The sequence below is a fragment of the Chroicocephalus ridibundus genome, chromosome 13 (genome assembly GCF_963924245.1).
Source record: "Chroicocephalus ridibundus chromosome 13, bChrRid1.1, whole genome shotgun sequence".
Taxonomy (NCBI): domain Eukaryota; kingdom Metazoa; phylum Chordata; class Aves; order Charadriiformes; family Laridae; genus Chroicocephalus; species Chroicocephalus ridibundus.
Window position 1 is genome coordinate 15,454,716 of NC_086296.1, and position 281,362 is coordinate 15,736,077.

Sequence of the window (281,362 nt, forward strand, 5' to 3'; positions counted from 1 at the left end):
CTCCGAAGGATCGGGTTTCCCATGGGTGAGGGCCAGGCATCCCAGCCCCGGCTGCATGGCGGGTGGGGAGCAGGCTGGGACACCTCTGCTCCGAGGCAGAGACCTTTCTGGAGAGCAGACCCCACAGCATGGGACAGGACAAGCCCCAGCAGGAGCACTGGAGGATGGGGACAGCCCTCGCGTGGGGACGTGTGTCCCCATGCCACGGCCTCCTGGCAGGCGATGGCTTCCCGGTGCCTGATGGGGTCTGGCTCCCCCCACCAGTCCCGGCTCCCTGGGCCTGGTTTCGGCATGGAGACGGTACTGAGGTGGACTATCACCCTGGACTAAGGGCCACAAATCCCGGAATCCCAGAATAGTTGGGGTCGGAAGGGCCCTCTGGAGATCACCCAGTGCAACCCCCTGCCAGAGCAGGGTCACCCACAGCAGGTGGCACAGGGACGCCTCCAGGCAGGGTTGGAATGTCTCCAGAGACGGAGACTCCACCACCTCTCTGGGCAGCCTGTGCCAGGGCTCTGCCACCCTCACAGCAAAGAAGTTCCTCCTCATGTTGGGATGGAACTTCCCATGGTCAAGTTTGTGCCCGTTACCCCTTGTCCTGTCCCCGGGCACCACTGAGAAGAGCCTGGCCCCATCCTCCTGACACCCACCCTGGAAGTATTTATAAGCATTGATAAGATCCCCCCTCAGTCGCCTTTTTTCCAGACTAAGAAGACCCAAATCCCTCAGCCTTTCTTCACAAGAGAGATGTTCCAGTCCCCTCAGCATCTTGGCAGCCCTTTGCTGTCCCCTCTCCAGCAGTTCCCTGTCCTTCTGGACCCGGGGAGCCCAGAACTGGACCCAGCACTCCAGGTGTGGCCTCCCCAGGGCAGAGCAGAGGGGGAGGATGACCTCCCTCCACCTGCTGGCCACGCTCTTCTTGATGCCCCCCAGGATGCCATTGGCCTCCTTGGCCACCAGGGCCCATTGCTGGCTCATGGGCATCCTGTTGTCCCCCAGGACTCCCAGGTTTCTTCCCACAGAGCTGCTCTCCAGCGGGTCACCCCCACCCTGTCCTGGTGCGGGGGGTTATTCCTCCCCAGGTGCAGCACTCTGTGCTTGCCCCTGAAGCCCCTGCAGCTCTTGTGCCCCCAAACGTGGGGACTTTTCCTCGCCCAGCCTCTCTGCACAGCCCCTGCCAAGCATCCGCTGCGTTTTCATCTCTTTTTAAGTAACATCCAAGCGCAGGCCGGCTGGGAGGGTCTCATAACCCCCCGTTACGGTTTGTGGAGCCCACAACAATTTATTGTCGTTGAGACAATTATTCTCTCACCCGATGACCCCTCCCCACCTGGGAAGGGAACTCGGGATAAAAACAAGGAAACACGAGGGTTGAAATATAAACAGATTTAACAGAATAAGATGAGATAATTAACATTAATAACACTAAAGAACCACTATTGATCCCAATACCAATATAAAATAGCCAAGGACTCTGCCCAGCCCGTTCCATCAGCAGAAGCCGTGCGCTCCCCGCAGGGACAGCCAACGTGGGACCCTGCGAGCGCTGCGGCTTCGGGAGGAAGGGAAGGGCTCAGGGCTCCGGCACCGGGGCAAGGAGTTCTCGGGATCGCAGCCATCAAGGGAGAGAGAGAGAAAGAGAGAGAGAACTCCTCAGCAAACTTCCTAAATGATATTGAATGTGCTGTTCATGGTATGGAATAACCCCGTTGGCAGCTTGGGTCGAGTGCCCGGGTCTCGCTCCTCCTCGTCCCTGCACCTGGCGAGCTGGAAAACACCAAGACCTTGAAACTGCACCCCAGGGCTGGCTGTAAAGTAAATATTTTCACCAGTTCAGACACGAGAGTCTTCTAAAAGTGCATTTTTCCCAAGCATTAGAAGAGAAATTAGTCCTGTGTCACCCAAACCAGGACAGCCGCGCACGCCCGTGCCGGGGCTCATTAACCCCTGAGACGCCGCTGCCTGGCGTTACCCGTGCAGCCGGCACCAGCACACGCTCCGGGTGTGCCCACGTGGGCGCTGCCGTGGGGTTTCTGCGCTCCCCAATGCACGGAGGGGACAGGAGATGCAAGAAGGGGTGACAGCCCTGAAGCCGGTGAGCAGCATTGTCAAGGACGGGTGGCACCTCCACGTGCTTGGTGCCACCACGCTGGGGGTGCTGGCTGGCAAGGAGCTCCAGCTGAAGTGTGAAAGTCCATTTCTTCTGGATCCGCTGTTAAACCGCTGCTCAAATCTTCCTCTGCGGTGGCGACGGAGCGTGCTGGGGACCGAGCCGCGAGCCGCTGCCCTTGGCGGAGGAGCAGCGTGTTTCCGTGCGGGGGAGAGGAGATCCTGGGTGGCTTTGCTGCGTGCCAGCCGGGTGCCTGGGAGCTCAGGGTGGAAATTTTCTGTGTTTCAGGCAGGGGATTAGCTGCCGCCCTCGGGGATGTCGGAGGCTTACTGCATCAGCACAGAGGGACGCGGGATCTGCAGCTGGGAGGCAGCAAGGACAAACGCCGGCTAAGCCGGGAGCCAAAGCCAGCAGATGACATCCTTCCCTCCTAGGCCGGGCTCTGCTCTTAAACCTACCACGTCACAGTCCTCAAACGGTGTCAGGGACCGTCCCGGCTTTGGAGCTGAAACCACGGCAAAGCCTTTTTTAGGGTAGAAGTTAAGAAAAATGCATTCTCCCTGGCAGGACAGCCCAGCCTGAGGACAGATGCCAAGACGACAGACTTCCAGGGGGGGTGTCAGGAGGATGGGGCCAGGCTCTTCTCAGTGGTGCCCGGGGACAGGACAAGGGGTAACAGGCACAAACTTGACCATGGGAAGTTCCATCTCAACATGAGGAGGAACTTCTTTGCTGTGAGGGTGGCAGAGCCCTGGCACAGGCTGCCCAGGGAGGTGGGGGAGTCTCCGTCTCTGGAGACATTCCAACCCCGCCTGGACGCGTTCCTGTGCCACCTGCTGTGGGTGACCCTGCTCTGGCCGGGGGTTGGACTGGGTGATCTCCAGAGGTCCCTGCCGACCCTGTGATTCTGTGATTCTATGACACGAGGAGTGCAATGTCCAGCAGAGGAGAGGAACATCCGAGGATGCTTGGAGCAGCCCAAGCCCAGTTGGAGGCCAGGAGATGGACAGCGTGACCCTTCAGACTCCCTTCCAGCCCCATGTCTTCTGCTTTGGGTCTTCAGCACCCAAAAAAACCCCTCCAGAATTTGCTCTTAACCGTTTTGGGGCAGGCTGGCTTAACGGGGGACTGTATTGCTCTCTCTCTCTATGGCACGGGCCCACTGCCCGGCTCCGAGAAGGCTGTTGGACTTCCTGTAGCTGAGTTTCTAAAAGATGAAATCACAAGAGCTTAAAGATATTTTTTAAAGTCATATACTTTGTTTTTATCAAATACCTTGACTTTACATCATAAAGTAGGGATCTAAGATACAAATGTTTAAGGCGGTTTTAATAGCGTGCTAATTACTGTATGCATAACTAAGACCACTATATCAGAACTTAAGTGCTCCACAGGCTGCTGTGACACACCGGTGGTGCCTCAGTGGCACCCTAAGCCAGACGGGAGCTTGGTTCAGCGGGTTTGGGGGTCAGGGGCAGGTGTCTCACCTGGGTTCTGATGGCTGTGAAGAAAGAGCTCTTCAAGAAAGAGCTGGCAGCAGCATCCCCCCCTCCCCCTCTTCCTCCTATGTCTCTTGACAGTCGCGTTCAAACTGAGATGCTCACCCTTGATGGTGAGCTGCAGCCGTGCCCGTGCTGGATCTGGACTCCCACCCAACTTCCCAGCTTGGCGTTGGGCCTGCCTTGTCGCCAGGCACTTGCCAGGCAAGTCAGGACTTCAACGAACCTCCACCCCCCTCCAGATACGCAAAGCTCTGGTCTCCCCTCCCTTGGACAGCAGGTGCCTGTGCCTGGGACCCAGCCAGTGGTGCCCTCCATGGCCGGTGCACAAGAGCCTGCAGGACCTACTAGGGCTTGTGGCACCATTCTTCTCCGTAGGGAAAGCCTGGTGTTCAACTGCAAAGCTGGAGTGGAGAGGGGTGGGGATGACTACAGTCACCAACTGCACCCTTGGCTGGCCAGAGACCCAGTCTGAGAAGCACCAAGGCCCCAGGTGGTCACGCAGCACATGGGGCTCTTCCGCGAGGTCTGCCATGTCTCCAATGCTCTCTGTGATATTCATGCACCCAACGACCCTGTTGTTGCCCTTTCCTTTAACGTCTCTGTTTTCTGAGAACAACTTCTGACATGTCCATGAGGAGTTGGGTCTTCGTTCTGCTTCAAGAATGTGCCTTGGGAGAAAAGCAACGCACTCGATGGAAGGGAAGGCTCTTTGTCACCCACCACAGCTATCACCTGAGCTGCTTTGAGACCTGCAGGGACCTAGTTTGCTCTTTGCGGGTGTGGAGGAGCGCTCCCAAATGCCATTGGGAGCATGTGAAATCGCAGAATCATTGAGGTTGGAAAAGACCCTTAAGGTCATTGAGTCCAACCGTTAACCCAGCACTGCCAAACCCACCACTAACCCATGTCACTCAGTGCCACGTCTGCCTGGCTTTTAAATACCCCCAGGGATGGCGACTCCACCACTGCCCTGGGCAGCCTGTTCCAATGCTTGATCACCCTTTTGGTGAAGAGATTATTCCTAACATCCATCCTAAACCTGCCCTGGCACAACTTGAGGCCGTTTCCTCTTGTCCTATGGCTTGTTCCTTGGGAGAAGAGACTGACCCCCACCCCTCACACCTACCGGGGCCGTGGGACCCCCTCATGCTGACCCAGGGGCTGTGGGATCCCTCATACACACGCGCCAGCCCCGGGTCCCCCCCGGCTCCCAACCTGGAATGGGTCTGTTATTGCCACTCGAGACAGAGCTGCCAGAGCTGAAAACTTCATGCCGTGCTAAACCAGAATTCATACGTGGTTTGCTGCTGAGCCACGCCAAAGGGCGCCCAGATCAGGCTTCTAGTCTATAACACCACGACGACCTCGCCGCAATGGTTCAAACCACCAGCAGGCCTCCTTTTACTGCTCCTTCTTGACTTCCCGGCCCACCAGGAGTGAATGGGGTTCTTTCCGAGCAGCTCACGGCTCACCCAAATAACCATGGATTTCCCAAGGGAGACCAAGGCACCTTCTGAAAAAGGGTTGGGGGAATCAGCTGTGGGAAGGGAAAGGGTCAGATAGTGGAAAGCAGGATATTCTTGGGTCTCTCCCAACCGGGGATGCTGGAGTCCGCGCTGTTCCTGCCCTCTCCGGAATGCAGCAGATGACTGGACTTCGGGTTGTTGTCTCAAAACCCAAAGTCATATCCCAGTTAGGAAAAACAAATGTTGGTAACACTCCAAATATCCTGACTCACAGCTAGTTTCTGTCCCGTATTAGAAGCACAGTTTGTGCTGGAATAAAACAACACCCTGTAAACACGTGATGGTTTCTGAGTTACTGTCAGGACCCCGATACAAATGATGTGTGAAAACGAACTGCGTGGCTTAAACTGGGCTGATTTTATTTATAGTAAACGCCACGACTTGCTGGTTGTGTCACAAATCCCCTGTACTTTCTTTCGGCAGCAGAAACTTCATGCTCCAGCCTCCTTAGACGAGTCTATTTTCAACGCTCTGGCGTGGACGCGGAAGAACTGCCGTTGGCTTTCCCTGGGTTTCTTGCCAAGAGATCACGACAGCTCGTTTGTACTCAGAGCAGCAGCATCGCTCTTACTTCATTTTCATAAACATCGGGGCTCATCCCTGACGGAGCGCCGATCGTCCGGAGCCTGTTGACGCCGCAGAGCTTGTGTTTGTAGTGGATGGGCTGCTGCCAGAAGCCATTGTTGGGTTGTACGATGGGACGGCAGGACTCGACCCAGGTGTGGGCGCCCGCCAGGGACACGGAGCGGTGGTTCAGGAGAGGGGACAAGTAGAGGGTGGGGACCTGCTCACCCTGGCAGCGCAGTGGAGCAGTGTTTGGCCCCTTTTTGTCCCCGCGCTGTGGGTCTTAGCTGCTATGGAGTCAAAGCAGCTGGAGATGCGGGCGGCGGTGGCATCCATCACAGGGATGTGCAGGTACTCGATGTCGGGACAGAGGGTTCACCACCTCCAGGAAGACGTTGATGATGGTGCTGATGTGGTGGGTGAGGAGCAGGAGGTGGCTGTTGGTGGCCCCTACGTCACTGAGGTAGAGGTTGGAGGTGATCCAAGGTGCTGGGGCAGGGCACGCTGGGCTTCCAGAGCCGCCGCCATTGGGGTGTGCTGGTTGTGCCTAGAAACACGTGTACAAATACACCCGGCTCTGTCTCCCCCTGGGCCCCACCACCTGGCAGACCCGGGCGGTCAGGGTTTGTTGGAAAGGGCCCCCCATGGCAACCACCACCACACACACAACAGCGGGTGGCGGGGGCCATGGAGGAGCGGGGCGGCACACGGCCTCGCCTCACCTTCTTCCCGCCGCCCCAGAGCCGGCAGCTCGGCGGGCCCCGGTGTGGGGCTGGGGGGCCCTCACACCATCTTGGAGCTGGGGGACCTTCTTACCATCCTGGGGCTGGGGGACCCGCACACCGTCCTGGGGCTGGGGGACCTGCTCACCATCCTGGGGCTCGTCGGCCCTCACAACGGCTTGCGCTGGGGGACCCTCACACCGTCCTGGGGCTGGGGGACCTTCTCACGATCCTGGGGCTGGGAGACCCTCACACCGTCCTGGGACTGGGGGACCTTCTCACCATCCTGGGGCTCGGGGGCCCTCACAACGGCTTGGGCTGGGGGACCCTCACACCGTCCTGGGACTGGGGGACCTTCTCAACATCCTGGGGCCGTGGGACCCTCACAATGGCTTGGGCTGGGGAACCCTCACACCAGCTGGGGCTGGGGGACCTCTTACATGGGCTGGGGGTCCATGGGGTATGGCTCAGCGCCCCCCTGCACCCCGCTTTGTGTGACACGAAGCCCCTCTCACCCGGAGCAGCTCTGCAGACATGGACCTCGACGTGAACAGCCATTTGTTCAACAGCCGCTCGGCCAAGTCCGCCAGCCGCGCCAGCCGCCATGCCCTGCTGCTCCTGGAGAAGAAGGTGACGGCCTCCACTCCCCCTCACCCCTCCAGGCCCTCCAGGCACTGCCCCCCGGGACAGGGTTCACGGCCCCCTCCGGCACAAGGGGAGGGTTTGTTCTGCGTTTGGCTGCCAGTGGACGTGTCTTGAAGAAGCGGAGGGAGATCCCCCTCCTCTGAAGTGGCTGGCAGCGAAAGCCGCAGGTGACACGAGGCTGGAGGAACCTCTTGTGCTTGGAGTCCTTACATCGCCACTTCAGTCCTCGGCCCTTGGGTCTTCATCCTGCTGGGTCAGGGGGTGGGCGCCAAAGCTCTCCCCAGGGGAGTGGGAAGAAAATGGCTGGGGGGAGGCAGCTCTCGGTTCCTGGGCCACCTTCGATGTGAACGGTCGCACCTCCATCCTCACCTCAGGACACAGTTGCCATATCGTATCTGCAAGGCAGCTTTGTTTTGGACCGATAGGCTACAGGCACCATCAGCCACAGACTTAACCTCGACTTAGACGTCATTCCTACGATAGGTAGGGAGATCAAGGGTAAACCATTAGAAATGGGTGAAGCGCTGATGCGCGACCTCCCAGCAGCGGGGGCTAGGCAAAGGTTTTGCAACATTTAGCAGCCCGAACCCCCTTTAGTGCTTCTCACTTTGAGTGCAGCGCTAACGGCTTCATTAGTCCGTCTCCCGCAGGTGAGATAGCCTCTCCTGTGGAAATGCGCGGGATGCCAGGTTGAGTCTATAAACTCAGAATTGGAATTTAGGGTGGCATTAGACATATCTGGACCTTCACACACTGAGTAGTTCCCTTCAGCAGTTTTTCAGTTTAAATCCAAGTTTTATAACACGGGGCTGAGAAGTCCACCCTCTCGACTGCTCCTGGCAGAGCTGCAGGGTACTGCCGGGGTCTGGCTCTGCGTATTTAGGCAACGGAGCAGTCATTATGTGCTTTAGGTAATCCTGCTCTAGCAGGGGAGTTGGACTAGATGATCTCTAGAGGTCCCTTCCAACTCTGAAGATTCCGTGATTCCGTGATTAGTGAGAACGGGGGAAAAAGCTTACCTGGCTTCACCTCTCAGGTGACGTTTGCTCAAATAAGAAAGTCTAATACAGAAATTAATGTCTGATGGTTTCAACTCCCAGCGTGCCTTGCTAAAATCTGTACTTGAGACATGAGTGAGTGACAAAAACAGGTCCCGACGGACAGTTTCTTTCTGCTGTCACGGGGCCGACAGCCTCGTTAGGCAGAGCTGAGGTGTCTTTTCCTCCGTTTGGCGTTCCCTAATCCCTTAGCTCAGCGGGCCGACAGTAACCTCTAGGCAGGTGCGTGTCGAGGAGATCCTCCTGGCCTGCAAACATCTACGATGGGCGAGTTTCAAGTCCTCGGGGCAGCGCGGGCGCTGTGAGTGAATTAGCCCTAGGCTACAACCAGGCCCCAGGCTGTGTTGTGATGCCCGGTTTGGTCCCTGTGGGTTTGCGTCACACACATGGACAGGTTTTTGTCAACAGTCCCAGGGGGTGCAAACGCCTCACGGCTGGAGAGACACGGAAGCCCGTGCTACACCCGTGGTGCATGGGTGACACCAAGCTCGTTAGCTTGCCCAGTGAATTCTGGTTGAGAGCCCGCTCAAACCGGGTGACCACGTTGTCGTTGGTTGGTTCTAGAATGCGGGCTTTTTGTCATCGGTGTGATGGATTGGGTCTCACATGCAAGAGGGTGTGACTACTGTCCTCCAGACCTGCTTCTTACAGTAGTATAAAATGAATTACAGTCAAGGAAGCAGGATGAGTAATCTTTTTCAGAATGATGTTTAGAGTCATACTTACGAATTTTGGAGCTTTTTTGCTTGGAGGTCACCTTGACCAAGGTCACCTTGACCTCCAAGGGTGAGGGATGTGGCAGGATGTTTCTCTTCCCAAAGACAAGCACCACTTTGGAATTCTTTATTTCATGGTTAGGATAGTGGCTATAAGGATGGTGGCTATAAGGTCTTATGTTTGCTTTCGTAAAGGTAAAACACTTTGAAGAAGCCAAAAAGAAGACCGAACGTTTCCACAAACAATTACAGCAGCAGTTTTTGAAAGAAGAGGAGAGAAAGACGGCACGGAGGAAGAAGGCATCTGAAAGGTTTGAAAAATCCCTGGAAGTGTTCAGCCGCAGAAGTGGGAAGTCGGCCGTCCCTTCCGCCCGCGGTTTGTCTGCCAGTGAAGCAACACCCTTGGAAGACGCAGTTGCTGCTGCCCCAGAAGGGACGAAGAGACACGTCTAGAGAGCTCCTCCTGCAGGCTCTCCTGGGGCTCCAGCCCAGCTCTTGCCAACCTACTCAAATTTCCAGTTTCTCCTTTTAGGAAGCTGAGGCTGGGTCCCATTACAGCAATAAACCAGCACGGTTCCTCGCTCGCTCTCGTATTGCTGCCCATTTACCCTTTACATCGATGGGGTTGCTGTGGTTAGGGCCATGGGCTGGGGACAACTCAGGGGACAGCGTGGCAGCCGCAGGGGTAAAAAAACCTCTTCAAACGACGGGTTTCCTTTGAAGAAATAGAAAAGTGATGTGAAAAGGATAGAGTTTTTTTTTGGCTTATGCCTTTAGACAGGATTCAAACACGTTTCAGGGCTAGTTGGATTTGCAGAAATGTTATCAGAGGATCAGGGAGGGTAAATGAATCCATTGTTGTGGAAAAAGAAGAAGGATTGGTGACTTAAAGAAGCTTAGGAGAGAAAAAATAAAGGTTGGAATATTGAAGGAGAGCGCCACGAGGCACTGAAGAAGTGGGTAAGTATCAGCAGCAGATGGAGAAGGTGGTTGTAGGCAAGTGGAACTGATCAGCTTTCCTCTTCCCTTTCCTCTTCCCTTTCCTCTTCCCTTTCCTCTTCCCTTTCCGCAAAGCAGAGACATTCAGAGTAACAGCTTAGTCCCCGTTATGTTTCCCAGTGGCCTTAAGGGAACAATTGGATGTCGGAAGATCGCTGTCACGTCCTCACTCGTTTTTTTTCTTCACTGGATTAAAAAAATGCTCAGTACCTTCAAGCTGTCCCCCTCAAGTTGGGATTTCTAAAGAGAATTTTCATGCCTCATGTGAAAGATGTACCTCAGACATCAGGACAGAACACAGGACGCCTGGCAGGTTACACTCCTGTGCTCAAAAACCTGGAGGCACCAGGCCTTGATGACAAAACGCTGCTTCTCAGTTTGCGGTAAGACCATTTTTTTAATGAAACAACAAACTTTTCCCAAAACCTCTTGCTCTTGAAAACAGTGAAATCTTTTTGTTTCTTCTTCCCTAGAGCTTTCCTAATAATTCAGCCAGGCTCGGACACCGGGCAACGTTACACATGATGATAACTAAAAATCTTAGATTGGAAGGTTGTGTGAGCCGACGCAGGCAGGACGGGGGAACAACCACAAACCACGGATGGAAAGCAAAGAACAAATTTAATCTCGATATCTGACAGACTGGGGAATCTCCAAAGCAACACCCGGGCAGAGGCACTCAAGCAGGGGACGCGGGCACCGCAGCGCGCGCGAGAGCTCTTGGTAGCAAGAGCGCACGCGGACTCCCTGTTCTCGCTCGTACTTAAAGGGCTCGAACAGGCATAGTTTTCCCACTGTGCTTTGATCTTCTTCAACAACAGGGCAGGGTTCTCAAGCGGCTGGATAAGGTGTCCCTGAGTCCATCACAGACTTCTGTTGTCTAAGTGCAAGTGTTTTACTTGCAAGCACCCGAGACTGAATAACAATTAGTGTGACACATGTGTTTCCCAGCACCCCAGGTGCAAGTCACCTGAGCATATTTACAATCCTCCTCGACGATCTTCCATTGCTTTGCCACAAAGGTGCCTGGCAGGCCTGGCTTTAGGGACAGTGGCTTCCATCTTTGGGACATCTTGGCGATAGTAGGCCACTGCTATAGCCCTGCCCTACGAGGGCTTGCAGGTAGCTGAAGGCACCCTCTCAACCTGTCTCCAGAGGGTGCTTCATAGACACGATCCAGGTGCAGAAACGCTCTACAGACACTGAACAGAAAATCAGTGTTTGGCACCTGAATTGGCTTCAAACCACAGATCTATGAAGTTTTTCAGAGAGTATTTAAGGCATCTTCTTGTATTTCCTTCTTATACCTGTATATATATGCCCTGCATCCTGTCCTCTCCATGTGTGGATCCTTCCTTCTTGACCTCGCTCGTGGACAGCCTGTCTCCACCATGCTGCTGCCCGGATCCTGCACCAGACCTTCGTGATGACATCCAGCTGGAAAAAGAAATCACCAGCAGAGTTAACTGCCTAGCAGCCCCACGGCTTTTGCCTGCTGTGTTTGTCCGGGAAAACACGGGTCTGTTGTTCACCGCGACAGATGCCGGATAGGACTGAGAGTAAATGCCCTTGGTCAAGCTGGCAGCGGTGACAGACTGGTGTCTACCTACATCAGTTGGCTTCGGCAGCACTGAAAGCCAAGAAGAGATGCGTTGAGGTGAAAAGCAGGGAAACGCCAACAAATAAATAGTGCGGTACGTTTTCAGAGAGGAGCCTGGAGGTTGTTACCCAGGGGTGACCTGTGCTGGCCACCCCCGGGGTTTTCCTTGTGGGAAGATGCTGTGAGAAAAGGACTGGTTTAAAACCAACCGAGAGCTTCTGGATTTGGCCCAGACATTCATGTGTTACCACACAACACTTCAGCTATTGTTTGAACCCTGCCTGGAGCTCTTGGCTCTGTCAGCTGTGAAATGGGCCACCCGGCCAAAAGCGCACCCAGGCTCGCGCAGCCCACCTGTTCCAGCTCTCAGCAGTCGGGGCTGCGGCAGGCCTGTCCTCCATGGCCTTTAGACGCTCCCGTACCTGTCTGGGCTCCGCAGCAGCCCAGGGCAGCAAGTCGCAGTGTTTAATAATACCTGGGGAAGGCTTTGGGGAGACCTTATAGCAGCCTACCAATATCTGAATGGGGCCTACAAGAAAGTTGGGGAGGGACTTCTTACAACAGCATGGAGTGATAGGACGAGGGGTGAGGGCTTCAAACTGTAAGAGGGGAGATTGAGATGAGTTGTGAGGAAGCAATTCTTTGCTGTGAGGGCGGTGAGCCCCTGGCCCAGGTTGCCCAGAGAAGCTGTGGCTGCCCCATCCCTGGAGGGGTTCAAGGCCAGGTTGGCCGGGGCTTGGAGCAACGTGGTCTGGTGGGAGGTGTCCCTGCCCAGGGAAGGGGGGTGGAATGAGATGATCTTTAAGGTCCCTTCCAACCCAAACCATTCTGTGATTCTATGAATGTGAAGAAACAGACCCCGTAGTTTGTTGTATAAACCTACTCTCTGGGCAAATTCACTGGGCGCCCTGAGTTCTTGTGTTACGAGCAGCAGTGCATGATGGCTCATTCCCTGCCTCCCCATTTTCTGATCTCAGAGCCCTCGGCTTTGTCCCCCTCCATCAGCCTCCCCTCCGCCATGGGGCGCTTTCAGCTCGGCTCTGCTCTGCAGCCAGCCCAGGAGCAGTTCATCCCCGTTGCTACGGTAATACCTGCATCCATCCATCTCCCAAACGGCACCCACCCTGTGCACGGGGGGTCCCCAAGCGGTGTCTGGCACCCCGCGGGGAGTGGAGGATGTCCCCCCTCTCTTGCCGTGGAAGCAGAGGGGCTGTGGGGCTCTGTCTGACAGCGCTCCTCTGTGCAGAGGTTACGGGGCCAGAGCTCAGCCCCTCCGAGCACCTCCCCGTCCTCCCTGTGCTGGGAGAAGCCAGTCACCAGTTTCTCCAGTCCACCGGCTCGGTGCTGTCCTTCATCCAACAGGATGCCCATGAGCCAGCAATGGGCCCTGGTGGCCAAGAAGGCCAATGGCATCCTGGGGGGCATCAAGAAGAGCGTGGCCAGCAGGTGGAGGGAGGTCATCCTCCCCCTCTGCTCTGCCCTGGGGAGGCCACACCTGGAGTGCTGGGTCCAGTTCTGGGCTCCCCGGTTCCAGAAGGACAGGGAACTGCTGGAGAGGGGACAGCAAAGGGCTACCAAGATGCTGAGGGGACTGGAACATCTCTCTTGTGAAGAAAGTCTGAGGGATTTGGGTCTCTTCAGTCTGGAAAAAAGGCGACTGAGGGGGGACCTTATCAACGCTTATAAATACTTCCAGGGCGGGTGTCAGGAGGATGGGGCCAGGCTCTTCTCAGTGGTGCCCGGGGACAGGACAAAGGGTAACGGGCACAAACTTGACCATGGGAAGTTCCATCCCAACATGAGGAGGAACGTCTTTGCTGTGAGGGTGGCAGAGCCCTGGCACAGGCTGCCCAGAGAGGTGGGGGAGTCTCCGTCTCTGGAGACATTCCAACCCCGCCTGGACGCGTTCCTGTGCCACCTGCTGTGGGTGACCCTGCTCTGGCCGGGGGTTGGACTGGGTGATCTCCAGAGGGCCCTTCCAACCCTATGGTTCTATGATTCTATGATTCTATGATCCCAGCGTCCCCACGGCAGGTGTCAGCCCTTGGGCGCAGCAGCCATCCCCGGTATGAAGAGCACCAGGCGAGGGGCAATGTCTGTCTGCGTTTGCCCTCGCTTCCCTCCTCAGCCCTGTGTCCTTCAAACCAGTGGAGCTGTTGGAGCCGCACTGTTTGCCATGGTGGGCTGTGGGCATTCCTGGACCTGGCTCTACAGGGGCTGGGTGCCCGTGTGATCAAGCCCCGGGCAGGCCAGGCCCACGCAGGCTGACGTGTGCCTCGGAGAACGCAGGTTGTGGCTTGCTGCTGACTCAGCAGGCAGATAGAATCATAGAGTCATTGAGGTTGGAAAGATCATTGAGTCCAACCATCAACCCAACACTGCCAAGCCCACCATTATACCATGTCCCTCAGCACCACGTCTGCCCGGCTTTTAAATACTTCCAGAGATGGCGACTTCACCACATCCCTGGGCAGCCTGTTCCAATGCTTGACAACCCTTTCAGCGAAGAATTTTTTCATAATATCCAATCTAAACCTTCCCTAGTGCAACTTGAGGCCGTTTCCTCTTGCCATATCTCTTGTTCCTTGGGAGAAGAGACTGACCCCCCCTGGCTACACCCTCCTTTCAGGGAGCTGTAGAGAGAGAGAAGGTCTCCCCTCAGCCTCCTTTCTCCAGACTAAACAAGCCTGGTTCCCTCAGCTGCTCCTCATAAGATGTTGATCAAAATCACACACTGATCTCCCCGACACCCCCAGGGACATTTTCCTCTCAGAGCTGGTCTTATCGCTGCCCATGGCTGACTGCAGAGGGTGCTGCTGGCTGAGCCACTGTCCCTCCTCACCCATGCCTCTGCCACCCAGCTCCCAGCCTGCTGCCCTCAGGCTCCCTGCCTCGCACAGCTCCGCTCCGCGCCTCCTGCCCTCCCTCCCCTGCCTTCCCCCTTTTAAAAGTCAGTTTGGTCAGAGCTTACAACGACCCCGCTGCACTTGTCTCGTCAGCAAACCCCTTACCGGAGGGACTCACTGGTTCCTCTGTTCAGGTAGAGCGGAGGTGAAGGCAATGGTGGTCTGATCAGGAAAGGCTCCGCAGCTCCAGCATGGGGACCACCGTGGGGCACCTCTTGCCTTCCACTGGTTGCCACACACCTTCAAGAGGGCGAGGACTGGCACAGACTGGTGAGGTCTGTGTTTTCAGCCAAAGCCGGAGCTGCGTCAGCAGAACGCTCATCATCCTGCACAGGCAATTCTTGGAGCAGAGCGGGTATTAGCGGCTGCCCGCACCTTCCCCAGGGCAGCAGCTGAAGCCAGCGCCGTAGGGCAGGTGCCATCCAGGACTGGACGAGTTACCCAAGCAGCCCAGGGCACCAGCACTGACTTATAACCCGTGTTTCCCCTCCCTGCAGCTCTGACCTCGGGGTGTAGAAGGAAGCAGACGGGATCTGGGCAGAGACCTGGGGCCTTTCCTCACCCCAGAGGCTCCAGGGAGAGAATGAGCTGACACATCCCAGGCTCGGCACACTGTACAGAGTGCTCACAGGTGTTGGAACAGGCAGGTCACTTGTCTGTAGCCCCATGCAGACAAAACCCTGTACAGACAGTGTGACGGGTGGGTGGGAGCGATTTGGCTCAGCCTCATCCCAGGGCAGCACTGCCGGCGTTCGGCTTAGCAGGCAGCTCCCTCGCCTGCCCACGTGCTCAAGCTTGGACCACAAATATAGTGTTAACAGTGTACGTTCACTGAACGCGAAATCACAGGAGCCGGCGCTGACCTGGAACAGCTTTGTAAACCGCCGGGATGAATGTGCAGTTGAAAAGAAACAGCAGCTCCTGCGTGCCTCTCCTGAGACCAGCAGCACAGCTTCACCGGGCTGGTTTTATGTGCGTGCTGCATTGTTATTATCCTCCACAGCTGGTAGGAGACAGCTCGAGAAGCAAAATGTTAGCTGCTGCCTGCCGTCTGCATGGGTTCCCAGCAGCAGCAGATACTGCTGCTCCTTTCAGATGTCTTCTGCACCAGAGTTGTCCTCCTGCCTGAAGCCATGGAGAAAGAACAAGGGTCAGAGTTTCTTGTTCTGCGGGTAGCAGCACATGGCCCGTTCCCCAGCATCTCCCCTGGACACCCCTGGGTGTCCTGTTTTCTCCTGGAGAGAGGCAGAGAGGCAGAGTCAGTGGGACCGTGGCCTGGAGCAGATGCTGGTGCGGGAGCGGGCAGCGCCGGAGCTGTGCAGGCAGACGAGCACCCCTCCTGAAGGAGAACCCTGTGACAGGTAGGGTGGAACGGCTGGAAAGCCCCAGGATCCCTCGTGGAACCAGCCCTCTCATGTAGGGTGAGAAGGTGCAGGGCAGTCAGCAAACTCCAGGATACACATCCGTGGTCTTTGCCGACCGCGGGCCGGCAGGATCGGCTCCATCCAGCCTGGATCTGGAGAGCAGTGGGCAAAGCACGCAGCCGCAGGGCCAGTGACACTTCCCTGTCCTCTCCTGCTGTCCCCAGTGCCCTCCAGCCGTCCCCTCTGACCGATGGCTATGAAATTGCCACTCTTCACAATTTGCTTTTTGTTTAAATTCCTCCCGGCGGCTGGACAGGGCCCTCCTCCAGCTCAGCCGGTTTTGCTGTGCTGCTGTGCCTGGCCCAGCAGCTCCACCACATCAGCCCAGCCAGGGGACGCAGGTCATAGCTGATCCTTGCACGTAGCAAGAGCGATGATATTCTCCTTCTGCCAGGAAATAAGCACTGAGAAAAGGACGTGCCGTTGTTATTTTTAATGATGTTCCAGAGCACCACTTGAGCCTTTCTGACGGGCTCTGGGGGCCAGGGGAAATGCCGACTCCTTCCCACCTGCCCACGATACGGACGAGGAACACGTCATCCCACCGATGGCAAGGCATGGGAATGAGCGGACACAAGCCAGAGCTGCAGCCGGGCCATGGTCAGGGATCAGTCAGGCCCGCAGGTTGCCCGGGGGCTTGCTGTGGTGCCAGAGCTCCAAGTTGCCAGCAGAGCGCGATGCAAGGCTTGGCACGGCACAGCAACCAGCACAACTGGCTCCCGCGAGGGTCTCCCGAGGATGCAGCTCCTCACACTGAGCTCTGTGCCAGCGTGGTGGCAGCCTGTGAGGTCCTCATGTGCCTCCAGACGCTGCCGGAGCCCAGTGCTGAGGGCACCGCAGGAATTCGTAGCTCCTGGTGTGCAGAAGAGCAGGAGAAGATGCTTTTCATCGCATCAGCGAACCAGTTTCTGCCCACCCTGGGGCTGCACTTTGGCTGCAACCAGAGCAAGGACGGTGGCAGGAGGGACTGTCCCTACCAGGTTGGGGGACTGTAGCCTGCAGCAAGGAATTGTTGTGCGCTTCTGCTCTTTCACCTTCATTTCACAATCAGTTTTAACTGGCATAATCCATCCCCCTCCCTGCTGTCCCTTCCCTTGTCCCCTGCAGGGGTGGGTGGCAGCAGGAATGGAGAAATGGTTTGGACAAACCCAAGTTGGGGTGGATCATGGCCTTCCAAGCTGATTGTCCCAGCCTGCCTGCTCCCACACGCTCCCACATCCCTTCTCTTGGCCACAGCAGCGAGCGGTTCAGCATCTGGAGAGTGGTTCCGATAGGGGGTGAAAGCCCCTGGGGCCAGGAAGGTCTTTGATGTTCAGCTGTTTAGTCAAAAGGCCTTTGTGTCTCAACACAGCTGGACCCGAACAGCGGGGGACAGCGGGGGACAGTGCGCCTGGGCTGTACCCACACACGGGGTCTCTTGTCTCTCCCTTCCCTGCTCGGACCTACCCCACTGTTATGGTTAGAAAAATGTCATTTAGACAATTATTCTCTCACCCAAGGGCCCCTCCCCACCCGGGAAGGCGACTCGGGATAAAAACAAGGAAACACGAGGGTTGAAATATAAACAGATTTAATAGAATAAGACGAGATAATTAACATTAATAACACTAAAGAACCACTATTGATCCCAATACCAATATAAAATAGCCAAGGACTCTGCCCAGCCCGTTCCATCAGCAGAAGCCGTGCGCTCCCCGCAGGGACAGCCAACGTGGGACCCTGCGAGCGCTGCGGCTTCGGGAGGAAGGGAAGGGCTCAGGGCTCCGGCACCGGGGCAAGGAGTTCTCGGGATGGCAGCCAGCAAGGGAGAGAGAGAGAAACAGAGAGAGAACTCCTCAGCAAACTTCCTAAATGATATTGAATGTGCCGTTCATGGTATGGAATAACCCCGTTGGCAGCTTGGGTCGAGTGCCCGGGTCTCGCTCCTCCTCGTCCCTGCACCTGGCGAGCTGGAAAACACCAAGACGTTGAAACTGCACCCCAGGGCTGGCTGTAAAGTAAATATTTTCACCAATTCAGACACGAGAGTCTTCTAAAAGTGCATTTTTCCCAAGCATTAGAAGAGAAATTAGTCCTGTGTCGCCCAAACCAGGAAACCCGCCCTGCTTCCCTGCCCACATAGTTTGGATTCTTGGGCACCTCCAGCTCAGGGCAATGGTGCAGGCTGGTGGGTTTGGATGCAGTGAATTGTTTCAGGATGGATCTGAGGTTTTCCTACATCCTGGATGAGGTGGGATTGACGCAGGTTCAGTGATGTTTCATCCAGCTCCCAAATTGACCTGGTTTCCCTGCTGGCAGAAGAGCTGCTGCTGGCCCGAAGCAGTACGTGAAGCTGCAGGACAAGTCAGGCTGCTCTGGGGACACGTCACCACCCCATCCCCGCCTGCGAGTCTGGGATGTCTCTAACCACCCACATCCAGGAGGGAGCTGCAGTGCTCCATGGGTCTTCCCTACCAGAGAGGAGGTTTTGGATGCGATTCACCACTCCACCTGTTCCATCCTCTCTCCCTGTACATCCCAAGGACCCTTCTGTCTCTTCCCGTGCACACAGGGGATTCTGGTGACACTTCCTGGGCAGTTGATCCCGTCTCCAGGTCATGGCCATAAGGAAGCCCAAGTCTGCATTTCTTGGAGCGTGGTGGCCCATTTCAAATGAAGGAATGAAGACAATCCTCAGCTTTTGGAAAGAAAAGGACATTCTTTTCAGGACAGATTAAATTGCCAAAATGTGTGCAGGGCAAGTGGCAGCTTTTCCCGGGGGTGAGGGTTCACCCTGAAGTCCCCATAAGGAAAAGCAGCAGCTCTCCACGCCCCAAGGGCCGCCTCTCTGTGCTGCGCTGGCTGCCATCTGGGAAACATCCCACTGAGGGCGCATCGCCTTCGGAATCTTACAGCCCCGTTTGGCTTAAATCCCATGTCTCCTGATCACCCTGCAGCCAGGAAATCACGTATCTGCTGGATCTGGATCCAGGGTGATCGCAAGATCCCATCTGCCAAATTAGAGCATGAGAAGGTGTTTCTGGACAACTCTGAGCTTTCGCTGGAGGCTGAGGGACAGCCCGTCCCAGACCTGCAGTCAGAGCGAGCAGGCTCTAACCCACAGCAGGCTGGATATCTACCAGCTTAGGGTTTGTGCCAGTGGCTGCAGCGTTTTTGACCCAAACCCAGACTTATCTTCACACCGAATCCTGGTGTTACCTTTGAGTCGGTCCATTGGATGGATTGGTGAGGGTGGGAAGTGGCTCATGTGTAAGGCACTGCTTCCCCAGCCAAGTAATCATGGAATCACAGAATGGTTTGGGTTGGAAGGGACCTTAAAGCCCACCCAGTGCCACCCCCCTGCCCTGGGCAGGGACACCTCCCACCAGACCACGTTGCTTCAAGCCCCGTCCAACCTGGCCTTGAACCCCTCCAGGGATGGGGCAGCCACAGCTTCTCTGGGCAACCTGGGCCAGGGGCTCACCACCCTCACAGCAAAGAATTGCTTCCTCACATCTAACTCAAATCTCCCCTCTTCCAGTGTAAAACCATTCCCTGTGATCCTGTGGCTCCCCTCCCTGCTCCAGAGTCCCTCCCCAGCTTTCCTGGAGCCCCTTGAGGGACTGGAAGGGGCTCCAAGGTCTCCCCGGAGCCTTCTCTTCTCCAGGCTGAACCCCCCCAGCTCTCTCAGCCTGTCCTCCCAGCAGAGGGGCTCCAGCCCTCTGACCATCTTCATGGCCTCCTCTGACACCCCAGAACCGACATAAGCCTGCTCCGGCCTTGCTCTCCAAAACTCTGCCCTCCTCCTGCATCTCTGCCAGACCCGCGGCCCCGCTCTGTATGGGGTGGCAGCAGACCTGGGCAAGTCTGGCCCCTCCATGGGTGTCCTCTCATTCACCCTCTCCGGTGCCAGGCCTTAAAAGTCTGGCCCTGGTAGTCCCATTGCATCTCCCATCACCAGACCCTAGTTTGCTTTGTGTAGGGCTATAATTAATAACCAGTGACGTGCTGGACCAGTGGGCACAGTCCCCAGTGCTGGAGGTTTATTCACGGCCTCGGACACTCTATGCACAGAAATAAAGGGGACTGCTCATGCAGGGAAAGAGTGCACAGTTTTGGGCTGGCTGAGACCTGGGACAAGGCTGCGTGGGGGTGCCACAGCCCCAGGCCACTGCTTCATGCCTGCTCCTGCCCCCGAGGACAGAGCTGGCACCACCGGGAGCCCGGGCTGGCGCTCCGCATTTTGCCAAGGTTCCTCCTGGAAACCAAAGCCCTCCCTTCCCCAAATGCTGATGGCGCAGCAGGACGAGGGCAGGGCTTGTGCTCAGCCTTCAAGGGCCAGCGTGTTCTATTCACACGTTGCTAAATCACGAGCAACCAACTAATTGGGTATGCGCGGCGTCAGCATTTTCATCAGCTGGAGTGTATTAGTACCTTTATGGCCCCGAGTGCAGAGCCCTACAAAATCAGTCTTCTTTAATAGTCCAGTTGGGGTAATTTCTTGGTTGCTGGTGTTCCCATGTTTCAAACCCCCCTCAGACTCTATATTCTGCCTGATTTAATATTGCAACATGGTCTCGACCTCCGTACCCCCAGCCTGCCTGAGGCGTGTGAACACGCTGTGTCCTCGGAGGGTATTTCACCGTGGCACGCTCAATCTCTCCTCAGCCGGGCCCTGCGGCAAAGGCTCCGTGTCACAGCCGGTGGGTGCCGTGGATGGCTCGGCCACCAGTTCCCTCGTCCTCCCGTCACCTCCGTCTGTCTGTCCACGGGCCACTGGCAGGCCTTTCCCCGCGCTCAGTGCCACCGCCAGCCCCCTCAGTGCTCCTGGGCACTGACTCATTGACACACTGCCCCTACTTCATTTTTGCTCTTTTATGACTGACCCGGGCCTGCGAGACTTGATCTCGGGGGGTATAAAGTTTATTTTCCATCTTATTTTTAGGACTCTTAGGAATGCACTGCCAGCGGGCCCGGAGAGAACGCTGCTGTGAGCAAACACCGCTCGGGATGCCTCTTCTCTACTACACAGGTGTTAGAAAAGCAAAGCAGGAGCCTCCCCTCTCCACAGGCGCACGTTCCTTCCTCCCGGGTCTCCGCTCCCCACCGCTCTCCTCTCCGAGCCCGCAGCCCCCGCCGCCAAGATGGCGGCTCTCCCCCCTCACTGCCCGTCGCCGCCGCGGGGCTCCTCATTGGACAGCGGCGCTGCCCATCAAGCGAGGGGCGCCGCGGAGGTGTGGGCGCCGCACGGGGCGGGGCAGGCGCCAATCCCCATAGGCTGTCGGGAGAGGCCCCGCCCCTCCGTTTACGTTGCCTAGCAACCGGCGGACTCCGGCGGCGGCCGGGTGGGCCGGGGCGGTGGGAACGAGAGAGGGGCCGAGACCGAGACCGAGACCGAGACCGACACCGACACCCTCCGGGACCGACACCCCCCGGCAGCCGACCCCTGAGATACCCCCGACCCCCCGGGATCCCCCCTGGGCTGCTGTTCCCCCGGGCCTCGGGCCTCCCCTCAGACGCCCCCTCGGATCCTCCTCCCACGGACCCCCCCGAGCCTCCTGACCCTCACCCGGGGGTTCCCACCCAGGGAACCCCCCACGAACCCTGACTCTCCCACAGCCCTGGGTTCCCCTGGCACGCCACTGCCCCCAAACCCGCACGGAGGGGACCCTTCTCTCCCTGTCAGCTGCCCTCTGCCCCCTCACTGCCCCCTCCTCTTGCCTCTGGGCACCAAGACCCCTTCTCCCACCTCGTTGCTCTGGCAGTGCCAGGCCTGGAAGGATGGAGGTGCGTGTTTCACACTGGGAGTCCTGCCCTTCCCTCCAAGGTGGCCCCAGGGACCTGCAAGTCCCACTGCAGACACCTCTAAGGACTGCAGAGCTGCAATACAGCTAAACCTTCCACCTCAGAAGGAGCTGGGAGCTTTCTCCCCACCACCCTGCAAAGCCAGGAGTCCATTACTCTCCTCCCTTCCCATGGGTGTTCATCAGCCTCTCTGGGATAGAGACTATTTCTGCTGCACGACCCCATGTCCTGACCCTGTGCCCAGACTCAGGGAGAACTCCAGTGTAATCTGAAACTCCCACGTTTTCACAAACTACGTGGTTTCTCTAACAATGTCACCACATTTTCCTTTTAGAGATAAAATCCGAGAAAGAAGACTATGTGACAGAAGCAGCAGAGATGTTCTCTGACTGAGTCCCGCCCTGTGTAGGAGATGTTGTGTCCTTTCTAGACCTCAGTGCGCTCAACTCACAAGTGTTTAACTGAAGCCATGGCAACAGGGGATCCAGCTGTGCTCCAAATATCATCTCAGAATGTGAAGCAAAGAGACAAGCCCCTGGTAAAGGACATGGAAACTCCAGAGAAGGCAACGATCACACGTCGGTTAAAACCTGATACCATCGAGACGGAAAGAATCATAACTGTCTTGGATGAGACGATTGCCAAGCTGGAGCTGAGCAGTTTGATCCCACGTATTATCGACTCTCTGGACAGGTTTACCGATATGCTGGGACCCGAGATCACCAACAACCTGATCGAGCACCAAAAGCTTTCAAAGGAAATGGAGCGCCTGCTTTCCAGCTCTGAAGAAGACGACACCATGAGAGCTGAGGAACAACAGGGCTGTCTCTGCTTGCTAGAGCAACGTCTGAAATGTTCTGTTAGGAATGTCCTGAGACTCTTACTGGCCAACCCTTTGCTTTGCCAGGCTCTGAAACACAAAGTCTGGGAGATAGAGTCACCAGCTGAAGAGTTTATCAAAGCCTTTGGGGAGTTCAGGAATTTCATGCTTGAGAGACTCCTGACTAGTCCCATGGAAGAGGAAGAAAAGATTCGGTTCATGGAAGACATGTCCCTCCAGATTAAGAAAAACACTGAAGTAATCACAGCTTTACAGGCAGAACTGGCAGCAGCAATCCGGACTCAAGAGGAGGAGGTATGATATTGTGGGAATGTGTTTTCCAACAAAGCGTTACTGAGGTAAAACTTTGGTAAGCTAAAAACCAAACCCTTTCTTGCAGTTCTTAAAGAGGAAGTTACGGAAATGATGTCTAAACCAGATCCTAAATTTGAAGATACTATTTTCATTGTAATATATAACGAAAAATGCTTATTCCATGCCTGATTTTTTTTTTTTTCAACTTGAACTTGGCATGTTTTGAACCTGTTCTCACCAGCCAACCTAAATAATACAAGTCACTGAGTTTAAAAAGGAGCTGCAGGACAGGCACAAATTGCTGCGGTAGTGTTTTGGCAGGGCTACAATGTCAGCTGCCAGCGTGAGACTTCATTCATTGCTGATGAAATGATGAAAAGTCATTCCAGGGAGAGATTGCTCTGATTAAAATCCATTTTTAATATCTGCTCTGTCTTCACTCTTGCTTAAAATCAACATTTCTGTGACTTCCAACTCTGTAATCCTAGCTGCCTTACAGCATTTGTGATTAGTATGTGATTATACAAATTCTTCATTTTTTCATTGAAGGCAGCTGAGGTACGGATAAACCAACGGGCATTTCCCAGGCTCTTTCTGTGAGTCCATGGCTGTGCCAGCATCCGAGCCCCTGAATTCCTGACAACCAATCCTTTGTTTTATACATGTGCTTTTCTTTCTCCTTCCTGCAAGAGGGGTCAGAGGGGAAGGCTTTGTCATGTGCTTGCTGCACTGAATGGTGCTAACGGAGACAAGGGCCTGCTTTCCCCATTCCCTCCGCTCCTTGGAGATCTGTGAATCGAGACACTTGAGATTTTTATGTGCGATTTGGCAGCTTGTCCAGGGCATCATGAATAAATCTGTTCCACTGCTCCCAGATGAGGATTTCTCTCGCAGGCAGCGCACTGAGCTGTGTCCCCCAGACAGCCGCTCTGAGCCTATTCCAAAGCTCGAGGGAGCCTCGGGGCTCGCTCCGGTGGCTCTGGTTTTGACTGTTCCTCCGATGGCAGTGCCAGCGGGTCTTAATATGGTTTGTTCATTCTCTACCTTTATTCACAGGCTCACAGACGAGCGGCGGGGGAAGGTTTCCAAAGCACCCTGTGTAAATCTCTGTCCCCTCAGCCAGCAGCGGCAGGCCCCTGTTGCTGCCAGATCAGCAGGGTGTCTTCTTAGATCTCCTCCACCTTTGCAAGGGTGCCTTACTTCTCCTGCCCACCTTATGCCTCACCGGCTTTTCTCGATGGTATTTCTGGGTCTAGATTCACAAGAAGGACGATGTGATTGAAGACCTCAAAGCCAGCATGCAACATCTGACCAAAGATTACCAGGCCGGCATCCAGCATATCAAGCAGGAAGCAGAAAAACAGCGTGAAGAGGATCTGCAAGCCTCCCAGGGCAGGTGTGCCAGGCTACAGCAGGACATCCAGCAGCTAGGAGCACAACTCAACGCACTTGTAGTGGAGCATCGAATGCCAGAGCTGGCTCTCCGAAAGGTAAACCGGGGGAGAGCTTCAGAACAAGACATTTAAAACCTTTTGTAGTGCTGTCAGGTCTGGCTGCTGGCTGCTGCAAGTAAGGACTTGGTTCCTGCTAGTTCCTGGCAGGATGCACATGCTGTTTGTCAGAATATAACCTGCTCTGTCCTCATGCTCTGCTGATTCCAGTGGAAAGCAAGCCTGCAGCGACAGCAGGGAAGTAGCCTGCTCACAGGTCCTCCTCCTGCCTGCTTAGCTCTGAAAACACCTCTACACAGCGCTGGGATACTGCACGCTAGAGAGGTTGTGGTCGAGTCAGAGTGCAGAGCAGTGAGGCTGCAGCAAGATAGGCAAGGCAAATGTTAAGAAAGAAGGGATTTGGTGTAGGGTAAGCAGAGCAAACATAATACTGGCTTTATATAAAGCCGTCTTTTAGAGTTGATTGTAGGTTGAGTCAAGGATGAGTGAGTCTGATCTTGGGAGCTAAGCAGTTCTACTCCGTCTGGCACTTTGCTGAAAACATGAGCCAAGGAGCGGGGTTGGGCTGAATGAGGGGGAAATGCGATTTATCGCAGCGCTGAGCAGATACAGGAGGAGGAGACAGCAGCAGCAGGCAGGCTCAGGCCTCTGCGTCAACAGCGCTGTTCTGGGCAGAGCGTGCTGGTGACACAGGGCACAGAGAATCTAGAACTGGAAAAAGAGCATTTCCCCCCCTCATTTCGCTCCTATTTACTACTTACTCCAAACAAGCACTGGCCTCCCGCGGGCAGGAGAGCACATGCCGGTAATGGGGCATCTTTCACTCTTGCACTGGACGATGTGGGCAGTGGGGCTGGGCACTGACAAAGCAGCAAACGCAAGTTAGAGCCGCAGTACAAAATCCCAAATCTACCCATTTACACCTCCTTTAATGGAGTGGCTTTTCCAGGCAGTTCCTCGTGAGGCTGCAGGCCCCTGCAGTTATTTGTTGATGAGTTGCTCAGCTCGTTCTAGTGCCCAGGCAGACAGATTTACTGACCACAGAGGTCTCCTCTCCCTCTCCTTAGCACGTGTCCTAGCCTTGGGGGGCCCAAGATTGTGCTTGTGGTCTAAATAGCTGAGGTCTGACCTCATGATGGCCTGGGAGCCCTTGTGACATCCTGGGTCAGTGTCACACAGGAAATCGTGTGGCACTTGCGATGGGCTCTAGCTGATCTTTCTCTTGATGATTCCACGGAGCACAGACACAGCAGCTTGGGGTAAACTGCCCATACCTGGTTATCCTGCAGTATAGCCACTGTTAAACTGTTCTACAGCTAGAAATAGCTCTTTATTTAAAAGGCACCATCTTTTGAATACTTTCTGTCCCGCTTTCATGTTTAGCAGTTCTTTATTGCTTCATTTTTAGGGTGGTTGCTCCAGTTTGTCGATGACTTCCCACATTCCATCAGATGTATTCATTTCCTCCTGCAGAAAGCACCTTTCAGATGCATTTCTATCCTCAGCCCTCACCCAGCCCCACCTTGTAAACCCAATGAGGCCCTTTCGGCCTCAAGGAAACTCCCATGAGATTCCCCAAACCAGGGCAAACAAAATGTGTCAGCTGAAGGAAGCTTGCCACAAGGAGGAGGTGTTCTACTCAAACATAGTGATGCTGGAGCTCAAAGCTACACTGTTTTCTAACTCAGGCTACTTTTTACAAGGTTTCAGGTGCCCGCAAGGAACCTGTCTTGTTTTGTGTTTCAGAGGAAGTGCAGAATGGAGATGGAAATTGTGAACTGGATCCAGAAATATGACGCAGACATGGAAGAAAAACAGGTATCCTCTTTAAAGTGCTTTGTTCTCCCATGTGGTGATGTGTTCACGTAGGTTCCTGTCCAAATGGACACGTGGCTCTTACACAGCAGGCCACAGAAGTGAAGGGCAGCTCTCCATCCAGGAGAAGTACAGCTTTTACAAGGAAAGTTATCTTTGTCCTGCCTGTGTGTTCAGTTCTCTGCTACTTTGACTTTAGAAAAAGTGACATCCATTACTAAATCCCACAGTATTTGGGAGCAGATGGGTTGCTATATTCTGTTGAACATATCCACCTGATGCTAGGGAACAGGGCTTTCACTTTTGCTCCAATCCACAATCCTGTTGGCCCTATCTGGTGTCTGAATCACACTCCTGTTTCTGCTGACCCCCTTGAGAGATGTCTCCCGCGTGATAAGAAACTGAACAGCCTGCATACCGCTGCCTTGGCATCCAACTCAACCCCAACAGGCTGCGAACCACATCAGCACACCCCCAGCCTTGCTTCTAAGAATGCCCCAGTTGCTTTCCTGTTCCTGCCATATTTATGGAGATGGATAAAAGCTGGCTGCTAATTGTAAGAAACGATGCCCCCTTGTCAGGTGTTTAACAGGGTGGTTAGTGGGGTTTGCTGTCTGCTGGGTGGCTGCAGCACCGCGTCACGGCAGGTTAGGGGCAGAACTTGCAGAGGCAGACACACCTCCACACTGCTGGTTCCCCGAATCTTCCACCTCCACATGGCTTCCTCAAAGGCTGTAGGAAAGGCACAAACTGCTGCTGAGCTTGGAAGTGCAGTGACACCATTAAAGTGACCTGTCTTTGGCCTTTTCCAGGCTGACATGGTCTGGCTCTTCTCATGCTATCAACCGTGCACAGAATATTAGCTGGGCTTCAGTGCCGTTCTTAGCACAGCTGTTAGCGCAGGCTCTGCCTTACCCAAACTGCAGCGATACGTCCTTTTGCTCAGAGCATCTGCAGGAGGGGCTCTGACCTGCGTGTGTGGTACCTGGCCAGAGTTCCCAGCCGAGGGTGGACGCTCTTTGCAACCCAGGGAGAATTATGGGAGTATTTTTCAGAGGAGCATAAGATACTAATATCTGGCATCTCATGAATTTCCCTGGTTACTGGGAACATGCCTCCTTTCTGAGTCCCTTTGGAAAGGCTCAGCTCAGCTCCCAGTTGTGGTTCTGCCTGGATTCAGGATGGGTTTAAGAACCCAAAAATTGCTGTAACTCAGAATGTCTGTACCTGGTATCTGCTGTCTTGCTAGGCTGAGTATGAGAAGGTTCATGCTGCCTACACCGAGGAGAAGAACCAGTTGTCCCTGCTGATGGAGAAACGTGCTGTGCTTCTCCAGGAGTATTCCCAGATTGAGGAGGAGCGCAGGATACAGGAGGAGAAGAAGGAGCAGGCATTGAAGGAATTAAACACCTTGACCCTTGCTGCCACCCGCATCCAGGCCTTCTGGAGAGGCTACTTGATCCGGTCCCTCTACAAGTCAAAAATAAAGAAGAAGAAGAAGAAGGGCAAGGGCAAGGGCAAGGGCAAGAAGACCAAAATATAAAGCACAAAATCTATTCTCTCTCTTCCTGGCAAAGCTGGTGACTCCAGTGGGACTGAGCTCTTCCAGATAAAAGCATTAGATTTGAGAGGGCATTTGCATCAAGGCCCAAGCTCTGCAGGGCTGGGGCTGCCTCTCATAGTTGGATTGTATGAGAACACTGGCATGAAGACGTCTCACCATTTCAGGTTTGGCTTTGCTACCTCTGCAAGGAGGAGGGTGTCTGTCTCCTGATGAATGGACTGGGCCAGGAGTGCAGGTTCCTGGCTTGTCTCCTTGGCGTTAGTCTCCTTGCTTGTGTGTCAGGGCTCCATGCTGTTCTTACTGAAGGTGGCAATAAATTCATTCCTGGGGGCAGGATGAGGCCCTTCATCTGACAGGGTTTCTCCTCGTGTGGATTTGAGAGACCATGTCCCTTTCTACAGGAGGAAGCCGCAGCACCAGTGCTAATTGGTGAGAGAAGCGACACAAATCCTGACCAGGCAGCTTGTATTTTTGGGATGGGGCCATCTGAAGGGTGGGCTGCGGCACAGCCCAGCTCCTGCCCTGCTCCCAACCCCACGTCCTGCTCCCTGAGCCAAGCAGCAAACTGTGCCCCATTTAATGCAGATCCCTGGTTTGACAGCACGCTCTCCTCTGGATTCTCCAGTGTCCAGTGCCCCAGGAGCACACTGCAGCCTTTCTCTTTCACGGGGCTGTGAGTCAGGTCGTTACGCTCCCCTGGTCTCCCGTTTTCACTAGCCACGTAGCAACTTCATACCACAGAGCTCCTCACCATCCTGCTCACGAGAGCTGAAATTGGGCATGGGTACTGTCATGCACAGAGTGTCTTATTTATTTCATTTTCTAGGGAAACTAGGTTGTTACGTGTTACCCCAAAGGCCCGGGCACCTCCTCTCACATATTCTTTGGATTTAACAAGGCTGGGAGCAAACAGCATTTTGGATCCAGGCTCCCAGTGACATTTCTACACCCCCTGATTGCTGTGGCCCTTCCTTGCAGCCACTCTTCCCAGGAGAGGGCAGTGACGATGGCTGCAAAGCCCAAATAGCCACCAGGCTCCAGTCCTCGCCTATCCCTCTACCTCAGCTCCTAAATAGCAAAAGGGCTGAGGTGCTTTTTACCACCTAGTGCAAACCAAAGCGCAGAGCAAAACCCCATTTTGCTAAGGACAAAGAGTCACTGGAGATGTTGAAGGGCTGAGCTCGCAGTGAGGGGGAGATCCCACAGCAGCGCACTGAGTACGGAACACAAGGACCTGACAGATTTGTCCTTTACTCTTTATTTGGTTAAAAGTCATAGGGTCAGCGTCACGTGTCCGTAACACGGTCAATACACATCATGGGATTTTTGCCCTCCTATGTCCAATCCAGTGCAGGGCTTGATCCCAAGTGGGTGCTGGAATCATGGAGGAATCACAAAGACGGGACAAGCAGGATCAAAAGAGGCCCTTCTCTCCTTAGACATGGCTGGGGGAAGTTTCTTTCCTTGTTTGCGGCCACAAGGGATGCCAGGATCCGTGGAGACTTTCAGGTGTTGGTTCCCATGTGGGTAGTTCGGGGTGTGTTTGCACCAGGAGGGATGCTCTTCAGTTCACAGACACCCACCACCCTTCAGCTCTTGGCAGAAGGTCTGGACACGCTTTTAGAGGATGTTGGGGTGTTGTAAGGGCTGTTGAACACTGATTTTGATGCTTCCCTGTCTCAGAGTTCGTCTAAGACCTCCAGATGTTGCCTCCAGATGTCAAAGCCTATCTGGAGAGGTGTTCAGCTGGCTGACAGACTGAGGACACCTTCTGATGGGAGAATACCAGCCTGCGGAGTCCAAAGTACTCTCAGATTGTCTCCAGACACAGCACTTGCCTGTAGAGCTGCCTCAGTGCCTGCTAGTGCCAGAGGCGCTGGTGCTTGTGGCCGAAGGACTCTCGGGGGCATCTCTTTAGAATAGGAGGAAACGCTCAACCAGCTTTGGGGAGCAGAAGAAACTGTCCAGAGCAGTGAATGGAGTTTGCCCACTTCTTCCCAGTCTTCACCTCAGGAGCTGCCTAGTCCAGATCCTCAGGCTTGGAGCCAAGTGGGCTCATTGGAGATGTCTCCAGGGCTGGTGTCAGGGGCTGGGGGGGGTCCTTCACCCACGCCTCAGCCCGGCATGACCCCGGCGAGGCTGGCGGGAGCTGCGGGTTGGGGCTGTCATGAGCGAGCAGGCAGAGGCGCAGGTGGTGGGCGAGCAGTAATGCGATCAGGGGGGATCAGAGCAGATTAGAGAGATCAGAGAAAGGCGATCCCCCGGCTCGGGGAGGGTGGGGGCGCGGCGGGAAGGGACCTCAGTGGACGCGGGGGATGCCTGCCAAGGCAGCATCTGCCATGGATCCCCATGGCGCCCTGCCACTGCGGAGAGGGATCGCCCTCAGACATGACCATAAAACCCAGGACCATGGGCTGGCAGGGGAGCAGGGGAGGGGGACAGGGCTTTTCCTGCCGGCTGGGCTGTGACCCCTGGCCTGGCACCGCCGTCCCTAATGCCGGCCCTCTGCCCCACACGTGCTCACGTAGCGATCTCAAAGGTTTTCCACGTTTGCTTGCTGGTTTGCATTCTTCCCCACGTCATCCTCTCCCTAAAACAGCTTTACGAGTGGGGTTTTCAGTGTTTTTAGAGAGTGGCGTTGGAGCAATGGCATAACCATGGTGGGCTTCGGGGCTCCTCAGGCCACAGCTCTGCACCTGGGCCCTACAAAACCCCCCACGCTCTCCGGAGCTCTCTCCGACCCTCCGCCGAGGCACCGACCGCTCGCTGCCCGCCGCCGCCCGGCTTTAAAGGAGGGTTCGGCGCAGCGAAGCCCCGCTACCCCCCCGGTATCGCCGGGGCCGCGAAATGGCGGCGGGGGTCAAAATGGCGGGGGGCGAGGGGGGAGAGGGGGCGCGGGCTCTTCCCGCCCCGCCGCCAGGGGGCGCCCGCGCCGCGCCGCCGCCTCACGTGCCCCCTCCCACACCCCCCGCGCCCCGCCCCGCGTCACGTGGCGGCGGCACCGCCCCCCCCCGCGGGTCCCGGCGGAGCGGAGCGGGGCGGTGGGAGCGGAGCCGCCGGGCCGCGCCGCGCCGCGGGGTCTATGGGGAAGGCGGCCGCGCTCTGCGGCGGCGGCGGCACCGGCACTCGCGGGCTGGTCTCTCTCCTCAGCGCCGTCCCCTGCTTGGCCTGCCAGGAGCTGCCGGCCATGAGCGCCGAGCCGGGGGGCCGGGGCGGCGGGGGACCGGCGGGGGGGCCGCCCGCCACTGCCGTCGCCCCGGGCTCCGACACCTACAAGGGCTGGCTCTTCAAATGGACCAACTATCTGAAGGGCTACCAGCGCCGTTGGTTCGTGCTCAGCAACGGGCTCCTCAGCTACTACAGGTACCGGAGACGGCGGTGGGGGGGAGCGGGCCGGTACCGGCGGCCGCTCGGCCCGGCCTGGCCCTGCCGCGGCGGCTGCGAGGTGCGGTATCGCCCCCGGGGTCGGCCGGGCCCGGGGCAGATGCCTCCGGTGGCGGGGGACGAGCTTTTGCAGAACGAAAACCTCTTGATTTTACTGAGTTTGGGTTTTTTTTTTCATTTTTCCTTTTTTAAAGCAAAACTCGGGGTTTTGATTTTTCGGGGCGGCGGAGAGGAGCCGGTGGGGGGGGTGTGTGTGTGGGGGGGTGTCCGGTGCGGGTCTCCGTCCGTCGCCTCCGGCAGCATCTGCGGTGCTCCAGCCGCAGCCCTGCCGAAGGGAAACCCGCCCCTGCTCGCCTCACGCGGATTTCTTTTGGTGACCGGCTCCTGATGCTGTTTTCCAGAGGTTGGGAATCTCTCGGATAGCCGTGCCTGGAAGCAGGAGCGTGGCCGTGTCCGAGGGCGGCCTGGGCCGTGGTGCTCGGGGAGGCTGCCCCGGCCGCAGGCTGCCGTACTGGGGGCAGGGAGGAGAAGGTACTGGGGGCATTAGCAGGGACTCGCAATTGCCCCTGGCTTTCTCTGCTCCGACACCATGGCTTCATGCGGAGGGGCTGTAGGCTTAGCAAGGAGGGTATCGGAGACGGGGACCACGAGCTTTGGTCCAGAGTGGTGTCTGCTTAGTAGGTTCTCTTGTGTTTCTTGTTGAGTGGTAAAAATGTCAGCATATGGGCGTTGTAGGATTTTGGTGTTTTTAGCCTTTCGGAAGGATGGTGTTTGTTCTTGTCAGTTGGAAGGCAAGTGCCCTGTCACCTTTGGTATTGTGGATTAGATGTTGGCTGTATTTCAGAACATGGAAATGATCCCGGGTATTAAAGATGGTTAGAGCTTTATAAAAGAATACATCTGTAAAGTACCAAACCCTGTGAGTGAGGACTTCTCTGCAAAGGCTATGCAAAAGCTGTTTTTCCTTCTGAGAAAAAGTTCACCTTCCGGTTTCCTCTCCGCTACAGCTGATGGCCCGTAGCCTGGCGCAGATCCCTGAGCTTCAGCTGGCGGTCAGGTGTTAATACAAACTCTGAAGAGTGCTCTAATATATAAAGTTATATAGCGAGTTAATATAAACTCTAAAGAGAGAGCTGGAACCTGTGTCCTGGGGTCCCGTCGCGGCAGGTAAGAGGTCAGACGTTCAGTCCTATGTTTATCTACTTGGAGTTCTTTAAACCCACTCCCCCAACATTCGAGCCAAACAAAAATGCTCCATAAGGAACACCCCCATCAAGAATGTAGTTACCTCTTAGTAATTCAGCTAATTTACTTTTAATCCTTTTTGGTATGCTAATTCTCTTTAACTCTAGTCCAGATCCGCACCAGCAGAGCTGCGCGGCTTGAAAAGGTTGTTGGAAGTTTAAGGCTCCACTTGTACCCATGTCAGATTATTTTTTTTTTCCTGTATTGCTGCCAAGTCTGTCATGAGCAAACAAGCGGTTTTCTTCAACAATTATTTTAGATCGGAACAACTGGGTTTATTTTAAGACAATTTGATCTGTTTTAGGCTGAAACAACAAACAAAAACACCCAGGGAAATTATTCTGAGCAGCATGAGAAGGAGTTGACGCGTTGTTACTTTGTGGAGCTTTCAGCCAGTGCAGATACGCAGAAGCTGCCTGGGAAAAGTGACGCTGGAGCTTTTTGTGCAGCCTTTTCATCGTTGGGCTCGATGAGAACGGAGTTAATTTGGTTGTGAGTCAGGAGTACGAAAATACAGTACAGAACCACGTGGTGAAGTTTTTCTTAAATGGAGAAACGCCTCCATGATACTCTTCGAAACCAACGCTCTTACAGAGCGGCCATGCCGCCCCATCGAGTGTCAGCTCAAACTGCTGACCGCAGGGCGCTGCTCTGAGACAATCTGGGGTAAATGGGCATTTTGATTTTAATACGACACCTGGCTGACTGACAGGAGCAAGGGAAGCCCCAGGCGCCAGGCTGCGCGTTTTCCTTGACCTCTTCTATGTGAGCAGGCTGCTGGGCAGCACCTGGGCTGCTGCTCGTTTGGCTTTTGTGCAGAGAATTTAAGAAATAACTTCTGTAAAGGTCTCTTGCTATTCTGTGAGCCACGTGTCTTTTGTTCTGCTGGGTCTTTGTGCTCATCCCGGCTCTGAAGGCGCCTGCCAGATTTTTCTTCTTCTGCCCTTGCTGCTCAAGGCTCTGTAGGTTAAATGATGCCGTTGCAGGTGAATTGCTGCGCTCTCCTTGTCTCCGTGACTTTTGTTACCTCTGTAACTCGAGTTTGGAAGGCGAGTTGTCCATCAGGGCATGATTCAGGAGAAGCTTGATTTTGCTTGTGCGCTCAAAGTCATCTTACTTGGACAAACCGCCCCGTGATGCCCAAGTGGCCTCCTTGTGTGTATTGATTTAGTTCCAGATTGAAGCTTTTAGTTTCACTTGAATTTCCTGCTGCTCGCTGTTCAGCTTAGTTTAAAAAAAAAAAAAAAAAAAAAAAAAAAAAAATCCCGTCACGTTGCTGGGTGGTGATTACTGGTCAGTTTTTTGTTGGTAGAGTAGAGCTGTTAAAACCTTGGCGGTGCCCTGGAAGCTCTCTTGCCCTGGTGGGTGGGTGGGCTTGTGAGCTGCTCGGTGGGGTTTTCTCGGGCAGCCAGGTGCAAGGCCTGTTTTCTGACCAGTTGGTTTCACAGGGACAGTTTGCTGAATTAAAGCTTCTAATCCGAGTGTTCTTTCCAAACGGAGTATTTAAAGCCTCCCGTATCTTTGCTAAATCTATGAAGACATCAAGTCTTGCTGCCAGCGAAGCTTCCCTGCAGGACGTGTGCCTTTGGTTCATATTCCCTGCTCTGAACCTGTGGAAAACGATAACAGCTGAGCAATTTTTGAAGATTTCTTCTGCGGTACCCTCCTCTGGAGTGAGGCATGTGGAATTAGCAGCTTTCAGGAGTCGCACAGCAAGAGATAGCTGGACTATTTTCATTACCCCTGATTGTCCCTCTTAGGTTGGTTTTTGACTAAGTTTTCTGGCTGACTTGGAAATCTCCAGCACAAAGGTGATGCCTGCGTTGGGAGGCAGTTTAAGCGTGGCACAGCTAGTCTGTTTGACTCGCTAATGATCAAAACTCTTTGGCAAGCTGCCACTTTCGGGTTTATCATTATCTATACTTAGCACGCCTCTACAGGAGAATCTAATCACCTTGAACAGATAAGTGTTTTCAAGGAGCTTAGAGAGGATCTTCAGGTAAGTATTAATGCATCAAAGACTGGCTTGTGATCGATGCTGCAGATGAGCGTTGTCTTCTCTGAGCAGCTTTCTCATATTTCAAAGAGCTTGAGTTCCACGTTGTCTCCTCTGGGGGTTTGGTCCATAGCCCGTTACTCGTGGGTTAGGTGTCTGAAGAGCCTTCAGCAGTACTTTCTGTGGAAACCAAACCCAGGTGGAGAAGGAAAAACCATTTCATGCGGGGTGTGGTTTGGCCATTGCTGTGCAGTGACAGGCTTCTCACCAGAAAGCAGCCTTAGCTCCCCGTGCCTCGTCTGCTCTTAGAGGAGTGATGGGTGCCCGGGGCGGTTTAGCTGCCTTGTTGTTGTTCTCCTGCCAAGGTGGAGGGCATGGGCAGCTCGGTTCCCTGGAAAAGCTGTGTTTCCCAGGGCAGCGTTCTTCACTAGCTTGGTTTATCCAGCAGTTAGTCCTTGGTTGGCGTTGTACGGTCTTGAGTACCACCCAGAGGGGTTTTTCCCCTGCTGCTTGTACTGAGACTCCAGCTGAAAGCTGAGGCGGTGAGTGCAGGCAGGAGCTTCTCGAGTCGTGGAGGAGTTAAGGGCTTCCAGGAGAGCCCCCTGGGAGCCACTGGTCCAACCTTGCTCAACATGGGGCCGCCCCATGAAGTTGCTCAGGGCCTTGAGCTACTGAGGTTTGAATGTCTCTGAGGTGTGAGATTACATGGCCCCTCTGGGCCCCTCTTCCAGCGTTGGACCAAACCTGGGGGAAGAATGTTTCCTTATATTTAGTTTGTATCTGAGGAGAGAGTTACACTCTCCTAGAATGATTTTAATAACAGCTTGTCCCTCTGCAGACATGGAAGCAGGTGAATGTCCTTGACTGTCATCCTCGGTGTGCTGGAGCACGCAGGTTTCAAGGACAGCCTTGTAGCTGCGTGGAGACTTGGAGCTACTTGTTTTTAAACAGCATTTTAATAACTCATGTTCCCAGTCATCTTGTTTTCACACGGTACTTGCTTTATCCATATGGTGCTTTGCTGTTGATCATTGTTTGCCCGTTTTCGAGGAAACTCATCTCCCTGTGCTTTGTAACCGGGGATGCGGTGCTCGTGTGGCTCCGTTGGGATGCAGCGAGTCCGAGCAGGGCTGGAGTGCTGCCGGGGAGCCGTGGTGAGCGATGCTCTTTGCTGGGCTGCTCCTGTGAGGCGTTGACTGCTCCGCTCCTGGGTTAGTGCTGCGGTGGGGGAGCTGGGCTCGCTTGACTCCAAACAGCAACTGCTGCTGATGCTGTGGGAGAGCGTGAGACGTGGATCTTATTCCTAACGGGTGCTTTCCTCACAGCCTGATTATTAGCACTGTATCAGGATATTTATAGCTGTTCCTTCGGTTGTAGTATTCTTCTTGCTGGTTGCAAACCGCCAACAAGAGCTATGAGCTATCTTCATGCTTTTATTTCTACCCATATAATCTTAAATCGAGTATGCTGCCCCAAATGCTTCATTCGATGAAATTGTAGTAGAGGGAACTCGGTTGCCTTGTGCGGAGCTGCATTTTGAGAAGGACAATGCATTCTGGTTTTGTGCGGTCCGCCTGCAGCCTGCGTTGCTGTCTCAAGGTCGATGGTGAACTTCAGGTGGTGTCGCTCACACCACAGTTCCAATTCCTGGAGCTGTTTGCAGGTATGGAGCATATTTATGGGCTCAGCTGCTCCCATGCTTTGGGAGAGTAGGATGCCTGTTGCCCATTTCTGCTCTTAATCGTTCCAGCTTTTGTTAATGGAGAACACGTAGGTGTCGTTACGCCTTTGCTGTAGCTTCCTCCGTTGTCCCCTGTGAGCGCAGGGCAAGGGCGCTGCTCCGGCCCAGCGTTTCTCCCACACGTTGCTGGTGGCTGCTGCTCAGCTCTGCCTTTTGCAGCCGAGGGCTTGTGTGGGCTGGCTGCTGCTTTGTGACAGCAGTGGCTTTCTTCACCCCTGAGGAGTTGCTGGCAGCCTTCAGGTTGGCCCTCCATCAGTACGTGCTGCTGGAGGAGCGATACAGCTGTCTGAGGTGACTGGCGTCACCTGCCTTTTGGCTGTAACTCCCATGCCTGTCTTTTTCCAGGGTAATATGCGTTCAGTTCTGACTTATTTTGCTCCAATTACAGGTTTAAACTTGTGCTTGCACGGTCTGTCATCCTCTGTACCCACAGTGAGTCAGTGGCGAAGGAACTGATCTTCCTTGTCAGAAGTAATGTGAGAAACCTGCTGTGTTTTTGCTTGCAGTATCCCTTTTCGCTTACCCGATTTCCTCCCGAAGAGGAGTTTTCAGTCAGTGCAACGTGCAGTGTTTAGAGCACTGTAACTCGCTTCATTATCTGTGGGGTGATTTTTATGTTGCAGCACGTCAGACTATGGAATTTATTTTCTGTGTTGTTTCATGCTTACGTATAAATTGTGCTGTAGCTAGGTAACTTACACGGGTAATTTTAGGTAACCTAAGTACGCAGTAATATCAGAGCCCTCTTGTCTTGTGGGTCTCTTCAGCTGTAGCGCTGATGGCCGACAGCTCAGGTTGTCACCCTGCAATGTGAGTTGTCCCAGCCTGCTGGCTGGAGGGCAGGCAGCGCGCCGAGCTGTAGCATCCTCCAGATCTGTCCCCTCAAAAGGATAGCGCTTCAAAACTCGAGCTGGCTGCGGGTGTTAAACTTCCCTTCAGATCTTTGTTATGCCATTCAATTATTTCAATCGTTCCTATGGCACTTCGGAAGGGATCTTTCTACATTTTACATCAGCCTGTGTTTGGTTTCAATCAAAAAGCTTGTTGAATAATTAATTACCTAATATTTCGCTGTCTGACAACTGCAGGCTGGGCAGACGGAGTTAAAGCTGGAGGATAACAAAGCTGGATGTGCGTGTTACTGTTGGGTCAGCGATTGCTGACTCACACAGGCATGTGTGCGAGGATGCCAGCGCTGAGCCTTCAGGCTACCTACGGATCAGCCTCAGAATTAAAGATGCAAATTGAAAGCGCGGTACTGTGGGCCAGTGGCACGATTCGATTGGCAGCGGCAGCCCTGGGATGGCAGCAGAACAGATCTCCTCCTTGGTCCCGTTACAGGGGACCCGTTACTTACACGACTTGCTTCGTCTTTGCAAGCACGGGCTCCTGGGGGGGTACCGGGGCTCCTGGCGGTACGGGGTTGGAACGTGGCTTGTTGCCCTCGGTCATCCCGGCCTCCTGCTGTCACCAGCTGATGTTGCTTGTAGCAGTGCGACCTCTCTGCAGTGTGGGTTTGTCGCTGCTCCCAGGTTATGCCGCGCAGTTCACAGTGCTTACGTGGGCAGCGGTGGGATTTTTGCGGCGTCAGCGGTATCGACTGGCTTGTGCCCGTGTTAGGAGTGAGCTGTTGCATGTCTCTGCCCTGCATCCACCAGTCCTTCCTTTCACACTCATTTGGGCCAAGTTGTATTTCTGTCAGCTTTCCTGTTTTTTTTTTTTTTTTTTTCTTTTTTTTTCCCCCTTAACCTTTTAGCTAACTCTCCAAGGGTATTTCTGCATTGAAATCGCTACCGGATAGATGTATGTCCCTACAGTGACTCAGGGGGAGGTCCTTCATTCCCTAAAAATAGTCTTAATTCTCCAAATCTCTCTAAATGAAGAGTGCTGTCTGGGCACACGCAGCAGTTTAAAGCAGCCTCTGCAATGCATGTGAAGAGAAATATGGTGTGGTGGGAGCCTTTCTCTTTTCCGTCTTTAAAACAAAGCAGCGATTCTTAATCTCCTGTTAATAGCTAGAGCTGGATTCTGCTAAGCACTTTATAAGGAACAGAGCAGGGAGATTTTGGCCCTTACACCTACTGCTTGCATATTACTGCTGTGTGCATAAGACCTTCTTTAGGCTTGTTGATTGGTACCGACACCGCAGCTGCCTGGTCTTTTAAAGCACAGCAAACGGCTTCTTTCCATGGCATGGCTGTGGGATGTGATAACGGGCTGGCAGTAGTAACCCTGGCCCGGCAGCAGTGCTCCTCTGGGAGGACACTTGGCCTCCTGCTGCCGGGACGTGCGTTCAGGTGACTCGCTTTGTTTCTCCAGGGACGCTCCCTGCGGCGTTTGGTGACTTACGGCTGTAAGTGCAGCCGCGTTTTCAGGAGTTGTGTGCTTCCCAGCTGACTTGGCGCTTTGAGCCTGTCACTCAGCCGAGCACAGAATTAGAGTATTTGTCACAGCAGAAAGTATCCATGGCAACTAATTCGCCGCTTCTGTAAATCTTCACGATTTTTGAAGTTTCTCTTCTTCTGTGAAATGCACAGGGGTGGTTCCACAAACTTTTTTTTTCAGGTCTTCTGCAACTGTCAGGAGTGATGGCTCTTCTTGGAAACGGGTGAAAAATGCACCGGTCCCAGTTCAGAAGACAGGGTGAGTCTGGGTGTATTTGGCTCCAGCATGGACACGGGTGACTGAGATGTGCTCATGCCAGTAGGACAGAGACATGCCCCTTATCTCCAGAGGGACTGCACATGAGTGGGCATTATGTGATTCAAGAAGCAGCTTTTTGTCTTAAAAATGTGGAGATGATGTGCAGCAGGTGGGGGTGCCACCTATGCCTGTAGCCTGTTAGGAGTTAATGAAGTTGAGTTCCAGCCTTTAGTTTGAAATCCTTTTCGGAGGCATTCTGTATGCTTCAGAAACCCCATCCTTTATTTTTAAAAGACCAAGACCTTCAAGCTCTGCTGTTTCCAAGTGCGTGTTATTGTGACTGATGCTGGATGCTGTTTAGCTGCTGTTTATTATTCCTGAGTTACCACTGGGCTGTTCCCCAGCAGAGCTCGTGGAGCAAAAACTGCAGGTTTATAGTGTGTGGTCAGGTGAAACTGATACATGGCTTTATTTTATCCCAGCAGTTTTTCCTTTCCTGTCGGCCGTGTCTCCGCAGTCTGTGTTGGTGAGATTGCTGCAGGCCCCCCATCTTTGAATCTCTGCTGGGGTGTAGTTTTTGTAAGCAGGAAGGCAGAGAGTGCGCAAACCGAGAGTCATTTTGCAATGGCACAAAAGGTGATGATCGTCTTAATCCTGTATGCTTTGCCTTGAGCATGCACAGTACGCCGTCCGCTCGCGCTGCTGAATTGTGTCGTACTTTCATGGTCTTGTGACAATGTGTAGGACCCTGTTCTGCAGCTGGTGTGGTGTCGATGCTCACAGCACCCATACATCCCATCAAGGATCGATGAGCAGTACTGTGTCGTTTGATGTTTGTTAGTGTGTAGCGTTTGAAAGTATAATTTGATTATTTTCTTTTTTGTGGACGTGATAGGATTAGACCGCATTAGTCCCAGTATTTGCTTTATAATGTCTTTATTAATGGGTGAGCGCACTCGCAGCCAGTCTGCGGCTGATCCCCGGTGGCGCGGAGAGGTTGCTATGTCAGAAGGCAGGTCCGGATTTCAGAGGGACTGTGGCAGGCTGGAGAAACGGGATGATGGGGACCTCGTGGCGTTCAGCAGAGGCGAACGCTAGCCCTGCCCTGGGGTGGCTGGCTGGGAGGCAGCTTTGCAGAAGAGCCCCTGGGGGGTCTGGGTGGACAACACAGTGAGGAGGAGCCATCAGAGGTCGGCTGGTCGCAGAAGTGCAGCCAGTGTGTGGAGGGAAGGGACCGTCCCCTCTGCTCAGCACTGGGCGAGGGGGGCTGTGCGGACTCTGGGACCAGTTTGGGGCTCCCCAGGAGGAGGCTGGAGCGATGGAGGGATGGGGGCACGCTCAGGCTGGAGTGGAGGAGGAACAGGGGAGACCTTACTGCTGCCCACAGCTACGTGATGGTGGGACTTGGCTCTGCTTGTGTCAGGAGGGGGCAGTGGGCTGGTACCAGAGCATGGGAAATCCTACATGGACGTGAGGAGACATGTTTTAATTGGGAGTGGGGGCCAAATACTGGGATAGGGGCCTGGAGAGGTGGAAGAAGCTCTTGTCTGTATTCAGGCTGTGGCTGGACAAGGTCCTGTGCTGCCTGACCCGGTTGCCTCTGCTCAGAGCAGGAGATTGGACCTGAGGCCTCCTGAGGTGCCTTCCCGACTCAGTTAATGTACCTTTCTCTCATTATTTGGTTTTTGATACTTAAAACTTGGTAAGTTTGTTTTCAGCTCTCTGGGTATGATGGAGGATGAAGAAAAGCCACGTGAAGTCTACGGCTTGCTCTGGCAGTGCTGGGGGAGCACCAGTGATTCCTCTGTCTGGACACTTCAGGCTGTTTCAGACTCTCTCGCTTCCGCGGGACCCTGAATTGTTCCTGCTAGAGGGGTTTTGCAGCGCGAGACCCTCATTTACTCATTTTTCCCCCTGATTCATGTTCCAGTGGCAGTATTTGGGGATGGGCAGCCATCGCTGGGGGCTAGTTTTGGGGAGTGCAGAGCACCTGATGGAAAGAGCGGTGTGGGGAGGTCTCCAAATGGGAAGTGAGGAGAGCTGATGGAGGCTTGCAGAGCGGTGGTTTACTCCGTCCTTCACCTCGCGTTGTACCTGCTCCACTCGCCCCATGGGTGAGAATCTCATCACAACCGTGGGAGGTGGGGAGGGCTGCAGGGTATGTCCCCTGCTGACTGGGGCTCTTCTGTGCCTTGCCCTTGGAACGAGCAGGATCCACTTATCATAGAATAGTTTAGGTTGGAAAGGAACTTGAAGACCATCTCGTTCCACCCCCAGCCCTGGGCAGGGACACCTCCCACCAGCCCAGGTTGCTCCAAGCCCCGTCCAACCTGGCCTTGAACCCCTCCAGGGATGGGGCAGCCACAGCTTCTCTGGGCAACCTGCGCCAGGGGCTCACCCCCCTCACAGCAAAGAATTGCTTCCTCACATCTCATCTCAATCTCCCCTCTTCCAGTTTGGAGCCATCATGCTTTGCCCTATCACTCCATGCCCTTGTAAAAAGTCCCTGCCCAGCTTTCTTGTAGGCCACTTATAAATCTGAAAAGCTGCTTTGGTGAGGAATTGGGACGCTGATGCTTTCAGCATGGCTCGAACAATGCCGTCTCCCCGTGCGCTCTGTGCTGGTTCTGAAGTTGATTTTTTTAATAGCACCAAGAGTTTGGCTTTGAAGAAGCTGACGTTACTCGTCCAGCCCTTCCAGCTCGCCGTTCCTGCGCTGCTTGTGGCTGCACTACCTTTTTTAAAAAAAAGCGGTACGGTATTATTCTCTGAGGTTACAAGTTGGCCCCTAAATTGTGGGAAGGACTTCTGCCTGACGCTGGGACAGCCTGAGGATTGGCAAGGCTATACAAATGAACATGATTTGATGTGATTAAACTGTGTTTTACTGGTATATCATGGTTTTATTAGTTAAAGCTTGTAATAAATATAGTGTTTAGCTGGGACACTTGGGGAGGTAAAAACCTGGTTGGGTTTCTCATCCCCTTAGGAGTGGCATTTGCTTAGGAGCTGAAAGAAATTTTAGTATTTTCTTACCTCTTTGCTTTTGCCTGTGTAGTCTCTGGGATGTCCCAGCTGTGATGCTGCTCTTGAACTGTTTTCTGAGGAGTCTGGATTTTTATGTAGGTAAACTTTGAGTATGCCCTGGGTGAGGCATCTACTTCTTCCTCTCCATCCCTTTCTCTTACACCACAAGAAAATCAGTGAAGACTTCTGCTTTCAAGTGGAGAACCTATGGATGCAATCTCCTTGGAAGTTTAGTTTTAAATTTGGAAGTTGACTTGCAGAGGTCTAGCAAGTCGTCCTTCGTTGCCCTGCAATAAGCTGATTTTTTTCCTCTTTACAGCCCGTAGGCATCAAGCCCTGAACTGTTGCTTCTAAGTACCTTTAGGCGATGCAGCACTGTGTTGCAGCACAGATAAGGTCCATAATTACTGGATTGCATTGAATTCTACTTCACATCTGCAGCCCTAAGCTGCCCATTACTGCCTTTACAGCACAGTAATGAAATGTCTCTCTGGCTGCCGGCATCCGATATTCTCCGTTTTGGGGACATTACAGGTTAATGTATTACCTGTCATCCCCTGCTTTAGAGACAGCATAAAGCACGTGCCGTGGGAACGAGACTGATTTCATCAGGATTTTAACATTTGATTTCCAAGTGCGCAAGACCTCTAACAGGCTTAATGACGCTGAGAGTTAAAATTCTGCTGTCAGCATAGAGCTTTAGGGAAGAATCCCTACGGATGCTGCAGGGAGGCAGTGACGCATTTGTAGTGCAGCGCCGGGAGCGCGGCAGCAGAGCTTTCCTCTGTGACTTGACTGTTGGAGTGGGGCCAGAGGAGGGCCATGAAGATGATCCGAGGGCTGGAGCACCTCTCCTGTGAGGACAGGCTGGGAGAGTTGGGGGGGTTCAGCCTGGAGAAGAGAAGGCTCCGGGGAGACCTTCGAGCTCCTTCCAGTCCCTGGAGGGGGCCTACAGGAAAGCTGGGGAGGGGCTGTTTGCAACGGCATGTAGCCATAGGACAAGGGGCAATGGTTTAAACTAGAGCAGGGTGGGTTTAGATCAGACATTAGGAAGAAGTTCTTTACACTGAGGGTGGTGAGACACTGGCCCAGGTTGCCCAGAGAGGGGCTGGAGGCCCCATCCCTGGAGACATTCAAGGCCAGCCTGGATGAGGCTCTGAGCAACCTGATCTAGCTGAAGATGTCCCTGCTCACTGCAGGGGGTTGGACTAGATGGCCTTTAGAGGTCCCTTCCAACCCAACACTTTCTGTGATTCTATGACTGCTGTGCCCTGGGTCTCGCCGGGAGAGGCTGGGTGGTTGTAAGGGGAGTAAGAGCCACGTAATTTTCAATGTCATGTGGTTTTAATGGTGGGGTGAACTTTGTCCAGGGTGTTTCCGTGATTTACAGTTCCTGTAGTTTTAGGAAGGAAGAATTTGTAAAGTAACTAGCTCAAGTGCCAATAGTAAGCTGGCTTCTAAGCACAGCTGGCGTTACCCTGAAGCGGGGCATCGTCTCAGGTATGGAGGGAATTAGATTTTTGTCTTGCATTCAACGCACCATTCTTTAAATATTTTCGCTGGTTTTGTTTGCCGTGTAAAGGAAATCAGGTAAATCTAGCAAGCCCTTTGTCTCGTGTCACTTAACTAAACTCCACTGTTACCATTAGGTGTATTTTTTATTTACAAGTTGGGGTTTATTTATGGGACTGCTGTTGATTTTTACATACAACGAACGAAGTGTTAATAACCCACGGGGTGTGTGTGTGACAGTAAGCCCACGTATTGCCAGCAGGAATGCCTTTAAACATATTCCCTGCCCAGACGTGACTATCGGATCAGGTTTTGTCTATCAGGCTTTTGTGTTGCCCAAACCTGGGATCGATACCTTGCGTTGCAGCGGGGTCTACGTGGCTTCAGGTCCCACATCGTCTTGCTGGGGTTGGCGCCCAAGATGTGCAGGACTTGGTGGAGAAAGCAGTGTTAGGTGAGCTCATGCTTCCCTCCTCCTGCTGCATCAGCAGAGGTTCCCTGGTAGAAAACAAGAAAAATTGAGAAAGAAAAAATAAGAAATTTCAGAAAATAAGCCACAACACATAGAATCACAGAATCGTAGGGTTGGAAGGGCCCTCTGGAGATCACCCAGTCCAACCCCCGGCCAGAGCAGGGTCACCCACAGCAGGTGGCACAGGAACGCCTCCAGGCGGGGTTGGAATGTCTCCAGAGACGGAGACTCCACCACCTCCCTGGGCTGCCTGTGCCAGGGCTCTGCCACCCTCACAGCAAAGAAGTTCCTCCTCATGTTGGGATGGAACTTCCTATGGGCAAGTTTGTGCCCGTTACCCCTTGTCCTGTCCCCAGGCACCACTGAGAAGAGCCTGGCCCCATCCTCCTGACACCCACCCTGGAAGTATTTATAAGCGTTGATAAGGTCCCCCCTCAGGCGTCTTTTTTCCAGACTGAAGAGACCCAAATCCCTCAGCCTTTCTTCACAAGAGAGATGTTCCCGTCCCCTCAGCATCTTGGTAGCCCTTTGCTGTCCCCTCTCCAGCAGTTCCCTGTCCTTCTGGAACCGGGGAGCCCAGAACTGGACCCAGCACTCCAGGTGTGGCCTCCCCAGGGCAGAGCAGAGGGGGAGGATGACCTCCCTCCACCTGCTTGATGCAAGACATCAAGTCTTGCATCAGAAAACCCTCTTGGCTTTCCAAGGTGAAACTTGAGGAGCCATTAGAGGATATACAAGAGTTGCATGTGAATTATTGATATTTAGCTTGCAGTGTGTTTCTGGGACCGCTGCCTTTTTTCCCCTCTCCTCTGAGTGTACCTTCATCAGCGGGAGGAGGAGAACAGTGCAAGATGCGAGAGCTCAGCCTGGTGTGGGACCCGCCACTTGAGGCGTGATGGGGCTTTTAGGGGGTGAGGTTTGCTTGGTGTCGCAAAGCTGCCGTTTGCCCTAAATGTTTTTGCTGTAATTGCGAACGGGAGCTTTGTTGGCTTTGTACAGGACGAAAACAAAGGCAGTACCACGGTGGAAATGTATGGTGTGTCGAGGGCGAGCTTATAGCCTAGGGATGTAAACCTAGCAGCAGCGCCTGAAATCAGTGCCCAGGTTCAGTGCGCTTCTGTGGTCGAGACGGGTGAAGGCACGTGGTACCGCTTGGTGCAAAGCGCGCCTTTTCCCTCTTCGGTGTAACCTCAAGGGTGGCGTTGCTGCTGCGGCAGAGCTCTATAAAAAGAATCCGCTCCCGTGTGCGGGTGGTGTCGGCTGAACAGCTTCGTTTAGTATTATAACCAAGCAGGAATGTGATGGGATGTACCTCGCTTACTTGGGAAAAGAGTTTTTCGCTGCTTTTTCGCTGTTGTGTGCTCCTTAATCGTTGATGTGAGATCGCAGAAATGTTTCCTACAGCAGCCTGCCTTCTGTTCCCTGTTACAGCATTTCTTTTTACCTTTGGTAAAACAGTTAAAAAAAAAATAAAATAATAAAATTGAAGGTTTAAACCTGCTTTTCTTCCTGCGCAAAAATAAAATAATAAAATTGAAGGTTTAAACCTGCTTTTCTTCCTGCGCCTCCTTACAAGAAGAAAAAAATAAAAATGGGCAGAGAAGGTAAGAAAAAAAATAGCGAATATTCATGCATAAAAGCACTTGGGGGTATCCTGGGAAGAAAGGAGGAGGATGAGCACAGCGTTGTTTTTCACCTGCATGAAGTTACGCTCCGCAAACCAGCGAAGCGGTGGGCTGCCTTCCTCTGCCGCGGTCTTCCTCCTCCCTGGGGCTGCTCGCCATCCATCCCGCAGGGCTTTGGGCTCCTTTGGGGGAAGCCGTCTATCAGTTGAACCCCGCCGGGGCTCGGGGCTCAGTGTCCTTCCTTGTGGCTGCTAGAATGACATGGGACACGAGTCCCTGTCCTGCCAGCACCTCCGTGGGCGCGCTGAAGCGGAGGGAGGCACCTATGTAGACAGACTTTTAGACCAAGTTTGGCCTTTGTTGTATAGGACCTGCCTTAACGCCTCAGCATACATGTTTGGTCTTCAATATATTATACTTTAAAGCTACGCAACAGAATTCCTCTCTCTCCTGTTGGCTGGAGAAGATGTAAAGCCGTGAAAAAGCTTCAGAGAACTTGTTTCCTTCGGGTGCTGGGCTGTACGTGTCAGTCTTTGTTTTCAACGGCGTAACTATCCCTATCTCGTACCGTACTGGGGGGATGTGCATCAATGCGCTGATGGCCGTTCAGGCATACAGCAAATATCTTTCTGCTTTTCCTGTTTTCACTTTTGTTTTTTCTGCACTGGCAAAGTAACGGGCTGTGGCCCCCGTGTATGTTAGCTCTTCGCTTGCTTTATTTAAATTGTCCCAATTAGCAAACAGAAATCTCGTTATTCTGTGTCAAGCAGTCTAATTTGGAAGTTGTTGGAGAGGCAGAGGAGGCAGGCGTTTGGAGAAGGTAAGAGTTGGATGTGTCTCTTACGGAAATGAATGTTGCTGAGGTCTAAAAATAAGCTGTTCCCAGCCCTGTCCCTTTGACGGGAACTGCTGGACAGGAGCTCTCAGGCACTCGAGGACGGTGGTTTTTCAATGCCCTTTATGAAGCACCAGGGCCTGGACCTGTCAGTGGGGCTTTGGCACCTGCCAGCAAAACCCTTCTGCTTCCCCAGAGCCTGAGCTGGGTGGGCTGGAGCAGGTCGCCTGCCCGAGCAAGGTCCCCACGTGTGCGAAATGGGGTTTTGCTCGTTCATCCTTGCTTGCCTTCGCGGTATGTGTACAACAGGCTCCTTTGGAAGTGCCTGGGCTTCCCAAAGTGGCTGACGAAATGAAAGGTAGTGACTGGACGAAGTGCTGATGCTGCTTTTGTGGATGTGATCCTTTGCTGGGCGGAGGCAAGGGATGGGATGGCCGCGGGTTCTTCTCGGGAAGGTGAGCAGGCGGCTGTGAAGTGCTGTCTGGGACACCGGTACCCAGGCTTGACTGCAACCAGAGGAGCACGAAGCTGGTGAGAGCGGAGGGCAGGTCTTGGGCTGCGCTGAAGCAGCTCGAATATTTCTACATTTGAAAAACTCCAAGCATCTTATTGCGCCATGCAAGTATTCTTGCAACACAGTACACTAAAATAACACTGAAAGTCTGGTTTGAGCAATTGGGAAATTTGCTTAAAGCTGTAACTCATCCTTGTCTACACGCGAGAGCAGGCCCTTGTGAAGGTCACTGACTTTGCCTTCCCTCTTGGCCATCCGTACGTTTAACTCTTCTGTTCCTGGTGACCCACAGTCGATACCCATGGGATTTTTACAGAAAGCATAGAGCCCCTGAACACTGATCCCAGCGCGGGGTGTTGGCGTGGCTCAGATCCCCAAGATAAGTGTCTGAAAGCACCCATGGGTGCTTTGAACGGCTCTGTGTTCCTGGCTGGAGGGAGTGCGGTGTCCCTGACGCCAGGAGCAGTCTCGCTGTCTGTCTGGCGTTTAATTGGTGAAGGTAAATGCAGTAACACAGTCTCAGCCTGTACTTGGCTTGTTATTTTGGAGTTTTCTCCCAAATGATATGATACAATATAAATCACAATTAATTTATATCATATATATATAGTATCATATATATTGTATTAACAGTAATATATTATATTATTAGATGTATCATATTTATATACATAAAGTGTATATCTGCATAAACCCTAAGTTCAATACCTTGCTCTAACCATTGTATCTTTTTTTCTATGCTTCATCCTTGATTGGCTTGGTTGACCCTGACGAGCAGTGTTCGTCTGCGCAGGCTGACGGTAACGAAGATGTAAGCATTCAGGAGGGGGTCCGGAGGCGCTGGTGCCGAGACACCTGCCTGGGCCGTTCCGTCTGGCGGGTGAAGGAGCTGAGATGTGTCAGGTCTGTCCAGAAGTGGTTGGCCAAGGTCGCTTGGGCATCTGCAGGATTTGATGCAAGAGATCTGCCAGTCCAAATCGCAGGCCAGTAAGCAGTTAACTCTCCAGTTCTATTTTAAAAAAGCTCTTGGCATCTCCAGCGGCTGAAAAGCCAGCTGCCAAAATTTTATTTTTTGGGTCGTGTCATAAGGAATGTGAAAGATCTTGCGTAGTGTCATGCTGCCCCATGCACTGACATTTCAGGCATGTTTTAAGTTCCTGCTCACATTTTCTTCTCTCTGTTTCATCAGTTCTTTTGGAAAAAATTGCTGTTCAGTGGACGGCTGACCTGCGCGCTCCTCGGGAGTGCTTCCTGGAGGGACAATCTGATCATTTCATAGATAATGGAGACTCTGGAGGTACCTTTTGTACTGAAGTGTCTTTCACTTTTCAAGTTCACGCTCCCTTGCCCTGCTCAGACTCGGGTAGCGATTTTACGCCTGCTACCGAGTGACTGGAATCCCTTCTGAAAGGCAGGCAGCTGCCTGCGCTGATCGCTGCGGAGAACGGGTGATTGCTACCAAAAGTGGGATACGCTGGTTGTAGAGCCGAATATGTTTTTTGTCACGGAATAAAGTTGCAGGAGGCCTTGGAAGTTGCTGCTGTCTGCTGATGTTGAGTGTTTGCCTTAGCAGAAGCAGCTGCTCATCGTGTTTGGTGAGAAAACTCAACTCCATGAACTGTTCTCCAGCCCTGTGCTGGGCGCGCTCCTGGAAACCAGCCTGCACGCCATGCACGGACCTGTCGCAAGGCAGCCGCTGAGCTGAGCAGCTCTCAGGCGAGGGCTGAGGAGCAACAGTTAGACGAGGTTTTGTGCAGTTGCATTTTAAATGTGAAGTTTTGGCTTTGCCTTCTTGTGCCCTGGCCTTAAAATAGAGAAAAAAATATAGAGAAAGAAATACGTCCATGCAGCCGTGCGGGTTTTGCATCTAGGAATCTATCAGTAAGAAATATTTCATACAGAAAGAAATTCTGCACTATAATTCTGGCACTGTTTGAAGCACGGTGACTTTAAAGTGACGTTTGAGGTCACAGGCCGTAATTCATGCAGTGTCTTTGAAGAAGATTTGTTTGGTACTGAAAACATTAACATTGACGGTAACTTGCATAAGAGAGCTGCTTACAGCCGTGGAGGATTCTTGGAAGCGAGCTCTTCTCTCCATACGTCATCTCAGAAAGACTGGGCAAGGCTTGTGCTCCAAACAAATGCCCCCAAAAACTCGATAGCCTGAGAAAACAGGCTGTTTTGACCGACGTGAATGTTCTAAGTATGAAAACACATCGCTAGTATAGGAATAAAAATTGGGTCTTACTGTTGACGTTGCTGTGCCCCGGTGTCTTTTATGTTCTTCGACGTGGTGGTGAGAAAATGTAAACATGAGCTGACTATGGCTGATTTTTATTCTGATCATTTAACATCATTCCCAAGGGCTGAAGGACCAGCAAAAACTTAAAAGCCGAGGCTGTAATAAGAAAAATTACTGCTCGAGGCTCTCATCTGCTGTATTGCATTTATTTCAGCGTTCTGGTGCAGTGAGAGCATTTGTCAAATTAACCTTGTGGATAGTCATTTGTTGTTCGTTCGTGCTTAAAAATGAGCCACCACGCACGTAAGTCGTGCGTTGCCCGGGCCTTAGTTTATACTAACTTCTGTGGAGATGACGGGGGTCTGGACCAGACCTCCCATCAACTTCAAACTGGTGTGATAAACTTGGCAGCGGTACTGCCCACAAATCTTGTGGGGGTGGGGGGGTTCCCCCTTGGATCTTTAGTGTTTTTCCTTGGAAAGTAACGAAATCAGTAATCTGGGATGTTTAGAAGAGGCGAACGGGGTTTTCTAACAGGGTTCTTTCTGCTGAGCGCTGAGCCTGCCTCCCGGGAAGCTGCCAGCATCCCTGCGGGGCTGGACGCTCCCGAATCTGTCTGCTGGTTGCGGTTTGGCACTTTTTCATATGTGTTTGTATGAACTTACCCCTGAACTGAGGTTTTATCTTCAGGAGCTACATCGAGGTGACTGGGCAGAGAAGAGTCTAACCGGGAGGGAGCCCGGTGCCCTGGGAACAGAGGCGAGGGAGCGCCGTGGGAGGTACCGCTGGGCCTGGGGCTCAAGACGACTCTCTCCCGTTTCCCCAGGAGCTTTTGTCGTTGTGCCAAATGCTGTTACAGTCACCAGCGATGTCCCTGGAGGTGATGCAGTTCCATGCGCAGATCCCGGCTCGCCGCAGCCTTCCCCCTGCCCGGCCCTACGGCAGTGGCTTTGCTGAAGCTGCTGACCTCGTGTTTTGGATTTTTTTGGACAGCTGTGTATGAGGTTTGCTGTGTTGGCTGCGGGCTGACGGCCGTAAATGGGACACGTAGAGCTCTGGTACGCTCTTATGGGGTTTCCTTCTGCACAAGCAGTAGGATATTTGCCCAGCCAGGTGTGCTTTGTTTGGCTTTCCTCATGCCGGGTTCCTTTACAGCCTTTAATTCTGCTCCTGTTGGAAGGGGAGGAGTAAAAGCCCTTTTTGGGAGGCTGGAGGAGAGCGGTGTGTTGAGCAAAGCCGGGGTTGTGGAGCATCACGCCAGCGTGGAGAGTGGCTCTCGCCGTACAGAGCATGGTGGCGGTTCACCTGGGGGGCGGGTGAAGCTGCTAACCCGAACCAGTGGCGCCAGGAGCTCTTTCGGGGTGTCCGTGTTCACAGGGCTGATAGCCACCTTATCAGCTGGGGCCACCACCAGCCTCTCCAGAGCTGGAGAGGAGATAGCATGACACGGGGGGGAGGAGTGGGGTTGCTTACTGGTAACTGTTTTGGGTTTTTTTTTATAATTTTTTTTCATTAAAAAAACCCCACCATGAAGTCCCTTTGTGAGACCGTATCTTGCTCTTGCTGATACCTGCGCGATGGCTCAGTTTTCCTGCTGGCCACCGCTGAGTTTTCCTGGCAGAAAACCTGCCCGGTGTACACGGGAGTCATAAATGTGTTCGAATAGCTAATCCCGAAGAATATGCATCCGAATAGATTGCTTTTAGGGTACCCTTGGATTTGGGGTAGAAGACTTGGTGGGAGCCCTGCAGAAGCAGAACAGCTCTTTGGGGAACGAGGGGAAGGGAACTGGGGCACGTCTGTGCATTTTGGTGCCGTTCTGATGTCAGCAGTAAAAGCATCTATAAATCTGTGTGCATTTATATATGCTTTGCATGCTGTTTTCTCCGGAAATGAGGCCCGATACTTGGGCACCCTGCTCGGATGTGTTATATGTTTGGAGGAGATTGCCGGTTGACAAGCCAAGTGGGGCTAGCGGCAGAGTTGAGCCATCTAGCCAGCAGGTCTGCCGCTCCTTTATTTAAGAAAAGAAGCAGGGGGGAAGCCCGGCTGTTTTCAGAGACGTTTCAGCTTGGCCGCGTTGTGGGTTTTCTTGACCTCACCATCTATTAAACCTGTATGCTTCACCAGCAGTGAGTGCTCTCAGGCTCAGTGTTATATTAAAGATGCCTCTGACCCGAAAGCGCTGACATACGCAAAGCGTGCTCGTGAGATTTGGCATTAAACCTTTATGGCACGCGGCGTCGGGGAGGAGCGCGGTGCCTTGTACGTGGCTGGGAACCTCTGTCTGACAAATCACCTTCCCCGAGCTCCTTTGTAGGGTTTTTCTTTCCCGCTTTGTGAAACGCGGGGAGACAAGGTCTGTGAATGATGCGCAGCCAGGTTTTTCCTTGCAGAGGCTTGCCCTGCACTGGGGAAGGCGTTGCAGCCAAACTGGAGTGGCAAAGCGCTGGAGAAAGGCACGTGAAATCCAAATGGCTTCTCTTACTGCATCCGTCTATTTATGGGGGAGCTTTGCAGTGATGCCACCCCTAAATCCTTGCTCGGTAGTAATAGGTCGTGCTACCTGAGGCTTACCGGCCTTGGGTCCCACGTGCAGGTAGTGGCTTGTCCCAGAAGCTGCCGGGGGGAATTGTCCCGTGATCTGCGGAGGTGGTGGGTGCCCAAGCTGCGGACATCCCTCCGGCGGGCGAGGATTGCAGCCTGGATGGCAGGTTTTTCCCCTTAAATCTCATCGCTACTAATCTGTGCCCGTCCCGACTGCAGCCAGCTGCAGATTAATGGGCCTTTAAATAGAAGTAAATGGTATCTTTTTGCGGAAATCTCGGCATAACGCTTGCCATATGCTTGTTTGGGTTTTGTTTGTGATTTGGTAGGTTGGGTGAAAGGAAAAAGAGGAAGGAAACAAAGAAATCGGAGCTGTTTGTCAGGCAGAGCTTGCGGTTTGGGAGAGCTGTGCTGAACCAGCATGTGATGTGCTGAATGTGGATATTGCTAACTGCACGGGCTGGGAAAACGCCTCCCGAGCCACGCACCTGCCTTCTCTGGGGCATTTGTGTCCTGGAATTGAGTCATCGTAGAAATCCTTCTTCCTTGAACCAAGCGAGAGTAATAACCCCAAGAGGTTTGGTGTCCGTGCTTAGCTCCACTCACTGCAGGCACGTGAGCTTTTGGCTTCCAAGCAAAACTAGTTTTAAAGTGCTTTTTTGGAATTTCTCACGCATAAAAGCGAATGCGGAGATTTCGCTGGCTTTATACCCCCAATCGTTCTGAACAAAGGATGTGCAAAATCGCCGTTTATGGGGAAATGTGCCGTGATGGGTTTCTGTAGCCCAGCTCTGGGGCTGCTCCACGTGAAATATTTCTAATGTTCCCGTAACGAGGACAGGGTGGCGGTGACTGTGAAATCGAGCACTGAATTTCAGTGCGGATGAACCGCTTGGGCTCAGAGGGGCCTGAAGCGGGGCTGGAGGCTGGTGCCGAGGTGGGGAGGGAGCCGCTGGCCGGCGCGGGTGATGCCGGGGAGGTGGTGGTGGCACAACAGCCCTTTGTAGGCAGGGCCGGTCCGGGAGCGCGGCTCCTGTCCCTGCGCCAGGGGCTGGCCGTGCCCCCAGCATCACCAAAGGATCGGAGAGCTCGACCTAATCCAGGTAAGTCTTGTTAGACTGTGGATTCTGCGTGGAAATCCTTGTGCGTCGCCCAGAGTTGGTTTGCACTTCGTGGGCAGAGCGAGCCTCGCTGCCCGGGGCACGGGCACGGATGGCCTTTCCTGCGCCATGCGGGCTCCGGGCTGTCGTCCTTTCTGCTCCCCCCCCACTCCCGGTAATGAAACAAAATCCCCCGAGAGAAATTTCCATCCTCAATTAATTAAGAAAAGGATCGGCCTGATTACCCTTGCAGACCGCAGTGATTCTTCTGCATCGTCTTCACAAAAACAACGGTGCTGAAAGTATTCCGATGCATTGCTCTCACTGTGGGCCAGGCGGAGTGTAAATCCGGTTGGTGTCTCCTCTTTTCTGTCCCCATCTATTGCGTTGCCCAGTTCTGCTTATTTTGTTTCCCTCTCCTTGATTTCTTGTTGTTGCCTCTGCCTGCAGCGGTCTCTGCAGCTTACTCGAAAGGGCATTTCCCAGTTACGCAGCTGGTATAAATATTTCCCCATGGCTGCAGAGCCTTTGACTTAGTTAACGGTATGATATTTTCCAGTGTGATGGGAAAGTGAAATGAATAAACCGGTTTCAACTTAACCTGTGAAAGATACAGTAGGAAAAATAGGTCTTCATCTCCGGATCAGGAGAGGTCAGTGGCGCTAGAAGCAGCGAGGCTGTTGTCTGCGAGGCGTTCCGGTTTCTCCCTCTTGCTGGGGGGACAGGAGTTAAAAAAAGTGGTTTTTGTCTGAGCTCCTGAATGTTTCCAGGTCGCTGGATAGCGGGGAAAGCAAAGGCAGAGACGAGACTGGTCCCGACGTTATCAGGTACGGAGTGATAAGAGGGGTCAAACACCTACGCTTTGGCCACCAGAGAATGGTCTTCGTGTTGTGCGCAAGGTTAACGGAAATGAAATAATCTTGTTACACAAACACGAGTGTGAGAGGTCTGCACGATTTCTGTGTTAAATGCCTCCGTTGTTTCGAAATACTAGTAGAAATAGCAGCAATTAGCAGACTGAGCCAGAGGGGTGCTTTGCAGCCGTTTATAGTTGGCTTTCCTACCTGTTTCTGGTGATGTACGCCCACGTTTAAATGAGTTTCAATGTGCATTTGTGGGTTTTTTTTTTTTTTTCCGATAGTTATAACAATACCTGCCCCGTTTCACCTGTATATCCATGGCCACGTGATGCAAGGTGGGAGCACGGCGGTCTCTACCCGTGTCTTGGCCCGCTGTCCTTTGCAGAGGGTGATGCTCTTCCACAGCCCCCCGCAGAGAGACCCTCCCGTCCCCCGGGGACTGGGATGTCCTCAACCACCGCTCCCGAGTTGCTAATGCTGGGGATTCGCCTTCCCCCCGCGGAGGGAATAGGGGAACCCCGAGCAGATGCAGGAACAGGATTCCCTCTCGCTAATCGGGGAAGTGCCTCCTGGATGTGTTCTTTGCAGTCCATCTGCTACGCTACGGGTTTCTCTTGCCTTGCTCTCTTCTCGATGGATCGGGATGGAAACGTTTATGCTCGTTGCCTTGCTGAGAAGGCTGGGGGACAGATACAAACAGGGTGGTGTTCTCCCCGGGGGTGTGGGAGTGCTGAGCTGTAAGGTGGTGCTGGGCTGGCTGGATTTGGTAGGGTGGCCGGGGCTGCCGGGAGGGAGGTGGTCGGGGATGGTTGGCGACAGTCCTCTTTCTGCAGCGCCCCTCAGTTCTTGGGCTGTGAGTTGTGGTTCGGGTCCTTGAGCTGCTTTGACACCAGAGCTGTACTGGCATCTCCAGACCAACAGGTGTATCAATCCCATCCCTTCTAGATCACAGCATGGTTCGGGTTGAAGGGACCTTAAAGTTCACCCAGTGCCACCCCCTGCCCTGGGCAGGGACACCTCCCACCAGCCCAGGCTGCTCCAAGCCCCGTCCAACCTGGCCTTGAACCCCTCCAGGGATGGGGCAGCCACAGCTTCTCTGGGCAACCTGGGACAGTGATTGTTTCCTTCTCAAACTCTTCATATGTTTTGTATTTTCTCCCTGAATCCTTTATAACGGAGGACAAGCCGGCAACGTCCCGGATGGCAGTGAGCCGCTGGGCTCTGTCCCTGCGCCGTGTTGATCATCCCAGCCGAAGCGCCTGAGCTGCGGGAACTGGCTGTCACGGCGATGCTGGGGGGGGGGCATTTCTGGCCCTACACTCAAAACTCAAACGTGGGCAAGTAAAACTTCCTTGCAGAACTCCAGCTGCCCATCGTGAGCTGTTACAGCTCAAGTAATCATTGAGGGGAGGGGGGAAAAAAAAAAACAAACAAAGATTGCACAGGAACAGCAGCCGATTTTCCTGTAAATGCTATTTAAATTAGAAAATATTTCCCGGTTGGTAAATGGTGACCAAGCAGCTGCGTGATAACCTGGCAAATGGTCTGGTGTGTCTGCTGATGCCTTCTGCCTGTTGCCAGGGCTGTGGCTTGCAGCAGATTTATGTTTAAACTCTCGGTGCTGCTTTCCCAAAGGAGGGATGAGTCAGACGGCTGCCGGAGAACTGTGCCGGCTTTAGCGTCCTGCCCGCGCTGGGGCTGAGTTCTCCGAAGTGTGTGCTCCCAGGCTTGGAGGCTCAGGTGCAGCCTCTAATGTAATGCCCCAGTTTTACTTGCTGTGGTGTAATTGCAGTGAGCGAAGCCCCGAGGTGAAGGATACGCTGGAACAGGAAAGGCAAGAACGCGTGAGTCTTCCACTGCCGCTCACCGTGTGCTTCTCGGAGGCTGTCACGGGGAGGTGGCTGCGGCCATGAGCCTGGGGATGAGTCTGAGCCCTGCAGTGACCTACATTTACACGGGGAAGCAGAACGGCCGGAAGAGGGATGAGATGGGAATTTAGCATTTACGATGTAGAATCAGCGGTGCTGGTTACTGAGGCTTCTAGCGGGCAAATGGGTTTTGAGACTATAGGAGAAGGAGTGAGCGAGCGTATTTCGGGAGGTCGTTTTCCTGGGTGTAACTTCAAGTGTGTTTGGATTTTTCTGTGAAGGTGCCGAGTGCTGCGGAGCGACGCTGGGAGCCCATGAGCAGGCAGCGTTGGTTCCCAGTTTAGGAGAGAAGCCTCAGGTCAGCGTTCGCGTAGCGTCCTGCTGAGCTTTTGTGGATAGGCTGGTGTGGAGAGCTGGATGCTCGCTAGCCTGAGCCTTTCTAGCACCTTCGGGAAGCTGGATGCTCCGAGCCAGGACATAACGTAAAAAGGTGAGACCCCACCTGGGGTACTGTGTCCAGCGCTGGAGTCCTCAGCACAGGAAGGACACGGAGCTGTTGGAGCGGGGCCAGAGGAGGCCCCGGAGCTGCTGGGAGGGCTGGAGCCCCTCTGCTGTGGGGACAGGCTGAGAGAGCTGGGGGGGTTCAGCCTGGAGAAGAGAAGGCTCCGGGGAGACCTTGGAGCCCCTTCCAGTCCCTAAAGGGGCTCCAGGAATGCTGGGGAGGGACTCTGGAGCAGGGAGGGGAGCCGTGGGACGAGGGAGAATGGTTTTACCCTGAGAAAGGTCAGATTGAGATGAGATGTGAGGAAGCAATTCTTTGCCGTGAGGGTGGTGAGCCCCTGGCGCAGGTTGCCCAGAGAAACTGTGGCTGCCCCATCCCTGGAGGGGTTCAAGGCCAGGTTGGCCGGGGCTTGGAGCAACCTGGGCTGGTGGGAGGTGTCCCTGCCCAGGGCAGGGGGTGGCACTGGGTGGGCTTTGAGAGGTCCCTTCCAACTCTGACCATCCTGTGATTATGTGAAGGTCGTATCCCTCTGCTCGGTTGAGCCGAAGTAGCCCTTGAGCTGCCAGGGCTGCAGATGTGTGCTCTGGTCTCAGCGCCGGGCCGCGGTGCTCCTCGCTGGCGCTGGAGCTATAAGGCACGCCGAGATCACACTGCCGGCTGGGAAGGCGGGTGCCGTGCAGAGCAGTCTCCGTTCCCTGCTGGGGTTCTTCACCTTATCCCATCCGAGCTGTGAGAGAAGTGGAGTTTTAGGGGAGATGAGGTTACCCAGGAACGGCGTTGAGCCTTGCTGGCGGAAAGGAGCTCTTAGTAGAGCAATTCCCCGAGCATCCGCCGTGCGTGCTTGCTTTAGGTGACCGGTGCTTGGGGGCAGAGCATGAGCCGGGGCTGGTTATCGCTTGCTGCATCCTATTAACTTCCAGCAGAGCCGCGCAGTTGCAGTTACACAATCCCTACGAGCAACATCCTACCAGCATCCGAAGCTAAATCTCTGGCCGTTGGGATATCACCCAAACCAAAGCTGTGCAGCTAGTAGATGAAAAATGTTTTAATTATCTACTTGCTCACCGCCTTCTCTTTGCTCTGTTGATAAATCTGTCTTCTGAGCTCTTACAAAGGAATTTCATTGTTTTATATATAGGAAGATTTCTTACAGTTGTTGAAAAGCGGGCGCGTCTTTCTCTCGCGTAGCGCTGGTGCGCTGGGCGGCCTCACGTCGCTCAGATATTCCTTCAGACCTGGAAGGCAGGCCTTTGCATCGTGAATCGCTGTTCTTTTACTGCGCTACGGCGTGGAGCTGAGCTCTCAGGCTGCAGGACGGGAGCTGCTAAAATTTAGACCACGGGAGTTTTATACTGAAGGCCTTTTTAAGTAAGTGGTGCCGATAAGTTGCCTTGTGGAGCTCTGTATGTTTAGAATCGTCGTATTGAAGTAGCTGAAGCAGTTGGGGGGGGGGGGGAAGAGAGAGAGAGAGAAATGCTGCAAATAATATTTTTAACAACAAGATCTTTGAGAAAGATCCGTCAAAATCTGGCATTCTGTGGATTGCTGTGATAGAAGCTCTGCTGTGCTTGTGGGTAGGGTCCCTGAGTGATGGTGCCAGTCTGAAAATTCTGTTACTGTGTCCTACATGCTGTTGAAATAAAAAAAAAAAGTGAATATAGCTGCATTCAGAGCAGCATCTTCTGATAGCTGTGACAAAATCTGTGCGGGAGTTGGGGCTCGTGCATCCGGAGCAGGATTGACAGCTGAAATTGGGACCTGCTGGCATCGTGGTAAAGTCTCTTTGTGCTTTTGGAGTAAGAAATCTCCTTTCTGATGATCCTAACGTAGCTGTGAGCAGCACCGTTCCTGCCACAAGAGTGACTTTGGGAATAAGCCGTAATTTGGGAATAAACCATAAGCTGTAATTTTGTCTCTCTGAAGGCAAATCCCATCGATTAGCTTTGAGGGAGCAGCAAAAATATCTCAGATAGGCAGCAGCGTCCACCTCCGTGCGGTCTATGTCCACGTTTAACCTCCCGTCAGCTTTTTTTGCCGCCTGCCCACGTGCTCTCCCATATGTGCAGCGCTCGGATTATTGCAGAAAGTGGAGAATCGGAAAATCTGCCGGGATCAGGTTATGCAATAGTTGAGCTGCTAGCGGTGAATAGGCAGATCCGTCTGACCACGGGTGCTTCTGAAGGGCACCTCTTAGGGTGGTTTTTTTGTGGTGTTTTATTTTTTTTTTTTTTTTTCTTTGCGGAGAGAGGAGATCGCTTGTTGGCTCGGGGCTGGGTCAGGCGCCTGCCTCGTGTGCGGGTGCTGATTGATGGGAATTGATTTCCCATGCAGATCGGCACGGCAAGGTAGCTTAAGGAACAAAAACCCATAGCGAAACAGTTTTCTTGGGTGGGAGAGCAAGGCTGTTTAATGTGACTTAAATTGATTTAGTGAAGTCACCCTGGAGACCTTTGTTTTGCGCAGAAGAGAAAATCATTTTCGCAGCGCTCTCAAGGTGGGAAGCAATCTCTCCTGGGAACACGGCCGTACGGGCCGCGTAACGAGGAGGATGACTTTGGAAATGAAAAGCAGTGCTTGATTTCGTTTGGAGCCAAATTCGCCCCCCTGCAAGCGTCGCCACGCAGCACCCCGGGTTTGAACTTAACCTGTGGTGCTGCGAGACCTGAACTACGAGTCCTCGGGAGGTACCCAGAGGCTTTCGCTTCTGCTCGGCTTCTGTGTCCGTGGCTCCAGGTTAAATCTCTTCTGCAAAAAAACTGTCGGGGCTGAGCAGGTGAGAGAAGTCCCTGGAATACCGTAGCTGGGGCTGTGGGATTTGGGGATTGGAGTTCACACTCAGCCAGAATGGCTTCCCTCTGCCTGATGCGCAACCCCAGCAGTAAGGCTGGAAGTGAGCATCTCTCTGGATTGCTGCCCGCCCTCCCCTGGTAGGGACCATCTCTCCATCCCATAATGAACTCCGTCTTTCTGAAAACAACTCTAGGCTATGAATATAAAACCTTCTTGAAGAGACCTAGATGCTCCTGTTTGGCGATGCGTTCCTTGGGGAGCAAGATCCGAGGCCTTGCTCTCCCGCTGCATCCGTGTGTGGAGCCGGGCCAGAAGGTTTAGGAAGCCCATCGCCAGCCCACGGTGGCTTTTAGAAGTGCTCCATGTGGACGGTGTTGGTAATCAGAGATTCGCTGTACCCTGCCCGTGTGACATGGTGGGGCTGTCACTGTGCTGAAGGCCATGGAGAAGGCAACAACGTGCAGACTGCTGTGAACCTTTCAGGAATAACAGGAGATACTCCTGGCATGTGGGAATGGTCTTGGACTTGCCAAGCCAGCGTTGTGTGCCTTCGGGAAAGCTTCCAGCGCTCAGCAGCTTATGGCTTGTTCGGCTCCTGGCTTTAAAGATGTGATGGGCACAAACTTGACCATGGGAAGTTCCATCCCAACATGAGGAGGAACTTCTTTGCTGGGAGGGTGGCAGAGCCCTGGCACAGGCTGCCCAGAGAGGTGGGGGAGTCTCCGTCTCTGGAGACATTCCAACCCCGCCTGGAGGCGTTCCTGTGCCACCTGCTGTGGGTGACCCTGCTCTGGCCGGGGGTTGGACTGGGTGATCTCCAGAGGGCCCTTCCAACCCCTGTCAGTCTGGGATTCTGTGATTTTAAAATTTTGGAAAAGCTGTGGCCAGCGATGGCTGTTGGACTTCAGTGTGTTTATGGAGGTGTCATTAGTGACGTGAGAGTTGAGAGGAGCTGTGCAGCAGGGTGATGGGTGGAGGGAGGCTGCTAGCGGCGGGAAAAAAAAGGACTAACTGGGGGTGCCCTGATAAAATGTGAAGCTGAACGACGATGGGGAGGATTCTGAGTATAGACGGGGATCAGGGTCAGAGGGAGAGGCTTGGCATTGCCGCGTCTCAGCAAAGACATCTGCCCAGCACTTTAAATCCAGGTGAGGGTGAACTATCATCTTCTTGGCCTGGGGGTGCCCTAGTTTTAGGAGCAAATAGCTACATTAAGACACCTAGGGTAAAGAACCAAGGAAGAAGTGGAGAAAAAGAGTGGAAGAGTGATGGAGAGAGAGAGAGGGGACTTGAAGCAGAGCTACGTAGCTGGTGATTCGAGGCTGTGAGCAAGGGTGGCTTTCTGCTCCTGGAGCCCAAAGCAGCCTCACCCATCTGGGGTGAGGTCTTCTCAGTGCTGGGGGCTCTGTCATGCAAGAAATAGCCTTGAGGCCTTCAGAACTAGTCAGAAATAAATGCGTTTTTTTCCCCCCCTTCTCGTGTACTCTTTGGAAAATACTTCAAGTAACAAGGTTGAACTTTTTTAAAAAGCAGTTTGGTGCTTGAGGAGCACCAGTTCTTCACTAGACCTTGGGCTCAGAGTTACTTTGCGAATGGTTCCAGAAGCTCGTCCTCACGCACGGTGCCTGTGGCCGATGGAGCTGCTCCGTAAGATGCTGGGGGCGATGTGGGGTAATGTGGCGAGAGCCTGTCCTGCCACTGGACCTGCTGGTTCCCTCTGTGCCCCAGGGGCATTTCAAACAGGCGTCCATCCACAAGAGCTGAAGAGTGACGGACTTTGGGGGACATTCCTGAGTAAGGACTGTGCTGCTAGGCTTGGGGGGGAGGAAGGAATGGAGACAGTAATTCCTACAAATGACTGCGATTCCTCAATGAGCAACTGCGTAATAATGTATTTTGCTGAAATACCAGCAAAATCCTTCCAGTGATTCTTTGACACCTGCCCAATTCCAGCATGTCTTAATGTCAGGAAAAGGGTCGGACTCTGGAAATGACTCGGACAAGAGGCATTTAAAAGTACATGAAGCTCATGTATCCTATGACAGAATCGTCCTGCTCCCATCTCTTTCCCCCAGGGTGGTCACCTGGACCTAGGGGGATTTAGGGTCTTTAAAACTCTCCCGGGGACCTTTGACTATTTATGGGGTGAAAATGGTGAAATGCTGGACAAGATTAAACTGTGCCATGGGAAGCGATAGCTGGCAGGAGAAGGGAGGAAAACAGGGAGGAACTGAATTTCCAAAGTGTTAGCGATGCCTGTTCTACGTCAACTCTTTAAGGAGGTTGGTAGTACAGACCAGCTGGGCAGGATCCCACCTTGCAGCGCAGCGTAAACGCAAGGTGGTAAGTGGTCCGTGGGCGCCTGGGGGGGCGGGAAGTGGAACATTTGTGGACCCAGAAGTGACCCAATGATGAGTGTTTTTATTGTAGTCCCGCTTTCTGGGGAGGGATAGGCGGTGTGGAGAGAGTGCTGGGCAGCGGGAAGGGTGTCAAGGTGGGTGAGGAATGAGGATTTTCAGGAAGAAATTTTTCACTCCCAGGGTGGTGAGCCCTTGGCCCAGGTTGCCCAGAGAAGCTGTGGCTGCCCCATCCCTGGAGGGGTTCAAGGCCAGGTTGGCCGGGGCTTGGAGCAACCTGGGCTGGTGGGAGGTGTCCCTGCCCAGGGCAGGGGGTGGCGCTGGGTGGGCTTTGAGGTCCCTTCCAACCCAAACCAGTCCATGAGTCTAGGATTGAGGGGTGGGTGTGCACGCAGAGCTGAGTGGGATGGGAAGCAGTATGGACAAAATAAAAGGTGAGTGGTAAAAGATGGAAAAATACAATGAGGATCAAGGAAAACGCTCCAGATTCATCCTGTCCAAAGGTCCTGGCTTCCAAGTGCTGCTCAGCCCCTCCTGGCTGGAGGGACACGGGGGTTACAGCCTCTGTGCCCCCCAGCTGGAGAACAGGCAGCCCCTGGGTGCGAGTGGGGCTTGGAGGCCGGTGGCTGCCGACCTTGTCCCGGAGTTGGGGGGGTTTGTACGGCGTCGGTGGTGCCACGGCTGTGCCTGGGCTAGCTGGGTTGAGCGTGTCAAAAAACCCGCCTGGAAGCGTTCCTGTGCCACCTGCTGTGGGTGACCCTGCTCTGGCCGGGGGTTGGACCGGGTGATCTTCAGAGGGCCCTTCCAACCCCTGTCAGTCTGTGATCCTGTCTGCTGGGCTGGTGGGAAACCTTGAGGAGTCACTCGCTCAATGCCCGTCGAGCTATTTTAGACGGCTGCAATGCAGCAGCGGGTGTAGAGGCAGTTTTGGAACTACTTAGGCATTTATCTTCATGCCCAAGTGCCTATAAAAACCCAGCCTTTGTGACTTTTTTTTTTTTTTTTTTGGTAAAGTGACTTTAGTTGCTTCTGAAAACACTGTGTTAAGTCGTGTTTTAAGAAGTGGCTGTCGGTTTCTGTGAGGCTCTTCCACAGCCTGGGTGCTCTGGAACGACGAAGCGTCTCTCCCTGTGCGTGAAGGCAGCTCTCGGCCAGCGCGATGCGAGCGGGCAGCGTGGGACCGGCCGCTCTCCTGGGCCGTGAGAGACGGCGAGGGGAGAGGAAAACGAATAAATAAAGAAATTAAGTGATCGTTTCATCTTTGATAAAGCTAAAAGCCCATGGAGAGCTAAGAGCGTCTGAAGACGTGGAAATGCTTTCATGATAGAGAGAGCAGCAGCTTGGAGGCGTCATCGCAGTGAACCAACTGCTCTGCCTTGTCCTCAGCTGGGACCAGCCGGACGGCGGTGCGGGGCAGGGTGTGCGGTGCCCTCCCCCGGGCGGGGAGACTTTGACCCTTGGACACAAAGCCCTGGGATGGAGCTGTCAGCGGTGGGATGGTCTTGGGGCAAGGTGCCCAGCTGGGGTGGAAGGAGGGCTGGCTCTTGGGGACGTCAGCCTCCTGCTCACCCGGGTGAGCCTGGGGACTTCCCTAAAACACAGTTTTGCCCGTAGTAAAGGTGTCTTAACAGCTGCAGAGGAATTGTGCTGCTTTCACGTGCTTTACAAATGGAGATCACGGAATCACAGAAGGTTAGGGTTGGATCTTTGCATGCAGGATCTTCTCACATCTAGACAAAAGACAGTGATTGCAGGGAGAGGATACAAAGAGCCATAAAGTACTAGCCGCTGGAGGTGGGATAGTGGGGAGAAGGCAGAAAAGCAGCAGTGCAAACGAGACAAGCCAGTGGTGTGCACTTGGTAATTTTACTTCTAGGACAACCAGAAGCAATCGGTGCAGCAGGGTGCGAAACCAGCAGCCTAAATATGGGGGTGATGGTCGTACAAGGGAACAAGCTCGACTGAAATGCTGCAGCCCTGCCCTCTTATTTTTCTGTTTGAGGAGGTTTCGGTGGGCTTGCTGCGTGCTTGGGGTGTTTCCGCGGGTCTCTGCTGCGTGGGAGGGTGCGTGGGTGCTGGTTTGGGGGCAGGCTGGGTGCAGGGGGACTGACGCTTCCTTTTCCCTCCGTTCCCATGCAGGACGCAGGCGGAAATGGCCCACACGTGTCGCGGGACCATCAACCTGTCCACGGCTCATATCGATACGGAGGACTCTTGTAACATCGTGCTATCCAACGGGGGAAGGACGTACCACTTAAAGGCCAACTCGGAAGTGGAGAGGCAGCGCTGGGTGACGGCCCTGGAGCTGGCCAAAGCGAAAGCCATCCGCATGAGGAACAACCAGTCAGGTAGAGAGCGTCTCGGTGTGCCAACGCGCAACTGGCTCCGTTTTAAGACCTCCTTGCAAAGCTGCTCTTCTGTGCTTGCTCAATTGTGCAGAAACCCTGGCAGATACTATTTCATACGCAATTAAAAATAGCTGACGGTTTCACCGAGACACACAGGGTTTTAAACAATACTGTGTGCACCAGCCGTCATCTCAGCGGGTGGTGCGGCGTTGAGCAGGTCTTTAAAGCTCCTGGTAACGACTGTAAATTGCAGAGCGCCAGTAAAAGCGATCTTATGATGCTTCTTGTGGACGGCGGGACGTATGTGCCTTTCTGCTGGGGACTGTGGCTGGTCCACGGGGACAGGGAATGCCGTAAGAGGCAGCGGGCGCAGCGGTGAGTGGTGCTGCAGGGAACGCTGGTTCACAACGGAGTGCCTGAGCCGTGCCTTCCCTATTCACCTGGAGTTTAGGATAGTTTGGTAGAAGAATGACACACATTTAGCTGAGCTGTCTCCCTCCGTGCGTATTTCCCCTTCTCCCCGCTAAAAGCGCTGTGGTATTTATTCGTGTACCTTTGGGATAACTGGGTTTATATAAAGCCATCAGAGCCCCTGGCCTGTTCTGCAGCTCCTCCCAGGAGGGTCATTTTTACGGCTCTGTTGTGTAATGGATCAGTTAGTTGCTTAACAAACAGAATATTTAGAAATATTTCAATGTTTATAATTCTTCTGGGATTAACATTTGGTTTTCTTCCACAAAGAAGCATGGCTCCAAGTTACGGAAAACAAAACCCGTGAGTGTATTAAAAAGCTGTCTGTCTCCTCTGTCCTAAAATAAACCCGCTCGCAGATCTTATCTTGAATGTTGGACATCAGACCCTTAGACAAGAGAAAAGAAGTAATGATCGTTTGATTTTGTAATGCTCCGCCTAAAACGAAAACCTAACTTCATATAAAATGCCCCGGATATATTTTTGGGAGCGGGTGCTCTCACGACCAGGGAAGGCGCGTGGTGAGGTGTTTTTATGCACAGCCTGGGGTTGCTTTTGCTCCGCGCTGCTGTAGCCTCTGGCCGGCCTGGGCCAGGTTTGCCCGGCGGAGTCGGTGCTTCACGTCGCGTCTCGCGGAGAGCCGCAGAATGCCAGAGCGCCGGTGGCTTGACTTAAGGAGAACAACCCCCCGCTCCTGGACTAACGTGGTCTGACTTCTGTGTAATTAGCTATCTCACAAGGTCATACAGAAGTTGATTAGTGTGTGAGCCACTTACTCATTTCCCATAATTGTTTAAGCGCGCTGTGTTCCGGGGCACTAACATCTACGGATTTAATTACACAAAGTATTCTGAGCCCTCTGTCCCTTAATATTGGAGCTCTGGAGTGTACGTCAGTACTGACGGAGACCGCAGGGGACTGGGGAGAAGATGGAAGTTTCTAGGGATGCGTGTTTTGCCTGGCAGAGCGAGGCCTCGTGCCAGGTCACGGCTGCAGTGAGCCGGGTTGTGACGGCCGGTGGTCCTGCGAGCATCACTCATCCCATAGCGGGATGCGAGTCCTGTAGCTGGCTAGGAGTTTGGAAAAGGATTTCACGGGTGGGAGAGGTTGGTGCCTTTACCTTCACCGTGCCGCAGGTGATGCAGCCGCTGCTGAGCTCCCACCCAGCTGCGGGAGGACGCTGGCGACGCTGGAGTCACGCACGGTTATTTTGGTTTGTGTCTTTACACGAAAATTGCAAACGCAGAGACTTCCTGTCTGAAGGCTCTGGACGTGCTGACCTCCCGGCCCCAGCGAGCTCGGGCCGTGCTCGCAGGGTGAGGACGGTGCGGCGGCAGTGCTGGCGCTGGCGGCGGGTGCTGGTCCCGCGCTGCCTCAGCCCTTCGCCGAGCGGTGCCATGATCCCGGCCAGGGAGCGGATGGGGGAGGAAAACCCAACTCTTGCTTTTCCAGGCTTTTCTGGGGTGGCCCGAGGGGATAAGACGGAGCGTAAGTGGGCGCTGAACCCTTGTGCTGTGGTGTTAGAGCTGAGGACGTTGGTACATTACTTTACACTTCAGTTTTCACCTGGCTGACGGTGTTTGGACCTGATTAGAGGCCTTTTAATTAAGGTAAAGAATGAATGTGCGTTAGGTTTGACTGTTTTGCTGGAATTGAAATGAAATCCCTGGCGTTGTGTCCCTGTGGGTGCTGGGCGTTGCGCAGGGCCCTGGGGTGGGTGTTTACGAGTGGAGGGACGAGGCTCTGGGTTTCCCGAAGAAATCCCTCGGTGCTCATGGGGGGGCTCTTCTGAGCTGATTCCTCTTACCCCGAGTGACCCCCAGACCCCGTGTGCTTCCCAGGGCTGCTCTGCAGAGCCCACGTCGATGCTTTGGGGCCGTCTTGGCTGGCGGGTGCGAAGGTTGGCGAGCAGCCGCATGGATTTGTGCCCGCAAGGAGGGAGCATCGATGGCTCCAGGAGGCCGGAAGACTGGGAGAGCATCGCAGCGGGCGGATGAGGACAGAGAAGCAGGTTTGTGTCTAACGCTGCCTGCCGGTATGGGGAAGGACACGAGGAGCATCCTCATGGCGATCTCCGTTCACGGCTCGGCATTCCCCGCTGGCGCTGGGGAACGTGGAGGTGGCACATGTCGGGGGCGGGGGGGAGATGGCTGGGCTCCAGCTGCTTCCAAGGTTTCTCCAGCTGATGAACAATGGGACAGTCTCACATGTGGAGCAGCTCTTTGACTCCAGGCGAGGATCACCCAGGAGAGGGAAAGGGATGTCCTTGCTTCCTGGCGCTCTGAGGTTCTTTGGAGTCCTCCTCTCCTTGCCTCCAAAAAGGAGCAATGTGTTAGTGTGGAATTAATTAACTTAAGAAAAAAAAAAAAACCAACAACCCTGACCTCTTTTTGGAAATGTTTTAAAGATGAGACACGCTTCGGTCGCAACTGAAAATAACACATGCCCGAGTGAAAGCTGGGCTTCTCCGTTGGCTTGTGCTCCTGCGGCAGTCAGGGGTCCCTCGCGGCTTTCCTGCTGTTTGGGCGTTGAGGGGGCGTCGGGCTGGCAACTGGCGTTAGCTCTGCAAATACCTTGACTACCAGGAGACTCTTTTGGGGTGGATGAAAAGAGTCTTTTCCCCCAGTAGTTCCCTTGCAATAAACAGATAGGAAAGTGTTTCCATATGCTGGCTGGAGCTGTGCGCTGGGAGATGCCATTTTCACAGGACTGATTTTCATTTCTATTTTTAAGGAACAGCATAACCTATACCCAAACCAAGTACGAGTTGGGAGACTTTGCTGTTCCCTCTCGTGCGTAACTGAAGGAGCTCTGGTTTCCCTCTGCCTGGTGTGTGGCTGGGACTATTTTGGTAACGAGCCGTGAGCTGGGACGTCAGTAATTACTGATAGACGGCAGGTGAGAAAGCTCGCTGTCCTCATCTTGCTCCGCCGGTGAGAACCCTGCTGAGTGATAGCGGGGTGGATTAGCGGCAGAAAGCGAGAGCAGAGCTCAGTTGCTGTCTTAGCGCTCTCCTCAATTACCACGTGGTGTTTCATTCCTCAAAAATAAACGTGTAGTGTGACGGTAGGACAGAAGGGTCCCAGACCCGGCTGGATGGCTCATCTCTAGCCTCTGCTCAGCCAGATCGGGCGTTGCTGTTTCTAGTTGGGTTTATAAAGTCTCGGTGAAGTTGTGGTAAAGTTCATTTTCCCACGCGGTACGCAGCTCCGTCACCCTGTGGAAAGAGCAGGCACCGGCTACGCTTGCGTCGGCACCGCGCTGTGCCGTTTATCTCTCCTGAAAATCATATTTCTGTAATCGCCCTCTGTTCACATTACTGTAAGCTCTTGAATAATTCCAGCCTTCTCCGCTTACCGTATGGCACCCACATCACCCCTCGGGTTTTTGTCAGCTCATGCATCGGCCTCTCAACAGCTTCGACTTCGCAGAGCGGTGGTGGCAAAGGAACGCTTTTATCTGCTCCTTGCGCTCGCTCTTCTCCCTGCCACCGTGGCTTGGAGCGTGCCGACTTACAAGTATTTGATGACTGTGGTTAATACCTGTTTTTTATGGCAGTAAAAATATCCTTTCTTTTTAGGGCAGTGTCATGAAATAGAGGAATTAATGATGTGAATGGTGGATATATGAGAATTATTTTCTTGGCTGTGTGGTTGGGGGGGCGTGTCTCTGGAAAAGTCTGCAAGGGGAGGGTAGAAACCTATCGGTGGTGTTTTAAATGATGGGTGTTGTGTGGGAAAACTCCCCAAAGTGAACTTTAGGGATTGATCAGAGAGGTGAGGGAATTGGTGACTTCTTTTGGTCCCCCTGCTCGGGGGTTCCTGGGAGGAGAGGTTGAAATTCAAGTCATTGCCTGAACCAGTGCCGATTTCATAGAATCATAGAATCTTCATGGTTGGAAAGGACCTTTGAGATCATCGAGTCCAACCATACACACACAAAAAAACAACCTACAGTCTCTGCGCTTCAGAGCATGCCCTGAAGTGCCACATCTAGACGTTTCTCAAACACCTCTAGGGATGGCGACTCAACCCCCTCCCTGGGCAGGCTGTTCCAGTGCCTGACCACTCATGCAGTAAAGGAATTCTTCCTAATATCTAACCTAAACCTCCCCTGCCGCAGCTTCAGAGCATTTCCTCTGGTCCTGTCATCATTCCCCTGGGAGAAGAGGCCACCACCCACCTCTCTCCACCCTCCTTTCAGGGAGTTGTAGAGGGCAATGAGGTCTCCCCTCAGCCTCCTCTTCTCCAAGCTAAACATGCCCAGCTCCCTCAGCCTCTCCTCACATGCCCTGGTCTCCAGACCCCTCCCCAGCCTGGTCGCTCTCCTCTGGACACGCTCCAGCACCTCAATGTCCCTCTTGTACAGAGGGGCCCAGAACTGAACACAGCACTCGAGGTGAGGCCTCACCAGTGCCCAGTACAGAGGCACCATCACTGCCCTGCTCCTGCTGGCCACGCTATTGCTGATACAGGCCAGAATGCTGTTGGCATGGTGATGTATTTATAAATTATTTATTTTGATATATATGACGTATTTATGAAGTATTTCATGCTGACCGAAGGTGGTGTTGGTGTTCATGGTACTAAAAAACCCAGGAGTTAACCTGGATAGGTCAGTGCTCCCGTCCCCGTGCCAAGACCAACCAACCTGCCAACCACCCCCCCTGCCCCGGGGGCATCCTCTGCCTGGCGCCGAGCTTGGGGCTGGGGGCACGAGCTTGGGGCTGGGGGCATGGCGCAGCAGCGGAACTGGGAACCGCTGAGGAGAGAGCGAGCGTGGGTTTGCTCGGCGGGGGGCTGTGGTGCTCGTCTCCTGGGGGGGAGCCCTGGCCCTCATCGCACCCGCTCACAAAGTTTTCTGCAGAACTTAAGTAAAAAAAAAAATACCCCCAAACGCAAACAAGCACAAGATTAACCAGACAAATAAAACCTCCTCCGCCAAGGGAAGGCGCATGAGGGAAAGTAAATTTTCCATCTGGAGGAATGGCAGGTGAAGGTGCCGTGTGGAAGAGGGTAAATGCTGCCGGGAAGGATGGGGACAATTGCTTATCATGAGAACAAGGAGGAAATTATCAGGTCATAGGCTTAAACGAAGCAGGAATAATTAATATTTTTGTACAACACAAAATTAAATGGTGGCACTCGCTGCGGGAAGCCAGAAAATCTGGAGAGATTGAGCAGATTTAGGCACAATTTCATCACTCGGGATACGAGCTGTAACTTTCTGTATACAAAATGCAACCCAGGAGGTCCTTAAGCAGCAGAGCACTAAAAGCTGAGCAGCTGTGCCCGGAAAAACTCCTACATGTGCCCTGTCCCTTTATCCGTTTTCCTAAATACTGGTTATAATTTGCTGGCGAGCGAAGAGAAATCTCTCGGTTGTGCTTTTCGGGCTTGGCGGGGCATTTCCAGCCTCTCGGGGTTGCGTTACCCGGGGGAGGATTTGGTTGGAGACCAACAGCCCGGCGTGGCCGTGTGGGTCTGGGATTTGGGATAACGGGGGCTGACTGCTTGGCTTGTCTGGTTATTCTTACTGCCTTAACGGGTTGGTTTCTTCTGAGCCTTACAGGGGTTGTTTGCAGGCTGTAGGAGAGCGGGAGCTTGGAGCAAAGAGGGGAGGGAGCAGGGTGGTTAGTGCCGGTGATGCCGTCTGCGCTGGCTCCTGGGGTGAGTTCCTGCTGCAGCAGAAGATACAGCTCTGGGGGCAACCAAGGCTGCTGCGGAGGCCGGTGGTCCCGCTGCCGGCTGGGTGTGCGGTTCAGAGGACGAGAGCCGGGATGGGGCTCTCGGGGCTGCAGCTCACCCAGACAGGCTGCCAGCACGGGGTTCCGCTTCAGCGCGCCAGACCCAGTCGTAGTCGTAGCATTAAAAGGGATCCATAACTAGTTATGCTTTGGCTTTCCCTTTAATCGCTCTAGTGATAATGTCAGTTTTTTTGCTCGATGTATTTTGGCTGGTTTTTTGCCTCTTTCCAAGTGAGGGTTTGTTTGCAGAAGACATTTTGACTCGGGAACGCGATACTGCAAAGCATCTGCAACCTTCCCTGCCCCGCTCTGTGAATTGTCCTGTTGTTGCTCCCCCCTTTTCCTCGCAGCGAGCTCCTGGCCAGGTGGCCTTGGCTTGTGCTTTGGCTCTAGCTGTGGCCGGACTGGACAATCCCCGTCGTTGTTGTCCGTACGCCCTCGCCGCCAGCTCATTGCTTGCTGTGAGAGTCCTTGCTATTTCCAGCTCTTCGTACAAAAGCGCTCCCTTTTCCCGTCCTCCTTGTGATGTTTCTTCATCCCCGCCGCAAACTGTTCTCCCTTCCGTCGGTCAGGCCCATGCCTGCTGCGGCGCTGGCTGCCAGCGCTCCCTGACCTTGCTCTTCTGATTGTCTCTCTGGTCCTTGGAGCCTGGATCTTCCCAGGGCAGCCGGCAGCCGTTAGCTGTGCCAGGAGTTGCTGCCGTGGAAAACGTAATCGACAGCGCTGCTGAGCTGGAGCCGTTTGCTTGGGTTTTCCCACTCCTGATGATTCCTGTCTCCTTTCAGTGCCTTCTGCTGCTCACTTGTGTTCCCTTCGGCAGTTGGCGGGATGCTCTGCAGGGTGGAGTCGCCATCCCTGGAGGTATTTAAAAGCCGGGCAGACGTGGTGCTGAGGGACGTGGGTTTGGCAGCGTTGGGTCGATGGTTAGACTTGATGATCTCAACGGTCCCTTCCAACCTCGACCATTCCATGATTCCTGTTCCCCTCCTCACTTGCGATCAGGACAGGTTGCTTTGTCTCAGTCACCACCGTTGAGCCGTGGGCCGAGCACAGCCAAGGGGATGCTGTGATGCCCCCTGGGTGCCGGGTGAGCCGACCCCCTGTAAGCGGTGGCGGCGTGGAGGAGGGAGAGCCGGAGCCGTGCCTGCTCCGAGACACCGCGGAAGGGGGTTATTGCTGTGTCCCAATGGAGTTCTTCAAACTTTTGGAGAACTTCAGCCAGTCAGCCCTTTTAAAAACAGTAAGTGGGTTTTCTTTGAGGGCTTCGCAGTGGTACTTGGCCTGTGGGTTTTTCCATATCTATTTTTTTATAGGCTTTGAAAGGTCCTTTTTGGTCCTTTGGGTTTTTTTTAGTGGTATCCAGAAAAAGGCTGTGGTTCCCCGGGCTGTTTCAGCCCTTTCTCGGGGGTAGCCCTGTGCTAGCTGTGATACGGCACTAATGGCATCGCAAGGTGTGATACTGATCTTATTTCTGAGCGTTTTTCTCTGTGCAGTGAGGTTCGGTTAGGCTCACTTAGGAATAACCGTGCTAGTTCTCAGCCGGGCCTGACGCCCAGGGTTGGATGCAGGCTGCATTTGGGGTATATCGGAGCATGAAGCTTTCTGTTGGTGGCCATGGAAATGGTGCCAGCAGGCTCCGGAGCCAGGGTTTGGTGGACTCCTGTCCTCTCCGGGCTGCTGCTTTTCATCTCCCAACCTTTTCCCTGCGCTTCTCAATACCTGACCTTGGGGAAGAGACCGTGCAAGCAATCCTGGCTTCTCCAGCCCCTCCGTAATCTGGCTGATGTTGCAACCCCGCCATTCGTTGGTGTTACAGTTTGAGGAACCCACAACAATTTATTGTCGTTGAGACAATTATTCTCTCACCCGATGACCCCTCCCCACCCGGGAAGGGGAATTGGAGAAAACAAGGAAACCCAAGGCTTGAAATACAAACAGATTTAACAGAATAAGACGAGATAATTAACATTAATAACACTAAAGAACCACTGTTGATCCCAATATAAAATAGCCAAGGACTCTGCCCAGCCCGTTCCATCAGCAGAAGCCGTGCGCTCCCCGCAGGGACAGCCAATGTGGGACCCTGCGAGTGCTGCGGCTTCGGGAGGAAGGGAAGGGCTCAGGGCTCCGGCATGTATCTGACATGTTCTAGGAAATTCAAGTGTTGAGAAGGGGGGGACAAAAAAAAGAAAAAAAGAAAGATTTCCCATTTTTACTGCTTTTTAGAGTGTGTCTGGTCAGCCTGGGAATTTTTCTCAGCCCGTGAAGCGTGCAGGCCTTGAGATGGGAGGCCCAGAAGAGGCGAGTATTTAATCAGGTTGTCTGAATATCTGCGGCTGATGAGACCCTGATGGATGGACAATTCAGCTGAAAATGGCTGTAAACAGCCTGAGATGTGCACAACCTCCAGCCGCTCCCTTCGGGCTGCTGCCTGGCAAAGCAAACGTGAGGGGGACGAGGGGATCTTTAGGATTTTCCAGTATTTCACAAGCCAGGAATCCATCCTCCCCCTCCCTGTTTTTTTTTTTTCCTTTTTTTTTTTTTCTTGCTAATCTGTTTTTAATTCTCCGTTACTGTTTTCCACTTCACTTGCATGTCAGGACAGAGTTACCCAAGACAAGCGCTTACCTCCACTGTTGGGTCCTGAGCTTTCCCTTGTTTCCCACCTGCAGTACTGTGTTGCATGTTATTCTGTTGGAGGTCTAATTGGGGATAATCATTTATGGCGAGGGAACACAGAAAATGGTACTTATGTAAGACCATAAATAAAACATTACAGCGGGGAGCTCGGTGGGGACTGCAGTGCGTGTGTATATATACACATATATATATATATATATATGCGCCATCTCAGCTGCAGCCTTGTCTTCCGGAGCGGGCAAAGGAGCTGCACTGGTGCTGCTCGTGCCTTGGGGCTGGTGGCCTGGTGTGGATGGAAGAGGGTTTGTCCTGCACCTGCAGTGGCTAAAGTGAAGGGAAAGACAGGCCAAAAAAAAATAGAGCGTGGCCAGCAGGTGGAGGGAGGTCATCCTCCCCCTCTGCTCTGCCCTGGGGAGGCCACACCTGGAGTGCTGGGTCCAGTTCTGGGCTCCCCGGTTCCAGAAGGACAGGGAACTGCTGGAGAGGGGACAGCAGAGGTTATGAAGATGATCAGGGGACAGGAGCATGGTGGATGAGGAAAGGCTGAGAGCCCTGGGGCTGCTCAGCTGGAGAAGAGCAGGCTGAGAGGGGATCTCATCAGTGCTCAGCAATAGCCAAAGGGTGGGTGTCAGGAGGATGGGGCCAGGCTCTTCTCAGTGGTGCCCGGGGACAGGACAAGGGGTAACGGGCACAAACTTGACCATGGGAAGTTCCATCTCAACATGAGGAGGAACTTCTTTGCTGTGAGGGTGGCAGAGCCCTGGCACAGGCTGCCCAGAGAGGTGGGGGAGTCTCCGTCTCTGGAGACATTCCAAACCCGCCTGGACGCGTTCCTGTGCCACCTGCTGCGGGTGACCCTGCTCTGGCAGGGGGTTGGACTGGCTGATCTCCAGAGGGCCCTTCCGATCCCTGTCAGTCTGTGATTCTGTGAAAATGCTCCAAGATGGTCTTATAATTTAACCACCCCCCTGCCAATGAGGTGTGGAGCTGTATTGGGGAAGCAGTACGTTAGCGTTGTTACCGCATGGTGTACAAGCGGGGTTCAGAAGCAGGATGGAAAGCAATGTCCCAGCTCAGGGTGCTCCCCGCCGCCTCTGCAGGACATGCTCTGGCGCCTGCCCGACAGCGTGGGTACATCCCTGTCACCTCCGCTGGTGACAGCTGCCGACGGGGAGCGGGAGCAAGGGGGGAGCCCAGCGCTTTGCTCTCTGAGCAGTCACTCCGCGCTGTTACGCTCTGGCAGACTTGCCAAAGACAAGTCTCGCGAAGCACAGACAAACTCATCGAGGACGTTTCAGGGCTCCTAGAACCTGGGTGCAGGAGGTGGCGCGGTGCGAGCGGTGAGCTGTGCCCCATGGCTGCGCGCGAGCCGGTGCCAGTCTCAGCGCAGCTGCTTCAGGGAGCTCTTTGGGCTGCTGTTGCTCAGTGTTAGAGGGGAGGCTGCATTCGTAAACCCCCTGAAAATAAATAATCCAACGTGACTGCGCAGAGGAGGGAAGGGGGCGAGGGCTTTGTTAACAGCTGCTCAGCGGTGGGCAGGAGCCTCCGCTCCCACGCTGAAGATGCTGCTGCTGGAGGAGGGGGGACGGGGCGTGCAGCACGAGGGTAACTGTTGGCGACAAAGACCTGAGATGCCGGGTGTGGAACACAGTGAACTTCGGGCCTGCGCGATGTCAGTGCGCTGTGACTGACAGAATTTTTTGAGTGAAAAGTTGATTTCAAGGTAATCTTATAGGAAAGCTTTGATCCAGCCTGTCCAGCTTTCCACCTGGACCGGCTGGAGAGTTGGGTGGAGAGGAACCTTACAAAATTCAACCAGGGCAAGTGCAGGGTGCTGCAGCCGGGGAGGAATAACCCCCCGCACCAGGACACGTTGGGGGTGACCCGCTGGAGAGCAGCTCTGTGGAAGGAGACCTGGGAGTCCTGGGGGACAACAGGATGCCCATGAGCCAGCAATGGGCCCTGGTGGCCAAGAAGCCAATGGCATCCTGGGGGGCATCAAGAAGAGCGTGGCCAGCAGGTGGAGGGAGGTCATCCTCCCCCTCTGCTCTGCCCTGGGGAGGCCACACCTGGAGTGCTGGGTCCAGTTCTGGGCTCCCCGGGTCAAGAGGGACAGGGAACTGCTGGAGAGGGGACAGCAAAGGGCTACCGAGATGCTGAAGGGACTGGAGCATCTCTCTTGTGAAGAAAGGCTGAGGGATTTGGGTCTCTTCAGTCTGGAAAAAAGACAGCTGAGGGGGGACCTTATCAACGCTTATAAATACTTCCAGGGTGGGTGTCAGGAGGATGGGGCCAGGCTCTTCTCAGTGGTGCCCGGGGACAGGACAAGGGGTAACGGGCACAAACTTGACCATGGGAAGTTCCACCTAAACATGAGGAGGAACTTCTTTGCTGTGAGGGTGGCAGAGCCCTGGCACAGGCTGCCCAGAGAGGTGGTGGAGTCTCCGTCTCTGGAGACATTCCAACCCCGCCTGGAGGCGTTCCTGTGCCACCTGCTGTGGGTGACCCTGCTCTGGCCGGGGGTTGGACTGGGTGATCTCCAGAGGTCCCGTCCAACCCCTATCATTCTGTGATTCTATGATTTTTTTTTTTTAATTCGTTTTTTTTTTTTTTTTTTTATTAAGTATAGAACAAGCGTTGCTGTTAAATTATAACCCACTTTATTCCTTTTTAGGCTACAAATGTGCTAATGGCGCGGTGGCTCCTGTGCAGAATGCCCTCTGCCTGCAGCTGGTGTTGGGGTGAGGGATGCTGCCTTGCAAATACTTCCAAGCCATGGAATTCTGCTGGCGGATCTGGGCTGCCAGGAGCCGCACCGGCCGTTCCGGCCCCTTCTTCCCCTTGCAAAGCCAGGGGGGTTGTGCGAGGGCCACCTGGGACGCCAGCGGTGAAGGGAAAGGCTCTTTTTGGGGCTGAGCTGATGTAGGAGGAGTTGGGTGCAAGTACACGGGGAGGAAAAATCCTTCTTGGTCCTTACTCGGTCCTGTATTGTGGCTGTAGTGCAAAATCAGGGGGCTGAAGTAGCCTGTTGTGGCAAGAGGGGTCAGCTCTGTTCTCCCCTCGGCGAGCTGAAGAGCCGATGCTGCACCAGCGGGAACGAGAGAGGGAGAAATATCCATCGTGAGGATTGTGCTTCTCCTTGAACCGATAAATACCAAGTTAAAACAGTGACAGAACGCTTTCTATTTTGCCGTGTTTGTATTTACTACAAATTTGGCCTTGTTTTTAAAGGTGCTGTGTATGTGTTCTTGGTTTATTTTTCTTCTGCGCCCATCTTCTCTGTTTCTTTAAAATCTGTCGTCTTTCCTCATTTCTTCATTTGTTGACCTCTCGCCCTGCTCTCTGACAGATGCCAGGGTTTGCTGTGTGTGAGTGCGTGGCTTCAGTAAGCGTTACTTCCATCATTTCATGGTTTTCAGCCGTTTGTAAGTAAATGTTTCCTTTGCCTAGCACTTGGTGGATTATTATTTTTTTTTTTTTTGTTGCTTCCATTTGATTTCATCACACATTTTTTTTTTAGACAGAAAATTTTATCGAGGTCACTTGTCAAGACATCGAGTCTCCAGGGAGACCTTAGAGCAGCTTTCCAGTATCTGAAGGGGGCTACAGGAAAGCTGGAGAGGGACTTTTCACAAGGGCATGGAGTGACAGGACGAGGGGGAGCGGTTTTAAACTGAAAAAGGGGAGATTTAGATGAGATGTGAGGAAGCAATTCTTGGCTGTGAGGGGGGTGAGCCCCTGGCCCAGGTTGCCCAGAGAAGCTGTGGCTGCCCCATCCCTGGAGGGGTTCAAGGCCAGGTGGGACGGGGCTTGGAGCAACGTGGTCTGGTGGGAGGTGTCCCTGCCCAGGGCAGGGGGTGGCACTGGGTGGGTTTTAAGGTCCCTTCCAACCCAAACCAGTCTGATTCTGTGATCCCTCCACCTTGAGTCCGTACGGTGTTGACCGGTTTTAAACAGTAACTGCGGAAGAGCAGAGGCAGTAGCTTCAGTTTGCATTAATATTGGTTTGTCGGTGTTTTTTAAGCCTTTTATGTGAGGCCGGTTCGCAGACCTGGGTGCACCAGGGTGCTCGGAGCAGGCCGGGTTGGTCGCGGGAAGCAGAGCGCTGCTGTGCTGTGGCAGAAACACAGACTGATGCCTTCCGCCGGTAGCAGGTGCCTTTACAAGAGAAACGTGTGTTAAACCTGATTCCCTTTCGCTGGGAGATCACGCCGTGACCCCTGGAGCGAGCCCGCATCCCCTGCCGTGGCTGCAGTCCAGAAGCTTCATCCTTTTTCCACCCGGAGAAGCAAATCCTGCGCCTTCAGAAGCTGCTTTTCCTCCAGTGCCCCGAGCGAAGGACAGGAGGGCTTGGCCCCTGTCTGGATCCCCCCCAGATCTCGTCTCAGGGCTGGGGACGCGGCCGAAGGTCCTGCTCCCTGCGGAGGGAAGCAGGCCGCCGTCGCACACAGCCTGTCCTGCCCCTCGCCGCCTCCTCGTCCTTCCTCAAGGGCTGCAGGAACGAGCTGACATCGTCCATCTTCTGTCCCCAACCCGGGTTCGGTGTCTTTTTGCGCATACCAGGGTTTGGGGCTGCACTGGACGGACAGGGGAGGGATTTGCCTGTGTATGTAATTCTTTGATTATTTTTTTCCCCTGCCTTTTTCTCCTGATGGGTAAACTCATGGTAAATTCTTGCCTTGTCATTCGTGTCCTCCAGGGTGGTGTGACCGTGGTGGTGTGTCCTGAGAACGGGGTGGCAACCTGGGTTCCTTTGCCTTCATAACTGGCATGCCTGCGGGCTGTTTTGAAATAGTTCTGGGTTCGTTTTAATAAAACGTCTCCTCGGTGGCCGATTTCCATCGTCTGCAAGCGAAGCTGCGTTCAGTACGAAGCGAGCCAGCCCCTGGCAGCTGTCACCAAGGGACGGGTGGCACCATGCCACGCGCAGCCGTCACGCGGGGGGTGAATCTGGGCTCTGTCGGTGGCTCTTCGCCCTGTGGCTGGCACCTCGCTCAGACACACTTCGGAGGGGCTGCTGTCGCAGGCGTTCGGGTTTCCAGGTTGGGCCCGGTGCTGCTGGTCTGGTATGCGGAGCCACCGCGTTGTGGTGGAGGTGGGATGGCCTTGGGCTGCTGCAGCAGAAGCCGGCTGCCTTTCCCATTGGGGGAATTCCCATTCCGACCTGGCCATGCTCCGGCCCGCTGGCTCATGGTGTGGGTCACTTTCTGTAGCTTTATCATCCTGGCTGCTTTTGGGGGAAGAACTGTTCTTCAGGAAAGCAAAGAGAAGATGTAAGGTCCAGAGCAGGCTCTGGTGATGGGTTGGGATGCAGCAGTGGCCAATGCATATCCCATTCCCATGTGCTTGGCCCAGCACTCGGAAACTCCAAGGGAGTGAGACAAAAGCCTCCAGGGTTTTCCTGGTCTGCAGTGTTCCTCTTGGCCAAACCCTGGCTGCCACCAGCCCTCCACCCTTCCAGCCGTGGGGCCGGGACTGTGCAGGCAGGATGCTTTCTGCCTTCAAAGAAGCTTTCGGGAGCCGTTGAGCTCTGATTGGGAATAGCCTGGTGGAATGTCGGTGTATCCCTGCCTCACACTGCCCCGGAGCACCTTTGGGTGACCCAAGGCTTCGGCTGGGCAGCCGAAATACCACCAGACCAGCGGTGCCGGGGTCAAGCTGCTCCGTTTCTTCTGCCACAGCTTCTTCAGGTGGCTTTAGCCATGGTTGGAGCGTGGGGAAAGCACGGCCGGAGCAGCTGGTGCTCGAGATGTAGCTTAAGTGTGTGATCTGCTTTATTCCTTTAGCCAGCCCCACTCTCCAGTTAGCGGCTGCGAACCAGTGTGGGGAGCCGCTCTGTTAGCGGTTCAACTGGGTGTTCAGGTCCTGCCTTCCCCCTGCCATTCAGCAAACAGCCAGCCGTGTCACTCGGTCACCGCTGTGCCTGGCTGCCTGTGAGCTCTGCAGCCGCGCAGGTGGGATGGGAGAAGCTCAGGACTTTGCTGGCCTTGGTGAGCCATCCTCACCGTGATCCCGCCGCTGGGCTTGGCTTCGGAAGGCGGGTGTAGTCAAACAGCTGGAGAGTCCCGGATTGTCCCCGAGGGCGAGTCTCTCCTTGGCTCTTCCCAAGTGTGCAGTGCGATTTCCCTGCGATCTTAAAAATCCCTGTTCCTGCATGGGTGGCAGAAGCGGGAAGGATGATGTGTATCATTACTTCTCCGCTGCGCTTGCTAATATTAGCTTGACTTGTCATTTTGGGAACTGTTATAACTGGAGATGGGATGAAAGTCAGCGCGGATGGTCCCTTACTGACCACTGGGGATGGGTTGCGAATTCTAACGCTCTGCCTTGGCTGAATTTTAACTTGCTTGTTGTACATCTAGGTCTGCGGGCTAGATGTCTGTGACCTACAGCAGCTTGTTCGTGAACCTGGAGCTGTGTAAGGTTGAGACCAGCATTTCGCTGAGCGCAGCCTGTCTTGGACGTGAGGATGCGACAGACGAGCTGCGTGCTCGTTTAGAGTCGACGCAGACAGGAGGGAGCCTGTGTCCGTAGTGAGAAACAGAGCAAATGGCTGATAACTCCCGCTGAAGGCAGCGAGGAGCCCATCGACAGGCTGCTGGGCTGCAGGGGGACCCCTCACCCCTGCCGGTCGTGACGCTCGTCCGATAAAGAGCAAGCTGGCTCTGGAGTGAGGACATCTGCTCAGGTCCTGACTTCTGACCCTCCGTACCACCCGATACGGCCCCTGCTGGCATTCCCCGGAGCACGTGATGGCTGGGTCACAGCAGGGCAGGGTGGCAGAGGAGGCAGAACCGCTCTGGGATGGGGGAGCAGGCTCGCCGCCGGGGGGGCGATGCTGCCTGGTGCCGCGGGTACCGCCCAGGCAGCCCCATGCTGGCTCAGTGTCGGAGCGCGGCTCCCCTGGCGCCGCTGGAGATGCTGAAATCTCACATCTGGAGACACCTAGGCTTTTCTGCTCCACAGTCGCATCGCCGGGGGCTTTCCGGAGTGGTCAGATGGTGCGGTTTCCTGGTGGGGATGCCGATACGCAGAGCTGTGGGTGCTGGAGACCCTCCGCAGCCAAGGAGGACGATGTCCACAGCCGGGTCCTCGCACACCCCGGCTCTCCCTGCCTCTTGTGCCCTGAACTCTCCCTAAGCGCTGAAAACAGATGCTTGTTACCTAAATTTTTAAGCTAAGTAAGTTTCACCTGTAGGTAGTTTTGAGTAGCGTAACAGGGATTTTCGCATGGTTGGGAGCACCAAGGGGGAACGTTTCCAGCTCAAGTAATTGGGTTCGGTGTATTTCAGTGTTATTTTTAGGCATTTAAAATGCCCAAGTGCTTTTTTTTTTTTTTTTTAAGCTGGTATGGGAAAAGGCCATTGGAGGAAAATCAATTTTGAACTCTGAAAATAATAACAATTCTTACTAATGAGAAACGAGTCATTAGATGAAAGCTGATCCCTTCAGAAAAGCTGAAAGCATCCCTTTGGTCGCGTGTTTTACACTAAGGAATGAAAGGCTGGGAGGAAACCGTTCTGGCGTGTGGTTTGTGTCTAACGAAGCAAATCAGCTGCTGCTCCCCATCCACAGGATGGAGAGTTGGATTTGAGCTTGAGGTGGGGTTCCCACAAATGGCCCCTTGCCACCCGTGCAGGACGTGGCGAGTCCCTCCGTGGTTCCTCCTGTGGCTAAATCAATTTGTATTTTTTCAGGTCGGATGCGAGAGTTTTGTTTGTTATTCAGAGGTTGGTAAATTGGTGGGACGCACAGCTGGGTAGGGCCGATGGCGGTGGCGTAGCTGGAGAGCCGTGTGGGTGGCCTCCCATTCCCGCGGGCTGTCTGATGTCCCTCGGGACAAGGTGAAGGGAATATCTGCGAGTGTGCTGTAGTCATTTAGGAGCCTGCGGAGCGTTTCACCCGGCGCTGCCAAATGGTTTGTCACTGCTCAGCTCGGCCCGAAGGGGAAAGAAGCTCCACAGAAAGGACGTTTGCTTGTGGCTGGCTTTCCTAAACCCCCTGCGGAGTGCTCTGCTGGTGCTTTATTCCCGAGCATCGCATTCTCCATCGCTGTAGCTCAGCGATGCTGCAATTCATAGAATCACAGAACGGTTTGGGTGGGAAGGGACCTTAAAGCCCATTTCATTCCTCATTCATGCCCCTGCCCTGGGCAGGGACACCTCCCACCAGCCCAGGTTGCTCCAAGCCCCGTCCAACCTGGCCTTGAACCCCTCCAGGGATGGGGCAGCCACAGCTTCTCTGGGCAACCTGGGCCAGGGGCTCACCGCCTTCAGTATAAACCGTTTCTTCTAAAGTTTCTTCTAAATCTACCCACTTTTGGTTTAAACCGTTACCTCTTGTCCTGTCGCAATTCCCATTCACCGGCGGGTTGGTGATGGTTTGCTCGGTGCTGGGAGCAGGCGATGCAGCAGGAGCAGGTTGCCCTCTCCTGGCACGATCTTCCACAAGCCCTGGCTCCCCGTGGCGCTCGGCGGGGTTTGCTGTGAGGCTCCCCACCTCTTGCCATTGATGTCCCTGCAGAGAGCCCAGCGTCGAAGGCGATGAAAGTATTTGCTTGCCTATACTTGCCTTTCCCACTGGCCTTTCCAGGATGACTTAGAAGAGAGGGGTTTCGCAGCCAGACCCTGCCCCAGTGCTCTCCAGTGGGGCAGGAGAGCCCGCTCTGCTGGTGGGGCTGGTGGGGCGGAGGTGCCGCTCCTCTCCCCAGCGTTTCAGCTCTTTCCCCGGGCGTGCTTCAGGCCGCTCACAGCGTGCGGACCCCGCAGGGGACCCCAAAACATCCGCCACACCGAGATGCCGAGGTGGAACCAGCTCATCCCAGCGGCCTGTGCTGGCATCTGGCGGTGCTTTGTGCTCCTGCAGCGCCGCCTCCCCTCCCCGCGCTGAAACCGGCTCTGGCGCCGGCAGACCCTCCTTTGGGTTGACTTTCTGCTGAGTTTAGGAGTCGTGAAGTTAAAATTGTCATTCTAGGAAGTGAAGGTCAGCTTCAGGAGAATTTAATGCCACTTTTGTTCTGCTCAGCTTTTTATCTTATTTCAAGCAAATCTCTCTTGCGTAGTAACTCAGAGCCGCCTCCGTTACTCCGTGGCAGAGAGGTGGGTGCATGGAGGGGGTGGATGCCTGGTGGGGGTCTCAGGCCTGCTGGGCTGAGCACATCGCATCCCACCCCTTGGGAAGGGTCCAGGGCCCCCCTAGTTGGCAAGTGATGGGGGGCGGCAGGAATTGGGGCTTTAGACGAGGTTGTCGGGGGGTGACCCTGCCGGGGGATGGCTCAGAAGTGCTGGGGGCGCTGGAGCCCGAGGAGTGGCCATGTGCGGTGCGGGGGGGTGTTGGCAGAGCAGCGTGCGGGGTGTCTGGGTGGCAGCAGGGCCTGAGGACGGGGCAGGCGATGGGGCAGCCATGAGGCCGGGTGAGTTGCCCGGGAGCTTCGGAGGGCCTTCAGCCCTTTGTGGGTGGCTTCAGCCTGGCAGGGAGGACAGAGCTGCACGGGAGCACTCTTGGGGGGCACCTCTGGAGGACAGCCAGTCCCAGGAAAAGTTTTATTTGCAATTAAAAATCCCAGCAGCTTCAAGGCTGAGAGGGGATCTCATCAGTGCTCAGCAATAGCCAAAGGGTGGGTGTCAGGAGGATGGGGCCAGGCTCTTCTCAGTGGTGCCCGGGGACAGGACAAGGGGTAACGGGCACAAACTTGACCATGGGAAGTTCCATCTCAACACGAGGAGGAACTTCTTTGCTGTGAGGGTGGCAGAGCCCTGGCACAGGCTGCCCAGAGAGGTGGGGGAGTCTCCGTCTCTGGAGACATTCCAACCCCGCCTGGAGGCGTTCCTGTGCCACCTGCTGTGGGTGACCCTGCTCTGGCAGGGGGTGGGACTGGGTGATCTCCAGAGGGCCCTTCCGACCCCTGTCAGCCTGTGATCCTGTGATTCGCATACCTCTGATGGATTGCAAGTCGTTTCTCTGCGTGGCTGTGGTCCATAACTCCCCTTCCCTGCCTCTTTGCCAGGTGCTGTGGTGCCGGGCATCCTCCTGTGGCGAGGGGCTCTGTGCTCTGCGGGGCTTTGTGACATTTGTGACAACCCAAAACGTCCCACCCGGGGGTGCACCGTGTCTCTACCGCCGGAGGATAGGAGGAGGTGGCAGCTGGTGCTGGGGCCGCGTCCTCACTGGTCTCGGTGATGGCTGACCACAAACGAGACAGCAGCAGGGCAAAAACCCCGTGTGGCTTGTTCTGTTTCAAATATAAACTCCCGAAGCGAGCATGGTGGTGGGATGTCAGCTCAGGCGGTGACGTCGCGGGTGGAGTGATTAACTTCACTCGTTAAGAGAGTAGGGGTGAAATATTTAGTAACATAAAATAGTGATCTAACAAAGTTAGCGGTGAAGGGGACAGTGTTTTACGAGACTGGATGGCAAGGTACACGTGGTTATTTACTGCACGGAGGCCAGGGTCAGACAGAGCTGTCGGGGAGACCTTCCCCTTGAGTCCCGAGGCTCAGAAAGGCCCCCTGGCTTTCTAAACTCCTTCTCAGAGAGGAGTCTGGGTGCGGCTGGATCCAATCCCAGTCCCAGACTTGGTCAACGCTTTACGTCTGAAGGATTTATATATGCGCAATCGATCCTTTATAGCCCTTAGCTAAGATTTCATAGTTTAGCACGCTATCGGCCACTCACCGAGGATCTGTCGCGGCAAGGAATCTCTCAGCCTCGAGGAGTAGAACCTTAAGCGGGCGTCCCCGCTCACGGGGAGATGCTGGCGTGCAGCCGCTGCCGTGCAGGAGAGCTCAGAGGGCTCCTGGGCTGTCCACTCTTTATAGTATAAGAGAATTGACCTATAGGCGTATTCCCATGGGAACAAAACGTCTAGGTGTCCCCGCTCCAGACAGCGTTTTGGCTGTGTTGCCAGCCATCCCCCAAAGTCCGGGTGCAACTCATCGCAGCTCCCACTGGTGGTTATGGCTTGAGCAGGAGCCGGGGTGGGGGGGAAAAGGGGAGAGCACGCCCCCGCAGCGTGCCGTGGGGAGGGAAGAGCCACAGCGCTGAGCCGAGCCAGGAAGATCCGCTGCTGGGGGGAGCCATGGCGCTGGTTTTGGCTGGGGAAGGGAGCTCCGCGTGTCCTGGCAGGGTCCGATTTCATGAGTCGGGACGACGGGGTGCGGGCCATGGGAGGAGATCGCCCGCATCTGTCTGATAAAGTTCACCAAAGGCAACAGTGAGATAACGAATTGCCTTTATTCTGGGGACCTCTAAAGGTGCCTGGCTCACGAGCAGCACTAAAGCGAGCAGCAGGTATTGGCTTCCTTAAGCTGTTCTTCTCGAGTTTTCTTGCAAATGCCTCCCAACTTGCTGCTTTTGTTTTCCGACATGGTCTTTAAAAGGTCTGAGAGGGCCTTCGGGGTCACCAGGGCAGAGTCGGGCTTAGAGGAACCAACCCCTGCCCCGGCTGCCGAGGAGGTGCCTTGCACAGACCCTGTCACCGGGATGGGTTTCTTCAGCGTGCGGGTGGTTCCTCTGCTAAACACCACCGTCCCTGCTGGCTTCTAACGAGGGTTTGCGTCCTTTATAAATTCCTGGTTAAACATTAGTATTTTGGGATTGGTGCTGGAGAGACTCTCAAGGCCCTTACGGACTGCCACGGGAGGGGTTTTCCCCGGTCACTGAACTACAGCTGTCGTGAATATTCCAAGACCATTCAGTGCAGTTTCGGATGGAGCGAGAAAAAAATACGAAATTAAACGACAAGGGGTTTCATGGAAGGAGGTTGTCAGGTTTTCAAGAGGCGCTTAGAAAAAGCACTTTGCGGTTGCGATCATAGAGGTTCAATGATGCCGTCGACATCTTTTTGTAGCAGTGGAAGCAGACGCTCCCAATGTATGTAGGATTTTCAGGAGCACATTGGGAATGGGTGGGATGCGTGTTCCTGAAGCTTGTCGTCTGGACCCCTCCCTGGCTTTTCCGCCACGTCTGCGTTGATTTGAGTTTTTCTCAAGCGGTTTTATAATTGCACAGAGCAAGGGTGTGGACAGACTCGATGGAGAAGGGCTGGAGGGAGGTGAGCAGTGCGGTGAGGTCCCTCGGCCGTGGCCAGGACCCAGCGGGGACGCTGAGCCGCTGGTTTCTGCCACTTCTGGCTGCCTGTGGAGCCCTCACAATCCCAAACAGGGGCAGCCCAACCCCCGTTGGAGCAGCGCAGCCTCAGTGGTGTGGCGCTGGATCCGCATCTTCTACGCTGCTGGCCTTTGAAGGAGAGGAAGAACATCCTTTGGGTGTGAAGCAAAGCCTATGTCTGACCTTCTGCGTATAGGTAAGGTGACGGATCCGGTGATGTGTGAGTGTTTTCCTCACTGACGGGGATGTCGGAGGGAAAGGAGGTGGCAACCTGCGACGCCTGACGTCCCTGCGTGTCCCTGTTCCCCTCTCCGGGGAAGGGAGCTCTGCCTGACTCCCCCCGGGGTCCCGGGAGCACCCTCCCAGTGGCTCACCAGCCTCTCCTGTAGGACCCCTCTCCTGGGATGAGCGTGAAGCGATTTCAGCGCTGGACCCGGCCCCAGCCATCCCCGGGAGGCAGAGCTGGAGGCGAGTCCTGTGCTCTGGGACATGTGCCGAGACACAGAACTAGCGCGGGGTGCAGGGCGACTTCTCCGAAGATGAATGCGGCGCTGAAGCCTGCTTTTTTCCGTGTAAAATGACTTCTCGTGGTACTGTAATAACGCCGCATTGGTGGGGATGCTGTTCATGGAGATGAAAAACTGGTGGTTTTTGACCTCAGCTATTAGATTTGTGGCTTCAACCAAAAATTCAGCTTTAAGGAGTCTTGACAATTTTAAACTAATCTCTCGGGGAGAAGCTCTCCCTCTGGCAGTAACCCATTCACCAGAAACTTAAATATTCATTTACAGCTAAAGCTGGACAAGTTGTTTCGGGAAAACAAGGAGAAATGAAAGCGTGACAGGGTGATAAAAACCCAATTTATGATTCTCCCCTGGATGTACTGATAGGAGCTTGAATTGCTGACAGAGCTTTATCGAGGGAAGCAGGAGGTGTTACATTTAGCAGCATGGGCGCTCAGCGGTGACTTGGTGCACCGGGCATCGGTAATCACTCGGCTTACGACAGGAGCGAGGACGGAAAGGCTGCGCAGAGAGCCCTTTGACGCAAGCAGCAGTAGCGAGGTGGAGGAAAGAAGGATGTAAGATGCTGACACTGGCTTTGGAGAGGATGGAAGGGATGGAAGAGCTGTGGAGACTCTCTAAATAGGCTCCTCGGTGCTGCAAGAGGAGGTTTCCAAGTCATGGGCGGTAGGTTTATCGTCCTCCTTTGCGAAGAGCGCTGGAGGTTGGTTATTCTCTCGGGCACATCTGGTCGTGCTGCTGCCGACGCTCGGGGCTGTTACCTGCGGCCAGGCTTTGCCGGTCAGGGAGCACAGCCGTCGGGCAGTCCTTCCTTCTTCCCAGAAGTGGTGCAGGTTGTATTTCATCTCTGGCAGATACCAGCAGGATTTTCCCCCCGGAGGAGTACAGCTGATTCCCGTGGAGGCAGAGATGGAGCAGGCAATCCTGCCGGTCCAGGGGCACGTTTGACACAGGGCACCCAGTTACCCGGGTGCTCCATGGGGAGGACTGGAAGAGGTCTCCTGCCTAAATCGAATTCTTGCAGACCAGAGGGAATGGTAGACTCTGTGGAGAGCAGCTGGATATTTTATCTCTGTTTATCTACGTGTGAGTGGCCCCGAAGCTGGATGGTATTGCGTGTGACTCCCGTGACCCTGCAAAACCAGGGGGTTTTCGTCTTCAGGGGTGCTGTGTCTGCCTGAGCTGGTCCCAGCGAAGCCACCTCTCTTCTCCTTCTCCCTTCTCTAGCTCGTTCATTTTAAGCCAGCTCAGCAAGTGGCTGCTTCCTTCCCTGCCTGCGCTGCGTGAACTCGGGGAGCCTCGACCCAGAGAAGCGTTTTCCTGTTCCGTTTTCACTGCTTCGCATCTTGTCAGTAACCAGCGCAAACAAACAATGCTGGAGGATTAAAGTCTTGCTTTAAAAAAGGAAGGGGGGGAAAAATTAAGAGTCAAGTCGCCCCCCTGCTCTGCCTCTGCTCTCCGGCACTCGCTGCAGGACGGATGTGCTCCCGGATGGGGTGACTTCCCGACTTCTCCCACGAGAGCGAGGTGGCCCAGCACATCCAGATGGTCCGGCAGGACACGGTTGAGCCCGGCGGTCCCTTGGGACTGTCTGCACGTGTTTCCTCGCCGATGCCTCGAGGAGTTTTGGGGGAAGATGGGGCAGGACTCTAGGTCCCGGTCCATGTGGAGGGCTTACAGGCCAGGCTATGCGCCGTGGGGCTGTGGGAAGCGTTGTTTAAGCCGAGAGGCTCGTGACTTCCAGTGGGGCTGTTGTCACTCCTCGTTTTTGTGGCGGTGCTGGATTAAGCAGGGTCTGCCCCAGCTGGGAGCCCTCGCGCTGCCGTCCCAGCACAGCCAGGCGTGACGGTGTGGTGCGACGATGGGAGCTGCCTGTGGCACCCGTACCTGCCTCTGGGGCAGCACCAGCCCGTCTCCGGTTCAGGCCCCTTGGGGCAAAGTCCTCGCTGGAAATGGGCTGGATAAACGTGCCATTGGGGAGTTTAATTTCCACAGTTCGGTGACTCCCAGTCCCATCTGACCTTCCTGCTCCTTATTGTGCCTGTACTAATGCAGTGTTCCTGGGTTAACCCTTGTGATGCTGGTGACCACTCAGAAACAGGCTCAGCTGCCCGCTAAGACTTTCATCTCGCTTCCGAGGAGGCTTTGGGCGCTCCTGATCTGGGCTAGCATCTTGGCTCATACTTTATGGTCACTGGAGAGAAATAGGCATTGCCAGAGGTGATGGAAGGAGCCTCTGTTCATCTTGGGATGGTCCTTGGCTTTTCCAGCTGTAAAGAGACCATGTGTGTGGCTGGTTGATGGTTACACATCTTGCTTTCCGCTGCCTGAAGCAGGGCTGGTAGGTCCCATCCTTTGTCCGTTCTCAGTGGGTCTGGCTGGGCTCTGTGCAGGCTGTATGGAGCCAGTGGTCAGGAGGAACATCACCTCGGCCAGACCTGTCCAAACCCGTGGCTGCTAATCGGTCACTGTTTCTAATTAGTGCCCATTAGCAGTTAAATATTGACAGCTAAACCTGAGTTTAGCCAGTAGTTTGTATTTTGTTGGAGTCACAGGTGAAGTCAATTTTGTTTCCTAGAGCTGCGTGGTAAAATTCCTTTTGTGGTACAGTGGCTGCTTCTGATGGACATGGGGGCGAGAAGGTGGAGAACTGAGGTCTCCACTTGAGTAGAGGCGTGGTGGGACCTGGCAGCAGAGCCAGAAAGGACCTTCTGATGGTTTCTGACAAGCCACTGAGAAATCTGCAGAATAAGTATCAAGGAAGTGATTAAAATCATAGAATTGCAGAATGTGCTGGGTCGGAAGGGACCTCTAAAGGCCATCTAGTCCAACCCCCTGCAGTGAGCAGGGACATCTTCAGCTAGATCAGGTTGCTCAGAGCCTCATCCAGCCTGGCCTTGAACGTCTCCAGGGATGGGGCCTCCAGCCCCTCTCTGGGCAACCTGGGCCAGTGTCTCACCACCCTCAGTGTAAAGAACTTCTTCCTAATGTCTGATCTAAACCCACCCTGCTCTAGTTTAAACCATTGCCCCTCGTCCTATGGCTACATGTCCTTGCAAACAGAAAGAAAATTAAAAGCAATTCATCAAACTGCAAGAGGGAAATATTTTTTTTTTGCTTTTTTTCCACCACTGCTACAAATTCAGGTCCCCTCAAAGGTCTTGGGTTGGAAATTTAGTGGAAGAACAGCATCAACCGCAAGGTTATCGATGAGAAGTGCTCAGAGGAGACCAGAGATGGCAGTACCTGTGGCGGAGAGGGTTTTCCAGCCAGTCTTGGCCACTGACCAGAGTTGGTGCTGGTGTTCATGGTGCCACTTTTACCCAGTGTGTTTATATGCGTCAGCTTCCCCTGTGTGTGGGAAGGGGAATCCGAGAAAACAAGGAACCCCAAGGGTTGAAATATAAACAGATTTAGTAGAATAAGATGAGATAATTGACATTAATAACACTAAAGAACCACTATTGATCCCAATACCAATATAAAATAGACAAGGATTATACTCAGCCCGTTCCATCAGCAGAAGCCGTGCGCTCCCCGCAGGGACAGCCAACGTGGGACCCTGCGAGCGCTGCGGCTTCGGGAGGAAGGGAAGGGCTCAGGGCTCCGGCACCGGGGCAAGGAGTTCTCGGGATGGCAGCCAGCAAGGGAGAGAGAGAGAGAGAACTTCTCAGCAAACTTCCTAAATGATATTGAATGTGCCGTTCATGGTATGGAATAACCCCGTTGGCAGCTTGGGTCGAGTGCCCGGGTCTCGCTCCTCCTCGTCCCTGCACCTGGCGAGCTGGAAAACACCGAGACGTTGAAACCCGCACCACAGGGCTGGCTGTAAAGTAAATATTTTCACCAACTCAGACACGAGAGTCTTCTAAAAGTGCATTTTTCCCAAGCATTAGAAGAGAAATTAGTCCTGTGTCGCTCAAACCAGGACAACAGGGTCATTCGATAATGAAGCCGGGTTGCCGAAGGCTGAGAGCCATCGTCTTTAACGCTGGCCTTGGCTGGGGGTTGCCCCAGGTTCTCCACTGCTTGCCTGGTCCCCGGGATGCCGATGTCCCGTCCTGCCCCTCGGCGGTTTCCAGCGCAGGGAGCTGGGGGACGTCGCCCTGCAGCTGGTGGGAACCGACGCAACGGGGGAAAGGATTTTACCTGAAGCAGCCTTACTAAACCAGAAGAGTCGGAGGGCTGATACTCAGTGAAAATGTGCTTTCCCGTTTTTTTTTGGTTGCTCTGGCTTCGAAGAGCCGGCTGGAACAACTGGGGAGCTGCCGGCTGCAGAATTCTCCCGCTCGGCCTCATCCCTTAGTCTTCATTTTTTCCAAGCATTGTTTGGGACTTCATTTTAGTGTTCCTGAGGCTTGGCGATGCACCGCTGTGGTAAATAATTGCAAATGAGGTAAAAAGAGACATTGCGCTGCTACGTCATTAAAAAATTACAGGGTACGTGTAGGTCTGTATTGAGCAGGGGGCAGATTTCTGAAGGCAAAACAAAAAAAAAAAAAGGTCAATGACAGGGGTTTTATTCTGTGTTTTTCTGGCCGGTAGCAACGTGTGTTTTCCTGAAACTGAGATTTAGGAGCACAGAGCAATAAATGTTTGCTCAAACCTTCAGAGTTCTATTAAACCTGAATGTTCTTGGTTTCGCTATCACGCGTGGGCCAAGTTGTTTAAAAGCAAAACTCTGCTTTGAATGCAAATTATGGTTTTATTTTGATTTGTTTTTTTTTCTCGGCGAGTGGGTGGTAGTTTGATGCTGTAGTGAAAGGTGGGGGTGACTGCTGTGTTCCCGGAGCGGCTTGCTTCTTGATGTCAAATTTAAAATTACTATGGAAAAAAAAATATTCTGACATATTCCTAAAAACTAGTAACTAATCTCATGTGCCGTTGCTGAGTGCTGGTGCGTGTGGGGCAGCGCAACCGCGTGTCGTCCAAAATCCTGCAGATTTTGGAAAATGTATCGTATCAAGCCAAAATCACAGAATCACAGAACGACAAGGGTGGGAAGGGCCCTCTGGAGATCACCCAGTCCAGCCCCGGCCAGAGCAGGGTCACCCACAGCAGGTGGCACAGGAATGCCTCCAGGCGGGGTTGGAATGTCTCCAGAGACGGAGACTCCACCACCTCTCTGGGCAGCCTGTGCCAGGGCTCTGCCACCCTCACAGCAAAGAAGTTCCTCCTCATGTTGGGATGGAACTTCCCATGGTCAAGTTTGTGCCCGTTACCCCTTGTCCTGTCCCCGGGCACCACTGAGAAGAGCCTGGCCCCATCCTCCTGACACCCACCCTGGAAGTATTTATAAGCATTGATAAGATCCCCCCTCAGTCGTCTTTTTTCCAGACTGAAGAGACCCAAATCCCTCAGCCTTTCTTCACAAGAGAGGTGTTCCTGTCCCCTCAGCATCTTGGTAGCCCTTTGCTGTCCCCTCTCCAGCAGTTCCCTGTCCTTCTGGAACCGGGGAGCCCAGAACTGGACCCAGCACTCCAGGTGCGGCCTCCCCAGGGCAGAGCAGAGGGGGAGGATGACCTCCCTCCACCTGCTGGCCACGCTCTTCTTGATGCCCCCCAGGATGCCATTGGCCTCCTTGGCCACCAGGGCCCATTGCTGGCTCATGGGCATCCTGTTGTCCCCCAGGACTCCCAGGTCTCTTCCCACAGAGCTGCCCTCCAGCAGGTCACCCCCAACGTGTCCTGGTGCGGGGGGTTGTTCCTCCCCAGGTGCAGCACCCTCCACTCGCCCTTGTTGAATTTCCCCAGGTTTCTCTCCGCCCAACTCTCCAGCCTGGCCAGGTCTCTCTGGATGGTGGCAGGGCCTTCTGGGGTGTCAGCCACCTCCGCCCCCAGCTCTGTGTCATCAGTGAACCTGCTGAGGGTGCGCTCTGTCCCTTCATCCAGGGCACTGATGAATGTATTGAACAGGACCGGGCCCAGCACTGACCCCCGGGGAACACCACTTGTTCAACCAGACAAATTTTTGTTAGGTTTCGCAGCGTGGAGGACAAATGGCAATGCCAGGGCTCAAACTTGGTGTCCTTTTGTTATCATTTCTGTGGATTTTTGGGTAGCCGTTCCTTGCACGGTGAGCCCCTCTGTCGCTCGCTCGCTGCGTGACTCGTTGCTGCGTCCCTTGAGGGGAGCAATGCAAAGAACAAACTCCAGCCAACCAAAGAGAAATACAGACAAGTTGTGTATCAAATGTGCTTTTTTTAACAGTTTATGGTGCCTAACGAAGGATGCTGGGACCTACAGTGCCCAAGAGCAGCCTCGGCCGAGCTGTCCGTGAGCAGAACCCTCAGCCTGTTAACGACGGGCCCGCGTGTGTGTTAGCTCTTTCAGCTATTTAATCTAGAAAAAGGTTATTTTGATTATTCCATGTATTTCCATCTCGAGGGTGAATTGCATTGTCTTCATTAATCTAAGCTTTTCGTCGCATGCTGAACCCACCGTGGGATTCGGTGTAAACAAGGTGGAGCCCGTGGGTGGTTCCTCTCACTCCAGTAGCGCTTTTGGGGAGTGGGATGAAATAAAATTCCTTTTGCACGAGCAAAAAGTAAAGAAAAAGCCAATTGTTGGGCAAAGCCGGTGGAAAGCCGTCGGGGAGCTGTGTCTCCGGAGGGGACCTTTTCTGCGTGACCTTGGACAAGTTACGCCATTTTGCTCCTGGGCGTCCCCGGTTTGAGGTTTGCAGCCTTGCCGGGGAGGGGGGTGTGTGTGTGAGGTGGGGGTTAAACTGCTCTGGACTCACATGTGTGGATTTCCTGGGGATATCCAGAGGTTGAAATTCCTCTCAATTAGGAAAGAAGAATCCCCGCAGTAAGAACGGGCTGGGATTCTGCCGGCGGCGGGTGCTGGTGCGTCAGACGGAGCGGTGAGCGTGTCTTGTCCCAGGTGGCACTTTGTGTGTGTGGGGGGACGAGTTTCAGCTCTGGATTCTCCGATTCTGCTCCTGAACGGATGGGCTGTAGGAGACCAGGTCCGTGGGGCTGGGGGGGTTGGCTCCAGGGAGGTGTCCGCCAGGCAGGGACAGGCCAGGTCCCCACTGAAACGGGTGGCGGAGCTGAGGAACTGCTTGCGATTGAAGGGCTTTTAAGAATAAACTTGTAGCAAAATTAGTTCCTTGCAGAGAGAAGAGGAATGAGAAAGTCTAAAAGCCAGAGATGCGAAGATGTCGTTATGTTTTACTTTTTTTTTTAATTTACTTGTTAACCCTGACATAATCCTTCCTTTGCACACGACAAGAGGGAAGGTGATACCTGGTTGGCAGGATTAAAATGCCAACTGTGTTTTCCTTTCCAAAGTTTTGGGAGTTTTCTTGCTGCGTCGGCACGGTGTGAGCGGCTTTTCCTGCCAGGGAGGAGAGGAACGGAAGAGGTTTGGAAATCGGTGAGTGGTTGGATGTCATAGAATGGTCGAGGTTGGAAGGGACCTTTCAGATCATAGAATCATAGAATCATAGAATCATAGAATTGTTGAGGTTGGAAGGGACCTTTAAGATCATCGAGTCCAACCTTTAGCCTACCCTGACAAGAGCCACTTCTAAACCATGTCCCTAAGTGCCCCATCTACCCTTTTTTTAAACACCTCCAGGGATGGTGAATCCACCACCTCCCTGGGCAGCCTGTTCCAATGTTTAATAACCCTTTCAGTGAAAAAATATTTCCTAATATCCAATCTAAACCTCCCCTGACGTAACTTGAACCCGTTTCCCCTCGTCCTATCACTTGTCACCAGAGAGAAGAGGTCAGCCCCCATCTCTCTACAACCTCCTTTCAGGTAGTTGTAGAGGGTGATGAGGTCTCCCCTCAGCCTCCTCTTCTCCAGGCTAAACAACCCCAGCTCCCTCAGTCGTTCTTCATAAGGTTTGTCCTCCAGACCCCTCACCAGCTTTGTAGCCCTTCTCTGGACACGCTCCAACACCTCAATGTCCCTCTTGTAGCGAGGGGCCGCTACAAGGCCCACATCATCATGTCCCACCATCAACCCAACGCTGCCCAACCCACCGCTAACCCGTGTCCCTAATCAAGAAGGTGAAATTTAGTGAGACGGGTGTGAAGTACTGCGGGGGGGGGACGGGGAGGGAAATAATATTGGTTTTGGCTCTTTTAAGGCAGGTACTATATTTGACACACATTTTACTTCCCACTTGCGTAGCTGAATATGTGTGGTTTTTTGTGTGTTTTTTTTTAAGCATCGTATTTTAAAAAGACAGAAGGCATTTTGGAGGGTTGCGAGCAACACCCAGCAGCCTAGGAAGCGTGAAATAATCAATTTTTATTTCAAACCAAAAAAAAAAAAAAAAAAAAAAAAAAGGAAGCGGGTGACGGAGATGTGGCAGGGGTTCCCCATGGGCGGAAGGGTTTCGTGCCGAGGGAAGGTGGCCGGTTCTCCCTGGTGGCTGCAGGGGGCAGAGACAATCCCTGCAGCTGGGAGCGGGGAAATATCGTGGGTTGAGAATACTTTCCGCTTCCAGAACGCGCCGGTCCTCGGACTCCAGCGCCTGGGAGCAGCGTTCCTAAGAGGGTTTGAGGGGTGGGTGCCAGGGGTGCCCTGGGTGTTGCCTGGGTGGTTCTCGCCGTCCCCCCCAGCCCTGCTGTGCGTATTACAGACGCCTCGTGCCGTTACCTTCCCGAAAGGCTTTTCTTGGTAGGTTTTGCCGTTTCCTTGTAGTTGTATTAAACTTTACCTATTTGTTCCGTTTCTTTAGGGCTTGGCTCTATTCACGTGGCTGGTTTTTTGGTTTGGTGTGTTTGGTTTTTTTTTTTTTTTGCTTTGTTCTGGAATATTTGGGCATTTATGAAAAGGGTATTTCATTCCAGTATTGTATTATACAGTATATTATTATAGTTATTATAATTAGTACGTTATACTTAGTATATTGTACGGTATTCCGATGCAGGCAGAAGTCCCCGGGATTATTTTAAGGCGGTTTTGTCACGCTGCCTCCCGTGAGGTTTGCAGCGAGGACTTGGCACTCAGCGAGGACTTGGCGCTCGGCGAAGAGCCTGGCTTTGTGCGGCGGCTGTCGCTCCCGAAACCCGGATCTGCCCTGATGGGCTCAGGAGAAGGCCACTGAAAACGGGCTGGGTTTGGCCTTTTCCGTTAGGAACTTTTAAAAACCCGAACAGCTGATAGATTCAAAGCTTCTGTTTTCACCAAGCCCGTTCCGTGCCTCCCCGTGTGCCGGGGCAGGGCAGGCAGCTGGAGGCAGGGAGAGGAGGAGGAGGAGGAAGAGGAGGAGGAGGCATCTCCCGAGCGTGGAGAGGGGAAGGGAAGGGAAGGGAAGGGAAGAAATGAGGATATGGAGCCTGCGGAGAGCATCCCGGGGGAAGCACTGCCTTCGGTCGGAGCGTGACGGCTGCGATCTCCCCCCGCGCGTCCCCCCTGTGCGGAGCCGAGCCCCTCCTGAGCGCTGGATGAGGAAGAGGTGCTGCGGGAAACGCAGTACGTAGTTCTATAAACACGTAATAGAATGGGTGTTATGTGTGTGTATGTTATACTATGTATAGTATAATTAATTATAATAATAACTATTATACTATGTATAGTATAGTATAATATAATACATAATAAATAAAAGCAGAAGGTGGGCTGAGTTCAGCACGGGTCCCGACATTTTGGTGCTTCCCGAGCGCTGGGTTTTGTCGCTTGTGTTGTTGCGCCCCTTTCGGGGTGTGTAAAGGGCGCGCAAGTGTTTGTGAGAGACCTGGAAGTTGATTAAGACACTTGAACTAACGAAGAAGTCCCTGAAGCCGTGAATGCCCTGGCGAGCGAGCGCTCCTTCAGAGCGTCCCGGCCTGGGGCAGCCCTTCCTCCCTCCCACCGCACGCACGCCGCGGCTTTCTGCGGCTAAACCAGGGGGGAGTTATCGCCCCTGCCACAAATAAAGCGTTTCGCATCGATTTCCAATGGCTGAGCTGGGGTTGGAGTTGGTTTAGTACCACTAATGCTCTAATCTCCGGATTTTTAAAATTCATCTAGTGTTTTTATCCGTTGCGTTTGGAGATGGATGTGGCACAGCGATAAAGATGCTGGAAAATTAAGGACTAGGGATGCTTTAAAGATTAGTTGAGTAGTAATGATGAGAAAAGGAAATGTCGCGCTAAAGTGATCGGCCCTTGGGCTTCTGGTGGGTACGTCTGTTAGTGCTCGCACTCGGGGACGGGAAAACGGAAAACACTTGAAGCGTCTACACTTTATTTTAGAATTTCACCAAACTTGGACGGCGAAGTCAGACTAAACCCAAACTACGCTCATCGTCCTAACCGTCCTGCTTCCTTTGCTTCCGCACAAAGTATTTGGAAGGGAGAAGTTGCAAGGGAGGGTGTTATTTTTAAAATCCGATATATTTTTCTGGAAACGGAATGGTTTGATAGCGCCAGTAGAGCCGGAGATCCCGGGGGGGCGGCGCCTGTCCGTGGGGGTGCTGGCTGTGCCACGGGGAGGTGGATTTTCTCCTCCTGGCTCCCCTCATTCAGCATTGTTATCCCGGCCTGTTCCTGGCCCCCCCTCGGCAGCCCTGGGTGACCCCCCCATCCCTCCACTCACTCACCTACGGATTTTCTGTTGATCAGCAAGAAGTAACGTCGTGATTTGAGTATTTCTCATAGAAAGCACCTTGACCTAGAGCGACGCGGCAGGGAGCGCTTCCCGGGTGCCTTTTGCTCATCCTGGGACCAAGGTAACTCTTGTTTTTGAGAGGATTGAATGAAATTCAGGGATAAATCTGCAATCTGTTTTTAAATAGGGAACTTTAGGACTAATTCTCCAAGCGTTTAGATGAGTAACTGCAGGTGTGACTTAAATATTGGCAGGAGGAGGTTCATGGCAGCTGGCGGAAGAGACGCGGAGCTGGTTATAACGGTTTGTGAATGTTAGAGTGATCGAGAGGATTTTTGCTTTGCTTTCCGTGACCCTTCCTGGCAGTTAGTGCAATCGGAGTAAAGCTAAGTGGTGCTCACGCCACCGCTAGAAGGAGGAAGTTGTTTAGAAGAGCAAAGCAAAGAGTATGTTGGTGGAAAAAGCTTTTCCCTAGTGACTTACACAGCCATCCAGTGCGTTTTCCTGTGGTAAACTGAGGGGAGATCCCTGAGTTACAGGCCGTGGGTTTGTCTGGTGAGCGGGGAGACCTCCCCAGGGACGATGCAGGGAGCTGAACTCGATGATCCTTACGGGTCCCTTCTAACTTGAGGTACCCTACGATGCTATATTTGACCTGGACCCTGTATCAACGTTCCTACCCGGCAGGTTGGTAGCTCAGCCGTGCTTCCCCGGCCTGGTTGAGCTTCATCACCTTCATTCCTGGCCACAGCAAGCTTCTGCGAGGCTCAGGTGGTCGTCTCCATGGCCCGCTCCTCTTGCTGTCCTACCTTCCAAATCCAAGTGGAGGGTTTTTGCAGGTCACCATTTAACTCTTTCCTGCTGCCAGTCCTCAGCAGGCTGCGGGCTGGGCTTGAAGCCTGGGGGCAAAGCTGGCCCTAAGGAGGAAAAATCATAGAGTCATAGAATGGTTTGGGTTGGAAGGGACCTTAAAGGTCAACTCATTCCACCCCCTGCCCTGGGCAGGGACACCTCCCACCAGCCCAGGTTGCTCCAAGCCCCGGCCAACCTGGCCTTGAACCCCTCCAGGGATGGGGCAGCCACAGCTTCTCTGGGCAACCTGGGCCAGGGGCTCACCCCCCTCACAGCAAAGAATTGCTTCCTCACATCTCATCTCAATCTCCCCTCTTCAAGTGTAAAACCATTCCCTGTGATCCTGTGGCTCCCCTCCCTGCTCCAGAGTCCCTCCCCAGCTTTCCTGGAGCCCCTTTAGGGACTGGAAGGGGCTGGAAGGTCTCCCCGGAGCCTTCTCTTCTCCAGGCTGAACCCCCCCAGCTCTCTCAGCCTGTCCCCACAGCAGAGGGGCTCCAGCCCTCCCAGCAGCTCCGGGGCCTCCTCTGGCCCCGCTCCAACAGCTCCGTGTCCTTCTGCTGTCGGTGCCCCAGCGCTGGAGGCAGCACTGCAGGGGGGTCTCCCCCGAGCGGAGCAGAGGGGCAGAATCCCCCCCTCGCCCTGCTGCCCACGCTGCTGGGGATGCAGCCCGGGCTGCGGGGGGTTTCTGGGCTGCCAGCCCAAAATGTGTCAGTTGTGTCGGTCTGGGGTCACCTGCAGAGGCCCGGATTGGAGCCTGCTCCTGAAGGGATTGTAAACGGTCTGGTTTTCAGGGAAGCGGAGCGATTGTAGGAGATCAAAGCCCTGCGGATCATAGGCATGCACACGAGCTTTGGGTATTTGGATGCGGAAGATGAGTATATGAGGTATATCTATATGTGCGCGTGTACGTGTGTGTCTCTCTCGGTGTGTGTATATACATACACTGATGTATAGATGTATATACGTATTGGCTCTGATCTTAGTGTCAAAACACAGATCCTGGCTCCATCTGGTTCCTGGACGCGATAACAGAAATGGAAGTGCTCATTTGGAGCTGAATCCTGCCAAGGCCTTCCCCTCCAATTAAAAATCGCTGTTCTTGTGGGATTTCTGGGTTTTCCCCCTTGAAAAACTGCTGCTTCTTACCCAAAGCATGAGTATGTGCGCAAACAAGTTAATAAAATTTTTTTTGCATGCATGTGCGTTGCCAGAAGTAGTTTTCCCTGCCTTGCATGTGTAGTGTGGCCGTAGCTTGATTTTCTGGAATTTGTCCTTTTTCCACTCAGAATGCTTACAAAGTCCCTGCTTCTTTTTAAAAAAAAACGTATACACAGAGAGCGGTTTAAAAGATGGAATGTAAACCTTTCCTTCATTGCTATAGACGCCTTGCAATCCAGCTAAAGCGGGGGAAAATGATCAAGTGTAAACTATTAATATTTGTGAATAGTTGACAGTGGTCCGGTCTCCGGTTCCCCGAGCCGTGGTTGCGTGTTCGTTCATCCACGTCGCGCAGGAGCGTTTGGCTGCAGCTCCTCGTCTTACGTTGGATTGTGATTTATGCCGCATTTTTTGTGCCGGACTTGCTCGTTCCCCCGAGACGGGTAAAATATTAAAGGCTGGGAAAATCCAATCGTCCCGCGGCGGAGGGGCGAGAAAATGCACATCAGGAGGGGATGCGGCCGTGGAACCTCCGGGCTTTTTTTGGTTTGGGGGGATGCGGAACGCAGCTGCGTGAGTAAAATGCATAATGAAGTTTCTGGTAAAAATAAAGAAATTCTGATATATATTTTAAGCAAGCGTCCTAAAAATAACCTCCAGCAGCATTTAAAGGGACAAGCTTCCAAATATCATCCTCCCCCCTCTCCCAGAAGAGCATCCCTTTGGTTTTCGGAGTGACTATCCGGCGGCTGGTTCAGCATCGCTCCGGAGACAGCCCCGGCGAAGCCTCCCCTCGGCGGTGCCCGCTTTTGTCATTTTTATTTTTTTTTTTTCCCCCTGTTTTCGGGCAGGCTGGTGCCCGTTCCTGGCAGAGATGGAGTTAAGGGCTGCTCCGAGGTGCATGCTGGTAAGAGGGTGGTTTGGTGGTTGCTGGGCTGGGTGCCGTAGTGCTCTGCTGACAGCATGTGGGGAGAATTTATTATGTGAAACGTGGAACTGTAAGTGCAGCGACGCGGCCGCCTGGCTGACTGCTGAATAAGGACGTTTTCTTTTTTTTTTTTTTTTTTTTCCCTTCTTTTCCATCCTAAAGCTGACAGCCATGTGCGGTGCAGCCTCGGCGAGAGCGATCCCGCTGTGGGGATGAAGGGTAGGGGCTGCTGGGAGACGGGATCCCTCCGTTCCTTCTGCAACGCCGGCTGTCTCAATAAATTTCACCAGGGTTAGTGGCCTTCCCGGCGTCCTCGCGTCGCCGCCGACGCACCGCCCCGGCCCCGCGTGCGCCGCCTCCGCACCCGCGCGCTGCTTCTCCCCGCGGGCAGCCACGGAGGGGCTGCTGTAGCGAGGGCCCTTCCCGGGGTGGGGGAACGTCGAACCTTCCCCCCCACCACCTCGGGAGACAGAGAAATACCCAAAAAAGTCTCCGTGCGGGTCCGTCGGGGGCGTTTGCGGGGCAGCAGGGCAGCTTGCCTCTCGGGCATCACGTGCTCCGGCCTTGCTCGGCTGGGTTGGAGACGCATGCGAGTGTGCGGCACTTGCTCTTTCTGCTTTATCAGGGGTTTAAAAAAAAAATAAAAATGCAGGCGGTCACCCACGGTTCGGGTTTACTAAGTTCTGCTGCCGAGAAGGTTAAATTTTATGATAGTTGGTTCTTCTTGTGCGCTTTTAACATCAAAGAGAAGAATTGGTTTGTTCGTAACGGGTAAATTAGTTCCTGCTACAGTCTTTTCGGACCTGTTACTTGCTTTCAGTAAATCGGATGTGTTTTTTTAGTTATAAACCAGATTACTTTGCAATTAAGACAAAATGAGAGTGTTCCTGTGTTTGTACTGTAATCCACCCTGCCCGTGCTTTGCTCGGACGTATCGTGAGAGGCCGAGATGCTCTCCAGGACGGCCGAGGGGCGCGGAGCTCTAATTTCGCTATGATCCCATCTGTCATCGCTTATTCCAGGTGTTATTCCAGGTGTTTCCCATTCCGGTCCCAGGAGAGCTCGGCGCCGGGCACGCAGGTGCTGTGTCCCTTACCGGGCAAGGGATGCTCAGCCCGAATCCGTGCTGGTTTGGGGCAGAAATCCCTGTTTTGTGAGCAATACTGAGCAATTTTGGTGTGTTTTTTTCTGGGTGGCAGAACAGCTCTGCGAGGGGGGGGTCCCACCTCTCATTTCGGGCGACTTGCTTCATCGGTGGAGGGACCAAGCGCAGCCGGGCTTCCCACAGCAAAGGAAAGGGGTGACGGGGAGAAATGCGGATTTCTAGGATGCTCAGAACCTTCCATCCAGACCCGCCGAGGGCTTCTCTCATCCTGGGCACTGACAACGCGTTGCTTATTGTGCTTTATTTATATCGCTTCATATATATTGCTGCGGTGCCCAGAGTGTCCGTTCGTGGCTGGGAGCTGGTGGCACTGGGTGATGGACACCTGGGCTTCCTTGGTGGTCACGTCATTGTTGCTCCTTTGGTGTAGTTTGGGATAATTAATAGGTTTAAGGAAGGAAAAGGGGGGCAAATCCTACTAAAATTCATTGGGAATCAAGTCACTGTCTCCTCCTACAATAATTCGTTAGGAATCGCGTCGCTCTCTCCTGCGTTGGGGTTCGTCTCCCCTCACTCTGGGTGAGATCATGTTATAGCCAGTTTAAAAGCTGGAGCTGGTCTCTTGATCCAGGGTTGTCTTTGCCGTCAGTAGAGAGCCGGGCACCTCCTCCGGCTGTTTGCTTCTTCCCAAAATAGGTTGTCTCCAACCCTAAGGGAAGCCTGGGGGGGGACCTGCTCAGGTTTGGACTTTCCCTTCCTGGCTATCAAAGGTAGGTGAGATGAGACATCCCATCTTTGGGGTACAGATGTCTAAATTCACCGCTTCCGCACTCTGATCCCGTTTTATTTTCCTTGGTGTGTGGTGGGAAGGTGCCTCTGCAGAGCTGTGCCTGAGCGTCAGCCTCCGCTCGAGCCGTCCCCGCGCCGTCCACGAGGACGCCCGTCTCCATCCCGCTCTCAAGCATCACTTCACAATAAGTTATTTTATCTAAATGTAATTTCCTTCCCCCAGAAAAAGGCAGAGAAAGGAGACATGCAAATAGGTCAAATCAAAATTCAAGCAATTGAGGATTTACAGCAAGCTTTGGATGATAATTAAAAAAAAAAAAAAGCTTTTTTTTTTTATCAAATCCAGCTCGTCCTCTTTCCTTTGGTTTTCCTCGCGAGCCGTTTTTCTGGCTGGGTGAGGTAAGGACACGCGTGTGACAGGAGGGCTGCACGCGCCTGCCCAGCAGTTTATGTAACCAGTGCAGAATAAAATGCCCCAAACCAGAATTATTCTCACAAAAAGCTGAAACCAGCCTGGTTCCCGTGGCGTGAAAATTGAGGGGAAGGTGGTGAGTGGCGAGCGCGGGAGAAACGGCAAGCGGGGCTTCCCGGGGACCGTGGTACCCGCCAGGCACGAGCCCAGGGAGGTGCCTTCCGAGGGTCGGGGGCCAGATGATTTCTGGTTTGGGGGTGGGAAGGCGTGAGGTGCCCTTGGGGCTTTGCAGCAGGGAGTGATGGAGAGCGCAAACCACTTTTTTCCCCGCGATTTAGCAACTTTCGAATTGAAATATTCTCGGGGTTTTCCGTAGTCCTGCCCGTGCCGTCCCTCGTAGTCTTGCCGTTGAAGCGTCCATCCCCGGTTCTGCCTGGTGCCGGCAAAATGACTGCGGCTGCTGGCAGCCACCGTGGATGCGGGCACGGATTCATGGTGGGACTGCGCCTGTAGAACCTAACCCGCGTTGTATCCTGTGTGCAAAATATAGTGGTTTTATATACCAAAACCAAACCAAACCAGTGGGTTTATATACTTTATAAACCAAAAAAGATGTGGTTTTAAACGTTTCAGATGTCCTTCATTAGACGTTCCTATGGATTTAGAGGGGAGATTGAGATGAGATGTGAGGAAGCAATTCTTTGCTGTGAGGGTGGTGAGCCCCTGGCGCAGGTTGCCCAGAGAAGCTGTGGCTGCCCCATCCCTGGAGGGGTTCAAGGCCAGGTTGGCCGGGGCTTGGAGCAACCTGGGCTGGTGGGAGGTGTCCCTGCCCAGGGCAGAGGGTGGCACTGGGTGGGCTTTAAGGTCCCTTCCCACCCAAACCATTCCATGATTCTAGGAATGAAGATGAACCTGATCTCCAGAGCCCTGGGCAGAGTGAGAGACTCATGGCAGGGGCTGGAGGCAAACAGGCCTTGGAGTGAACACCCCAAATCACAGCCTGATTTTTTCCTCCATTCTAGTAAATATTGGGTTTATCAGGCTCCTTTTACCACATTTTTGGCAACTCCTGATGGAGGGGCTCCCAGCAGCTCTGTGATTGATGGTGCTTCACACCGGCAGGATGAGGTGGGGGTTGTTTTCCTGGCTGGGCTGGTCTTTTTTTTCCCCAAAAATCATCTTTCCCTCATTTTCTGGTGGGAAGATGATGCTTTTGGGGAAGCTTTGCATTGACATGTATAAAGCTTTTTCCCCGAGTGGCCGGGGACACGTCCGCCTGCCACATGTGGAGCATATTTAGCAAACCCAGAGGGGTTCTTGGCCCTGGGATGTGACAAGCAAATATTTTAGCAACAAACTGAACCCTAAAGCTGGGAAAATGTTGGCTTTTAAAATCAATTTATTGTAAAAAATGTGTTGTGCAAACTGCGGTAAAAGTCTCTCTGGTTAAACACGTTCCCCATTGGAAACGCCGAAGTGAAAATACTTCCCAAGGAGCCTTGGCTTTTCATTTAGAAATCCTCCTGCTGGAATAGTTGTTTTCTACAAAAGAAAATTTGCCCTCAAATCCACTTATCTCACCAAAAAGGAGCCGTTTGAGGTGTGTTGAAAATGCTGATGACTTCTAACGAGCAGCCCAGGGAAAAGCCGGCCCCGACTTTTTGCTCGGCGGGGGGATTCCTCGCAGACGGAAGCGCTCAGCCCTGGGGGGCTTCGGGCCGCTTGGAACCGTTCCTTTTGCGCTGGTGAGATAAAACCAGCGCAGACCTTGCGATTAGACAGCGAGAAAACGAGGTGAAAATGGAATTAAGGAGATGTTCCGTCCTCTTCTGTGTTTGTGTGTTAAAGGCCTGATCCGTTCGCTTAGAGCTGATGGGATCCTGTCTGGTGGGTTCATTGCCATCGGCCAAATTAAGGCGGAAGGACCGGGGCGTTGAAATCTTTCTCTAAAGAGTGAAGAGTTTTATTCCGCGTTACGATAAGGGTTTTATTCTGCATTACGATAACAGGTCGCAGCTGCCCGCCGCATGCTGTGGGAGCGCTGGCAGGCAGGAGCACACAGACCACACTTACTCTGCATTAAAAGGCCAGTAGGTAACAGACAGATAAAGATAATTAGCATATATTTAGTTATAGTTTGAGGATCTCAAAGCTCTTTCCAGCAGAAGCGATGATGCTCCTGCTCGCAGAGAAAATTTGCAGCAGAAATTTCCCTGGCCAGGTCCACGTGGTGTGTTCGGTGCCGGGGCCTGGGTTTGCTACGTGTCCCCTGCTCAGCAAATGTCATTAAGATTTGATGATTCCGTGGGTGATCGTCAGCTAATGAAAGGCAAATCCCGGGGCTGGCGCCTGGCACTCCCTGGGCGGCTCGTGGGTGACAAGCACCCGCACCAAGGTACGCACGTGTGGGAATAGTTTCTACCCGGGCCATAAAATAGGTGAAGAAATACATTTCTGTAGCTACAGACGTAGCAGCGTGCACCACAAGTGGTGTTCCCCGGGGGTCAGTACTGCGCCCGGTCCTGTTCAATACATTCATCAGTGCCCTGGATGAAGGGACAGAGCACACCCTCAGCAGGTTCACTGATGACACAGAGCTGGGGGGGAGGTGGCTGACACCCCAGAAGGCCGTGCCACCATCCAGAGAGACCTGGCCAGGCTGGAGAGTTGGGCAGAGAGAAACCTTGGGAAATTCAACCAGGGCAAGTGCAGGGTGCTGCACCTGGGGAGGAATAACCCCCCGCACCAGGACAGGGTGGGGGTGACCCGCTGGAGAGCAGCTCTGTGGGAAGAGACCTGGGAGTCCTGGGGGACAACAGGATGCCCATGAGCCAGCAATGGGCCCTGGTGGCCAAGGAGGCCAATGGCATCCTGGGGGGCATCAATCGAGAAGAGCGTGGCCAGCAGGTGGAGGGAGGTCATCCTCCCCCTCTGCTCTGCCCTGGGGAGGCCACACCTGGAGTGCTGGGTCCAGTTCTGGGCTCCCCGGTTCAAGAGGGACAGGGAACTGCTGGAGAGGGGACAGCAAAGGGCTACAACGATGATTACGGGACAGGAACACCTCTCTTACGAAGAAAGGCTGAGGGATTTGGGTCTGTTTAGTCTGGAAAAAAGACGCCTGAGGGGGGATCTTATCAACGCTTATAAATACTTCCAGGGTGGGTGTCAGGAGGATGGGGCCAGGCTCTTCTCAGTGGTGCCCGGGGACAGGACAAGGGGTAACGGGCACAAACTTGACCATAGGAAGTTCCATCTCAACATGAGGAGGAACTTCTTTGCTGTGAGGGTGGCAGAGCCCTGGCACAGGCTGCCCAGAGAGGTGGTGGAGTCTCCATCTCTGGAGACATTCCAAACCCGCCTGGACGCGTTCCTGTGCCACCTGCTCTGGGTGACCCTGCTCTGGCCGGGGGTTGGACTGGGTGATCTCCAGAGGGCCCTTCCAACCCCTGTCGTTCTGTGATTTCATAGCCCAGCTAGAACCCATTTAAGTGGGTGTTTGGAGTTGCTGTGCAGATCAGGCCTGCTGTGGAGTGGCGTCTGGAGGAGGGATGGGGCACGCGTGGCAACTGGCGCGTCGGCCATGGGCAGTGCTGCAGCCGGCTTCTGGTGCAGAAGCGCGCGCTCAGCCTTTTTCCTGATTTATGTAGAAATCTCCCAGCGAGGCTCTCTCCTGAGAGTTTGGACATCTCCTTCCTTGGCATGGCCATCCACGGGCAGAGGAAGCCCAAAATAGAAAGTAACACCTAATACCTGTCCCGAGAAACCCACAGGCACCGTCCTGTACTGTTTCTCCTGTGTGATGGAGTTCCTCTGGAAAGCAAGTCAAGCTAGAAAGGCATCTCGCTGAGAGGTAAAAGCACGGGGAGATGCTCAATCCACTGGCCCCTTGGTGGCTTTGTTCCTGGGTGGCTGCTGTCAGGGTTAGAAGACGTCTGTGGCTCGCGCTGGGGTTGTGCCTGGCTGGAGCTGGAGGTGGTTTGGGCTGGAGACGGTTTGAGGCGTAGATGGTTTGTTGTGACTCTAGCGGTTGAACAGCCATCTGGGGCTGCCGTTCCCTTGCTGTGAAAGCGCTTAAAATCTGTAATCGGGGCTGTTGGATTCGTAATTTTTAAAATGAAGACTGAATGTTCCGCATCTCCCGGATGTCTTACGTAGGGTGTATTTACAGGGTGCCCTACCTGGGTTCCTTCGCTCTAGGTGGTTTTACCAACCGCAGCGGTGAAATAGCGACATGGGGGACGTCCATGGGGATGTTTAGAGATGCTTCATGTTGTGGAAATCTCTTATTTTAACCAGCGTGAGCTGAAGGGAGGAACGGCTGGGACGCTTGCTTGCAGAAGCGAGGAAGGAGCCACCCTTCCAGCTGCCCCCCGCGGCCGGTGGGGGTGGATGTGCGGGTACCTGCGTGCACACCGCGAGGCACCGCAGCGGTTTGGCAGCCCCACGGGGCTCGCGAGGGCTCGCTTGTCGGGCAGCGAGCGTCCGATGGGATGTGGCACTGCCTCCTGAGCCGGCCAAGCCGCCTCCTTCGCAGCAAGGAGCCCTCAAAGTTCAGCGAGGCAGCAGGGACCGTTCATTTGCTTTCTGAATTATGCCCCCTCTGCCCCTTTTCCCCACCGTTTCTAGCAATCGCGGAGGTGGGTTCTGGCCCACGCCTGGCTGGGTGGGAAGAGGACGCATCCCGGCGACGCGCAGGTGCCGGTGGAAGTGGATGGAAGTGGACGCGCCGCTGGCGGTGCGGGATGGGTGCCAGGGCGGCTCAGCGCAGGGCGGGAGATGCTCTCCTCCTCCGAGCTAATCGTCAGCAATCACTAACAATGGGGGCTTATTAGCTGTGTCTTAAATACAAAGCGGAGTAATTAAGGGGAGGAAGTGGCCATCTTGACAGCCTGATGGTGTAATTAGAGACCAGAAATGCGTTTATAGAATTGGAAAGGAGATGAACTCCCAGCTCCATCCGCATGGGTCTGAAAATAGAGGCCCTTCGTACAGCAGAAATTGATTTATTTTTTCCCTTTTTTACTGACGAGGCGGCGCTGGCAGCCAGCGCAGCGCTTCAGGGGAGGAGATGCTGCGTCGGGGTGACTGCTCTTCTCCCTGTCTCTGCCATTCCCCGGCCAAACCTGAGGGGAGGCTGCTTGACAGGGAGGCGATTCCAGGGGTAAACTCTTGATTTAGAGGATCTCTTTGCAGTAGATCATCCATCGGAACCGCTGTGGAGATAGCGGAGCCGCTGTCTGTCCTGCTCCGTAGTCCTGCTGTCAAAGCACATGTCTCTGTGGTCGTCGCTGCTGTGCTTGTGGCTCCTGGGGGATCAAAGCAGGCTTTACCTCTGCTAATCCAGCGGAAGACCAGCCTGGCGGCGAGGAGGAATGGCGTGGTGGGGCTTGGTGAGATGTACTGGCTCTTTGGAGGGGTGGCCGAAGACCGAGGAGCCTCAAAGTGCTCATTGAGGCTTCCTTATCGCCCCAGTCCCGGCATGGACTGGGTGGGGTGGCTTCCACCTCTTGTCCCTTAGGGGGAAGGCGTAGGGGGTCAGTTCTTGAAACGTCTTCCCCGTCCCAGAACAGTCATCTACAACATTTTCAGTGGTGCCCGGGGACAGGACAAGAGGTAACGGGCACAAACTTGACCATGGGAAGTTCCACCTAAACATGAGGAGGAACTTCTTTGCTGTGAGGGTGGCAGAGCCCTGGCACAGGCTGCCCAGAGAGGTGGTGGAGTCTCCGTCTCTGGAGACATTCCAACCCCACCTGGAGGCGTTCCTGTGCCACCTGCTGCGGGTGACCCTGCTCTGGCCGGGGGTTGGGACCGGGTGATCTTTTGAAGGTCCTTCCGACCCCTGTCAGTCTGTGATTCTGTGATCTCCAGAAGAAAAAAACAGGCCAGGTGATCCCTGAATTTGGAAAGTAAAGCACAGGCACGGCGCTGTCTGCAGGAAGGAGCTGTCGTCTTTGAGAGTACAAAGATGCCCCAAATACTCCAAGCCCTGCTGAGCTTCCCTTTGCAATTCGTCTTCGCTGAGCCCCGCACAGCCCGGCTGTGACGTTGCCAGGTACGGACATCACTTCCATCACCTTAGGGCAGGATTTGGATGCTAAAAAGGATTCAGCTCCGTTGGCACGCTGCAGGAACAGTTGTGCAACGACCAGGCAAAGGAAGTGCCGTGTTCCTCCACTACTGGAACCATGGGACATGGTCACCAAAGGCTGGCGTTGTGTCCCAGTACCGTGCCTTGCCGTGTCTGTCTGTCTGGGTCGCTGTGGCTCAGGCTGCTGTGCCGACGTGCCCCGGCAGACCGGCGTGGGGGGAGCATGGCGGGCAGAGCTGCTCCGGTGTTACCCCTGGGGCAGGAGGGGACTGCTCAAGCCGCTGAGATGGCCGGGTGTCTTCTCTGGGAGCATCAGCATCCCACCCCAAAGCAGCCTGGAGGGGCCAGCTTGCTTTGCTCTCCGTTGCTTACAATTAGCGCTGTCATCCCTCCCCCAAGGAGCGAGTGGCTCTGGGGCTGACATCGTCTAAATAAAAACAGGAAAAAGCACTGCCGCACGGAGCTGGGAAGGTCCCTCCATCATGTTCTTGTTGAACGTGTTCTTTGTTCGTGCCTGTTCTTTGTAGAATCATAGAATGGTTTGTGTTGGAAGGGACCTTAAAGGTCAACTCATTCCACCCCCCTGCCCTGGGCAGGGACACCTCCCACCTGCCCAGGTTGCTCCAAGCCCCGGCCAACCTGGCCTTGAACCCCTCCAGGGATGGGGCAGCCACAGCTTCTCTGGGCAACCTGCGCCAGGGGCTCACCACTCTCAAAATGAAGAATTTCTTCCTCACATCTCACCTAAATCTGACCTTTCTCAGGGTAAAACCATTCCCCATGGTCCTATGGCTCCCCTCCCTGCTCCAGAGTCCCTCCCCAGCATTCCTGGAGCCCCTTTAGGGACTGGAAGGGGCTCCAAGGTCTCCCCGGAGCCTTCTCTTCTCCAGGCTGAACCCCCCCAGCTCTCTCAGCCTGTCCTCCCAGCAGAGGGGCTCCAGCCCTCCCAGCAGCTCCAGGGCCTCCTCTGGCCCCGCTCCAAGAGGTCCACGTGCGTCCTGTGCTGAGGACTCCAGCGCTGGACACAGTACCCCAGGTGAGGTCTCACAGAGTGGAGCAGAGGGGCAGAATCCCCCCCCTTGCCCTGATGGCCGTTCTTGTTCATGCTGTGTGCAACCTGGAAAGGGACGTGGTAGGATGGGTGTTGGCAGGTGTTTCCCACGTAGGCAGCGCAGCGGGGGACTGCGGGCGCTCTCCTGCGTTGGATAGCTTGGGATCGAAAAGCAGGATAGAACAGATGATAGAAAGGAGCAGAGCCATGAGGAGAGACCTGGCACAAGGAGGTGGAAAGGAGCTAGGAGTAAATACAGGCTAAATATTGCACCCCCTCCCCGCCCCCCAGGTGTTGCTGTGTGGTCTGGCACAGCCTCCCAAAGCCCCCGGGGGGGACACAGTTCCCTCTCGTTGTCCTTGCGGTGGGTCATCAATGGTGACTACAGAAACACTTCTGCCCTCTTCACTGCGTTGTTATTTTCTGACGGGCGCAGGGATTTGGGAAGGCTTCGGAAAAAGTTGTCCAAACTGTAGGGGGTGGGGTGGGGAGAGGGGGTTGGGTTTTTTTTTTGTTTCGTTTTGTTTTGTTTTTTGAAGGGAGGAAGCAAAAGTCTGTCCCTCTCTGCCAACCTCCTCGCGTCGCTGTGCAGCCTCCTGCCTCTTCTGACTCCCGTCCCTCCGTCTCCTCCAGTTTCTCTCATTAAATACAGAGCTTCTCCCAGGTAGACTGCAGATTTCCCGGAACTTGATGAAACTTGAGTAACTTCAAGTTCGTGTTGTCCCTGCTCCTCTCTCTTCTTCCACAGTCCTGCTGTGTCACCCCAGCAGCTCTGGGTCAGCCAGCTCTTGTTGACCCAAGAGATGTTGCAGCTCCACCACCACCGGGCCTGTGGCTGGGCTTGCCTTGGGGGGTGGGAGAGAGGGACAAAAAGAGACACGGGGGCGTGAGAGAGGCACATTGGGAGCTGCTGCATCTCCTAGAGTCTCCTTCTCCAAAGAGCACGGCACATTGGCCGGAGCAGCACCTAAGGAGAGGTGTCCCACCAAGCCGTGGGGGACTCTGTGGGAGCTGCAGAGATCGAGTGGAAGCCGAAGAGTAGATGATGATGGTGATTATTCTTCTAATACCTTTTGGAGCATGCACTTGCTGTTGCTGAAGGGATCCATGGGGACGTGAAGGTGGCAGGGCCAGGCACGGAGCCCGGTATGATGATCCATCACTGGTGTGTGGCAGCAGGGCTCCCACCACAGGGCTCGTCAGCGATGCTGGAGTAACTGCTTAGGGCTGCAACTTTGTCTGAGCGTCTGGCGGAGGCCTGGCCATGATGGGTCCATCTGTCACCGAGTGGGACTTGATGAAATTACCTTTCCATTTGTAGGAAATGGGTTGTTAGGGCTGTTTGTCCGTTATTGATTCTCTTTTGTCCCCTTAAGCAGAATAGAATCACAGAATGTGTTGGGTTGGAAGGGACCTCTAAAGGCCATCTAGTCCAACCCCCTGCAGTGAGCAGGGACATCTTCAGCTAGATCAGGTCGCTCAGAGCCTCATCCAGCCTGGCCTTGAATGTCTCCAGGGATGGGGCCTCCAGCCCCTCTCTGGGCAACGAGGGCCAGTGTCTCACCACCCTCAGTGTAAAGAACTTCTTCCTGATGTCTGATCTAAACCCGCCCTGCTCTAGTTTAAACCATTGCCCCTTGTCCTATGGCTACATGTCCTTGCAAACAGCCCCTCCCCAGCTTTCCTGGAGCCCCTTTAGGGACTGGAAGGGGCTCTAAGGTCTCCCCGGAGCCTTCTCTTCTCCAGGATGAACCCCCCCAACTCTCTCAGGCTGTCTTCCTAGGAGAGGTGCTCCAGCCCTCGGATCATCTTCATAGCCCTCCTCTGGACCCACTCCAACAGCTCCGTGCCCTTCTTGTGCTGAGGGCTCCAGAGCTGGACACAGCACTCCAGGTGGGGTCTCAGGAGAGCAGAGCAGAGGGGCAGAATCCCCTCGCTGGATCTGCTGGCCACGCTTCTTTTGAAGCAGCCCAGGATGCGATTGGCCTTCTGGGCTGCAAGCGCACATTGTTGGCTCATGTCCTGCTTTTCATCCACCAGGACCCCCAAGTCCTTTTCCACAGGGCAATAGTGTTTGGAAAGCCTTTGCTGCCCAGCGTTTGGAAGGAAGGAGGGACAAGGAGAAGAGAGAGGTGTCCCCTTAGGTGACTGTGACCGGTGCCCCGGTGCCAGCCCGCTCTTGGTGTGGGCATAAAACCCGCAGCATCCTTTGACACGCCGGGTTTTAGCCTCTCAACGGTATTTTGCAGGAGTGGGGAAAATGGGTGCTTCCTCCTCCTCCTTCTCCTCCTCCTGCTCTTGGGCATCTTGCGCGGAGCCGGACCGGCGCTGCCAGCTTCGCAGCGGGCTGGCTGTAATTCTCTGCAGCCTGCTAATTAGTGTCTGCGGCTTTGCTGCTCCTGGTGAATGAAGAAGGCTTGGATCGTGCTGATAAACCGCGGCTTTTAATCAACGAACATGTACTCAAGTCAAATACACGTTTTGTTGTGCAGGCGTTCATCCCGCCTTTCCCAGGAGAAGATTACTGGTAATTACTGAAGCCTCGTTAGCAGTTGTTAGCGTGTGAAGGCGTGCATCCAGTTAACTCGGGTTTGGGTCTCTCACTGCGTGTATCCGAGCCCTCCGGCCCGTGGGGGAGTCCCCGACGCGGTGCCCTCCGTGTGCTCGCTGCAGGTTTGCTAAATTCCGCGCTTTGAGTCTCGCGCTTTTAGGTGAAAAATCTGTGTTTTACTGAAGCTTCCCTCTTGCTCCCTGTTGGAAGAATCTCCCCTACAAAGGGACCGACTGGATCTTTGTCTTTCCTTCCAGTTCAAGCCCTTAACAAGCCTGTCGGGGTCCCCCCCTCCCCGATGGCGGGTGCTCAAGGGGAGGGTGGTGGAGGGATGTGCTCCGGTGTGGGAGTACGGATGGGGCAGGATTTAAACCCAAAGGGGTGTAAGACACGTGCTTTTTGGGGGCTGCTTGTGAGCTGCTTTCACCCCCTCCGTGCCCGGGGCTCCTGGTGTCCTGCTGGGCAGCGGAGCAAAGGGGCAGGGAGACCCCCAGGTCCTGCAGCATCCCCCGCTTCGCGCTGCCGTGTCCTGACCTCTGGAACTGGAGGAAGGTGGGTAACTTACACCCGCCCCGATCCTCTTACACCCGAGTAAGCTGAGCTCGGGCGGATTTAAATGCACATAAGGGCAGGGGTTAATGTGAGGGTGTCACGTCCAGCTCAGCGTGGGTGGCTGTTTCTCCAGAGCCCCGGGTGAGCGGGAGCTTCGGAGCCTGCGGGGACGTTTCTGCGCGGAACCCCCCGGGTCTGACGGGCGAGGGACGCCATGGGTGGCAGGGCTGGGAGAAGGGAGGCTGCGGCAGAGACTTGGGGACGGGCTGCCCAGCCCTGGCCTGGCAGTGGGACGTGAGCCCCCCCTTGTCCCAGCAGAGCACTGGTCGCACTGGTGCAAACCGTCCCAACCCCCCAGCGCTGTTGAATTTTGCTGTCGTATGTGTGATCCCGGCAGTTTCTTCCCTGCCTCTATTTGTGTTGCTGCTGCCCCTCCCCGGGAACAAGGTCCCTTGTCATCTCGTTCTCGTTAGCGAGGAAAGAGAGAGCTGACAGGAATGTAGGAGTGTTCTTGGTACATCTCCTACTGGTTTCCGCGAGGTAGAGGAGGACCCAGGGGCAGGTTATGTGTTCCTTGCTGATGGGAGACTTCCAGTAAAAAAAAGACACCATTGTTTAAAAAAAAAATAAAAAAAAATAAAAAAAAAATAAAAAAAAAATAAATCGCAGGCCAGGTTCATCCGTGGGGAGCCTTTGGTCCCGGTTACACCAAGGATGACGTTATCCTGCGAAGGATGGGGGCTCGCGTGCCTCCCAAACGCCGCCCGGTTCCCGAGTCCCGACGGTGCCTTCGCTGAGGGGTGTTGGGGAGAGAGGCCAAGCCGTATGTGAGCTCCCTCCTCGCACTGCTGAAACTGGAGACAGAGCAACGGCTGGAAAATGTTTAAGTATCATTAAAAATGTATGTTCAGTGACGCACTTAGGAAGACATCCAAGACCTGTGATGGTTTTCAATAGCTGCGTGCCTGGGCGCTGTTGTCCGTGGGAGAAGACACCGTCAACCCCACCCCGTGTCCGCGATGGCGGTCGCTTCTGTGAGTTTCTGCTCTGAAGGAAACTCATTTCCTCCAAAATACCTTGACATTCCAGTTTTGGGCCATTTCTGCGTTTCTCCTGGCTTGGTGCAGGCTAAGCGAGCTGCCGGTGCTCAGCCCTCCCTGCCTGCAGCCCTGCCAGAGACGCGGGGACTTCTCCTTCCCTTGCTCCTGGTGTCACCAAACCGTGGTGGCTCCTCCATTTCAGCGCAGGGGAGCGCTGCAAATTCATAGTGACCGCTGGATATGGAAGGATTTAGTGAGTAAACGGACAGGCGCGATTAAATAACAAAATCTGTACAGTTTTTCATGTGCTTTTTTCATCTGTTAGACGAGGGCAAATGACGTTTAATTATTTATGACGGCACTTCTGCCTGTGGGGCTAAATCTCCAAGGCCATCTGCTTGGAGGTGGTCCCGAAGCCGAAGGTGGCGCGAGTCCTCCCTGCAGACAGAGTCGTCCTGGGTTGTGTACGTAGAAGCGAGAGAAGGGACGGTTTAGTAAAGTACAAATTTGTCATGTTCATCTGGATGCGGATCTTGTTGTCCTCGGAGACCGGGAATAGGTCATGGAGGTTTTTGCTCCTGTGTTGCTGATATGAACACAGCTGAAGATGTTAAAAACCTTTGCAGGCAGTTTTACTGGGATTTGGTGGAGTAACGCCATATCCAGCCTTTTTGTGCGGAATTTCAGAGCGATGCGGGGAGGAGATGGGGCCTCCTGCGAGCTCAGCATCCCAACCGTCTCCCAGAGGAGCAGGGCCCCTCGTCACCCAGGGCATGGCTGACTGGAGGCTTCCTTATCCCGCTGTTCTCTGCCTGGGGGGCTGCGGTCCCCATGGAAAAGTGGAATATGAAAGAATACAGAGTCTGCCATGGAGCTGGCACCCCCGGGGTGGGTCTGCTCCGTCGCAGGAGGTGACACCTGGGGAGGCTCAGGAGGCAGCCTGAGGAAGCTGAACCTGATAGCTGCCGCAGGAATTTGACTTGGGATATTTTTAAATGGAAGCATTATCAGGGCTGCCTGAACTATGGGTTTGTTGATCTCCCTTCTGTCTGCCGAGTAGTTTCATGACCCAAGAACACCCCAAAGGGAGGATCCCAGGGCTACCATCAAAGCCCCGTGGTGGAGGTGGTGTTGAAGGGGGAAGTGGGTACCAGAGGTGGGCTGGGGACTCGCTCGGCAGCGTTGCCGTCCGTCCTTCTTCCGTGAAATCTGCCGAAGAGGAGCCGCTAGGCTTGGGGACCGGTGGGGTGGCACACGCGGGCTGATGTGGGACCGGCTTCCTTAGCAGGCCTGAAGCCTCTCTCCAGGCAGTGTCCTACCACGTCTGCTTTAATTTAATTTAATAGGGAGCGGTACCCAGGGAGCCGGCAGAGGGATTCTGGCACGCAGCATGAGGTTTTGATCTTCTAGCAGCTCGGAAGGTCTCCCTGTGCTCAGAAAACTCCTTAAGTGATTTGCGAATGAAATTCTGGCACGAAAACCTGCGGTTGTTAAAGCTGCAAAGAGGGAACGGGTTCCCTCTGCGGACGAGGCATCCTCAGACTCCATGTGAGGAGGAAACTTTTCATGCCGAGGGTGGTGAGACACTGGCCCAGGTTGCCCAGAGAGGTGGGAGATGCCCCATCCCTGGAAACATTCCAGGTCAGGGGCTCTTGAGCAGCCTGGTCTAGCTGAAGACGTCCCTGCTCATGGCAGGGGGTTGGACTAGGTGGGCGTTAAAGGTCCCTTCCAACCCAAACCATTCTATGATTATAAAAGGGGATGTCTTCTGCAGTTTGAACCCTGGGGAAGGAGGGAGGAGAGTTATGGGACTCTGGGTGGCAGAAACCCTTTTGTTATTGCCGAATATGAGGGAAAACTTGTGTACTTTGAGGGTGCCAGAGCACTGTCAAAGGCTGCCTGGAGAGTCTCCTTCTCCAAACCTGCCTGGATGCGTTCCTGTCCAACCTGCTGTGGGTGACCCTGCTCTGGCAGGGGGTTGGAGTAGATGATCCCCAGAGGTCCCTTCCAACTCCGACCAGGCTGAAATACCTGCTCTTAAAAACAGGCGAGTTGTTGCCTGGGTGTGTGCTGGTGGGACCCAACCCCAGAGTGCTCCTCAAGCTTCTCCCAGCAGCACCAGGCAGCTCTGGAAGCCTTCAAGGATGCGCTGGGAACTGGAGGTCCTCATGGACAGACTGAGTCCATCGAGGTGGTCTGTAGCAGCGCGGCGTATGTCTGCGTGGGCTCTCCGTGGAGCCTGCCTCCATCACGGGTCTTGGTACTGAGCCTTGCCCGGGACGGGGTTGCCATAAACAGGTTTTTTTTCCTTCCCTGGCATTAGTTGCTCCATAAAGGTTTGATCCACTGAAATGTGTCACCCCTTGGAGGTGTGCTGGGCTCCCGCTGGTCCCTCTGGTCTCTCCAGCTGGGGTTCCCTGGACCCTTACTGGGCTGGTGCAGGGAAGGAGGAGCCGGGAGGTGATGCTGCAGGCACTGGGGCTGTGGATGGTGCCGGTGGGGCTTGTCCAGGCCTCTATCGCAAGGACCCCTCGCGCGGGAGCAGCCCGGCTGTCCTGCAGGTGGGGATGGAGGCCACGTCCCTGGAGGCGGCGAAGAGCTTTGCACCCCGAGCTGCTACTGGGAGGTCGGTACGTTGCGTGTTGTTGCTGTTCTGAGCTGTATAATGAAAAAGTTTCTATTTTTATCAGGCCTTTTTTTTCTTTTTTTAAAAGAAAAAAAAGATATTTTCTTTTCTGGTGATGGTCTATGCAGCGTTGAGCTGCCAGTTATCTGATAATGAGCAGTCATTTCCCTATAATCACACGTTCACCACCATTTTTTTCTTAAATTGCTATTCAGAACCGTCCGCAGGGGACAGGAGGGGACGTTTGGCCGTGGCCAGCGGGGCTAACTTTGGCTCTCCAGCGTTTCAACAAAAGCATCAGCTGGGCTCGTTTTTATCTCCTCTCGCATTCCCGAGCCAGCTCTGCTCTTCGGGCCCTTGGGACTCCAGTTTAGCAGCTTTGAGGCCTGGCTCCGTCGATCTCCTGGCGGCTGCCAGACCTTTTATTCCAGTGGAAATGGAGAGCAGAATATCGTAGTCAAAGGACAGAGCAAAAAAAACCCAAAAACCCAACCCTTCACCTCTTCCAAAAGCCGTCAAACCGAAATTTCCTTGGAAAGAAAGTCCTCCTGGCTTCTCCTGAGAAGAGTTTTGGAAAGAAGCAATCGACTTGAAAGGCTTGTGGAGACAGCACCGATGCCTGTCCATGTTTCATCCCATATATTTTTATATATATATATGTATGTGTGTATATGTACACATATGAAGGCAAGGGGAGCGTCCTGTCCACCTCGGCAGGATTCAGATGTGGCTCGGGACATAGCTGACCTCTGTAGTTGCTCCTTTTTCCAGGTTTGCTTCCTGAGTGATCTCTGTCTGTTTGTTTTTTTGTTGTTTTTTTTCTTTGAAATGATAAAATCTTGCCAAATGAGGCTGGAAGCAGCCTGTGGAATCGCCCCGTCTGCCCAAAAGCGGCATGGGCTCCATGGGAGCGATGCTCGCGGACGGTTGCTCTTGTGTCCCTGAATGTCTCCAGCACCGGAGCAGCCCGGTCCCTGCCCGGAGCCTCACCAGCATCCCGGCCCCCGGGCTGGGCCAGGTGTCCCAGGTGCCCAGAGTCACTGGATTTTAAGCTCGTTTAAGCTTGTCTTGGCTGTCACGGACACGGAGAACAGATCAGTCCCTTCGGTACTTTATAAAAGTTGTTATTTGTGGACTCTTAGCGTGCCTCCAGTTGGGTTTTTCCCAATTCTGCTAAACACTGTCCTTCCGTTCAGTCTCTCCCTGCAGGATGGGTTTTCCAGCCCCGGTGCCACCCCCAGGGCTGTCTTTTCACGGTGCGTGTCGGTCTGAGGAGCGCAGTATCCCAAACCGGGCGTAGGCCAGTGGCGCCTTATCGGAAATTGCATCGTGCATCTCAGATATGACTTCTCTGTTCCTATAATCCTGAATTTATTGGCTTTTTTTAGCTTGTTTTCACAAGTTCTGTTGTGATTTATATGAGATTTATAATAAGCCGTGATTGTTGGCTCCTAACCAGGCGGTTGCCCGGTATCTGTTGGGTGGGTTCTCCCTGCGGATGTAGTGTGGCATCTTGCGTGTATCGTGTCCTGCGTTTCAGCCTCCATTTCTCCAATGCGTCTATCTTATTTTGACTTTAAACCCCGCCTTTTGCTGTGTTTTAAACCCATCTGCGTGTCTTCGTAGCCTAACCGATGAGCTTGTTGGGGTTGTTTAGGTGATTGGGTAATGGGAAAATCCCGTATGTGCCGGGAAGAAAGAATGACTGCGATCCCGATAAAGCGCAGCATTTGCTGCTGAGCCTTATTGACTGGTAACATCATCATTTTCTAATTGCAGCCATCAAACGTTCAATAGCTGGACTGGGAATGCTGCGGTGATCGTAATAAAAATACATTGTGCTTCTCTTTCAAGAAACGAGAAGTCCTTTACAGGCCCCTCTCCATTCAGGTTCGTATTTTAATATGTATTTCGTAGGAAAGGAAGCAGATAACATAAGGTGGGTCAAAATTCATCCCTGCTGTCGCTTCACTGGGTTCGTGCGACGGGCAGGATGGAGCTGAGCGCTCACCCCGTGGAAACGGGTCTTCAACAGCGCAGGAGAGTCCCAAGGAGAACGGAGAAGGGCTGGTGCCAGAGCGGATCAAGACCTGTCGACCGTTTCGCTTGGCCTCCTTGTTTGCCTCAACATTATGAGGTCTCGGAAGAAATTCCTTGGGCATCCTCCTCTCGGGAGCATCGTCCCTTCCAAGGAGGCACCTTCAGGGGATCAGCCTCGTCACCTCTGTGTTGGGGTCCCGGCTCCCTCCGACACGTTCCCTGCTGTGACGGTGTGTGTCTGCCGCGCTGCTTTCCGTGCGAGCTGCGATTTGTCCTGGAGGGGAGGCAGAGAGACGAATCCAGCTGCCTCGTATCCCTTTGGCCTCTCGTTCACAGTCTTTTCGGTCCTTGTGTCGCTGTGGTGTTTGCTTACCAAAAAAGTGAACACTCTACGGCCACGTTAAAGCATTCACAAACCGCCCTTAGGTTTGGCTCCAACCAGCTGCACCAAAGTACTGAGGAAATCACAGTTACAGAAATCAAAAGATGGCAGTGACGTTTTTAAAAAAGAAAACGGAAGAAGTTGTGTACCTTCTCTGTTTGAACGTGGACTGGTAGAAGCAGCATGCTGTGGTGTCCGAGCTATTGTCCAAAGAAAGGCTCCAGAGATATTTAAGCTCATTTTTGTATCCTGCTTATTTTACCTATTAATTTTTAACGAGATTTGTACGTTGAATTTCCCTTGCTAGTGCAACTTAGCGTCGCATCCCATTTGTTAACCAGAAGCAATCACTACAAGTGACAGAGTTGCGCTTTGCGTGGAGCCGTGGAGTAGCTGAGGTCTGGAGGCACCTCTGGAGGCCTCTGGTCCAACCCCCTGCTCAGCCTTGGCCCGACGTAGATCACATCACTCCAGCCCTTAGACTTAAATTCCCACAAAACTCGCTCACCTCGCTTCTCCCCGCAGTGCTGACGGATTTCGGGCGCAGCCGAGGGGATGTCTGGTGAGGAGCGCTGGTCGTTGAGCTCTGGGTTTGTTCTGTGGAGCCCCATCGCCGGGTTGGGGTCCTCCCGCCTCGGCTGGCGCCCACCACCTGCGTCCACCCGGCGTGACTTCAGGGAATGTCACAGCTTGTCACGAGCAGCCAGTGTTGGCTATTTTTAGGCCTCCTTTTGCTTGAACAGCTTTCCATTTGCATTCGCGGGGAGAAGAAATAGCCTTGCCAGGTTGGTGATAATTGCTAAGTGATCACCCAGATTTGGAATGATTTATGAACGATTATTTGCTGTACTATTTTGATGATTAATTTCCAGCGTAATTCTTTGTAACCACAAAAGTACCGCCTGTGCCTGCATCTGCAGATGCTGCGAAAATCCATCTATCTTTTGGCAGCCAGGCGAGACTATTAAATATGGATACCCGTTTCCATTTAATATTCATAGCTATTAAAAGTGATGAAAGCAGATGCGTCTTCTGGAGCCAACGTGGAAATCGCTCCGGTTGAGAGATGACGGGCGATCAACGTTTGCAAGAGATCCAGATAATCCCAGGCAGGAAGGGCTGGCGTTTCGGAATCAAAGCCCTGGTGTCAGCAGGGAGACGGGGTGGTGATGGGATGAACAGGGAATATCCTAAGGAGGTGGGATTGGTTTCCCTGGTATTTACTTGCGGAAACACCTGGGAGGAGGAGTTTTGTCTGGGATTGCTGTAGCAGAGGTTGGCTTCGGTGCTTGCCTGTCCTCATGGACCTCCTCCGCTCTGCCTGGGGAGGAAAAATGTTTTTTACCGAATTAGTATGGTATTTTTCATAGGTTTAGATACCTAAGGCAGGAGAAAATGCACAAGAGGTGGAACTGAGAAGAAGGAGGTGGAGGGTGAAAAATCGCTCTTCACACGTTACGTTTTGCAGTTGGGCTGTGTCCTGTCCGTCCCATCCCCGTGTTTCCTTTCATCGTCCCCAAACCCGGCGAAGGTGCCGTGATTCCCGGCCACTGGCTCCGGATGGCGGTGGGAGGGAAACTGAGGCAGGGGGAGGCCGAGCCTGCGGCCCGTCTCAGGCAGCTCAGCGAGGGTCGGGGTCGGTGTGGGCACGCCGGGGCCGTGCCGGGGCTGCCCCCTTTTGTAGGAGCGGCTCCATCGGCTCGTCCCGGGGCTGCTGTGGCACTGCGTCACCCTGATGCCCGCGCCATCCTTCCCCGTCCTCCCGCTGGCCTTCCCCCGGGCAGCCGCTGGGGCACCGGCCGCGGCAGGAGCGGGATTTGGCAGCCGGTGCTTTGTTATTCCCCCGGGAGAGGGAAGGAGGAGGTAAGACTTTAGCAGAGATTAATTTAGCCTGCGTCAGACATCTAAAAGTCAGATGTCTCTGAGCGAGTCACGCGGGGCTGCCTCTGTCGTCAGAGGAACGGGCAGCGGCTCCGGAGGCTGCTCCCGCCTGGCAGCTCCCCATCCAGCCCCAAAAATTCGGTGGAGGTGGCCGGCGCGTCCTCCTTTGCGAGTCTTGCAGAGAAATTTGAGTGCTGAGTGCTTGCAGCGGCCTGAGGTGGTGACAAACACTGACATTTATGAGAACCAAGCCTAGAATTTTTTTTGGTAGAGATAAAACTCTGCTTTTTGCAGTAGGAAGCCGTGCTGGCTGTGCCGACGGTCCTGCGCTGGTGGCCGGTGCCTTGGGAACGGCAGGAACAAGCGGGCTTGGATCCGCTCTTAAAGAGCACGAGGTGGAAGAAAAACTTTGAGTCGCCCCTTTCTGTAACCCTCGGAGCTCCGGACCCGGGGAGTTTTCCGGGGGACACGCTTGACATGATGTTACGGTTTGTGGAGCCCCCAACAATTTATTGTCGTTGAGACAATTATTCTCTCACCCGATGACCCCTCCCCACCCGGGAAGGGGAATCAGAAAAACAAGGAAACTCAAGGGTTGAAATATAAACAGATTTAACAGAATAAGACGAGATAATTAACATTAATAACACTAAAGAACCACTGTTGATCCCAATATAAAATAGCCAAGGACTCTGCCCAGCCCGTTCCATCAGCAGAAGCCGTGCGCTCCCCGCAGGGACAGCCAACGTGGGACCCTGCGAGCGCTGCGGCTTCGGGAGGAAGGGAAGGGCTCAGGGCTCCGGCACCGGGGCAAGGAGTTCTCGGGATCGCAGCCATCAAGGGAGAGAGAGAGAAAGAGAGAGAGAACTCCTCAGCGAACTTCCTAAATGATATTGAATGTGCCGTTCATGGTATGGAATAACCCCGTTGGCAGCTTGGGTCGAGTGCCCGGGTCTCGCTCCTCCTCGTCCCTGCACCTGGCGAGCTGGAAAACACCGAGACCTTGAAACTGCACCCCAGGGCTGGCTGTAAAGTAAATATTTTCACCAGTTCAGACACGAGAGTCTTCTAAAAGTGCATTTTTCCCAAGCATTAGAAGAGAAATTAGTCCTGTGTCGCTCAAACCAGGACAGAAGGGCTTCCCAGCAGAGCTCTGGTGACAGCTGTGGAGAGAAGGCTTGGACCGAGGCGGGAAGCTGCAGTGCAGGGAGGCTCCTGGAGCTCTGCCGCTGCCTTATGTGCGTGTTCTCGCCTGCGCATGCTGCCCGGGCAGCCTGCTGTTCCCAGACGGGCAAGATAGTGTCCCATGGCCACTGGATGGAAGTGCGTGAAAGGAAGGATGTCAAACGCTGCAGCACTTCCGTAGCGATGGGGAGAATGACCCCGAAATCTGCTGCCCGGGGAGAGCATGGCTCTCCCAGAATCACACACACAGAATCACAGACTGGTTCGGGTTGGAAGGGACCTTAAAGACCATCCAGTGCCACCCCCCTGCCCTGGGCAGGGACACCTCCCACCAGCCCAGGCTGCTCAAAGCCTCATCCAGCCTGGCCTTGAACCTTGAGAGAAGCTCGTTAGCGCCCTGGGGTTCGTTAAAAGCACCGATGCTGCTCTGCCGTTTGCTTCAGGTTTGCCTCGTGATCCTTCCCAAAGTCTGACTGAACCTCCCGGCACCGCTCCGAGGAGCGTCGGCATCAGCCGGTCGTGCTGGAGCCCGTCTCCGATCGACGTTGGGGATTGCTGATGCACGGCTTCGGCATCCCCTGGGGTGGAGGAGGAGGAGGAGGAGGGTGTGTTGGTGGAGACCAGCTGTGGGCTCTCCCGTTATGTGAAAGGGAGAGCAGTTTGGGCTGTGGATTGTGGAAACGGGCAGTGGTGTGGTTTCCCTGGTACCTGACGGCAGCGTCGGCAGCGCGTCTCGCCAGGGTGTCGGTGGTGACTCTGGTGGGTGAGCAGGTTGCTGCCCGCCAGGGAAAAGTGCTTTTTCCCGCTGATCCGGCTTAGCTCCTTGCTGATATGGTGAGGAGAGTCGTGGAATTTCTTGCCACCAAAACTCTTGTAGCACGGCTGGTGTCAGCTTCAGCAGCGGGACTTTGTGGCTTTTACAGAGGAGGCCCCGGAGCTGCTGGGAGGGCTGGAGCCCCTCTGCTGGGAGGACAGGCTGAGAGAGCTGGGGGGGTTCAGCCTGGAGAAGAGAAGGCTCCGGGGAGACCTTGGAGCCCCTTCCAGTCCCCAAAGGGGCTCCAGGAAAGCTGGGGAGGGACTCTGGAGCAGGGAGGGGAGCCATGGGATGAGGGAGAATGGTTTTACCCTGAGAAAGGTCAGATTTAGGTGAGATGTGAGGAAGAAATTCTTCATTTTGAGAGTGGTGAGCCCCTGGCGCAGGTTGCCCAGAGAAGCTGTGGCTGCCCCATCCCTGGAGGGGTTCAAGGCCAGGTTGGACGGGGCTTGGAGCAACCTGGGCTGGTGGGAGGTGTCCCTGCCCAGGGCAGGGGGTGGCACTGGGTGGGCTTTAAGGTCCCTTCCAACCCAAACCAGTCTGTGATTCTATGATCTCTGGCTTTGACGTGCAGGCAACACGTTGATGAGCTGATTTGGGTTTTATTTGGAAGAATGATGGAATCTTCTTTTGCCCTGTCATTTCCCCCACACAGGAGAGACTCGCCCGGTGTGTTTGCGGCTCAGCACCGCAGCCTCGGCTCTCGGTGATGCCTGCGGTGCCACCCCAGCACGATGCATCGCCGGCGGAGATGCTCGGGTGCAGCGCGGTGCCATGGATGGCCTCCAGTGCTGCCTGCGACCTCGGATGGTATCTGAGAGAGGGAACTTGAGATGACCGCTTTCCTGTGGCTCTGCTTGCTGATGGCTTGCAGCTCCCACAGTACCCACGTCCCTGAGCTTAACACGGCTGGAGCAGGATGCGGCTGGGAGGGGAGGGATGCTGTGCGGGTGCTGCCGCATGTCCAGAGGCCAAGCGCTCTGGAAGCGGGGCTTGGCGATGCTAACACGTCTCGTACATTGGGGATATGGTCTCCAGGAGTGGGTGAGACGCGGTGCAGGCACAAAGCAGGAGTACTGCGGACAGCCCGATGTCACTGAGCATCGCCTGTGTCCTGCTCCAGGCCCGTTGTCCTCACCCTGTGCAGCCTCTGCCCCTCCACGGGGCTGCTCTGACACTTGTAGGTCCATTGAGCTCCTTTTTCGGTGCAACCACGTTTGCGTTCAGAGAGGTGTGTGGGGCAGTCATTGGCTCTGGCCCTGTTCCTGTTGTTTCCCCTTTCTCTTCCAGCGATGGATGCTGAATTCATCCGTGTGTGGCTCGGCCACTTCTACCTCCTGAGTGAGTGATGGAGGAACTAGCCATAGAATGGTTTGAGTTGGAAGGGACCTTAAAGATCATCTAGTTCCAACCCCCCTGCCATGGGCCGTGCTTGCTTCTGGTGGTGTGATCATCTGGGCAGCCCTAAGCCAGCTTTTTCTAGGGATGTTGGGAACAACCGTGGTGGCCTAGGGGCAGGTGATGCCGTGCTGGTGACTTGGATGCTTCAAAACTTATCTCCCCACCAGCAGATGCACAGTTCTTGCCTCTGATGGGCAAAAAGGCAGCTTCCAAGATGCCCCATCTTCACCGCTGTGGTTGGTGGTGGCTTTGGGGGAACCCAGGAATACTCTCTGAATTAAAATCATCGCCGCTCCTTCTATTCCGTGATGGTTTTACCTGTGGACAGTGGTCCGTGATCTCTTTTCCCTGTAGGTAGATGAAGCCGTTGGACGCAGAGGACAGCTTGCAGAGCTGGGTACCTCCGCGGTGCGGGAGCCGGGCTGGCTCGGCTTCGCTCCGCAGTATCGATCCCGCGCTTTCAGCCCTGGCGTCTGCTCATTCCCTCCTCCTGCCAACAGAAAGCCAGACTTAACTGCTTGCGCGGGGACAGCCCTGCCTTTGAGAGGCTCCAGGGGCTTCGGCGAAGCGGTGGGTGAGCGGCTCAGGGTTGCGGGAGGCTCGGGGAGGAATTCAAGGTGGTGTGGGAAGGGTGAGGACTTTTTCTTAAAGCGAGGACACTCGGGAAGGGAAACGTTTCCGCTCACAGGGCGGAGAAGGAAGGTGCGGGGTGTAGGAAGAGAGCATCAGTGCTGGAGCTGGAGGGGAAGGTGAGCGGGGATTCATTGCTGCCCTGGCCATGGTGCGGTGCCCGGTAGCGCTGGTGCTTGGGGCTGGAGACATCGCAGACGGACTTCAGGTGCGGTTTGGGAGATACGGAATAAAAGGTCTAACGCTGAACCCTTCAGTCCTTTTGCTCTATCCCCTTCCCCTGAAAAGGCTTTTCCCAGCTCGGCTCCTCCGCGGGCAGCACCGAAACATCCCGGCCGTGAGCAGCAGCCCTCTGGGGTGCTCCAGGTCTCCCCGATGATTTTTTGGGTGGGGGATGCTCTGCGTGGCGATGCCTCCGGTGCTGGGGCATCCTGGCGCTGGGTTTCCCTGTGGGCTGCAGTGCAAAGCCCCGGCGTGGGGAACTGCCCGCCCTGCGCCTCCCGACGGCAGCTTTTCCACCAGCTCCGGAAAAATTGCGAGCAACGGCAAATATTTAGCTGAGGGAAGTTTTAGAGGCAGAAAACGGGGGGTGTAAAGGGAGCTTCTGCCTTAATGGCCTCCTGGTGAGATGCTGCTCTGGGCGCTGAGGTTTCGTGTTGCTCTCCTGGCTGCGAAACAAGCCCGAAGAGGCTTACGGCCCATAGCTGCTGATCCATTTTACATAGATTAAATAGCATCACAGCTCCCAAAATAATCTTCCCAGCTTACCGTGAGGCTGGCCGTTCCTATAGCAACTGCTTCATGCCAGTGCCCTACAAATAAAAATCACAACAGATTGCCTTTAAGTCGCTTCGCAAGTCACAACAACGTATGGGATGGGGAGTAAAGGCACTCGGCTTGCGGGGACTCATGCTTTTAGGGCACGTAGTGTGTGCAAAATACAAGCGTTGGCGTGTTCCTGGAGAGGAGATTTATTAAAAGCTGCTGTTACCAGCAGGATACGTCGTATTTGAGCCTGCGGTTGCAGATGTTTCCCATGCGCATCATGAGCGGCGAGAAATGTGGATCGTAAAAACAGCAACTGTGTTCGTAAAACCTTTCCGGTGCTGGAGGGAGAGGAGGGAGAGGAGGGTGAGGAGGGTCTCGCAGACCTCGAGAGCCGTTAACGTGGGTTACGGCGGTGCCTGGGGCCGGTCCCGCTCTGCCCCGCTGGCGTCTCCTGCAGCCCAGCCGGCAATGCAGGCAGAGGGAGAAGCGGTGTTTTGGGCTCGGGTCGTGTTCCTGTATCGCTGATGGCACCTTGCACGCGGGCTCAGCCCCAAACCTCCACCGCGGGGCCACCTCCAGCCCAGGGCCCCGCCTGGAATCGCCTCCGGAGACGCTGGGACCGAGCAGTCTTTGCCCCAAGCAGCGTGCAGTCGGTGCAGAGCTGGGCTGCCGGAGGGAGAAGGGGACGGATTCACATCCTTGGTGGCCACCGATGGGCACGGGCAGGTCTCCGGGGGACACCGGGTTTGGGAAGGGCAGGAAAACTTGAGGTTGCGGTGAAAGCCGGGCTGACTCATCCGAGGCGCGGGATTGAGAACCACCTTGCGATTTGTTGTCAAATATTTGCCGCCAGCCTTTTGTATCTATTTTCTTGGGCAGCTTTTGTTCGCTGGAGCAGAGTGACAGCAGTTCTTGCTAAATGGCTGTCTCTCGTTAGAAACCTGCCTTGTGTTGAGGAGCAGGGTGAGCCGAGGTGAAGCTCATGAACCAGAGACGTGCTGCTCCCCGAGGGGGTCCAGGAGCACCCCGAACCCAGCGTGGGGGGGGGTCCTGCGCTGGGCAGCCCCCTGCCAGCTCATGGAGGGTTTGCTGCTTTCAGGAGGATCTTCCCTTTGCGGAGAGCAGATGTCAGAGCTGCTGGCGGCAGCACCGGCCGGTGCCGAGAGGGATGAGGGTCAGGTAGGAGCACCGCTGCCCTCCTCCGCAGACCGGGGGATCCGTTGCAGAGCTCCTTCCCTCTGCTGGGGGCAGCCTTGGAGGGTGGCATGGCTGGAAGCCATGTATCGAAATAGTATTTGTGTCCTTGAAGGATCTTGCCCGTGTGAAGGGAGCAGGGATGCCTTCACAGAATCCCAGACTGACAGGGGTCGGAAGGGCCCTCTGGAGATCACCCAGTCCCACCCCCGGCCAGAGCAGGGTCACCCACAGCAGGTGGCACAGGAACGCGTCCAGGCGGGTTTGGAATGTCTCCAGAGACGGAGACTCCCCCACCTCTCTGGGCAGCCTGTGCCAGGGCTCTGCCACCCTCACAGCAAAGAAGTTCCTCCTCATGTTGGGATGGAACTTCCCATGGTCAAGTTTGTGCCCGTTACCCCTTGTCCTGTCCCCGGGCACCACTGAGAAGAGCCTGGCCCCATCCTCCTGACACCCACCCTGGAAGCATTTATAAGCGTTGATAAGGTGCCCCCTCAGTCGTCTTTTTTCCAGACTGAAGAGACCCAAATCCCTCGGCCTTTCTTCATAAGAGAGATGTTCCCGTCCCCTCAGCATCTTGGTAGCCCTTTGCTGTCCCCTCTCCAGCAGTTCCCTGTCCTTCTGGAACCGGGGAGCCCAGAGCTGGACCCAGCACTCCAGGTGTGGCCTCCCCAGGGCAGAGCAGAGGGGGAGGATGACCTCCCTCCACCTGCTGGCCACGCTCTTCTTGATGCCCCCCAGGATGCCATTGGCCTTCTTGGCCACCAGGGCCCATTGCTGGCTCATGGGCATCCTGTTGTCCCCCAGGACTCCCAGGTTTCTTTCCACAGAGCTGCTCTCCAGCAGGTCACCCCCAGCCTGTCCTGGTGCGGGGGGTTATTCCTCCCCAGGTGCAGCACCCTGTGCTTCCTGGCTCCTGCAGAGCCTCTGAGTGTTTTGCTGGTGTCAGCCCCCCTGGCCCCAGTCCCCCGCGCCCTGCCCAGCTAGCAGACCTTGGTTTGAGGTTTGCTGTGATTTTAGGAGGTGCTGTGGGCCAGCTTGGGCTCGGAGCTGAGGATCCAAAAGGGCCAAACTGGTGAAAGGTGTGAGGGCAGCATCCAGAGGCAACGAGCACAGAGCATCCCCCACCGCGGCAAGTCCTCACCGCCGCCGTTCTGGTTCCTCCTCATCCCCGGCTTGCGTTGGAAAATCCTCTTCAAAGCCATCGTGAAAACTCCTGTACAGCAAAGCCTGGCAGGTGTGCCCGTGGGCTCTGTCCGCGCTGGGTCACGGCGAGGTCTTTTCCGAGTTGGAACCTATTGGCTATCGCCGGGGATAGAAAAAATAATTGGGAGTTACGCTTTCCCCCTCCCTAGCTCCCATGTATTTAGGACTACAAGTTTCTCCAGTTTCCACGTGGGTTTGTGATCTTAACTCACAGCAACGAGGAACCCCCCACCCCGGCGGGGAGGCTGCTGAAGTCCGGAGTGTCTGAGTTTGCCGGGCTGGTCACACGTTGGCTTCTGCGAACACCTGCAGTCTTTGCCCTGGGACGAGGAGCCCTGGGCAGGCTCTCGCTCTCTCTCGGTGGGTATTTCCTGACCTTCGGGGTTTTTTTTTTTTACCAGCCTTAGCAAAGCAAAATCCAGTTTTTTTTCCAGTTGATGCAAAGAAGGATCCCCAGCGCCGCGGCGTTTGGCTGTGCTCCAAGCGAAGCTCTCCAGGCGATGGCTTGCGGCTCTTTCACCTTTCTGGCTGAGCGAACCCTTGGTCCTCAGCAAGAAGAGTAAACGGTGCTGCTCCTCCAGCGCTTCACAAATCGTCTTCAGCAGGAACCGCAGGAACCGCAGGAGTTGGTGGGTCTCGTGCTTCTGCAGCCAAGTGGCTTCTCTGGGACCGTCCTCCCCAAGACGGGCAAACGAGGGGTTGTCCAGACCCTGGACAGCCCTGTCCCCACCTCCCGGCTGTGCCGCAGGGACAAGCGGGAGCGTTCCCGTTGGTTGTCCTGGTGGCACCAAGAAGCCAGCTGGAAAGCAGGGTGGAGATGGGGTGGAAGCGGCGCTCCTCCGCTCGCATGGGGGGCTGCTCTTACCCACGGACGGTTGGACCGAAGCTGGTGCAGATCTGAGAGGCTGCTGGTCGCTTGAGGAATGAGGTGGATTTGTGTTTCTGGGTATTTTGACTGCTTTCCCTCAGGCTCCCAGGAGAAAGGGATACGGCAGCGCTGGTCCTCAGGCTGGCCCTTCCTCGGCCTGGAGAGCAGCGTTCTGCTGGAGGATGCCCATGTCTCCGGTGAGCGCTGTGTGTGGAGCAAGTCCAGAAGGACGGAGCGGAGGAAACATGGGGGTGATTTAAAAAAATAATAAGGAGCACACTCACTGCTCTTCTGCTCGTGATGGTGGTCCCCATGGGGCTGCGGTTTGCTTTTTCCTGGCCCTTTTAGGATGCTTTGCCTGCGCCTGTAGGTGAAGCCGAGACCTCGTTCAACCTCCTGGCTTTCCTGGAGCCAGGATTTCACAAATAACCATCTTTACAGGCAAAAACCTCCAGGTAGTGAAGTGAGGTCCCAGGAGTCTCCAGGGACTCAGTCGATCCTGCTTGGCCCGTGCTGGCGCTGCGAGGGTGGTGGGGAACGGGGAATTTCAGCGCTGGGAGGTGTTTTGGTATTGATGGCGGCTTGGAAATCCATCTTGCAGAGCTGGTGTCCGTGCTTTGCCCTGGAGTGGGGGCAGCGAGGTTGTTTGGGTGCTTTGCGTGACCGTTTCTGCTTGAACTTGCTCTGATTTCGCTGTAGCCGTGACATTGTGTTTCCTTCTGCCGGTGCTTTGAGTCGAGATAATTACAGCAAATTATGTTGCTTGGAAGTATTTTTATTTTACCGCAAGTCACAGAAGCGTGAGTTGGTCCAGGTCTCTCCGGGTGTCCTGGGCGCGGGGGCTGTGGGTGCGGAGGCAGTGCCGGTTACAGGGATGTGCTTACCAGGGATGCGGGGACGGGGGCTGCAATGAGTTTTCCGTTCTCTGCATTGGTCGTGCTTTCGCTCCTGAGGCGGCGCTGCACATCGCTCCCCCGCGGCTGCACCGCGACCCCTCTAGCCTGAACGTCCCTTTTGAAGTCTGCAGCCTCAGCAGAGCGTCTGGCACCCTCTTCCTCCACGTGCACAGGAGGGTGGGATCCTGCTGCCCACCCCACCAGCGTCCCGGCTGCGGGGGCAGGCGAGGGGCCGGTGGGGGCTGCTCAGCCCAGCAAACTCAGCCTGCCGGGGCAGCATCACGACCGGCGTGGTCTGACTCTGGTCCCTTCCCCCTTTTCATCCTGGGTTTCGGGGCGTTGATGTAATTCTGCACAACGATACAGAAATGGGCCGCGCTGCCTGCGTGCCTCCCGCCTGGAGCGGAACGCGCAGGCAGGGAGCGTTACCGCAGGCTCCGTGGACGGGCAGCGACGGGCAGGAAATAATGCCCTGGCCAAGGATGGAGCCCGTCACCGTACGGTGCCGTCCCCGTGCCGGAGCGTTCTAACGATGGGCGAAATCCCCAGGCTGAGATCTGGGAGAAGGTGGGATTTGGGGGTTAAATGCTGCCCGGGGACGGGCAGAGAGATGCTGCCTCCTGCTTGGCACAGTTTTTTGCAGTCTCTATAAAGAGATAAAATGATCGCTGGGGAGTACTACTGATGTTCTACAAGCAGAAAAATCACAGAATGGTTTGGGTTGGAAGGGACCTTAAAGATCATCCTGTTCCAACCCCAATCCCAAATTAGTTTGTCCCCTTGAGTCCCACAGAAACACTGTTTTTTGACAATGAGTGGTGAGAGTTGCCTGGCTGGTGGCTGTGATGAAAACCAAGCTAGCGTGGTTGCCGTCTGCTTCTGGTAGTTTTATAAAACGTTATGATGTATTTTAAATTGCCCATTAACTGAGCTTATTAGGGATCAAATCCTGGATGCCATGGAGAGGTGGTTCCCATCCCTGGAGCTCCCGCAGCCTGCCCAGCCCAGGAGAGGGGGCCGGGATGCTCGCGGGGAGTGCGGGTGCGTTGCCTGGAGAGAGCCAGGAGCTCTGGCGCTGGCCGTGGGTGGCTGTGCCTGGGCTGAGCTGCGTAAATGCCACCACCATCCTGTGCCCTCCCTGCGTGCCCATTCCAGGCCTGAGATCTGGGCTGTGTTGCGGATCGGTGCCCGTGGGTGTGCGGTGTCGTGGGACGAGGTGGTGGATCTGGTGGACCTGCCGGACCAGCGCGTGGACCTTGCAGCTCCGGAGGAGGAGGTTGACAACCTGATGAGAGGTGATGGCTGCAGACGGAGCTTTGCGAGGTGGAAACTGTGTTGCCGGGCAGTAGCGAAGGAGAGATGCGTGGGAGACTGTGAAAGGAGACGGATGCAAGCCTCTGCTCTGGAAAGCCCTCAGGAGGCGGCTGGAGCAGCGGCAGCAGCACGGTACCTCTCCCGGCGAGCGTCCGTCCGCTGCAGGGTACAGCGTGCTCCGTCCTCCAGATGCGCCAGCTGGGGACAGGGACAAAGGCGATACTCAAAGCCCCGGGGGAGGTGTGTACGCTGGCAGTGACCCGCAGCGCCTTGGTGTGCCCCGGGATGAAGGGCAGCGTGGAAATAGTTGAAACAGAAAGCGGAGGCTTTGGTTACTTTCCTTCCTGGTGGAAAAGTGGCTTAATTTTTCCAGCTCGGTCATTTGCGGTTGGCACGGGCAGGGTGCCTGCAGGGTAAGCCCGTGCCGTGGTACCTCTGTGTGCCCTCCTGGGACGGAGCCTCTCAAATCCTGCGTATTCCCTTTCCCGTTCTCCTTCCCCTGCCCGTCTCCCCCACCTGTGCCGAGGACGTTCCTTGGTGCCACCCGTTTTTCCAAAAGGCTGGTCCTGTCCCTGGGAGCAGGGCTGTTCCCCCCAGCCTGTCGGTGGGAGCCGTCTCTGCTCCCGGCGCCTTGGCTGGCTGCTCCCTGCCTTGGGAAGGGCTCGGTGGGCTTCCCGTGGGTGCTGCGACTGCTGGCACGGGTGGATTATTTATTGCTTGAGCGTCCTTGGTGGCCACAAGCCACCCTTCGCCTCCTGCCTTTTAAATGGGAGGTTTGTGCGCTGTGGCTGCTCGGGGCTGGGTTGCAGATGAACCAAACGGTTGCGTTGGGAGATGCTGCCCTGCTGTTTCACAAGCCGCTGGCATTTCGCTCTGTGCCCTGTTTCCCAGCAGAGCTTTAATTTCTTCTCCCGCCGTCCTTGGGCAGCAGGGTTAGATCCCGCTGTGTAGGATAAGCCTTGTCCCCGGGCTGCGCTTCCTTCTCCCATCGCATCCTTCCTGGGGAGCTTCGTAGCCACGGACGTGGTGCAGCACCGCGCTCTGCTCCGCCGCTGCTTCCACTCCGGGGTGACGGTGCTTTTAGATTACCCGGATTGCTCTGGCTCTTGCCTTGGAAACGCCGCTTCCCTGCCGTTAAAGGCAGGGCGCTCTTTCTCTCCTTTCCCTGAGCTGGCCCAACAGCGGTGGAATCGATCTGAGCGATGGCTGAACATCACTCTCAATATCTACAGCGTTTCGCAAGGTCGAAATGAGCCAGGAATAAAAACCACCCACCCCCACCTACCAGCGAAGCACGGGCTTTTCTCCTGTCCTTGCAGCCCAGAAAGGTGATGCGCTGCACCCCCGTTATGACTGAGGCATCCCCGAGGTCCGTACGTTGCAGCATCACGGCGTCTCTCAGCCTGGCTGGCTTGGAGGACATCCTCATCCTCATCCCTCCCGGCCCCCCCAGCCCTGGCAGAGAAGCCACAGGCAGGTTTTGCTCGTTCCCATCTCTTTTTAATTAAGGGGGAACGAAGGGGCTCTGCTGCCTTAGTGGGTTTTGGGTGCACCCGGAAAAACCTTGGCTAAACTTTGAACACGAGGACGGGGCGCAGACCTTGCGCAGGACCTGCTCTGCGCTCACTTTTCGTATTCCCTTTGGGCGATGCCGCCTCTCGGAGCCGCTCACCTCCTCCGCCTTCCCCGGGGGAGCAGTGGGATCATGGCATGGAATCATGGAATGGTTTGACTTGGAAGGAAGGGACCTTAAAGACCATCTAGTTTCAGTCCCAGTGGATGATGTGAAGAAAAGCGGTGTTATACGCGCTACTTGGTTTTGGGTTGGTTTTCTGGTTTTAAGTCACACAAGTGTTGTGGAGTTGCAGGAATAACCATTTCTGCTGTACCTGAGGTGCCGATTGTGGAGTTTCCTGCCCTCTGAAGGCGTGATGATGGTTTTGGGTAAAGGCTGTTACTCCCCGCTGTGTCTCTGCGACCTCTCCCTTGGCTGAAGTGGCTGGTCCTGCCCCGGGCAGACCTTGCAGAGCCCCCGCGAGGTTCGGTGCCGGTGCAGGGCACGTTGACACCCTGCCTGGCTCCGGTGGCCGTGCGTGGAGAGGAGAGGTTTGGCGCGTGGCCCTTCCCGGTGACACCAACACACCGCTCCCTGTGCCACCCCCCGTCACCCAGCCCTGAACCAAATCCCGGTGACAGCCCCAGGAGAGCCTCCCGGACGCCTCCTCGGGGCGCTGGGTGACATCCCGCATCTCTCCTCCGCACCGCGCTCTGCTCCGGGGGGGACATGGTGGCCACGACCCCCAGCCCGGGCAGAGCTGCCTGCGTGCGGGAGGAGGCGGGAGGTCCCTGCCCGCTGCGCCGCGGGTTAGTACGGTCCGGGGGTAACCATGGAAACTGTTTTTTTTTGTTTTTTTTTCCCTCCATCCCTCCCTTTGCAGATGACTCGGGCGACGAGGAGCCCGCCTCGCAGTCAGACAAGAGCGAGCTGCACGGCACGTTGAAAACCCTCTCGAGTAAGCTGGAGGATCTGAGCACTTGCAATGACCTGATCGCGAAGCATGGGGCGGCCCTGCAGCGCTCGCTCAGCGAGCTGGAGAACCTGAAGCTGCCGGCCGAGAGCGGCGAGAAGATCAAGGCGGTGAACGAACGAGCCACGCTCTTCCGCATCACCTCCAATGCTATGATCAACGTAAGTGCCGCCGGCCGAGCCCCCGCGGTCGCGAGGAGGCGGAGGGAGAAGCGTTTTCCTCCTCTTCTTCCTCCGTCGTCCTTCTTCCCTCCGGCACGGCTCCGTTTTCTCCCCGCGCACCGGGTTGTGCGAGAGCTGGGTGTTGGCGTGGAGCTGGGGCTCGGTGCTGGCTCAGCGCCGCGGCGCGAGGGGTGGGAATTGGGAAGGTGCCGCCCGGGGAGTGGGCACGGGTGCGTGTTACCCCCTGAGTCTGCCACATCCTTACAGTGCGCTTTCTGGGGAGCCTGCTCCAAAACAGGAGATTTGGGATGTCAAGCCGGGGGAAGCAGAGATTTGGGGTGCAGAGGGGCTTTCGGCCTGTCCTGGGGTGCCTTTCTGGCCGGCGCGGCGGTTGGGAGCCCGTTGCCTGCTGCAGATTCAGACCCGCATCCCCCCATCGCTCATGTCTTCATCGACTTCCATGAAGCTGCCCTTGTTTTACACGGCCGGTGGATTTAACCCCCTCGGGGACCGAGGCTGCCTCATGCCGGCTGCTCTCTCCCAGGCCGGAGGTCGGGAAGCGCGTGTCGGCTCTGGCGCTGCTCCCTGCCTTGTGCAGCATGACGGTGCTTTCTGATTATTTTTTGGACAGCTTCTGTTTGGGGTGTGGATCTGCCTCCACGGCAGTGAGACAGCCCTTCCCGGGGAGCCGCGTTTACCTTGGGGAGTTGTATTTTCCCTGGGGAGCTTTAGGGAAGGGAAGAGAGAGTAAAACGAAATAAAATATTTAAAGCAAAAAAAACCAAAACCCAACCACGCAGCCCGGAAGCCTGAGACAGACCTGGAATCATGTATGAAGGCAGAGCTCGGGGAATTGTGAATGGAGCGGCGCTGTCGCCGTGCCGTCCCAGCCCTGAGCAAAAGGAGGTCGTGCGTTGGTTTATGTGAGCTTTTAAAAAATAATAACCATAATCCGCGGCAGGAGCCGGAGGGCACTCAGGGGCAGGAGGGCACTCAGGAGCCCTGTGGTCGCAGCATCCTCCTCCTCCCCGTCCCCCCTCGCAGGATTTTGTAGCCGTGGTGGTGGGGTGGTGGGGGGGAAGGACTTTCTGAGCCGGCATCGTGTGTTTTGGAGCAGCTTTGCGGGGGGTGGGGGGGCTGTGCAGGGCTCTCCCCACGGAGAGTTTGTCCAAGTTTTTGGGGTGGGGATGGCCGCGGGTGGCCAGCGGCGGGAGGGGACGGCGGAGCCATCAGCGCTGCCGAGGTTTGCTGTTAGGCGTCAGACCGGCCGGGGGGGATACGGGCAGGGAATCGCTGGGGAGAGGATTTCTCCAGCAGCCTTTGGGAAGGGGTGAGCAGAGCGGTGTTTGCTGTGTCCAGCCCAGAGAGCCGGAGGTGGCAGATGGTTGCGACGTGATAAAAGCTTGAGCCAGGCCGTCTGGATGGTGGGAAATAGCACAAAAACTCTTGTGCAGGGGGGAAAAAAAGGTAGAAACACGGTTTGTCCGAAGCACCGAGCAGGTAAGAGGGGGGCCAGGGAGGCAGCGAGGCACGTGTTTTCAGGTGGGTGTCAGAGATGTGTTTTTAACAGCGTCCTTTTGTACTTCAGCTCGCGGCTGAGCGTCTCCAGGAGGTGTCCGAAGGCGAAAGGCTGTAATGGGGAAGAAGCAGGATGAGGGGGTTGGTTGCAGCTCTCCCAGCTTCCTGATGAGCCCGTTGTTTCGAGGGGAGGTGACGGAGCTGTGGACAGGCGGAGGACGCTGACCCCCACAAAGCAGTGATGCTCTGGGGGGGCTGGAATAGAAAGGCAGGAGCCGGGGGAGCAGAGCAGGGTCGTGAGGGCCGGCAGGGAGAGGGACCGACAGCCTGGCCACCCCGTGATGCTGGGCTGGTGCTCCCAGCCACGCTGTCACCTTTTCCCCCTCGGATCCCTTTTTGCGCCTTGATTTATCTTTTTAGCACGGGGTGATGCCTTCTGTGAGCTGCTGCGCGGACCCTGCCCGGGGAGTCACTCCTGGGCTGGGGGGTGGCTCCGTGCAGTGCAAAGTTCCCGAAATCTTCTGTATTGAAACACGGCCATGGCTACAGGGAGCTACAAGGAGTCAAGCCATCCCCTGGCGTGGGTAAAAATGCACCTGCTCCTGCCCACCTCCATCCTGGCGGTGCTTCCCAGGGCCACGCATCCCATGGGAGCACAGGGAGCTTTCGATGGGCTGGTACTTCCTTGCAGGAGAAACTAAGCATCCCACGCCTGCCGGCTTTTCCCCAGAGACATCCCAGCCAGCAGCGACGGGCTGGTGCCGGTGCGTGGATGCTCCACGTTCCCTGCTCTGCCCTGACCCCAAACCTTGCTGATCCGCTCCCACCCGCACCCTGCCTCCCAGGGCATTGCGTCTGCCCACGCAGCGGAGGTTGGCTTTTGCAGGAGACGCCGTGGCTCGCGTCCACGCCTTGGCTGGCTGGCAATGGTGGCACGCAGCGCGGCTTCTTCATCGCCGAGATTGCGCCGCATTCACTTCTTTGTTTGGCTGCATCCCCGAGCAGTTTGGGGGGGTTTGGACCCATGGCCCGTCGGCTACGCCAAACACCCGGGAGTTGTCTGCCCCTGCTGCCTTCCTGAGCTCATGGGAGCAGCCCTGGGCTCTGCCCACGGCTCCCACTCCTGGCTGGGACCTGCGCGGCCAGCATGCCCCGGCCAGCGGGCAGGGGACAGGGCAGGGCTGGGCTTGGCTGCCTGTGGCGGGAAGGGCTGGATGCTCCAGGATGGGAAGGGATGGATGCTCCAGAGCAGGAAGGGCTGGATGCACTGGGGCAGGAAGGGATGGATGCTCCAGGGCGGGAAGGGATGGATGCTCCGGGGTGGGAAGGGATGGATGCTCCGGGGTGGGAAGGGACAGATGCTCCAGGGCGGGAAGGGATGGATGCTCCGGGGTGGGAAGGGACAGATGCTCCAGGGCGGGAAGGGACGGGTGCTCCGGGGTGGGAAGGCACGGATGCTCTGGGGCGGGAAGGGACGGATGCTCCAGGATGGGAAGTGACGAATGCTCCGGGGGTGGGAAAGGATGGACTCTCTGGAGTGGGAAGGGATGGACACTCTGGGGCGGGAGGGGACGGATACTCTGGGGCTGGAAGGGATGGATGCTCTGGGATGGGAAGGGATGGATGCTCCTGGGTGGGAGGGGACGGATGCTGTGGGGTGGGAGGGGATGGATGCTCCGGGGCGGGAAGGGACGGATGCTCCGGGGTGGGAGGGGATGGATGCTCCGGGGCTGGCGCTTGTGGTTTCTGTCCGGCTGCCTGTGATCCGATTATGTAAATGTCCCCGGAGCCGCGGGGAGCAGCAGCAAGCAAGTAGAAATAAATAAATACATATGTAAATGAAAGAGCTTCGCTGCAAAGGTGACCTCCTCGCTGCGTGTCTGGGTGCCTGCCGGGGCTGAGTCCGGGCGCTCTTCCGGAGATCTTTCCGGAGAAAGCGGCTGGGGCTGCCCCTGGGTGAGTGATCTCGGGATGACGGAGGAAGGTTTGGGCAGAGGCAGAGCAGGACGCGCCGGACCTTTGCGTTACAGGTGAGGAGGTGAAACGTGGAGGGACTGACTGTTGCAGGGCTCAGTTTAATCCCAGACCTTGGTGAGCCACCCTTCGTTCTGCTCCCATCCGAAGTTGGAAGTCGCAGGTGGCACCGTGCCGGGTGGGACTCGGGGCAGAGCTCAGCCTCGCCGGGACCAAGGCGCCCCGAGTCAGCGGGGCTGTGAGGAACCACGAGGAGGAGACGCCGAAAAGCAAGTTCGCAATCTGCCGTGGGGGAGGAGTGGGAGGTGTGTAAGAATAAGAAGCACCAAATTAAAAGGCGTAATGAGAGGCACGGAGACGAAGAGCGCCGTGCTGAACGGCGTCGAGTCGCCCCAGGAGCGGGGAAAGCTCCTGTCTGATAACTCAGCAGCAGACAGCAGGCAGGAGGGCCGTGCGGACGCGCTGAGGAAGCCAGTTTGGGCGTCAGGAAGAGCTCCCAGGGCTGTGGGTGGTGCTAGAAATAGGTTTTTAACGGGAATGGGGTTTGCTACGGCGCAGCTTGGAGGCGGCCGAACTGTGTGCGAGTGTGCGATAGCTGCGCTCTTCTTTTGGCCGGATCTGTGCTTCCTTAAGGGACGTGAGCATGGAGAGCGTGGAGAGTGGCGGGGCTCGGGCTTGGCCAGGTGTCGCTCCTGGGTTAGTTTGCGTATTCCCTGGAGGCTGATGAGGAGCAGAGGTGGAGGAAGGTTCTGCCGGGCTGGGGCAGGGGCAGGGGTGCGGTGTTGGGTGGCTGACGCTGAGCGGGCGATGTTTCATGGGGAGGGGGCTCTGTGTGGGCTGGCGCGGAGCAGGCGGACGGGGGGACCCCAAGGACTCCACACCTGCCCCTCCGAGAGGCCACCGCGCTGGTGGCCACCCAGGCACGTCACACAGAGGGTGCCGGCACCCGCTTCGAGGCAGGCAGGCTTCGCCATGTGGGTTTCCCTTTCCCAAAGGAATGGACCCGTCCGGAGCAGCAGCACACCCCAAGACGTCAGCAAAGAGCATCCTTCACCCCTCTGAACCTGCAGGGAGGGTTTTTAAGTGTGTGAGACACAGCGCTTGCGCCGGAATTGATATCGATAACAATATGTGCTGCTTTTCCCCCAGGGAAAGTGGCCGCGGGGCTGTTTGTTTAAGTCTCTCCGGGATGCCCAGCTTCATCCTCCAGCCCCGGCGGCGTTTTTCTCCGCGGAGCCCTCGAAGGGCCGTGCTCCAGCTCGGCAGCGGTGACGGGGTGGCCCTGTGCCACGTGGCAGTTGGCTCCAGGAGCAGCCCAGCTCTGCCCGCGGCCACGCTCGGCTCCCGGGGACTCCGAGCGGTGTCTGCCCAGCGGAGGCACTCGCCGGCGGGCACCGTGGGTGGGTTTGCGGAGGCTCCGAGCGCCGGAGCCCGGGGGGTTACAGCTGCTCAGTCGGTTTATTTGGAGACCTCCCGGGCGAAAGATGTGCTTCCCCAGAGCTGCTCCTCTGCCTTCCCGTGTCCCAGCTTCACTGCTGTTATCCTGGAGCTCTGAGCCTCCCCTGCCCCTTGGCGATGCTGCTGTGATTAATCCCTACTCCTAAAATTGGTTCCGTATTAAAGTGGACTCATGCTCCCAGCGGCGTCAGGTTCCCCAGAGCGGACCCTGGCCCAGTGCGTAATTTCTAATGGTTTATTTTAGTGATAGGTTAACCGCCGTAGGTGTCTGCCTTCGCTTGAAAAACCGCTTAAAGCTGATGGGAAGCAGAGTCCCCGGGATCATCCTGCCGGGGCTCGGACGCCGGGGTGACCGCGTGGTAGGGGTGATGCTGCCGGTGCAAACCCGGCCGCGTCCCGGTGCAGAGCCGGCTGCCGGCGCGGCTGGGCGTGCCATGCCATCCCTCGGGGTCCCCAAACCCTCATGACACGGGCAGGAGGACGGAGCCCACCTCCTCCCTGCCTGCACCGCGCTGCCGGGGCAGAGACACTGAGTGGGGAGGGAACGGCGGCCTCCTGGGCTGCTCCCAGTCCACCCAGTACAGCCAGTGGGGCTGGAGGAGCCCTCCGCCCTGTGCGTCCTTATACCGCAGGGGTTAATTCGGGTACCGCAGCCAGCTTCAGCCCCTGGATTTGCTTCGTGGTGGCAGGGATTGCCCCCAGCTGCGCCCAGCGGCCCCCAGCAGATGCTCTGCTGCCTGAAATCAGAGCAAAACCCCGCAGCAGGGCAGGGTGTCCTCCCCTGTGATATTGCAACGGTGACGGCACAGGAGGAGCCCGTTTTTGCGTGCCTGCGCTGTAACACAGCCTGTGTTAATTATCTGCGCGGCGCTAATGACACGCGCGCTAAGCAGCGCATTGAAAACCGTGTCACCGACCCAGAAAACCCCCGGCCTTGGGATTAAATCTCTAACCCAGCCCTAATCCTCGTCGGACGGGAGTGCTGCAGCCAGGGCTCCCTGTGGCCGGGGTGTTTTCTCTCTGGATGCGCCGCGCTGGTGAATAAATAACCCTGGTGGGTGCTTTGCTGTCAGCCGGGGGACGCGGTGGAGGGTGACGGTGTCACCCTGGGGTCCGTCCCTGCCTGCGTGGCCGGAGCAGTGGAGATGCAGAGCCCAGCCCCTGCGCCCGGAGCTGCTGCCGCTTTCACCGCAGCATCCTTCGCTGCTTTTTGAATTTCAGGGGTGAGCGTGTGTCTCTGATCAGCTCTGTCCAGACAGGCGGCGCCTTCCTCCCGCTCCCATCATCATCATCATTCCCTGTGGTCGCCCAGTCCTTCCAGCCAGACGCACCATGCTCCAACCTCACGCCTGTCTGTGGGGTCTCTCTGCCAGCCAGGGCCCTCTGCTGGTCTCCTGCAGCCAAATTGTGGAGTTTTGTCCTCTCTGTGCCTTGGGGCTTCTCACTTCTTCTCCACCGCCTCCGCCACCACTTCCTCCTTCTCCTCCTCCTCCTCCTTCTTAGACTCCTGGAATGGTTTGGGTGGGAAGGGACCTTAAAGCCCACCCAGTGCCACCCCCTGCCCTGGGCAGGGACACCTCCCACCAGCCCAGGTTGCTCCAAGCCCCGTCCAACCTGCCCTTGAACCCCTCCAGGGATGGGGCAGCCACAGCTTCTCTGGGCAACCTGGGCCAGGGGCTCACCACCCTCAGAGTGAAAAATTTCTTCCTGAGATCTCATCTAAATCTCCCCTCTTCTACTTTGAAGCCGTTACCCCTCGTCTTGTCACTCCATGACTTTGTAGTCATGGGCATCTTCCTTCACCTCCCCACTCTCATCCTCCTCTTTCTCCTCGCCCTCCTCCACCTCCTTCTCTTCCTGTGTTCGTCTCGCCCCCGGGATGCTTCGTTCTCTGTCCTCGGGCTCCCTTTGGAGCCTCATGCAAGAAGATGGGGGACACATTGCCACCAGCACCCGGGTGCCTCTCGCAGCTCTGCCCTCCTGGTTTTTTGGCTGAGCGCGATAACTGTTCGATGGCAGTTTCAGAGGAGGGTTTGGAGCGTTTCTGCCCGGCAGCTGCTGGGTCAGCGGGGCTGCACTCGGGGGGCTTAGCGCATCGGAGACGGGGCTTGCGCTGTCAGCAATGCCTGGTGTCGATGGGCGGCTCTGCTGGACCGTGCGCCAGCCCAGGCGGGCATGGCCTCTGCTGGTAAACGCGGCGCTGGCACCAGGTGAGCCCTGCCCCGACCTCCTGTGGTCCTCTGGCAGCTGCCACGGGTCTGTGCCTGGTGGCGATTGCCCCCTGGGGCAGGATGGGGACGTGGGGAGGGCAAATAGCACAGCCTGGCCGGGTTAATCGCTGCTGGGGTTCTGCCCCTGCTGTCGCAAGGGTTGTGTTCGCCTCTCGCCCGGGCTGACGCACCGAGACGCTTCTCTCCAGCTCCGTCCTCCAGCGTCTGTCGAAGGAGAAGGCGCCGAAATGGCGGCACCGCTCTCCCGCGGATTTACTCAGGAAGGAGTTACGGCACGGGGAGAGGAGCGGGATAAGGGGGTGCTGCTGCTAAACCAGCTGCTGACGGCGGCCACCGCCGTTTGCAAAGGCATTGCACGGGGCTGAGACCGAGGGACACACCGAAGCGGCTTCCTCCAGATCCCAGGGTCGGAGCTGCCCGTGGGCAACGCCAGCTGCTCGCTGCCACCGCAGCCCCGCAGTGGGGGACAGATGCTCTTCCAGCCCGGAGTCTGCTTCATCGGGCAGATGGGAAAACAAGAACTTGGCGAGAGCCTCGTTAAATCTGTTTGTGAGAGCTGTTTGCAGGACGGATCTCTCTGAGCGCACCAGGGCCAGGATCGGGCCTCCAGGTGCGCTAAAAGCGGTGACCGGCCGCTCTCGTGGGGTCGGCTCTTCTGCTTTGCAAACTCCTGGAGGGTCCCCACGCCGCTGCGGTGGATTTCGGTGGTTCGGGCAAGCGAAGAGGAAGGAAGAAGCTGCAGCAGCCGCCAGGAGGTTCCTCCCCCGCGGGGGAAGAACCAATGCCGGGACCTTCCTGGGGAGGTGATTTTTGGCACACGCGGCAGCAGAGGAGCCCCGCTGGTGGCCGGGCAGGTAAGAGCATCAGAAGAAGGAGCCGAAGACACGAGCATTGCCCAAGGAAAGCAGTGAAACCCGGCAAGGGAATGGTTTGGGGCTAGCCGCTCTGTAGGAGGAGGTTCCGGTGTGAGGTCTCAGCTCTCCCCGTACCGGCCCCAGCTCAGCCTTGGCACACCACGGTGCCCCGCCAGACCCTCCGGCACGGCTGGCGAAGCCGCTCGGCGAGGTGTGGGGCGAGGAGCTGCCAGCAACTGCCTTTAATTGCTTTTTTCCCGCTGGAGAGCGATGCTTTGGAAACCAGACCCCGCGTCTTTCCTGGGAGCCGGTTGGAATCGCTTCGGTCTGAAACCTGTGGGCAGCGTCGGCTTATTCCGTTCTCAGAAAATTTCCTTGTGCCGTGCTGAGTACGCGATGGTGACGGATCCGTTAGCCTACCGAAAGGCTGCGTGGGTTCGGGATTAGAGCCTGTTAACACAGCCGGGCTGGCGGATTTGCCACTGTTTCCCACTAATCCTCTCTTTATTGCGTGGGGTGGAGATTACTCCTCTGCAAAGGCACTTGTTGCAGGCAGAGTCTGGCCGTCGTGTCAGTGCCGGTCATGGTCTCTGCTGCGTTGGAGCCGGAGGGAGGTCCTTTCGAGGAGCTACGCCCTGGGCAGGGTGGGTTTGGTTGGTTAAGCAGTGCTGAGCCTGCCTTGCGGTGGGGGACACTGGTGTCTTGGTGACATTTAGGCAGACGGCCCAAAATAGCATGATAAGTTAATAAAACTCCCAGAGACGCAACCGTGAGACCAGATCCAACTCCTGCCCAAGTGTAGGCGGTCGCCACCGTAGGTGGTCTCCTTCGTAGGCGTCTCTGACTCACAGGGAGTCCATGATCTCCATAGAGAAACGGGGCACTGCTGGGGCACACGGTGCCACCTGGAATGGGACCATCGGGGCTTTTGGGAGCCCCTTGGGTGAGCATTGGGCCTCTTGCACGGCACACTGCCACCATCTGCAGGTCACAGAGAGGTGGGCTGGAGCCGCTCTGCTCTCGTGTCTTCCCCTTCCTCGTTGGGGCATTAATGAGCTTTTCCATGTCCGTGCTTTTGTGGCACCCGTTTTGCCTGGGTGTAGAGCTGCTTCCGATGTAACACGTACAAGTATGGAAACAGAAGCAATAGGGAGTAGGATGGTTTTTGGTGTTGAACCCATACCTACTGTCCCCACCGGTTTTTACGCAATGCCACCTCATTTTTTCGTGGTGTCTTTCAGGCTTTCCTCTTGCCACCAGCCCTGCCCCAGGGAGAAGCAGCTCTGTGTGCCTGCCTCCTCCTGCTGCAGGGATGCTCCTGAGCCGCCTGAGGGTAACTCCAAGGATTTGGGACAGATTTGCCGTTATTTAAGCGGTCTGTGTCGATCTGGACGTTTCTCTGCGCTGCTGCTTCTGGTGGTGTCCAGCCAGCTTGGCCTCGGGCCACCGGCACGCTGTGGGTGCCATCGCTGTCGCAGCAGATGACTGCGCTCAAACCCACGTCTCGTTGCGATCCAACTGTTTGTACGAGATGATTGGGGATTCAGGCTGGCTCCATCCTTGTATTTTCCCTTTGGCTTTCTGCTTCCGAGTGTTTCGGGGATGGCGGGGGGGTTGGGGGGGAAAGGACAAATTAAAGCCCCTCTCGGTGCGAACGCTCTGCGCGTCTCGCCCTTCTGGATGCAAACTGCTAATTTTTATGCCGTGCCGTGCGCCCGGAGTGCTGACACGGTGTGAATGTGTTCAGAGCTAAAAAGAGGAGCGGCAATCGCCCTTCCCTTGGGGGGCTGTTTTTGCAGTAAGCGGCAGCGCAGATGTGTCCCAGGGATTTGATGACTCCAGGAAGGAAGGGAGCACTTATCTCCCAGGCACCAGACGCATGCAGAACGGCGAGGCGCTCGTTCCCCCCGATGAATGAAGTGACGGCTCTTGCTGTATAATTCGCCATCGAAAGAGAGATGATTGAACGCATCTGGCGGTTGCCTTCTCTTGTGTCGCTCCTGAGCGATGAAGTGGTCCTTGTCCCGTGCAGGCAAAGGAAGGGTCTGGTTGAGGAGCAGGAGACGTCACTCCCGGACCAGCGGGCACTTCCCTGGTGGGTTTTTTTCTCCCCAAAGGTTAGATTGGCAGGGCTGTTCCCCGGGAATGCTTGGGGCTGGCGGGGCTGCAGGTTTGAGTGCATTCCCTCAGTATCCATCCACCACCCTTGGAGGTGGTGAAATGCTCAGCCTTGCAAAGGCTTGTAGTGATCGGGCGCGGGGTGATGGCTCCAAACTGGGAGAGGGGAGATTGAGATGAGATGTGAGGAAGCAATTCTTTGCTGTGAGGGGGGTGAGCCCCTGGCGCAGGTTGCCCGGAGAAGCTGTGGCTGCCCCATCCCTGGAGGGGTTCAAGGCCAGGTTGGCCGGGGCTTGGAGCAACCTGGGCTGGTGGGAGGTGTCCCTGCCCAGGGCAGGGGGTTGCAACGAGGTGGGCTTTAAGGTTCCTTTCAACCCAAACCGTTCTGTGATTCTACGATTCTGTGACTCCCAAGAGGTTGTCATCCCCCGTGGTTCAGACTGTGGGGCAAAAAGCCGGCACAGCGTGATGCGATCGTTTACGTTTTCAAGCTCATTAACTTCATCTCTGTGTCCTCTGTGTCTGATACTGACTGTTCACTCCCACTGAGGAACCAGGAGCTGTGGCTCTGCAGAGATGCCCGTGGGCGGGTGACACCACCACCACCTTGGCAGGACACGGGTGACCTCGGGTGATCGTTTTCAGCTGCATAAATAATCCGAGGGCTGTTAACGACGTTCCTATTAGGCTGCAACAAGCTGTGAAATCTGGTATATTTGCCGTGACAAATGTGTGAAAGGTGCTAAATTTGCCCATGGCGGCAGCGGCTGCTGGGCACGGGGACAGACCACGGAGCTGGTGGCACCGCATCTCACCTCCTGCTCCCCGGCAGGGTCTTGGTGGCACCTCGCCTCTTCCTCCATGGGAATTTGCAAGAGCCTCAGTGGTGCTTTTCCACAAAAACGCACTCTTTTGGCCGCTTTGGCTGTGCCTCCTTGTCTTGACGGTGATTTACATCCAGTGCTGGATTAGGACCTGCTACAGCAGCTTGTTCCAGCCACGGAGGAGGAGAAGCCACCTCTGTCCCTCCTGCCACCCGGTCGCAGGTAACGCCGGGCTTCCCCGGGGCCGTGTGCCCGTACTGCAGATGGATGGAGTTTTTATCTTTAGTTGCTGGTGATCCACCAGGATCGCAAGACAACGCGGGGTAAGCACCAGCTGGGGTGTTCAGGGGTGACCGAGCAGCCGTACATCTGAGCCTTGCTGCCGCCTTAATTATTTTCAAACGAGCTCGTGGAGCAGGAGAGCATCTTGGCCGCTGCTCTCCAACCCTGCTCCAGCCCCGCGGCAAAACCTGGGACACCTTGTGGCACCTCCTGTGTCCCGCCGTCCCCTCTGTACGCGGGGAGGCAGCGGGTGGGTGCTGGAGGGTTAAAGCCAAGTCTCCCAGCGAGGTGGGATGCTGCGTGGGGATGGCACAGCATCCTCTGCCGGTCCCTCTCCTCCTCCTCCTCCTCGCTGGAGGGTTGGCCACGGAGAGACCTTTGAGGAGGGCAACGGATAAAGTTTGTGCAGGGTGGGAGGGAGAAATCGCCTTTTTCCTCCAGGAGGCATGGAAAGCAGCCGACTGCCCTCGTGATGGACCCCACTCCGGGGTGTTAGCGGGTGGCTCCCCGCGGCCCCGCGCGCCGTCCCTGCCTGGCTGGGCTGGGGGCCGGAGCAGCCCCGGTGTGCGGGACCGCAGCAAACCTCGGCGCCGCCTCAGCCCCTCGTGCATCCAGGCGCTGCTAAATCGCAGCAGCTGCGTGGCGGCGGCCGTGGCTCGGGGGGAGGTGGGCGTATGGGGTGTGACGTGGTCTCCCCCACGCTGCAGGGAGGCTGTGGGGTGGGTGGACTCTGCAGATGAGGATGAGGATAGCCGCACGAAGGCTGCGTCCTTAGATGCGCGTAGCCTCCGCACCCCGGCCATAAAGCTCGCTGGGGAATTGCTTTTCATCCTGCGTCCCGGGGGCTGCCCTCTCCTTTGCGGTGCCTTCATCCAGGAGCCTCTTGCCCGCTGACCTTTGGGAGGATGGCCCGTGTCCCCGCGCCAGCGTAACGTGGATTTGTGGCTGTGTCTTGCTTACAACCCAGATCGGGTTCAGCTGTGACTAAATTTAGCCGCCGCTCCGTAAGGGTTCTGTAAGCTGGATTTCGAGGCGTTGCTCCTGCTCGGCGACTGCAATTGTTTTCACCTTTGAAAGGCCGAGCCGGGGGGATTACGGAAATGAATGAGCAATGACCTGGGATGCTGGGAGTTTCGGCTGGGTTCGTGTCCCCTGCCATCACCTTAATCCACACCAGGACTGGTGCGTGGCAGCCGCTCACGTCCCTGTGGTGTCACCGGTGGGGACCATCGCTTTGCTCCTCGGCCGCCTCCTCTGGCGGTGCCGGCTCGGCGGAGGGAGGATCACTGCTGTGGAAAACCGCTGCCCACCTTCATCCCGGGTGGTCTGCGAGAGCTTTGACCGCTGGGGACGATGCCGTGCACGTGAGCGGTGAAGCAGAAGGTCCAGGTTCTGCCCGGGAGCTCCCGGCCCCTGTTTGAGGTAAGGTGGGAGCCGGGGGGGATGCGGTCGGCTCCCCAGCCCTTCAGCCCCCGGCTTCTCCCAGAACGGGGGAAGGCAAGGAGGTGACAAGGGAGAGCGCAGCCCGTGAGCAGCGTGGGGGGGCTTTTGGCCCAAATCCCAAGCGCCGGCTGAGCAGGGTCGTGCCACAGGAGGGGAGCGGAGCCGGGATTCATCCCGGCGTGGTGCAGCGCAGTGAGCCAAACCTTTACAAGGTCAGGACTCAGCGGAGCCGGGGCACAAAGGGATTTATCTCCTCCCCTGGGTCAGAGCTTGTCCTGGGACCTTGTCACGCCGTCTGCTGCTGCAGCCTTGGCTGCCCCAGTGGGTCGAGGGGCTGCAGCATCGCTCTTGGCTGGAGCACGGACGGGGGTCCCGGGGCACCGCTGGTGTGGTTGGGGCGGTGACGGCAGGGAGAGCATCTCCCACCCCTCGTCTCCTGCGAGGAAGAGACGCGTTGAGCTGCACCTCCGCCTCTTCTGTCTGCTCCGGGAAGAGACAAACCCTTGGGGTTGGGGTCCCCTGGGAGTCTCCCAGCTCTTGGTGCCTCCATGGGGTCCCCATTGCTGAGGACGGACCCCTGTGGTGCCAGTGCTGTGTCAGGACTTCCCAGCGGCTGCGTTTCAAAGAGCTTTTGCAGTCGCAGCGGCTGAGATTGAGGGCGAGCCGTGCAGAGACGGGAAGCTGCTCCCCGTTTTGCTCCCACCCTGCGCCGGAGCGGCCCCAGGGGCTGTTGGCCATCAGGCCTCAGCAGCGCCTGAGCCTCCCGTGCCGCTCCGAGAGAGTGGATTTGCCAATCTTCGCTTGCAAACATCCAAGAAAACCAGTTGGAGGACGGTGGGGAGTTCCCTCTTTGCAGCCGCTCGCTCTCCCTTGCCGGGATGCCCGTGGTGCTGAGCTGACACGGTGCATGGCAGCTGGCACTGAAGAGCCCGAGGGTTAAATCCTGCCCTGGGCTGTGCACGGGCGTCTGCCAGCCCCCGCCGCTTCCATGGGAGCTTTGCAGAGCACCCCAGCACCCCCAGCCACCCGCCAGCTGGTGCAAACTGGGCGCTGTGACTGCACAGCAGTGGGTGACTTGTTTCACCCCTTGGCAGAGGAGCGGTGAGGAACGGGGGTGCCGGGTGCCGCGCCGGCAAAAGCCCCGTCCCAGGGACCGCAGCCCGCTCCTCTTAACAGCCTGGGGCTGGCTTTCTGGATTCCCAGTTGTGACTGGATTCTCCAAAGCTGTTATTGCCGGAAACAAAAAGAAATTGGAGTTCTCGGCGAGCGTACGCTGTGCTGAGCAGTCACGTAAAACGTAAAAGAACAGGTAACTGTTTCAGAGTGAAAGGAAAACCAAAAACTATTTGAAATCAAGTGGCCTCTTCAATTCATTAAAGGATTAGGAACTTTCATCGGAAAGCTTTTTAATCCAAGACTTCGTCTTTGTTGGTGGCTGCCTTCTGCTTTGTTCGCAAGCTTTCCTTTGTCGTACTGGACACATCGTCGTAAGGGTGGCGCTGGGGGACTTCATTCCCGGTCTCCTGCTTCCTTGCCGTGGTCTGGGCAGCGTTCCCCGCGCCGCGCTGAACTGCCCGCAGGTGCCTGGCGTTGCCGCGTCAGCATCCCTGCAGAGAGGTGGCCAGAAGAGCATTTTTCGTGGCTTACGTCCTTGGGAGAGCTGAGCTGGTGGAGAAGCTCCGTTGACGCGTGTTTATGCCTATACTGTGGGTTTTGTCGTCATATCTAAAACGGTTTTAATTTCGGAAGGTCCCAGGGCGGGCGGGTGTTTCGCGTGCCTCTTGTGCTGCTGGGAGCAGGGCGGTGCCGCCGGGGCTGGCACTGGGATTGCTGGGGGGAGGATCTGGGCTTTGAAGCAGCAGCTTTGGGGTTTCTCCTGCCACCGGTCCCAGGTTCTGCTGCGGCTCTGGGTGCAGAGAGCGTCCCACCGTCATGCTGCCTCCTGCCACGGCTGCCGGGCTCGGTGAGCATCGCTCTTCTTTCCTCCCTTCCCCGTGCAGCTAGATGCTGCTCAGGGTCTCAGCGCCATCCCCCAAACCCACGCCGGGCAGGACATCCCCCTTCCCACCCCGTCTCCCACTTGCCTTCACTCCCCTCTCCTCCAGGACCATTTTCCCGGACACGTTTCCTTGCTCGGCAGCAGACAGCCCTGGAGCTGGCGCTGCTCAGCCAGCTGCAAAAAGCATCTGAGAGCGGTGGCGAAGCCATCCCAGCCTGGCAGATTGGTCCCCAAGGAGCCTCGTGGACGGTTTCCTTCTGGATTTGTTTCCCCTGGGAGCGGCGGGCTGGCCACACCGGTGTGTGTGTCCCCCAGTGCTGGCTCCGGTGCGTCCGGGGGCTCCATCCTGTGTCTTTGGGGGGACGGGGACAGCGTGTCACGAGGGGTTTGGCTGGAAGAGGAAGGTCTGGCCGAGGGGAAGGAGCAGCTCTCCGGGCTTTTGCAGCCGTAACCAGAAGGAAGTTGAGTCACGTCCTTCGGTGGAAGGCAGCAGCCAGTGGCATTTTAATTACTGCTGCTGACAGCCTTGGAGGATGCGGGATTGCGGCCGTGTTCGGCGTTCCTTTGTCTTGGGGAAAGGTCAGCGCGGCTCCTCGCTGGAGCTGGGGCCACGCGAGCCAACACCGTAACGCAGTGGCTGGTTTGTCATCGGCGACGGTGGGGACGGCCAAAACCAGCCTTGGCCAGGGCCAGGGGGGGATGTTTGAGCCACCGGCGGTGAGCCAGGATGGGGCCGAGACAGGGCTGAGACGTCGCGGGCTGAGACCTGGCTCCTCATGGACCGTGCGATGGAGGAAAACCAGACAGCTGAGCCCGAGATAAGGGCTGGGGTTCATTTTCCGTCCATATCGACCTCCCCGGGGGAGATGCCCGTGTCTGAGCTACTCGGCCCCGGCTCCCTGCAGCCCCGGGGGGCTCGTGGGCTGGTGCTGCCCCGGCTCCACATTGCGGGGCTGGGGCACGTTTTGGCTGAGGAATGAGCTCTGTCGATAGAGGCAGCAGCGGAAAAATACACCCCGAGCCCTGGTCGGTGCTACTCTCCCCGCCGGCGAGCGTCCCCGTGAAACTCCGCGCTGCCCGGCTGTAGAAGATACAAAACCAAATTAATTAATTTGCTTGGCTGCTGCTGGCAGCTGGGGAGCTGGGCTTGGCGGGGGGGCGTTTCTTGCAGGACCTTCTCCTGTTACCACCCTCGGCATCGCTCCTCTTCCAGCGAGCGAAGGTGACGCTTGCCCAGGTTGATCCGGGTGCTTTGTGGGTGCGGTGGTTTGGATCAGAGCACGGGCAGGGCGCTCGTGCCAGCGTCGGAATTACAGAGGAAGGGGCTGCAGAAACGTGCCCTGACGGTCTTTCAAAAACAGGGAATAAACCCTGTGCGTACCCCCGGCGGCCCCTAAATCCACACGGATGCAAGTTGTGGGATGCTGCCAGGAACAAGCATCATCCCAACCGGCTGCGTGGAGGTACCGCTGTCTCCGGTGGGGTCTGGGGCCGTGCCAGGACCATCCCGGTCATCTTCCCAAAACCTGCCCACGCTCTGGAGAAGGTGTGATACCGACAGCCGACTCTCCATCACATGGATTTTTATTTTTTATATGGCTGTAAATGAAGCTCCTTGTGCAGACATCCCTTTGGGATACGATGTGGATCCTCGGTGAAGCTCGGCAGCCCTGGGACGGGACGGCCTGAGGTTTTATCTGCTCTGATTTTTATATAGGACGTTGATTTCTGTTGACTGATGGAGCAATTTCTCCTCTGCATCCCGCAGCTCCCAGCTCCCTGGTGACACACCGGAGGGCTGCCTTCCATGGCTCCTCTCTAATTACCTCCTTTTCCCCTAATTTACCATTATTCCTTGCAAACTGTGTTTAATTGTAACAGAGTAATTACAGGTCATCTCCTAGGGCATCGTTTTAAAGCGCTCAACACCCTGAGCCGGCAGTTTCCAGCCTTGGTGCCAGTGAGCTGTGCCGAAACGGGTATTTCTGTGCCCACTGCCTGCGGAGAGGGACCTTCGGAGCGGATAATGAGCTTTGCCGGGCTGAGAAGGTCACGGCCGCTCTCTCATTACTCGCCCTTGTGGTTTCATCCTCTTATCGCAAAGCATCAGTGTAATAAAAGAAGCCGGTGCGCCAGCTTGGGGCAGGGGTTAGTTTTAACAGGCGGGAAGCTTCAGCTTGAAGGTACGAAGGCATCAGGGCAGGGTCAGCCCCTGGGCTTTGTGGCCGTGGGTGGCTCCGATGGGACAGTTCGGGGTGGGGAGAGGAGCCGAGTTGTTTCCAGAGGAGGAGGTGAGGATGCAGCATGAAGCGCCCCGACAGGCCGCGGTGCGGCCTCATGTCTCCCCCTGCCCACCCGCGGCTCCCATGGCGTCGGTGGCTCCTGTCAGGAAGAGCCGGGTGGTCCCCGTCAGGCTGGGGGGGCTGGGGTGGGATGGGGAGCACGGCTCGGAATTTAGGGGGACAGGACCCCGACACCTCCCTGCCCGCAGTCAGAGAAAGGGGAAAGCGGGGGGACCTGCCGCGTTGCTCCGAGGCGGGGGGGGTCTCGCCGCGCGCGGGAGCCATGCTGCCCGTCGCGGTGCTGAGGATGCGCAGAGGGTTTTGCCACTCTCGTAGTTGACGGTACAGCCTGAATTCCATTCAGCATGGTGCTCCCGGCGGATATTTCCCGGGCAGGTGGGTGTCTCCATCGCAGTGCCAGCACCGCCGAGGTGCCTCGTGGGGTCGCTGATGGCCACAACGGGGAATGGAGAGGCTGAGAAGCTGACGCCGTAGGACAAACCCGCGTTCGCAGCTTGCAGACACTTTTCAGCTGAATTAATTCTGCCTGGCAAAACTGCACGTGGTTGCGTCTCGTTAGAGAGCCTTAACGATGGCTGAAGGCGGATGCACGTCGGGGCTCGCCCCTGGGACACTTGCGTGTACCCGTCGCGCTGGAAAAAACCAGCGGGTTTGCAGGAGCGCGGCCTGGGGGTTCGAGCTCACCCCGGGTCTGCGGGTTCAAATTCAGTCCCAGTTTGATGCGGGGACGGACCCTGCAGGAAGCGGCGCGTGGGCCGAGCCCTGCGGGGTGGGAGCAGGCGGGGATGGGGATGACACAAAGGCAGGGCCGGGTCCTTCCGTGCACTGGGAAGCAGGAGGGAGCGGAGGTGAGTAGCAGCAAAAGAGCTTTTAAAATACGGTGGGTTACACCGATGGTTATTTTTTTTCCCAAAGGACAGGCCCAAATTCGTTGCGTTTGTCCTTCGTTTGTCTGATCCAAGTTTAGTTCCTGCCTCTTCCCGCAACCGGGGGCTCCGTGCCCCGGGGACGTGGCAGTGTTCAGGAGGTCACCGATGGCACACGTGCCCACCCCCTGCGTTTTCCTTTCTTATCACGGGATATTCGTTCCCTCTCCTCATGCTTTTTCACCTGAAATACGAAAACCTGCTGCTTTGTGTCGCTTTCCTGGTGATTTGTTTCTGATATTACGAAAGGAAGAGCGTCCCCTGGATGAGAGACTCAAATCCTGCTCCTGTCCAAAGGAGAGGTTTGATGAGGAATTGACGTATCGGAGCTTTTCTTGGACAAATCCTGGTAAAATCAGGCCAGGTCATGGAAGCTGAAGCCCTGAACCTGTTCCTTGAGCAGGAGATACCTCGATATTCCGGTGCCACCTGCAGCCAAAATTTAGAGTAACCTGCCGAGAGCTGAATAAATCACACGTGAAATCCAAGTAGATGGAAACATAGGAAATAACCGAGGCCTGGGGATGGTTAGAAGTCTGTTGGACGTTCAAAACTCTCTGATTTCAATCTTTTTTGAATAGTTTTGAGTTTTTCAGGCCAGCGTTTATGTAAAGAGGACTTCCCTTGGTGTGGTGATGACTTCATTTGCCTGCAAGTTGCCAGCCTGCCTCCAAACTCCTGTAAAATTGCCACAAACATCACATTTTCCTACTTTTAAGCCTAAGAAGCTGTTCAGTGCGTCCCAGCTCGCCGAGGTTTAGGGGAGGGAAGGAGGAGGAGGAGCAGCCCTGCCTCTGTGCTCGGCTTCGCCTGGGGTCGATTGCCAAGGAAGCAGCAAAGCCGAGCGGTGTTTAATATAACTCGGTGTTTAATATAAAAAAAAAATAACCTTCAGCTAGAGCAGTGAGGGCTGGCTCGCTCTCCTCAGGCAATAGAAAGGCAGCTCGCGGGAGCTGCCAGGGTCCCGTCCCCGAATGGACGTCCCGCGCCTGGAAATCTCCGGCAGGGCGTTCGGTGCGCACCGGGGGCGGGCGATGCGTGCCATCGCGGCCGTGGCGGTTAATGGCACCGAGGGGTTCTCCTGTCAGCCTGGGTCAGGGTGTCCCTGCTGGCACGGGACAGGGACGCTGAGCATCCTGCAAGGCATCACTCGGTGCATCCCGTGAGCCCTCCCGCCCTTGTGCCCCCAGCGTGGCTGGTTGGGCCCCCATGGCTGGTGGGTGCCGAGGGCCCATCGTGGAGAGGAGAAGGCTTTTGGCCATGGTGAACATGTTATGGGGGCCAGGCCAGGCTCTCTGCTGCCCGCTGGGCTGGGCGGCTCTGGGGACGAGCTGGGCATCCTCCCTCTCTGCCTCCTTGGAGCAAAGGGCTCGCCATCTCCTGGCCTTCGGCATCCTCTCCTGTCTGTGGCTGTCACCCTGGGGACCGTCGTCCTGTCCCTCTTCTCCGCGTCTGCAGGACTGGGGATGGAGGTGGCTGCTGGGGATCTCGGGGCACCCACGAAGGGCTGGGCTTGGCTGAGGTTTGTGCGAGCCCAGCCCTGGGCCCCCGGGGACCGGCGATGGGGCTGGGGTATGGCCATCGGGGCTGCTCTGGGAGGTGGGACGTCACGAAGGCTTCGTGGACTTAGGGTGGTTGTCTGTGTTGTAGCAATGTCTCAAGGTGATCCGGGTTTGGACGGTCAGAATTGAACCGGTTTTAGCCCCGTGGATGTAGGGGATGGTGCAAAGCTCTGGGGTTGCATTCTGTCAAACCAGGGTGCTGGGAGAGGAGGAGGAGGGGGAGCGGTGGGGACTCACCTCTGGAGTCACCATGTGCCGGCGCTGGCTCCGTGACGAGCTGACGAGCTGCGAGGGCCATGCCGGGTGCTGACGTGTCCCTTCCTCCCCTCCAGGCTTGTCGCGATTTCCTGGACTTAGCCGAAACTCACAGCCGAAAATGGCAGCGGGCGCTGCAGTATGAGCGGGAGCAGAGGATCCGGCTGGAGGAGACCATCGAGCAGTTAGCCAAGCAGCACAACAGCTTGGAGCGAGCCTGCCGCGGGGCCCCCGGCCTGTCCTCCAGCAACACCGGCGTCACCAGCACCGCCAAGGGTGAGCGCGGCGGCCGGGGCTGGGGTTGGGTGCCCGCGGGGGGCAGAGCCCCGCGGCGTGACCGTAAAACCCGCTTCAAGGGAGACCCTCTGAGACTGGTTTTGGGTTTTAGATGGGTGCAGGGGGGGATCGTTCCTCCTATCAGAACTCTCCGCGCGACTTTGATACCCATTTTACAACATCGTTCTATTATTAGTACCTCCTGCCTGTATTCGATTGGCTACTAATTTGCATACAACGACAACTGCCGAGTTACAGCTCCCACGCGTGCTCCAGGGAAGGGTCTTCACCTGGGCAAGGGTCTTCTCGACCTATGGGCGTGATTTTTACTGTTACGGTGAAGGTAGTTCAGCTGAGGACACTACGGATTTTCGCTTTCCTGCCAAGTTGGCTCAGCTTCCCAAGACGTGTAGATCGGTACCATCCTCCCGGTCCTTGTGCTCGATGTGCTTCCTCAGAAACGACACGACACTCGCCTGCCTTGATGAGGAGTCCCTTTCGTTAGCTCAATGCGTCATAAATTCAAGGATAGAATCCTCGTTATTCGTGGGAATACGCGTAGGGCCTTTCAACGCCGGTTACTAACATTTCAGGGATGTGCTTTGGCAACAGCGGGAAGCCCCAGGATGGACGGGGGCTTTCTGCTGGGCTGCTCCCAGCGAGTCGGCAGGGATGGGGAGGATGCACAAGGCAATGCCCCGTATACCCATGGTTTATTTCTAATGGCTCTCGTTACACCATAACTGTCCCTAATTGGCCTGCTGCTCCTTGCTTGGGGACTTGGACATCCCCAAGGTACGGATGCAGGAGGGGGCTGTGTCCCCAGCTCCCTCACGCTATTCCAGGCTGTTTTGGTAGCCGTAGCGCTCACCGGCGGGCATGTCTCTGGCTGCTGGAGGGCAGCCAGGGTGCTCGGAGGAAGCCCGGGGTCCCCTGGCACTGCCGAGGTCGCGGCTGCGCATGGGGTTGGTGGCACGGCCAGGGCTCATTTGCTGTTCTCAAGAGTTACTGGGCAATAAAATCTTAACAGCTTTGCATACTCATGCCAAATCTCCTTCCCTGCGGGAGGCATTAGTTACAGCCTGGTAGCCAAAAACTGCAAATAGTCTCTTGTCTTATTTTTAAATGATATATAGGCTCCAGGGAGAGAATGGCGGCTGTTGTGGGGGGTGATGACAGCGCCAGGCACTGCCCTTGTTCTTGCGTGGCCTCGAGGAAACGGCCTCACATTGTGCGGGGGGAGGTTTAGGATGGAAATTAGGAACAATTTCTTCCCCAAAAGGGTTGTCAAGCCCTGGAACAGGCTGCCCAGGGCAGTGGTGGAGTCGCCATCCCTGGGGGTATTTAAAAGCCAGGCAGACGCGGTGCTGAGGGACACGGGTTAGCGGTGGGTTGATGGTTGGACTCGATGATCTGAAAGTTCTTTTCCAACCTCAGTGATTCCGTGGCGCGGCTGGGGAGGGCGGGGAGGTGCAGGGACAGGCACAAATCTGGCCCGACCCCATCGCAAGGGGTGATGCTGCTCCTGCGGAGGAGCGCGGCCATGGTGCGGGGAAGGAGGTTGCCGAGCCCTGCCAGAAGCCGAGCGAGCCGCTGAACCAGATGGGCTGCGGTGAGCTGTCTAGAGCCGGGGCGGCCGTCCTGGTCCCTCCATGTGCCGGACACCCCCGGTGTCCCCCTTGCCGGAGCAGCGGTACATCCCGAGGGAGGTGGTCAGCCCTGCCGTGTGCCCTGCGGGCTGCTGGAGCGGGGGTTCCGTGGCAGAGCGGTGACGGCCGCGGCGAGGCTGCGCTCGGGGAGCAGCGCAGCAAGGGCAGGAGCAGGGGAGTCACACCACATCTCAAAAATCACCGCAGTTAATGTCCACTCCCGGCTTCGTAGCGATCTCTCCCACTGCAGCATGGAAGAGAAATGATTGTAAGTGCAGGGCAGGAAAACTCCAAAGCCGGGAAATGTCTCCGAGCATCACCTGAAACATGTGATATGTTTTTTTCTGCTTTAATCCAGACCGGATTTCCCGGCAGACGGGGCGGTGCTGGAGTGGCAGCCGCGTTAGAGGCGGTTGGGCGTGCGAGTCACGCGCGTGTGTCTGGCTCAGGCAGCCTGGTGGCGTTTTTGGAGGGGCTCCCCAGCACGGCAGGGAAGCCTCGCGTGCCCGGACAGGGGAGCAGGAGCAAGACGCGCGTTGCCAGGGCACCTTCTGTTTTTTCGGAATCTGGAAATCTGTACGGCATCCTCTCGTCGTGGAGTGGGTTAGAGAGGAGGGGGACGAGCTGTAAAGGGAGCCAGCGTTAGAGGGGACATGGCGGGAGGAGGGTGGGCTCTGGGGACAGGCTAGTGGGGTTTGAAAGGGGACAGGCAGCACCTGAGCACCTCAAACCCTTTGCCCCGACAGGGAGTGTGCCGTCCGCCAAAGGGGAGGCCAGTGATGAAGATGAAGAGACGGAATATTTTGATGCCATGGAGGATGCACCAGCCTTTATCACTGTAACCGCAGACCCCAAGCACCACAGGTACGAGCCCCCGCCCCAGGGCCACGCGTTGCACGGTGCAGCCTGGCGAGAACCCGCCGTGGGTGCGGGAGGAGCAGGGGAGAGACCGTTTCCCCGCCGTTGTGCTGGGGCTTGAGGGCAGCATCCTCTGCCGTGGGGTTGCTGCACGCGTGTCCCCCCGGCAAACAGGCTGCCTCCGCCCCGGCTGCTCCCGCATCCCTGCAGCCAGCGAGGCTGAGGATGGCCCCAGCTCTAGCGAAGCAGGCGAGGAAGGGCAGACGTCAAGCCTGTGCTGCGGTAAAGCTGAGTCCTCTGTCCCAGAGGTGCTGTGGGCTCGAGGGGAGCAGGGACTTGGAGGGAGATCCCTTGGAGCACCGGGCAGAAGCAGGGAGTACCTTGCCTTCGGCTGCCTTGACCTGCTCTTACACCTCCCTGGGCACCTCCCTGGGCTGGAGGCACCCGTGATCTGAACCACGGTCACACTGCCGGGCTCGCTGGCAATGCAGAGGCTCTGGGTGCCCAGGCCGGGACACCCCGCGCTGAGCGTCCCCTGCCAACGCCCACGTCTCCGTCACCCCGGTGCCATCCTGGCAGCACCCTGGGCTGGTGCAGGGAGATGTCCCATGCGGTGGTGGCTGTGCTGCACCAGCCTGGGTTCTTCTCTCCCCTTCTCTGCTCTTCCTTGTGTTTACCAGCCGGTACTTTCTTCCCTGCAGGCGTTCGGGCAGCAACCTGAGTGGGGCCAGCGAGGGCCACCCCGAGGACTGGAACCTGGAGGACAGCGTGAGTTGGCCGGGCAGAGTGGGAGGGACACGGTCCCGGTGGGATGAAACCAGGGGAGAGGAGCAGGAGAGGAGGAGGCTCTTGGAGGGACCTGCCATCTAGTCCCTCCCGCGCCTCCAGGATGGAGCAGAGTCGGTTTCTGTGGGGGGAAAGATGTCAGCGGTTATACAGCAGGCCCCCAAACACCCTCCTGAGGGAAGCAGGACAGTGTTGGGGGGCAGTTGCACTGTTATTTGCCCCATGCCCTGGAGAACAGACTTCTAGTGCTGCTCCCCAGCGCATCATGTCTCCTGAGCGGTGGTTTCTTCTCCTGGGAGCTGCTGGGTCTGGTTGGGTCGTGCCGGACGCGTCTGGCTTACACCCGCGTTTCTTCTGTTGCTTCCGCAGGTCTTTGAAAGCTCCAATCAGAGCAGCTACAATGAGTCCACTTGCAAAGATCTCCTGCCGAAGAAAAGGAGACGGACTCGCATCCCCGACAAACCCAACTACAGCCTTAACCTCTGGAGCATCATGAAGAACTGCATCGGCAAAGAGCTCTCCAAGATCCCCATGCCCGTAAGTGAGCGCGTCCCAGGTGCCGAGGGCTGCCGGAGGGTGCTGCCGTGACGCCAAGGCTTTAGGTTGGGCACAGCTCTTGACTGTGCAAAGGATTTGGGTTGAGGCTCCAGGTGGTCCTGTAGTAGCACAGCAGCCCTGAGCAGGGGACAGGAGCGTGTCACCAGCTGCCAGCCCCCCTCTGAAGCCATCTCACTCTTCTCCGCAGCTCCGATGTGTCCTCGCTGCTCAGCTCTGCTGACTCTAAGCCCTACGTTTTTCCCCTGCAATTATTCGCCCCGTGAAATCCCCCTCCTGCTGCCATGGAGCCAGCGCAGCCGGAACGCTGCCCCAGCCTGGCAGGAGGAGGCTTTCCGCAGCGGCACGGAGCTTCGGTGCTAATTGCTTTGTGGCAAATGGCTTTGACGTGGCTGTTACCGTAGGGCCTGTTTGAATCAGGTTGGCTCCTTCTTCGGGACCGATCCCTTCTCCTGCGCTGGCTCTGGGGAGCCCTGGAGTGCCCGCGCCCCTGGCGGCAGGGCGAGCTGGGGCGGAGGGGACATTGCCTGAGTGTCCTCTGCAAATCCAGCCGATGCAGAGGCAAGGAGGGAACCAGGACACCCGGAATCCCTGAGGATTCAAGCGTTTCACCCAGGGGCTAGAAGAAGAGCCCTTGTTGCTGATGGCCCTTTCCCCAGTGTGCACCTTGGGGACACGATGCTGCACCTGCCACCCACAGCACGGCAGGGCCGTATTTCACCCCGGAGACCCGGAGTACCTTTATTTTCCTTGCAAAGAGCGTCCTTTTAGCGGAGGAGGTGCCGTGGGGACAATTTACAGCACGGCTGGGTGCTGCTGGGTTCGCTCCTTGGGGCGAAGGCTTCCTGCGGGTGGCCAGGAGAGGGTTTGCTGGCAGGGGTCTGTCTGGAGGAACCCACCTCGCGTGGGCTGCCCCAGAGGGCAAGCGGGAGGCGCGTTTTTTAAATCTTGCAAATAAATAACCCTGTGCTTCATTTACCCGGCCGAAACGCTGCCCACACCAAAGCTCTCCCAAAACTCCAGCCCTTTTTTTTTCCAGAGCAAACCGGCCCTTCCCAGGCTGCCGGTTCTCCGGCAGATCTTCACCGGCCCAGTGGGCGGCACGGTTGGGACTGGGTGCCATCGTAAGGAATCCGTTTGCCCAAAACCCATGAGGCCTGGAAAGCTGGGGAGAGTTGCAGAACAGCAGGGGGTACCTGGGGATTATGGTGGCACTGGCTGGAGTGGAAGTAGCCCAGCAAAGCACGAACTGCAGCCCCGGAGCTGTATCCTTTGCTGGGTAAAGAGGAAAGAGCGTGTTACGGGGGCTTGGATGCTGAATTGATGATGTTTCATCTCTTTCTAAGGCAGCGCCTGACGCTCTGCAAGTGAGAGAGATGAGTCTGTCTCTTCTTTGTGCTATTTCCAGCTGAGACATATAGCCCAGCGCCGGCCGGTAGCATTTCTGCAGCAACATCAATATCGGATAAAAGCGTGATGGGTACAGAAATAAGCTCAGGATGTGAAATACCAGCAGCTGCAGGTGCCTGGAGAGAGGAAATTTATACCTTCCCTATCAATCACATCATTCCGGGAGCTGCAAAAGCCGAGTCCAAACCTGAGAGCAATATGTTCTGCTGGCACAGCAGCCCCCGACGCCGGCTCGGGGGATGTAATTACTCCCTCCCCTCCCGGGGCGAGCGGCTCTGGTTTCCCAGCACCGCTGTCTCCGTAAACCAGCAGAGCTATGGGTTGTAAAGACGGGGCTTGGCCCGGCGTGAGCCGCTCGCTGTCAGCTCCTGTCTCTGGGTATCCCTACGGATACAGAAGCAGGGAGACGCTTGGAACACCCCACAAGCTCCGCCGCGCGTGGCGGTTCTTCGGGAGGTTCACCCCAGGAACAAGCAGCCCGGGGTAAGGCAGCGGGAGGCAATTCCGCCTCCTTTCAGCGGCCATTTGAATTCTCTCTCCGTAGTCCGTGCGAGAAGCCGGCAGCTCTGCGAGGCGAGATGGAGCTGCCAAGTGAGGGGTTTCAAGCTGATGTGGGGATAAATGGAGTGAAGGAGGAGGAGGAGGAGGAGGAAGGGGAGCAGCCGGCTTGGGGACAGCTCTTGGAAAACGTGGTTAATTATAGAAGAAAGCGCCTGTTGGGCGCACCGAGTGATGGGGGGTTCTCCTTCCACGCTCTTCACCCCATTCTGGACAAATTCAGAGCATTTCTGAGGCCCCGTCCCCTTCCCGGGGAACGTGATAGACTGAAAAACCGCTCCTTGATTTTTCCGCTGAACCAACAAACGTGCAGCGTTGAAAAGGAAGAAAACGCCTTTAGGGATTTTTTGCGTTTCGGGTGGGTTCGTTCTTCCTTCCTCTGTGGGAATGTTCTGCTTTGCCGTTGCCCAGTCGGTGCCGGAGGAGAGGAGGCAGCTGCCGCTTTGTGCTCGTGCCGCTCGCCTCTCAAGCCATCAGAGATTTCCTTTCTTGTGCGGATGTGATGCTGCCCTCCCTGCATCCCTTTCTCTCTCGGATGCTGTAAGATCCCGTCTGCTAAAATCCCAAGTGGAACGGTCTGGAGTTTGTTTGCTTTAGTAGGAAATACGTAACTTGGCTTTTAGCAGTGGTTCTCCCATCCTTCAACCATCTGCTCCTTCTAAAATACGTTTCTTTCTTCTGAACTGGAAGTAAGAAGGGAATTTCACATGGTTTTGAGGCAGAAAGCCGTCTGAGACAAACTGTCTCCGTGTTCCTTTCGGTTTTTATTGTAATCCCAATTCGTTTCAGAACGAAAGACATTGCTAAAATAAACCGTTTGGTTTTTTCCCAGGCCTGGTTGCAGACCTGGCAACAGACGGCAAGATTTTCTAATGGACAAAGCGGTGACCTGGGGCTGGAAATGGGACCCCCGGGGCATCGCTGCGGCCGTGGGGCTGCAGTCCCGGGAGCAGGGACACCCCGAAATGGGCCTTTTCAAGGGTTTCTGAGCAAGTGCAGCCCGGCGTGGGGACGCCTTTGCCCGGAGGCGATGGAGGGCAGCCGAGGGAGCAGCGCATCCCTGCCCCGCGTTGCCTCTCCTCGTGGCCGGGAGGCAGGAGGGAGGTAGGCTCGCTGCTGAGGCTCGTTTTGGGGGTCGCCGGTGCCATGTCACCGGAGCAAGGTGATACCTGGGATGATACCCGGGTAGCTCGGCTCCCCGGCCCACGTCTTCTCAGCTGGGAGCTTCAAAGCCTTCGTGCTCTCATGGTGCGGTGCAGGGAGCGCGGCAGAGCGCGTGTTTCTTGCCTTATTTAACGTTTCCGTGCCTCGGCGCATCCAGCCCGGCGGCGTGAGCTGCCCCGAGGGGCGGCTGCTTCGCTTGGGAGCAGTTTCCATCCTGCATCCCTGCCCCTTGGAACGCGTCGCACCGTGCCCGGGGAGCCGGAGGCGCGGGGTGCCGGTGGTTAGCCGGGCACGGTGCCGGGGAAACGGCAAAGGTGACGTCTGGCTCTCGAGGTGTCGGATCGTCGGAGTAAACGCTGGGGTGTTTGCGGTTAAGGGTTTTGTTGAGAAGGTTCAAAATGAAGACGGGGGTTTTGGGTGTGGGTGGGGGAGGGCTGGTTCAAATTCGTGGAATCACGGTGCGGTTTAACGAAGAGAATTTGCGTTGTGCCGCGTGAACGGAGGCGATTTTGAGAGGTAAAAGCCTGTCGGAGAGAGAAGCGTCAGAGCTGTGATGTGAGCCGCTTCCGGAAGAATGAGTTTGCAGTTGTAGGCGGCTTTTTGAGAAAAACTACTTTGGAATGTACAGATGGACCTTCCCCCCGCCCCCCCTCACTGAAGTGTTTCTCCCCTAAACCTTCACGCAGAGTTCTGAGGCGTAACCTCCCGTGCCTTATCCTGAATCAATTCCGAAACAAAAGAAGTTTTTAAAAATATTTAGAAAAAAATAAAAAAGGCGTAAAAGATGCCTCTCCTGCTTTCCTAACCCTTGCTCCTTCCCCTCCAGGTGAACTTCAACGAGCCGCTCTCCATGCTGCAGAGGCTGACGGAGGACCTGGAGTACCACGAGCTGCTGGACAAAGCGGTCAAGTGCGAGAGCTCCACGGAGCAGATGTGCTTCGTCGCCGCCTTTTCCGTGTCTTCCTACTCGACGACTGTCCACCGCACCGCAAAGCCATTCAACCCGCTGCTGGGGGAAACCTATGAGCTCGACCGGCTGGAGGAGTTCGGCTTCCGTTCCCTGTGCGAGCAGGTGAGTCTGCGGAGGGGCTCTGCGCCTCCGGCCAAAGCAGCCCTTCCCTGAAGGAGACCCAGCGTCTCCTCACGCCAAGCCTTCCTCCTGGCCGAGACGGCCAGCAAATTCCTCTTGGTGTCGTCAGAAGAAGCAGAAGCGGGCACAGCCCAAGCCATTCTTTGGAAGCAGGAGGACATGGTGCCCATGCCGGCGTTCCAGAGCGGGAAGTGGGGAAGAAGGGGAGGAGAAGGGTGTCCCATCACCGTGCTGGGTCTCCAGGCAGCCTGTCCGGGGCTGGGGTTGCTGTCACATCTCAACACTTGAGCAGGCAGGGAGAAGCTCGTCACCCAAGCTCCCTCATCGCCGTGTCAGTGATGCCCATGAGCTCTGGTTGTGGTTCCTCCCTGTTTCAGGGTGTCTTTGGGCCGGAGGGTGTCTCAGGGTCTCTGTTCTTTCTTGATGGACTGAATATTTTTAATTTCGGAGCCTGGGGGCAACCTGAGAACCTCTGACAGCCCCACACAGAGCGCATCTGGCACGCATCGGTAAAACAGCAGGTCTTAATTAAAAACCTGGAGTGCTTAATGAGTTGCGACCTGTGAAGAAAATTGACTGTTTAATACTTAGCACACTTGGCTGCTCCGCCCTGGATTCCTGGGGAGGGATGGGACCATTTATCACCCCTTGCAGGCGGGACATCACGTTGGTGGGGGCTCAGTGTTCTCCCAGGGGGTGGCCGTGCCGTCTCGGGGGCGGAGCGACCGTCACCTCTCTCAGTGTTTGGAAGCACCAAACAAAATCGCAAACCTCTGTCGCTCTGCGGAGGCCGACGCAGGTCCAAGATCGGCAGAGGCATTTAGCAGACTGTCCCCCCGAGCCCCGTGGGCTTTCTGGGGGGGCCGTTGCGTGGGTCTTGCTGCTCATGTGGGCATGCCGTGCTCTGCTACGGGATGCTCGCAGCAGATGCCGGACGTGCGGCCGGGGCGCGCTGGGAATACTCAGTGAGGAGGCTCAGGCAGCGTCCCCTTGTCCCCCTGACGTGGTTTAGCTTCTCTCTGTCCATTGTCATCATCTTCCCTGAGCCATGGCTCTTCATACCCGAGATGAAGAGCTGTGCTCTGCCATCAGCTGCTCGCAGGACACGGAGGTGCAGACAGCACCCCTCCATGGCAATAGGTGCCCGAGGCAGGACAGCACCTCCCACCTCACCCCGTCGCTCTCGGCTGCACTGGTCTGTGACGGTGAACGAGCCGCGTGGAGTCTCCTGGAAGTGTGACCCCTTCCTCATAACAAAAGGAAAGGTTCTTCAGTACATATTCTCCAAGAGGACTTGGGGGTGTTGGGGGTGAGAAGCTCCACACGCCCCGGCAACGTGCGCTGGCAGCCCAGAAACCCCCCGCAGCCTGGGCTGCATCCCCAGCAGCGTGGGCAGGGGGGCGAGGGGGGGATTCTGCCCCTCTGCTCCGCTCTGGGAGACCCCCCTGCGGTGCTGCCTCCAGCGCTGGGGCACCAACAGCAGAAGGACACGGAGCTGTTGGAGCGGGGCCAGAGGAGGCCCCGGAGCTGCTGGGAGGGCTGGAGCCCCTCTGCTGGGAGGACAGGCTGAGAGAGCTGGGGGGGTTCAGCCTGGAGAAGAGAAGGCTCCGGGGAGACCTTGGAGCCCCTTCCAGTCCCTAAAGGGGCTCCAGGAAAGCTGGGGAGGGACTCCGGAGCAGGGAGGGGAGCCACAGGATCACAGGGAATGGTTTTACCCTGAGAAAGGTCAGATTTAGGTGAGATGTGAGGAAGAAATTCTTCATTTTGAGAGTGGTGAGCCCCTGGCCCAGGTTGCCCACAGAAGCTGTGGCTGCCCCATCCCTGGAGGGGTTCAAGGGCAGGTTGGCCGGGGCTTGGAGCAACCTGGGCTGGTGGGAGGTGTCCCTGCCCAGGGCAGGGGGTGGCACTGGGTGGGCTTTAGGGTCCTTTCCAACCCAAACCATTCTATCATTCTATGGAATCAAGAAGCAAACCTGCTCTGCCGCAGCACTCTGGAGTCTTCGGTCCGTGAGCGAAGCCTCTACATCTCCCTCCTGGAGCCATCTCAAAGGCCACGCTCGGTGCCAGAGGGCTTTGCACCGGCGCAGCGTTGCCGGTGCCTCTCGCCCTGGCGCTGCGGTTGGCGCGGGCAGCGTGGGATGGACAGACGGACGCTGTTCCCACTGCTCTGAACTTTCCTTGGATGCTGCGAGTGCTGCTCAGCCCGCCGCCGCGCCGAGCAGAGCGTTGATAATCTCGTGCCTGAAATCCAGTTATCCAAATAGGATTTTCTCCTGCCGGTGACAGTGGGATTTAACGGAGAGGTCTTTGCTCTGCTCACGTTTGTAATCCAGTAGCTCGGGGCGCTCAGCTGTAATTACAGCGGTGCAAATCATCTCTGAACTCGGTGGCGCGGCTGTCGGCACCGGTGGTTTGCTGGTTCCCGGTGATGGGCCGTGTGTGCCGTGCCGGAGCGCCGTGGGTCGGCCGGGTGAGACCCGTCTGAGGGCAGAGCCCTTGGGCTGGGATCTCCGGCGGCTTTCCCAGTGCAGGAGAGTGCGAGCAACGTCCTTTTACCAGTCGTCCCCGGGACGGAGCGTGTCTTATCCGCTTTTCCAGCCCCGTGGGTCTGTAGGGTCAAAGCCAGAGTCTTGGCTGGGCAGGTCCCCGTGTCTCAGAGGACTTGGGGACCTGTGTCCCCTGAGGGTTCCCAGGCAGGGCAGTGGGAGCCGCTGCTGGTAGGAGAGGTGCTGATAACACTGGGATTACTGGGGATCTGGGCTGGGTGTCAGCACATCCCTGTTTCTCAACCGGGATCCCTGGAGAAGCGGGGCTGCGTCCTGGGGTCATGGTACAGCATCGTCACACAGCGATAGCTGCTGACGTTAAGATTTTATGGATAACGCTTTGCTGACGAGCCTTAAAAGACCCTGGCAGGAGCTCTGTGCACCTCTGCAGGCTGCCGGGGTACCTCAGGGGAGGTCACCCCAGTGCCCAGGAGAAGGCTGGGGGGTTCGGGTCGGCGCAAAGGAGCATCCTCAGCACCAGAGCCGGTGTGGAGCTGCCGCCTCTCCTCGCGAGTCACGCTGCGGGCACTCGCCAGGGCTCGCCGACGCCGATGGCCGTGCCCTTACGGGCTGTTTCTCCTCTCCCCTAGGTGAGCCACCACCCCCCGGCAGCCGCCCATCACGTCTACTCCAAGCGAGGGTGGACGTTGTGGCAGGAAATCACCATCGCCAGCAAGTTCAGGGGCAAATACCTCTCCATCATGCCGCTGGGTAGGTGACTTGTGCTGAGAGGGTCGGGGCTTGCTTTCCTTCCCGCAGTACCCAAGAGGCGAAAGCAACGCGCCCGTCCCTTGGGCTCACGCAGGGCTCAGTGAATTCCATCCCAAGCAACGTTAGGAGCACAGATTTGTGCTCCTGGTCACAGACGATCCGGTGATAGCTCGTCTGCCCTGGAAATGGCGATTATGCCAGCTGCAAAGGGAGACTGCTTTGCTCGCCGCCAGCACCGTAGCGGGTGTGCTTTGGAAATATCCCACTTGCCCATGAATTGATGTCTCCTTAAATGATATTTAAAGGTTAGGTCGCTGCCTGTTTTAACCTTCTCCCTGGCAGCCAGACGCAATACGCTGCCTCCTTGCGAGGTTTTATTTCTCTTCCTCCCGTCCCCGGGCTGGGTGGCACGGCTGGGGCTGGTCCCAGGGCTGTGCTGGTGCCTGGCTGCTCTCGTGACACTGAGAGTCAACCAGGCAGCACGTTTCTCACCTGCTTTTAAAATCAGCCTGTTTTGGGGAGGTGGGAAGAGGGCAGAGAGCCTCGCCGGTGTTGCAGCTCCGCAGAACACGGAGCGTGCAGCGAGACCTGGGCTCATGGGGTCCCCATACCGCAGCTGGGATAAGCCCCAGCATGGGGCCAAGGAGCCACACGGGCACCTCTTGATGTGGGTCACCAGGGAGGACCAGCCACGTCCAAGAGAGCCCCTGCGTTGGCTCTCCATGTGCTAGAGCTGCAGCCAGGGGAGGGATGAATCCCGACGCAGCCCTGGTTGGGGGCTGGTGATGGGAGATGCAGGCAGAGGGGCCAGGTTGGCTCCGAGGAGGAGCCTGGTGGTGGTGTGCTCCAGGGGATCATCCCGGCAGCCCTGCCGGGCCCTCTGCCCTCGCTGAGCTCCGGGCACCCCTCTCTCCGCAGGCGCCATCCACCTCGAGTTTCACTCCAGCGGGAATCACTATGTCTGGAGGAAAGTCACCTCCACCGTTCACAACATCATCGTGGGCAAGCTCTGGATTGACCAGGTCGGTGGCTACGGGTCCGAGGTGATGGGTCCTGCCTGGCCTTGCCTGGCTCTGGGGAAGGGCAGGGGGGGCTGGAAGGGCGCTGCCCTCCTGGGATGTATGCCAGCGCTGCCTGGTGTCCCCACCACACTCCTACCACTTCCCTGGCAGGGATGGGGGGGAGGCTTCTTGGAGCTCCTAATGGCCCTTCTCAAGGCCAGCAGCTCCGTGGGGCAGGGTGTGATGGGTTTTACCCCGCTGCCGGCGAGCCGTGGGGCTGGCGGGGGCGGCCGGTGAGGTGGCTGCAGCCAGCAGTGATGCTGCAGCTGGTGTTGATTTCTACCTGCACTACGACTAACGCCTGATTTGTCTCCTTGCAACGTCTCTCGCTCGCTGTGGTTCCGTGTCTTCCATCTAGTCTGGTGAAATAGAGATTGTTAACCATAAGTCAAAAGATAAATGCCAGCTGAAATTTACCCCCTACAGCTACTTCTCCAGGGACGTCCCCCGAAAGGTACGTATCCAGCCATCTCCTTGTTCTTCTGGCAGCCTCGCGCGGGGGTGAGACCTGGCTCTACTCTAAGCCGGGCTCACGGGGTCCCAGTACCGCAGCTGGGATAAGCCCCAGCACGGGGCCAAGGTGCTGGCACCTCTTGACGTGGGTCAGCAGGGAGGGCTGGGGGAGGACCAGCCGTGTCCGAGCAGAGCCCATGATTTGGCTCTCTGCGTGCTGGAGCTGCAGCACTGAGACCTGGAAGGGGTTGGATGGGCTGGAGACCCATCACGGTCAGGATGGGTCCACGCTCCCCCTGTGCTGATGTCTGAGGACACGCAGCGCCAGGTCCAGCAGCTCCGGTTGGGGCACCAGGAGGGTGTTCTGCCCCCTCTGCGCCTCTCCTGGTCCTCTGGGTGCTTCCAAACGCCACCAGAGCCGTCTCCTCCTGCCAGGTGACAGGGGTGGTGAGCGACGCCGAGGGTAAAGCCCACTACGTCATGTCGGGCACGTGGGACGAGAAGATGGAGTGCTCCAAGATAGTGCACAGCAGCCACGGCAGCACCAGCACGGAGGGCAAGCAGAAAACTGTCTACCAGACGCTGTCTCCAAAGGTTCTGTGGAAGAAGTACCCCCTCCCGTGAGTCCCCTCCTCGGCGCGGGGTGCTGTGCTGGGGGTGCAACAGCCGGGTGGGGAGTAAGGATGCTGCCCTCAGCCCTACGGGATGGAGGGGGCTCCTGGGCCCAGCCCCGAGGACACGGGAAGGGGACCAGGACTTGGGTGGCCGTGTGGCTTTTTCCGGGGTGTGAGCACCCAGCAGGAGGGGAGAGCAGGTCCCTGCAAGGGGCGCGTGGCTTTGGGGGACTCTTTCAAGAAGGTTTTGGGCAGCCGGGGTTACTGGGTAGGTTTTTCGGGCTGCTGGCCACGGCAGGGAGATGCGTTGGCTGCTTTGCCTTGCTGGTGAGTCCCTGGCCATCCCGTCCCGGCGGCCACTTTAGCTCTCCAGGGACCAGCCCTCTCTGGAGACTGGTCCACGACGGGGCTGCTGTCAGACACCAAACCAGTCTCCCACCCTTGGTAGCGCCAACGGCCGGTCCCTGTTTTGGAGACGCTCTGTTGGAACGGTCCCTGGTGGAAAGCGTCCTCCGCCTGGTGCCCTCAGTTCTGCCGCTGGGGATCCAGCAGCTCTTGGGTGAAGCTGTTTGGTGTCTCGGCGGTGCAGTGCGGCCCTCGGGGTTCGTAGGCTTGGCTTTTCGCTTCTCCACGCGGAGCCAACAGAGGAGGGGTCGGCTCCCCTCCGAGACACCCACTGTCATCGGCATCTCCACTCAGAGGGTGGGAGGCAGGGCTCCCCGAAGGACCTCTGCACGTCTGGTTTGGGGTAGCAGGAGCAGCACCAGTGGGGCTGGGCTGAGACGTCAGGACGCAAAGGGTTGGGGAGCTCTGCTTGAGGTAGGCACCACCTCCACCGTCCTGATCTTTCCGGCCGCAGGGAGAACGCCGAGAACATGTATTTCTTCTCCGACCTGGCCCTCACCCTGAACGAGCCCGAGGAGCGGGTGGCCCCCACGGACAGTCGGCTGAGACCCGACCAGCGGCTGATGGAGAGCGGCCGCTGGGACGAGGCCAACGTGGAGAAGCAGCGGCTGGAGGAGAAGCAGCGAGCCGTGCGCCGCAGGAGGGAAGCCGAGGCCGTGGAAGCCCTGGAGGAAGGTGAGATGCTTCGGGATGCCGGCGGGCAGGGACCGGCCGGCCCTTGGTGCGGGAGGGGGATGCGGCGATGAAATCCCGCTGGGTTTGGGGGATGAGGGAATGATCCTGCATCAATTCGGGCGGGAAAAGCCACCCTTACGCCCTGTTTGTCCCCGGGCAGGCAAGGACTACGAAGGCTACATCCCGCTGTGGTTTGAGCGCAAGGTGGACGCCGTGACGGGGGAGCTGATCTGCGTCTATAAGGGTGGCTACTGGGAGGCCAAGGACAAGCAGGACTGGAGTTCGTGCCCCGACATCTTCTGAGCCGTGCCGGGGTGGCCGGCCCGGCGCCTTGACTCAGCGGGACGGACAGAGGGACAGCGAGGACACGCTGGCAGCGTCCCGCCGGCAGCGGACAGTGCGAATACACGCACGGAGTCAATACCTGCAGAGATTTGAAAAGAAAATCTAAACAGGGATTCCAAACCTATTTTTTTACGCACTAATAAATAGCATCCTTTTTTTTTTTTTTTTTTTTTTTTAAAATGATGGCTTTTTCAGCGACTAATTAGGAACGAGGACACGTGAATCTGATTGGTTTTTAGCCTGCCGTATTTATTGCTGTCGGGAGTTGCTGCCTATTATCTCTCAAGGCCTTGGCTTTACCGGCTGAGACGTCGACTTCCAAAGATGCTCGCATTGTGGGGATGCCGTGCATTTGTGTGAGCTCTTCTCTCGGACGTTATTTTGGTTTTTTTTTTTCCCCCGTTGGTGTGTGGACTTCATGGAATTATTTTTAAAAAAAAAAAAAAAAAAACAAAAAACCAAAACCGCTCCTGGTTCAGGTTCTTTCAAAGACGGCCACGAACGACCCCGCGTCCTGCTCAGAAAACTGTCGCCAGGGGCTGTGGCGCTTGGTCCTGGAGGCTCTTGGTGGTTCTCACAGTGCCCGGTCATCCCAGTAACACCAATTAGGATATTTCAACCAGTGATTTTTGTTATTTTGACCCCTTTTTTTTTTTTTTTTTTTTTTTTTAAAAAAAAAGAAGCGTTTGAGCAGATTCCCCGCCGTCTGCCGTGGCGAGTCAAGGCTTAGGACTGTCTTTAACATGATGCTTTGTGAGAGTGATTGGAGTGAGGTTTGGTTTGGTTTTCCTGCAACCGCGTCTGAAGGGGGGAAAGGGCCTCGCCGAGGTGGGGGACGCCGGGCAGACACAGAGCGAAGAGGTCTGTAGACCAGGGATGCTCCGGGGTCCGCGTTCCGGCTCCTTCCCACTCCGTCTGGCTGCAGCCCGGGAGCCGGCGCCTCGGTGCGGGCCTGGCAGGCGGCGTCTCCCCGCCGAGCCGGGCGATGCCGAGGTGCCGCTGGGATGGAGCCTCCCTGGGATGCAGCCTTGGTCCTGGCTCTCCCGTCCCTGCGTCTTCCCTGTGAAGCCAGACGGGTCTGGTCCGCAGTCCCCCGGCACGGGGTGGGTCGCGGGCTGAGCCTGGAGGGCTCCCGCAGCCCGGCGCCCGGCTCCCTTCCTTCTCCCTCGTGGCCGCTCTCTCCCAGGAGCAATTTCGGGTCATCACTGGAGCAGCCTGAGCACGACGCCGGGGAACCCCACGTCCCCCGCTCACCCCTCCTGCCTGCCATCGCCCTGCTGCGGCCCTGGAGCCACCGGGAGGAGTGGAGCAAGCCCTGCCCATGATCGGCGAGGACCAGGAGCCGGCGCTGCTCCGGCAGCGGCCACGCGGGCAGGAACCGCCGGTCCCCAGCGCCGACGGGGGGAGGATGGGGGGCGGCAGGACCCCGAAGACGGGATCCGCTGGGCCAGAGAGTATCCGGGAGACCTGGACACCCCTATCGGATCTCATTTTTGGTGTCTTCTTCTCCGGGTCTTCATCATATCACACTGACTGCAGCCTCCCGGGGCGCGGAGGCCACCCGTAGCGGGACTGTCGCATCCACCTTGGAAGATAATTAGCAATAACGAACTTTGAGGCAATGGTAACTGGAATATCCAGGCTGCACATGGGACTCTTATGCAATCAGGTTCCTCAACCGTCGGTCTCCTCCTGGTCGGCTTCTCTTCCAGCCCCTCCATTCCCGTTACCCACAGCAAACCTACCTGTACAGTGTATCTAGGCCTTGTACGGCGTAACCGTAGTGAGTGGCTATTGGGGTGGCAACACCCACTGATTTCGATGTACCCTTTAATCTTATTTATTTGCTTCTAATTTATATATATATATATATATATAAAAAAATATATATATATAAAATTATTTTGCTTAAATTTCTATGGTACACAATAGATGAAAAATAAGGAAGACAGAAGCGTCTGTCTGAGTTTTTGTAGCACGAGTACGATTTCCTTAGGCTTGGCCCGGAGGTAGGGCGTAGGGGTGATGGTGACGGAGTAATTCCCCACGTAGAGAAGCAACATTTTGCTCCAAAGCTGGATGCGATCGCGTCCAGAAGGTGTTACAAAGACATTCCCCTCTAGAAATGATGCATTTGGGATTTGAAAGGCGGCGCTCGGTATCCCTCGCATTTAGCAGTGGGATGCTCCGAGATGTTTCCCGGCTCTCTGGGTGTTCCAGCGGCCGGTCCGACGTGTCCGCTCCTCCCAGACCCTTCCCGAAGGTTTGCCCGTGGCTCGGTAAAGCCGATGCAGCGCTTAAGTGATCCAGCCTGCCCTGTTGGCTGTTGGATGCAGCCCGTGGAGAGCTGTGGGGTGTCCCGGCCCCGGGGCGTGCAGATCTCCTTTGGAGACCGGCTTTCACCCACCTGGGAGAGCGGAGGATGCTCCGCGCTAAACCTTGATGCCGCTTTGTGGCGGCAGCTAAAGTTGGCCGGGGCCGGGGGGTGTGTGTGGGGTGTGTTTATTCCACTCGAGGCCTGAATCGGTTTTGAAAAACGGGCTAGAAATTGAGCTCTTCAAAATGCCTTATTTTCCTCGTTTGCTTTGTCAATGCGAGCGTTACCCGAGAACCTGGAGAGGTGAGAAACCTCGGCACAGGCTGCGCCCGCAGCCGGATCCGAGCCTTCCCGCGGCGGAGGGGAGCGGGACAGACGGATGTTGCTCAGTAAGTGCTGGCACCGAGGGTCCCGCCGGGCTCTGGGACCCCCAGAGGTCCTCTCTGCCGTACCCCCCGTCGCTGCGGCTGCCTGGAAATCGCCGTCGCAGACCCCGCACGGCTTAGTGGAGCTCGGGGGGGGAGCGCGAGGAGACACCCCCCCCCACCCAACAGAAACCCACCGTTTTTTAGGCTAATTTTAAATATTGCTCTATCTTCCAGAGGTCATCTAGCAGCAGCACTTAATCAGAGCACCATCTCCTGGTCTTTCTATTCCCTCCCCAGAGGATTTTAATGTCATTCCACTGTAAATGCCGTTGAATGTATTTCTTTCTGAACAATATATTGTGAGTGATCCCTCTTCTCCTACACGGTAATAAAACTTGGATTCGGGAGTTTTAAAAGCCGCGGTGCTGAGATGGTCACTCGCTCCCCAAGGCTGCAGGTGGGGGTCCTGGAGGAGGCCCAAGGTGGGTGAGCTCTGGGCATGCGTGGGGGCCCGGGCACCTGGTGGGTGGCAGGTGGGGTGGCCAGGGGGAAGGGACCACGGGAGGTGGCCCAGAGGAGAAGATGGTCCAGGGAATGTGGCTCAGGGAGGAAGGAGGGCCAGGAGAGGAGACGGCCCGGGGAAGGTTGTTCAAAGGAGGAGGCTGTCCAGGGGAGGAAGGTTATGGGAGGTGGCCCAGAGGACAGAGAGGTCCAGGGAGGTGGTGGTTGAGGGAGGGGGAAGGCTTAGGCGGGAGGTTGCCCAGGGGAGGACATGGCCCAGAGAAGGTGGCTCGGGGCGGGGAGAAGGGCCAGAAGAGGAAATGGCCCAGCAGAGGTTGTTCAAGGCAGGAGATGTCCAAGGCAGGAGATGTCCAAGGTTAGATTGCGCAGGGGAGGAGGGCCAGGAGAGCAGAAACGTGAGAGGTGGCCCAGGGGGAGGTACCCATGGAAGGGGGTTCTCTAGGAGAGAGCTTAGAGGAGAAGAAGGACTGAGGAAGGGGTTGCCCAGGGAGGGAGAAGGGTCAGGGGAGGAGATCATCCAGGGAAGAGATGTCCCAGTGGAGTCTGGCCAAGGGAGAAGGTGGTTACCCAGGGAAGGAGGTGTAGGGAAGGAGGAAGAGGAGAGGTGGCCCAAGGGAAGGTGCCCAGGTAAGGAGTTTCTGTGGGGATGGTGGGAAGGAGATGGCCCAGGGGATGCTGGCTGGGGCAGGAGGTGGCCAAGAGTAGGTGGCCCAGGAGAGGAGGCGCAGGGGAGCTGGAGGAGGGCCTGAGCAGGGGCTGCGGAGGCGGGTGGGGGAAGCCTGGGGCAGGCTGAGACCGGCCGGTCGCTGCAGCGTTGCCAGGCGACATGCACGCACAGCACTGCCTGCGCTCCTGCCTGCGCTCCTGCCCGCGCTCCTGCCCGCTGCCCTGCCTTCCCCAGCCCAACTCAACCAGGTGAGCCCGGGTCGGGGTGGGATGGGGGACCCCGGCCCCCACTCGGCCCGTGCTGGCAGCCTGCCCGGCGCTGGGGAGGAGCCTCCCTGCCTGCCCTGGGTGCAGGCAGCGGGTGCCGGGCACGCGGCAGCTCCGGGGTGCAGCGAACCTGCCGGCGTCTCCGCTTTAATGAAGAGCAAACCTCCGTGCCCTGCAGCGAGTCCCCCCCGCCGTCGGCCCTGCGGCGTGGCCCTCAGCCTGGCTCCGCGGCTCTGGGAGGTGGGTGGGCTGGGCTGTGTCATTCTCGGCGCGTTCACTCTGAAGCCTAATGAGTTCACGGGGGCTTCTAGAGCGCGTTACCCTCACTTTGCCTTGTGTTGCAGGCCTGGGTGCGGGCATGGAGCTGGAGGAGGCTGTCTTCAGAGTCCAGGAACACAGTAAGGCTCGCACAGGTGCTTGGCGCTGCACCCAGGGTGTGGGGGTGCCCGGCTTTCCCCCAGCCCCGGACCTTTGCTCCCGTGCTGCCGGGAACCAGCTTGTCCCATCCCCTCCACAGCAGAGTGGTTTGTAAGCCCAGGGTGCAAGAAGCGCCTCTTTCCTCCTCTCTGCAGACCCAGACTCAAGGAAGCAGCCGGGGTTTGCAGGATCCTGGGCGAGGGAACGTTGCGATCCTGGGCTGGATCCCGCTGATGCCCGGCTCAGCCAGGTGTGGGGCGCGGGAAGGGGGATCACAGCATGGGGGTGCAGTGGGACCACCCGGGGGACGATGCAGCACCAGCACGGGGTCGGGGGGGGGAGAGGGGGTCCTGCCCTGTCCCACCGGTCAGTGGCACTGCCCCACGCCCGCTCTCCCCTCCGCAGCGGCACAGCGCGGGTGCACAGGGCGCCGGCGGTGGCATCTCTCCCGGCACCTTCCTCACCGGCTCCTGGGTGGCTGGTGAGTAGGGACAGGGCACCTCGGTGCTTTCTCAGCTCTGCTTTGCCCCCCACCCCCCGCAGCCCCCTTCAGCCCCAATCCCTCCCGCTGAGCCGTGCCTGGCTGGGGGCCAGCAGATGCGCTGATGCTCGGGCAGAGGATTTTACCAAAAGAAACACCCGCGCACCACGGAGACCACAACCGCAAGTGGCAGGAGAGAAAAACTGTGCTCTGGGAACCTGGGGCTGCCCACACAGACGTTGTCGGAGGGGCTTTTGCAAAGAGGCAAAGGGCAGTTTTGGGGGCAGGACTCTCCCACCAGGCAGCAGCGTCCCATTTTTCGCCACAGAAGAGCGAACGGCATTCCCACCCCTGTGCCGCCTGCCCCAGGCAGCTTCCCACGGCGCCCACCCCGCCCTGCCTGGGAGCATCCGACAGGGTGAAAATTACCCTGTTTGGGTTTTTTTTTTTTTTTTGAAAAAAAAAAGAAAAAAAGGGATGGTATTGCAGCTTTACTTTTGGAAGCAGGTGAGGTTGAGGATCTTGGGGGAGGGGGTGGGATGCCTTTGAGCTTCAGCGTTTGAGCCGGGGCACACACCAAATGAGTGAGACCCAGTGGGAACAAGCACCTCCGAGCTGGTTCGGATCCAGCTGGATGGGGTGGCTCCTTCCCACCCCTCTCCCTCGCAGAGCTGGAAGGACACGGTGCCGGGTGTCCCCGGGGTGACGCCAGCCCCGTCCCACGGGAGCAGCGCTGCCGGGGGCTGGCTCAGCCGCTCGGCTCCCAGCCCAGCCCCGGGGACTGCAGCAGCTCCAGCTCGATCCGCACGGAGGACTTCGCTGCCAGGTTTCGGGAGGGCATGGTGGAGCCCCTGCTGTTCTCCGAGGAGGAGGATGAGGAGCCGGCTGGGGATGTCCCTGCTGAGGGAGGTGATCTTGGGCGGGATGAGTCCGTAGGGAGAAGACGGGATGTCCAGCGGCTGTTGGCGGTGGAACCGGGCAGACGTCCCTTGCAGGGCAGGTCTCCACCTCTGATGAGGAGGGAGAGCCTGGAGTCTCTGGGAGGGCGGATATCCAGACTGAGCCAGCGCGGTGCTCTGGGGATGGCCTGGGGGGGACCCCGGCCAGACCCCTCCACACAGCCGGCCCTGGGCCGGGAGGACTCTCCCCACCAGGGTTCACGCTCCAGGAAAGACCCATTGAGCATCGCCTTGCGCAGTGAGGACCCGGCTGCTGGGCGTCCCTGGAGAGCCCCCGGCATCTCTGCCGGCAGGAGCAGGGCCGGGGCGAGGAGGGGCTCTCCCGACGGTGGTTTGCCAGGGCCCAGCGGTGCCGGGAGCAAGGGACATCCTGCCAGCAAACCCCAGGGGCTGAGACGGCAGAAGCCACCAGCTCTCCAGGGACGGTGTGGAGCAGTCGTCACCCTCGCCGTGGATGATGTGGAGAAGGAAGGAGCCGGCAGGAGGCAGAGGAGGGCTCCCTGCCCGGCTCACCGTGAGTCTGGGCTGGCTCTGGGGTGCCGGGGTGATGCTGGAGGAGGATGGGACCGAGCAGGGGGAAGGGGCATGCCTGGCCCAGGGACTCTTTCTCCGCGCAGGTCCAGCGAGCTGTGTGCGGGGCAGAGTGGCAGGGACCAGTCCCAGTTGCTCACGGGGTTTATCTGGGGTGTTTAGGCTCCCCCATGGAAATACCGTCTTTTCCCGCAGGTACCGACAGAGCAGCGGGATCCCCTGGGCGACGCGGAACCGGGGCAGATGTGTCATCCCGGCCAGGAGCCGTGGCGGCTGAGTCCCGGTGGCAGCGTGGGAAGCAGAAAGCCATGCTGCCCTGCAAGGTGCGAGCCTGGGCTGGCCGTGCCCTGCTGTGGGGCACAGAGGGGTGGGTGTCTCTGCCACCAAGGGGACAGCCCCGGCTGCGGCAGGATGCGCCAGGGGCTCAGCAATGGGCCGAGGGGATGGGTCCTGGCCCCACTCTCTGCTGGGGTGCGGAGAGGTGGGGGGACGTGGCTGGGAGACAAAGCCTGGCCCTGGTGCCTGTGTCCCACGTGGTGGCCGTGGAAAGGCACAGGGAAAGGAACAAATGGGTCTGTAACCCACCAGAGAGCTGGAGCCCCTCTGCTGCGGGGACAGGCTGAGAGAGCTGGGGGGGTTCAGCCTGGAGAAGAGAAGGCTCCGGGGAGACCTTGGAGCCCCTTCCAGTCCCTAAAGGGGCTCCAGGAAAGCTGGGGAGGGACTCTGGAGCAAGGAGGGGAGCCATGGGATGAGGGAGAATGGTTTTACCCTGAGAAAGGTCAGATTTATAGGTGAGATGTGAGGAAGAAATTCTTCATTTTGAGAGTGGTGAGCCCCTGGCGCAGGTTGCCCAGAGAAGCTGTGGCTGCCCCATCCCTGGAGGGGTTCAAGGCCAGGTTGGCCGGGGCTTGGAGCAACCTGGGCTGGTGGGAGGTGTCCCTGCCCAGGGCAGGGGGTGGCACTGGGTGGGCTTTAGGGTCCTTTCCAACCCAAACTATTCTATGCTTCTATCATTCTTTAACCCGCTCCTGGCTGCCAGCCTGCAGCAGGGCACCCGGCGTCGCTGCGTTGGTCCCTGCAGAGGAGCCCGGGGGGGACACAAGAGCTGGGATCTGTTGCGAAGGGGACTCGGAGCAAAGGGGACAGAGCCAGGTACGCAGGGGCTCCAGGGACGGAGCCTGCGCTGAGGCTCAGCCCAGGCATGCCCGCGGATGGCTGCCGGTGCCCTGGCAGCAGAAGGTGGCACTGGAAGCCCAAGAAGGTCCTGGGCCCCTGGGTGCTGGGTGGGCATCCCACGAGGTGTCTGTCTGCGGAGCCAGGGAGGGCAGATGGGGACGTGGGTGACGGTGTCCCTGCCACAGGGCTGGCCTGGCACCGCCGGCGCACACCCAGGACTCCTGCCATCGGCACCTGACGGACCTGGAGACGACGGTGAGATGATCCCCAGACGGGCAGAGCGGGGACTGGCCAGGCACGGCCGCAGGTGGCCGGGGACAGGCTGGGGGGGCTCCAGGCCTGTGGTCCCAAGGTGCCCTCGGTGGCCGGGGCAAACAGCGGGCTGCGGGGGCTGTGCTGGCCACGGCCACCGGCTCTGCTTTGGGAGGGAAGGGCAGCACCGCTCCCGTGCGCGCTGCGAGGGCCGGAGCTGGCTCCTGGAGGAGGCCAAGACGTGGGAGGTGGAAAAAGGGGATTTTTTTTCCAGTGGCGGCAGGGGCAGAGAGGCTGTGCGGCGTGCCGGGAGGCGCTGGGGGAGGAGAGGAGGAACACATCGGCTTTGCAAGAAGAGAAACTGGAGCTACAGAAGGTCAGTGCCCCCCTGGCTTCCCTGTGGCGCCAGGGTCGTGCCGGAGGGACCCTGGGAGGGAGCACGTCCCTTGTCAGGGGCCGAGGCCCTTGCCCAGGATGTGCATGTCCCATGGGAAGTGTCCGGTGCTGCCCAGATTCCTAAAGGAGCCAAACCGAGTTTATCTGCGGGAAGTTTTTTATTTCCTGGAGCTTTTAGGAGCAGAATTTGTTGGGGAAACCACCCATGTGGCTGTATGCCCACTGGGGTTATCGGTCTGCAGGACAGAGGGTCCCTGGCAATGGCTGGGTCCGGGGTGCGGGACCGGGGGTCACCCCCACGCTGAGGACACTTCCCCACCAAATCTCAGCTCTTGCCGGGGGTCATCAAGCCCGAGCAGGCTGAGGTGGTGCCACCCTGGCCAGGAGGGACTCGCGCACCCCGCATGGAGGCTGTCCTTGGGAACAGCCTTCTTGGACCCGGAGGGTGTTGCCGAAAGGGGTGACGTGACCCCAGCTTCTCTTGCAGAGGCTCCGGGAGCTGGAGCATGGTACCCGCTCCCTCCTGCGGCAGAGGCAGCAAGCCCTGGACCAGCTCCACGTGCTGCTCCAGAAGGAGAAGGTGGATGCCCTTCGGCAGCTCCAGGAGGCCCTGGAGAAGGTCGGGGAAGGGAGAAGGGAATGGGTTGGGATACGGGATAACTCCAGCTCAGGGCTGGGCAGCTGCCGGGGCAACACCATGGTGGGTCATGTCCAACCACAGCCAAACTGCTGGGCCGGCCGGGGGCTGTGGCTTGCTCAGGGATGGGGAGCAGTGCTGGGGAACACAGCAGCCCAGATGTGCTGCTCCCCCGAGGTCACCCAGGTGTTTCGCCCTGCTCACGAGAGGGTCAGGGCAGGGACGGTGTGGTCTGCCGGCTCAGCGGGCAGCAAACTCAGCAGCTTGCCTCTCAGGGGCTAGGGGTGTGCATGGAGTTGGGGGTGCCCTGGGAGGGCAGAGGAGATGCCCACCTGGTGCCTCCATGCTTGACCTGCTCGTGCCAAGCTTCCCCTGCTCGGCCCTGGGGTGAACAAGGTGGCTCCAGGTCTTTCCTAGAAGCTCTGACCTGGCTGCAAGGCCAACAGGTTTTATATGCAAGGCTGAGCGGACTCAGGGGGGCAGATGTGGGGGGTGCAGGTGCTGCTCTGATCCGTCTCTCTCCCGTTGGTTTCTCCCCCAGGAACGGTCTGGCAGGAGCGCCCGGCTGTGGGCACGGCTGCAGCAGCTGGAGCATCTCCTGAGCCACCCACGGCGGCCGGTGGTGCCAGGGCAGGCTGGGCGCTCCCCAGCCACGGGGACAACCTCGGCGTGCCAGTGCCGGCACAGCCCTCTCCCTGACAATGCCCTGGGGCAGGGCCCTTCGCCGGCAGCGGTCAGGTGAGTCCCATAACCGCAGGGTGCTCCATGCTTTGGGGGGAGGCTGCTCGCCCAGCATGGGATACGTGGGCTCCTGCACCCAGCATCCCTGGGGCATCCTTTGCGGAGGAGCCGCTCAATGCCTTTGAGCACACCAGCTCTTCCTCTCCAACTGTGGACCGTCTCCTCCTGCTCGTCTCTGCTCTCCCCCAGCCATGCGCTCCGCATCCTGCGTGGCCTCCGAGAGCAAATCCAGCATCACCTTGAGGAGCTGCGGAAGGAGGATGGAGCCCAGGGGCCTGCCGTTTGGAGGAAGAAGGTGATTTGAGGAAAGGGATGAGGAGGAAGGTCTCCTTCTGCACAGCTGTGGAGCCAGGGTGGGCTTTGGACCGATGGTGTCTGACCCAGAGAGCAGCCCTGGTTCCCTGGGCTGTGCCTTCTGCCTGTGCCGCACAGCCGGGGGCTCAGGGCTGGGGGCTTCGGGCGACTCTTGCCCTGTCTGTGCCCATCCATCACCTCGGCTGGGGCACAGCTGGGCTGGCAGCCCCACAGAGACACCCCGCAGTGGCCAAGGGCTAGGCGTTGGGCCGGGGACAGCAGCTGCCAGGCTCCATCCTGTGGTCTGACACCCTCTGCCTGCTCCTTGGGGAAGAGCAGTGATGGAGCCGGGCAGGGTCTCCCCTTGCCTCCACCAGCAAAGCCCCCAGCCCCTCTCTGCAGCTGTGAAGATCCTGGATGGGATCCGTGTCAGGCATCAGCCCTTGGATGAATCTGAATTACGCATCCTTGAAGTCCATGTCCTGGAGCGCGGGGTGGTGGGATGTCTGCTAGAGTCTCCAGCCACGCACAGACCCTGTAAGGCGAGACCCCATCTCGCCTCCCCCCCTCTGCAGGCGAGAGGGGACACCGTGTTTCTGTCCACATGCAGGAGAGTGAGCAGAGGCAGCAGCGAGAGCAGCTTTGCATGGAGAAGGCAACAGCTCTGGGAGCCCTGAGGGAGCAGCTGATCCAGGTGAGTGCTTCAAGTTCCACTCCAAAGCTCCTCCTGGCCACTGGGGTGGGGGATTCAGGGGCTTCTGATGGCTGTTTTCAGGAGGAGCTGATCTGGTTGGGGTCTCAGAGACCCATGGGGACCTCCCGCTCACCCCCAGGGGCTGCATGGGCTAGCATTGACCTGTGACGCGTGCATCACCTCTCCCCAGATGACATGGAAAGCAGACGTGGTCTAATCGCCCATCTGTCTGTGGCTGGTCTCTGGTGCAGGTTCTGGGGACACCAGCCATGGGGAAGCAGGGATGTGCGTATGGGACTCTCTTGCCCCTTCCAAACCTGGGTTGACCCTTGCCTCTCTTGTGCACAGAGATGGCGTGAACATCCACACCTCCATCCCACCTCCTCCCTGTCCATGAGCACCGTGCCTGGCCTCCGACAGCGTGGCTGTAGGTCCCTGGGGATCCTGCACCATCTCCAGCGCTGCGTGCAGGAGCTGCAGCTGGAGAAGACACACCACACGGGCAGCCTGGGGAAGCTGACTGCCCTGAGAGGAGAGCTGGGCCCCACAGCAAGAGAGGAGATATGGGGACAGCATGGGACAAGGGAGTCACCATATGCCACAGCCTCACCCAAGCAAGAGAAGCAGAGCTCCACGATGGAGCATGCCTGGTGGGAATAGCCCTGCAGCGGGGTTAGGACACAAGGGTTTAGTTTCTAACCTAGAGACCTTGGGCAGATCCCAACACCACCATCAATCTGTGTCACAGGGTTGGAGATACCAGGATCATTTGTTGAGGGCTGAGGGACCTGCTGGTGGGAGGGCCATGAAGGTCCTCTCCTGAGTTTGCCTGGGTGAGGCACAGGGTCCCTGTTCTCCTCTTCCCACTCTGTGGCTTCTCTGCTCTCATCAGTCTCCCGTCCCCTACCATGGGATGTAGCCGTGGGTCACATCTCACAGGGAGGTTGGAGGTGGCATTCCCTTTTCTGTTCCATCATGAGGACACACATTTTCATGGGATCTGTCTCTCTCTCTGCTGTGGCAGAAGCTCCTGATGCCAGATCTCACTGGTCCCCCACACCCTAGCACGAATGGCAGGTACGAGCACGATGGCAGGAAGAGTTGTATCTTGTGACCAGGACTTGGGTGGGGCACGGAGATGCCCAGATGAGATGTCCCTGGCTGCTCAATCTCCCTGTGCATGCCCAGAAGGACCAGTCAGGAAGCTGCTGGATTTTTCCTTCGCTGCACGTTTTCCACGGACCTTCCCAAGTGGAAATTTCCCTTCAGCCCCCCCTGGCAGAGGTGGTGGCTGGGAACACGCAATGCATGTGTGATCAGTATGGGTCCGTGCCGCACGCAGGCACTGGGCTGTTGTCCAAATCCAACCAGGTGAACACGGAAGCCCTACCAACATCTTTGCAGCTCTTCCCTCACATGCAATCAGGGGCTTGGTATGAAGGAGAGGGAGAGGTGGGGTGGAGAGGTCCCTGCCACAGGGGTGGCTGCGGAGAGGGGTTGGGGCTGGGAAGAGATGGGGGAAGGAGATCAGGTGCATGGAGGAGTCTGGGCTGGAAGAAGGCTTGCCTCTTCCCAGGTCAAGGTGGAGACTGCGACCAAGCACGTTGCAAGTGCTTTGCAATTAGGATGCGGGGTCAGAGCAGTAAATCCAGAACCCGCAAAACAGGGCACTGTTAATGCTGACAAGCCTTTATCATGGAGGTCACTGGAGCCCTCCAAATTCCAAGTAGGACAGGGTTTGTGGTGGAAAAATATCTTCAGATGACAAGCCTGCATGAGGCAGGGCTGCTTGGCAGAACGGAAGGGGGCCGGGGAGATGTGTCGTACACCGAGTGCCTGGAGGAGCACCGGGCAGGGAGGTGAGGAGCGCTGGAGCTGGAGGGGCTCGCTGCAGGTCCCTGGGTCTGGAGCTTTGGTTTGGGTGTCTCCAGCAGAACTGCACTTTCTGCAGAGCATGGTCCTGCGAGCAGCTGAATGCTCTTAGCAGCTCCATGTGACAAGCGAGGAGGAATCTTGCTCCGTCTGCCTCCGGAGGCCCTCTGCCCATGGTCACAAGCGCCAGGGCAGGAGCAGCACCTGGCCGAGGAGAGGAGATGAAGGGGGAGCTCAACCTCCCTTTTCGGCAGCACTCAGCCATTGCCAGGATGCCATTAGAAGGGAAAACGTTTGTGGCTCGTCAAGCCTGACTCTGTACATGGATCTCGTCTGATCCCCGTGTGCATGTTGAGTGCGTGCTGCCAGAGTGACCCCTTTTGCTCTAAGACCAGCGCCAGGGTGCTCAGAGCAAAGCTTCCTCCCTTGGAAGGGAGAACATACGAGATGCTTGTCGAAATAAATTGCCTCTTTACGGTATATCTCCTAGCAGGACAAATTTTGTAGTCCCAGGCACTCGCGTGTCTGTTTGGAGAGAGCTTAAGCAGGACAGAGGAAATACAATCAACCTGTTGAGAGCGTTGCTGCCCTTCCATGTCCGTACAGAGGTTTGGGAGCACTGAGATCCTCAGACACGTTTGTCCCTGCCGGATCCTGCATCAGCATCTGCCTGTCCTCACTGGGATGCACTGGCTGGGGCGTCCCGTGGACAGGGAAGGGTGAGGATGGAGGGGAGGACAACAGGGAGCACATGTGTGCGTGGGCCGAGTAAATCCAGTGCGGGGAAGCCATGCCTCCTCACTGCATCCCGGGGTCGCAGTGGAGCCAGGAATGCCCTGGTCCAGACCTCTGAGAGGGGAACGGTGCTAATCCTCAGGGCTCCTGGCTGGACTTTTTACATGCCACACTCTGTAGTGGGGCCCCAGCCCAAGGGTTCAGCTTGGTTCACCCCAAAAATGACATGGGGAAGCTTGGGAGCTGTTTGTCACTGACTTCTTTACTGGGTCAGGATTTTTCCCTCTGAGGGTGAAGTTATGCCGGGCAGTGGAGCTGCTGGGGGGACTCTGGGCACCCTCTCGCCTGTCCTTGGCACTGAGCAGCTGGTGGGAATCAGCTCACTCTCCTGGCAGAAGCCTGCTCTTGGGGACAGCGAGAGGACTCAGCCCAGCTCAAGGTCAGGACATGATGCTATAGGGATGCTCAAGATGACTTAGGAGATGGCTGCCCTGAGAAAGAAGTAGTCCCGCTCCTCTGCTCTCCCCTTCCTCTTCTCTCTCTGATACTCGCCACCGTCTCCTATCCACCCTGGGGACAATTTCTGCTGGATGAGGGTATTGGAGAAAGCTGGCGAGCCCAGATTTTTGCTGGCTCTACGAAGTGTCTGAGCAAGTGCCAGGGGTTGGGCAGGAGCGCAGGGGAAGGACGGGGATACCGCAGGGAGATGCTGGGTGGGGGCTGGCTCAGCCCTTCTTGCGGAAGCCGTCCCCGTTCCTTACAAACGCAGCTCTGGGGCTGCCGGCAGCCCCGCTGGGACACCGGCGTTTGGGGCAGCGTTGGGCTGTTTCATGGGAGTGCTCCCTTCCCTATGAGCGATCTCACCTGCATCCTTTTGTCCCCGGGGACACCAAGGCCTCTGCAGGGGCTGCGATGAAGCCCGGGTGTCGCAGCTACAGGGTTGCATGAACCTGCAATGAATGCCATTGCAAAGCTCCTGCAAAGACCTCAATAAAAAGGGTTGCTTGGTTGTGACGGCATCTTGGAGCTGCCAAGTGGCCCCGGGCAAGCAGGATCCGGCCGCACAGCCAAGCTGGGAGCACTGACCCTGGGATGGCTGCAGGGAGCAACGTGTAATGAAAAAAACAACGGGGAATTCTTCTGTTCAGATGCCTTAATTTAATTTTGAAAAGGAGAAACCTATTTCTCAGTCCCTAGACATCTCATTGGAGAGAACGCTGTTTTTAATTTGCAGGAGTGCGTCCAAGGAGAGTTGCTCCGTGGGCAAAGGGGATAATGAGAATTTCTTGCAGTAATTTATTACTATGCCTCCTTCCAGGGGAAGGGAGGGTATGAGAATTGAAATATCTGTATGCATTTTTCCAATTAAAATAGAAGTGTTTTTCATTATGTTTTTCTGCAATGTTGGATCGGGAGATTTCTGAAATTACTTACGATGTACAGCCGTTCCCTGGCTGAAGTTATTGCATTATTTTTTTTCCCTTTAAGTTTCACAAGAGAACCGTGGTGCAGGCTACGTTGTTGTGGTTTTTTTTGTCCTGAAGAGCTTTTAATTAAAACCCAAATGCTTGCCAGGCTGCACGAACGTCTTTGCAAAGAGCAGGCTGAGGTTCCTGGTCATATGAATCTTACTAGGAAAGATAAAACTGATCCTTTTGAGGCAGAAACGGCTCCCAAATCTCTGAATGATCATAGCAACGTTTTCATCACTGGCGCTTTCACCTGTGGGGTTCCCTGTCTGAGCCTCAGTCCTTCCCTCCTCGTTATGTGCGTGAAGGTTTTGATTCTGGAGGAGGCTGAAGAAGTATTAAGTGGAAGATCGACGGTGGTGAATTTTCTTTACTGACGGAAACTTGCTGGTCCTTCAACAATTCATGGCAATATTGGGTTTAAGGCAGTTTGACAGACAGCTAGGGTACGTCTTGCTCTTTTGAAGAAGGAATGTAATGACATGTCGAATTAAAGTGTATGTAAAACGCTGCGTCTTTACAAGGTTTTGTTGGGACTTAAACAGCAGAGATTTGTTCTCCTTCATTGACTTCTTGGCTTTAGCACTCCAACACGTCTGTTGGAGCATGCAAACGCCAGAGAGCGCAGTACACTGATGCAGAAGAAAAGGCGCCACCAGGAGTCGGTCACACCAGGTGGTTGAAGCAGCAGAGAGCTGAGGTTGGCTCAGCTTTTACTTGCAAGCCCCGGGGCCAGTGTCTGTCCTCCCACCGCAGGTCACCCTGGAGCTGGAGACGTGCCTCCAGCCCGTGGGCGACCAGGGTGCGGACGGCCCTGCCAGGGTCTCTGGTCTCTGGCTTCAGCAAGTGGGTTGGTTTGTCACCGTCTGCTTCTCCAGCCAGGGCTGGGAGGAGTTGGGGATGACGGATGGAAATGGTGACGGATGACCAGGAGGCTTTGAGCTTGCATGGTAAAAATTGTTGGAAGGGGGTTGTGAATTTGCAGGATGCTCAGAGGAGATTCAGGTCTCAGATATTCTTCTGGTCCTCTCTTTGGAGGACCTGTTGGCGTAAAGAAACAGCTCTGGACAACAGAGATTCAAACACTGTTTACTCATGCTTTTATCTCTAAATTATTCCATGTCCGAAGTCAAGCTGCTGCGGTGTTTCATGCACGACAAAGCCTATTCCAGGTGCTGGAGCAGGGACGCTATGATAGAAACAAGGAAAGAATTTTGCATTCACCAGTTTCCCTTTGGTAACTGAGGAATAATAGAAATTATACAGTGTTCCTCCGTGCATGGCTTAACTCCATCTTATTCCCAAACTCCTGCAACTCAGGTTCCCCGCGGATTCCCCCCTCAGGTTCCCCAGCACCACCACGTTCACCAGGGAAATAAACCCAAAGAACAGCTTTGGCTGGATCAGAGGCAGCATCAGCCAAGCTACCATGAAACTGGTGTTTCTTAAGATATAAAAGAGAGGAAGGTCTCCAGAGAAGAGCACTTCACGTTTATTAGTAACAGAAGGACCTGGACTCCTACACTGCCAATTCGGTGTACAGAGATGCTCTCCCTTGTAGCACAAGTGAAATGTTTTCTTTGTTGGCTCTGCTTGTCTTCCAGACAAATCAAGATTTTCAAGGCTAGTCCTGAAGAATCAGGTGGGTCATGGCCTGGTGGGGACCCATCTGTCTGCTGGGTTTAGGGAGCAGCCACTTCATCAAAGCAGGATGTTCCTATGGCTGCAGAACACATAGAAAGCTTTAATGGGGTTTTCTTGGACACGTCTCCACATAGAATTTGTCCTGTAGAGGGGCCTCTTTCTCCCTTTGGCTTTGGAGGTGGCCATGGGTTATGAGCTCAGGCTCAGGGGTGAGGTGGCTCTCATTGAGGGGGCCTCAGAAAAACCCTCCTTGATCTTCATCTTCCCTCTGGAGGTGTTGCAGGTGGTCACCACTATGACATTCCCGTCTGTGTGGGTTTGCCAGGTGCTGTGGGGGTGAAGCACCCCAGGTAGATCCTCTTCTTTAAGCCAATGGTGACAAACCTCCTCCTTTTTGCTTTTGGGCTCTCCATTGGATGTGTAAATGGAAGCAAGAGGATGCTGCGGGGTTAAGAGTTGTGGGGACGGGGACGAGGAAGGCTCACGGGCTGTGTGTGCCTGGAGGAGTGGGGATGGCAGTGTGGTGCACCTTGTTGGGGTGCACGATCTGGGCGCAGGGCCCTGGGTGCAGGTGCAGGGTCCCAGGCGCTGGTGTGTTCCCTGTTGGGGTGCACCGTCTGAGGTGGGAGGGTGGAGGGTCCCTGGTGCTGGTGCCTGAGTGCAAGGTCTGGGTGCAGGGTCCTGGTTGCCATATGGGGGGTCCCAGATGCTGGGGTGCAGAGTGGTGGGGTGCAGGGTCCGGGAGCAGGGTCCTGGCTGTTGAATGCAAGGCTCTGGGTGCAACCTGCTGGGTGCAAAGCCCTGGGCTGCATGTGCGTGGGGCACTGCTCGTGCCGCAGACGATGCAGGTACGACAGAGCTGAGCCTGGAGGATGGGTCCCCCCCGGCCCAGAAGAGGAGGGACAGGAGACAGCTGTGGCAGGGAGACCTCCAGGTTTGGGTGCAAGGCTCGGGGAGAGTCTTGCAAGCAGAGCACCAAGGCTTTGCTTTAGCTTAAACTGGTGTAACTTTAAGTTGTCAGTGTCCAGGTGTGAAATCTGCCACAGCTGCAGCAAGGAGCAGGTGCTTCCCTGCCTATGGGCGCAGGAGTGATGGTGCCGCAGGCGATACCCCGGGGAGGATGGCTGCTCAGGAGGGTGTTCGGTGATGAGCCTCTTGGGCTTGAACATGAATTCCTTCCCTCCCCGCAGAACCAGGCAGCACCTTCTCAGCTGCTATGAAGTGCAAATGCTGTTATTCTGGTTTTAGTACACAGATGTCAACGACTCAGCTTGGATGGCCCTCGCCTGGGAGTTTCCCACTCTGGTCCCACTCCTGCTGGAAGGTTTTGAGTGGGTTGGAGGCTGCCTGTAGCAAGAACTTGCAATTATTTCACAGGAAAAAAAAAAGAAACCTACCTGATCTAATTGGTGTCTCTTTATTATATTTGATTCTGGAGTGGGGTGCTCCTTTTAAATGAGAACCGGGATGGGAGTTCTCTTGCAATGGAGTTTTACATGAAGACTTAGCACTCATGGTCCTATAGAAGTGCTGGCATTTGGGGGACAGTTTAATATGTCTCTGGGAGAAGCCTTTAAAGAATGGTGTGAGGCAGTGGACGGAGTTAGACTGCAGCAGTTTTGTCTCTTGAAACAGTCATATATTCACTTTTTTTCCTCCAGTTTTGACCATTTCTTTAATGCTGGGGTGCAGGTGGGACCCTGCTCAGCACTGACACCTGCAGCTCCTGCTCTGGCTGATGCTGTCGGCGTTGCCTCTGCCGCCTTGTGCGCTGCAGCAAGTCCTACTGCTTTGCTTTGGAGCCATCCAGAGGATGGCAGGGAGAAGACGCTTTGCTGTCAAACACCAGGAAGAATAGCTGAGGATGGGAGCTGGTGTGTCACCACACGCTTTCCAAGCAGCCCTGAACCCGGGCTATTTATTTCATGCAATGCTGATAGCTCCCCATACTGATGTCTGCCTTGTTTTCATGGCTTGCAGAGGCAAACCCTGACCTAGAGCATGAGAAACAGCCTGGTTGATCCTGTTCAGCATGCTCAGGGTGCTTAGTTTCTGTTTCATGCACCTGTAACATTTCGTTGGAAAGGACCTTTACGGTCATCGAGTCCAACCATCAACCCAACACTGCCAAACCCACCACTGAACCACGTCCCTCAGCTCCACGTCTGCCCATCTTTTAAATAACCCCAGGGACGGTGACTCCACCACTTCCCTGAGCAGCCTGGTCCGATGCTTGATAATCCTTTCCATGAAGAAATTTTTCCTAATATCCATCCTAAACCTCCCCTGACGCAACTTGAAGCTGTTTCCTCTTGTCCCATCGCCTGTTCCCTGGGAGAAGAGACCACCACCCCGGCTACCACCTCCTTTCAGGGAGCTGTAGAGAGCGAGAAGGTCTTCCCTCAGCCCCCTTTTCTCCAGGCTGAACACCCCCAGCTCCCTCAGCCGCTCCTCACAGGACTTGTGCTCCAGACCACTCACCAGCTCCGTTCCCCTTCTCTGGACACGCTCCAGCCCCTCAAGGTCTTTGCCCAGAGATTCCTCACCCAGGAGAACCGGCAGGCATGAGGTGGTAGGAAATGGATGTCTTGGAACGTACTCCCATAACCATCATCAGGTGCAAAGCCGGGAAAGCCTGCAATGTCCTGGTGCTGTATTCAGCTCCCATGCACCAGATGATTAACGTTGCCTGCCAGCTGAGTTGCAAAATGGCTTTAAAACTAAACAATAAAGAAGGAATTTCTGAAATTTTGGAAGATAGTGCTATGCATTTGTACTTTCCCGACTCGTCTAAAAGGTGCTGGGCCTTGGCCAATTCCTGCAGGCCAGTGCCAGCGTGGCTGCTGATTAAGATTTTTGTTAACCACAGGCAGGCTCATGCTTTGCTGCCTCCCTGTGCAGCCAAAGCGAGGTGTAGGTGCTTGGCTGAAGCCAGAATGACAGCTAAGAGGCACAGCCCTGCTCCTGCGGAGGTGGCTTTGGTCTATGTTTGTCACCAGCATCATCAGTAAATAGCAGTGCTGCTCTCCGGCAAAAGAGTTTACTCTGCAGGAAAGAGATAATTTACAAAAGGGGGAAAAAAAATAGGTCAAAGTCGACACCTACCAATGTTCAGTGGAATGATGAATCTCCTTAAAGTGCTCTGTAATTCCCTTTACTCCTACACTGCAGGTCACAGTCCACTCATTTGTTACCCGAGCTGTTCAGTCTGCAAGAGAGTAACTTATCACGGAGATTTTACCGTGCAGAGGGTTGTCCTGTGGGCCTGTCGAGGTCTATTTTCACTGCAGAGACAAGCACCGGAGATGGTAGATCTGCATCAGTCCCACACCTCTCCTGCCCCTGCACAGCGTTTTCCTGCACAGAAGGAAGCAGTGGCTGCCATGCCGGGGCCAAGACTGAGCTCCGGATGCAGCTTCTCTGCAGCCTTTGCTACGGGGACACCAGGCTGAGATGGCTGATGGTCTTGGTTTGGGATAAAATGGAACCAGTTTTCTGTTCTGTAATTTTACTTTTCAGTTAAACCTCTTCTAATTAACTGAACTCTGCAATTAACAGCACATTGTTCAGACACTGTTCACTCCCAGAGGGATAAGACCTATGTTTATAGTTAATGCCAAGGCATGGTATGCATAGAGGCTCTTGCTTATACTTATTGCTCTAACAACCCAGGTCAGCTCACTTCATTATTTGCCCCATTGGAGGGTTGGAATCAGAAAAGTGTAGAGGGGTCGCAGCTGTGGGGAGGAGGGGACAGGAGAGGTGACCAAAACTGACCAATGGGATGTTCCATCCCACCTGCCCCATACTCAGTATAAAAGCTGAGGGATCAAAGGGTCAGCCTCTTTCTTCGCTGGCTGACATCCAAGGAAGACTCTGTCTGTTTGTCTGCCTTTGATTCCGATCCGTGTGTCCTGAATCCAGACTTGGAATCCAGCTCCCGTCTGTCGCTGAATCCCATCTGGGACTTTTGTAGTGCTGACAGTGACGTGATTGTCATCCTGGGAGCTCAATGCAGGTTGTATATACTGTATATATTTCATTATTTTCTTTTAATTGTTTTATTAATATTTTTATTAAAGTAGTTTAGTTTCTTTTTTCAACTCATAAGTCTCTTTTCTCTCTCATCCTTTTCTCCCTGAAGGAAGATGCCCTCCCTCCTCCGAAGGGGAGAGAAGTAAAAGAGAGCATCTGTTGTTCGTTTCAGTGGCCAGTCCGGCCCAAACCACAGCCCACATCTCACGGGTGGGCAAAGTTTTCCCCCCGTTTGCTGGAGCACACCATGGAAATGTGAGTTACAGCAGCAGGGTACACCCCCCCGCCCTGGGGAGCCCAACACCTGCAAGGGACTCGTTAGGACATGACACAGCTTGAAGAGCAGATGCTCGTATCCTCAAGAGTCTGAAATGTCTGCTCATGTTTGTATCTGGTTTTCCTGGGCTGGAGGAGACGTGCAGCTCTCCTGAGCTGGAAGGAGCTGTGGGGAGCAGAGGCGATGTGCCGCAGCCCGGGGTCCCACTTGACAGTAACCATGAGGCTCTTTCCCCGGCTTTTGGGGCTAAATCCACTAGTGAGGATGAGATGTGCTCCTTGCAGTGCAAGAAAAGGGAGCCGGCTGAGCCTGGTGTGGTTGAGATGTAAATGTTGATGTATGTGCAATGCAGAAGACATAATGAGACTGAAAATGGAAGCGGAGTGAGATCGGCGTGATGCCGATGTTGAGCTCTGTGATGAAAGGCAAAACGGGGAGTGTGTGATGGGTTGTTAAAATAGAGATACGGCATGCGTTGCAGAAACAAGGATTTTGGTTGGAATGTAGAGTGAAAAAATTCAGTGAGATGCAGCAGCTTCTGTTCGTTGTGAAATGCACAAAATGGTGAAAAGGAAAAATGCTGAGGAGACAGACGGGAAGGAACAGGCAGAGATGTGTGCAGGAGAACTGCATGGTGCACGGGGATCCTAGGAGGAACAGACTGTGTGATTGCAACCAGTGTCATTAGAAACCATAAAACTTGATGCTTCTGCCTTGATTTCTGCTTGGAAAGTCTATCAGCCAGCACAGCTTTGGGATACCGATGCAACCTTGAAAGCATCTGGTGCAAAATGTGAAGGAAGTGCAAGAATCTGAAAGCAGATGTTATTTTTAATTTAGTGTAACCAAAGTCCTGATGAAAGCTGGAGGAAATACCTAGAGCCAATGCTATGTGCCACAAATGATGAACTGCCGTGTAGGGAAAAAAAGAAAAAACCGATGTGTTTATAAAGAATCCAGAAAGTTCTGATGAGGCAACATGTCATTCGTAATGCTATAGAAAATGTCCTCTATAACAAAATATTACCTGACAATGTCTGTTTTATAGCATTTTGTGCACCTGTAACAAGGGACTGTCTATGGAGGATTTAAGGGATCTCAACCAAGGATTTGACGATGGATAAGGAATTGGCTGGACGGTCTCTCTCAAACAGGTGTGGTCAACAGCTTGATGTCCAAGTGATGACAAGTGATGAGTCATGTTCCTCAGGGATCAACACGGGGACCTGCACTGTTTAACATCTTTGTCGGTGACATGGACAGTGGGATTGAGTGTACCCTCAGCAAATTTGCTCATGACACCAAGCTGTGTGGAGTGGTTGAACTGCTGGAGGGAAGGGATGCCGTCCAGAGAGACCTGGACAGGCTGGAGAGGTGGGCCCATGTGAACCTCATGAAGTTCAACCACGCCAAGTGCAGGGTCCAGGCTGGGTGGAAAATGGCTTGAGAGCAGCCCTGAGGAGAAGGACCTGGGGATGTTGGTGGATGAGAAGCTCCACACGCCCCGGCAACGTGCGCTGGCAGCCCAGAAACCCCCCGCAGCCCGGGCTGCATCCCCAGCAGCGTGGGCAGGGGGGGGAGGGGGGGATTCTGCCCCTCTGCTCCGCTCTGGGAGACCCCCCTGCAGTGCTGCCTCCAGCGCTGGGGCACCAACAGCAGAAGGACACGGAGCTGTTGGAGCGGGGCCAGAGGAGGCCCCGGAGCTGCTGGGAGGGCTGGAGCCCCTCTGCTGGGAGGACAGGCTGAGAGAGCTGGGGGGGTTCAGCCTGGAGAAGAGAAGGCTCCGGGGAGACCTTCCAGCCCCTTCCAGTCCCCAAAGGGGCTCCAGGAAAGCTGGGGAGGGACTCTGGAGCAGGGAGGGGAGCCATGGGACCGTGGGGAATGGTTTTACCCTGAGAAAGGTCAGATTTAGGTGAGATGTGAGGAAGAAATTCTTCATTTTGAGAGTGGTGAGCCCCTGGCCCAGGTTGCCCAGAGAAGCTGTGGCTGCCCCATCCCTGGAGGGGTTCAAGGCCAGGTTGGACGGGGCTTGGAGCAACCTGGGCTGGTGGGAGGTGTCCCTGGATGGGCTTTAAGGTCCCTTCCAACCCCAACCATTCTATCATTCTGTGATTAAACATCATCACCACCGTGAGGCTGCGTGGTTAAAGGTGGGGGTTAAAGGTGGGCCCTATCGGACCCTTCACTGCAGGAGCCTGGCTGACATTTTTGAAAACACAGTTTCAGTTAGAGGCTTCCAAAGCTGCCCCTTGTTGAAACCTGCTCAGTGCAAAGAGCACACATCGGGAAGGCGCTGGCACTGAATTCTTAGCAGGGTGTGAAGAGCTCTGGATTATGGGGAAGATGTAGGGAGGAGCTTTCAGAAATAAAATGGTCTGGGTAACAAAAAGCCTTTTCTTCAGGAGGAGAAGTTGTTTAACAGAAAGTGCTGTAGAAAAGCTGCTAGGAATGAAAGCCCTCTATTTAAAAATCCCTCGGTGAAAGCTGCTCATCACTCACTCCTGGCACCTGCCACAGAATCACATCAAATCTGCCTTTTTGTGGCATAAAGCATTTTAATCGGAGTGGAGATCTGAACTGATGATTTCTTTTGTGCTCTTTTTGTTGCCAGTCCTTTAATGGTGACCCAAGAAAGGGTCTGGGCTGCCTCTCCCCGGTGAGATGCCCAGGGCTAGCACAGGGTTTCCACATGTCCTCTGGTGAGCCGAAAATTTAAACCTTGCTGTCGGATGCAAGGAATAATATATGAAAACACAAACCACCAACGTTCACCTCTGCCTTATACATAAAGAGGAAACAAAAGCACGAGGGAGAAGCCCTGTAGCACAAGGAGATCCCCGAGGAAAACTGGTATTTGTAATCAGGGAAGCTAATTCCAGCAGTTGTCAGCTGTCACTATTTTTACTGTGATAATGGTGTCCGTGGGTGTCTGTGGATCCGGCTTTTCCCCTTGCCAGGGATGCTCGGGACTGATCCTTATGTATGAGTCAATATTTTTCTATTTAAAAACAAAACACATTACGCTTCCAGTTCGCGTGGTGTCAGGGAAAAGCTGAGCTAAGTGAAGCCCAGCAGGACCCCAGATCTCAGCCATCTAATGCTTTTTTTTTGGTTTTGTTTGCTTATAAAATTAGGAGGTTTAAAAAGAAAACACCTCTGTATTTGCACATAGTAAAAATACCTGGAAGGGATGTGATCTCTTAAACCGCGTGCTCCTACTAGGCTTTTGGGAACAGCTGTATCTTTCCCCCAGGTCGAGGGTTTGCCTTGTCAGACGATGGCTCAGTTCAGGTCAGACGATGGTTCGTCCCAGGTTAACCAGCGAGGGCCAGCAGCACGCTTCATCTTTTGGGCCCTTCTGCGCTGAAAAGCCTGTCCGGGACAGGATAGCTCTTACTCCTACAGCCTTTGAACAGGCAGCAGCAAACCTATGGCTATATTTACACGTACAGAATCTTCCGGTCAACTATATTGCTTCTGCTAACTGGGATCCAGATCTTCCTTCATCTTTCCAGTGGTCTAAGGATGCACCGGGCTCCCCCCGTTATCCCTATCGGGTGGGTGTTGCAGCGAGGCACACGTGTCTGCCGTAGGGCTCACGCTCTGCGGGGGGGCGCGCACTATGGTGGGCTCTGGGTGATTGTTTTCTCTACCGTCCCCTGTCAGTTAGATTGCCTAGGAAGTAACTTATGGGGTTATAACAGGTTCCTCTAATGTAGCCCATATAGGTTTATAATTTGCCTGGCTATTTTAAAATCTTCTGTAACAACATGGCCTTTGCAAGGGCTGCAAATTGAAGTTGTCTCTCATGAGCCTTTTTCCCCCTCTAATAAACAGAGGCAGCAGAAAAGAAAAAAAAAATCCTCCATTTCCACAGACAAATACCATTAAGTATTTTTTGATGTTATCAGTACCTTGCAAGCTTTTGCTACGTCGCTACCGTGTGTTAGCCAACAGCTAGGTAACTGTGCGTGTATGGGAGTGTAACAAGTTAAAGGTTTTCATTCTTGTGTTTTCTTTAGGTTTTTGGAGTTTTTCTTTGCAGGACTGTGCTGAACTCGATCTCCCTCAGCAGCCGAGGTTATCCTACTTAAAGGTGTGTTACCCTAGAAATTAGGGTCTCTAAATCACCATCTGGCTGTGAAACTCCAGCTATTTTCATGGCAGCTCACTGCCAGCCAGAAGAGGAAAATGGAGGAAAACAGGAAAGAAGGACAGTGCATGGTCCCCTCCGCCTGTCTGCATCGGTGTCAGCGCCGAAATACACCTCCAGAGAGCTGAGATAGAAAACACAGAGATTCCCAGTCCCAAAGCCTCTGCTTTCGGGACTGGCAGTGAGACGCAGTGTCCTAGAAACTCCTAAACTCCTGGAGATGGGGATGTATGACACGCAATTTGGAAGCGAACTCTGATTTGTATCTGAACACAATTTGAAAAGATGTACAAAAACAGCAGCCCGAGAGGCTGAATATTCTTGGTAACAATAAAGGGCTATTGGGAGGCTTATGCCAAGCAAAAGATGCGTGGCCTGAAATATAGAAATGGTTGTTCTCATCCAATATTGATACAATAATATAACATAATATATAAATGTAGTGTAATGTAATGTAATACGGATCCAGTATACTAGTATATATACACTAATATAATATAACAATAATAAAATAACACACTATAATAATGTAATATGTATCCGGGTCTGCATAGGTCAGGGAAGCAGCTCCGATATCTCTGAATGTTTGCAGAAGGAGGAGATTTCTGCCTGGCAGACGGGGAAGGTTGGCTGAAGGTCCTTGGGACTGGCTATCTGTGATCATAAGGAATGCCGAGCGTCCTTTGCCGAGGGGAAAAAAAGAAAGGACTATCTTAACCAAGAGGGTGAAATGGGCACGTTGAACCACAAAGACTCAGGACCTTCGCTGGGAGCTCCCCAGTCCTACTGCCTGCGGTGGCCTTTTGGGCCTCCAAGGGTGAAGCTGAAGATGGTCCCCACCTCATGCCTGGATGAAATGAACTGAGGCCAGGTTGGTATTTGAAATTCAATGTTTTCTACTGTTGACAGAGCCACCCACCCACAGCAGCACTGCTTAGCTGGGAGATCACTTGCCTTCTCGTTGAGAAATTCTGTATATTTTTATGGAGAGCGCTCACCCATTAGAGATATTTACTTATGGAGAGCATCTCCTAATGCCTGGGGATTGAGGATACTTGTGGATCATGGCTGATATATTTGCTTTGCACTGATTAAATTCCCCCCTCTGAGAAACGCAGAGTAATTGGTGGCATCCTCATTTTGCGTGAGCAGTTCTCATCTTTTCTGAAAGGGAGATGGCAGGCAGAGCAGTGCAGAGCGGTTGCACCAGGGTAATCATGTCCCGGCCACGTTTAGAGCCGTCTGTGTAATCGGTGGAGTTTGTCAGAAGGAAAACATCGTCCCCATCCTTCTGCAGGAACTGCAGGTGAGGCTAATTAGCTAGAATTATTGCATAGGCATGTGGGACATTACTCACCTGCACGTGCCTGCATCCCTGGCAGCCTGTTAGCCAGAGCTCTGTGCTTTCTCCTGGTGCTTGATGGACGCTGTTTGGATCCCCCTGCGTAGCGGCGGGCAGGTGTGTGTTAACACACACGCACCTGGGCCACTGGTACCATCGCTGAGCAGAAGCGTTAAGGTTACAAGTCAAAGCATGTGCAAAGAACAGCGTGGAGACCCCAGGGCAACCTGAAAAGGACTTAACTGCAAGCAAGAAAAATGTGCTGTGAAGCCGGAGGTAGCTGGACGGGAACAGATTGCAAACATGAATGGCTTCACCCAGGTAGCAAAAGGCTGACGTCCTTTTTGGCCAAGGCTGGGGCTGGACCAGCACCACGGGCTGCGTGGAGGTGCTGGTCTGAGGGCTGGCTAGAGATGAAAGAAGGGCTACAAGGCTTTGAGTGGGGTGGGAAAAACCATTGGCAAGGCTGGACTTGAAGGCTGGAGAGCCAGCCATGGGAACAAGTCCAACCTGCCCAGGATGGGGGCTCGCAAGTGAGCAAGCTGCTGTCATGGACCAGCGTTAATGGTCTCATCCAGCATCCCTCAGCAGAAGCTTTAATCCCAAAGGGCCAGAGCATCCCTGCAGACCGGCCAGGAGACTGGGAGGAAGGGGCTCAGCGGGTCTGCGGTCACCTCCGGGGCAACTGTACTGAGAAAAAGAGCACAGCAGGAATACCAGCCATCCCACGGAATGGAGGATAAGGTGCTTAATTGTATATATTGCACATATTTGCCTCCTGCTCATTAATTATCCTGATTCTTAAGCCACGCTGGTTAATCAGAGCCATTTGGGGCTGCGGTAAAGACTCCCACCATTTGTATGAATTACAGGTAGTGGCTAATTGAAGATATATTTACTTTATGCTGATACAGGCTGCTTCTCTTGCCGTTTTCGGGGGTGGCAGTTAATTTTAGTCACACTAGATTGTAGCAGTTTCCTGGGAAGTGCCAGGTAAGCAGACAATTTCTGCTTATGATGAGAAATACCCACGGCTCCTAGTCAGCGTTGACTAAATGAAAATCTACCTGCCTTATGTTAATTAACTAATTCCCACTCTTCCTGGGCAATACTGGTTAATCAGCGCTATTCCTTTGATTAGCATGACTAACTCCAGCCAATCAATGGGGAGTGTGGACCGTGGTGATTTTATGGAAGTACATTTACCATCTGCTGATTAATTTCTACTATTCTGAGACAATATCAGCCTGTAAAAGACATTTTTTTCTCCTGGTTAGTTATCAGTGTCATACAGTAATGCAATGTGCAATAGCGCTTGACTAAAAGCATATTTGCTGTCTACTATCTAATTCCAATAATTTCTATAGGATGCTACTTAATCAGCAGCATTTTTTGCCTATACTATCTCCCGCTATTTCTGGGGCGTTTGTGATGATCGCAGCGAGCTGTAGCTGTTCACCTGCTTTAATGCATTTAGTTACTAAACACCCCTTAAAACAGCAAGTAGCAAAGAGTATTTTGCTCACGGAGGGTAACTTCATCCGGAGGGAGGCTCTGGGTTTGGTGGCGAATAGACTTCCTCGTCTCGTGACAAAAACTCCCGTAGACCTTGAGAAACCCACATGGTCAACAGCTTGGGTTTTGTTTGTGTTTCTTTCCGTTCCTCTGTCTGCCATGATCAGTTCCCACCATCCCTGAAGAGCGCTGCTTCATCAGGTACGCATTCTGTTGATGAAGCGTAATTCGGTCATTTGCATGGAATGGTGGGTATTGTTAAGCAGAACTAGGCTTGTCTTATGCTAATTAATTATCTTAATTTCTAGGTAATTAGATTTATTGGATGCATTTTGTACTTATAGTGAACAATTCCCATTATTATTTATGACTGAGGCACTGGCAGTCAATTGGCGGCGTATTTGTCCCAAGCAGCTTTGTTCCCTTTCTCCATGGACGACGTCAGCTAATTGGAGGAAATTTGTGCACATGGTGAGTAATTCCCCCCTTTCCGGGGGAAATGGGAGCTAATGATGGTTGATCAGGAGCAGATTTGTCATCAGCTGATTAATTCCCAGCATCCCTAGGAACTCCAGCCAATGCCTCTTAATATACTCATTCATCAGGACACGGTTGTGATTGGAAACTAGTTCCGTTGGACGCTGGTTGACTGCCATGAAGATAATGCGTGCTGGAGGGACCAGCGGCTTTCTGCAAGTGTGAATTACTCTGAGGTGGCTGAAGGCAGTGGAAATACATATAATTTATGTTGATAAATGCCATCATCTCTATAGGGGGTCAGGATATCTGTTTTTACTCTGGATAAGGCACTCTCCTTATTCCTGGCAATTTTGAGCAATGAGAGTGATGATGAGCCACACTTACCTTGTAGTGGCAATTTCTCAGCTTTCTAAATGAATTTCACTGAAGACATTTCTTCCTAGGGTCATACCCCTTGTCCTAGTGCATTGTGGGTAGCAGTGGCTGAGCAGAGGCGTCGGTGGGTTTTAACACAGATTTCCCATCAATTCTAGGTAATGGGGATTAATCAAAGGTGTTTTCCTAATAATTTACACCATCCCTGAGGAAGTGACAGTAATTAACTGAACACGTTTGATTTATGGCAATTAAATCCTGCTGGTGTTGGAGAACACCAGCCAACAAGAGCTTTTCTGCTCATGTACCCCAGTTCCTGCAGGAGTGTGGTTAAGACAGCAGTGAATGTTCTCATATATATATTAATCCCCACACCCTCTAGAAAAAGCTGGTTAATTTGAAGCAATTGTGCTGACCTGACCACATTATCCCCAGGAAACTGCGAGTGATGACTCTATGATGGACAAATGGGGATATCCGTTAGCGGTTCCCCACGTCCCCGGAGAAAGCTGAAGAGCCGTGGATGGTTTCCTGGCAGACCCCTGCCCAGCCAGTCCCTCAGGAATCTGGGAAAAGGTGAGCGTTCAGAGATGTTCATTCTTTCTACTGATTTCTTTCCCATTTTTTCTGGAAAAGGCTGGGTTATCAGTAACCTTTGGTCATGGGCTGCAACTCCTATCCTTCCTAGAGAGCCGTGGGAAGTGAAGCCTGCTCAAAATTTGCCTTACTCATTTAATTGTTGCAAATGCTGAGTAATTTTCTTTAATAACCCCCAAGACATTTTGAGAAAAGCAAAACACCTGTCTTACGAGCCCTTTGAAAGCCACTTCCAAACGAGCAGCAACCCCTGCCCTTTCCTTGCCCGTTCCCAACCGCTTCGACAGGCATCCCACCATGAGACAGGCCAAAACACTTGAAGGTCTTCTGTGTGTCTGCCTGGAGCATGTCTTGCATTTTCTCATGTGTCCTGATGGCCTTCAGCATGCAGGGGTTTAAAAAAGAGCCTCTGGACGTGGGGACCCTCCATGCCAGATGTGGTCTCTCCTGCCAGGAGACTTGTGTGAAGGGTGTGGGGCTGTTTATGGCTTTACCCCCATCAGGAACGCTGTTGTTTCATGCCTTGTGAAAAGAGAATAGAGGGGGAAAAAAGGAAAAGAAAAACCACCCACCCAAGGGGGAGCAAAGATAACCTGATGCCACTTGGGTGAAACGAGAAACTGGAGAGGAAATTAAAGAACAAAAAGAAAAGAAAAGTAAAACGAGAGGAAGCCACTGCCATGTTGTTCCATTGGAGTGATCACGTGAAAAAAAAAAAGGTGAAAAATGATGGGAAAGAAATGAGAAAAATGAGAAACAATATTTGCCACCATTTTGCCCATCAGGGGAAAAATGATAAGAAATGAGATAAAGACTGTTGCTGCCCTGCTGTGCTTAAGGAAGTTGACACCCAGGGAGTAGCAATGCAGGGAAAATGCTCTGCTTTCAGACCCCAATGGGAAGAAATCAGGAAAAAATCCCCTCACTCTACCCCAAAGAAAAAGTGAAGCAAAAAAAACCCGTGAAAATCTGGGAAAAAAAATTCCACCTTGCTTCATTGAAAAAAAGTGAGAAAATATGAAGAAGGTGAAGAAAAAAAGTTAGATACTCAATTAGAAAAACTGTGGAAATGAAAAAAACCCCAACGTTTCAGGGAAGTTGGTCTTTTAGGACAGAAGAACAACATGGAGTAATATAAGAAAAAGAAAGAAGGATTTTTTTCATTAGGTATGAAAAAAATCAAGCAGATCCAAGGGAAAAAAGGATGATGGATAGAAGCAAATATGAAATCCTTTTGACCAAAACAGGGAACTGTCAGTAAATGGAGAAGAAAAAAAGAAATGAAGAGGTGCTACCTGGCCTTCCCAGGGAGAAAGGAGATCTAGAAAAATGCAGACAAAAAACTCCATCTTTCCCACCGGTGGGTGAGATAATGAAAGCTGCACGTGCGTGCCCTTCTCCCTGTGAGACAAACCAACCAAAAAAAACAAAATGAGGAAAAATAAAAGGAAGTTAATGACAAGTCAGTCCTGAGGGAAAAAATGGCCAAAAAGATGGTAAAGAGAGAAAGAAGAATATATAAACAAGAAAAGAATCATAGAGATGGATCAGCCCATCAATAAACATGTGTAGGGCACTGGTGTAGGAAGGCAAAGACGCTGGGATCTCCTACCCTCCTCTGTTTGTAGGCTCTCCTCCCCATGCCCAAGAAGACCAAGAACCTTTCATTCTCACAACCCCCTCACTGGTTGGCTATTTACACTTCTAATTCTCTTATTTCTCTTAACCCTGCTTGCAACCAGTTCATGCTTAATGGTTTCACGTCTAAAAGACTGTCAAACAGAAGGTTCTTGGCCATAAAAGCTCTTTAGGGCTCAAGAGAATGAGAATAATGGTTGCTATCAAATGAAGAGCCCTACCGCTTAATATTCCAATGCACTGACTGGTTTTCCCGTTCTTTCAGCAACTTCAATAAAAATTTTGAAATGATTTTCAAGAGTTGTTTTTACGATCGGCGAAAGCCAGTAATAACCTGACACCCACCATATTTCATGCTTGCAGTGCGAGAAGGACTTCTTTTACCCCACTCCACCTCATACTTCAAACTTGCCTTTACATTTTATGGAGCACAAATGGCCCCTGAGTTTGCAGATTCGAACCTCTCTCCGCTCAGTAACTCCTCATTTCTGTAAGTGTTACTGCTAAGGCAATCGTGCACGACTCCTTGGGTGATAAAATCCTGTTCTTGCTGCAGCCCCGTGGACTTCTGCAATCAGAACTCGCCCTGGTTGCTCCAAAGGACCAGGGATGGCAAGAGGGAGCTCCCACGTACCGCTGCTGAACTCAGAGGATGCTTTCACTCTTCCCAGAGAATTTCTGGTGCTTGCTGCACCAAAGGACAGTAAAGTGAAGCATCCGCCAACTCCTCTCAAAACCGGGGATAGTCAACACTTCTCCACTCCATGACATTACAGTTTGAGCGCATTCGTGGGCGTTTAAGGGAGGGGCCCCGCTGTAACGCTACGGGGAAACGCACTTTGTGCATTGCTAATTTGTAGGAGCCACCAGAAGAAAACAGTTTGTTTTCTTTTTTTTTTTTTTTAAAACAATCCAATTACCTGCAGGAGATGCATATAATGGGTGTTGGAAATACGCAGAGTCCTCGCTTTAATTAGAACTATGAAAAATACCGCAATCAGGCAAGTAGTAAGAAAATCTCTGCAGTCACTGAGCCCTGCGCTGGAGCTCTGGCTGCAGCCGCTGAGCCCAAAAGCAAGCCACAGTCAGACAGTAAATCCCCAGGTATTTCGCCTAATACTAGTGGGCGAAAAGTAAGCTTGGAGTTAAAACTGGGCACCCCGTCTCTTTGCAATTAGTGGATGTAGACCAGTTGCACCAGTCGGTGTGGGAAGGTACTCTTCTCACCCCAAAGGCTAGGTTAAGTGGAAGCTCTCCCTTTTAGATGATACTCATTAGAGATAAATCCCACTCTGGTGACGGTTGCAGGCAAATAAACGCGAGCCACCTCTGCAGAGATGCTCTCACCCACTAGATGGCAAGTTTGCTCTGCACAACGCCAGGCCCCGGCTCAGCGCTGCCCGTCTGCAGAGAGCTCAGAGAACGGCAAGTGCGTTATACAAAGGCAGCAGGTCCTGTTTGCCCAGAGACTTAAGAGGATTTTTCTCCTGCAAGAGCAACAGGAGATGGAGCAACAGCAGGTCTATAAGCCAAAGTGGCAAATCTACGTGCAGCTGGGCTTTGCTTTAGACGGCCGCATCAGGCTGCAGGTTAGCGAGGAGGGACGTAGCTCTTCCTTCTGGCACAACGGGCTGCACGGTTCAACACGAAGCCATGGCTGAGTGCATCTCGAGTGTGCCAGCCTTCCTTTCCTTAGAAGACTACTGCTTCCAAAGCCCTGCCTTTTGGTTTTCATCATCACCTGATGGTGCAGAGCAGACTGACCTCTGCAAGACCATGAAGATGTGGCACGGAGAAACGGCACCTGCCAGGGTTCAGATTCCACAGGACCCTTCCCACATGCCATCTCTAAGATCCAAACCTTGGAGCCAGCACCCAAAAGCCAAGCCCTGTGCCTTGGGCTTATATGTAGCCCCACAAAAGGGGGATAAGACACGGTTACACCTCTTCATTAATATTTGCCTTCTTTCCCCATGCAGGTCTCTCTACCCAGTTGCCGTTTGCATGTCATTCACCACTTGCAAGCAGAGAAGCTTTGGCCAACATCTCAAGTGGGCTTGAGCAGAGCACAAGATCTATCTCAAAGCGCATCCTCTTCCTCAGTGAAACTTCACACGGGTTTTACCTACACAGCCGAAGCAACCTGAAGACAAATCTCTTCTATAAACCAGCAGATTTATACATCCAACCTCAGTGGAGCCAAGGGAGTTTTACAGCAGAACGTGTTCCTCTCCTTCACGTTCATCTTGTCTCTTTGTTGGCACCCTGCCTTCTTGGACCACTCCTGCCCGGACAGAGGCTGTTTTTCCCTGACTCAATCATATGCTCGGAGTCAAAGCAAGCAGCTGGGAGAGGGAGTTATTGTACAAAACTCTTTATGGTCCTCGTCTGTAAAGCAGATGGAAGATGTTTCTCTGTGGCAGGACCAATGCCTTCCAGCAGCACATGGCATTACTGGCTCCTGTGCACCTGGACTGCAGCGTCCGAGAGAAAAAAATGGCGCTGGAAAAATCATGCATTAAATACTCTGGTTATGAATCATAATCATCATTGACACTCGAGGTTTTCTTGTGAGGCTCCGCACAGAGCACACCCCAAGGAGAAACTGGAGGCTGCTTCTTCCTCGAGAGCAGGGGGAGGAAAGCATTAAAAAAGCAGCGGCACCTTTTGAACATGGTGACCAGAATGCTAATGCAGTGGGGTCTCGTTCTCATACATAGGAAGTGCCCATAATAGAGAAGCAAATCCAGTTTTTGCTAGATGCAAATTCCACCTTCCACCAAACAGTTCAAAGCCTAACTGAAATATTTGAAGAGGCTGTAATTGAATTAGAGCTGTTGGAAAAAGGCTACAGCTCAGAGCTCTGAAGAGCTGGGGAGGAATGTGCAGCCTTGGGCCAGGTGGGGGGAGATTTGGGGAGCACAACTGAGGCTCTTGCAGGAGAAGGAGAGGACAGAGGGAGAACCTGGAGCTGCCTGATGGAGAGCAAGGTGGTGTGCTGCTCACCAGGCATGGCCAGAGGCAGGAGACAGCAATGCTGGCATCACCAAATGGACCCTGGGAAGAAGTGACCACCAACCTGGAGCTAGAGGAGGGGATGCCTCCTGTTTCTGGCGGTGACAAGGTGGGAGCTGGCAGTCCTGATGAGGATTTTTTGCCTAATGTGTCTGGGTTGGGTTTAGGAATGGGGTGAGGGAAAAAGCTAAAGTGGAGGTTGCTTGATGCCTTGGCGTTTAGTGAGGTCTTTCCAAGATCAGCCCCTTGGCCCAAGGCAGGTTGTTCTGGCTGGTGATGGGGACACCACTTTTTTGGGGGGATGGGAAAGGAGGAGGAGGAAGGTTCCTGTTTGAGGAAGGTATCCGTGATCGATCCCTCCCTGAGGCAAGGGATCAGACAAGTCCTCGTGGCCTGCACACACATTACAGCCACCCAGTGACCACACGGTTTTACTCCCCTCTGGTTCTGGAGAGCCTGGCTGAGGCGTGCAAAGCTGTTGTGTGCCCACCTTGTCTGTGCCACGTGTTGCCTGTCCCCTAAGACCTTTCTGATAGTTGCCTGATTGCCATTCACCTGGCACCGCTCATCTGTTGCACCTACATGAAGATTTGACTACCCTACCCTGCAGGATCCATGTTAACCCTGAGGTGATGGTCAGTATGGCAGGAGGGGAAGGCAGGCTGCAGAAAGGGCCAGCAGCAGAAGACGGTGGCTGGTAGCTACACCATCTCAGGTCTCTGGATCCTCTACCAAGAGCAGAGCTGCCCCATGAAGGCTGGGGGACACCCCTGTGAGCAGCCCCACAGCGAGCCACCACCAGCCATGCACATGTTTACCTTTGTCTTTCAAAATACAAGGTTTACTGTCTTTGGGGTGAGAGATGGCTTCCCAAGAGCATCATCCACACCACCTGTAGGGCCTCTCTCATCCCTCCAGTGCCCACTGGTAGCTCAGGCGTCGCATGCCAATGGTATTTTCTTTCTCAAACACATCTGAGCAGGAAGCCTGTGAGAACAGCTCTCGGGCCAGCTAATAATCTAGACGCAAAAGCATTGAACAAAGAGGATAAGCCTGCACCAGAGAAGCCGAGCAAATGTTTTCTGTCCATGCGGAGGAGCTTACAGGATTCTCCAGCCCGGAACCCGTCTTTATGGGGGACGAGTCAGAAAATGTGTCTCAAAGTGATGTTTCAGTAGATGAAGTTATAAAACAACTTGACAAAATAAACGGTAACAGTTCGGTAGTACCGGATGGTATTCAGTCAAGAGCTCTAAAGGAATTCAAGGGTGAAATAGCTAAACTATTAACTGTATTAACTCTACTGTGAAACCTCTCACTTAAAATTTTCTCACTATCAGAGGGAAAGAAAGCAGTGAGACCTTGATGTTAAAAATTGTTTCTGAGCAGATCCAGGAACAGCAGATTGTTAAAACTGATGCCCAAATGAGGTAAAACTGTAGTATGGAGGGGAATTAGGGAGTGTATAAGTGAGACATGATTTATGGCAAAATTCAACAAGGCTTTTGTGAATGGAAGCCCTACCTTAGGAACTCCTAGGAATTTCTGAAGGAGTCAGCAAGGGCAAGGGATCAAGTGGCCCAGAGATCCAGCTGACATAATCTGCTTGGATTTCCTAAAGATTTTTAACAAGTTCTGTATTCAAAGGAGCTGTAAGAAATCTTAAAGGATCCCAAAGTCACTAGGAAATGAGAAGGAAGGTCCTTCCAGCAGTGCAACAGTAGGAAACAGAGGGACTAGAAAACAGACGTTAGGAGCTCATCCTTCATGGTGATAAGCTACACAAGGTTTGACCTTCATAATGTTTGAAAAAACCCAGGTTCCAGGCTGGGTCCACAAATGAAATGTAAGCAAAGATGCAAACAGAGACCTACAGTCCCACGTCGGGGATGTACTTCTTAGTGTACTTCTAAGTACACTAGTGTACTTCTAGTGTACACTAAGTGTACTTCTTAGTGAGTGCCTGTGAAAAATACATCTGGGGCATCGTTAACAAAATACGAAGTCAAGAGACATGAGGCCAAAGCACGCGAGAGAGGACGAAGCCTGAAATGAGATCCTGCTGACCACCTGGATCCACATGTTGGTGCTTGCACCTCCCCAATCTCTCCACCATCTGCTTCGTGGGCTGGACACGTGCATCAGCCCCGCAGAGTCCTGTCCTGGATCTTCTCACCTGGAGCGGCAGCGAACGCAGCGGTCAGTGCTCAGGGAAGCCTTTGAGAGCAGCATCAGCCTGTGGAGATGTGATTTCCTTGGCTCTACCAGCCTGTGCCTCTCTTCGACCTCTCTTTAATAGCTCTCGATCAAATAACATTTGGTTTTCTTTCCTTATTGCTCTTTTCAGTAAATTCTCTGACTTTGCCATATGCCCCTTGAAGTTGGGATGGCGACAGGGAAGACTACAACTTTCTGCTTGCAGGCGAACCTCAGTGTTTTACAAGGGTGGTTTCTCTTTTGTTCTCTGTTTGTTCCCTGTTTGTTCCCTACATTCAATTTTCTTATTTTTTTTGACCGCTGCAGAGAGCTGCACTGACATTTTCACAGAACTGTACATTATAACTCCAGCTCTTGTTCCTGAGTGGTAATTTTTCAGAGCCCATTATGGTATATCTGAAGTTAGGATTTGTTTTTCCCGTGTGCATCACTTTACATTTATCCGTATTGAATTTCATCTGCCATTTTGTCATCCACTCTCTCAATATTATGAGCTGCTCCTGAAACTCTCTGCAGTCAGCCCTAGCCTTTACTACCTTCAGTAATTCAGTTCAGCAAATTGTGCTATGTTTCCATTCATTTCCTTTGCAGATCATGTGTAAATGTCCTGCCTTAAACAGAGATCCCTTCAAAAAGCCAACTCCTTGCACTCCAGAAACTGAGCACTTACTCCAGTTCTTTGCTTCCTGCCTTTTGGCAGGTGAGGACCTTCTCTTATGGCATTTTAGATGCTCTACAAGCCTTTGGTGGGACCAATTGCTTGCTACAGAGGCATCTTGTGGACTCCTGACCCTACTGCCTGTTCACTAGCCCCCGGTGAATCTCTCCTCCAAATCCTTTTCCGCTTTTTCCTTGAGCCTGTGCAAGGTTTTAGCACTTGCAGTTTTCCTTGGCAAGGAGGTCAGCAAGTCTATTGCCTTTTGCATGAAGAATAAGCTCTTTTTTTGTTTGCTTTGAGCTTGATTCCTGCTGGTTTAATTTGATGCTCCTTGTCGTTCTGTAGGAAGAGAAATGAAAAGCTGAGCCCTACACATGCTCTCAGGACTCTCGGGATTTTGTTGACTTCTTTCGTATGTCCATGATGGCAATCTCTTTTCTCTACTGAAGAGTCCTGTCCTCCAGTCTTCCTCATACAAAAGCCATTCCAGATCTTTGATCACCCTCTTGTCCTCCTCTGATGTTTCCCCAGCTCCAGTCTGAGACGAGGAGATCCAAACTGGACGCGGAAACCAAAGCATGGCCGAACCATGGATTTATACACTGGTGAGTCTGCATTTTCTATTGATCAGATAATTTACCATTTTCTCCGAGGTTTTCACAGAGGCAACACATGATGTGTTACCAACACAGATGACCCATTTGATGTTTAAGATGCTTTCTTACAAATAACCTGCCTCCACCTTCAGTTAGTTTTGGAGTCCTCTTGTCACAATGACTCACTAACACTCTCTTCTCCGAGATTTGCTCGGTGATTACCTCCCTGTGATTTACAGGTGTCCTTTTGCTGTTCCTACCTGACATCCCAAGAGCAATGCACTGTCTTCCTCTCCTTGCCTTGTAATTTTATAGCATTTGGGCTCACATTCCTCTTCCAAAACCAATTTGCAGGATTGTCCACTGTGTTGTTTCGCTCCCTGTTCGGGAGGCAAGCTGATTTCATTATTAATATAGTGGATTTTTAAAGAGTGATCGTGAAGCAGTAAATCATAGTCACAGTCGCCATAGAAAAGACCGATGCCCAGAAGTTGTGTTCTGGCTCAGGTCATCTTTCATGGGACACTATAACGCTGCAGGTTGAGCTGCTTTATCTGGTGCCTGATGGGTTACCACAGCCTCTTTATAAGATTTCAGTCGTCCTTTCCTGTAGAATATGGTCTCTCACCGGAGGTCAAAGGAGATTACTGCTGAGCACTTGGCTCTGAAGAGAAGCAAGGCTGCCTGCGCAGACAGCCGGCTCAACAGGAGGAGCGCTGCCAGCACAATTAGGAATAAACCTCTAATACCTAATATTGCAAGACATAAAAAGCACTCTGTTTGGACTGAACACTCTGTTGCCCGTTAGAAAGTGGATGCCTGAGTGACCTCTGTTCCCATCTGTTGAGATTTAATGGCTCCTTTGAAATCATTGAACTGGATGTTTCTTTACCAAGTGACAAATTACCTGTAAAAGATCTTACTCAAAGCTTCTCCCAGAGTCAGAGAATTGATTTCTAGATATCTCAGCACTTCCTCCATCTTCTCAAAGGCAGCGGTTCTCCAGGTCTCCTTGTTCTTTGAGATAGTCCAAGTACCCGGTAACAAGGGAGTGCATCTTGTCCATGAAGATGGGCAGCAAGGTAAGCGAAACGTGAAGTTTGGTTGACATTATTCTGTTAATCCCCTGCACTCAGGACCAGGATTGCTCACTGTTGACAACCTTTCTGTTATGGTGGCCCAGGGGTCAAGAGCTGTGGAGAGGTGAGTGCCAGTAAGGGAGAGAACTCTTCAAGTATCTAACTCCTTGTCCGTGTTTAAAATATATTTGAAAGAAACCTGTGGAACAAAATGTGTCCACTGTTCAAAGAGCTGTGTGAAGCACTTGTCTAGGTGATATATTGATGATATGCACAAAACATGTGCAGTGAACAGAGTGCTAAAGGATCCCAAAGGAACAGAGGCAAAAGAGGGTTTTTTTTTTTTTAGATATGCAACCTCCTGCTTTTGAAACTCAAGAATACTTTCAAATGAAGTCCTCTGGCTCTGAACTGCCTTCAGGACTGCTTGATTTATGGTGCCATGCGTGAGCTTCTGACAGGTAACAACTTCAGCTGACCACACGTACCCTTTCTTTGAGATGTGATCAAAAATGCACGTTTGAACCCGTGCAATCATCCGTTTCACCATCAATGACTGCAATAGGCGGAGCCTTAACAGCGACTTTGGGCTGAAGTCTTTCTCCTTGCAAATCAAGCACGTAAACTGCCCGACACTGACACTGCTCCGTGCTGTAGCTTTGTTCTCCGCTTTGTTCCTCGGAAAGTCACACACAAAGAGGGAGTGCTGGGGTCTGACCACGGCTTATTTGCAGCGGTACACATTCAAACTCAATCTCCAGCCCCATCCCTTCACGGTACCGTTCATTTGTGGGAGCTACTTAGAGAAACATCCTCTGTCTCTGGGCACCTAGAAGCCTTCTCTAGATGGCTCCCTGATGCCTTTCCCTTAAGCAGAGACCTGCGAAAGATTTACAAGATCATGGAAAAGCTCCTCTCCCCAGTTTCAGAGCACTTGCTGAACTGTCCGTTTTGCTGTTTTGCAACTGATGGCATCACCGACTGCGATGCTGAACACCATTCATCCACCAGGCGAGTTCAGGTAGTGCTATTACTCATGGTCCTTATCCTCAATTTGTCTGGCACCCATGATTTGCTGCTGTACCCACAAGCACCCCACTCCCCTCTTCTCCCTCAGGCCCCCTTCTAGTTACAGTTTCCCCCTGTTCTCTTCCTGAGCTGTCTCTGGAGTGCAGCCTTCTCGTGCTCTTTCCTTGTAGCCCATGAACCAGAAGACACGGGGGAACTGCGTGTTGAAGCTGTGAACATTTGCCCACTTGTGTCTCAACGTCCTTCCTTGTCAGCTGGAGCTGTCCTTCTACAGAGCACATCACCATCACAGCTAACTTTAGGGACCAGCATCACTGTTTTTTATCTTTGCAAGGTAAAGTGGGAAGGCACTTCAGCTATTTTTGAAGGATCTGTGGAGCCCTGTCTCTTTCTGGTGATATAAATACTTGTACTGGCATCTCACGTCCAACTAGTGGGTGAGAGATGATGTTAAAAAAATATGAAATTTCCCCTTCACTGGAAAAAAAATAATTTCAGAAATGCAAAAACTTTGCAAAACTTGGAAATCACATGGAAAAAAACCTGTGTATTCAAACACAAACACACAAAAGAAAACCACAAACTTCTCAGGGTTTACAACATATCCTCCTTGCCTTCCTCCACCTGCGAGGCTCGCATTTGCCTCTTGCTCTCTGCTAAGGCTCCCAGTCTCCTGACAGCGCTCCTGCACAGCGTATGAGATGCACTTAATCTCGCAGGAGCCACACAGTGGGGCTGTTATCCCACCCGATGGAAAGATGCCTCAGTGAACCAAAGCTGAGGCTGGCTCGGCCCTTCCTGCAGCTGCATTTCGTGGCAAATCCGTCCCTGATTTTCAGGTCTTTTTGACCCCCTCGAGGGGTGTTCAGCACTGCAGTGTCTCAGGCTTTCCCCATCTGCAGAGTGGGTGACCCCTCCGGACACCAGCCGGTCGCATCTCTGCTACCCATTTGGGTGCAGCCGGTGGCAGAGGTTCTCCTGCTGCCCATCCCCATCCACAGAGGAGGCAACTGAGGCACGCATTTTTTGGGGAGGTCTGGTTTTAGAAGCTGGCCTCAGTAAGGAGCATCTTCAAAGTGCCTTGGGATATAGCCTGGCACACCTGACCTGGGCTTGGAGGAGCCCAGCTCCCTGTGGTGGCCTCCTGTTCTGTGGGATGGTGTCTGTGCACTGGCCTTCTCTGGATTTATCTTCTCCTTGGACAGCCCAGTTTTCCCATCTCTTCCCAGGATTTATAAGATGCCAGCAGCGTCCTGAGCTGAGTCTCAGCCCAGCAGCCTGGTGGGCAGTGCTCCAGCCTTGTGTGGCTCCAAGGCTGTACCAGCTTCAGAGAGGCAGGATCAAAATTTTGAGGTAACACAGGTGCTCGGATTACCTATACCTTTCCACTGCCTCTGTCCCTCTGCCTCCCTTCCTCACATTGACCATCCCATGTTGGGGAAGTGCTCGCCAAAGTGATTAATCCTGCACAGGAGAAGACGTCACCTGCCCCGTGTGTGTGTGGGTCCCACCACGCTGTGGTCAGCCGGGTTCCCCTGGTGCCTTCCTGGCACGGGTAGCTGCAGGGGGACGGCACTCTTTGCCTACCAAGGGTTAACTCGCCCTTCGGTGCAAAACACAGCGAGAAGTTTGCAAGAACACTACCCATGCCATATGCCGAGGATTTAGCTTTATAATCATCTTGGCTTTAGCAGCAAAGCTGGAAAGAGAAGCATTTTTGTGTTTATTATACATAAGAAGATCTCGGTGGTTAAGAATATACAGGGCTGAAAATGGAAAAAAAAAAACCTTTGATAAGCCTTAAATATTTAAGACATGGAATCTGCATCTGCGCTACCAAAAATATCTCTGTTAAACCTGGCTGCTGGGGTGGGGGAGGCATGTGAGCCGTGGCACCCCCACCGCGGTGCAGCATTTGCCCAGCGCTGCCATTAGTCAAGCAGATGTCAAACTCCACAGTTACTTTACAGGAGCATCAATCCATTCAGCCTGCGGTATCACTTTCAACTCAAATCTAAGCCCTGTATGTTTGTTTTCACTTGTTATTTTCTTCTCTAAACGAATCCCTTTTTTTTTTTTTTTTTGTGGGAGAATCCCCCAGAGAAGCGTGCAGGTGTCAAGAGTACACAAGCGCCTTCTCCACATCGAGGAACTGAAAAGGGTGGTTGAAGTTTTATTGTTCCCTGCCGTGGTCCCACGGCCCCTCCAGCTCCTGCTCTCACTGGGCTGCGCTGACGCATCTTGTGCCTGGGCACGGCACTGTCGGATGCTGCAGATCCCAAACCCACTTTGCCTGTAGGAAAGCAACACAGTACGGATTCCCCCTTCCTCATCTCACCCCGAGACCTGGAGACGTGGCTGGGACCTCCAGGGTCCCCATATGCTTCAGGCTAGAGGGCGGTGGTGGCCGCGGTGTGCCCAGAGCTGTGCTTCCAGGGATGTTCATGCTCCATTGGACTGAAGGGCTGTTTGCACGGCGGCTGCTTGAGAAATCCAGGGATGCTGGCGTGTTTTTGGTCAAACACGCGTCATCTGAACAGAAGGGCTAACCGCTGCAAACGAGAATAAACTCCAGCGCGCTGTGGCAATGGATGGCAGAGGCATTTTTATGGCTGTGCCTGAAGAATGGTCCCCCTTGTCTGTGGGGGAGCCAGGGGCTGCCCCATCAAGTCCCTGGGTGGGTGCCTCGGTAAACAGTTTCTGCAAGCAAATATCCAGAAAAAAACGGAAGACCACCACGCTTCCATTGTAGGCTTTGTTGTAAAAGTCTTCTAATGTGGCCTGGCTCCAGCAATATGTCTCATTTTTCTTTTCCACACTTGCTCCTCTGCCGGAAGATTTGTCTTTTAAAAATTCACTCAGGCCTTAGATGTGGCCTCATGCCAAGGTTGTTACGAGTCGCTAGGTGCTCCGGCTGCTTTAATAACTCAAATGGGATTAAAGTTCAAGGGTAAGGGTTCGGCACTTTCTGGAAATCAGTTCCCTCTTGACTCGGCCACCCAAAAAGCAGGGGTCTGTGAAATTAAAAAGAAATAACCAAAGCCCTTGGGTAGAGTTCCTCTGCTAGGACATAGTGGTGAAAGAGCAAACCAAGCGGTAGAAAGTAATTCTGCCCCTTTCAGCCCCTTGCGTGTTCGCTTCAGGGTTTCATACTTCCAAGGCTAATTTTTTGCTTGTTATAGGCTTGTTCCTCCCAGTTTTTTGCTGTCCTGAAGTTGTTCACTATGGTCTGGGACGTTGACCATGGGTGGTGAATGCACCAGACAGGTAGGAAATATTTTTCCAGATGAGGATTTTTGATTTCACAAATTGTAGTTTTTCTTTGAAACGCTGATGTGTATTTATAGCCTTCAGAAAATTTGTGCCCTTGATCTTGATGGAAAGTCACACATTTACGCTTTGGAAGCCTCCAAGCATCTCTCTGGAGTACTTCGCTGGTGGTTTCTCGGAGGACCTGTCTGCGCTGTAGGTCCCCGGCGCCACCCAAGCCCCTTTGGTCACAGGTCGGTCGTGCCAATTGATTTCCCTCAGCAGCCCCAGTCACTCCCATCCGCTAAAGGTGATGTGCCAGGGACGGGGAAGATGTGCCATGGAAGATGTGCCGTGGGTATGCTGTTCACAGAGGTACGTTATATTTCAGGCATATTGAGTTTTCTGTGCACTGGTTAAAATGTACGAACTTTTAATGTATATTATATGCCAATGCCTAATTAAATGTTTGGGAACAGGACTTTCCTGTTAAATTTTTCAGGCTGCTATCTTCAGTTAAGATATAGGAAGGTTTAAAATGCTTATTAGTGATAGCCTCCCTTCCTTTCTTCCCACTGTTCTCAACAAAGTCATAAGTCCAGAGTTATAGTTTTTGTATTTTTTATATTTAAATGGAAAATCCTTTCCCATGGGTGTGCCCGAGCTGTGTTTTCCCCACTGAGCCAGTTCAGGATGGAGCCTTCCCCACCAGCATCCCACTTCCCCACCCCCGGGGAGAGCGGTGGGGCTGTGGTGGTGGTGGGACGGTGACTTTGGGGTGAAAATACCTGCTGTGGACATTGGTGGCCTTTTCCTGCAGACACATCCCCACCCATACCCATGCTGTCTGCAGGACCCTTGTGTGAACTGCCTGCACGTCCCAGTTGTAACTGAATCCATTTTAGTGAGTTTGGGTCCAGGTTTGGTCTACTCCCACATATTTTGGGAGATCAATAGCTGAACAATTGCTGCTTTCACTGCCTTGTCCTAGGGTATAACTTTTCTGATAAATTTGCCACTCCTCCGCTTTCTGTGCTTGCAACAGCCCAGGCTGAGTTGCTATCAGGGGGAACTGATCTGATTCTGTTATCTTTCTCAGTAACCCTGATTAAAGACATTTGGTCAAAGATGACTGTACCTCCTCTCTGTGTGCTAAAATCCACCCCCAATAACTTGCACAGACATCACATCAAAGTTGCTAGGGAAATCTGCCGCTGAGAGATGCCGAAACGCAAACAAAGCCCCTGCATCTCATCATTCACAGCGAGTAAATGCAGGGGATTTTCACTGCGTAAAATCTGGTTTATAACGTTAAAATGTAGAACATTAAAATCTACTCCAGGCCCGCCCAAGAGGGGAAGGCAGGGAAAGTGTGAGGGGCTAACGATGACCCTCTGATGGGTTTTCCTGCCTGTCAGCTGTCATGGTAGCCCCCACTGATGATGCTGCCACATCAGCACCAGCAAAGAAATAACTCAATGTCAGGTTCGGCAGGAAATTCTGCTGCCTCCCCCTTGGGAACCCCAACCCTTCCTCCTCCTTCAGCCAGAGGAATACAACAAGCACATGAGTCTGGATAAGAAGACCTGCTTTGGCCAGCTTCAGCATCTGCAGCCTGGCCGCTGCCCGTGGCTCTCTCTAGCCCTGGGGACCCCGCACCTGGGGGCACATCCAGACCGCCATGGCTCCAGTTTCTCCAGCATGGCCCCCCTCGGCTTCCTTGGGCTGCATTGGCAATGCTTGGTGGCTTTCTTTGCCTCGAACTGCGAGATGACCCACTGGGGATTGGGTGGGGAGGGTGCTTGATGGTGGTCGTGCCTTCCAGCAAGGATGGGATTTTCTTCCTAACATCAGAAGCATCTGGCTCCTCTGCCACTCTTTTTCACTTCCACCAGCAGGTTATCAGTGTAGCTTGCTAGAAATATCCTTTTTGGGCTTGGTCTGTCAGATGCAATGGAGGAAAGTGTGTGCTGGAAACACTCTTTGCTTTTCTTTCTGTGGGTATGTAGCCAGATCTCAGCTGTGCTGGCATCCAGGAGGGGAGGGAGAGGAAAGCGGATGGGGAAAACCCTTCCAAGTGTCCTGGGAAGGGCAAGTCCCTCCTGAGCATTGGTCTCTCCTGCTATAACCTTTCCATGCTGCCTTTTATTTACACCCTACCAGCTGGCAACCTCTCTCTGAGCCCTGGGGCCAGCCAGTTGTCTCTGCTGGGTTGGGTCCTGGTTTGGGGAAAATGCATGGGAAATGCCCATCACCTGCCTGGGTTTGCAGGATCCCCTTCGCATACATGAAAAACTCTTGCAGAGCCGTGGATGTGCCCATAGAGACAGCACGGTGGAATAGGCTGACTCCAGAGTGGGATTAGGTAAAGTTTCTTTTGAGATAGGCTGGGCATCTGTATTTTGTTCTAAAGCAAAACTTCTGAACCAAAAAATTAATTCTTTCCGTTTCACATTTATTATCATCCCTTTATTTTCTACAGGAGTTCCATATTATGGTCAAGCTTGAATTCTCTGTGTTAGCTCCATTGCATTGCTCTCGATTTATCATTTTACTGTATGGTATAAATTTTAAGTGGCATATTTCAACATATCTCTGTGAGGACTGAGCTTCACCGAGGATGGCTTCTGTATCATTTGGGGTCCCTCATTCATACAGGCCAGAACTGACAGAAGTAATTTTCATAGTCAAGTTGGGTATGCCTTTCCCAAATTGCGTATCACTTTTTTTCTGGTTGACTTGATATATAGTCCTTTGATATCTTCGAGTCCCCTCACTGAAATAGTTTGCTGGGGATATAATGTCCCCCAAAGGTCATAAACTTCTGCAAAGTTGGTACGAGTTCCTGGGAGGGTGCTGTGAAAGTCTTAATCCTTGTCAATGATCCAGAGCCAAGCATATATTAAATCATCACATGAATTTTGCAGGTGACAGAAATTGGTGCACAGGGACAAGTCAGTTTTTACAGAATGATCTGAATTACTTGACAATAGGGGCTGCAGTGAATATGTATCGTAATACTGCTAAATGCAAGGTTATATTTCTAGACGGAAAGCAGCTTGTACCCGTGAAGTGAGGGGCTGTACCCTGCCGTGAACAAACCCTGCGTCGGGCGTGAGGCTGCTGGTGAGACCCAACCGAACGTGCGATACAGTGACCACAGAGCCGACGTGGCCCACAAAGATGCAGGCTGGTAATAAGCAGTTACAATGAGACGAAGGGAAAAATAGCGGTGTGTCCCATACAGAATGTTTTGCAGCTATTTTAATTTATTGGCAACAGTTCAGCCAATAAAAGAGAGAGAAATAAATAGCTGATGAGTCTTTGGAAGATCACTCCAGAGTTTTACATTGCTTCTTTTTCTTTTTTTTTTTTTTTAATTTTTTTATTCTTTACAGTGACATGTCTAACAAGTTCATTCTTTCTTTCCTTTTCTCACATTTGGGAATGGTGATATAGCACCTCTAAATGATTTTTTTCCAGCTTCTTTCTTCCCAGAAGATGACCTTTCTTGCTTCCAAAGAAGTGGCCCAAACTGGAATTTCCTATCATCCTTTAACTGCTGGAGGTATTGCTTCAGGTGAGCTTCCTTTGAAAGCCAAAATGTTTCTGTTCCCCGTTTCCTTGGGGAAAGGCTGCAGCAGCCCTAAGGTTTGTGCACAGGCGCGTCTCTCCGAAGCTTGTTATCCCCTCATGGCGCTGGGGGCACCTCCGTGGTTGTGCCTGTGCTCCTGCCTGAACATCTGCTTAAGCTGTTGCTGGATTTCAGACCTGCCTCGCATCCAGGTTGCGCAGACACAAGCTCAGGTGTGTCTTCACGCAGAGGCTCCCAGACCACAGAGGAAAGGTAGGGCTCGTGCAAGTGTGAACCCACCACCCACATGTTAGCGTGTAGCAGAGACGGCTCACCTTAACACCACCAGTTTCCCTTCTTGTGACCAGGAAAGCAGCACCCTTCCTCCATGACCTGTTTGTGCCATGCTGGGTGCTCATGGAGCAGTGGGAGGTGCCACAGCTCAACTACAGATGTCCTCCAGGCAGCACCAAGGATACACAAAACCAGGTCACAAAGCACATCAGGAAGAAGCTCAGACCTTGGCCTGACCACCTGAGCTTGGCACGGGCAGAGCCCGGGCTGTCATTGCTTCAGGTTGTGTTGGTCTGAACTCCCTGGTGCTTCTGGATGCTTCTCAGTGCCCGAGACAAATTACACAACAACGGGTTTTCCCTGAGCACCCCACCACCAGGTGACCTTGGCATCATGGAGAGGTGCTGCCTTCTGCAGACAGCCCCTCCTGGGTGAAGCACATACTGCAGACCGGTTTTGCTTGTAGGACTGTGGTGAGCCTGGTGGCCTCCGGTTCCCGAGAGCCCTGCGATGATGATGAGAGGATTGCCTGAAGACATGCCCCATCTGACGAGTATTTTGGGGCTGGGGACCTGTGCGTGTGTGAAGGTAAGGGTAAGGGTGGGAGGAGAGGGAGGGCTTGGGACACATCAGCCTCTTGGATCTGCCCCCTTGGTCCTAGAACTGCTGATTTAAATAGCGATAAATTAAAACCACAAGTAAAAGGGCATCTGTGATATCTTCTATCCCACGCTGGATGGGGAGGAGTGGGTGCACAGCTCCGGTTAAAAGCAGCGACCACCATTCAGCCTCTGGGCATGACACGCCGATGATGGACCAGGCACACACCCGGGGGTGCAGGAGCTGCTGGTGTTGGCAGGCGTCGCAGGGTCTGGTGAACAACGTGCGGCCGTGTCCAGCACATGGGTGGCTGCAGCACCCCCCGGTACCGCAGGGAGAAGCCGTGCAGCCACGCGCCTCCTCCCCCGGCACATGTCAAAAATCATGGTGGTTATAGCTGCCGCCTTTTTATTTCTAAAGCAGCCATCAGTCATCTTCTGCCTGGCTGCTGCGTGCTTTCTTCTCCTGACACTTACACTGTGCCTGTCCCTCCCTCCCCAGCCCTCCCTTCCCCCTGCGCTGCTATAATATTCATTTCCCAGAGATCCCTATCTACGCTGAGTGGGGGAAAAAAAAAAAAAATAGTTTCAAATTTGCACATCAAAAGAAAGCCATGTCTGCTATCGGGAAAATTAATAAGAATTAAGACCCTTTCAAAAGCTGTGCAGCCCAGTTTTTGAAATAGAACCAATTAAAAATATTCTTGAGCTGGAAATGCTCTTGTGTGCTCGGTCCAGGCTGAATCGGCCCTTTGGGTGACGAGAGAGGCTCTTTCCTGTCTCAGACAACCAGGAAAACATCCAACCACCGTTTTCTTAGGGAAGGGCAGACATAAATTTCTGGCTGGGAACACCCTTCCCACGAGCCGCAGAGAATCATCTGATAAGAGAATAATGCAAAGACAATTGCAGGCACTGGCATGTGACAAATTAAGAAAACAATTTGTTTATAGGGTGCAAGAGCAGGAAGATAATCCTTTGTGATACGGCTGCAAGTAGGGAAAGAGAAAATATCTGTCAAGTCTCTGAGAACAGGGGCTTTGTTTAAAACAAAAATAATATTCTGGAAGACGCTTCCCTCCGATTTATTGTTATTTACCTGTTTAGAGGAACGGAGATGGATACCAAAGCTACATTCCTGGGCAGGGCAGGAACGTGTGGCAGCAGGGGGATGGATGTGGGCTGAACTCGGGGAAGAGGGAAGATACAGTCTCGGAGCAGCACCGGCATCGCTGGCTTCTGCTCTTAAAACAGTGGGTTCTTGTGAGCACCCCACAGCTGGGCAGAGCTGGGGGGGGTTGGTGTTGAACTGTACGTCCTTTGAAGTGGGACTTGGCTCCAAGAATACAAAAATCAGGTGTCTGTTTTGGAGGTGTCTACATCTGAGGTAACCACCCTGGGACCTTCTTACAGGCAGCTGTGTGACTATAATCATATAGTGATTATATAATATATATATTATATATTATATTATATATATAAAATATATATATATAAAATATAAGCACACGGCTTAGTTTAGGACGTGATTGACCCAAGACAAGGCAGGATGATGTGCTGAGCTCTGCATCACTGCCCTTCCCGGGTCACGTTTGTGGCCTCCACTATCTCCAACGGGAAGCGGGTGCTGCGCGTGGGTGGAGATGCCCACCTTGGAGACACCTCCCTCACCCAGAGAGTTTCTGCTGCAGGTTTGGGACTCCTGTCCTGCACTTTGATGCACCACAAGTCCAGCATCTGCTGGCCGAGATGTTTCCCATTACAGCCGTGTGAAGGTGTGCTGTGAGTGAGGGTAAGGGTAAGGGTGGGAGGAGAGGGAGGGCTTGGGACACATCAGCCTCTTGGATCTGTCCCCTTGGTCCTAGAACAGCCGATTTAAATAGCGATAAATTAAAACCACAAGTAAAAGGGCATCTGTGATATCTTCTATCCCATGCTGGACGGTGAGGAGTGGGTACATGGCTCCCTGCTTTGACCTCCCGCAGACAGGCATTGGCTCCTTATCTCTCCTCAGCACCCGGGCGTATCGGTGCAGAACTGGCTCCAGACCTTGCCATCTCCTCCTCATCCCCTGCTGTTCCCCCTGTTTCCCTCTATGTGTCTCAGACCTTTCCCTGATTTGGATTTTTTCGCCCCATATCAAGATCACTTTCCTCACCCCCCACAGCACATTCTCGAGCCAGGCAGAGGGGAGACCACATGCACGGTGGTTGGGTTGCTTTGTCCTGGCCCAGTGTGACCCCCAATGGGACCTACTGTGTAGTGGAAGGGTTGGCAAGTTTGGGGTGACCCAGCCTGCACCACCATCTCCTCTCTCAGCTCTGAGGCCAACGCTCGAAAAGGGCAAAGGATATCAGGGAAGGCATTGAACAGGGCACCAGGGTGTGGTCGTGTCCCAGCTAAGGAGTTTCACCCTTTCTAGCTGTTGTGGATGTGAGACCAGCATCAAAACGGTGTCCCTTCCTCAGGGGAGTTGTGAGTTTGCTTTGGCAGCACTGCTGACTGCTGCTCCCCTTCTTCCCAGCCAGGACTTACCTGCCTGAGCATCCTGCCCAATCCGTGCGCCTACAAAGGCGATGCCCCCCATGCAGTGTCTGCCCATCTGCCCCCAGCTTCCCCCTGCTGCTCACACACCCAGCGGGGTGTCCGACACACATCTCCAGTGGGGGTCGGCAGGGGCCAGGCGACACCACGGGTGCTGCGTGCTCATTTGCACCGTGCTGGCTGCGGGCGTGAGAGCTGTGGCTTGCTGTGCCTGGCTCGAGGGGCAGAGACCCTCATCTGCCACCCCCTGCCAGAGCTGCCATGACCGGCGTCAGGGGAGCGTTGCCACCACTGCCTCCCTGGCAACAGGGCCCCCCCCAGAACGACCGATGCAGGTTTGTACTTCTGCAGCTCAGGGGCCCATTTTGGAAAGGACGGTTTGTCAGCCGGTCCACTGGGGATGTGGCTATTATTTCACTCCTCTGCAGCCACGGCTGGTTGCTCCACAGGTTGTCCAACGCACCTGTGCCTCATCCTGTCCCTCTCTTCCCCCAGCGACCCGTCCCCAGGGCTGCCCGCAGCAAGCAGCTCCCCAGTGCTGGACTCAGAGGTGGCTTCTCACCTGGCTGAGACCCGAGTAGCTTCACATAGAACCATAGAACTATAGAACCATAGGGTTGGAAGGGCCCTCTGGAGATCACCCAGTCCAACCCCCGGCCAGAGCAGGGTCACCCACAGCAGGTGGCACAGGAACGCCTCCAGGCGGGTTTGGAATGTCTCCAGAGACGGAGACTCCACCACCTCTCTGGGCAGCCTGTGCCAGGGCTCTGCCACCCTCACAGCAAAGAAGTTCCTCCTCATGTTGGGATGGAACTTCCTATGGTCAAGTTTGTGCCCGTTACCCCTTGTCCTGTCCCCGGGCACCACTGAGAAGAGCCTGGCCCCATCCTCCTGACACCCCCCCTTTCAGTATTTATAAGCGTTGATAAGGTCCCCCCTCAGGCGTCTTTTTTCCAGACTGAAGAGACCCAAATCCCTCAGCCTTTCTTCACAAGAGAGGTGTTCCCGTCCCCTCAGCATCTTGGCAGCCCTTTGCTGTCCCCTCTCCAGCAGTTCCCTGTCCCTCTTGAACCGGGGAGCCCAGAACTGGACCCAGCACTCCAGGTGTGGCCTCCCCAGGGCAGAGCAGAGGGGGAGGATGACCTCCCTCCACCTGCTGGCCACGCTCTTCTTGATGCCCCCCAGGATGCCATTGGCCTCCTTGGCCACCAGGGCCCATTGCTGGCTCATGGGCATCCTGTTGTCCCCCAGGACTCCCAGGTCTCTTTCCACAGAGCTGCTCTCCAGCAGGTCACCCCCAGCCTGTCCTGGTGCATGGGGTTGTTCCTCCCCAGGTGCAGCACCCTGCACTTGCCCTTGTTGAATTTCATAAGGTTCTTCTCTGCCCAAATCTCTAGCCTGTCCAGGTCTCTCTGTATGGCAGCATGGCCTTCTGGTGTGTCAGCCACCCCCCTCACATGGAGCAAGCTGGAAACATGGACAATGAAGTTGGGTCTTCCCCAGGGTGCCCTTCAGAGGCTACGGCCATGGTCTGGTCTCAGACAGCTATTCAGACCCTTGTCCCTTCGCTGGGATGTGCACCAGTAAGGGGTACCCTGCGCACCGTGGGCTGTGGTGGGTACACACTGCAGAGTGAGGGATGGTTGGTAGATCATGCTGGGGTCCTTGGAAAGGAAAAGGAATTTATTTTCCTGGCTACTGCCTATTATGCTATGGAAGGAGGACTAACAGCCCAGCAGAGTATCGGTAACACAGCTCTTGAATAAAATCATCCCCAAATAGAAAGAGATGTAGAATAGAATAGAATAGATCTTTTTCACAATAGAAAATGATCCATTTGCTCCGCTCCTGATGTGCAGCTATTAACATTGCACAAGACACCCAAGAAAGGGAAAAGGGCGCAGAATGCGAAAGCAGCCTCCTGCCTCCCTGGTCATCCAAACCCTCTTCAGCACAAAGACCGGGCTGTAATGCCCCAGAAGGATATTACCCACGTATTCATTCTGATCACACTGAGGACACAAAAATGTCACATTTCTCTCCGAGAGTATTGCCTTCGAGTTGAACGAAATTTCTATCTCATTTTAAACCTCTGTGACTGGCAGTCGGCTCGGTGCCGGGAGGGGGCTGTGGGACCAGTGCTCCCATCCACTTGTAGAAATGCACATAGATCAGAAAGTGCAGCGAGCTTTTAATAACGTGTCTACACACAGCCTATCTCGGCGGCTCTTTACACTTGCTGTTGTTCCAGGAAGATAACACTTCACAGAAGCTATAAAAGACACATCATATCTCAGTGACACTTTGGGACAATGCAGGATAAAATTCAATTACATGCAAAATCCAAAAGGAGTCTGACAGAGTTTCAGGTGCTTTTCAATTCATCACTTTTCAATATTTCTTGAAATTCCCCAGAACCAAATATCCAGAGGTCATTTCAAAAGCTACCACGAAGAGTGTGCCAGAGGAGGTTTCATTAGGGACCTTGACTTGCCTTATGATAGAAAACTCTTTCCATGAGTCTGAAATTTGGGACCAGAAGAAATGTTTCGCTGAATAATTACAGCCGTCTGTATCTTCATCACATATTTTGATTTTGCTGGAGCTGATGTCGAATCTGAACCAACGTGCATTCTGGTGCCAGGAGCGTTTATTCCAGGTTTGCTGTTCTCCCCATCCCCTGCCGTTTTGTCATTAAATGCCTTCTGTACCCAGGGAAAGCCTCCACACCACGGGATGTGATGACAATTAACACTTTGTTCTCAGGAAACATGGGGCAGTAACTTAAGCTCTTTCATTCCTTATGTGCTGATGAAATCACTTTAGATTTCCCTTTGTATCTGGAATACTATGTGGTGGGAAAATCTGTGTGCTTTCCACCAAGGTAAAGCCCTAAACCCATGGCAGGGAAATCTAATCCTACGTCTTACATTTAAATGCTTTTCAGGAAAGGGCTACTTGTTTCATAGACTATCCCCAAGACTATAGTGGGTTTTAGATGATGTATTACAGTATCAATAAACTCTGTGCTACCAGAAAAATACCTATTGCAGTGCCTCAAAAAAAACTCTATTGGCTGCAGTATTGTTTGCCTTCAATATTAATTGCTTTAGTTTACTGAAGACACATTTACAGTAAAGAAGAGCAAGCTGCTAAAATGTTGTAAGCCTGAAACTGCCATGGAGAGTAAATACCGTACGAGGGCAGATCCGACCCCCCGTTCTCCTGCCTTTTTGACATGTAAGTTCGGTATCAAAGAAACACAAAAGATTGTGAGGCAGGAAAATACCAGCTGGCTGAATTTGCCAAGGGGTGGAGGGCAGGGATTTTGTTAATGCATGGGTTGAAATTCAGCATCAGAAAAATTGGTAGACTGATAACGAAAAACGTCTGCCTTGAAAACCACCTGCTGACTTTCTTTTATGGTCATTTCTTCCTTGGCTCCTGCAGATCTCGTGAGCTGTTGGCCTCTGCTATACCACACCAAAACTCACTTTTATCCTAAAAGTTAAAATAAATAAATAAAAAAAAAACCTCGAAAGCTAAATATTCCTATGGGAAGCCATATCACATTTAATTGAGCTAAGTTTTCAGTCTGCTTGTGGTTTCCAGTCTCCCACTCTTGTTGAGTTGTCCAGAGGCAATGTGTTGGAGGAGGAGGAGGTTGTTTCTGAGGCTCATGTGCCGACTCACCCACGCTCAGCCAATTTCTCCTTTGACACGGGGTGTTTCCCAGCTGCTGCTTTGAGTGCGGGGTTTAGTGCTCTGACTTCCTAACACAGCTCCAGGAAGCCTCCGCTAGGACAATGAGACAGAAGTTCGAACACCGGCCTCTTGGTTTTAGGAAAAAGAAAAATTTCTCAGCCCTTCTGGCCAAAAATTAAAATCTGTGCAGACACAATGAAGTCTCGAATCTGACAGAGCCCTGTGGTGGGTCTGCGCAGACCTTCTCTTACAGAGAACTCTCCAAAGAAGCCAGAAGAAGTTTTCACATCCAAAACCCAAGGCCTTTTAGAATAAAGCCTATAATATTTAATTTATAAAAAAAGACAGCTCCAAGGAGCTAGAGAAAAAAGGTGGAACAGAAATAGGTTTATGTCTATATCTTCATCTTTCCCGCGGGTAGTTGCCTGCTCCCAGGCTTGGCTTCACATAGGGCTGGGGCTTTCTTGCTCGCAGTGAACTCTGCACAGCTCAGCCTGTCTCCAGGGGAGCTTTTTCTGCCGCTTCTCAGCTTTATTCTCTGCTCCTCGGTCTTGTTGGTGGTTGTTTGGTCTCACTCAGAGCCGCAGGCTCCCTACTCCCTGCTGTGCCTCTTGTCCTCCTGCCCGGTGCCCCAAACCCTTAGCTCTCCCACCCCTGGTGCTCCTCTGCTCCCGGGGCAGGAGCATCCCTCCCTCCAAGAGCTGCCTGACCCGCTCAGACTCCCGAAGGGAAGGGAGCCCACAGCCTCAGCACAAACAAAGAGAAAAATACCCTCCATCGCAGTGGGATATGTGGCGTTCGGGGAGGATCCTCAAGAGGAGGGACAATTTAAGGCATGAAAATCCAGAGGTGCTGCAACTGCCCTTGTTCAAACACAAGCTAAGACTCCAGGCCATCCCGTTTGCTGCACCGTTGAATTCACTACCAAAACCTGCAGGAATGGTATTGCAGCCCATACAGGAGTTTTCTTCCGGCACCTAGTGATTATAATATTTCAGGGTCAAGGTGGGTCCATTTCTCAAAGGGCAGGTGGTACATGTTTATCTTTTCAATACATAGTTCAGTCTTACTAATGCAGATGTTTACATCACTTCAGTTCTCCACTGGCTCGCTGGTAACTTATTTAAACTTCCCTCTCTGATGATTAATGCTTGGCAATATTAGAAAGACAACCAGCTGCTGAGATGTGTACATTAAATCTGCTGATTTGTTTTAATTAGTATAAAAACCATTACTGGGTAGTTGAAAAGATGTTAATCTCTTCTTTCTGAACCCCAGCGTCGGGCAGACACAGGGAAAGGGGCAGAGAGTGGCATTTGGGGGAAGGTATAATTTTACAAACATCAGTTTTTCCTCCCCAAAGTGTGCACACTGAGCATTTGACTTTCATGTTCTAGTGATGCACCGTGAGCCAGCTTTATTTGTCAAAAGCCTGTATAGGCACTTTGGGAGAGATAAAGCCCACAAACGTTACACTGGTTGGAGCTCGCTGTGCCGCTATACGTGCTGTGGCGTCACAGCCGGGTGTGCATGCTGTCAGTTGTAATGGCTCACATGATGAGCTATAACACGTTAAAATTGGTAACTTAACCAATTTTGTTGTTGTATCTCTTCTTGGCAGGATCTGGGAGAAATTCATGACCGTGTAAAGTCCTACAGCTGCCTCTGAGGACAGACCTGCCAACTCCAGAGTCCTTCAGATGTGTCCAGGCACTTGACCAACACCTTTGAGCATTGGATGAAATCATGTCATGGTGGATGGGCTGGGCAGGTCGGGGCCTGGTGGATGTCTGGATGCAACTGTAAGTTGAAATGCTGCTGTTGATGTTCCTCCAGTGGAGAGACTTGGGGCAGCAGGGATGCAAGAGCACCCTGACAGAGCGGAGTCCACGGGAACCCAGGAGAGGCTCTCCATTTCTTCTAACATGCTCTCAGTCACACCACTGCTGTCTTAAGTGTTATGCCATCATTTGAAGCTCAACCAAGGGTGAGGCATTCTGGAGTGGCTTCAGCTGTGCCTTTTCCATCTGTTGGGGATCTGCCCTACCAGTAGGCTCCCCCTCTGCTCTGTCCTGGGGAGGCCACACCTGGAGTGCTGGGTCCAGTTCTGGGCTCCCCGGTTCAAGAAAGACAGGGAACTGCTGGAGAGGGGACAGCAAAGGGCTACCAAGACGATGAGGGGACCGGAGCATCTCTGTGCTGAGGAAAGGCTGAGAGCCCTGGGGCTGTTCAGCTGGAGAAGAGCAGGCTGAGAGGGGATCTCATCAATGCTCAGCAATAGCAAAAGGGCGGGGGGCAAGAGGATGTGGCCAGTGGTGCCTGGGGACAGGACAAGGGGTAACGGGCACAAACTTGACCATAGGAAACATGAAGAGGAACTTCTTTGCTGTGAGGGTGGCAGAGCCCTGGCCCAGGCTGCCCAGAGAGGTGGGGGAGTCTCCGTCTCCGGAGACATTCCAACCCCGCCTGGACGCGTTCCTGTGCCACCTGCTGTGGGTGACCCTGCTCTGGCCAGGGGTTGGACTGGGTGATCTCCAGAGGGCCCTTCCGACCCCTGTCAGTCTGTGATTCTGTGATTCTGTAGTGGAGATGCTCTCAAGCTCCATTTCAGCCACTGTACAAAGCAGGACTGTGGCTTTCCTGCACCAAGGTGCAGGCAGGTGGCTCCTCATTGCAGGGGTCTGGGGGCATCTAAATTCTAGACCTGCTCTGGAGTGTTGTACAAGAATGGGAGGACCAATCCATCATTCCTGGGACAGGTTAATCTGATTTATCAAGTCACAGCTAGCAGACTGAAGAGTAATTTCTTCTCGATGAAAATGTGGAGGAGTCATGTGTACTTGGACATCCAAACAGGATCTCACTTTATCACTTAAGAAGCCATTAAGCAGTTGATCAGCTGGGTTCAGCTTCATATCCGCAGGGAGAGGGTGCTGGCTGCGTTCCCCAGCTGCAGGACAGCCATCGGGATGGGGAGCAAACACCAGCACAGACACATTCAAAGGACAAATATCATCTCCCCTGTGCATCTGCTCAGCTTCTCCAAGGAAGGGCGTAGGTCGCCCACCCAGGAGGAGTCTACCGTGGGGAAAGGCTGCTCTGCAACAGCCAAGACTTAGGCGTGGAAGTCCCAGATGTGTCTGGACTGAAGGCCCCTTAGTCCTTCTGGAAGAGCTGGCCAGTCCCAGGCAGGTCCCTCCCAGGGCCGTGGAATTTTCCCCCCTTCTTTCCTCCTCAAACACAGCAAGCACTGTCAACCCTAGACTGGGAAAAGGATGTAAAGGGAGTATTGCAACCATGGCCAAAAGAGAGAGAACATGCTGACAAAGGTCTGAGGCTCCTTGGCTCTCTTCCTGCTCCACCACAGCTTTTCTGTGGGACTTCAGGGCCATACCTCAAAATCTTTCTTCCTCAGCATCTGTGTCTGTTTTAAAAAACAGACACTCTCCTATTTTACTGACATTTCTGTAATGGCTTTGCTTCCTTGGCGAGTGAGAGCTGAAGTAGAGAAACTTTTCTGTGATACACTGCTCGCTCGTCTAAAAGCAAGGCAGCACGCAGGGCAAGACAAGGGTAAAGAGCTAAAATTACAAGAAATGTTGGAGAAAGACTGCGTAAACATAGAAAACAGTAATAAATAAGAGTTAATCCGGTCCACGTGGTTGATATTCCCCTGTGGTATGTCTAATTTTAATGATAAATTTTCACTGCTTCCAGTGACATAATTAGTAATTGCACACTTAAATATTAATGCTATTTGCAGTTGATTTGAGGGCAGGATGTGCTAGTGACCCCTTGGTCTGGTGGTCACTTGGGCTAGTGGCCCCTTGCCAGGAGGTGAGGGTTGTCCCCCTCCACTTTTCCTCAGGAAGGGAGCAAAATGGGGGAGGTCCTCTCCTTTCTCCCCTCTTCCCCACGGCACACCTCCGTGCGAGTGCCGAACCACCGAGTGCCATTTCGGATCCGAGCCGGGCGAGCACAAGCCGTCGGTCCGACGGAGCAATGCCGGCGGGATCGTTTCCTCTGGCTGTGCATTGCTCACAGTTACGGTGCTCTGTTTCAGCTGCTTTCTCCACAATAAACCCCACAGTGATTTACGACCAGTGAGGATTGCTCGCTGTCTTCTATTTTGTTTTAAAGACAGCCCCAGCTCTGCCATCTACTGCTGTGTGTGACCATATTCCAGCTCCAGGTTTGTGTCCGTGACCCTGGGGAGCTCTGCCAGCTCCTCTCCGGTCCCCACGCTCCCCCCACAACTCGAGAAATGGGCTCTGATGTGCTGTCTCTGGCAGTCGGAGGATGGTGCGATGAGGACTGACAAATCTCTCCCCCAGGAAAATTTTAAATTCTCAGGAAATGCATTGACAGACATGAATTTTTCATTCTGATGGAAATGTTTACATCTAGGAGACAACAGTTTTCCTCTTAAAAGACAATCTGGTCATGTTGAACTCCTAATCTACTCTTCTGACACACCTAAGTAAAGTCTGCAAGATATTTTCTAGCTCTCTGTGAGTTTTTTTAAAACAAAAATGTTTTCCAGAAGACCTTGGGTCCCAGAATTGAGTGCTGATGCACAGCTCTGTAGCATATGCATCCAGCTCTGGAGCCCCCAACGTAAGAAGGATGTGGAGCTGTTGGAGTGGGGCCAGAGGAGGCCCTGGAGCTGCTGGGAGGGCTGGAGCCCCTCTGCTGGGAGGACAGGCTGAGAGAGCTGGGGGGGTTCAGCCTGGAGAAGAGAAGGCTCCGGGGAGACCTTGGAGCCCCTTCCAGGCCCTAAAGGGGCTCCAGGAAAGCTGGGGAGGGACTCTGGAGCAGGGATGGGAGCCATGGGACGAGGGGGAAGGGGTTTAAACTGAAAGAGGGGAGATTGAGATGAGATATTGGGAAGCAATTCTTTGCTGTGAGGGTGGTGAGCCCCTGGCGCAGGTTGCCCAGAGAAGCTGTGGCTGCCCCATCCCTGGAGGGGTTCGAGGCCAGGTTGGACGGGGCTTGGAGCAACCTGGGCTGGTGGGAGGTGTCCCTGCCCAGGGCAGGGGGGTTGGAAGAAGATGGTCTTAAAGGTCCCTTCCAACCTAAACCATTCTGTGATTCTATGATACAATAAATGCAGTAAGATCTCTGCCACCCTTGTAAAAATACTGCTTCAGTATGTGCAAAGGCATGGTGGTCAATGGACCTCCTAAGCACCATGAAGTCCATTTGAGGAGAAGTCCTACCTCTGCCACCACTGTTAGGGAGATAAATGCAGAAGGCCAGTAGCATACTGGCTTGTGTTAGAAATAGTGTGGCCAGCAGGACTAGGAAGTTCAGTTTTGGTCTGGTTTTTTTTCAGTTTTTCCCACAGGAAAGACCTTGAGATACTGGAGCGTGTCCAGAGAAGGGCAACGGAGCTGGTGAGGGGTCTGGAGCACAAGTCTTGTGAGGAGCGTCTGAGGGAGCTGGGGGTGCTCAGCCTGGAGAAAAGGGGGCTGAGGGGAGACCTTCTCGCTCTCTGCAGCTCCCTGAAAGGAGGGGGCAGCCAGGGGGGGTCGGGCTCTTCTCCCAAGGAACAGGCGATGGGAGAAGAGGAAACGGCCTGAAGTTGCACCAGGGGAGGTTTAGGATGGATATTAGGAAAAATTTCTTCACCAAAAGGGTTATCAAGCATTGGACCAGGGCAGTGGTGGAGTCACCATCCCTGGAAGTATTTAAAAGCCGGGCAGACGTGGAGCTGAGGGACACGGGGTAGTGATGGTTTGGGCACTAACAACAGTCAGATTAACCGTTAGACTTGATGATCCTAAAGGTGTCTTCCAGCCCAAACAATTCTGTGATTCTATAAGTTGAGTTTCTTCAAAGGCATCAATCTCTAACAGATTTTAATGTTGTATTGAAAGGAGCAGGCAGCATAATTTCTATACTAGGGCTGCCAATTAATTTGAATTTTGGTTTGGTGGATGAACTCACCCATACAGCCAGCTGTTTCCTCAGTCCTGTCACCGGAGGAGGTGTCAGGGGCTCTGCTGGAACGGCGTGAGCACAACTGACCCTCTGCACCCAGCAGGGGCTTGGCCAGCAGACCGACTTTGGCCACGGGTCCGGAGGCTCCGCACGGCAGGAGCGGCGTTCGGGAGAGATGCAATCCTCCTGAATGCTAGCAGCCCTGGAGCTCGTTCTTCAGACAACTCACTAAATGTAATCTATGTTCGATAAGTGACACAATTTAAAGAGTTGCAAGTGTATGCACGCAGGTAGCGGAGAGCTGCTGAGTTGGCGTGCAGTTTTAATTCAATACTCCAGGATCCCCTCGTGACTAAGGGGAATATTGGACTGCGCGTTACCGCTACAGCGCGTTGAAGGGGGATGACCAGCTCCTGCGGCAACATGATTTAAATGTACACTTACACTAACTGTAGGGTAAGACATGTTTATCTTAGCACGACAATTGAGGCGATTGTGTTGCTTAACTGAGGGGAGAATGCAGCTTTAAGCTCTAATCCAAAGAAAATTATATTACAGCCTTTATGTACACTTCCATTCACAGAAGCCTTACGTAGATATTCTGGCATTTCCCAGTCACATCTTTCTATAACTGTCTCACCAATGACACTAACACCACACAGCGATACTATCTTTCACGCTTTATGAATGCGCCTTTGCAGTGGAATAGCTCCTCGCAGCACGCGTGGCAGTTTACTAATTTATCGCTTTATCCTGGTTTTGCACCATTCCTAAGTGCTGGTCACAGCCGCTGTTCCAGCTCGGCCTGTCCCAAACCTGCCTGTCCTGCAGAAAGACCATTCCAACGGGATCTTCCTTACAGGGACTTTCTGCTACCTTAACAGCTCACCACGTGCAGAAGGTGATGTTTCAGACATTGGCACCCTCAAAGCTGTATTATTAGGCATGGTAATTTCAAAACCCCTGCTCAACCTAGTCTGAATTCGACGTTCACCCTGCTTTAAGCAGCAGGTTGAGAGACCTCCTGAGCTCCCCTCCAACCTGAATTGTTCCTGGTTTTATGTTCCCCTTGCTCAGGACTGTATGACATGATGCACCTCAGAGAGCCCCGCGCTACCCGCAGCGCCTGTGCAAAGCACGGAGCCAGGCGCTATTCCTGCTCTCCGGCGGCAGGGCTCTAAATCACATCAGTAGCAGCGGCATGACTCAACGCCGGCCATAGCCGCCGCATCGTTTTGTGTCTGCTGCTGTTGTGCTCGTTTCTGTCTGCAATGCGAGCTGTGAATAAATGCCCTGCGAGGTGCCGTGTAATGGTTTAGCTCTGAAATGATTTCTCTTGCCGTGCTTCCCGACCTGTGGGTAGCCTGGAAGCTCCTGTAAAGCAGGACAGTGTTGTATCCACAAAACCGCCCGTTGTTTTGTTTGTTGTTTTGGTTTTTTTTCTCAACACGAGTGAAACTTTGTCGTGCTCAGCTGCCACAGTCATTAGAGACACGATATCACAGGCAGAGGCGCCGGCTGAGATTTGTCTTTCCGTCGGGAAGCACAGAGCGTGCATGGCCCTCTTTCTCCCAGCCCCGACCTACGCAGCAAACGCTTTCCGTCCTCGAGGAGCCCTTTGTCGCCAATGCTAGCATAGTGCTCTCAAACACCCGGATGGAAGCCTTAACGGAGCGACAGAGACGGAGCTCTGATCTCCTCCGAGAAGTGTCTCCTCTGCCCCGCTGTGCCTGAGGTTTGGTCCATGCAGGACCACATCCTGGCTGCTTTTGCCTTTATTGTCGGTCTTTGGGTTGTCAGGACAGAAGATGGCCCCGGGTGAGATGCTGCAGGACAGTCCCTCGCCGAGCACAGGTATCTTCTCTGCGGAGGAGGAGCAGGGGAGCCCACCTGCAGCATCGCTCTGCTGCGGGCACCAGCTGTACCCAGCCAGTGCTGGGGGAGAGAGGGCATTTCTCTAGTTGTATTTTGAAAAAAGGAAATGATGATGATAATCACTGTCTGAATAGGGATTATTTTAAAGGGGTTGTTTAACAGCGATAGCTAAATGCGGTTATTTTAAAATCAGTGTATCCAGACAATTGCATCAAAGGCTTTAAAAAGATCAGGCCAAGGAATTCTCTGAAACCCTAATGGAGATTTCCAGTAAACACGAAGCAATGGGGAAGCTCCAGAGAGCTGGGAGAAAGGGTAAATGACTGTTACAGGTAACTCCAGCCACAGGGAAAACCACAATAAGCAGTAGGGCAGCTGAGTAATGCAGGGTGAAATGAAGACTGATAATAATTGATGACTGATTCTGGTTTATTGAAATCGGTTTGTGACCAACAGTTTTTCTTTTTGATGGGACGTATAGTACTACGCTGAGACACAGCGCTCTTCCGGACAGTGCTCGACCTGCTATCATACAGTATTGTCTCTCAGGAGAAAAGCAAGCGAGATCCACCAGAATAACTAGTCAGGACAGAGGTTTCTATGTTGCGATACAGAAAATTGCAGCTGCAGATACTGTTAAATGCATTTGCTGGACAAGTTCAGGGCTGCAGAGCTCCCCGGGAGTCTGAACATCTCCACAGTGCAGAAGTGCCGGGGCTGAAACATTTTCCCTGCTTAGATCCACAGAGGGGTAGTGACCAGGTGGAGAGACCCCAAAGGTCTGCAGAGGGATCCCTCGAGGGATCCAGTTTCCCAGACATGGCCAGCACACGCCAGCAATGGGACAGAGGACATCCGCAATAGTTATGTGCACTGACAAAGAAAGCTAGAGCTGAGGACAACAGCACCTGCCTCTTGCTTTCTGGGATGATGCACAGCAATCCTGCATCCCTGAAGGGGAAGCGAGTATGGACGGTGTGTGTCTGTGTCCTACTGATTAAGGCTCATAGACAGGATAAAGAGGATGTGGCGCCTGGCTCCTACATTCCTGGAGAGACCCTGGAGAGCCAAGCAGGGGCCATGGCCAGGAGGAGGTGGCTGGAGCAAGGAGGAGGTGGGTGGGAGGGGGCTTTGCAGGTGCCTCTGCCTGAATCCCCTGCGGCCCCTTGGCTCCTGCTCGCCCACTCGCAGGGGTCAGGAGTGAGCGCCTGGCTCTTCCGAAGGCAGGGCTTTGGAGGTCCTCTGCCCCTTTAGAGGGCAGAGGGGTTGGATATGACCAGGTGGTGGAGTGTCCAACTCTGGAGACATTCCAAACCTGCCTGGAGGCGTTCCTGTGCCACCTGCTGTGGGTGACCCTGCTCTGGCAGGGGGTTGGACTGGGTGATCTCCAGAGGTCCCGTCCAACCCCTGTCGTTCTGTGATTCTATGACCCTCAGAGGAGAGCTGATTCATCAGATGGCAGGTAAGACTATTTGCACTCTTGTGATACGACAGCCAACAGGGACTGAATGTGTTTCTCAGGTGATGATGAGATGACGGCACTTGGGTCCACCCTCGTCATCCTTATGGGATGCACAGCAGGGACTCGGATCAATGCAGAGGTGCCTCACATGAGAAACAGGTATTGAAAAGAAAGAGCTGAGATAAATGTGGTGTGATTCATCACCACAATACCTTACCAAAGGCTGTTTTGGGTTCACCGAGATTGTGCACTTTTCAGTTTAGCCTTTGTTCTTTTTCTGAAAGGACTGGTCTGATTTTGCTACAGGTAGTAGACTTGAGGAGGAACAAACACAGATAACACCCTGGAAGATCATGGTGGTCTTCCTGGTTTTTACTAGCTGTGGGGTTTCTTTTACGTGATGTGGCACATGCTGACTGTGCCGCAGTGGGTGGGGAATGAAGGCAGTCCCTCCTGTAATTAAGTCCCGTTCTGAAGGAGAAATTTGAGAACACCTAGAGGAGGTCAAAGTGTGAAATCCTAATTTGCAAATGTTATCCTGAGTGACTGATGGGTTCATTGAGAAGACTTTATCTTACAAGTGTTACCAAGAGGCCTGATGAGAAAGGAGAATACATTTATTTGAGAATGACTTGCATGAGACAAGCGATAAGAGGGGTTATGTCGAAAATGCTTCTCGGCCGTTTTTATGAATCTGCCCATAGGAAGATGGGTATAGGATCTCCAGGCAGCACTGGGAATCAGTCAGGGAACCACTGTCCAGGAACACAGTGGGGCATCCCAGGACATTGGTACCTAGAGCTTGGTGGCAGGCAGGGACGATCACACACGGACTCAAATGTTGTGCATTTGGGACTGTCACCGAGGGGTTCACAGCCCTCCAAACAACCTTTTCACACTCTCTGGTAGAAACAAATCTGGACTCCACCACAGGGCGACAACAGAGTTGTAAACCTACGCTGGGGAAGTGCTGGTTCCATTGGATGGCAGCAGAAGCCCTCACTGTGGCAGATAGGTGCTAAAACATCAGCATTGCCATTTCCTAGCTGGTTTAAGTGGTTGCAAGCAGATTAAAGCAGTGTAAAGGTTGCTACAATCACTGGAAGGAGTGTTTTTCTTTGACAGTTTGCTGAGAGCTTACTAAAACATGGGCATAGTCTTAACCGGCTGTTTTCAGAGCAAATAAGAAGTGCAGCAGCTCAGGCTCGAGGGACGCTGGCACATTCAGAGCCAGCGAGAGCAGACGAGGCTGCAGACAGGGGAAAGGCAAATCTTCCTTACTGCAGTGAAGTAACTGGGATGGTGGGAGGTGCAGAGGGTGGTGGAAGTGTCAGAGGGTCCAGTTTGGATAAATCTCAGGGATGGTCCTATGGTATTAAATGGAAGAGTCTCTAGTATATAAATGCCTTCTGTGAGGACAGACAGGGGACATAACAGTCCCAAATCCAACTAGGACACCCAGTGAATACTTCGTTCTTGAGTGCACCCATGAGCAGCTCTTGAAGTGGGAGATAAACATAAACTATCTTCAGTCCAGCTACCCATGACCTTTTGTCTCTTCATAATCCAAGATAACTGTGCCATATATTTTGAATCTGGCAAACAGATATTCCTCTTGGCTTTTCCTTCATCGTGGTTTGAACTCAGGGTCGCTTTAAGGGAACTGGCTCATCCTGTGTGCCTAATGGCCCCTAAAACTTGTCACCTAGGAGAGGGCATCACTGTCCAGCTCCCCACCTCAGTGCCCCAGGTACTCAGGGGGCTTCCTCTGCTCAAGCAGAGGCCTCAAGCTCTTCCTCCCAAGCAGTGCAGCTCTCCCCAAGAGCTGCCATGGCAAGTGAGACAATTCTTATAAAAGCCTGGGGAGGGAGGAAAGGGCTGGCATGAAAACAGGAGACAGTGGTTTGTTCAGTGGGAGAGTGAGGTGGAAAGGTGGAGGAGAAAGAAGAGGAGACTCCCTGGTCTGGGGAGCTGGTACAGAGGGACGTGGAGGAGAGGGTGGAGACAAAGCTCGGGTGCGAGCTGCAGAAACAGCACTGATCCTCCTGCCATGAGTGTCAAGATGAATTGGGGGATTGAGCTACAAAAAAGACCGCCAGGTCCAAGCAGGATCATTTTGTGCCTTTTTGCTGCTCCTCCAGTCTTTCCTGGGTCATGGGGAGGGACGTGCTGGAAAGGCCTTTGCCAACTGCTTTAAAAATCATGACAGCTAATGTATTGCACTTCCAGGCCCCAACATAACTTTTCCAGAGTAATTACTTTCGATTTCCTCACAATAAATACACTGCTATTTTTTCCTTTCCAATAATTGAGCGTATTTATTCTTAACTAAGATTAACTGTCTTTTGGAGCCCAAAATGAATGGGGTTGCCTTGGGAGATCAATACAAATGCTCATAACAGTTGTCTCTTTGTGAAGCCTGTGCAGCCCTGAAGACCCTCCAGCTGACCTTAGATGACCACTTCTCCCTTCTTCTTGAGCAATCTGGTCTAGTGGAAGGTTTCCCTGACCATGGCAGGGGGTTGGTACTAGGTGATCTTTAAGGTCCCTTCCAACCCAAACCATTCTTTGATTCTATGTTCTTTTGATGGCCTACCCACTGTGGTCTATCAAGCCCTGTAGGAAACCTTCAACCTTGTGGATGGCATGTCCTGCTGATGTCACCCCAGGAGAAAGTAGAGTTTAGATTCATCTGTCATTTACTCGTTTTGTTCTTTCTTCTGTTTTAGTAAGTTGTCCATATCTTTCCTCTCTTCTAAAGTTTTGTGGAAGTGTGGGTTCCCCAGTGTCACCAGAAAGGAAAGGATTTGCCCCTTAGTTCCATGTTAGAGAGTGTCTTCAACCTGAGGACAGCTTATGAAAAAAAGCAGTGACGGGCTGGCTTATGGAAAGAAGGGGGGAGGACTCAGCTCTGGGGATGTGCCTACAACAAGCCAGATGGATGGTTGCCTTAAATCTTTACAGTTATCTTGAACTTCTCAGGAGGAAATGAGAGAATGCCGCTGAAACAAGCTTGTTTGGTCTTGGCGAAGGTTTCCATGAGTCAGCAATATCTCCCCTTTCTTTGGTCCTGGGATGGCCCTAGTTCCAGTAAGGATCTCAGCCATGACTACCTGCTAGGATATTAACACATTAGGTCTCCAGAGAGTTACTTGGCAATCTATTTAAAATCAATCAATCAATCAATCAATCAATCAACCTCAGTCTGCAGAGATCTGCAGCTGCTGTGCATTTCTGCAGCAGTCAGGACGGGCCATCTCCTTGCCTACCTGGACAGAGGTGAAAGTCCCAGGGAAAACCGGCACAGGTCCAAGGTGTTAGTCTGGACGTTAACAAAATCAGTGTGAACAAGGGCTGCACTATGAACGCTGCTGGATCTGCTACTATTATTGAAATAACATCGGCTGGCAAATGTGACTCTTCCGTAACATTTCCCAGGGCTCAGTTTTCCCTTTAGTGACAGGCATATGCTGATAAAATAGAAAAGGGTAATGAAGGTAGTATGATACCATGAAATATTGCACTGCAAGAAAAACGATACCTCTACAATGCCAACAGGGCTTCATTTTTCTTTCAGGGTGGATAAACCTGCTCTTTTCTTTTCACTACAAGGCAGCTGGAGTCTTATTTGACCCTCTCCAGTGTGCTCAGTGTCTGGCCTTTTAGTGGCAATTGTTGAAAGTCTCAAAGTTCGCGGTGTGAAGTCTGTGCTTTCCATCTCCTTCTGCACAGGGTGGAGATCTCAGCCTGCTCAGAAACCGCAGGGATCAAGAGAGGTGGAAGAGTAATTTGATTCACAAACAAAAGTTAGGAACATGAAGAGTCGACTGGGCCTGCTGGACTTGGCCTTAACTTCTCCAGCTGTCATGTGCAGGGAATATTCGGGGAGCGGAACCGACAACTCACCAGTATTTTACAATGTCAATAATACAAATACCATTTTTTGAATATTGTTTGAACTGCTCCACGTATGTATTTTCAATGCAGCTTTTCTAACATGGGCAAGTGAGGTAAAGAAGTCCTTGCATGCTGGGAATGACTGCAGCAAGGGGGTGAAATGGACACCAGAGCTGGCTGTAAGAAACACTGAGGGGACGCCTGCAATGTATTAAAAAGGAAACAATAGCTCCTTGGACTTTTGTCTAACAGCTTTTTGGGGCTTGCAGCATGAGGCTGTTTCACTGGGCCATTCAGGTGTTTTTAGGAAAATTATTAAGTATTAACTATAAAATCATGGTATCAGGATTCCTTTCACTGTAGACATTCTTAACTACCTAGTTTGGAGCTAATTGCCTTAAGAAGTTGGCAGATTTCTAGGTCTTCAGCAGAAGTCCGCTTAAAGAGATACAGCTCGATTTCCAACTGATGCCTTGGGTGCAGTGGTTTGTTACAATATAGGAAGCAGTAGAAAGCTGTAGTGAAATGTTGATTTACACCCTTGTTCCTGATGTGTGACAGAACAAGACAGTCGTAGAGGAAGGATTAAAACCCAGAGCTGCAGTTTCGTGGTGAAGGTCTGACTTGGGTTACGCAGAAGGATGGCTGGGGACCATCCAGCTGGGGACATTCCCTTTCAAAAACCACTCTGGTTTAAAACTCTTCCACCCTGGTTTAAAACTCTTCTGCTTGAGAAGAGGCTCTCTCCCAAAGAAGTGCACAAGCTTCAATGGGCATGAGGAGAAGAGGAACCCTACAATCTACCCCAAGGAGGTTCATCCTTGAAAGACCATTCCAGGTGAGCCTGGAATGCTGCCTTCATCCCAGTGCAGACATGCAAGAGGGACCTTGGTGGGAACAGGAGACAAAAAGCAGAAGCCCATGGGACTTCACTGGTTCCTCCGCCTTCAAGGCAATTTCTAACTGTTTGCTGAAGAAACAATCCCGGTGCATTTCTCATTTTCTCAAAACCTCCAGAAACACCCTCCCCACCCCAAACACTCCAAACTGGGAGGTTTTGCCATCTGGGGGAATTCTGAATATGCCTAGAGCATTGCCTGGAAGACTTCTTCTGCATTTCACCAGACCACCTCCCAGGTCAGCCAAGCCCTCCTGGGAAACAAAACTGAATCAAAGCAATTTGCTAAAACCCCAAGAGCATGGAGTTGCACCAAGACAGGCCTCTCTAATGACCGATTAGAAGGGTCTTTGATCTCTCATGTCACAGATATCTTGGCCCTCTAAGTGCACTCCCCACCTTTCTCCGCAGCAAACCACAGCACTGAGGTCAGGAGAGGCTTGGAGTGAAGGGCGCCCATCAGGAGTCACTCCCCTGGCTCCCGACAACTTTGTCTTTTCTATCACTTTCCTGACTCCTCAAAGGGAAGGCTCAACGATTCTATTCCCCTTATTAGCAGGCATTTAATAAGTATTAGTAATTACTGGACGGTATAAATTTTAATAATTATTATTATAATTCTTTATGCAGCCATTAATCAATTCATTATTATTGAGATAATAATTACTCAGAGATTTATAACTCCAGTTAATGCTTTTTAATTAATTTAATTTGGTGAGGTGAGGAAGCGAAATAAAAACACACTGCATTGTTGGCATTTCTCGGGGGGACTTTTCTGCTTTTGTTGCAGGACATGTGCACAACTCCTGGTTTTCCACACACTACTGGACGTGTCCCAGACTTGCAGATGTATGTAGCCCCATAGCCCCCTTGAAAGGCAGGGCACTGCTGCTGTCCTTAGCTTATTCTGGGGTACCACAGCACAGTTATGGAGCTGAGCATCACTTTTTAGCCCACAGGAGAGGAACCGTTACCCTGGAGCTGCCAGTCCCCTGCATGGGATACTGGTACCTCAAACTGGGGATGGGAGACAGGGTGCCCTGGCTAGGAACGGCCCTGATCTGCCTAACAAGAGACCCTGAGATGGAGATTTGTCTTGAAAGTTCCCTGTGGTTTAGGCACCATGTTCAGACTGGCAGGAGGAGGGGGATTCATGGCCTGAAAGCTCTGAGTGGGATCGTAGCTTTCAGATAAAATTGTGTTAATGCCTGAGGAACACTGCTGTGAATGGGATGAGTATTTAGTCTCAGGATAGGAAAAATGTCTGCCCCGATTCCTGCTCGGCCACGAGACATCCCTTCCCAATCACCAAGGATGTCCCTGCTCATGACAGGAGGGTTGGGCTAAGTGACCTTTAAAGGTCCCTTCCAAAACAAACTATTCTATGATTCAGATATTTAAACGTTCAGATGTGACCCCTGCAATTCTGTGAATGTTATTAAAGGACACGTCCCCAACGTCCCCCGTGAAGTATTCCTCCAGCTACAAATAACTGAAAGCCCCATACCCAAGTCGAACATATTCCTTCTTGAGTCAAGATTTCTGACTTCTGGCACCAAGTTAGGAGCGATGAATTGCCTATGTAATATTGGCCATCTCCTGGCAGGAGAGTAAAGCACTGGTAAGACGGGGCAAGGGAGAAGAGGAGCTGTGCTTGGAGAGCTCATTTGGTACAAGATGGAAAGAGCCTCTTGACGTCAGGAATTGTGGAGATGCGGGAGCTGAGGCTCAGCACACCAGGGTGTGTTACAGGACACTGGCCAAAGGGGCATTACAGATGATGGAGCGTGGATCGCAGCAGAGGACAGCCCAGGAGGCCTTGGAGATGATGGGTGTGGTGGGTTGACCCTGGCCAGCTTTCATTGATGACCAGCCCTCTCCTGTAGAATTTCCCTTGCTTGGGTCGAATAAGTTTTCATTATAGCATCTATATTCTTCCTCCTGAGCATTTAATCTTTAGGGATTACTTCAAAGAGTCTCTCTACTGCTTCGCTGATGAATGGAGCCTTTCTGAGTAGGCCCCCAGGTTGGAAATCGTTTCAATTAATTTTCATTCTCTCCTTTATGCATAACCCTCCTAGTCCCCTCAAGAAGCATCGCCATTCCCTCCTGCATAAAATGTAACACGTGTCAGTTTTTTATTCTCAAATTGACATTTACCTGGGATTTCAAAATGAGTTAAGATCTGACGCGAGTTTCATTTTGTCAGGGGTATATTTTGTACTGGATTTGCAAGTTACAAAAGGCAATTTTCCTTCCTCCAAGAGGCATCACCCCTGGGAGGGGGCTTCCAGTCTGTTTTTTTGAGAAAGGATCTTAACAGGATTTTCATTTTGCTCCTCCAGACAAAGTTATTTAATAGAGTAACGCAGGAACACAAAATATCTGCATTCAAACACAAAAATCTGCATGCCTGAGAGTACAAAATCCAATGAGCGTGGGGTTGTTCTGGAGTTAAATTGTGTAATTTTCTGCAAATGGCACAGTTTTCCATCTGCTTGTGTTTGGGGTCTAATGATGACAGGCATAGCACAAGAGAAGAGCTTTCTTCTTCCTGTATGACCTTAAAGGTGATTCCCAGCTTCACCTCTCCCCAGCTAAAGCCACCACCAAAAGAACTCCTGCAAATAAAAATCAGGGGTGTCCTTATGGATTTCTCACTTTTTGTCAGAAAATACTCCCACGTCACAAGCTGCAATGATCTCTGAGCCATGGGTCTCCAACAAAGAGGACAGAGCTTGTCAGGAATGAGGACTGGGAATAAATTAATAGTGCCAGTTCTCCTCACACTCACCGTGGTGAGACGTAGGAGAGTGCCACGACAGAAGTGAGCATCCAATACAGGAGAGGTCCATCCAATTGGAGGAGCCAATTCTCTACTCTTTGGCATTGTTATTACCCTTCTGTAACTCACCCGTCTCACAGGGGGTTCAGACTCCTTTGCAATGATTTACCTTTATGTTGGATTTGTATTCCCAACATAACGTGTTTACCCACAGAGGGGTGATTCCCTCTCCGGGAAGCTCAAGGCTGTTGTTTAAAGACGACCTGTAGCCATCAGGGGAGCGTGTTCTGGCATACAACCATGGGCCGGGCACAGAGCTTTAGGGGATGGAGAATATTTCCAGCCTTTCCACTATGTATTTATTATGCTCTGCTTCACTTCATGGCTTCTTGTTGTCTTTTCTCACTCCTCTGGTATCTCGCGATTGCTTCCAGTGATGTTTAATGGGCTGCAGCGTCACTGCAGGGAGATGCTGCTCAGCTCCGCTCGCTCAGCCTGTCCCAGTTGTGTAGTAGTCTAACATCTTACATCTTCTTTTGTCTCTGTAATTTTGGGTCATGTAACCCTTCTGGGACTCCCAAGTTATTTAAATAGCCTCTGTGCTGAGGATAACAACCATCATTTTCTTGCCTTTTTTTTGAACTAACTTCCTCATTTAGTATTTGCACAGAGTAGCTCTGGGGTTGAGTTTCAAAGGAAAATCTTTGAGTGTTTTGCTGTTCACTTCGGTTGTGCTTAGCCTACTCCATGGCAATTGCACAGAGACTGACTTTTAATTAGCTCCAAAGCTGTGTGATATCTTTGGAAGCAGTCAATACAGCTATTGGGCTTCCTTTATTTGTGGAAATATGCTGAATAGACTGTATAGTTTCTCTCCAGAAGAGAGGGAAAGAAACAGTCCAATTTTATGTAGTGGCAAGTTTTCTGCAAGTTTGTTTTTGCAAGAAAAGAAGAAGGAAAAAAAAGGAAACAGAAAGAAAAGACTAGGAAAAAAGAAGCATTTATTATACTATAATGAGGTAAAACCGAGCTCACATACCAATGGGGGAGCTGACAATAATATATGGCTTTAATTAGCAATCAGGATTTGAGGAACAGCTTATTATGCTAATAGTTTCAAAGCTTCCCAGTAAAAAAGTGCCTATGGAGAGATTTGCTAATGACAAGGAGATCTCCATTTTGTAACATAATCATGCAATTCTCTAGACAATAATTACACATTTCCTTGCATGTTTGTTATGAAACTCTGGACTTCAGATTCTGTGCTGTGTACTCCCAGTGGACCAAAAAAAAAAAATAGCAATGACCCAAAACTTCTATTCCAAAAGTCAGGGAAGTGAGTTATTTTGCTGTCCTAAAGGAAATCTGCCATGACGTGGACTTGAATGGAAAAAGCACCAAAGTTTGATTCTGAGCTCAGAATTAATTGGAGCTCCAATTAATTGGAAATGAAGCAGGACTCAACTGCTGAAGTCAGTGGGATCTGGCCATATTGAAGCTGGAGTAAGTTCATGGTCAGACCTGTAGTTTCGAGGCTGAGCAGTGGCTGGTGGTGAGGATGTACCAACGAGGGGCTGGTGAATTAAACTCACAGCTGCAGGATTCAGGGCCCAGTGAAAGTCACTATGTGGCCCACAAAAAAGATTTGGTGATGAAGAATAACTGCTTCTAAGGGCACCAGGCTTTATCCAGGCTGGAGCCAAGTGTGCTCCTAAGGTGAGAGAAGCAGAGGAGGCACTTCTCACCTGAGGACACAAGGCACTAGGGGTTGATGGGGAGAGGGTGGAGGCATGAGGTCCCCTGGTTTCGCAGCAGGGTGAAACCCAACCTCCAGCTCCCCTTTGTAACTGGTCCTTACCAAAGGGTAATCAGGAAAGACATGTTAAGTTTTTTGCATTCAACCCAAGCCCCTGCAAACAGTTGAGGAGCTGAAGGGCCAAGCTGCCAATCACTCCTGCACAGCAGTTAATTAACTGCAGGCTTTTCTCAGTCTGGTGCTTCCCCTCCACGAGCATTAAGCTGAACTTGGAGTAACCGAGGAACGATGGGCAAAAGATCTCAGAGTTGCTCTTTTTTTTTTGGCAGATGCCTTCTAACCTGCGCCTGAACATAGCTGCGGGCAAACTGGAGGCATGAGGGCTGGCCTGCCTGCACACGTGCATCACAAGGTCAGGTCTCCCTTCTCAACAGGACCTTCTTCCAGGGATTTCAAGTGTCCTACGGAGCCTGGGAGAGAAGAAAAATTTTCAAAGCTCGGTCTTTTTCCCATGGCAGTTCACTGCATCTCTTTTTTCCATCACCATACAGAGGTCTGAGGTAGGGTGGACCTTTATGACCATCATGGGGCTGCACCTGTGGAGGCCAGAAGGTCCAACCCAGGAACGTCTTTGTTGACTCTGTGCTTATATGTCTGAAATGAGTAGGCTATTTGCAGAGACATAAAAATGTATGTTTGTGTGTTTAAAGCCTGCCACATCCCCAGTTGATGTAGTCCTGTTTTCTGTGGCAGGATTGTCACAAAAAGGATATAGGCAAAACCCATAGGAAATTGCTAGAAAGACCTCTGTGCCTGCATAAATTAGGCCTGGAGCAACAACCTCAAAGCAGGCTCCATGGCCTCACAGTAAGTCTGGCTAACAGGAGGCTCATCAGCCACCATGGCATTTCTCCTGGCATGGAAACCCCACAGAGTAACAATAAGCCGAGTTGCGGCAGGTTCCTTCAGCATAGCTCAGGAGTGCATTGAATTTCTTCCCATGGACCATCCACAGGACAGTGCAAAGGGACGGGACTGGGGTGTGCTGTCCACTGTGGCGTAGCTCACCTTGGCTATGGGTCTGCTGCCCAGCTTGCTGCCTCCAGCCACTGCTCTTACCACCTTCCCTTGGTCTGCTGTGATCATTGCGTCACCCCATGGTGACACCCCCGTGGTTGTCGCCCCAAGGCACTGCTCTGCTGAGAACCCCCTTTTGCAAATAGCGTGCTTCCCCCGTCCCTCCCAGCTTCCACTTCTCTGGGGTTTAAGGTCTTCCTGAACTAGAGGTTGTCTCCAGCTGTCCTTTGGAGACTCTGGCTAATCCCTCTGTTGAATCCATCAACAGTTTTTGATTCACCCTGCTCCGGCCAGGCAGGTATTGAGGGACTGCGATGTTGGAGTTGACAATCCCCAAAATCTTCCCTCTCGCTGGGCAGAGCTTTGCCCTACAGTCTACACCAGTTGGGTGTTGACCTACTGCTACTCTTGTGACAAGATCCCAGCCACAACACCACAGTCTAGGTGGGAGGACTATATTTTCTTCAACAGGGTGCAGAGAACCGTGGTGCACTTGAATTTTGCAGGCTTGGGTGTTTCTGGTGCTTTTTTTTGTGCATTCACTTGTTCTCCCTGGGTTATGTCACATCCCTGTGGCTGACTTGAGCTGGCACACAGAGAGCTGTGGGGCTTGTGGCCTTTCCGCACTGTCTATTGTGTTATTCTGGTCCAAAAACTTGGCCTGAAACTACCGAGCCCAGCTCTGCTCTCCATAAAATAAAGATAATTCTATGTGCAAATTACTTTTTACTGTTAAAGGTCACCCAGAAGCATTGTACTTGTGTCCACGGCTCTCAGTTGGGCTTAACCACAGATGGGTTCTGGGCAGTTCCCACCACCCAGATGATGTGTGCTGATCTGCGTTTGCCACCTGGCAGGGCAGCCAAAACCCGCAGCCTCCCGGGCACATGGCATCTGGGGACATGCTGCCAGCTCTCACCTGCCAAAGAGGGAAAAATTCTTTCCTAGCTTCCAACTGGATAAGGAAACCACCCAGGAACAGCACAAAAATTAGTTGAACAAACTGTTTTGAATGCAATCACAGACATTGACGAAACAGGGAGGAAAACTATTCTCAAAGCTTCCCCCCAGAGCAACAACATCCGGAGGCTGAAGGCAGCACCCCTGATTGTCAGGATTGGTATGTAGAGAGGAGGAAAAAAAAAAAAAGTGTGCTGACAAAAGAAACTCCTAAACCCCCAAAACCCTCCACCCCTCCACCGTAATACCATGGGGCTGACAGAGGAGTAATCACACATCAGCCCTCTCACTGCCGAACTGGAGGACCAGTATCCGGCATCCACTTTTGCTCTTTTGTAATGTGCACGTCACGTGTAATGTCATGCTGCTGTAAAGTCCAGGTCAGCCTCTGGCTCCTGCAACAGTGACTCTGAACAAATGCTTTCACGAGAGCAAAAGGAATACTTTCAAGACTGAAAGTTGAAGCTGATTTTCACCATCATGTGTAGTTTGGGCAGGAGCATAATGATGAAATCTGGAAGCTTTTCAGGCTTCTTCAATAAGGGTGATTTAACCTTGCTCTTCCCACCCAGGTAATATAGAGAGAGTGCCCAGAAAGTGGACTAAATTATGTGATAATGTTACGTGGGAGACCACAAGAGTGCACTGTTTCAGGATATCAAAATAAACCTCTCAAACCAAAGATCACGTCCCTACAAGCAAAATGTGACCTGAAGTCCACTGTGCACAAAGAGGACAGGTAGTCTGACAGTTCAAAGATGAAAATAATGCTCTTTCAAGAGTGCAGCACAGAAATATGAAACGAGAGATAAAAGTTCAAACAAATTAACATTTCAACCAGAAAATTAGGCATTAAGATTCTTTACAGTTTTCTTGCCTGCACATTTCTTACCATCAAACATCTGCAGGGTATTTAGTGACTACGGGATGGAGTAAGCAAGCATATTAAATAGCGAATATATTTTATTTTGAAGTACAGTCTCACAGGTGGATGAGAGAGCATAGCTGGGTAGGTGACAGCTGGAGTGACAAGAGACAAGAACCCTCCAGAGCACATGTGCTCACAGAATACAGCTTTGCAAAAGCTACTGATAGATGAAGCCCATTGCCCCCTGCTCCCCAGAGAAGCTCTGGGAATACTCAAGATGACACGATGCAACAAACATTTGAGCTCGCCCATGTGATTCATTCAGTAATCTACAAATTTCTTCAATATTGCTGAGAAAATCACAACGCTGAAATACTGCTGCTGAAAACTAGTCTGTCAGCTACTTGTGGTGGAATCATATTTTTGTTCTTGAGAAAAAAGAAACATCCCTCCTAGGATCTCAAGGGCCATCTTGTGTGGACCCCAAATCTTGGTCACAGGGGTCATATGAGTGAGAGCTCTGAAGTTTCGGTTCATTTCTCATTAATGAAGTCATCACATCAACAGTGGAGCATAGAAGGGAGACTGATGAGCCCTTTAAAAGGCAACTGAGAAAGGGGCTGGTGCCTGAGCCCTTTGTGGAAGTGGGAAAGAGGTTGAGTGCTCTGAGATTGCTTAGGTGCAATCCCCAGGCAGATGGGGCAGCTAAAGTCTTAAAAAAGTAGATGAGCTAGTTTACATAGCTTACAGCCTAGAATAAAGTAGAATAGGATAGGATAGACTAGACTAGACTAGACTATAATAGGATAGAAAAAGCAAAAGTCTTTTTATTGGGACCTTTAGCTCAATAAATTTAACATTAGGGCCTTCCAGTTCCACCTTTCCCTCAAAAGCATTTTTCAGTTCAGGTACATTTGCTAACTCATGAACAATGGATATGTATACTAATTCAGGAAGTATCACACAGGTGCGTAAGCACACTTTGATAGAGTAAGTTAGAATTATACGGATATATAGAATGATATATCTGGAGTGTGCATGGAGCCTTTCAGTTTTCTGTAGTAAAAAATATAAAATAAGACACAAATAGTGAATAGGGAGTGTTTTCACTCCCCTTCACTGATTACATTCAAGTAGGGAAGAAGCTGATGACAGAGACTCTACTAAATCTAAGGTGTCTATGTGCGCTCAGTTTCCCCACACCATGGTCCCGTATCTGCTGGAGGGGGGGTTCCTTCATTCCTCCTGGTCTCACAGATTTCTCTGCTCTGTTTCCATAACACCCTTCCCCCAACACCTAGGAGATGGCATCAGCACATAACAACTTTCTTTGATCCTTGTCTTATCGGAGCCCTTTTATATTTTCTCCATTTCAGAGGTTCTATGGCTGTATTCACCCTATTCATTTCAACTAAGCAATTACTTTTAATATTCCAGGTTATTATACAGCATGTTTAAGTATGCTCAGTGTTCTTACCCTCCTTGTGCTAGGAAGCTCATTTCATTCTCCAGTGTTACAAAAATTTAGAGAAAACAGTAAAATCCAGCAGTTTCTTTCAATGTAGTAGGTGTCACACATAGTTTTATTTTATAGATCTAGTATTTTTCAGCTAACTATTCTTGAAGATGGACAACAGAATGACACACAGGAATTAAAGAACAAGACAGATGACCCACATATAAAAAAAATGCATTTCTGAATCATAGGATTAATAAATATACCGGATTTAGTGCTTAGACTCTTGAAGTTAATTAGGAAATTTGTTCTCTAGAACTTTTCATTTTCTGGTATGAGCTTATTTTACCTAGGATGAGTAATCTCTTCCAACCTCGTCACAGTTCGGTTGTAAGGTGTAATCTAATCTGCTCAGCAAAAAGGGATGTTTCTATGTTTGCCAGCCTCTGACATTTCCACCTCGGCAGAAATGACAGCTGATTGGAAAGAGTTGCTGAAGGATCTCATGATCCTCAGTGACTAAGTCAGAAAATGGCAGGTGAAATGCAATGTCAATAACTGCAAAGCGAGGCACAATCATTTACAAAGGTGTACTCCGAGCTAGCTATTACCGCTCAGGAAAGAGATCTCGGAGTGACTCCGGGGAGTCCTCTGCAAACGCTCGCTCAGGGTTCATTGATGTCTCCGAGACTTCGGGTGGTGTTGAGATGAAGAGGACACAAGACGTGCTTGTGCAGCTTGTGCCTGCCCCTCGAGTATGTGTGCAGCTCTGATCCGCGCCCCAGAAAGGCAGGAACAGATTGGAAAAGATCCAGAGAAAGGCAACAAGAGTGACCGAGACCTGGAATGGCCTCCACGTTAGCAAAAAATCGACTGTACCCATTCAGCCTGGAACAGATAAGTGAGCCTCTATTAAGGGTATATAAATGCAAGAATGGCATGGGAATAGGAATCACAATGATTATCCACTATCACTTACAATCTGAAAATGGGCAGCTAGTAAACAGGACTGTGTGAGAGCAGATATAAAACAGACTAAATGTATTTTTCGTTTTTGTTTTTTTTTTCCGTGCACAATATGACTAAATTGCACAGCTCTCGGCCACGATGTAGTTGGTGTCTGAAAGCATCAGTGAATTCAATCTGTGGTTAAAGAACCTCATGGAGGAAGTCTAAGAAGAGTTATTAAGCACAAAGATGCACCAAAAGCCCTCAGGCAGGTGAGTCCTAAGCTGTAGTCGCTGGGACATACACCAGGTAAAGCAATAAACCTGTCTTTTCCTTTGTTACACTCTGTTCTCAAGTGTTTTTTACTGGACACATCCAGAGACAGGTAACGGGTAGGTGAACCTTTGGGTTGACACGTTTTATGTTGACTTTTGTATCAAGTCTCCATAGCATGACGCAGTGGCATAAGTGAGCTGAGATCTGACATAGAGGAGACGACTTGGGTGCCTTGGCCATGAGCATGGCCAAAGAGCTGCCCAGTCCCTCGGCCGTGTGCCACCACCTACTTTTTGGAGGGGTCTTCCATTGCTACATAAGACCCAATACACTTCAGCTGGCCAGGGCTCCTTCCACCGTGCCATTCACCCTCTCCTGCCCACGTCCACACACACATCCTGCTCTGCAGGAGGCACTCGCTGCGAAAGCCTCCAAGATATCCCTCTGCCTCCTGCTCTCACGGGCCTCCAGTCCTTCAGGGTAGTATTGGTTTTGATTCCTGCAGGATATTGCAATGGAAAGTTTTCACTTTTCATTTTTAAACTGTTGTCTTCTAGACTGCAGGGAATGTAACATGGTTTATAATATAAAATATTGAAATTGATTATACAATTTGAGAATCAAAATCACACTACATTGTGCCAAAATTAAATGCTTTCATTGGCTGCTTGTAATTTTTCCCTCAGGAATTATCCATGAAGAATGTATAAATGTTTGGTTTCTCATTCCTGTTGGGACTATATTTCAAAATCTTTAAAAATCTTCGTGCTAAAAAACAATTCCTCTCTTCTGCACTACTCTGGTTAGCAGAGCCTTATTAAACCCACATGAAGTAGAGCTTTGTCCTTGGCAGGGAAAAGGATCAGATATTGCCTGAAGCTCACCAGGGATTTAATTCTTGTTATTAATTTTATATAGAAGCTGTCCAGATACTACAAAGAAAGGGAGGGAGCATGAACCCCACAAACAGATCATCAGCAAAAAATTATTATCAGTAACATATGTTGCAAAGGGAGAAGTGTCGGTTCCTCTGGTTTTTCATTCCACCAGGTATTTCTTTCAGTCTTTGACACAAGGAAAAGACAAATAACTGAGATGTGGATCATCCACGCCTTGCTGCGTGTTGTGCCATTAGCAAGATATTATCGTTGTTTTAGAAGTATGAGATTTTTTTTCTCCGATAATTTTTTTTCCTGGTGACAGTCAGGTTTGTAGCCTGCAGCAATGAGCCGGGCCGACTTCAGTGAGTGTGGTCATGCATGATTGACCCAACGGGGGTCCTCACCCATTGGATCTCCTCACAGATGTCCAACAGGGTGCATATAAGAAGTAGGTGGTTTGAATTAAAAGCAAGAATTAAATTAAAAGTAGAATTAAAAACAAGTAAATGCACAAAAATACCCCTGGGGACAGGATCTTGCCATGAAAGCCTTATTCCTTTCTATTGTTTGTAGAGGGTTTTTTTTGAGAAGTTTGGTGGTCTCTGGGCGTACACAGAGTATTTTTTTATTGAAGATGTAATGTAGGGTGGAAGATCTTCCCACAGAGTAAAGTTCCATAAGGAACAATGTTCAAGCCTTGGACCCCCATCCTTTCTTCTGGAAAACTTCTGTATCAAGATCTCTGTGCAGAGCACTTCCTGAGCACCATGTCCTGTGCTCTTCTGCCTGGGCTTTGCGCCCGTACGGTCTCAGAGAAGCACAGCTGCAAGTGCGTCAAAACCTTGTCTTTGAGTTTGCCAGGTATGGCTCATTAATTGCTCTGTAAGTGAGAACTAAGGTCTGGTAAGGATGCTAGGTGTCTCCTCAGTGCACTGCAGAGCTCTGGGCTCTGCTACCTCTGCTCAGAGGAGCTTAAACCACAGTAAGACCCAGGGTTAGCCACTGGAGCCTGTGAATGTTGTCTTCATGTTCAGTCCTGGTGCAAAGACACTTAGTGCTTTAGCCCAAGGGTGGCATACACCAGCATCAACAGTTGACCCTGCCTTTGGGAGGAAACAGCTCTCAGATGAACGGGATTTTCCATGGGCAATGAAGGAACAGAGTTGTGTCGCACATTGCCATCTGCCTTCCTGGTCCCCTCATCTTCCCACCCATCTGATGGTGTAAGCTCTGAGCGCTTCCCAGAATCCCGAGGATTCAGGGCACTACGACATGCCTAGGACATATCCGGGGGTGTCACTTCTGACCAGGGACCTTGCCCATGTGTGTTGGTGGCATGGGCATGGCCAAGTCATGGAGTATAATGACTGTGTCCTTGCGTAGATCTGGTTCCCTGGTCCAGATCCCAAAAAGATGGCACACTGCTTACTCTGTGGGTCCAGCGGTAGGTATGGAGGATGAGGTGTAGAGATTTTCTGGTCCACTTGCTGCTCCAGAGGGGAGCCATCTGCTCCATGTGCAGTCCCCATGGACAAGTCACAATTTCCCTGGCACTGGTGAAAACATGGATCAATTTCTAGTCAAGTAGAAGCATTTTGAAAACTGAGCCAGAAGTTAATTTTAATGACTGGGGGGTTCTTTTGAGTGCAGGGTGTTTTTTTTTTCCTTCTTTTCTTTCTTTGTTTTCTTATTAAAGTAGCAACAGTTAATAGAAAGTTTGCGTGAATGATTTGTGGTTTTCAATATAATTAAACTATACATGGAATCTTACAGGAGTATTGTGAAACAAATTAAACCATGATTGCTCTTCCGATTCACACCTAATGATTCATTAGTTATTATCAAAACAAGTGAGGTGAGTACAGGGCTACACTCCTAAAGTAAATCGATTTTGATGGCTTTAATTCGGGTTTTGCATGCACATGGAGGTTGCTCAATAGAGAGACTTGTAAGTAGGTCTCGTGGTGATGGCCCATGGGTGCCCCAAATCTTGTACCTTTTCTTGCACCTGTGCAGAGTGGACAAAAAATAATACTGTCCTCAGGTGTTTTTGCATCTTATACAAGTGGCATGGATTTTGTGGGAAAACAGGGGGTCTGAGGATCCTAAAAGCAAAAAGATGCAATACGTAATGAATTATTCAAGTCTACTATTTTGGGACTGTGAGTTTTTTGCCAGGCCTGGAGGAGGGCTGTGGGTGCTGGTGGGGATGTAGGGTGATGGCAGCCACTTGCCTTCACATCAGGACTGTGTCCAGAACAGCTTGGTCCTTCCGTTGAGTCATGTTTTGCTCTGGTAGTTTCTGCATTTCACTGGCACCTGAGCTCATCAGGGACGGTGAAAGACCCACGTCCAAGCCTTTAGCATGTCCATATTTCTGCAACAGATGGTCTACAGAGTCCTATGGGGTTGGGCAGGCCAGTCCAGCCCTTTGGTGGACTAAACCCAACTTGTGATAACATCTCAGCTCTCCTTCCTCCATTGAGTCTCTCATCCTCTTGCTAATAACTTTAAATTTCTGACAGCCATCCTTCTCCCAAAGTTTGGCACTTCCTGGATTTGAAAGCAGAAGCCCCTTGCCCAACATCAACCTTGACTTTCAGTGGCTGCCCGTGCGAGCTCAACCGCGCTGTGCCGGGGTGGAGCTGCCAGCACAGGGCACTACAATGCCTGTGTGCACTCCTAAAGACGCAACGGCAAGAGCTGCAAAATGTGCATGCGCCCACGCGCACCATCGGCTTCTCCTTCGGGGAAGAGGGGCTCTCCATCTGTCGAGGAAGCACCTGCAGTTGCATGGAGGCAGCTCCTGAGAAGTGCGGAATTAGAACATGTAATTAATAATCCCTTGCCAGGGTGATGCCCTTGCAGGAATGAAAACTAATCCAGAGCATGTTTCTGCCTTCTTGCAACTTTTAATCTTCCACACACGCCGCTGGGAACGTTTCTATGGTTACCTCCTAGAATATCAGTTTGCCAACATCAGGTCATTTCCATCTTGGAACCTAAATTCAAGTTAGTTTTTCAGCTGTGCTGAACTTTAGTACTGATTTTTAGACTCCTGGAGAGCTGGAGGTGTAAAGCTTAGATGTGAATACGCCACCATTTTTGTAGTGCCCGTCACAGCTTTGATAGCGATGCAGAGCAGCCTCTCAGCAAGAGAAAGACAAAATATCAAAGGTTTCATGTCCAGAAATTGTGGTGTCATGTGGCAGCTCACAAAGATGCTCTAGACATGACCACGGCAAAAAAGACTCACAATCATTTAATTAGGTTATCTCCAATTGCAGGCTCTGGAATCGCTGTCAGCAAGGTGAGCAGAAGTACAACTTTTTTAGTATTGAATGCAGTAAGACCAATTATTTGCAGCCAGCAACGATGCGTGCTCCGACAAGGGGTATGCCATTTGCAAATGTGGCAGCGGATCAGACATATAAGCCTTCTCCGTATCCTTTGGTGACGGGGAGAAGTGGGAATTTTGATGCTGCCTGGGCTACTGTATTTCTGCATTCAGCAGCTAATCATAATAATACATTTCCTAAGCCAAAACTTTTCCTGACCTGAGTTTGAATGCATGCGCAGTGCTGAAATATATCCCTTTAAGTGCAGTTTCTGTTACCAAGTTGTATTAGAAATATGCTGTGAATAGGAGAAAGAATGTGAAACCTCGTTGTCAGCTCTAAGCAGAACAATCACTTCTTTTTCTTTTCAAACCAGGGAGGTCATGTTGCTGATAGTCACAAAAATAAGCTTTTTCGAGTCAGCAGCTTTGCCTGATCTGTCGAAAATGTCACAACTTGCTTGTAAATATTCCAAAAGCAAGAAGTCTTTGTTTCAAAAGCCAATTACGGTGGCTGACTGACAACAATGTACTTATCACAGCATCCAAAACACCTGGCCACTTAAAAGCAACAAAGCGAATGGTTAGGGGCGTCATAAATCTTGCAGTGCCCACGTAACAAACAAAATCATTCCTATTAAGCATAAAATTTTATCATAGTACAAGGACCCTAATTCTGGCACAAATGGAGTATTATTGTTCCACCAGCAAACTCGAAATGCAAACGCAACACAAAGTCATTTTACAACAGGGACATAAAAAGTATATATTATGTAGTTTCATGACATATCCGCGTAGCAGTGACAGTATTCCTGGTGCCAGCGCAAAACAAAATTAAAAAAAAAAACAAAACCACAAAGTTTGAGGCACACAAAAGATTTCTGAATACGGCCAGAGAAAATTCTTAAGACATCATAACTAACTCTGAAACTCAGAGTCTTTTAAAATATCTTCAATAAAAAGCAAAGAGAGTAAAGATTTAATGCATGCCCAGAGGTCTCCCTGGGCGCAAGGCCGACTAATCATGTTGCTAAAGGCACAAATTCTTGCTCTACTTAGATATTCACAAGTGACCTAAGGACCCTGCTGGGAAACCCAAAGGACTGAAAAGGGGGATCTGCAGAGAAGATCCCAAAAGAGGAGTTACCAGTCCTGATCCCATATACCCGAAGGAAAGAGCTCAAGCGCTGGGCTGAAGTTTCAGAGACAGCTACAAAACTTTACCCAAATCCCTTTCCAGAATTGAAGCAAAGGCTGAAGCATCATGTGCACACCGATGGAGGCTGCCCTTGCAGTCCAGGACCAAACCGCAACCGCAGGAAGGCTCTTTACAACCAGTGCGTGGACACGTTGAAGCGCATCACGCGGGGGTCTCAGCAGGCAGTTCCATGGGCTAAGTATGGAGATGATGCTAGTGCAGAGCAAGGGGGTGTCTTAATCATGGAGTAAAAAAATGGAATAACAAGGAGATGTGGGAAGGCTTCTGAAACCTCACGGAGTCACAGCTCTCGCTGAGCGCAGTGCAGATTGCTGCCTGGTGTTCTGCTACACCTCGGGTGAGAACTGCAGGATGGGGCAGAAAAACGGGTCTGAAAGACATTTGGCTGCTGGCAAAAGGGAGAAAAGCAATCAAATCGGCACGTTGGCAAGGTGTTCAGTTGGAGGGCAGTGAATGAAAAGGAAGTGTGGGGTGCTTTGGTGTGGAAAGGGGGAGTGTGGTCTTTCAGAATGATGGAGGAGCCAAGAAAGAGAAGGTCCTTTCTCGCTTGTCCGGGGGAAAGGAGGGCAGTGGGTGGCCCCAGGCACGGGCGTGGAGTGAAGCAAGCTCCATCCATGGTGCGGCAGGTCACGGGTAGCGCCGATGTCTGAGGTGGGGTGAACACCTCGAGAGCTTCCCGGTGCTCGCAGGAGTGTGCAACGCCTGGGCAGCCCCGCAGCCGGGGCAGTGCAAGCTGCAGGCAACGGGGCTGAATCAGGGCTCACCAAGCCTTGGGTCATGCCCGGGATGGTCAGAGCCGTGAGTCTCTACCCGTGCCTGAGAAAAACGTCTCATGTCTGAACAGATCCTCGCAGTGTGTGCACCAAAACCTCGCCACCAACACTGAGACAACCGCATCATATGGTCTAAGCACACTCCAAGCCAGTGAATTACACATCCAAGGCTGTAATTGCCTTGTTATCCAATTAGCAAAACCCAAATGATTTCTCTGTGTCAAAGACAAATCCTTGCACGTATCCTCCTCCTCCTCCTCCCGTTCCCATCACAGCAAGGCACTGGCAGGGCTCGCGAGGTCCTGCCTGGAGCTGGCACAGGCACAGGAGGACTCTGGGCATGCTTTGGTGACACGCTGCCCTGATCCCAGTGGCAGAGAGGCTTTGTCTGGGCTTGACGCTGAGCGTCTCAGCAGCACACCTGGGTCGGGCAGGCCATGCAGATGACGCGCCTGTACACCCTGCAGACCCCGTACAGCTCAGTGGTAGACCACCAAGGTAGGATTGAAAAGGACTTCATCCTACTGTTTCCTATTATTTCACCCGGGGACAGTTGCTTTTTCTCAGAGAGGAAGGTAGGTGATCCAAACGGTCTCTCCAAGCCATAGAATTAGTGCTACGCTCTCTTGCTTGTTGCTCGGTGGATTAATTTAAAACAGGGCTACATGCAGAGCGGTTGGTGTTTGCCATGATCTCACAGGCCTCCCAGGGGACGGGGAGTTGCTTAAGACTGGGTGGTTAGTGGTGTAAGTGTGAGTTCAATGTTTGTTTTCAGGGAAAGGAAGAAGAGGCAATGTCCCCTTTCCCTGCTGGTGGAGACAAGCAACCCCAGGGACGTAAAACAAAAACAGTAAATAAAATAAATATAAATATCTCAGCATGACATAATCTGTGATTCAAATACATCGCACTCTACCATGGGAGGTGCTGTAGGACTCTGGGATGGGTATACCATGCTCATCCCCTGCATTGCTGAACCCCTTGCAGCACAGCACGGTGTTGGAAGACTGGCACAGGGACCACCTGGCCACCACCACCCTCCGAGGAGATACAGGTGCTCCAGAGCCCTCTGCTCTCTGGACCCACCATGGGTCCTGTCCTGTCTGGGGGCTCCTGGCCAGCCTCTGCTCAGGCCCTCCTGCTGCCACCCCCACACAAATGCCCTGCTTGGACCATCTCTGCTTCCTTTCTCTCTGGCATCATCAGACACGGCAGAAGCAAAACAAGGCTCTGCTGCTGTCCCAGGACTTGGTGCCAAGGGACACCCTGCATGTCCCTTGTGACGTGAAGCATGTCCCTGGTCCAGATCACAGAATCACAGAATGGTTGGAAGGGCCCTCTGGAGATCACCCAGTCCAACCACCGGCCAGAGCAGGGTCACCCACAGCAGGTGGCACAGGAACGTGTCCAAGCGGGTTTGGAATGTCTCCAGAGACGGAGACTCCCCCACCTCTCTGGGCAGCCTGTGCCAGGGCTCTGCCACCCTCACAGCAAAGAAGTTCCTCCTCATGTTCAGATGGAACTTCCCATGGTCAAGTTTGTGCCTGTTACCCCTTGTCCTGTCTCCGGGCACCACTGAGAAGAGCCTGGCCCCATCCTCCTGACACCCACCCTGGAAGTATTTATAAGCGTTGATAAGATCCCCCTCCCCTTCTTGAGCGTCCATCCATCTGTGCATCGCTGCAGCCTGACATGGTGCGTTAAACCACATTGCTCCTCAGATATGGCTTGTTTGGAAAGAAGATAACTGGGGAGACCAGTTGTCTTGACCGAGGGTCCCCACGGTGTGCTTGCTCTCTCCATGCTCTCATTCCCACAGGAACACGATTTTTTTCCAAAGGTAAAGACTTGCCAATTGTTCTTAAAAATCCAAACATCTTCCTGGACACTTTTGTGCATCTCTTTCACCTGGATCAGCTTCCCTAATGATCCATAAGGAGATTTCTTCTATACCTAATTATTTCATGCACAGTCCGAAAAGTAGTTATGATTGTATTTATGGTCTTATTAGACATGTTTTTCCTTTCCAGCAGAGCTGGGAAAGGAAACGTTTGTCTGAACTAAAGGGTAGGAAGTCAGATAGGGCTGTCCGCAGCCATCAGACACACAGACCACTGCTCTGTCTCAGGAGTCAAGGGAGATTTAAGGCAATTCTCTGCTTTTGATGCCGCCAGACAGCATTGGGAAGGCTTTTTTTTTTTTTTTTTTTTTCCCCTCCTAATCTGTGAGACAGTGAAGAACCATTAGGTGGTGCAGAAAAGCAAGGAGGACACAGGCATCTGGTCTGAGAGCTCCTGAGGCCGGGAGGGAGAGCACTAAGACCTGTTTCTGTCAGAGCGGGGAGCGCAGCCGAAGGTTCGTCCCAAGCATTCCCACTGAACCCTGTTTTTGAGATTTGGTTCCCACAAGATTCTCCTTCTCATTAGTGCTTGATTTCTCATTTTGTGTCACTAACATGTAAAACCAGAAAAAAAAAAAAAAAAAGAATTAAAATCTTCTGCAGATCTATTTAATAAGACACGCGTACAAATGGCATTACAAGATAATTCTTTAATATGTGAAAATTAAATCTGACGGAGAATTTATGCAATTGAATCACTTATTTATTTAGATGTTCAAAGCACCTATCCATAACAGTGAGTAAATTAAAAATACACAAGCAGGGATAATCCCACAGGGTCAAGCCAGCATTAATCTCTCAGCCCCTTGCTGGAGACAGGCTGGCTGGAAGATTTTTCCTTTCTCAAGTATTCTGGCTCAGTTTGATCCCTATTTTGCGTGAGGCAAACGTTCGGTATTTCTATTAACTCCCCGTTATTAAGCCCCGATCAGTCTGTTGAAAAACACAGCCCTTGGAACTAGACAATGAGATTCGGTTTCCTCCCCCGGCCGCGGTGTGCCAGGCACGTCTCTGGGGAGCGCAAGTAAATGCAAAGTTTTTAAATAGAAGGACTTCTCTCTTTCCCAGGCATTTCAATAGGAAAGACCGTCAGGCTCCAAGCCAGGCTCGGTGTCTGTAGGAACTCAGCCCTTTTGCTTATTTCCTGTAAAATTAAGGTGAATTGAACGTGATTAATTCTGCTTTATTTTATTATTCCTGCACTGATGCCCCTTCATTATCTCAGCTGGGTAGGCACACAGCCCGTTCCAGAGAATGAGGAAGGGAAAGGCCCAATGAAGAGGTTTTAAATGCCACCTGTAGGCAAATTGAAAATTTCCCCTCAAAGTGCTAATCTTTTCTTTATTGCCTTAATGACAGTATATTTGTTGTTCATGGCAAATACTGCTTCGTTTATCTAAAAACCAAGCATATAAAAACCCTGAAGTGCTTCTGGTAAAGGGACCCAAATATTTTATTCATTCTGAAATGTTTCCTCGGTGTCGCGAGAGCCTGTAATTAAGGTGTTGCTACTTGCGGCTGCAGGGTTTGCTGCCCCCGTGCTTCCTCCAGCCCCCGGAATTCAAAACCCCTTTAAAAAAGAAAAAAAAAAAAGTCTGGAGAGATGTGCTGTTAGCAAACAAGAGTCACCCAACAGATACTTAATATTTCTGCAGAATGAACAGTTAGCAGCCGTGGAAGAGACAAGGGAGCCAAGGTCCCGTTAATGACTAATGGGCTCACAGCAGAATTCAGGTTGAGGGGTCCTCAGGAGGTCTCTAGACCAACCTCCTGCTCAGAGCAGGATCAGCTTGAGGTCAGACAAGGCTGCTCAGGGCTTTTATTCAATCTGAGCTTGAAACCTCCAGGGTCGGAGACTGCACAACCTCAGACATAGACATCTGCCTTGCACGGGGACACGTAAGTGTTGATGTCTTAATGCGGAGCCAAAATCCACTCTCGGCTCCATGCAGCAGGCTTTCGCTGGGGCTTTTCTCTCTGTCTTGTACTGGCAAGGTTTATACATATCCCTGGGTATAGTCAGGTCCTGCTTGAAAGCTTTGCTCTCTTAAAGGCTCCACAAAGACCCAGAATAACCATGGCTCTTAATTCAATTTACTTAATATAACTGAGATAATTAAGAGCACATACTAGATGGGATTATTGCTCTGAGAAGTAGGAGTTAGGACTCCTACCACCGAAAATTTGTGCATCCGCAGCGTCAATACTTCTTTCTTCCCCTGCCTCCCCTTTTATTGTCAGGGGAGAGAAACTGAAACTCCAGAACAGAAATCACCTATGTGGTCCTTGCCCAGCGTCCTGAGGCAGTGCACCAAGCCGTCCGTGTTGTTTTCCTGTTGAGAGCACAGAAACATTGCTGGTGCTCAGCCCAAAACCCCTTTGCTCTCCTTATTCACCCCAGCTTTGGGCAAAGGGCAATCTCCCACCACCCATCCCACAGAAAGCAGTGCTGGTCAGGCTGCAGTGGTGTCCGGGTTGCAGGGGGTGTCTGGCAATGCAGATCGTCCAGATGCTTCAGGGGCACATCAGGAGCTGAAGCTCTCCCCAAGGTTTGTGGGCAGCAGCTCTTGGTCAGGAGAGAGGGGCATGGTTGCACCACCACAGAGCATCCAGTTGACTGTTATCCAGGGACTTCCACAAGCTGTTGGCACCACCACGGGGCATGAACAGACTCACCCTCTGTCTGCCCAAGCACTGCGGCTTTGTCCACAGTATCTTAGAGGAGCCGCCATCTCTGGCGAGGCAGTCAGGATGGGGAATAGCATCCCCTGTGGCTCTCGTGCTCAGATGATGCTGGACTGGGACACGAATCCCTTCTCTGCCACTCGCCTTGGTGCCCAGCACATTGAAAGCTTGGGTCCATTATCTTCCCAGGCTGGGGCAGGTCTCTGGAGCACCACACATTGCCTCATAGGTGCAGGATGTACCCATGACCTCACATGGCCTGATGACAGTTTTCACCTGTTTGCGAGCTGGGAGGGATCCTGAAAACAGTTTCTGCTATAGAAACAAGGCCAGGTCTTCACACAGGACCTTTGTCATCCTCTGGTTTCTGCTGCGAACCCAGGATCCCTGCAATCTCAGAGCTGGGGCCCATCTTCTAGCTCTCCTGGCCATCAGGACCTCTCCCTGGATGTTCAAGCGATTTGGCTCCCTGCCTTCCTAGAGGTAGATCCAAACCTCCTAATACATTTTCCCCAAAGGAGAACAAAGTGATTTAGAGCTCAGGAGATCAAAACTTGCGAACACTTCAGCCCCTTGCCCTCCCCTGGATGGTGGAGGTGTTATAAAATCCAGCTCCTGATAACTCATCCTGACAAAACAGGGAAGGTTTTGGTTTAATTGCGATTGTTAATTAATTTTATCACTGCAGAATTTTCAGCCTGATGGGAAAAGGGAAATTATGTTTAATGAATAGCTCCCATCTCTCAGCACCTGGTGGACAGTTTAGCAAGGTAAGGCATTCACACCCCTGTCCTTGGCCTGCCATGCTCCAGAGCTTGTCTTCCCTGCAAGTGCCCCCAGGCTGCGCAAGCTCAGGCTGCCAAATGATCCTCCTTCACCTGCCCTCCTTGCTCTGGGTCTCTGCAATATCCACAGAAGGCGGGTAGTGACCAAACCTCTGGCTAAAGGTGTTTGGCAAAGTGTCTGTGCAGTAGGCTCAAGGCTGCAAGCTTCTCATGACGGACCCTTAGAGGTCCTGCTGTAAAGTAAAAGAGAGATGGCTTCAAGCTCTGCTTCTCTGTTGGCAATAAAAATGAACAGCTGGTGCTGCTTGTGGGAGGCTGCATCCTCAGGGTGACTGCAGGTACCATCCTTCCTAGGAGAGGAGAAGAAAGTCTTTGTTCCCATGATAACCAGCAGCAACAAGTCCCCTTCATGCAGGGAGCTGGCATGGGGGAACTAGAGCTCCTACAGGAATGACTGTCTCCATCACAGCCTGCCTCCGTGCCAGGCAGGGGTGAGACCAAAGCATGGGGAGGTCCATTTGGTCATTCTTGTTGTCCCCCATAGTCCAGTTGGCTTCCTGTCCTCTTTACTTACCAGAGCAATGGGGTCCCACCAGTCTGATCCTTGCTTTTCCTCTTTGCTGCGATCATGTAAGGCTTACCAGCCACTGTTTCTGTTTCCTCATAGTGTCTCATTAGTCCTGTTACCCTCTGCTCCTCCTTCTGGATCCAATAAACCCCTCCTCGCAACATCCGCTGTTTCCCATTAATCCTTGTTTACTAGAAATGTACATATTCATCGCTTTTTATCTTGTTTAATCTATCAGGCCTCACAGTCCCTATTCATTGTTGCTGCTTCCCTCCCTACTCCCACCCATTTATCTTCCTCTCTTACTGCATCTGCTCGAATACAATTTGATTATGTCCTGCCAGTTCTCGTGCCAGCCCCGTGCTCTGTGCTGGGACTCGATTCTGCGGAACAGTTGCTCTCCCAAAATCATCATTACCCGAGTTATGGCGGAGACAGGAAGAGGTTCCCTCCACAGATCTGGTGCCCTCTCTTCCCTATTTAGTGGGCAAATGGGGTTAACATCCAATGGGTTGTCTGTCTCTGGGTGCCAAAAAAGTTCCCAAATATTTTACTCCACAACTCCATGCGCTCAATAGGCAAATAGCCACGAGAGGTCCATCTAGCTTGGTATCTCTGACAGTAACCCCCAGCAAATCTTTAGAGAAAAGTTTTAAGAAAAGTCAGACATAGAAAACGAATTCCCCAAATAAATCTCCTGGCTTCTGCAGCTCTGCCCATACATCCTCCTGCTAATGAACGCCAGGAACTGCGCTGTTCCTTGGGGAACTCTTGGCTCTGGTCAGTGCTTGCTGTAATTTTGAAGGGACACCTCTCTTCCAGGCTTCAGGAGCCCCAACTTGCCACCACAGAGCTGCTCCAGCACTTTTGGGTGCTGCAGGCACAGCCCACTGGGTCACCTCTTCTCCGTGGGAGGAACATCTCTGCTGCTGGGCTGCCCAAGGACAACCAGGGCTTGTATCTGAGCCACGGGAACAAGGTGCTCTTTCCTCATAGATAGCCGTCTCTCTGTCTCTCTTGCCAAAGACAGAGTGACTGGCAGTGGGGACATGACATTTCTGGGAAAAAAATGAATCATGAGGCACCTGGGACTCAGGAAGAATAGTGGGCTTCTTTCTAAGCCGCAGATGGCCCTCAGCAATGAGATGGATTGGAAATGCATCTGCAAGGACTGGCTCAGGCTTCGAAATTATGCCACGCTGATTCCAGCACCTCAGCTGCGGCCCCTCTTCGGTCTTTGTAGCACAGAGCAAGGACATCCACTGCGGCGGCTGAACACACCGACGTGACCAATGCCACAGCAAACGCTAGGCAGTGAGGCAGGAGCCAGCCTGGCCCTTCAACAAGCATTTGCCTTCCTATGTGGTGTGTTCAGGGTCTTTGGCTACTTTCCTAACTCCAGCTGGGTCACAGTGCAATATTTCTAAAAGACATGAAGCAATTCAATCATGTAATTAGCCGACTTATTAGATGGAAGTCTTGTGTAATGCAGATTGATATCAGGCAATAGCTCTGGGGGCAAAGGCAACACAACCGTGAACATCTGCTCGGAGGAAGGGCAGCTGCCCACCGACCCTGGGGGTGGGATGGGAGAAAAGCTGCCGGCAGCATTGACGGCTTTGGCACACATCCATGGTACAGATGAATGCTGGACATGTGATATCCATCAGCAGCTGGCTAGTGCTAGGCCTGCAGGCTGGACTCATTGCCAGAAGGTCCCTAGACTGAATCCAGCTTGGTTCTGATGAACTGGGAGACACTGGGATACACTGGGGGAGCCAGTGCCATGCGCCAGCCTGCATGGGCCTTAGATCCTTGGCAAAACTCTTACCTCATGGACCACTGACATGCAGCCACTTCTGGTGGCCAACGGTTCCCAATAAGGACACCCAGTTGTGAGCAGTAGATGAAGAAAAATCATGTGTTCGGGTGGAGTCAAGGAGAGGGAGGGCCACGCTCGTACCCTGTCAGAGAGTGGATGGGCACGAAGCTCTGAAACGGGATCTCTGATAAGGGGATCCCTCGTAGAGACATCAGCGTGATGGATGGCAGACTCTGTACTGCACATCACTGCAAATACAGCCATCATCTGCTCCTTCGGTACCCAGAGGAAACATTGCTTTAAAGAAATCCTAATTCCTTTCTGCTTCCAGGTCCCTCTGCTCTGCCCAGTCCTCCCCCAAACTGCCTCCATCGCTGCTATTGGGGTACAACCTCCGCCAGGTGCCCAGGTGCTCCCTTCTCCATGGAGCATGTGGCCCTCGGAGGCTGTGAGCTGTAGTCCACAGCGGCTCCTCTCCCTTTCCCAGGCTCAGAAAGTAGGTCAGACTCAGAAAGTGAGAGATCAACGGGTTCCCTTTCATGCTGATGGCTGTGCACAGCGCTACGGGGAGGAAAGCAAATGCCATCCTTCTGCTTCTCTTCCAGGAGCAGAGCAGATGCAGTTTAGCAGGAAAAATACAATAGGACAATAATTAGGTTGGTTGTATTTGAACGCTTCACGGTCACCATGGACTTCAAAGTTTAGACAATCTCCTGGAGGGATTGCAGCTTAGCACCAGCAAGGGGAAAAGATGAAAGAAGCAGTCATGAATGGAGGGTAGAGAGCACAGGCTTCACCGTGCGGTGCTGGCAAGCGTGGCTGGCCAGGGTCAGCAGGCAGGCTGTCACATCCAGCACACATCAGCCCCTTCCACCCAGCACAGCTGGCAGCACCAGACAGGCTTCCTCCCACGCTGAGCCCCAGATGAAGGGTCACCTCAGAGGAGAAGGTACCCCCCATCTGGTACAGGAGAAACCTCGGTGGTACAAAGTGGTCCCTTTAACTTCATTCGCATTTTGGATTTGAGTTAAAATACAATTTAAGTTATGAACAAAGGCCCTAAGAGCAGCCAAATGCAGCCTCCTGGCCCTATGGCGAGCTGAAGGGTTCAGGCAGGTCTGGGCTGTTCAGAGTCTCCAGCACCATCTGCAGCCCAGCTGAGGGAGATGCTTGGTGAGCCTGTCTTCCCCTGTTGGGTAGGGATGTGGTGCTTGTAGGAGATGGAAATGACCTAGAAATCAAGCCTGGAGCAATCCTCATCCCGTATACCCTACTGAATGGGATACCAGTGTCAGGTACGTCTGGTTTTGCTGAGTGCGCAATGTATGCTCAGATCCACCACCCCTGCAGAGCAGGATGACCCTATCAACAGGGCAATAGAGTGGGACAGGAGTTTGTGGCTTTGGACCTTGGCAGGGGACCTGAATCCAGAGGAGTCACTCAGTGCTGGAAGAACAAAGCAAACCAACCAACCAACCAACCAACCAACCAACCAACCCAAATCCCCCGGCTTTGCTGCTTTTAAGTCTCCTGCTGTGACAATGGACTTGTCTCTGGCTGCTGGATCACAGTGCAGTAAGTGAGAGGTGGGTCTCTGGGCTCAGCCAGGAGCTGGGCATGTCCTGGAGGACTCTGGAGAGGCTGAGAGACAAGTGGGGAATTGCCTGTGTCCAGCAAGGGAATCCCTGGAGCCCCTTGGAAACTGAATGCAAGAGTCAGATCTGCCATTGATCCCAGAGATGGGTCTGCACCTCCCTGGGGGATTCACGGCCAGAATGTCTCAAAAGGAGATGTGATCACACCTCCCTTTCTCAATTCACCCCGTCCAGAGAGGGTAGGAGTCTCTGATGCAGTCCCCTTTGGCAGTGGTGACAACAGGTATCACTTTGATGGGAACATTCCTGGCGACGGGAACACTCCCAGTGACACCGGAGCAGGAGGATGCTCTCTGCTGGGAGGCTCTCCTGGAAGACACCGTCCCCTTGGCGGGCTGCTCCCATCCCACCGTGGCAAGGGAGGGTGGTGCACCCTGATCCTCAGCATCCTGCTGAGCTGTGCTCTGGTAGGACACAGGAAGGGATGATTAATGATTAGGGATGATTAATGATTATAATAAATATGTTAATCTGCAGAAATGAAATCTCCCTAATTAAGAAATGTCTTCTGAGGCTTTTGCTTCTCCTTTCCCAAGCTACTGCGTGTGCATGGAGCATCTCCATCCACTCCGGTGTGATTAGCAGAGGGACCAGTGGTGCCAATCACGCACCATTCACCCGAGTTCAACAAAGGGGATTATTCCCAGATTCTTCTCCTTGGCAGAAAAGGGTAAGCGTGCTCCTGCTCCGCTGACTCCTTTCTCCTTGTAACAGTATCAACTATGCTGGAGAAAAGCAGGATTTAAGCTAATGAAAGGATTAGAATAATCTCTGTGTAACCCAGGGCTCCAGAGCTGCTCAGATCTGTAATGCACAGCCGTCCATCAGCCACAGCACGCCTGTGCAGCCGCCACCAGCCTCAGTGCCAGCCCCTCTTGGATGTGCCGGGAGAGGAGTTGGATCAAAGAGTCCCCTGTGCTTTGCAGGGATGTCCATTGTGCCCTTCAGTACCGATCCTGTTCATTTCCCTTGGATGTGGATACCATGGAAGTACACACTCTTGCCCACGTGGCAGAGAGCTCATGTTAATCCATCCTGTCAATGTCACCATGGAGGTTCCTGAATATTTGCTCAACACTTTCCCCTCACGCTCACATATTCTGAGGGACAATAGAAAGGTCCTGGATTTGAAAGCAGGTGAGATCCCCATGACTGGCTAGATGCAGGTCAGGCCAGACAGTCCCACCTGGTGCCTCCTGCACAAGAGCCTATTGCCTCTGGCTGAGTGTGAGTGAACCTTATAGAAAAAGTGCTGGAATTCAACTTATTCCTAGTGATGGACCCCAGTGGTTAATGCCCTGTTAGATGCCGCATTGTGTATCCAGCCCAGATGTGTCTACCTGCAGCTTCTAGCTCGTAGGTGTCTTTGCCTGCTGGATGCGATGAGAAGTCTGGCTCTGGTCAGAAATCCCTTTGCTGGTAAGTCCCCAGGAACTACAATCATATCTTCGTTTCACATTTTCATAGAGCATGTCAGTCATTTTTGATTTGCAAAGCGCTGTGGGTTTTTTTTTTCCTGAAAAGATGGAAAAACTCCCACAGCAGATCTAAGCTTCTTGACTATGCCTGTCTTACTTGGATGGACAGAGAGAAAATTTTAACGGCAGTCCAGTGACTCTCCTCTGTCTGAAAACCACAAATGTAACACTTTGGTCTTTTGCTAAAAGGCACATTTTCTGATCCTCAAATAACTTTTGCAGATCTTTCCTGAATTCTTCAGTTTTGATGCTTTCTGAAATATGGACTCTGGAACCGGGCTATGCATCATGCTCACTGTCATATGGGACTGGATGTTGATAAATTGGAGGGTGATGGAGAGGTGGAAGGGATATTTACAGCAAGGCAGGAAAAAGAGCCTCTGCTGGATCAAAAGGGAAGAGTCTGCTCACTGTTGGTCTTTCTTCTTGAATCCTGGACCTCCTTTCTTGCTTCGAGGCCAGAACTGCCTAGGTAAGAGCATTGCACAGATCATCTCAGCATTAAAAAAAAAAAATTCTATGCCTTTCCTTTTTTTTTCTTCCTCTCTTATGAACATATTTTCTATTGGAAAAGCCCAAATTCCAGAATTAAAAACAAAAACAAAAACAAAAATAAACCCCAGAATTTCAAAATAGCAAAGGGTCTGGGATGAAAAATGTAACATCACTTTTGTGAAGTCTTATCTAATGGCATAAACGGCTGACTGAAATGATACACAAGATGCATCCCTCAAGAACAGGAACCAAGAGAAAAGGTTGGAAGTGACAGATGAAAGCCAAGAAGAGAAATCTCATTGAAAAAAAAATAATTGTCTTATGAGTTAGGAATGTTGCGAATGTAGTTATAGTGAAGTTAAAGAAAAAGAAAAATCTGCTTTCTAAAGTGGAAAAGTTCAATGTAAAATAAGAGTTAAAATTAGATATTGGGATCAGAGCTCAGCATGGCTTGGAGGTGCCTTTCTGATTAGCTTTCATTCCCAGCAGAAATTATTGCCACATTTTCTGGAAGGAGATATATTTTCAGATCCATGATTACCTCACATTTGTAAAGTTGGTCTTAAGCTCCATTTCCTATCAAAAGAAATCACTTCTGACAAACAATGAAGCAGCCCATTAATTAGTTGTCTTTAATTCTCTTAAGCTTGTTGTTGTAATTAATGTCTAACTTTCTGAAGTATACTTAAACTGGAATTGTTCCATGTTTAATAGCTGAAATGTCCCATTAGATGAAGTTAATGCAACTGTCTTGGAATGGCAAATAGAGGCCGCGAGGCCTTCCTTTAAGGGGTGTATAAATAATCTTAATAGAAAACATGCAAACTGAAATGTGGATAGAATAATGTCAATATCATTAGAAATAGCCTTTCACAGGCTTGTGGGAACATTAGTTGTTGGGCTTAATGGCTAATTACGACGACAGTCACATTTACATACTCCGCTGCGCAGCACCGCGGTACCTGGGCAGAGATGCACGATCTCCCTTCTCCAGCGTCCTCCTAAACTGAGCACAGGCACCACCACCCCGAATCCCACCCGTGCGCAGAGGGGGCTCCCAAAGGCTGGGAGGGGACAGATCCTGCTCTGGCAGCGGTGGCTTTGAGCACAGGGGTGGCTTTGAGCACCGCTCCCTGAAGCCAACCCACGTCCTCGTCCAGCCAAGGAGCATCTTCCCCTTGGTCAGAGCAGTCGGGGGCTGGGTCTTCAGTGTCACACTTCATTGTGGGAAGGCAGCTGCCAGCCAAGACCTGGATCCCTTTCCTTCAGCAATAGTGATAAGAGATAAGAAAGGACTCCAGTCTCCAACCTGCAGCCAGCTGTGGCTGCTTCTGGTGTCCCCATCGCTCTGTGCTAGGTTGTGATGGTCAGACAAACGTGCAGTGGGACACGCTGGCCACTTCCAGCAGTTTCTGTCCTAATCTTGGTCTTAACTTCATGGCATTACCAAGGAACACGTGAAGAACTTCTTATCTCAGATATTCCTGAAACACCAGTCACACCAGTACTGATGCTGTTTTCTGAAGCTTTGCCTGTGTCCACCAAACCCAGTTTCTTCACTGTTTAGCATCATTTTTGATGTGCTTTTTAGTTTTGATACAACATTTTCCTGAAAGTCAAATTGATACTTCTTGGTCTGTGTATAAAAACATCAGAGATTTGTCTTGTGGCTTCTCCAGAAGGAGCCCATGTCATCTTCCCCTCTGCCACATCCCACAGGACAGAGGACATAACTCCTCCGAGGCATTGACCATTTGTGGATGTATGCAATTTGGGAAGAAATCCAACTTACTGCATGCTTCAAGAAGCAGGTAAACCACCAACCCTGACTGTGGTATTTTAGTTTTAAACTGGATTAGTCTGGTTTCAGGATTTTGCCACTGGTTCCTGATCTGCTCTTGACAACTGGATTCAGCACTTCAGTGTTGGAAATCTTCCCTGCAAGCAAATACAAGATTAATTTGTGGTCTTGCTTTCTCCTCTGTATATTAAATTATGTTCCTTCAGCCTGTCCCCAGCAGGACCGCGACGTTGTTACGCAGTTTACTCTTCTACCTCCCCAAATCCTGAGACCCCCCAGGCCTCATGATTTAATTTTTCTCGGACTGGTACAGTGTGTTTTTCCCAGTTTTCAGCTGGACATTAGGCTGCAACCTCTTCTTACTGTCCATTGCTGCTTTGCCAAGGATACGACTCAGTCTGAGCATCTGTCGCTATGCTTTTCAGGAATTTGAAGCTAAAGATCTAAAATCTTCCTGCAACTCAACCTTCTTTAGTAGAATGATCAAAGCCCTACAGTCAGAATAAAGACTTGTAAAGTGAGAAAAAAGAAATATCTGTATTTTTCTTCCCTTGAGCTTGTTTATTCTCAAATTGCGATCTAGGGAAGCCTGGCACCTTGTTCAGGAATACGTCTCAGACACCTCTGTCGTCCTGCTCGCTCAAAGCAGTCATGGACTCTCTTGAGAAGGTCTGGCTTTTAGTCCAGCTGGTTTTCTTTCTTCCGTGCTTGCACGACTTGCCTTTCCTTGTTCAAAACAGCTTTGGGAGTTGCACTGAGGTGGAAGCAAAGCGATCAGCCCGAAGTGCTTTTGGCAGGGTGCCCCGCTGAGCTCGGGTGTCTGCCTCCAGCGAGGGCTACCCGATCTCCTCTCCTTCTCCGAGTGACCACTGCCTCAGACCAGAGCGGCCACCTGGGAGCTCGCATCACCCGGGGAAACACCGACTGCTCGGAGATCCTTATGCGGAGATTTTCAAACCTTTATAGTCATTTCTGTGGCGATCTGCTGAACTCTTTCCAGTGGGGACAACGCCCTGTGAAAGGCTGGGAGCCAGAACTGAAGAAACGGGGCCCTCGGCTGAGCACGACCCAGCAGCGCTCGCAGCCGATGCCGGGGCAGCAGCTTGGATAGCAAGAACCTGCTCAGTGAATATGCACGAGTTCAGCTGCTCAACACAGCGGAGGAACGCCGTTAAAGGTTACAGCCAGCAGAAACACCCCAGGATGCATATTTTACATCCCTTAATTATTTTGAATGCTGTGCTCTTGTAGAAGCTGGAGGATTCATAAAATGTATTTAAATTTTTGATATTCAATTTATTTTAAATCTCCTGTCTGGCGCCTGTAATCTGATTTAGCAAGATACATAAACGAATTTGGTGCAGTCAGTGTGACCTCTTCCCCATCCTGCCTGCACCCAGTACTGTAGGGAAGGCTGAGTACGGGATTTTTATCTGCACGTGCGAAAAGAAGATAAATAAGCAGCGGAGGGAAAGGTTTTGTCGGAGTCTCTGTTCTGAGCGCTTCACCGTTTCTAGTAAAAATGATTCTTCCCTGCATTGAAATTCAGGCCAGAAGTGTGTTTGTTTTTCCACGTGTGTGTTGAATAATTGTTCTACATATGCTCGGAAAATCCCAAGAGAGGGATTGCTGGATGCGCGGGGAAGAGCCCCCCGTCACATGCATCAGCCGGCCCGAGAGCTGGACTCGGGCTGGTGCCCTCATCGTCCCTTTGCTGGGGCCAGTTTCTTGTGATTTTGGGATTCAGGCTCCACAACCCTGCTCGAGTAACAGGAACGTCTGTGCCTTTGCTCCCAGGGCCGGTTAGCGTTTGCCTAGTAGCTAATGCGATTCTGCAAATCAGAGTCGTTATTTCAAGCATGTCTCTCCAAATGAGAATAATTATTTCAAGTATCTTCTGTGGGGTTTAATAATTAGTTTTAAACTAATACGTACACAATAAACTGTAACAACATAATTACCTACAGTTTGTTGCGGCTTCCTGTGAGATCATTCCCAGGAATCCCTAATCGCTTTCGATCTTTTTGGATCTGCTCTGCTGCTTCCAGCACAACCAGCTGACTTGGAGCAACTGGAGAAAGCATCATGGACTGACTAACAGGAAATACTGGAGATATTCACAACCCAACTGGACACAGCCCTGGACCACCCGCTCTGCTGGCCCTGCTTGACCAGGAGGATCGATGATCTCCGGAGGTCTCTTCCACCCTCAAATATTCTGTGATTCTGTGAAATGTGCCTTCCTCTTTATTTTCTTGAAACTGTGCCCTTATTTGGTTCTGAAAGACAGAGAGAGCTAACAACCTGACAGGGGATGTGCCTTTTCCCTTATCCGGGCACGCTGATGATGATATAAAGTAATTATTAAGCCAACAGCTTCTTATGTTGGATATTTCTTAGTGAGGAATGAAACAGGTACCACCTCCAGTATGCCAAGGCTGTCAGTATCTGTCACATTAATTAAGATGTTGCTTACATCACACAGTAATGATAGCTTTCCCTACTCGTCATTATATATGGTTTTACATACCAGGTGACTTGTCAGTATTTTAATCTCTTTCCTCCCTTTTTGGTTCAGATCTCTACATACCTGTACCACCATCAGGCCAGGGCAGGAATATCCCTCTTACAGCCCCTGCCAGACTCTAAGCATCTGCAAATTCTGCAAAACACCTGCTGTTCTAGCGGGAAAAAAAATGTTGAGCTGGGCAGGTAATTGGCACCATGGAAAAGACTTCTATATATCTGCAAATGTCAGAGAGGTCTCTGCCACCAAACAAGATCCATAGTGGCTTTTGGCAGGTTCAAGTGCTATAACATCAGCTGGGCCATAGCAAAAATAACAGTAATGGAGACGCTTTGGAGCACAAGCAGACAAACATCACCTGAATTCAGCCATGGCCCAGCACTCCCTAATTATGTCCATGGCAGCCAGGGGAAACAGCAGTGCACCCCAATCTGGCTTACCCAGTGTCCCCACCACCAGACTGTGCACGAGGACAGTGTGGACAGTGTCCCACACATGTTGCGTCGACATTTGCTATGCAGATCAAAGCTGGCTAACAGCAGAATCCATGTCCTTCTGCTGCTCCTTTCCTTTCTGAAAGTCCAACTGGGAAAGCCTCACTGAAAAAAACTGGTATTGTCCCACACGAGACGAAGCAGCAGGGGATCACAGCCGGGTTTTCCAAAGTAGCGTATACTCGCTCTAGGAAGCACTTTCCATTTGTTGTAGAAGGAATTACACATCTAAATTTACATGTTACACATAAGAATTAGACATTCTTATCTAAACCAGCTGAAAAGCATATGAAATTGCATGTGCGTGAAATGGCTCCATTTCCCAAAAAAACTTTGCGCTCAGCAAAGAACTGGTTAATGCAGTGATGGAGGGAGTGGGGTGCCATCACAGTCCATGCTGCTGAATGCTAACCATGATGGAGGATGACGTCTTCTGAAGGACCACCACGTTCAGTCTCTGATATTCACTGGTAGACTGGAAAAGTATCAATGTCCTAAATCAATGTCCTAAAACCAATGTCCTAAATCAATGTCCTAAAACCAATGTCCTAAATGATGCACCACAGAGGGTATCTTAGACCTGTTAATGTGAACAGTCGGCGTGTGTGGACAGGATTGCACCATGAGATGCTGCAGGAATGGGCACCAGTTAGACCAAATGCACAAACCAAAGCATGCACAACCTTTCTAAAACCCACACGGTCACTGTGGGAGTGCTGTCACATTTTGTAATGGTAACGGAGGGCTCATACAGCTCCTGCTTTCAGTTTGGAGGACTGCTTGGTCCGGGACCCCTTGCAAAAACTTGCTCTGATTTGTCCTCGTTTGGCACAAAGCTTTCATCAATAGTGATGTGGGATCCTCCACGCATTACAGGACCGTTGCCAATCCTGCACATTCCCAAACTAGCAGATGAGTCCCCCTAAACACTGGGACTGGTTGAACACACGGAGATTTAACTACGACCTCTGTGTATTTGCTTTATGGCTTTGAAGGTCATGTTTCCTCCTTGATAATGAGAAGGATAAGCGTTAACTGAAAAAAGTAAGTAAGATAAGTAAAAAGTAAGTAAGTAAGTAAGTAAAAAAAGATAAGAGTAAACTGAAAAAATTGTGAAATGTCTGTGTTGTGGTTTGTTTTGTTTTTTTTTTAATTAAAGTATTCCTTATAGTGTTGAAATGGCAAGAATTGGTAGCCTCCAAACTGCAGAAGTTCCAAACAACCTATGGAAGTACTGAGTCAATCTGCTCATTCAGAGGGAAAACAAGCAATTCATCCTCCTCTAAAGCTGTGGTGGCCTGTGATGTCTCTGGAATGGGGGTGAATTGGTTTTTCCTAACCACTCTAATTCAATTCCACTAGTAAAAGAAAGATGTGACAATAATCCTTCTTCCACTTCACCGATTCCACTTCTCCCACTTCAGCTTTACCACGTGTCACTGAGGATGGTACTGTGGGAAGCACAGGCTCACTACTGCACTGTAAATAAGAAAAAAAAAACATTTTAGGGCTCAAAGAAACAAAGAAGGTCGATGGTTGACCTAGAGGTCTGTGACAACCTACTTGGCTTGCTCGTTTCTGGAAATCATTTTTAAGGAGGACGACTGAGAGGACAGGCGACATCAGTGACATCCAAAAATATTTAACAGACTTTATAAGCTGAGGACTAAACCAAGCGATGCACAGGGATCGCTCCAAGCAAGGCGGGAGCGAACTTTGGGGAGTGGGTGGCAAAGGGAACAAGAGCTGTGGGTGAAAGCTTAGGAGAGAAAAGGTCTGACATTTGAGAGGAAATTAAAAAACAGCATTTACTGAGAATTCTTTTCTCAATTAAGTTATTTAGATTTTCATTAGCTTAATTTCCCTTGCTTTTTCTTCACTTTTTTGTTGTTTTGAGTAATAAAAGTATTTTCTATAACAAAGTTCTCAGGTTCTAACCGCCCCAAATCTCTGGAGTTTTGATTTAATTTCTTTAATTAAACCTCCCTCCTCCTTTTGACAGTAGACGGCAATATTTCAGCCACAGGGGGCTTAGGATGAGAAGTTGCAGGCAAGGAAAGCCCGTTCCGGAGGAGATTGGGAAGGCAGGAGACCGCCGAGGAGGTGCGCGGGGAGGACTGCGGCGGTCAGCACCATCCCTTTCCTGGAAGATGCCACGGGCTCTGAGATGACAGCAAACACCCAGAGCCTCTTGTGATCTCCCAGCCAAGTACCAGCACACGTAGGCGGTAGCAGGGTCAAGGCTGGGGTCTGAATTCAGTCATACTGTCATTCCGTGGGATCCTCTGCAGATCTTCCTGTCGCCGTTTTAGGTGAATTGCCTTTAAAATAGACTTTTGTTACTAATCCACTTTGTACCATATATGTATATACCATATATCAAATATCTCCACATAATTATATATAGACTCCGCCAGGGGAACTGAACTGCAGAAGGGATTGGGCAGGAGCATCCTGGACAGCCCTGGGCTGGCTTTGCTGCCACCTCCACCTTTTTTATGGGAGCTTGGGAGGCAAAGCACCATGTAATTTAATTTCATTTCATAGAATCAATCATTCATAGAATGTGTTGGGTTGGAAGGGACCTTTAAAGGGTCCTTTGAGGGGGAGCTGCGGGAGAACCCCTGCACACATACCGACCCCTCTGAGCCCTGAGAGCTGATAAACTCCTCATCTTCAGGGACATCAGTGATGCTCACAAAACACGGCAAGAATGTGTTATGGGTAAGCACAAATGCTCATCGGTCTGCCCAAGACGTGCTGGGTGCTTCACAGAGAGGCCCATGCGAGGTCTATTCTGCATACCGTGTTCTGCAAATATCCAGACGTCCAAATTCGTGTCCCTAGACTGGCTGTACACAGCTACCAGGGGAACAGCGGGGGATGATGCAGTCCGTTTCTGATAGATTCACATTAGAAACGCAATGCAAAGTTGGGGCTTTGTTTGGAGACAGGAGTAAGGCTGGGCAAAGAGCTCCGCACAAGCTGTGTGAGTAGTCTAAACTGCTTTCAGAAGTAGGGTAATATGTGGTACACTTAACATGCACCTTTTATGTGATGTGACATTTTTCCTGTAATGCTTTTATTCAAACGTATTGCACGAAGGACTCTGTGAAAGTCAACCAGATATTAATTAACCCAATAATGTCCATGAGAAAAAGCAGACTTGCAGGTATCAAATTAATTCTAGATCTATTAGGAGAATTATAATGAACTGCATGAGGTCTATAGCCCTGGATCTGGCGTGGCAGAAGGAACGTTAATATTCTCTTTGTAAAAGACAGTAGGGGCTTGAGGCTTAGGAGGAATACACTGCGAGGCTGTCAGCACCGAGACACGGGACTGAACTTCACAAGGACAGGCAGCCCCAGCACAATTATAACAAAGAGGTAAGTTGGTCTTGTCAACATTTTCATCCGTCTTGTATCATCTGCTCTAGGGTTGGGTGTAATAAAAAATAAATTAAAAAAACCCACAAACAATTAATGTTGCTGTTGCTTTACTTGTCAGATTTGCTTGGCACTTCAAATTTTACGTAACATCTTGGAAAATGCATAGGATTGGACTGGGGTGGACAGAAGAGAGCGGAGATGCCCTGTCACACAACAGCATCCATGGGGTCAAGCAGACCCCAGGAGAAATAGGTTGTTAAAAGGGTATGATCCTGCGCAGGCTCCTTGATCAAAGGTGAGCAATTGGAAATCCATGGAGGAATTCCGTCTCCTTCCCAGCTGCTCCCTCCCAACTACCATATCAAGTGATCTTTTGGGAAAGACCTCTCCAAGTGATGAGGAAGCCCGTGAATTACTGAGCGGCATGATCAGTGCTCCCGCCAATTACCTGCCATCCTTCGTAATATTTAAATTATTTCTAAAAATATAATGTCCTCGGGGAATAAGGGAAACTGCGTTCCACTAAGTAACATCTTATTAATCAGGTTCTATACGACACCGAATGAATGACTGAAATCAAGTCCATCCGTTAGAGAGGATCATGAATGTCAGATTAGCTCAGTAATTATTGAAAAGCTCAGTAATACAGTTCTTGAATGAAGACGTGGAAAATGACTTCCCTTTCTTTTAATCAGAGCCTTCTGCTCCATGAGGGCTTTTTAGAAAGCGATGCTTTAAGAAGGGCTGGTTTTGCCTCCATAGAAGGTGGCAGCATACGCTTTGTACGCAAGTCAGTACTGAGGGAGCTTTGCAGCTCCCATCTAGGCAACGCCTTTGGTGCCCCAAATTGCTCTGGAGATGCCGGAGATGACAAACTGCAGCTGGGTGAGAGCCAGGGCAGCTCAGATAGGTCACAAGAGCGGGTCTAGAGGGAGAAGCTGGCAGGGGATGCTCTGAGGCAGAGAGATCTAAGCAGGAGGTTTGGTCCTTTCAAAGTGCCCAGCGGGGAGGACTCAGCCGTTTGTTCTTCAGGCACCGACTCTGATCTGTGGCTCCGGCTTTGGCTTGTCTCTAGACAAATGTCAGAACAGCCAGGTGCAGCCTGACAAAATCAATGGGCTCTGAACATCAGTTTTTATCCCAGTCAGATTTGGGAAAAAAAGATTGGACTTCTACATCAAATTAAATTTTAAAAAACCTTTAAAAATAATTCAGGAAGAACTTGAGAATGTTTTGGGGCTTGGTGTGAAAAGGAAGAACTGACAAGATGCCTTGCTGAATTTTGTGCATTTGTTATCTGAAAATGCAAAGGCTGACAAGATATTGTTTTGAAAGGACTAAGTAAAACATTTTGTTGGAAAATGTTCCACTTTTCAAAGTTGACTAAAACCTCAGCTAAAGATATCTTTGCAATTTGGTCTGGTTTTGCAAAAGGTTTCAGCAGGCAAAGAGAAATGTGCAAACTCCTCTCTGCTGAGAGGATTTGCCGCTACACCAAGGGAAGCACATTTCTTCCCGAACTGCTGGACCGATGCCCTCCAGCCACGTTTTTATGGTACCTGGACTCTCACAACCTTGGGGAGAGCAGCAGAGGCATTACAGTGTGTTGACTCTACCAATTGTACCTGAAGTTTTTAGTCAGGGGGTCCATGAAAAGGAAAAAATTACATCTCAACTGAGATTATTGCCAGGACAGGGCCTCCAAGACCACTGAGTTTATCTTGGACCTTGGACTCATCCAGTTGCACAGACCTGCACAGAGATGCTTGGAGGCAACCAGGGCCAGGCCATCATTCTCCTGTGACATGGAAAACCAGTCAATACTCAACACCCTGATGCTGAAGCAGCGAAAGCGAGACAGCAGGTGACAAGGCTACCAGTGAAATGACCTCCAGGCTAGACCAGAAAGAAAGATTCCAGGGAAGAAGTTGAAATGCAGATGCCAGGGTCATCCTGATGGATCCTAGCTCAGACAAATGGTTTTTAATTGAAAGAAAAGCGTAAAGTTTCTGCCTAGGGCACAGACCGTGTCAGGTGTGCTCCAAACCAAGCTCTTGATCAAGAGTTAAGACTATGCCAAGGCAGAGTCCACATTCCCAGGAGGTCAGACAGTGTAGGACACCGACCCTCCTGCAGGTTCTTCCCTAGAACAAGCTTTTGTGTTGGATTCAGGGACAGATTCAAGCTAGGGTTCACTTTTTCTTGATAACAGTCAGCTCCCCACAGCATCTATTCATCTAGCCATAGATGTCTAGTTGCTGTCGCAATCTGGGCTGGTCACAGCTGCCTCCCCTTCTGTCTCTGCGGAGAGGCAGGTGCCTCAAAGCTGTCCCCTTTAGAGAGGAGATGAATCTTCCTGGGTGCCTACAATGAGTTCTGGGTATCCAGCCTGCAAAGCCAAGGCAGAAGAAAGCTACACCCCAAACACAAAGCTGTGCTGTACCGGTTGGATCCGCATGGAGATGAACCACCGCCATGGCTGACTCTGCAGTCACTATTAAAAGGCAATTACAGAGTAAACAGCAGCAGCAACAAAACATCAGCCCTTTCTCTTCATGCAGGCGATTGGGAAAGATCAGAAAAGTGAGTGTGAACAGGTCTTTACTCTTTTAATTAATTCTCAGCAAACTGTATTGAAATTGTGCCTCAGAGTGTTTATCATTAAGACAATTATTTTAGGCTGACCTACTTTTCTCTGTCTCTTTAATAACATGGGCCACATCATTAGATTTGTACATGGGCAACAGAGAAAGCAAGCTAATTGGTAGCAGCTTCTTTAAGAAATAAAGCAGCCTAATCGTTTGCCTCCTCACGTTCTTCCATTACAGCTGAGGAACTGCAGAAGATGTTCACTGATTAGTCTGTTGAATTATGAATTAGGCTTCTGGTCCCAGTGCAGCTGTTTTCTCCATGTCATTCCTAGCACTTTATTTCCCCATCTGCTTATAAAACCAGGAGCTTGATCCCGCAATAAACACTTCAAATGCTTTTTTTAGAGGCTAATTAATTGTGTTGCATTTCTTGAACACATATAGCTACCCTGGCTTGCATCAAATTAACAATGCTAATTTCTCTACTGCTCTGTGCCCAAACAATCCCTCCTACAGACGAGTCGGAAAATAAAGAGGACTACATCAAATGATTTTTCTGTTTCAGGCTCTTGCCATTTTGATCATTTCTGTGCACAATGCAGAAAGGGTGTCACCAGAGCAGTTGCATTTGCAAACCAGGTTTACCACTCCCAGAGCTACTTGGATCGGCCTGTCCTTGCAGGAGCCAAAGCAGTGGAGTGACATTTGCAACTGGCTCACACCTAATGTTCCGTCCTCGTCTGCCATTGCTGCCTTGGCCGCTGGTCCATGTGAGCTGGAAAGGGTGCTGCTGCCTGGCACCTGCGAGGTGGAGGACATGGTGCTAACGGGGCATGCTGAGGCCTGACTGAGAGATGAGTGAGGCTGCATAAAAGTAACAGCTAAATAAGAGACTAGTTTAAATTAATGAGCCCTTTAAAGTATACAAGCCACTACGGTCTGCAGTAATTAGATGACAAATCGTATTTTATTGTCCATACCGAGCTCACCGTGAATCAGCTCCGCATGCGTGCTTGGGCTGATATACAAGGGCATCGGATGTGGTACCCTGAGCAAGCCAGACCGCCTTGTGCAGCTGCGATTTGGATGCCAACGGCATCTTGCATGTGCAAGCAAATGTGTTGACTTTCCAAGCTCACTTAGAGCTCGCAGGGGGACTTGGGGACCCACGCAAGGCTGGACCTGGGCCTGCCTCTGAAGGAGGAAACTGGAAGGTGAGAGAAAGCAAGAAAAAGAGCATGGATCAGCCCCTCTCTGAGGGGCCAGAGTCCCTTTTTTTCCTCATAACTGGGGGGCAAATCCATTCCCCCAAGCTGTTCTACAAGCACATCTTCCTCTGTTATAATGTGCACCTATGAGGAAGATGCCAAAAGTTTTGCTTGCAGGTTGAGCTGATATTGTGGGTCCACCTTCCTCTCAGACAGCAAGTTTGCAGCTTTTGGTGGGGAGAACAAAACCAAGAGAAGTGTGTTTGGAGGATGGCGTGAAAGAGGCAGGCAGGCAAGGCAGGAAGCATCAGCTCCAGCTTTTTACATCGCAGCGGAGATGTCTTTCTGCATGAGTAGCCTGTGGTCTCCTCACAGTCACCAGAGAGAAGGATCCTGAGGAGCATCGGTCTAAGCCATATTGGACGTTTCCTTTAAGATGGACTGAATAATATCCTGAGTGTGTTAGTTGTCTGGTGGCAATGAGGAACTTGGAATGATCAGGTCAAAACGGAGATATAAAAAAACAGGTGAAATGAGCTCTGTTCCTTCTCCTTGACCCACTACTTCACATAAGATTGTTTTATTTTTCCTTTGCCTGTCCGCTTTATCTTTTCTTCTCCCTCTCTCCCGGTCTTTTGAAGAGGACCACTCAAAAATGAAAAGCCCAAATGCATTTTTTTTCACCATCAGTATAGCCAAGTATTGGAAGAGGTTGTCCATGGAGAATGTGGAGTCTCCACACTTGCAGGTTTTTAAGACAAACCTAGACAAAGCTCATATATCATCTCATCTCATCTCACCTCACCTCATCTCATCTCACCTCACAGTCGACCATACTTTGAGCAAGAAGTTGGACTATAAACCTCCTGAGGTCGCTTCCAAAGTAAATTATTTGATGACTTTTTCAGATTCCAGAAATTTTCCTAATTGTTTTTTTCATCTGAAACCATATGCCAAATTTCACTGATATTAGTGACTTACCTTCCTCTCTCTGAGATCAGCCATTTGGGAGAGTTTATGAATGAATGAATATTTGCCCTGGTCTAGCTAGTCCCTGGGCTGGGGGGAACCCCGCAGCTCAGCAGACAGGGTGTTTGTTGTGACCTATAAGGGCTGTTGATCTGGACATCAGCCTTCTTCAACATCCACCTCACTCATGATTGAACCCGTCACTATCTTGGTCCACCATAGTCCGGGTGTGGTGATGCTGAGTTCACATAAGCAAAGGGCGTCTGCCCAGCATGAAACAAAAAGAGGCAGAGTGGAATTTTTGGCTTCTGGCTGGAATTACTTCTACCTGCTTGGTGCTATGCTGCCACGGGTTTTTGTTGCTGAGTTCTGGTGGTTGTTTTTCACTAGCATTAAAGCATTCAGGGTTGGTCTCCCCAGAAGTCAGGAGTTTTCTTTTAATATATGTTTTTTAATGATCTACATGTAACTCAATCAATCACTTAAGCTCAAGGATGAAGGCAAAGTCCTGGCTGACATCAGTCTTAGCTCCATTCCTGCTCTTTAGCTAACGCTACAAAGCCTGAGATTTAGGGGTTTAGGTTTGTAAATACTTCTTCTAAACCCAATAAATGAAACGAGCCCCTGGTGTATCCTTGGCGTTCAAGACCAAATAAGCCCAATTAGGCTGTGAAGTGCTGTTCCCTGCAGAATAATTTCAGTGTTCGGGCCAGTCCATTGTGAAAATCATTTACGGCTATACCTTATCATTGATGGTTTCTTGTTCAACACAAGAAGCTCCAAAGGTGACTTGGTTTCTTGCCAGAACTTCTTTGTTGATTAACTCCTGTTCTCTCTTTCTTCATCCTGCTTCTTCAACTGTTTTTCGAGGGAAGGTGAAAAACAAATGCAGTTTTTAAGGAAGACGGATACTTCTTTTGCTGCTTTTTGTGTTCGGCTGTGTGCTAGCTTCTTATACTTGCTTTGTGTTTGTTTGGTATTCTGGGTGCGACTGTAGACATCCAGCACGTTGCATGAATGACAACGACCCTCTGCATTAGCACTGGGTCCGAGTATTAACAACAAACGATGGTATCTGCATGGGATTTATACACCGTGTCCTCCCTCCTGCTGTACTTTGTGACTGTGGACCCTGCAAATACATTAGGGCAGGTAAAGCCCACCCTTCAGAAGGAAAATATTTATTTCTTATTGGGCTTTGCAGTGCGGAGGCATACAGTGGCTCCCTGTCAGCTCCTGAGTCCACAGATAGGAGCTGGCAGGTGACGAACTGGTGACACAGCATCCCACGCAGCTTCTTCTGCTGGTGAGAATTGCTTTGTCAACAACGGTGAAAAGTACCCCTTGTCTGAGAGCTCAAACATGAGAGTGGGCAGGAAAAACTTAAATTTACTACTGGAATGGGCTGAGGTTGCTCTTGTGGCTGTAGGAATTTAAATTTCAGGTAAGTGCCAGCGTAACTTTTTCTCCAGGGCTATCAACGGATCTTCCTGTGGAGCACTGCCAGGCACCGATCTCCTCTTACACGGTGTACAAGAGAAGACCTCCCCGGTGCAGACAGTGGAGGACAGCACCGTATAAAGGTCTATCGAGAACTGAGCTGGAATGGTCATACATGCCTGTTACGTTTGTGCCGGAGAGGCAGTGCCACAGCCGGCAGTGCAGAGGAAGAGGCGGCTGCAGCAGCGTGGCTGCCTTTCTGCTGCGTTGAGCGGAGCAGGATGGGGAACAACAATGCGCAGTGGAAGAACCTCCCCCGTGGGGGCAACTGTCCCCAAGGCAGCGATGAGCAGCCCCCTCTCACGGCCAAGGGCTGCATCCCTCCTCGGGAATCATTCAGATTAGAACGCAGAAGTGAGTTACCACGTCCCAGCGTTTCCTCTGGGGAAATGGGGTTGTTTGGCCCTTGCTGTTTCGTTGGGGGATGCAGGTTAATAAAACGACCGCGCTTTCCTACCTAGAAACTCCAGCAACTACATCAATCTGGTAGTATAAACACTCCTTTGAATCATGAATCCAAACAAAAATCCTGAAGAGTTTAAACAAAGTAAAAAGCAATAACCCATGCAGTCCTCTGTGTCTGCCCTTGCTGCGGCAGCCACCTTCTCTTTCTGGTTCTCATTTTCACCAGTGGCACTGATAACCAACCTGAGCAGCCAGCTCCAGACAGCAGGAACAGCACTTCTGGCTGCCCAAGTTAACCCTCCAGTGTTTCATGCTCCAGATTGGCATTCATGGCCTGTAAGACCATACCAATGTCTTTACCACCGAGGAAAATCTGTTCCTGGATGTAATTTTCATGCCTACTCTTTCCTGGCTGCTTTTCTCCAGTCTTGCTCCAGCAGATGTCCAGGTATCCCTTGTGCTGAGCACAACAAACCCAAATATTTCCAGAGGGAATAGAAATGCCAAGCTCTTTCCAATGTAAGCTGTCTCCTAGCTGACATGCACAGGGGATGTGGTCCACTCTGCACACCTCCTTCCTTCTCCAACTTTCCCCCAGGAGCCTCTGTCTCTCTTCCCCTAGAAGCTTTGGAGAGCTGTGGGCTGCACTTCTCCAGATCTGAAGAAGGGGAAAATGGCTCTGTGCTCTCAGTATTGCAGGTTATAGGGCTGGCTTTGTGGCCAAGAGCACTTACTGGGGTCTGATGGGAGACCTTCCTGATGGGGCTCCTTCCTTGCAGCTCCTTGGTCCCAGGCCTTTCTTGAAGGTGTGTATCCCTGACTTCTCCTCACGAAGCCCATCCTACCTCAGCTGTATTTTAAAAGGAAAAGAAACAGCTGCATTTTATGAAGAGCCCGACCTGGTAGATGGACGGGGAGACGTGAGTTTTTGGCTAGTTTTTGTGTTATGACGTGACCAGGGTCTGCAGAGGTGAGTAGGATGTCATCATCTGTGAGGTGCCCCGTCAAAACTGCCCAACCTGGAAGCCAGGTTGGTGGGGCTGAACACTGAAAGCTGGAGCAGCACTTCCAGGGTTGGACAGAAGTTGAAAAAGGATCTTGAAGAATACCACAATTTCAGACATGGGCTTCTAAATCTAACTAGCTCCTACTTTATGTGCCCCTGTGAGATTTACCTATAAAATTTTGTTCAGACTGGGAGCCTGTGGCCAGAAAACGGATGTGAATAAAAATCTTGTGATTACTTAGCTAAAATCTGAATCTCACAGCTCTATACCCTGTCTTAGCCCAGCACAGTTTGGGGCTGAGCATCTGCTTTTGCATGACAGCTCTGCCCTTCTCCTGTTGAGCCTTTGTGTTGCTGCGTGAAGGGTACTCAGCTTGCGATGAGAATGGGGTGGCTTAGAGCCAAATGAGACCCTGTGAGGTGCTCCAGGCACGGACGGTTTTGTGGAATTAGCAAGGTGAGAATGACAAAAATAGCCTGTGATATTTTGACAAAGGCAACTTTCTGATAGCTGCCAAACCACTCATCTCTTCTGTTGAGTCAGTCACAAATCGCATTTGTGTTGCTCCCTGCAGTGCTCTCTGACTAAATCTGCTATAAAACCCGAGGAAGTGATCGGTGGCAACTGAGCGGAGCAAACGTCAATCGGACCCACCAGATCACACATCTTCCTGTCTCCTCTGGAAAGCAATGGTCTCAGTTGGACAGTACTTATGAAGAGCACAGAGGCTTGCTGGTGTCAGACGGTGTCAGAAGTCTCTTGGCCAAAATGCTGAGAAGTGGTCAGAGTGTTTAGAGGAGAGCAACACATCCAGGCACTTAAAGCTGTGTGAATTGGAGACCCCGAATGCCATTGCAACTTGCTGGTACGCTGAAGCCAAGGACATCGTGTCCTGGTGATGTGCAAAGACAAGTATTTATAAGCTCATTATATCACTTCCCAGGTGCAGGCACTTCCCAGGCTGAAGATTTGCAGGCAGATGTAACTTTGTGCAGACTTTATGGAAAATCAAGGATTACACACCATGCTGGAGTTCACTAGGTGCACCACAACTACCCTAGAGACCTCAGCCTTTTCTTTACTCCTCCTTTCTTGCTGATCCCTGTGATTCCTGTCTCAGGACGTCACCCAGTTCCCTTGAAAATGGAGTTGGGGCTGTGTCCTTTCAGCACCTTGGCACCAATATCTCTCTGAGCTGATGGACCAGACACCAAAAGTTACGGTGCCTGAGACTCTGAGTGAGACTTTGCCTCAGTTTGCCTTTCTTGGATCAAACGTCTTTCAGTGCTGAGTGTCTTCACCCGGCAGGCTTTGGCATCATTCTGTCTCCTAGTGCATAGCATTCTTGTAAAGCCAGGGCCAGACCCTCAGCCAGGGCCTTTGACGCCCTTCCCATTCCCTGGCTTTCAGGGAACATGGAAAAATCACAGAATCATAGAATCACAGAATGTGTTGGGTTGGAAGGGACCTCTAAAGGCCATCTAGTCCAACCCCCCTGCAGTGAGCAGGGACATCTTCAGCTAGATCAGGTTGCTCAGAGCCTCATCCAGCCTGGCCTTGAATGTCTCCAGGGATGGGGCCTCCAGCCCCTCTCTGGGCAACCTGGGCCAGTGTCTCACCACCCTCAGTGTAAAGAACTTCTTCCTAATGTCTGATCTAAACCCACGCTGCTCTAGTTTAAACCATTGCCCCTCGTCCTATGGCTACATGCCCTTCCAAACAGTCCCTCCCCATCTCTCCTGTAGCCCCCTTCAGGGACTGAAAGGGTCTCTAAGGCCTCCCTGGAGACTTCTCTTCTCCAGGCTGAACAATTCCAACTCTCTCAGCCTGATCTGATGCAAGGAGAGAAGCTGGTGATGGGACCACTTGAACAGCTGTGAAAAGGGATTGCTGATCTGTTTGCCGAAGAACCAAAAAAAGATGATTTTCAGCTTTTGTCTTAAGTAGTATTGGTGCCTGATGTTGCTGTTAGAGAGCCAAGGTGATGGGCACACGTGGTAAAGACGATGGCTGTGTCAGAAAGAGACAGGAGTGGACATTCGCTGCCGCCAGGAATGAATGAAAGAATGCCTGAGCAGAAGCATCCTCTGTTGACTCTGCACAGAGCATTTATGCGAGGCAGGAGCTTTCTGAATGCTCCGGCAGCTGGAAAACCCGCGGCAGGGCAGTGCAAGGTCTCTGGAGTCTCCCTGCAAGCCCATGCTCTGCACGCCCACTCCTCACAGCGTGTGCCTGCTGTTCTGCTGACAGGAGAGGCCATCTCCTGGTGGAGCAGAAGCGGTCTGCAAGGGGTCATCGGCTGCCTGGCCACAGCAAATGTTGGCAACTAGTTTTCCAGCATGGCCCATTCGCGTCCAGAGAGTGAAACTGCAGCTGGGTCTGCTCTAACGTGTTCAAGATGAGTGTGAAGCTGTCTCTGTGTCTGTGCACTTTCTTCAGGAAACGCCATACTTGGATCAACACGAGTTTATGTTCAAATAAACTACGTCTGGATTGGAAGCCACGGGGAGGTTCTGCTTAACACCTGTGAAACAAAGAGATGACCCCTGTTCCCACAGGGAAATAAGATGAAAATCTTTTTTGTTTGTTTGTTTTGTTTTGCTGGGGTTCTATAGGCACTTACGGGAGTTATAATTTCTGTTCTTTTTCTGTTCCTTGACAGACCTCCCACCTCCAGAGCGAGCTACACAGGCCATTAATTGTGCAGTTTCCATTTCATGAGGGTGCAGCCCCCTGCCCACAAATAAAATGGACAGACCTGAGATATTTTGCTGAAGAGATGTTGAAAGGCAAAACAATTACCGCTCCATCAGCAGTAAGAAGTTTCCCAACCATATTCCCATCCCATAATACACAGATCAGAGTAAGAATGGTCTCATGAATACCCATCGCTCATCGCAATAACCCTAACAAAATAATTTGCTAGGAGTAATGGGATGAAAATGAGAGAAAGGATGGTTAAGCTGACTGTCAGGAAAACTCTCCCTGGAGATCAATTTTACAGCGGAAGAAGTTCTGGGAGGGAGATGATTGAAACTTCGGTTCTTCAGACATGATCTAGGAAAATAATAGAGTTTTCATGTTGGTGACCAAGCTTAAAAATCCAGCGAAGTTTGTTTTGGAAGGAATCTTTGTTGTTCTCGTTGAAAGCACAGGATTTAAAAAAAAAATAAAACATTTTGGGGCAGTCTGGAGTGTTTCCATTGAGAGGCAGATAAATATCGTACTTTACTTTTGGGCTATTTGCCTGATTTATGGAAGTCTTGATCTTCTGACACCGGCCACTTTTGCATCAAAAAGATGCAATTTAATTTAAAAAAAATAATTGAAGCCTTCTTGCATTTCCGTAGCACAGCATTTTTGGTTTGAAAGTGTCTAGATGGAACACTTGTGCATTTTCAATTTCCTCCATTTCTTTATGTCCATAACACTAACTGAATTTGTTCAACAATGATATGTAGTTTTCATTCACTCTGCATCCCATTTTTGAAACAGTTTGCTTATTAATTGCATCCTCTTTTTTTGGCCTTGTTTTACTTGAGGGGCTTAAAACGAGCCTAGACATAGGCTGGCGCCGAGAAGGTAACGGAAAGCTCCAGACTGCTAAAGAAAAAAGAAAATAGGAAGACAGAATCAGAAAGCCGACATGGGATTTTCCTTATCTTCCTCACATCGCATGACCTGCTGAGCACATGTCATAAACTGGAGCAGCATGAAATGAGTCAGCCGTCAGCAGCGCAGCACAATTAGAAATGTTTTA

At 53.2% G+C, this 281,362-nt stretch overlaps 3 protein-coding genes and 1 long non-coding RNA gene across 10 annotated transcripts; 3 read left to right on the forward strand and 1 right to left on the reverse strand.

The window, feature by feature from the left end:
* Positions 1-5,670: 5,670 nt before the first annotated feature.
* DUSP18 (dual specificity phosphatase 18) lies at positions 5,671-6,960 on the reverse strand. The gene is made up of 3 exons (XM_063351364.1): positions 6,940-6,960; positions 6,042-6,249; positions 5,671-5,922 (listed from the first exon to the last, which is right to left on the reverse strand). The coding sequence occupies exons 1-3, from the start codon at positions 6,958-6,960 to the stop codon at positions 5,717-5,719; spliced, it is 435 nt and encodes a 144-aa protein (XP_063207434.1). The 3' UTR covers positions 5,671-5,716.
* Positions 6,961-21,074: 14,114 nt separating this feature from the next.
* On the forward strand, positions 21,075-27,845 carry IQCD (IQ motif containing D). Of its 3 annotated transcripts, none has more exons than XM_063351112.1 (5): positions 21,075-21,096; positions 21,891-22,691; positions 23,948-24,181; positions 25,889-25,960; positions 27,207-27,845. In XM_063351112.1, exons 2-5 carry the CDS (start codon positions 22,026-22,028, stop codon positions 27,498-27,500), a joined length of 1,266 nt encoding a protein of 421 aa, XP_063207182.1. In that variant the 5' UTR covers positions 21,075-21,096; positions 21,891-22,025; the 3' UTR covers positions 27,501-27,845. The 3 variants fall into 3 exon arrangements, with proteins under 3 accessions (XP_063207182.1, XP_063207180.1, XP_063207181.1); XM_063351110.1 differs by lacking the exon at positions 21,075-21,096 and adding an exon at positions 21,134-21,538; XM_063351111.1 differs by lacking the exon at positions 21,075-21,096 and having other exon boundaries at positions 21,134-22,691.
* Positions 27,846-30,532: 2,687 nt separating this feature from the next.
* Positions 30,533-167,163, forward strand: OSBP2 (oxysterol binding protein 2). 5 transcript variants are annotated; one of them, XM_063350745.1, is made up of 15 exons: positions 30,533-30,884; positions 38,453-38,530; positions 62,924-63,132; positions 131,347-131,597; positions 151,422-151,620; positions 154,016-154,133; positions 154,829-154,895; positions 155,283-155,450; positions 159,427-159,672; positions 162,827-162,947; positions 163,866-163,969; positions 164,367-164,462; positions 164,897-165,081; positions 165,935-166,155; positions 166,316-167,163. In XM_063350745.1, the coding sequence occupies exons 1-15, from the start codon at positions 30,604-30,606 to the stop codon at positions 166,456-166,458; spliced, it is 2,487 nt and encodes an 828-aa protein (XP_063206815.1). In that variant the 5' UTR covers positions 30,533-30,603; the 3' UTR covers positions 166,459-167,163. The 5 variants fall into 5 exon arrangements, with proteins under 5 accessions (XP_063206815.1, XP_063206816.1, XP_063206817.1 ...); XM_063350746.1 differs by lacking the exon at positions 38,453-38,530; XM_063350747.1 differs by lacking the exons at positions 30,533-30,884; positions 38,453-38,530 and adding an exon at positions 56,988-57,005.
* On the forward strand, positions 64,113-65,814 carry LOC134522743 (uncharacterized). Its single transcript, XR_010073123.1, has 3 exons — positions 64,113-64,919; positions 65,056-65,213; positions 65,445-65,814. It is a non-coding gene; the product is annotated as an uncharacterized LOC134522743 (long non-coding RNA).
* Positions 167,164-281,362: the final 114,199 nt, after the last annotated feature.

Coding starts and splice junctions, on each gene's coding strand:
- OSBP2 (XM_063350745.1), top strand. CDS start 30,604: ATGGGGAAGGCGGCCGCGCTCTGCGGCGGCGGCGGCACCGGCACTCGC. Junction 131,598..151,421: donor CCTCCAATGCTATGATCAAC/GTAAGTGCCGCC, acceptor CCTCCCCTCCAG/GCTTGTCGCGATTTCCTGGA. Junction 165,082..165,934: donor TGGAAGAAGTACCCCCTCCC/GTGAGTCCCCTC, acceptor TTCCGGCCGCAG/GGAGAACGCCGAGAACATGT.
- IQCD (XM_063351112.1), top strand. CDS start 22,026: ATGGCAACAGGGGATCCAGCTGTGCTCCAAATATCATCTCAGAATGTG. Junction 22,692..23,947: donor TCCGGACTCAAGAGGAGGAG/GTATGATATTGT, acceptor TTCTGGGTCTAG/ATTCACAAGAAGGACGATGT. Junction 24,182..25,888: donor CAGAGCTGGCTCTCCGAAAG/GTAAACCGGGGG, acceptor TTTGTGTTTCAG/AGGAAGTGCAGAATGGAGAT.
- DUSP18 (XM_063351364.1), bottom strand. CDS start 6,960: ATGTCTGCAGAGCTGCTCCGG. Junction 6,250..6,939: donor TGTCTGCAGAGCTGCTCCGG/GTGAGAGGGGCT, acceptor ACGTGTTTCTAG/GCACAACCAGCACACCCCAA. Junction 5,923..6,041: donor TCGAGTACCTGCACATCCCT/GTGATGGATGCC, acceptor CAGGGTGAGCAG/GTCCCCACCCTCTACTTGTC.